General features: G+C 40.1%; 9 protein-coding genes, 1 long non-coding RNA gene and 1 pseudogene across 19 annotated transcripts; 3 read left to right on the top strand and 8 right to left on the bottom strand.

Annotated features, from left to right (window-relative positions):
* Positions 1-4,058: 4,058 nt before the first annotated feature.
* On the top strand, positions 4,059-27,683 carry LOC130087051 (myeloperoxidase-like; annotated as a pseudogene).
* A 44,621-nt stretch (positions 27,684-72,304) lies between these two features.
* sftpba (surfactant protein Ba) lies at positions 72,305-85,750 on the top strand. 2 transcript variants are annotated; one of them, XM_056253347.1, is made up of 11 exons: positions 72,305-72,427; positions 72,789-72,826; positions 73,345-73,419; positions 78,419-78,541; positions 78,676-78,789; positions 78,877-78,957; positions 81,241-81,424; positions 83,321-83,463; positions 83,569-83,649; positions 85,303-85,413; positions 85,543-85,750. In XM_056253347.1, the coding sequence occupies exons 1-11, from the start codon at positions 72,376-72,378 to the stop codon at positions 85,576-85,578; spliced, it is 1,038 nt and encodes a 345-aa protein (XP_056109322.1). In that variant the 5' UTR covers positions 72,305-72,375; the 3' UTR covers positions 85,579-85,750. The 2 variants fall into 2 exon arrangements, with proteins under 2 accessions (XP_056109322.1, XP_056109321.1); XM_056253346.1 differs by having other exon boundaries at positions 72,306-72,427; positions 72,762-72,826.
* A 9,211-nt stretch (positions 85,751-94,961) lies between these two features.
* mat2aa (methionine adenosyltransferase II, alpha a) lies at positions 94,962-106,104 on the bottom strand. Of its 2 annotated transcripts, XM_056253343.1 has the most exons (9): positions 105,846-106,102; positions 100,416-100,493; positions 100,210-100,332; positions 99,918-100,030; positions 99,680-99,823; positions 98,728-98,946; positions 97,088-97,270; positions 96,870-97,003; positions 94,962-96,672 (listed from the first exon to the last, which is right to left on the bottom strand). In XM_056253343.1, the coding sequence occupies exons 1-9, from the start codon at positions 105,934-105,936 to the stop codon at positions 96,570-96,572; spliced, it is 1,188 nt and encodes a 395-aa protein (XP_056109318.1). In that variant the 5' UTR covers positions 105,937-106,102; the 3' UTR covers positions 94,962-96,569. The 2 variants fall into 2 exon arrangements, with proteins under 2 accessions (XP_056109318.1, XP_056109319.1); XM_056253344.1 differs by lacking the exon at positions 94,962-96,672 and having other exon boundaries at positions 96,866-97,003; positions 105,846-106,104.
* A 20,621-nt stretch (positions 106,105-126,725) lies between these two features.
* On the bottom strand, positions 126,726-149,127 carry LOC130087114 (inositol polyphosphate 5-phosphatase K). Its single transcript, XM_056253334.1, has 13 exons — positions 149,032-149,127; positions 143,788-144,450; positions 140,971-141,078; positions 140,622-140,730; positions 139,820-139,936; positions 137,553-137,728; positions 136,717-136,828; positions 135,234-135,343; positions 134,943-135,153; positions 134,522-134,659; positions 132,941-133,006; positions 132,566-132,670; positions 126,726-127,414 (listed from the first exon to the last, which is right to left on the bottom strand). Exons 2-13 carry the CDS (start codon positions 144,444-144,446, stop codon positions 126,938-126,940), a joined length of 2,388 nt encoding a protein of 795 aa, XP_056109309.1. The 5' UTR covers positions 144,447-144,450; positions 149,032-149,127; the 3' UTR covers positions 126,726-126,937.
* Positions 149,128-160,217: 11,090 nt separating this feature from the next.
* smtna (smoothelin a) lies at positions 160,218-169,170 on the bottom strand. 2 transcript variants are annotated; one of them, XM_056253348.1, is made up of 8 exons: positions 169,075-169,170; positions 166,345-166,472; positions 166,163-166,238; positions 164,062-164,196; positions 163,895-163,949; positions 163,691-163,817; positions 161,903-162,054; positions 160,218-161,392 (listed from the first exon to the last, which is right to left on the bottom strand). In XM_056253348.1, exons 2-8 carry the CDS (start codon positions 166,465-166,467, stop codon positions 161,242-161,244), a joined length of 819 nt encoding a protein of 272 aa, XP_056109323.1. In that variant the 5' UTR covers positions 166,468-166,472; positions 169,075-169,170; the 3' UTR covers positions 160,218-161,241. The 2 variants fall into 2 exon arrangements, with proteins under 2 accessions (XP_056109323.1, XP_056109324.1); XM_056253349.1 differs by lacking the exon at positions 169,075-169,170 and having other exon boundaries at positions 166,345-166,949.
* Positions 169,171-175,084: 5,914 nt separating this feature from the next.
* slc35e4 (solute carrier family 35 member E4) lies at positions 175,085-182,281 on the bottom strand. Of its 3 annotated transcripts, none has more exons than XM_056253340.1 (3): positions 182,169-182,281; positions 179,753-180,366; positions 175,085-175,744 (listed from the first exon to the last, which is right to left on the bottom strand). In XM_056253340.1, exons 1-3 carry the CDS (start codon positions 182,276-182,278, stop codon positions 175,242-175,244), a joined length of 1,227 nt encoding a protein of 408 aa, XP_056109315.1. In that variant the 5' UTR covers positions 182,279-182,281; the 3' UTR covers positions 175,085-175,241. The 3 variants fall into 3 exon arrangements, with proteins under 3 accessions (XP_056109315.1, XP_056109316.1, XP_056109317.1); XM_056253341.1 differs by lacking the exon at positions 182,169-182,281 and adding an exon at positions 180,452-180,575; XM_056253342.1 differs by lacking the exon at positions 182,169-182,281 and adding an exon at positions 180,466-180,568.
* Positions 182,282-184,788: 2,507 nt separating this feature from the next.
* On the bottom strand, positions 184,789-205,785 carry LOC130087115 (oxysterol-binding protein 2-like). The gene is made up of 13 exons (XM_056253335.1): positions 205,136-205,785; positions 202,859-203,064; positions 195,011-195,261; positions 192,641-192,809; positions 192,146-192,269; positions 191,556-191,622; positions 189,079-189,207; positions 188,743-188,988; positions 188,075-188,195; positions 187,510-187,613; positions 186,583-186,678; positions 186,316-186,500; positions 184,789-185,471 (listed from the first exon to the last, which is right to left on the bottom strand). The coding sequence occupies exons 1-13, from the start codon at positions 205,384-205,386 to the stop codon at positions 185,192-185,194; spliced, it is 2,229 nt and encodes a 742-aa protein (XP_056109310.1). The 5' UTR covers positions 205,387-205,785; the 3' UTR covers positions 184,789-185,191.
* Positions 205,786-206,068: 283 nt separating this feature from the next.
* On the bottom strand, positions 206,069-216,299 carry ewsr1a (EWS RNA-binding protein 1a). 4 transcript variants are annotated; one of them, XM_056253339.1, is made up of 16 exons: positions 216,235-216,299; positions 215,357-215,393; positions 214,238-214,292; positions 214,021-214,159; positions 213,704-213,920; positions 213,300-213,611; positions 213,036-213,224; positions 209,823-209,860; positions 209,167-209,178; positions 208,964-209,079; positions 208,708-208,837; positions 208,495-208,614; positions 208,274-208,412; positions 208,092-208,189; positions 206,746-206,983; positions 206,069-206,650 (listed from the first exon to the last, which is right to left on the bottom strand). In XM_056253339.1, exons 1-16 carry the CDS (start codon positions 216,248-216,250, stop codon positions 206,611-206,613), a joined length of 1,896 nt encoding a protein of 631 aa, XP_056109314.1. In that variant the 5' UTR covers positions 216,251-216,299; the 3' UTR covers positions 206,069-206,610. The 4 variants fall into 4 exon arrangements, with proteins under 4 accessions (XP_056109314.1, XP_056109313.1, XP_056109312.1 ...); XM_056253338.1 differs by having other exon boundaries at positions 213,300-213,614; XM_056253337.1 differs by having other exon boundaries at positions 216,229-216,288.
* Positions 208,961-209,972, top strand: LOC130087127 (uncharacterized). Its single transcript, XR_008807327.1, has 2 exons — positions 208,961-209,097; positions 209,829-209,972. It is a non-coding gene; the product is annotated as an uncharacterized LOC130087127 (long non-coding RNA).
* Positions 216,300-216,628: 329 nt separating the features above from the next.
* atp6v0a2a (ATPase H+ transporting V0 subunit a2a) lies at positions 216,629-234,069 on the bottom strand. 2 transcript variants are annotated; one of them, XM_056253333.1, is made up of 20 exons: positions 233,834-234,069; positions 231,537-231,615; positions 231,039-231,136; positions 229,448-229,585; positions 227,965-228,062; positions 227,717-227,843; positions 227,408-227,490; positions 225,444-225,537; positions 225,064-225,276; positions 224,778-224,928; positions 223,402-223,541; positions 223,113-223,270; positions 222,702-222,792; positions 222,446-222,564; positions 220,039-220,249; positions 219,823-219,942; positions 219,360-219,458; positions 217,895-218,012; positions 217,601-217,772; positions 216,629-217,491 (listed from the first exon to the last, which is right to left on the bottom strand). In XM_056253333.1, the coding sequence occupies exons 1-20, from the start codon at positions 233,948-233,950 to the stop codon at positions 217,389-217,391; spliced, it is 2,529 nt and encodes an 842-aa protein (XP_056109308.1). In that variant the 5' UTR covers positions 233,951-234,069; the 3' UTR covers positions 216,629-217,388. The 2 variants fall into 2 exon arrangements, with proteins under 2 accessions (XP_056109308.1, XP_056109306.1); XM_056253331.1 differs by having other exon boundaries at positions 219,805-219,942.
* Positions 234,070-236,381: 2,312 nt separating this feature from the next.
* Positions 236,382-239,091, bottom strand: nfkbil1 (nuclear factor of kappa light polypeptide gene enhancer in B-cells inhibitor-like 1). Its single transcript, XM_056253345.1, has 4 exons — positions 238,665-239,091; positions 238,473-238,585; positions 238,230-238,338; positions 236,382-237,067 (listed from the first exon to the last, which is right to left on the bottom strand). Exons 1-4 carry the CDS (start codon positions 238,936-238,938, stop codon positions 236,478-236,480), a joined length of 1,086 nt encoding a protein of 361 aa, XP_056109320.1. The 5' UTR covers positions 238,939-239,091; the 3' UTR covers positions 236,382-236,477.
* Between the last annotated feature and the right edge of the window lie 4,702 nt (positions 239,092-243,793).

Here is a 243,793-nt window from a genome sequence, read left to right on the forward strand (position 1 = left end):
ATGAACAATTTTACATTGTGCCCTTTTAGTACATTTTTCTTCTATTCTAGAGCATGTTTGATTTAGTTTACCCCGAAATGTTAATTAATGCATTAATTAACAAGCATGTACTAACGTGGTATATTCATGCAGGAATTCATATGACTCATGTCGTAGTAATTCAGGTATTTACCATTTACCATTATTGTAAAGTGTTACCAAGTTTTGCTGAAAAGTCTAAGTGAGACTTTTGCAAATCTGTGTTTTACTATGTGAATTAACGTATTGACAACAGACTGCACAATTAGCTAAATGAACTCAGGCAACTGAGAACTTTGTTCAGCCAATGGGTTTTAGTGTTTTAGCAATTGAGAAAACTGTAATTCTGCTTCAACATCATGTCTTCCTGATGACTCTGGCCTGAGGACTTTGTCCACATCACAGGCAATGTTGTTCCCTGCCAGACAAAGAGAGAAAAACCTTCTAGTCTGACACATTGAGCCTTGACAACACTGTCCACACTTTACTCTTTCTTGTCCTCATCCTCTTCCTCCTCATCTCCGTCTCAGATTGTTTCCATCTATTGTTCGTATCATCATTCAGGGCACTTGTGTCACCTGTGCACTCTGAACTGGCTCATATTTCATTGGTTTGATGACATCATAAGAAATAAGTGTGAAGAATTTTGAATTTCGGTGACAACTGTGTTGTAATTGTGTTTAACTTTTGCCTCTTGTGTTTAGTGTTTTGCGACACAAATGTATCACAGTGCGAAATGAGTGAGAATGTGTTTAGAGGTTTGCAAAAATAGTGCAGGAGATTCGCTAACAGTGTCTAACTGTCTGAACTTGTTAGGTTTTGCAGAAATAGTGATTTATTCGACAAATTGGTTTAGGCTATTGAGAATTTGGTTCAGAGAATGGAGTTACGTGTTTTAGCAATTCAGAAAAACTGTAATGTTTAATGACAAATGATTAGTTATCAAGTTAAAATGGTATGAAAATTAAAAGAACTGTTAGGGACTTGAAACTTAAAGCAGGAAACACTATTACATGTCAGGATTTAGAAACTTTGCTTGAACAAACTACAGACCGGATTTCAATGAAAAAAAATCAAGGAAGAAACCTTTGCACGCCTTAAAGACAAACAATTGGGGATTTCACCGTGAACTTCTGGGTTCTAGAAGTGAAGAGACCTCAGCCTCAGCACTGGGGAAACACAAGGAAGGAGGAACACGAAATTACACAACGACCTACATGTTGAAACTTTGAATGTTGACAAGTCTTACAAAGATAACCATTGTCTTAGAGTGAAGGCCACTGATAGATCTAGAGAGATTTTTGAAAAAGGAATTCTGCACATTTACAGTTTTTCTCGATTGCTAACACACTATAAATGGTTCAGTTGGCCCAATTTCCCAAACCATTCATTCATTTCTAGAAACAAAGACAAGTTTCTCAAAACGTTTCATTGTTTTCACACATATTCCAATTTTCTCAATATTTTATGCACAAAAATGCCCGCATTTTACACAGGTTTAACCATGTTCTCGTTCAGAAAACGCAAACACATGATATAATTACCTCAGGTGTCACACTGTGAACTCAAACAGCACACATTTATCCATGTGTAAACATTAAGGAACAAAACTGATGACACACCAATCAGAATCTCAGGATACTACAAATAGGGTCACGAAGAGAACGAGGAAGAGGAAGAAGAGAGAAAAGAAAACTTGTGATATACAAAGCGGTATAGTTCTTTTGCAGGAATGACCATGAGGGAAGTTGGTCTACATGCTCGTAAATAGGGTTTTATACTACTCACACACAGTATATTTCAGCACACAGTAGCAGTACTTTAGATGGGAGAACTTTCATTCTATGTACAGTAAAAATAGCACATGTTGTACACCCTAAAACTCGTAATTGTCAAACTTATTCGTATAGCCAATTACTTAAGTTCTTACATTTAGCATTTTTGCAGAACTGAGAGATGACTGCCTAAAAGAGGGAGAGAAAGACTTTTGTCAGAAGACTAAACTGTATGGCAAATATGGTCATTACCAGGACCGTAATGCAATTTGGCAGAGGATGCCTATTTTATTTATTTATTTACTGTACTGTAATTGACCGTATACTGTAGTGTACTGCAATTCCAAGTTCGTGTTCAATTCTTTGCTATTTCAACTTTTCTTTTCTGCTGCAAGGTCTCTTTACAGTAGTGTAATGAAAATACATTTTCTTAAGCAAACAAAAGCAAAGATTTGTTTTATGTTGCAAACACCTTTGCCATAATATTATATTTTTGGATATATCATATACACACAGTTATTCAAAACCTAAAGCTCTTCTTTCATGAGCTCCTATGTACATTTCTGTACAAGATTGAAAGTAATTGACATTCACGGTAAACACGGAAGCAAGATTGAAACTAAACTATTTGTTTTTTACTGTAAGCATTTGTGGTTGTGAATACAGTATTACACAGTCCGAAAAACCTATAACTTGACCTTTGGCCTATTCTAAAGCCATGATTGGTTGGTGTTAAGTACAGAAATGAGTGTTTGCGTATGTGAGGAGTTAGTGTGAGGCACTGATGAATTAGTGTGGCATTTTGATAGGTTGTGTTTGAAAAGGGAAATCAAGATACTTCCTGTTAGATTTCTGTGTGTTACATAGAGAATTGTGTGTTGTGGTTTGAAAAAAAGTGTTTCATGAAATTGAAAACTGAGTCGAAGGCTGAGAATTAGTGTATGGTTTTGCAGATTTGGTGTGTGGTTCTGGTGTTTGAGTGTCGGGGTTTCAGAAATTGTGTGACAAGTAAGAATTTTGTGTGTTGAAAAAAACTGTAAAGCTTATTGTTGTATTTCACTGCATGTGCCATATTTAACATATATCTGCTCTATTTATGTTGCATACTGTAATAGACACTGAGCTGTAAAATGATTCCTGATGCCAAAACAAGGTTTTTGTAACAGAGGTTTGAATTGATCTCACTTGTGTATAAGACTTATAGTGCGTGTGTGTTTGAGGGCTTGTGTGTCATGTCTGAGGGCAAAGGTTTTTGTTTTTGTTTTGTTTTTTAGCAAGATTGAATGGTTTTGAGTGGAGAGCATCATTTTGACCTGAAAATATGAAGTATGGGGAATTGGGTGAGAAGTTATGGATTTGTTTTTAGTTTCGAGAAAAAGAGTCATCATTTAAAAAAATGTGTTTAAATCGAGAGAAACTGTAATGGTTACTAATACATTTGAAGGACTATTTTCATTTGATTGAAGCAACAAACTTCTTTTTTTACAAATATTTCAAATGTATGATTTATGTTCTGCTTATGTCTCTCTTATCATGTGTCTCAAGATCAGTAGGGCACTGATCAGGGAGTCGGCCATTTTAAAGGAAACATTTTCTAAAATTGTGGGACTTTCCTAAAAAGTCCCACAATGCACAATGAAAACTTTAATGCAGTCAGTACTGTAACTGTGGCTAAAATTTCAAATTCAATTTTAATTCCAATTTTATTGGAAAGTTTTTAAACAATATTTTCCATGTTTGTTCAATTAACCATAAACAGTTTTTGCACATGCACCTGTGAACAGTCCTTAAGAAACTGAAACTCACAGTTTACAGGTGGTCGACAATTAAAGTCACAATTCAAATAATTTGGGACACTAAAGACACTTTTCTAAATTGTCTTCAGAAATATGAAGCAACATTTATAAACGACGCACCCATAATTCAAGGAAAGGTACCCACCTGGAAGTGAAATAAGGAAAAGAATAATGGAGCAGCTTTCCTCCTCTCTTTCTGGACAACAAACGCTCATACACTGGACAATTTCTACAGCTCAACGTTTAACTGAGGCATCTTTTGAGATTTTGGCTCAGGGGAAAAAAAACTTCTCAGACTGAGTTTGACAACAAGGACGCAATTGTAAAGCAAATTACAGGATGCAATTATCTGATACCACCATACTGAGGCGTATTGAAAACATCGGCAAAGATGTGAGTGACCAGTTCTGTGCAGATGTGTCAGCAGCACCGTGTTTCAGCATTGCGGTGGATGAAAGTTTGAAACGATATGCCAGATGTTGCTCAGTTGTTTGTTTGGGTGAGGTTCCCTAAAGAAAAGTCTTTCCGAGAAGAAATCCTGGGCTTACTTCCACTTGTTGGTCAAACGAGAGGTGAGGACATTCTGAATGCACTTCTGACATTTTTTGATAAAAAAAAAACATCTCAGTTGGTCAGGTCTAGCAAGTGTGTGCACGGATGGTGATAATAATACATCAAATAATACATTTGCAAACAGTTGTTGTTGTGGTAAACTTCATCGTCTCCAGAGCGCTGAACCACAGACAGTTCCGACAGTTTATTGAGGACTATGACACAGAGTATGGTGATTTACGGATGCACAGTGAAGTGAGATGGTTGTCCAGTGGAAAAGTGCTTGAACGGTTTCCGAGCCTCCTCCCTGAGATTGGCACTTTCCTGGACAGCAAAGGAAAATGGGAGCCAGAGCTGGAAGACCCATGTTGGATCACACATCTAGCCTTTCTGACTGACATCACCTGTCACCTGAACACTCTGAACTTGCAGCTTCAAGGAAGAGATAAGCTTCCAAACAACATGCTGAATGCAATCAGAACAAAATAGCTGCACATACCTGACAGAGAATTCTTTCACTTCCCCAAACTCAGAGCTGTCACCACAAATGACCCATCTTCAGCACTTCAGCCACAGAGGATTTGTGAATGTTTGGGAAGAGCTGAGGGGGGAATTTGAATCCAGATTCAAAGATGTAAATGAGCACAAGGAGATTTTCAACTTTATTGAAAACCCCTTCCACGTGGATGTGTCATCTCTCACGCCAACTAACACCTGCTCTGAGTTCAACTTTGAGAATGTTTTTTTCTGCTGTAATTCTACCATTTCTCTTTCAGCAGCACACTGAGTAGGACAGAGAAGAGGGATAGTCCTTCCTAAACTCAGTAACAGCCCTGCTTTAACACCTAGGTCAGGTTTTAGATTAAGCCAGGATTAGGCCTTAGTTCAATAAGGACATTTAAGTAGCCTTTATAAACGTGCCTAAGAAAAGAAAAACATTACTGGTGTGCATCTTGAGACAAAACAATGGCACTGACATATAAGATAAATAAGATCAGTGCAAATTGCTTTCAGTTAAAACAGCTCAAAATGGCCTTCAAGCCTTGTCTGTGAAACTGGGGCCTAATTATCCAGTGTTCTTGAAGATCTTCAGTAACTGGTTCAGGTGTGTTTGATTAGAGTTGGAGCTGAACTTAGCAGGAAGGTATATTTCCAAGAACAGGACTGGAAACTCCTAGGTGATAATAGGAGACTCATAAATACGATAATAAAACTTGTAAACGTTTTATTTTTTATGATAATAGCCCACTGATTCATACAAACATAAGTAGGTGACTGGAGATGTTTACTGCAGATCACTAAATGATAATAGAGAATTGAGTAATGAGATATGTGCACCATTTTTGTTTGTCAATGTTCAATTTGTTGATTTGCACCAGTCTTTACCCATAAACCCTCTGTTGTGCAAAACAGAGAAAGCTTCTCATATAGGCTATAGTGTTGCCTTGGTCAAGGTGTTATTAAACGGCCCTAACATTTAATGAGCATGAATACAAATAATATGTATTACACATCAAAGGGTAAAATAAAGCCTGTAAATGAGCAACTTACTGTGTACTGTGTCATGTGCTTCTGTCAATAAATGTTGGAGTTACGAAATCTCAGGAGTTTTTTTCAAAACCTTTTATTTATTTCTTTGGAAAATATAGGTGCAGCGGAGTTCAGTAAGGAAATGCCCAAGGAAGTTTTGATAAAATATAACAGACACTATATTGTGCTTAATGACGTAGGTGCTTTTAAAGGTAACCAACAATGAATTTTATATTTGTATTGTCCCAGTTGTGCAAAAATGTGTTTCATAAGAAACGCAATTAAACCAGTTGCACAAAGAGGTAGTTCATATTTGGTGAAGTGGAAACAACCATTTGTGTTTTTTTTTTGTGTGTTTTTTTGCTGTTATATAGAGTATATTATAATTACAGGGTATTTCACCAATATGATATGTGGGCAACAAATCTAGATGTGTACCCCTCAAAATGCACAGCAAGATCTTCATCTGTAGCACTAATTAGTTGGTGAATGTCTTACTTTCCTATACAAGAGTGAGGTGTGGACGTGAGTATTGAGATAAAGCGCATATGAGGATCCAGGTGACGCTTTGCAGTGAAGTTTTCATTTGAATCTTGTGCTTTCCAGTAGAAGCAATGGAGTATGGCAAGCCGTTTTAGCTTAAAGGTGCCATACAATGCACTGATACAATATTTTAAATTGTTCTCTGATATCTACATCGAAGGTATGTGGCTTAGGTAAGGGCAAAAATTCTCCAGATACGGTTTTACATGTCCATTTACAACCCTAGGATTTGTCCCTAGAATGAAATAGGCTGTTATTACCTTATTTGAAAGGGTCATGTATAGTATTTTTATATTATGTCTCCCGGCTGGCCTGGGAACGCCTCGGTATTCCCCCAGAAGAGCTGGAGCCGTGTAAATATGGTTGTCATACTATTTAGTTATCTATGCTCATTACTTGGAGCCTGCTAGTTAGCTAGTTAGCTTATAAATAACCTTATAAGGTTACCATTACTTTACTAGCATCTTGCGTTCGATCTCGACTACTAAGGGTAAATTATTGTTAATGTTGTTAGCTCACTTAGAAACTTTCGATTTAAACAGAAATGGCTTCAACAATCAAGAAGTGGATAAAATCACTAACGTTACTTACTGCTTGCGGTAGGGCTTGTAATGGCAATATAGTTGGAATCGCCCCCTCTTCTAGTATCAAACGCTGAGCGAAGCCTGCTTGATATTTTCCCAGGTTAGAAAAAATGTCAGTGGTGAAATGCAGAGCAAACTAACAACTTTGAATTAAAATGGTGCGGTATCCTGTTATAGATAAACATCAACCATGCCTGTTGACAGTTCTGTTCTGTGGGAAGGATGTGAAAAGTGCTCACATCCCCTGCACAGCCTGGAACATAACATCCATGAGATCCATGTTACTGACTGGCCAAGAACATGGGCTGGTATATGCACATTTGGGGGCGTAAATATTAATGATCCCGACTCCAAAGTGACAGTTGGTGTTATGTTGGGATTCGCCCGTTTTTCAGTGGTCTTTTGCAAACACGAGATTTACATATGAAGGAGGAAACAATGGTGTTTGAGGCTCAAGGTATGTCAGTTGCATGTGCAGAACTCTTATTATTCAACTATGCCAAGTTAAATACAGTTTTCCATTCTATGGCACCTTTAAAATGTCCCCAGCATTACTCGTCGTAATTGCATTTTTACTAGTAAGAATTAAACTAGAGAGCATATGGAGAATTCAATTCTTGCAATTCAATCCTTACTAGTAACAATTATGATCAGAGAGCTCTCTAATTCAGTGTTAATTTTGAAAGCAAATTTTGATTTAGTGATTTAGTCAGTCTTTTGTCTAAAATGCCATTTAGTTTTAGTCATATTTTAGTCATCTGAATTGTTTTTAGTTGAAGTCTAGTTTTAGTCGACTAAATATCATAAGATTTTAGTCGACTAAATCTACAGTAGATTTAGTCGACTAAAATCGAATGGGTTTAGTTAAATTGTAATGCGTCTATTAAGTGTTTCTCTAAAATTTCCAAACTCATATACTCCTGGAGAAAGCATCTATTAACCTATTATTATGACTGATATTATGGTTTAAACATGCAATACAGACACATATTTAACTGCTGCGACATGTTTTAATTTATCTTAAAATTGAATAAAACCACTTCTCCTAAAGAAACAATTAATGATATATGAATGATAACAACTTGCATACAACATTCTTCATTCTTTCAAGCAGACACATACATACTTATTTGTATAAATGAAATATAGATTAATGCTTATTAAAAAATATTCAAGTTATTCAGTCAAGATGTCACGGATCTGCCAGGCTCTCACCTCAGCCAATCACAGTGCGATTACCCAGCAATAATCTCCAGTGATACGGTAAACATTCTCCTGCATCTTCCTCTCCCTTGTGTCTCCATTGTTTACCTGCAAGCTACCACACCACCATATTCAACACCATATCCGACCAAGAGGAGGTGTGTGCATCTAACCTGCCCTCTGTCCATCCATCCACGATCTCTCATCATTTCCACGTTATCCACTGTCTTAAAGGGTCACTTCACCCATTTGCATTAAGGTTTGTATTGTTAGAAACCCAGTCATATATTATAATGATGGTGAAATTTTGCTTGTTTTTTTTCTGAGATGGGAGAAAAAAGGATTTAAGTGTTTTACTTCCGTCCTATCGTGACGTAAATATCGTCATTTTGCGTCACGATAGGACGGAAGATAAATTTCATTGCATATTAAGAAAACTACAGCCTTTAGCTCATTATTATTCAAGGGCGTGGGACCCACTCACCCCACCGGCCTATTCGCTCCGTGCACAGATCAGTGGGTGGGACTAAACCTGAAGAAACTAAACTATTAATCCGCCATCTTGCTTGGAAGACAGCAAGCTAAGCTAACAAGCGCTCAAGGAGTTAGATTTACCATAATGCCTGAATTTACGACACACGATATTGAAGACGAGGATTTTGAAAATCTTTTGCTCGAAACTGATGTTCGTGGCTAATTATACGAGCCGCAATATAGCGAAGAGCAGCTGAGGCTGATGGAGGAACAGGAGGCGGACGAGGAGCCCGGACTGGCTCGAGCTGGGCGGACTGCTGGTGCCTGTGCTCTCGCTGTGCGCTACGGACACAGATAGAGTCCGTCTGCTGCAGAGAATTTCAACGATAGCAATTTCTCCTGGACGAAACCTCTGAATCAGACGAGCACACGGACGTTTGTGTTGTGATGTGAACCATCCTCGTGTCGCACCGCATGTTCTGACTGAACCAGGTCTCATGCAATAATTCACCATATAGAAAGAAATACAAACGAGGAGTAATTCGCTAATGAGTTTGCCAATGTAACGGGGTTCGTTGTTGTGGGAAGAATGAGGCGGGAACCGGCAAACATTTAAACATTTTAATAGTAAAATAAACAAATACAAAACAAAAGTATAAGCCAGCAGCCCCTCACTGTTGGCCACACACAACAGAAACAAAACACAACATAAAATCAGGCCTGTTCCTCACTCGATCTGCCCTGTCGTCGCTCCTCGTTTTATGCGTCCGCTCCTCGGTGAGAGACGCGAGAGAGACCGGTGCGTCTCACCGGTGTCGTTCATTATCACTCACACCACCGGCCTCGCGCAGTCATCTCACGTGCCTCGGCTCGCCACAGCCAACTAACTATACATTTTGTGTGAAATGAATTTCTAACTCTGGTGGCAGCTAACGTTAGCCTTGTAGACGGAAGAGTGATTTGTGATGTTTGCGCTGCTGTTCTGGATTACTGGGAGTGGCTTGCGGAGCTGTGCAATGTGGTGCATTGTGGGAGTTGTTGTCTTACATACAAATGCGCCCAAAAGTTATTTTCTGTCTTTTCTCGGTCAAGAGGGCACCAAATTCAAAATTTCTTTTACATTTCGACTACATCATATGACCCACTTTCAATAAAGATTAATGTTGAAATGGGTGAAGTGCTCCTTTAAAGTATATTTGAACTGCATACTTACTCACTCTCTCCATTCTGCTCAGTGCTGTTCATAAAGCTCACTATTATATGCATTTCTCTGAGTCCACATTCCGTAACACAAGAACTTTCTCTTTCTGATTTTGATTTTCTCTTTTTCTTTTGTTGTTTGAATAACATTTATTACGGACAGCAGCAGGTTATTACACTGCTGTCACTTTAACACCGAATGCTTATGTTCACTTAAAGGTGCATCGTGTAATATTTAGGAGGATCTGTTGACAGAAATGCAATATCATATACATAACTATGTTTTCAGTGGTGTAAAAAGACCTTACTCAATGAATTATGTTTTTATTACCTTAGAATGAGCCATTTCTATCTACATACACCGTGGGTCCGCTTACATTGAAATGCGCAGACATGTTTCTACAGTGGCCCTAAACGGATAAACGCGTTTCGTCACTATGTTGTCTAGTTTTCATCAGTGAACAATTTTTGTTGATTAAAATTATGTTAATTATTCGGCAACTAAATTGATACTTCTCCAATTAAATTTGTATTAATAATATATAAAAGCCCTCCATTAATTCAAGTTGTGTTGTCTTGTCATGGCCTGAAGTTGAAATTGGATTTAACTTTACACAGAAAAAGTTTAAAAGCGATTTTTTTTGCAACTTGATCTCATTAGAAAACGAGTAGGTGATTTTGTATAAATTTATATGATTTCATTTTGTATGAAAATGTACAATTTTGAGAAAATAATTTAAGCATGAATGTCCACCCTAAACCTAAACGTCAGTGAACCGTAAGCAGATTGTACAAAAATTATAGAAATTAATCCAAATTTGCTGCCATTTCACCAAAGCGTAAAATAGTTATGAATTATGAGAGTCTGCCGGATTTTTCTTCACACTAAAATCATGTTGACATCATGATCATTTACATCAAGTGTTCGTACTTTTGAAAAGTTGAAACGTTTTCAAAGTTGAAATTATGTATTTAGCAGAGTCTCCACAGGTGCAGTTCATCACTTAAACTATGAACATGATCTGATAACGTTAAACAACTAGAATGTGTCCAAATATTTTTGTTTGATGGTTTGTTGTTTAAGAGCTTGCTTCAAACTTTCACAGTTGAAATGGGAATACTCACAATTTTTTTTACTGGACTCAAGGAGTTTTTGTGGTTGGAATAAAAACAGTAACAAAGCCTTCTATTGTGGGTCAATTTGACCCCCATAAGGAATGATTGGGAAATGGGGATTTTGTTTCTTCTTCAAAAATAAAATTATTTTTTATTTATTTTTTAAATCTGGCACAGTCCAGAACATACACACGCACAAATGAAGGGATGAGACACTAGAATATCCCCAATGCAGAACACATTCACATCCCATATATATAAAATTGATTTAATTTTTAATTTAAATTACTTTGTTTTATTTATTTTTTACAAAAGATTGATTTTTTTTATGTCTAAATATCTCTCTGAATGCATAAAGAGTGAATTTGGAGTTTTGTTCTTATATTCCAGTTTATTTGCTCTATAGAATCTTCTCCATAGAGAACCTATAGGCCCCTCTAGTGGCAATAATCATAAAATTCAGATTAATGTATTTTGTTTTCCACTAGAGGTCAGCAGACACATTCAATGGCTGAGTGCATTATTGAGGTCTTTTTTTAGGTCTTTTTTGTGAAATAATGTAAAACAAAAACAAAACATGCTTAAATGAACTATTCAAGATTTTAGAGTAAAACAAATAAAAAATCTGCATGAATTTAAAGATAATATTTTATAAAGCAAGGAGTGCAAAAGGAGCAAGGAGTGCTGCGCGGGGTGTAGAATCCCTATCCTGGTGCTCTTTGGGTGTAGGGATAGTTCAACTCATAAAAACACATCAAGCCAAGACACTCGAAAATAAATACACTCGAAGTAAATAATATAAAAAGCCTATAGGCCTATTTAGTTATGGCGTAGGCAATTAAGATTACTACCTAAGATTTCTGGTGGAAAAAAAGTAGTGTTATTTTTAGGCTTTGGGTCATTTTGACAGGAGAGGTAGTGTTGCTCCCTGGGGAGGGAAGGAGTGTAAAAAATCTTGTATCTAAACAAAAACATTTTCATCAAAAACTTTATATAAAAAATTGTCAAGGTATGTGGGATTTTCTTGCCATCACCTTCATTACCAGCATTATGGTGATTATCTCACAGCCTTTTAAATTAGTTATTAAATATAAAATTAGATTATTAAATAATATCTGGATGCAGTCATATGGTAAAAGTTCCTCAGCATGCATGCATGTAGCGCTGTGATTTTAATTGAATCATGTTGTAAAACGGACCAACTGTTTAAAGACAGAGAACCACAACCTGCTCATCTGTCACGAACGCTGGTGTAAAGGCTTTCTTATGCAATGCTCTATGTTCCTGTCTCAACAGCCCTCGTTATACCCGACTGATGATAGTAAAATCTCTCTTGTGTGTTCACTGCCCAAGGATTGAACCGCACCACTTTCAATGACTTTATTCAATGACTAAGTGAGGTATTCAAACATTCTGAGGGAGGAAGGAGTGCAACAGCTTGCACAACAGCTTGCACTTCGCCAGAGAAGAAATACCACAGCTGAATTTGGTCTTTTCGCACTCTCGTTGTGCAGACGGGTGGAGGACACATTAAAACTGATGTTTTGTCAAAGGATTGTTTCAAGAACACAGACCTTTCACCAGCCCTCTCAGTCAAATGAATCAATCCAGTGATGATGCTGAGCCTATGCAAGTCGAACTAACTCATCTCTCCTCAGAGGAGCATGAACGCTGCATCAGGTACAATCTCTGTCTATATTGTGGTCAAGCGGGACATTTGAGAGCTGATTGCCTGACACAATCCCCTCAAACACACAACAGCAGGGTGAGTTTGTTGATTTCCGCTATTCAAACCACTGCCTGTATTGAAGTGGCCGTAAAATTAACATTTCAGTCAGATACCATCACCACTAAGGCCTTGTTAGATTTGGGGGTTGCAGACAACATTATTGATGAAAATTTAGTCCGACAGCATAAGATACCACTAATTCCTTGCGATTCTACTTTGGCAGTGGCAGCATTAGATGGATGCCCCCTGGGGACCGGCCATGTACTGTACATCACTACTGATCTCATTCTGCAAGTTGGACCTTTACACACCGAAACAACACACCTTTGGGAAGTTGTGGCCTAATAGTTAGCCTAGTAGTTGTGGCCTAAAGGTTGCGGGTTCGAGTCTCAGTACCGGCAGGAAATGTAGGTGGGGGGAGTGAATGAACAGCTCTCTTCCACTCTCATTACCCACTACTGAGGTGCCATTGAACAAGGCACCTAACCCCCAATCGCCGCAGCAAACATGGCTGCCCACTGCTCCGGGTGTGTGTTCACGGTGTGTGTGTGTGTGTGTGTGTGTGTGTGTGTGTGTGTGTGTGTGTGTGTGTGTGTGTGTGTGTGTGTGTGTGTGTGTGTGTGTGCGTTCAATACTCACTGCTGTGTGTGTGCACATGGATGGGTGAAATGCAGAGCACAAATTCCGAGTATGGGACACCATAGTTGGCTACACGTCACATTACTCTTCGTCATTCGCTCTCTACACAACCCAGTCATCCTTGGTTTACCCTAGATGCAAAACCACAATCCACAAATTTCATGGTGTGAGAAACAGATCAAGCAGTGGGATCCCACCTGCTCCTCCAAGTGTTTAAAGCCAATCATTCCTATGCCTGTGAGAACCACTATTGTGACTAATGAGCCCAACGCAACACCACATCTACTTCCTGAGTGATCCAGTCAATCCAGTGACTGTGCCATTGATTTGTTACCTGGTACAACACCAACTAGAGGCAGAATCTTTCCACTGTCCATACCTAAGTCTAAAGCAATTAAATCATTAAATCAAAACATCCACCGCTGGCACACACAAACAGTATTGACACACTTGCACAGAAACATGTTGTCAGCACTGCTGTGATGATTTTATCAGTAAAATAGTTTATCAAATGAAAAGCTATGACATTTCTCACAAGTGAGGTATGAATTGCCTCAAGAGAGCGCTGGTCCATAGATTATCACCAGTTTAATAATCTTACCATCAAGGACGCATATCCCCTACCAAAAATAGAGGAATGCCTGGATGGGCTGGGTGGTGCAAAGAGATTCTCAACACTGACCTTCAGTCAGGATATTGGTAGATTGAAATCAATAAAAAAAAAACAGAATCAAGACTGCTTTTGTGAAGAATTATGGACTATATTAGTACACCAGAATGCCATTTGGTCTGTGTAATGCAGCCAGCACATTCCAGAGGGCCATGGAGCTAGTTCTACGAGGGTTGCAGTGGAACACTTTGCTGATATACCTGGATGACAATCATCTTTGTTGAAGATGTGGAACAGTGTATTAAGCGCCTCGCAGAGCGTTTTTCACAGGTTGCAGGAATAAGGGACGAAGTCACGTTCTTGGTCACGTTGTGAGCGGCATGCCTATGGACTGACTACACCTTAGTGTCCTAGGACTATTCCCGGAATCCAAGTCAGGCAACAGGTACATCCTCGTTATAATCGACCAGTTTACTCGCTGGGTACAGACATTCCCTGTCCCCGAACAAGTAGCTGAGACAACAGCAAAGAGGTTGGTGTTTGACTTCATCTCACGCTTTGGGGCTCCCCTTGAGATTCACACTGAGTTCATTGTTCACAGAGGTTTATCGCCTGTTACAATTAACCAAGACCTGGACCAAACCATATCATCCGGCTTCGAACGGGCAAGTGGAAAGATTCAATAGAACGCTCTTGCAGATGATAGAGTGTTACATGGACCAAAGTCAGTGGAATTGGGATGAGTATCTTCCCTTACTCCTAAACCTCCCATGCGGGTATATTCTGGGCGTTGTCATACTTGTCTCTCTGGGAAGAGAGATTTGGAAGCAGTAATGCTGAGGTCTCCGCTTTCAGAGCTGTATATTGTAGCTAGGAATTCCCAGATAGTCTTTAGGTTGGTTATCTACAGTAGGGCCCTTGAATTAATTGTCAAGTTGAATTATTAATTAATTCAATGTTGAATTAATTGTAATTGAAAATGGTGTTGGCCTCATAACTGAGGCCTCCATTTCCCTTGGGCTTAGTGTTTTTTTTTTTTTGGCTACCCACAGCTTTAGTTTATTCGCCCTACACCACTGGGGCTCATTTTAGTACTCCCTCCCAGTGGGGACGGGTTTGAATACACTCCCTTAGAGTCTAAGCATGCCATGGGCTGACGCTGTTGATAACTGAAGTTGTAGGCCTTTATATAGGCCTCCTCAATAGTCAGGTAGCGTAAGATTGTACTCCCCTTGTTTAAAGGGTCGATAGCGCTCTAGCTGAGTAAAAGCAAATAAAAGCAAAGCAAATAGTAGATGCTGCTTACAAGTATTCTCGTGATGAGAGTAAAATTTGTAAAAATGTTGCTCAATATTCCTGTTCCATCATCAGTCATTGATATATTTTATTTTTATAAATCTCCCCACTTCCAGGAGTTTAGCAAGGGTGCGCAAAGATGTCATCAAGCCTTCCGACAAGCTACGTCTGCTGAAACAGCCAGCTCAAAAGACACAAGAGGTTGTGAGAGCCGCAGACTACATGGGGCAAACACTTAGACTGATCAGTGAGAAAGCCCATCATGTACACAAGAGGTCCATCAATGCTACAAGTATGAGTAAAACATGTTGCAAAACTTGCAAAGCTCAGAAAACATCCATCACTGACTGATTTTCCTTGCTATAAACTGTCATTATGTGTTTTCCCCTAGATCTGCTCACTCTAGACGAGCTTAACACGATTACACGTCTGACAGGCTGTGCTGCTCATGCCCGGCCCCCTTCTTGTAGGACCATACCCAACATAAACAAGTATCGAACTGCCAACAATGTCCTCAACAACAGGTCTGTTTTGCCCTCCTTTTTCAGAGTAGTCTTAATCAAAGACTTAGTGTTTGCCTCGCTAAGCAACTAAATGTATCATTCCCAGGAATAACCCACTTCTTGGTGCATCCAACACCCCTTTTGCCAGCTGGTTGCCTGCTGTTTATGAGGATGACATCTCCCAGGCCAAAGGGTGGGATCCCAACAATTTGTTTAATGGTGCAGCGTTGCGCATGGTATAATGGAGATGATTATGAATAGTTTACTGAAGTCCACTTGTCAATCAAGTAGGCCACCAATCAATTAACCATGTCTGAATACTGTCTACCTCATTGAATCCAGGTCAGACTGGTTTCCAATCGTATTCTAAGCACTGCAGATACTGATGTCGAGAGAGATCGTGACTTTACCTTCATGCTTACCATCTTTGGGCAATGGGTTGATCACGATCTGACTTTTACGCCCACCTCACCAAGCATTAGGTCCTTCAGCAGTGGCCTCAACTGTAATGAGAGCTGTGAGCGCTCTGAACCCTGCTTCCCAATTCCGGTCAGTCAAAGATTATCCTTCTGTCAGATATTGCCCCACTATTGTTGTTGTATAATCTATAATCTATAATTTTCCTCCAGGAGATCAACGCCTGCTTCCTGACTCCTGTCTCCCTTTCTTCCGTTGATCACCAGCCTGTGGTTCTGGAAACACCGCCTATATCTTTGGTGGGGTCCCCAAAGTTCAGGAACAGATCAATGCTCTAACAGCTTTTCTAGATGCTGGACAGATTTACGGAGCAGAGGATGGGCTAGCAAAGGAACTGCGAGACCTGACTAATGATGGTGGTCTTCTACATGTCAACGATCAGTTCAAGGATAATGGACGAGAGCACCTGCCCTTTACCAGTGTAAAAAGTAACATGTGCACCACACGTAGGAAAACCCTCAATGACACCATCCTATCAGAGATGCCTTGCTTCATTGCAGGTCAGTAACTTTTTCATTCTTAGAAAATCTTATGGCTTCATATGCAAGTATCAGGCATTTTCCTAGTCGTCATTGGTAAATGCAGCATCTAAAATGTGTGGTATATGCCTACTATTTGCAAATGCTAATAAACTCTTGCTGCATGTAGGGGATGTTCGTGTCATCCCTCACCATGCAAAGAAGTCGTGACAACGCTATACCAGGTAAATATTCTGGACTCATACACATGCACACCAAGTCTTGGAACCCTTTAATCTGAACTATGTGAAGCCAACTCAGCTTCATGCTGCATTATCACTATATATGTGTTTTTTTAGAAGACATAGCGGGTATTAATCTGTTGTTCCTCATAAGGCTATAATGCATGTCGTCGGTTCTGTGGACTGTCGGCACCTCAGAATGAGCAAGAATTGGCTGTGGTGATAAACAACACTGAATTGGCTCACAGGCTGATTGAGCTTTACGGCACCCCTGAGAACATTGACATTTGGTTGGGAGGTGTTGTTGAGCCTTTTGTTCCTGGTGGTCGTGTTGGTTCTCTTTTTGCCTGCCTTATCTCTACACAGTTCCAGCACATTTGCGAGGGTGACAGGTAAAGATCTTTGTGTATTTAGTCCAGGGGTGTCCAATCCCTCTCCTGGAAGGTCACTATCCTCCTCCAATCCTAATTAAACACACCTGAACCTGCTAATCAAGGTCTTCAGGAAACTTCCAGGTGAATGCGCTGTGGCAGGTTGGAGCTAAACTCTGCAGGACACTGGCCCTCCAGGAGCAAGATTGGACAGCCCTGATTTAGTCCATAAGACAAGTATGTGTTTGAGTGGTGTTAACGTCAGGTGTCACGGTGTGTTCAGGTTATGGTGGGAGAATAAAGGAGTGTTTACCACCAAACAAAAGGCATCACTGGCCTCTGTGTCGCTGGCCCGCATCATCTGTGACAACACTGGAATCGGCAGAGTTCCCAGAGATCCTTTCCGCTTCACAAGTTCAACCGATTTCGTTAACTGTGGGGAAATCCCCACCTTAAACCTCAACCCTTGGATTGAAACTGGTAAGGCACCATAGTATAAGAGCTCTTACATGCTTATGGGCTATGTGGTCATACATAAATTGTCTTCCTCTGACTGCAAATTTCTAAGCTCCTTACTAACTTTGAAACTTTTAGAGGTTGATTAATGGTAGAATAGGCACATATCAAGTATTGAAGACATTTTATAATCTGTTCGCATGGTCACCATGGTTTGGTTCACCTGTGATTTGGTATTTGGCCTTCCAGGCAGGGCCGTCGCTAGTGGGGTGAAAGGTGGTGACAATTATAGCAGTTACAAAATCCAGCAGTTATACTATTTTGGCCCCTGTAGTATGAATAATTCTAATATTTATATTAGTTGTATGCCTGAGATTTAAATGAAAACCACAAAAACGTGCAATTTGGGTAAATATTTTTCCAAATATCTGCTTCTCTTACCTCCATAAAAATGGTTTAGTCCGACCTAAAGTATGTATTAATTATTCAGTCAGAGTCAGTGACAAACATCAGATGGACCCGATAAAATTGTAAGTCCCGCCCCAGCTCGTGAACAGAACCAATCAGAGTTGAGGCGGCAGCCTGAAGTTAACGATGAAGTTGGTGGAAGAGCAGGAGACTAACTGACTGAAAAATGTCGGGGAAAAGAAAACAAATCAGGTACCAGAAATGCCAGGAAAAGACGGAGATGGAGGCAAGGAGAGTGGTTGTATCCCAGTCGATCAAGACGTTCTTAAAGACCGGTTATATATTGTTATTTCGCTGGGAATTAGAAAACTTCCGTCTACAGTCTGCCGTGTACAGTCATTTTTTTATTATCGGTGCGCGCCGCAATCGACCGAATGATTACGTGGTCTAAATTCCGGTCTTTTTACACTATTGTAACTAGAGTTTTTAAAAAAATTACACGAGTCACGACGCATTGCATTATGCATCTGACCTGCCGGCTGATGATATTTAAAACATCGAGAAAACACGAATACAACACACTGCACTTGGATGAATAAATGTATTTGCTTTATTTAATAATACCAGTTCCATATTATCTTTATTAAAAAATAAGACAATGAATGCTTTTATTTTTTTAATTAGACTGCATTCTTGTCAATTTTTTAAATGTTTACTTTTTGATTTATGAATTATAACAGACTGATGGGGAAAAAATGTATTACTTTTTAAATATTGGTTTTATTACTATTTAACAATTTTTTTGCTTTTTTGTTAGTTTTTATTAGTTGTAATTTTTATATAAACATTTAACTTTTAAAATAAAGGTTTTACAACAACATCACCATCTTCTGTTATGTGGGCCTCCATGTTCATCTATTGTACAGTATGATATTGGTGGAGGGTGGTGGGGGCCCACATCAATATTTTTTCAGGGGGCCCCGAATCCTCTAGCTACGGCCCTGCTTCCAGGTGATGGTGACATCAACATTACAGACACTGGACAAGAGGTTAGACAAGTGATTGTTTTCTCTAAATTGCAAGCAAAAAGACGAGTAATGTTGTTGTGCACATATGACCTATTTACCTTAAAATGGCAGTTAATTCACTGTAAAATCTCTAAACTGTACACCGCTTGAGTCATTTCTTTTTTGCTGTACACCATACTGGTGCAGTGACAAATATTAATACATTTGGATGTCACAACTGTCAAGCACTGTTTCACTGCACCAAGCCTTTGTAAGCTGTTTAGTCCTTTCTGCCTTTGCTTGCTTCAATGGGTTTTGCTTGGGTTAGGGGCCTCTCTCACGTTTAAAACAGTTTTTTTCCCCTTTAATGTGAACAGTTAGGCTTACAGCACAAACATGTAACATATTTGCATTACCTTTCAGACACCGATTCCTTCCTTGGAGCTTGAGGAGAACCTGGTAAGCCAGTCATACATCAAACATGCCCTTTAAATATTCCTTAAACATAAAGCCACCAACCTCACTCTTTTTTAATTTATTTAAGCCAGATACCATAACTAAACAACAGAGCCAAGATTACAACTAATGCAAATAAAAAATTATATTCTGTATGTTATAAATATCAAATATTTTTAGTTTTCTCTAATATTTAATTATTCCAGGTCCACAAGGTGTAGCAGGCCCGCCTGGACCTCCAGGACCCCCAGGACCCCTCATTAATACAGCAGGAAAAAATTATTCCAATACTTCTGTTGGCACCACCCTTTCTGTCTCTGCTATAGTGATTGTGTTCAGATGGGTCCTTTGTTTTTTCTTTCAGACCATTGCATAGGTGGAATTCTATACCACAATAAATTAAAGAATTCACATAATTTAACTCATTTAAATATAATTTTAAGAAATGGCTTCTTCATAATCAACAATGTATGATTCACTGATGTTTCTAACTTTATTATAAATATTATTATTATTTACTTTGTCTTTTTTATATTTAGTCTTTTTGTATAACTTGTTTTACAGAATTGTTTATAATTTGTTTAGGCCTAATAAGATCGGACAAATTGACAAATTGACTACCAATGAAAACGAGCCTTCGGGCTAATTTGAGTACATTTACATTTATGAATGTTGATTAATGTACAAATGTACACTGTCTTTTTTTTAATTTAAATTAAATAAATTGAAATTGACCAAAAAAAAAACATCAGGGTTGTTCTTCTGCCAGCCTTCCTGGTATATAATAATTCCAGTTCTCATGCATAGGAACTCGGACTGTGACCTTAAATAAAAATTATAATGTATCAATGAATCAATCAACCTTAATTACGCGATCATTACGAGATCATTGGTTGTTCAAAATGAGGAAACCTGATCATGAGAAAAAGGGAGAAACAGGTGACCATTCAATCCACTTTCCGCAGCATCAGTACTTCAGCTGGGCCTGCTTCACATGCAGCCCCACAGTACTGGCTGAAACGTCTCGGTTACGGATGTAACCCTCGTTCCCTGAGTAGGGAACGGAGACGTTACGTCGGATGACGGAGAATAGGGGTTTCGCCAGAAAGCCTATCATCTTCGAGTATTAAAAAACGAGCCTATGGCAATGAAATGCCATGGGTCTGCGGAATTTGCATAATGTATCTCCGCCCCACCGCGTGGGTATTTAAGGAGAGACACCTGAACAGCAGATCATGTCTTCGCTGAGGAGCCGAGACTGAACTCAGGCGTCTACCCAGCGGTACAGCGGAAGTGGCAGGGAGACGTAACGTCTCCGTTCCCTACTCAGGGAACGAGGGTTACATCCGTAACCGAGACGTTCCCTTTCGTAGTCACTCCGAGTTACGTCGGATGACGGAGAATGGGGGTCCCCGTGTAATCACGCCACCTTCACAGCTGTCTTCCAGTGCCCTGCGAAGTCTGACCTCCCTGTCGTGATATAGGCACGGACGAAGGAGTCCTACTTAACACAGGAATACCAAGGTACACTGGGAAGCATATCTCAGGGGAGATATGCCGCAGCATGCCTACCCATAGGGAGGACTTAAGAATACACATATGGCCGAGGGGGCTTCATATGGAGGAACACTGGAGTGACCAGCCCGTGGGGTGGCAACTTTCAACTCCAGGAGTGGCAAGGTGGCTTGCCGAGGGAAAGACACATGCTCAAAAAGGCTTACAGTGGAAATACACATGTGGGGGTTACTCAGAGGAGGAACCATGCACACGGAGGCACCTAGCCAACGCACAGGCAATAGACACTGGCGCCAGCGTCAACAGTGCTGGAGGAACTCAGGGCTTCAGAGAGGAAGGCTACCTGAGGAAATATCGCACGTATCCAGTCCGTGGATTGGAATGGCGAGCAAGCGAGACACCTAACGGCTCCCATGTTAGCTTGAAAAAGACAGTACATGGGCGGAGACTGGCTCCACTCGGAGATTGTAAAATCTGGCGAATGTGTTGGGTGTCGCCCAGCCTGCAGCTCTGCAGATATCTGTTAGCGAGGCGCCACGCGCTAAAGCCCAAGAGGACGCCACACTCCGGGTGGAGTGGGCGGTCACACCAAGGGGGCACGGTCGACCTTGCTGCTGGTATGCCAAAGCAATGGCGTCCACTATCCAGTGGGATAACCTTTGCTTGGAGAGAGCCTTTCCCTTCAGCTTCCCACCATAACAGACAAAGAGCTGGTCTGAGGTCCTGAAACACTGCGTCCTGTCTACGTAAGCACGGAGGGCGCGTACTGGACAGAGCAGTGCCAAGGCTGGGTCTGCCTCCTCCAGGGGCAGCGCTTGCAGGTTCACCACCTGGTCCCGGAAGGGAGTGGTGGGAACCTTGGGCACATATCCAGGCCGGGGTCTCAGGATCACGTGAGAGCAGGCCGGCCCGAATTCCAGGCACGCTTCGTCAACGGAGAGTGCGTGCAGATCCCCCACCCTCTTGATGGAGGCCAGTGCAACCAGGAGCGCTGTCTTCATTGACAGGAACTTAATCTCCACTGATTGCAGAGGCTCAAAGGGAGCCCTCTGCAGGGCATATAAGACCACTGAAAGGTCCCAAGAGGGTACGAGAGGAGGGCGAGGAGGATTCAGTCTCCTCGCTCCTCTCAGGAACCTGATGATCAGGTCGTGCTTTCCCAGAGACTTACCTTCAACTGCATCGTGATAAGCGGTGATAGCGGCCACATACACCTTCAGGGTGGAGGGAGACAGCCTTCGCTCCAGCCCGTCTTGCAGAAAGGAAAGCACGACACCGATCGAGCATCTCCTGGGGTCTTCTCGCCGAGAAGAGCACCAGTTGACGAAGAGGTTCCACTTCAACGCGTAGACGTGTCTCGTGGACAACGCTCTAGCGGAAGTGATGGTAGCCGCCACCGCAGGTGGCAGGGTACTCAAACCTGCCTCGTCCCGTCCAGGAGCTACACGTGGAGTCTCCAAAGATCGGGACGAGGGTGCCATAGGGTGCCCCGTCTCTGAGAAAGGAGGTCCTTCCTCAGAGGAATTGGCCAAGGAGGTGCTGTCGGGAGGAGTATCAGTTCGGAGAACCAGGTCTTGGTGGGCCAGTATGGGGCGACCAATATGACCTGCTCCTCGTCCTCCTTGATCTTGCACAGAGTCCGTGCGAGAAGGCTCACTGGGGGAAACGCATACTTGCGTAGGCCCTGCGGCCAGCTGTGCGCCAGTGCATCCGTGCCGAGTGTGCCCTCGGTCAGGGAGTAATACAGGGCGCAATGGGATGAGTCGTGGGAGGCAAACAAATCTATCTGTGCGTCCCCGAACTGGTCCCATATCAGCTGGACCGAATGGGGATGGAGTCGCCATTCGCCAGAGGTTGGCCGGAGCCGTGACAGCTCGTCGGCTGCAAGGTTCCGCACTCCTGGAATGTAAATAGCACGAAGGGACCTCAGGTGCTTCTGACTCCATAAGAGGAGGTGGCGTGCGAGTTGCGACATACGGCGAGAGCGTAGACCACCCTGATGGTTGATGTACGCTACTGTCGCGGTATTGTCCGAACGGACAAGTACGTGTTGACCCTGGAGCAGCGCGTGGAAGCGGTGCAGGGCAAGGCGTACTGCCAGCAACTCGAGGCAATTGACATGCATGAGGCACTGGGGTCCTGTCCAGGAGTCCGCGGCTGCATGTCCATTGCACATGGCGCCCCAGCCCGTGGCAGAGGCATCTGTGGAGACAACAACATGCCTGGAAACTCGTTCTAGGGGAACTCCGGCCCGTAGAAAGCTGAGGTTCCGCCACGGGGTGAAGGACTGACGGCAGGTCGGAGTTATTGGAACTCTGAGCGTACCGCGATGCCATGCCCACCTCGGGACCCGATCGCGAAGCCACAGCTGAAGCGGTCTCATATGAACCAATCCGAGTGGCGTTGCCGCGGCTGCGGATGCCATATGCCCCAGGAGCCTCTGAAAAAGTTTCAGTGGGACCGCACTCTTGCCCTCGAACTGTCGAAGACAAGTCAACAGTGAGTGTGCGCGCTCGCTCGTAAGCTGCGCGGACATGGCGACCGAGTCTATCTCCATACCGAGAAAAGAGATCCTCTGCACGGGGCAAAGTTTGCTCTTCTCCCAGTTGACCCGAAGGCCCAGACGGGCTAGGTGCCGGAGCACTAGGTCTCTGTGTTCGCAAACCTGGACTCGAGAGTGAGCTAATATTAGCCAGTCGCCGAGGTAATTCAGGATGCGAACCCCGTGTTCGCGCAGGGGAACAAGGGCTGCCTCGACGACCTTCGTAAAGACGCGAGGAGACAGAGCCAACCCGAATGGGAGAACTGCGTACTGGTATGCCTGCCCCTCGAAAGCAAACCGAAGAAACGGTCTGTGTCGAGGTAAAATGGAGACATGAAAGTAGGCGTCCTTAAGGTCTATCGCTGCAAACCAATCCTGTGGCCGCACGCATTCGAAAATGCGTTTGGTCGTGAGCATCCTGAACGGCAGCCTGTGAAGGGAGCGGCTCAAGACGCGCAGATCCAGGATTGGCCGTAACCCACCGGTCTTCTTGGGGACAATGAAGTACGGGCTGTAAAACCCTGACCTCATTCCGGCTGGAGGGACAGTCTCGATTGCACCCTTCGCCAGCAGGGTGGCAACCTCCGCTCTCATGATCGGGGCATTGCCACCGACCAAAGTAAACGGACTCCCCTGAAGCGGGGAGGAGACCGTGCGAATTGGATCGCATAGCCGAGCCTGAAAGTTCGGGCGACCCAGCGGGACAGGTAGGGAAGCTCTAACCAAGCTCCCAAGAACTGAACCAGCGGAAACATCCGAACAACAGACGTCCCCCCGGAGGGGCAGCGAAGCGGAGTGACCGGCCCAGGCGTGGGTGGCATAGCGGCCCGGTGCGGGGGCACGGTCATGCTCCGCGTCCTGACAGAGGAGACCAGGGAAGGACCAGCGTTCCACAGGGGTCTGCTCTGCCAGGGGTCTGGCGACAGAGGGGGACGAGAGTGGTGTGGTCCGGAGACGGCACACACTGTCATCCGCGCCCTCAGAGACAGAGGGGGACGAGAGCGGCAAGGCCTGGGAGCGTCGCGCACTGTCGTCCGGCCCTCTGAGGGCTCAGAGATGGGATGCAGCTCTTTGGTTTAGAAAGATTCTCCCCCAGCCCTCCACCGGGGGAAGGAGTGGCCCTGCAACCACTCCCTGAAGAACTGCAACCCACATCTGAGCTGCCCGTAACGGGAGCGCCGCAAGCCTGGCCTTGGCAGGGCTGCGGGACCGGTACGGGCAGGGGCGCCTTCCTGCGACCACCTCCACTGCGCGGCCCGGTGCTGCTGGGGGCCGGGCGGGAGGGGGCGGAAGTTGCAGGAGGGCGCATTCGGCAGCAAGCGGACTGAGGCGTCTGAGCCGGCAGCTGGAGGCAGCAAAGCCGCGGGGTCAGACAAAATAGCCACAGTCCACTTCGGGGTGGCCGAGAACTGTTGGGCAGAGTCCTCGACCGCGCCGCCGAAGAAGCCAGCCTGGGATATGGGGGAGTTGAGGAAACGAAATCACTCAGCCTCGCGTACATCAACCAGGTTAGCCAGAGGTGTCTGACCACCTATGTGGACATCACCTGACTCAGGGAGCGTGCGGTCACCTACGTCGCTCGGAGAGCAAGGTCGGTGACGGCAGGCAGCTCAAGGATGAGCCCTGAATCAGCCCTACCCTCGTGCATGTCATTGAACACCCAGGAGGATGGCAATAGCACGCAGTGAGGTGGCAGCCTGCCCCGCAGCTCTATAGGTCCCCGCCACCGGAGTAGACAAGAACCTACAGGCATTGGAGGGGTGCTTAAGAGTCGCCACGCCAGGTGGAGGCGCTGTGGGGACACATAAGTGTTGCCACAGAACACTCCACAGGGGGAACCCCAGTGCACCCTAGGCCGCGGCCTCTACAAGGGCAGAGAAGGCGGAAGAGGCCACTGAGCAGTCGCGAAAAGTCAAGGAGACTTCCACGATCTCATGATCTCTTCATGCACGTCCGGGTAGAAAGGATTTGGGTTCACCACCCCCAAAAAACAATCAACAGCCTTAAGTGCTCGGGACATGGCAGAAGGTTCCACACAAGCCCGATACTCGCGGCAGCCCGGGAAGCATAGCTGTGCACTCTGGATCAAACTCGTTATGCTAGCACATCCGAGGACGGCAGCACAGACGAGCCATCATCTCTAGAGGTCTCCAGCTCACCTTGTGATGCGGTGATACATGATTTCAGAAGCCGGGGGACCGAATGAGACCGCAGGCCCGCGGGCGGGCCGGCGAACTCACCTGGGACCACGCAGGTTGCAATGTGAAAGACGGGGTGTGGACCGAGGAATTTTTCGTCGGTTTAGTTCCAAACCTGCCGTCTTAGGTCACCCTGGCCACCAGCCGAAGTATTATCTCACGTGGAGAAAAATAGATCGGGGTGTGGATGAGGGGACTCTCACTCATTGAGCTCATCGAGTCTCGACCGTTACATTGCGATGGTCACGTTCCCAGTGAGAGAACGTGACACACCCACGAGCGCTGTCTGAGCGCGATCAAAGCCCAAACACTCAAAACAGCGCTCGCGCCCATCAGCTGAATCTATCAGAATACCACACTCAGAAAAACACGGGCAGATCGTCTTTAGAAAGACGCGTCTTTAAAAAGACGTGCCGCGTGCAGCTCTTTAGTGAGAGGAAAAACTCTGCGGATGTTGAAGCGACCAGGGAGAACACACAGACTGGCAGACCACTGCTCAGCTCGCAGGCAATGTGAAACTCGCTGGATACCGCCGTCACACCAACACCGGAGAGTTCGCTCGTCTCGAAGAGATGTAGTCCCTGAGAAAACTCAGAATTTGGCTTGTGGAGTGAAGAGATGCTCTTGGCTCCGAAGCGAAAACATGATCTGCTGTTGCAGGTGTCTCTCCTTAAATACCCACGCGGTGGGGCGGAGATACATTATGCAAATTCCGCAGACCCATGGCATTTCATTGCCATAGGCTCGTTTTTTTAATACTCGAAGATGATAGGCTTTCTGGCGAAACCCCCATTCTCCGTCATCCGACGTAACTCGGAGTGACTACGAAAGGGAACACCAAATTCCAGCCCACGCTTGGTGTCTCGGACGCCTCCACATCAAGGTGGATCACGGCGGCATTTTGGCCCTGACCCCTTGGAAGGACTCTAGTTGGTTCTAATCTGGCGTGGACCTGGGAATGGTCTCCAGAAGGAAGGTGGTCTTGATCCAAGGTGGTCTTGGCTCCTGGTTGAGGAGGGAAAACGGCTTCATATCAACTACCTGGAAATGCTAGCAGTCTTTCTGGCCCTCAAAATCTTCCTGCCAGATCTGAGGGGGCACCATGTCTTAGTCCGATTGGACAAGATGGCAGTGTTGTCCTACATAAACCACCAAGGTGGACTCGAGACCTCTGTAAAAACTGATGAGATGCTTCCTCTTATCGGCACAACCCAACCTGCACTCACTGAGATTGGCGCATGTGCCGGCCAGACTGAACCAAGGGGCAGACATGCTGTTCCGGGGCAACGTGTCCTCGGAAGAGTGGACACTTCAACCCCAGACAGTTCACATGATTGGAATATCTTCGGGAAGGCAGAGGTTGAGCTCTTCGAGGGATAGGGATGAGCTAACCCACGAATGGCCCAGCCTTCCCCTATGCGCCTTCCCTTCAGTCGTGCTGCTCCCTCAGGTCATCAGGGAGGACAGTCACACAGTCTTTCTGGTGGACCCCTCTGGTGAAACCAGCCATGGTTCCCAGAGTCGACACAGCTGCTCTCAGCAGCCCCGTGGCCAATTCCCCTTAGGAAAGACCTCCTTTCCCAAGTGAAAGGAACCATCTGGCACCCCCAACCAGAGTTGTGGGCCCTTCACCTCTGGCCCCTTAATGGGAGCCAATGAACCTCCCTGAAAGAGTCCTGAACACTATTTCTGAGGCTAGAACCTCCCACCAGATGCCTCTACGCCCTTAAATGATCTGTCTTCTCCAACTGGTGCGCAGTTCGGAGTGATAACCCGACATCCTGTGATATTTCACTGGTACTGTCATTCAGGAGCTGCTGGACAAGGTTCGCACCCCTTCCACTCTCAAAGTCTATGTGGCAGCCATAGAAGCATTCCACGCTCCTGTGGCCGGACAGTCCGTAAGCAAGAACAACCTGGTTGTTCGCTTTCTAAAGGGGTCTAGAAGGCTAAACCCGCCTCGCCCCCTCACGGTCCCTACATAGGGCCCGTCTACGGTCCTCAGGGCCCTCCCTTCGAGCCACTCCAGCTGGCAGAATTACAGCCCCTTTCGCTAAAAACTGCCCTCCTGCTAGCCGTAGCATCGGTCAAGCGAGTGGATGACGTAAGGACAAGCTCTCAGTGAGTGCTTCTTGCCTTGAGTTTGGGCCTAATGACTGTAAGGTCGTCTTCAAACATTGAAACAGCTATGTGCACAAGGTGCTCTCTACTCCATACAGAGCACAGGTTATTACTCTCTCTGCTTTCTCCCAATCTGAGGATGAGCAGGAGTCTCATTTACTCTGCCCTTTTTAGGCCTTAAGACTATATATTGAGCGCTCTGCACCGTTCAGAGTCAGAGCAGCTCTTCGTGTGCTTCGGTGGCCACGCCAAAGGGCACTTCTGGTCATGAAGCAAAGACTGTCCCATTGGATAGTGGATGTGATTGCGTTGGCTTATGCTTCGATGGGCCTACAGTGCCCCATCGGGGCTAAAGCACATCTACCAGAGGCATGGCCTCTTCCTGGGCATGGTCCAGCGGAGTATCCATTGGCGACATTTGTGCGGACCCCGGCTGGTCCTTGCCGTCCACATTCGCAAGATACTATCATTTGGAAACATGTCTGTGTAAGCTGGGCTTTGACCTCTACATGAGCTCAACCTGCTAGAACCCTCCATCCGGCTCCGACATGTAGTCTAATTCCCTTGTTTTTGGTCCATTTTATCGCCCTACCTTAGCCTTTGCACCCTTGGGCCTTTATGTATGTGTCCTGAGTTCCCATTGCGTCTAGCGACGCAGTACGAGTGAACCGTATCGAAAGAGAACGTACTTGGTTACTAACAAAACCTTGGTTCCCTGTGATAACGGGAACGAGTACTGTGTCACCTATCATGCCGCACGACTTGGCATTCATTGCTTCAGTCGAATTAACCTGATTCCCTATGGCAGAATGCCCGCTTAAATAGAGGGATATCTGACGGGCTTTCTCACCTGTTGTATAGATTCACTGCTCAGCCATTGGTTCGCTCAGCTCCGCTGTACTACCATAGGCTCGTGCAGTTTCACTGCGTTATTCTATGAGCTTCAGTAATCAGAGAAAAAGGAGTTGTTCTATTGTGTCTGGTGAGCATGAATGAACCGAGTGCACCGTATATAAAGGGAACCAAGGTTACGTTAGTAACAGAGTACGTTATACTGTATCTAGTGTTAATTTCTGTTGGAAACAGTGATACAGTGATATGTATGTATTGGTACACATTTTGTGATTTGCAGAAATGTTGCCACAGGTACGTTTTTCAATGAGACAAAGAATGTGTGTCCATATGTGTTTACAGGTTTGACTACACTTGTGAGGTGTTAATGTCCTCACTAATATAGTGAAACCTGTTGAACACCAACTAATGAGCCAAACCTCACTTGTTTCTATTTAAATTGAGGGTTATGTTTAGGGGCCGGGTTATGAGATAATATATCAATAACAAGAAATAAAAATAATTAGAAAAGGTCATTAACCTGATAGAAAAACAATGGAAGTGAAACACATGTGTGCATATGTGTGTTTTTGTACATACTTAAAAACATTTTGAGGACAAATTTGTACCCAAAAATTAGCTAAACCAGACAAAATATCCCAAAACCTCCTTTTACTAATAAGTAATAAGTAACTGTAACTTTTTATATGTTTTAGGATTTTAAGACAGAATTAGCAAATACATATAATATAGCCACGTGCTGTACATGCTACTAGCATGAGGAGATTGAGAAAATTCTAGTGATTTACCAAAAATGTTTTAAATAAACATCTAAGAAATTATTTAGGTAACAGGACAGTAACCTTCCCAGTCATTGTTAGAATATCATCAAATACACTGAAAAGAAAATAAGACCCCATTATTTAGGTCTTCAAATTGCCTTCAGAAGATCCTGATGATGCAATATCCTGTTGAAAATGTCTTGCGGAATTTTCCCAGTTTTTCCCCCAGTTTAGTTCAGACTGAAATGTGTATTTTGTCTGAAATATTATGGTAATATAATATTATATTCTTTTGGGGGGAAAAAAATATTAAAAGCACATATGGGATTTGAAGGTACACCGAACAATGCATAAGAAAAAAGATTTCTGAAGGATTTTAAATTATGTTTTATTAACAAAGTTTGGGAGGAACACGTTCAAATGACCTATCCAATTATCGCGTCATTCCAACCAGCAGTCAACAATCAGTAATCAACATGTCTACCCAGTTAGCATAGGTGAAGGCCTATGTATATATACGCACACTGGGTTTGGGCCAAAATACTGAGCTCGGAGCCCTCTCCTCGGACAGCACGCCTAACACGCATACCATTTATTCTATCTGACTTATTTGTAAGTGTGAACTCGTGAAAGGTTGTGCAGATAGAACCACCATCCCACTGACAAGACCTGGTTGGACTCCCTTGGAATACCAATAGTCACTTTAGGATGAGTCAGTGTTTTCCAGACCTGCAAGGCCCACCATCAATTCATGTCTTGGACATCTCACTAATTTGACACATGGTCTTGGTCTATAAGAGAGCAGATGAGTTGCATTTAAAACCTACTGTTTGTGTCCCTCAAGGGACAGTGTTAGGAAAGCAATAATCATTTATCCTATTCTTAAAGGTCCCGTTCTTCGCGATTCCATTTTTCAAACTTTAATTAGTGTGTAATGTTGCTGTTAGAGCATAAATAATACCTGTAAAATTATAAAGCTCAAAGTTCAATGCCTAGCGAGATATTTTATTTAACAGAAGTCCCCTTTCAAAGCATTCAGCGAACGGCCGGTTTGGATCCCAGCCCAGATAGCACAAGTCTATTTGATGTGATGTTTACATCTGGAAGACGTATTTTTAAGAGTGTTTGCTCATCTGCAATACGTCTATAACGTTTCCTGTCAGATATCAAATAGACGTTTAGAAGATGTCAGTTTAACATGCATTCTAAATCATTCCATCTTAAAGACATCTTCTAAACGTCTATTTGACATCTGACAGGAAACGTCCTAGACGTATTGCAGATGAGCAAACACTCTTAAAAATACGTCTTCCAGATGTAAACATCACATAGCACACATACGTCTGCAAGATGTCTGTTAAAGATCACTTCATCTGGAAAGTATCTGCTGTTTACTAACATCTGATAGACATCTTTAAGATGTCAGTTTAACATGCATTCTAAATCATTACATCTTAAAGACATCTTCTAAACGTCTATTTGACATCTGACAGGAAACATCCTATAGACGTATTGCAGATGAGCAAACACTCTAAAAAATACGTCTTCCTGATGTAAACACACACATCAAATAGACGTCTCTGTGATGTACGTGTGCTATCAGGGAGACTTGTGCTATCTAGCACAAGTCTATTTGATGTGATATTTACATCTGGAAGACGTATTTTTAAGAGTGTTTGCTCATCTGCAATACGTCTATAGGATGTTTCCTGTCAGATGTCAAATAGACGTTTAGAAGATGTCAGTTTAACATGCATTCTAAATCATTACATCTTAAAGGCATCTTCTAAACGTCCATTTGACATCTGACAGGAAACGTATAGACGTATTGGAGATGAGCAAACACTCTTAAAAATACGTCTTCCAGATGTAAATATCACATCAAATAGACTTGTGCTATCTGGGCTGGGATCCCTCTACTTCCTTTTTTAATAACGTAACTAGAACAGTTTTTTGACTAATATCTGCCCACAGGAATACACAAAAAAGGGGGCGTGGTCTTGTTCCGCTCCCACGGAGAAGAAGCACTTCAGCTGCGCATTGTGAGGCGTGACCTTTCCGGGCAATGTGCGATAAGCTGCTGTCGAATCACAACACACGAACCGCTGGCACAATCAGAACTCGTTAAGTCATCGGGCCGTTTTTTGGACAGTGAAAACAGCGGTATACAGATAAGTAAATTGTGTGAAAAATACTGTGTTTTTTTACACGCGAAACATGAACACATGTTATATTGCACACTGTAAACACAATCAAAGCTTCAAAAAAACATGACGGGACCTTTAAAATTCACGTAAACTTACCATTGTTCTGGGTTTGTGCCAGCTCTGCACAGTTTCAGTACAGCTGTGAACGGGAGGAACTGCACTGATGCCAAGCTGAGAGTATTGTGCGGTCTGTTACAGCAGTGCAACAATGTGGTTACATAATGCTGTGCCAGCAACACAAGAACAGCTACAGGACAGTATGACAGGTTTGGAGTCCATTAACACAATCTATAAAGATAACTAAACAATGACAAAGTAATAAATGAATGACCCCAAATGATAGACTATATACAAGACAAAATGACTATCTTTCCTGGTCAACTTATTTACTGAATAGACTTATTACTGTATTTCTAAACATTCTAAATTAATAGAATTTTAATAAAAAAAAACCTTCAGAAAATTTAAAAACGTAATATTAAAGGCACAATATGTAGGTTTTCGCCACAAGAGGGCGCAGTTTCCAAGAATAACAAAGGCGTAGGTTGATGACGCAGTGATAAGCTGAATGATGGGACTTGCTGTCAAGCTGATGGATCTAATAATGTTTATGGATGAGTGCAAACATTCATGTTTTTTAACATTACAGTGGTATGAAGCAGGTCGTGATTGCTAAAGATACAGATATCACACACGAGTCCCGCGGATATAAAGGAATAAGGACATTTAATTCTACCGAACTACCCGATAGTGCTGGATTACTCACACAGGTCAGTTTATTAGGCGAATTAAACTTGTGAGGTAACGCAGCGCTGCTCCACTTGGTCTAACGTTACACTATCACACTAAACGGCATTTAAATGTGTGTTGAAAGTTATAATGTTATACTACGTGTTAGTTCGTTTGCTATACGAAACTAGCAGTAAGCTAGATCAACATTAGAATAACATACTGACCATATTCTAACATGTCATCATGTTGAGATCACGTTATATAACATTGATTTGTTTTTATGTACATTTGCTCACCTGTCTAATAAAGCTGTCAAGTCGTGACTCGTGAAGCTCTGTCAAGTCCAAGTTAGTCGCAGACGTGGAGCTCTCGGCATCTCAAAAACGCCACGCTGATATTGATCCTCATTTTAGTTCTCTTTGTTTGTCTCCTTGTTTGAAAGAAACAGGAACTGCGTGCCGCTAAACGTTACGCACTACGGAGTTGTCCACGTCTGTCGCCATGGTTACGTCATGGCTATGGCAGTGTGAATGGAAAGCGAGGATAGCGCGGATATTGCGTCATTGACAGGCGACATTTTTTTCCGGGACGCCCACTTATTTAAAATTTGAATTTCTATGAAATAAAAAATCTTTGGAGACTTTTGGGATATTGTAAGTACACAACTGCAGGAAATATATCACACTGTGCAAGTGATTTTTGGATATTTTATTACAAAATTCTTACAAATTGTACCTTTAATAAGAACAATAAATCCATCCTTCAGTTCTGTAGGTGTTCCTAGTCGGATTCTCTGTCTTCCTCATCACTGTAAAAAAAAAATTTTTTGCTTACGGACTGTCCGGCCACAGGAGCGTGGAATGCTTCTATGGCTGCCACATAGACTTTGAGAGTGGAAGGGGTGCGAACCTTGTCCAGCAGCTCCTGAATGACAGTACCGTAAAATAACGGTAAAAAGTCTGGCAGCAAAGTTGCCAACCACTTACCGTCAAATTACAGTAAAAAAACTTAAATTATTTTACAGAAAAATGTTTTTTGAAAACGGATATTTACTGTAAACATTTTCTGTATTTTTACAGTCAAACTGCTGTAGAAAGAGAAAAAAATCTCATAAAAAAATGTCTGTTGAATGTTAAACGAATGTATAAATCTGTATAAAAACTTACAAATATTGCAGAAATACCTTAAAATTACATAATTAAATCAAAGACTTCTGTTTTAATACAGTATTATTTGGTATATTTTTAGGATAATCCAATCCATCTACAAGAACTCCTTGTCAAAGTAAAGACTTTTCTATGTAAAACACACAGAAAATGTTGTATAATTACCTTCAGATACCCTAATTTAAAGCCTAATACCAGTATATTGATCGATTTAAACTTTTATTTTATGTCATTATTCAATCTATTTACAGTAAATTCCTGTTAAATATTGGTTTTATCCTGTACAAAAAAACAAGATCTTGTGATATTAAGTTTCAGAAACATATTTTTAACAGTTATTGCTTTATTAAAACATTATTTGACAGTAATTACAGACACATCTCCAATAAATGCACAAGCTTTTACCATTAATGTATGCAGGTTTACTTTATATAAACATTTGACAGTAATAACAAGCAACTCTCCAATATTTCTACATATTTGTACCATTTAAATACAGTGTGCTACTTTATATAAAGATTATTTGACAGTAATAACAAGCAACTCTCCAATATTTCTACATGTTTACCATTTAAATAAGGGGGTTTACTTTATATAAACATTATTTGACAATAATTACAGGCAACTCTCCAATATTTCTACATATTTGTACCTTTAATGTATGGGGCTTTACCTTCCATATACTTTTAACATCAATGTATGAGGTATACTTTATATAAACATTGCTTTATACTAATTAAAATATATCACTTTCCAATATATCAACATGACATTTACTCAATGTATGGATTCACTTTATATACACATTAATAGACAGTAATTACAAGCATTTCTCCAATATATGTAAAAATACACATGTTTATTTTATGTAAACAATATTTGATAGCAATTACAAGCAACTGTCCAATATATGTACATACTTTTTCCATTACGGCATGGGGTTTACTTTAAAATGCACATAGGCTAATACGGTCAAGTCCTTCAGTCAAAAAGTTCTTTGTTCTTAGTTCAGAAGCTAAGTTCTTTCCAGTAACAAACAAAGTTAATATATAATCAGTATTAATATACAGATGTGAATGTGCATGCTAAAAAAGTTCATTTGGCAGATTGATATTCACCCACGTCCTTTCAAAATTCCAACGATGGCTATGATCCTCTGTAGTGGCTCTCACCAGGCATTGTCCTGAAAAATAGATAAGATGTATCATGCTTGTAAAAATTGCCAGAGCAGAGCCATTAGGTTGCCCCTTAACAATAATTGCAGTTTGGAGCTTGAATGAAAATTGAACTGTATGCGTTGCGACGTTCGTCTGTTATAGGACAACTTAGTTTGAATAAACGAGCAGACACTGATTAGCTACTTGCTCTACGTTTATTTAAAATTAACAGCAAGACGACTAGAAGTGAATGTGCTTTCCATTAAATGAATCACACACAGTAAACAAATCCTTAAGAAAAAAAACAACTTTGTGTGATTTATTTCAAACAAAGCACGTTCATTGCACAGTAAACAAAACCTTAACAAAAAAAACTTTGCAATGAAGTCGTTCATCCTCGGATGCGGCGCCGTGCGCACTGTTACAAAAAAACCCTGTGCACACAGCCAAGAGAAATGGGGTCTTGCGCACCCAACGCGTCATTTTTGCAAGGTGCGCGCAGACCATAGACAGTAAAAGAAACGGACGCGTCGAGTATAAACAAGGCTTTACTCCGTGTCAGCGCGCGCTCTGATCGGTAAGGGCCCTTACATAGTCAACGCATCGGTACGCATACGCGTGCGCAAGGCTACACATCGCTACGCTTCGGCCGCCATTATGCGTCGATGCGTAGCCAAATGTGTCATCCTAGTTTTTGATACGCGACGCGCCGATGCACGCAATACTATGCGTTGTCGGTGGGGGCGACATTGCAAGTAATGTACATAAAAAGGCATATTATTATGTTTACAGAAGAAGAAGATTTGAATACAATGGCGGGCGAAGAGGAAAAGTTATGCGAGCTTGTTCGTATACATCCTTTGTTGCCGCCGATGTAAAATCAGCAATATGCACTCCTCTTCAGTTGCCATTTTGATCTGAATATTACGTGACCCGACTCTAGACTCTACTACCCCCTGCTGCGCGATCGGTGTATTGCATTTCACGCATCGCCGGTGACGCTTGTGTACTATGAAAAGGAGCATCGGCAACAAAGGATGTATACGAACAAGCTCGCATAACTTTTCCTCTTCGCCCGCCATTGTATTCAAATCTTCTTCTATACCTTTTTATGTACATTACTTGCAATGTCGCCCCCACCGACAACGCATAGTATTGCGTGCATCGGCGCGTCGCGTATCAAAAACTAGGATGACACATTTGGCTACGCATCGACGCATAATGGCGGCCGAAGCGTAGCGATGTGTAGCCTTGCGTATGCGTACCGATGCGTTGACTATGTAAGGGCCCTAACTCCACCTGTTTCCCTCGTAAGCTGATAATAGTATTTAAACATTCTCTATGATAAAACATTTTTGTAAAAAATATTTGAATAACGGTTTTGGCGGTTATAGAGTTCTAATGACGGTGTTCAACTATAACCGTCGGTCTCACGGTTATATAATAACCTTCACACCCCTACTGTTACGTGTTTGCAAGAGGCAACAGTAACTTGTAAGATGTAACGTTAAGTTAACAGCTAACGTTATTAAATTAATGTTAGTCAACCAAAGGTATTTAACGTTAATGGGTAATTCCAGCGTTATGGATGTGACATTTGAACTCATAATGACAGGTGAAATGTCTCAGAAAAAAAAAACTTCTTACAATATTTAAATTGGAAATGCATATTCTCAGAGCACCCAATCTGGGGAATTGACAGTCAAAATATGTTTTTCTAAAATATATTTAAGCACCCCCAAAAAAGGAAAATATGCATGCGTTATGGATGTGACGGGAAATGACAGAGTTTTTGGTATACTGTTCGATTTCCTTTAAAGTCTGTGAACTTTTAAATCCAATGCATAAATATTGCTATCCACATGATGAAGGGGTCTTAGCTGAACATAAAAATATCAATGTTTAAAATATATATATTTTTATGAAGTGTATTATGAGGAAAAACCAGCGTTATGGATGTGACAAAAACCCTGTTATGGATGTGACGCGTCTGAAATACATAGAATCTGTTTGGAAAATCAACAATCAAACCATCATGGCACTTTTGTTGATGCTTAATGGCTGTGTTTTCACATTAAGAAGACTGTCTGAAATGATTCTGAAGATCTTTCTATAGATGGGCTATATTTCTGAGAGGCATACGTTGAGTTTCTGTTCAGTTATGAGACGCGCTCAAGTTTACGCGTTGGAAGTGATCGCACCTCCATGCTATATTTGCTTATTAAATCCAGGCAAATGGTTGATGAAACTTTGATTTAAAATTAAGATACAATTTATACAAAACGAAATTCACTTTAAATAAAGTCTAAAAAACAAAACTTGAAATGAAGTGGCCAAAATCATTTCTGTCTTGAAACAGATCACAGTCACTCATATGCATGATTTAATATGAAGCGTCCGTAACGGTCACGTCCATAACGCATTATTATGGTTGTTAAGAGCAAAGTAGTGAGATGAATTGTCTATCCTAATAAGCATAAACATAATTTAGCTTTGTAAATAAAGTTTCAAGTTATTTGCATTTATAATTGTCATATTAAATAAACTAAACCTTTAAAACGTTATGGATGTGAGAGTGCACTGAAGCGTCAAGACCTCTTTATTACAGCCCTTATAAATTCAACAGGCAGTGCTGTTATGACCAAATTAGTATATTTATTTCTCAGGCATGCCTCCATCTTTCTGCAAAATGCTTACTGGTAAAATAAAGTTTAAAAAGGGGGGTCTTTGATACCTTTTTTTGAAAGCATGAAATATGGCTGGTTGAAAATGTAATTTAAGCATTGTTGCTCACCTCATATCTGGTGGATAAACAAGGCAATTTTCTTAAAATTTTTGTTAAAGCACATTAATACAGTATATTACAGACCTAAATGGACAACTTAAAAAGGGTTTTGTTCTTTTGGTTAAAACTTTATTTTTTCATGGTAAAGATGACCTTTGCATGGAATTGCCCTAATGTTATGATGGCTGATGCATGTTTCACATTCAGGGCTAACGTTAATAACGGTTTAACTTTATTAGGACCAGCATGTTACATGCTAAAGCTAGACAGACTTTTATAAGGTTAATACATAATGTAACAAACGGTGAGTTTTAACGTTAGCCCTGCTGATTCGACATAATGTTAACTTGCATATTAAAATTGTAAAATGTATAAAAGCTGCCGCACTTAACAAGCACATTTGACATTGTGAGGAAACATAAATATATATATATATATATATTTATTATGTATATGAAATTTATTTCAATTGTAAAAATGTTATCTTTGAGTAATGTCATCTTTGAGACTGTTAGTTGTTACATGATTAAAAATGTAAACATACACATAAAGCATGGCAATCCCGTCAGAAATGTGTATCATAGAAAGGGAAGCACACACACAAAAAATGCCAGTTGGTACACCAAAATCAAATAACCCTAACCCCATCAAATAATTTTACCTGCATCTGAGGGTCTTTCCCTTAATGTTTCCAGTGATTAAAGAAAGGACTGATGAAGGTGACACGAATCTCGACCTTTCAGTGTGCCACTTTAGCAGAAGAAAGACAAAAGGACAGAAAGTTACTCAGACTTTCCATCAGTAACAGTATGAAAGTCACACTTAGTACTATACTGCAGTCAAGCCAGCCTCCACCTCGAAATGAGCGGTCAAACTAGCCGCCCCTATATTTCTCGATGCGCTTATACACTAGGTATTACGGTAAGACCGTCAACCATTCTGAAACCATTCAGTCAACCATTCTTCCAGCCAAGGCTATTTCAGTTAGTCAGTCAGTCCGTCCGTCCGTCCGTCCGTCTATCTATCTATCTATCTATCTATCTATCTATCTATCTAATCTATCTGATGTTGTTTTAAAAAATAAGAGCCCCCAAAACTCATATATTAGGCCTACCTGTTGTCTCCATACATTCAGAAAATCATAAAAATAAAAGTCCTAATTTCCACAGACCAATTCCACCTCAGATGGAGAGGACACCTTCTCAACGTGTCCCCTGCAAAGTTTCAGGACATTCTGATGTTGTTTTACAAAATAAGAGCCCCCAAAACTCATAAATTAGGCCTACCTGTTGTCTCCATACATTCAGAAAATCATAAAAATAAAAGTCCTAATTTCCACAGACCAATTCCACCTCAGATGGAGAGGACACCTTCTCAACGTGTCCCCTGCAAAGTTTCAGGACATTCTGATGTTGTTTTACAAAATAAGAGCCCCCAAAACTCATATATCACCTGTTGTCTGCATACATTCAGAAAATCATAAAAATAAAAGTCCTAATTTCCACAGACCAATTCCACCTCAGATGGAGAGGACACCTTCTCAACGTGTCCCCTGCAAAGTTTCAGGACATTCTGATGTTGTTTTACAAAATAAGAGCCCCCAAAACTCATATATTAGGCCTACCTATTGTCTCCATACATTCAGAAAATCATAAAAATAAAAGTCCTAATTTCCACAGACCAATTCCACCTCAGATGGAGAGGACACCTTCTCAAGGTGTCCCCTGCAAAGTTTCAGGACATTCTGATGTTGTTTTACAAAATAAGAGCCCCCAAAACTCATATATTAGGCCTACCTGTTGTCTCCATACATTCAGAAAATCATAAAAATAAAAGTCCTAATTTCCACAGACCAATTCCACCTCAGATGGAGAGGACACCTTCTCAACGTGTCCCCTGCAAAGTTTCAGGACATTCTGATGTTGTTTTACAAAACAAGAGCCCCCAAAACTCATATATTAGGCCTACCTATTGTCTCCATACATTCAGAAAATCATAAAAATAAAAGTCCTAATTTCCACAGACCAATTCCACCTCAGATGGAGAGAACACCTTCTCAACGTGTCCCCTGGAAAGTTTCAGGACATTCTGATGTTGTTTTACAAAATAAGAGCCCCCAAAACTCATATATTAGGCCTACCTGTTGTCTCCATACATTCAGAAAATCATAAAAATAAAAGTCCTAATTTCCACAGACCAATTCCACCTCAGATCGAGAGGACACCTTCTCAACGTGTCCCCTGCAAAGTTTCAGGACATTCTGATGTTGTTTTACAAAATAAGAGCCCCCAAAACTCATATATCACCTGTTGTCTCCATACATTCAGAAAATCATAAAAATAAAAGTCCTAATTTCCACAGACCAATTCCACCTCAGATGGAGAGGACACCTTCTCAAGTTGTCCCCTGCAAAGTTTCAGGACATTCTGATGTTGTTTTACAAAATAAGAGCCCCCAAAACTCATATATTAGGCCTACCTGTTGTCTCCATACATTCAGAAAATCATAAAAATAAAAGTCCTAATTTCCACAGACCAATTCCACCTCAGATCGAGAGGACACCTTCTCAACGTGTCCCCTGCAAAGTTTCAGGACATTCTGATGTTGTTTTACAAAATAAGAGCCCCCAAAACTCATATATTAGGCCTACCTGTTGTCTCCATACATTCAGAAAATCATAAAAATAAAAGTCCTAATTTCCACAGACCAATTCCACCTCAGATGGAGAGGACACCTTCTCAACGTGTCCCCTGCAAAGTTTCAGGACATTCTGATGTTGTTTTACAAAATAAGAGCCCCCAAAACTCATATATTAGGCCTACCTATTGTCTCCATACATTCAGAAAATCATAAAAATAAAAGTCCTAATTTCCACAGACCAATTCCACCTCAGATGGAGAGGACACCTTCTCAACGTGTCCCCTGCAAAGTTTCAGGACATTCTGATGTTGTTTTACAAAATAAGAGCCCCCAAAACTCATATATTAGGCCTACCTATTGTCTCCATACAATCAGAAAATCATAAAAATAAAAGTCCTAATTTGCACAGACCAATTCCACCTCAGATGGAGAGGACACCTTCTCAACGTGTCCCCTGCAAAGTTTCAGGACATTCTGATGTTGTTTTACAAAATAAGAGCCCCCAAAACTCATATATCACCTGTTGTCTGCATACATTCAGAAAATCATAAAAATAAAAGTCCTAATTTCCACAGACCAATTCCACCTCAGATGGAGAGGACACCTTCTCAAGGTGTCCCCTGCAAAGTTTCAGGACATTCTGATGTTGTTTTACAAAATAAGAGCCCCCAAAACGAATCGGTTACCTAACGTAACCTCGGTTCTCTCTAGATGAGGGAACGAGTATTGCGTAAGCTAGCTTACGCTGCGGGAAAGATTCATCTTTGCTGAGAATTTGAAGCCAAAAAATTATTTCATAATTTGTATCCATTGACAACGCAGTTCCTCTGCGGCAGACCTTGAGCAGGCTAGCTAGCGGCTCATTGGTTCGCTCAGAGAGAACTGCTTAAGCCTATGGGAGAGCGGGGCTGAACCCGCTGCCAATGAGAAGCGCCCGCGCGCTCATTGCGTCATGGCCCGCCAGAATGGGCGTGGCTATGGTGTATATAACAGTCTCTCCTAGGCTTATATGTTGATTCATTTCATCTTCAGCGAGCTACACGCTTCTGCTGACTTGAGAAAAGCCGTCGCCGTCGAGAAGGCATCACTCTAGCGAGCTCCCGGACCCTGAAGAAGCCGGCCGTCTTCGCCACCTTCAGCCGCCCTGCAAGCTAGCGCCATCCGACGACTGTATCCTTCTCTCATTATCTAAAAGAGCGCGAGCGTCTTTTTAAAGATGCCTCGCTTCGCCTGCGCTCCTCTCGAGGACGGAGACCGCCATGTCATTTTCGCTCTCTGCCTGGGACTCGAGCACGCGGAACTCGCCCTCGCTGATGGAGGATGCGACTTCTGTGAGAGCCTGCCGTTGTCGTCCCTGCGGGCACGACTTCTGGCGGCTAAATCCGCTCCCGCGCCGCCTCTCTCTTCGCCGCGGAAGAAGAAACGCCGCGCCCAGAGGCCGCCGGAGCCCCCTGCGGAACCATGCGGGCCGCCGCCGCCGCCTCCCGCTTCCCGCTCTCCCTCCCCGCCCCAGCCGGACATACAGTTGCCGCCGAGTGGCCCCTCTGTCGCTTCCGATGACGCCGCGGAGGAGAAGGATTCCTGTTCACTGCTCGCGTCAGACAGTGAGGAATGGTCAACTCTCGGATCCACGAGAGAGTCGGCGGGGATCCGCGCCGGAATAGAGGAGGAACTAATGCGCCTCCTCTCACAGGCCGTCGAACGCCTCGGTCTCGAGTGGTCTCCTCCACCCGAGCAGGCCCCGAACCGGATGGACGGCAGCTTTTTTCATCGGCGCTCGACCCCCGCGTGCAACCGGGCCGCCCCATTCCTGCCTGAACTTCACACAGAGCTGACGAAGTCCTGGAATGCCCCACTCTCGGCCAGAAACCGCTCCGATATCTCCGCCTCGCTGCGCTCGGTGGACGGAGCCGCCGAAAAAGGTTATTCAGCCATGCCGCCCGTTGAGGACTTGGTCGCCGCCCACCTCTGCCCGCCCTCTGCTAGATGGCGCTCTTCCCCCACGCTTCCTTCGAAAGCTTGCAGAGCCACCTCGAGCTTTCATGCTCGCGCCTATGCCGCCGCCGGTCAGGCCGCCGCGGCGCTGCATTCTAAGTCTGTCCTCCAAGTGCGACAGAGCGATATTCTCCGTGAGTGGGCCGAGAGCGGTAGAACCCCCCCCCTCCGCTGTCACGGATCTGAGAAGTGCTACGGACCTCGCCCTTCGCGCCACTAAAGCCGCCGCACAAGCTCTGGGGAGATGCATGGCCAGCCTTTGTGTATCCGAGAGACACTTATGGCTCACGCTCGCCGACATGGGAGATCTTGAGCGCGCCGCGTTTCTTAACGCGCCCCTCTCCCCGACGGGCCTTTTTGGATCTGCTGTCACGGGGATCGTCGATCGCTTTTCCGAGGTCCAGAAAGCCACTCAGGCCATGAATTTGTTTCTGCCCCGCCGCGCTAGCTCTTCCACAGGCCGCTCTCGCGAGCCTCCTGCCAGAGCCCCACCACAGCGCCCTCCTCCGCAGACTCAAACAGCCCAGCGCAGACAGGGCGGCCGCCCTCGCTCTGACAGCCGCCGCAGACCGCCGCCCCCACGGGGTCCGCGACCCAAGATCACGCTGAAGCCTGATCATCAGAAGTCTGCCTATCACAGTTAAGAAAACGACGGCGCTCTCCCGCTGCGGCCGGACCGCCGTCAAAGCTTCACCCTCTGCCAGTCCCCGTTGTTTCGCCGACTGCTGTAGTGTTTACCGCCACAAACAAGCCGGTGTCCCAGCCCGCTTGCGAGCGACAAAAAGCCGTTTTTACGGCTACCCAGAGAAATCTCAAAAAGAGAAAATATGCCAGTTGTGTAGAAAATGTGCCCACAATCATGTGTTCACCCATACACACAAGCATAACATATCCCGTGTCTCTCTCAGAGCCCCCCCACATGAAGCGGGCACAGCCCGCTCTAGTATCAGAGAACATAAACACGCCCACGAGCTCATGCGCGTGTCCCCTCTCTGCTCGCTCTGTTTCACGGCCCATAGACTCCTCTCTGAGTGTAAGTCCCGTTGCCACACACATTCAAAGCGCGCCCACACACTGTGTCCAGCCCGCTATGTGCAGCAATCAGGGCGATATAGCCATTCGGCCACTAGCCGCATGCTCCAAAGCGTGGGAAGCCATTCCAGGCATTTCCCCGTGGGTGCTAAGCATTATAAAGAACGGCTATCTGCTACAGTTTCGCCGCCGCCCGCCTCGTTCGCGCGCTCGGCTCGAATCTACTGTCAGCCCGCTGGCCGCCAACACGCTCCGCTCAGAAATTGCGACGCTGTTGCAAAAGGGCGCTATAGAGAGAGTCCCGCCATCTATGACCGAGTCGGGGTTTTACGGCCGTTATTTTCTGGTTCCCAAGAAAGACGGCGGCCTCAGACCGATTTTAGATCTCAGGTTTTTGAACAAAGTGCTCATGAAGAGACCGTTCAAGATGCTCAATATCAGGAAACTCCTCGCGCAGGTGCGCCAGGGGGACTGGTTCATCTCTCTAGACCTGAAAGACGCCTATTTTCAGATCCAGATAAATCCCCGTCACAGGCCATTCTTACGTTTCGCCTTCGAGGGTCATGTTTATCAATACGCCGTTCTCCCGTTCGGCTTATCCCTGGCGCCCCGTACCTTCACGAAGTGTATGGATACGGCGCCCGCCCCCCTGCGGAGCCAGGGGCTGCGCATATTGAATTATCTGGACGACTGGCTGATTTTGGCTCAATCACGGACGGAGCTTCTGTCGCACCACGCAGTTCTCCTCGACCATCTGAAAACGCTGGGCCTCTCTGTCAACTGGACAAAGAGCTCCCTTCAACCCAGTCAATCGATTTCCTTCCTAGGAATAGATTTGAACTCGGTCACAATGACGGCTCGCCTGTCTACACAGCGAGCGCGCAGTGTTCAGCGACTAGCCGCCTCTTTTCAGATGGGCACCCGCACACCTCTGAAAACTGTTCAGAGGATGCTGGGTTACATGGCCTAAGCCTCCGCTGTGCTTTAGCTGGGCCTTCTGCACATGCGCCCGCTTCAGCTCTGGTTAAAAAGCCGTGTACCCCACCGCGCGTGGAACACGGGCCGCCAGCTGATCAGGGTTACGCAGACATGTCTCACGGCACTGCAGCCATGGACAGTAGCAGAATGGTTTCGGCGAGGCGTCAAGATGGGGACCTTTTCCCGCCGAAAGGTCATCTCGACGGACGCATCCAACACGGGTTGGGGTGCGGTCTGCGAGGGCTCACCGGCCTTCGGCCATTGGTCGACTCAGGAAAGCCCCTTGCACATAAACTGTCTGGAAATGCTTGCGGTCGAGAACGCGCTCTCGCGCTTCCTCCCGCTCATTCGGCTGTGGTCTCCTATCTCAACCGTCAGGGCGGTGTCAGATCCAGGAATCTCTTCCTGCTGACACACCGCATTCTAGTTTGGTCTCAGAGCCGCCTGCTCTCGCTCAGAGCGACGCATGTGCCGGGCCATCTGAACGACGGTCCAGACATACTGTCCAGGAACCTCATCTCCACAGGAGAATGGTCCCTGAACACACAAACGGTCCAAATACTGTGGCGGCTATTCGGCAGAGCAGAAGTGGACCTCTTCGCGTCAGAGGAGAACGCTCACTGCCCAATATTTTTTTCAAGGAGCGAGGACGCGCTATCCCAGGAATGGCCTCGCCGCCCGCTCTATGCATTCCCTCCGATCGCTCTGCTACCGCAGGTAATTCAGAGGATCAGGGACACACGCCACTCGGTGCTCCTCATAGCCCCGCGCTGGGAGAGTCAGACTTGGGTTCCGGAGCTCACTCAGCTGTCACAGACAGCCCCGTGGTCCATCCCAGTCAGAGCAGATCTCCTCTCTCAAGCTCGCGGCACGATCTGGCACCCCCATCCACAGCGCTGGGCGCTCCATGCATGGGTGATCAACGACTATTCGTCGATTTGCCAGAGGGAGTAAGAAACACTATCATACAGGCTAGAGCACCTTCCACGAGAAGGCTCTATGCGTCTAAATGGTCTGTGTTCTCAAAATGGTGCACCGACAAAAATCTGGACCCACGGTCGTGCGAGGTGCCGTCTTTGCTTGTTTTCCTTCAAGAGATGCTGGACAAGGGCAGGTCCCCCTCCACTCTAAAGGTTTACGTGGCAGCCGTCGCGGCGTTCACTGAACCCCGACGCGCTCAGTCCCTGGGCAAAGACGAGTTAGTCATCCGCTTCCTCAGGGGAGCTAAGAGGATGAACCCTCCGCGCCCCCCTTCGGTTCCTATCTGGGATCTTTCTATAGTTCTCGAAGCTATGAAAGCTCCCCCGTTCGAACCGCTCGAATCTGTGGACCTAAAATACCTCTCGCTCAAAACCGTTTTTCTGACGGCTCTGTCCTCAGTAAAACGCGTGGGGGATCTTCACGCGCTCTCATCCAGCGCCGCGTGTCTTGAGTTTGGACCGAATGATTCTGTCGTCATTCTCAAACCTAGGCAAGGCTATGTCCCGAAGGCGATTGGTACCCCGTTCAGGGCTCAGATTATTTCCCTATCGGCTCTACCTTCATCCGATAGTGAGCGCGACGCCAATCTCCTCTGCCCGGTGCGGGCCCTGAGATTGTACACTACGCGCGCTGCCGCGTTCAGACGCGCTGAGCAGCTTTTCGTGTCGTTTGGGGGGCGCACCAAGGGTCTGGCCGCCTCAAAACAGACGCTGTCTAGATGGATAGTGGACGCGATTGCCTCTGCTTACGCATCTAAATGCCTGCCCTGCCCTCTGGGCATCAGGGCTCACTCCACTAGAGGCATGGCCTCATCGTGGGCATGGTCCTGTGGAATTTCCATTCATGACATTTGTGTGGCCGCGGGATGGGCCTCCCCGTCCACCTTTGTCAGATTTTACAACTTGGAAGTTCCCGCCTTGCAGGCAAAAGTACTAGCCGTCTAACGATCAGCTCCCTAAGAAGCTGCATTACTGGGAGTCCCTCACACAACCGGTTCGCCCCTTGTGCTCCCCTTAGATGCTTATGTATACACTTCATGTGCCCGCTCTGCCGGCCTCATATTACATTCACTCCACGTTAAGAATCCCCCGGTATCTCCCCGGGATTCATGAGTGGATTCATAGCGCGCACGGCGTTGACCAGGTGTTCCCGCAGCGTAAGCTAGCTTACGCAATACGAGAGAACCTCTCGTAAGAGAACGAATCGGTTACCTAACGCAACCTCGGTTCTCTCTAGATGAGGGAACGAGTATTGCGTTCCCGGCCGTGCTTGCGCTACTAGCGTTTCGCTTCACGCTGAAATGAATCAACATATAAGCCTGGGAGAGACTGTTATATACACCATAGCCACGCCCATTCTGGCGGGCCATGACGCAATGAGCGCGCGGGCGCTTCTCATTGGCAGCGGGTTCAGCCCCGCTCTCCCATAGGCTTAAGCAGTTCTCTCTGAGCGAACCAATGAGCCGCTAGCTAGCCTGCTCAAGGTCTGCCGCAGAGGAACTGCGTTGTCAATGGATACAAATTATGAAATAATTTTTTGCCTTCAAATTCTCAGCAAAGATGAATCTTTCCCGCAGCGTAAGCTAGCTTACGCAATACTCGTTCCCTCATCTAGAGAGAACCGAGGTTACGTTAGGTAACCGATTCGTTTTGGGGGCTCTTATTTTGTAAAACAACATCAGAATGTCCTGAAACTTTGCAGGGGACACCTTGAGAAGGTGTCCTCTCCATCTGAGGTGGAATTGGTCTGTGGAAATTAGGACTTTTATTTTTATGATTTTCTGAATGTATGGAGACAACAGGTAGGCCTAATATATGAGTTTTGGGGGCTCTTATTTTGTAAAACAACATCAGAATGTCCTGAAACTTTGCAGGGGACACCTTGAGAAGGTGTCCTCTCCATCTGAGGTGGAATTGGTCTGTGGAAATTAGGACTTTTATTTTTATGATTTTCTGAATGTATGGAGACAATAGGTAGGCCTAATATATGAGTTTTGGGGGCTCTTATTTTGTAAAACAACATCAGAATGTCCTGAAACTTTGCAGGGGACACGTTGAGAAGGTGTCCTCTCCATCTGAGGTGGAATTGGTCTGTGGAAATTAGGACTTTTATTTTTATGATTTTCTGAATGTATGGAGACAATAGGTAGGCCTAATATATGAGTTTTGGGGGCTCTTATTTTGTAAAACAACATCAGAATGTCCTGAAACTTTGCAGGGGACACGTTGAGAAGGTGTCCTCTCCATCTGAGGTGGAATTGGTCTGTGGAAATTAGGACTTTTATTTTGATGATTTTCTGAATGTATGCAGACAACAGGTGACATATGAGTTTTGGGGGCTCTTATTTTGTAAAACAACATCAGAATGTCCTGAAACTTTGCAGGGGACACCTTGAGAAGGTGTCCTCTCCATCTGAGGTGGAATTGGTCTGTGGAAATTAGGACTTTTATTTTTATGATTTTCTGAATGTATGGAGACAACAGGTAGGCCTAATATATGAGTTTTGGGGGCTCTTATTTTGTAAAACAACATCAGAATGTCCTGAAACTTTGCAGGGGACACGTTGAGAAGGTGTCCTCTCCATTTGAGGTGGAATTGGTCTGTGGAAATTAGGACTTTTATTTTTATGATTTTCTGAATGTATGGAGACAACAGGTAGGCCTAATATATGAGTTTTGGGGGCTCTTATTTTGTAAAACAACATCAGAATGTCCTGAAACTTTGCAGGGGACACGTTGAGAAGGTGTCCTCTCCATCTGAGGTGAAATTGGTCTGTGGAAATTAGGACTTTTATTTTTATGATTTTCTGAATGTATGCAGACAACAGGTGATATATGAGTTTTGGGGGCTCTTATTTTGTAAAACAACATCAGAATGTCCTGAAACTTTGCAGGGGACACCTTGAGAAGGTGTCCTCTCCATCTGAGGTGGAATTGGTCTGTGGAAATTAGGACTTTTATTTTTATGATTTTCTGAATGTATGGAGACAATAGGTAGGCCTAATATATGAGTTTTGGGGGCTCTTATTTTGTAAAACAACATCAGAATGTCCTGAAACTTTGCAGGGGACACGTTGAGAAGGTGTCCTCTCCATCTGAGGTGGAATTGGTCTGTGGAAATTAGGACTTTTATTTTTATGATTTTCTGAATGTATGGAGACAACAGGTAGGCCTAATATATGAGTTTTGGGGGCTCTTATTTTGTAAAACAACATCAGATAGATAGATAGATAGATAGATAGATAGATAGATAGATAGATAGATAGATAGATAGATAGATAGATAGATAGATAGATAGATAGATAGACGGACGGACGGACGGACGGACGGACTGACTAACTGAAATAGCCTTCGCTGGAAGAATGGTTGACTGAATGGTTTCAGAATGGTTGACGGTCTTACCGTAATACCTAGTGTATAAGCGCATAGAGAAATATAGGGGCGGCTAGTTTGACCGCTCATTTCGAGGTGGAGGCTGGCTTGACTGCAGTAATACACTCCCAGTGTAGGTTTTCGAACAGTACGTGGGTAAAATTGACTTACTGTAATGTTAGTTGGTGAATGGGTCTTTCTGTTGGGTGTTCTCCCCCGATAAACATCTTATTCCAATGCTTGATCTAAAAAGTAAAGTAAACAAATATCTTTTCAATATGTTATCAGTGTTTGAAGAGGTTATGTAAACATACTTCTAACGAATAAATGACGGTTTTATCACTTTACTCATTCCCACGCTTTTTTACCTCTCATGTTAACTTACCAACAACAAAACACAGCAATGTTAGATGGTGACGTTACTAACACATTGAAATACGTGCTAATATCGCTACGTTAATAGTGAAGCAGTACAAAAACACACACAGAGATAACTTATTTATCTTATGAGGTTGCAGTAAGCCTATGACAGGTAAATTACCCGTGTCCCTAAACGTTAGACTGTTGAGGACTGAAAAATGTTTTCTTACCTGATATCGCCAACAGACCACGTACGACCCCTTCCTCTGTCCATATTCCAGCTTTTGTTCTTCATTGACAAAGCAACTAAAATTCGCTCAGAATTTAAGAATTCAACAGGTAGATATAAAATAATCCAGGTCTGACCGAGTAATCAACGCAAACAGCAGCTGCACACACCAACCGAGAGTAACGGACGTATTTTCAAACTTAAAATAGGCGCGCAGAGCCGCGCACATTCTCATTGGACAGTTTCCTGGAAGACAGACAGGTTAACCAATCATGCTCAAAGTAAAACGGAGAAACAACCAATGACAATAGCAATAGTTTGCGCGAGTTGCAGTCTGTATTATTATTTAATTAATTGGTCAAATGACATGACAGTGTATGAATATGTAATAATGCAATGTACACTGTTAGGCAAGCAGACAAAATTGTAAATTCACACAAAATCACATAAAGCAAAAGGTTTCTGCTGCACTGCTCTGTTGAGGGTGAAACTATTATTGTTAATGATAATACTTATATTTTAAAGTAACAACAGGTAACTTTTCAGCCTTCATAATATATTTCCAAGTCTCTTGTGATGGTACATCGACTTACAATAGGTTGAATGACACGTCTGCCATAGCCTGACGGGGTCTGTAGCGTTTTTAATCGTACTTTTAAACTTCGGGTTTCGGGTAGTAACCGGCGAACAAAGAGAACTACAAAATTCGACTGCTTTACGGCATATACGTCACTTCCACCACCACCCCCACTTCCTTAAAATCGGACTTGCGAGCCAAATGTTATAGTCATGGCCGAAGCAGCACAGAAAAACAAGACAGCAAAGGTTTTATCGGAGCAAAGCAAAAAGAGAAAGTGATCGCGTTAAAGGCAGAACGAGGATCAACATTGCAGAGCTGCCAACTCTCACGCATTGGCCGTGAGACACCCGCATTTAATTGGTTTCACACGCTCACACGCCACACCCCCGGTTTCTCACGCTAAATTGTCAACCCGGTCGGTCAAATGCCTGAAAGATGAGTTTATCTATAGATCTCTTCCTGTTGAGGCACTCGTGATCGACAAGTTATACCGCAAATTAGTTCAAATCTCCCGGAATCTAGAGCGAGCGCGCACGCGAGACAGACTGTGCTCCAACGCGCGCGGACGGCAGAGAGAGAAAGCGAGCGAGAGACCTTGCGTGTGCAGGGAGCATCGAACCCCCCATCGAAAAAAGAATGCCTCTCTCTAACCTCTCTAATTCGCTAGAGTAGTAGCGAATTATCAATCTGGTAGCTAGTAAACGATATTCTAGTTTTTGATGGTTAGCTATCGCTAGTATTCTCGTTCTGATTTGAACTTTGCAATCGATGAAATGCAAATAGCAAATGTTTGACCTAAAAAGTGTAGTCTACTCAACATGTCCAAAGAAAGGAGGAAGATTATTAATAAAATCATATTTTAGGATACCTAACATGTCTGTGATATTTGTTTATTTGTCTTGCCTCAAGCTATAATGCAAATCGATTTGTAAAATTTGCAGATTCATTTATGGTAGCTTGATATTATAATATTGACGATATATGGTTATTATCAACCACTCAAACATTGCATTGAAGTATCATATAGATTCAGTAAAACGGTAACCAATAGACTAGGCTACTATAATGACGCTGGCTTGTAAACGTGAGCATCGCGATCATTTGTCTTTAGAAAAAAAAAAAAACCCATGAAATTATATTCATATGACATGCTGAAATATATGCCACTGTACCTGGGATGAAGACATTTCACACACGCGAGAACACCTGCATGTGACCTCCTCCTACAGTGTTCAGGGCTATCATGGTTGTCAACAAATGCACGTGCATGTAGGATGACAGTTTACGACAGTAGTAGAGGACAATACTGTTTCCCAACTGTAGGGGGAGCCCGAGAGCAAAAAACGACCTCTTGTTACTTTAACATATACATTGAAGAACTGTTATGAAAATCAGAAAAATCATTAAATGCTAATGAATTATCATAATAATATGTTAAAAGGCAGATATTTATGTATGTTGTTGAAAACATTACGTTGTTTCAACGTAAAGATCTTGTAAAAAATTAAACGTTGATTTAGAAAGTGTTTTTGTTAACCTTTTTCAACCATTTAGCATTAAACGTTGTTTCAACGACTGACATTATTTCAATCATATTTCAACGTTGAAGGTCGGTCATGTGCCGGCTGGGTATATAAATCTACCTTTAGTGAAAGCTGAATGCGATATCGTGGAAATGTTCCATACTTTATCCAGGCTCTCTACTGCTTCGCGCGAAGTTATGACGTATCCCCCTCCCAAAGTCAAACAATATCATTGGTCGAGATTGCCTCTGGCGTATGATTCGTCCAATGATTGTACAACATTCAATTATTTGAATCTGCGCGCACTTTCTTGATATCTAAAGCACAGAGACTAGAAAAACAATTAGGATGTTTGTTTACACGTTGTGTAATGTTTCAACCATTTTAATGTCTTCAATTCCTTCACCCCCAGTTTACCAAAGCTCAAGTTTATGCTACAAGAGCCTTGGTTGAACTCGAACCCCAGAATAAATTCCTTTTCTTTCACACATTGCTCACCTATTGTAAATTAAAAATATATAGCACCCCATTGTAAAGCTTTATTCATAGTGTGGCGGTTTGTTCCCATCAACCGAGAAAATTGTGGAGTGGCCTTATGATTTCACTGCAGTGAGGGCCTTGAATTTTGTTGAATATAGATTGACTATGTGTCTTAATGCTTCAACGTTTTTAAAGTGGATTTACAGCCTTTACTTTTAAATTGAATCACATATTTTCTTCTCAAATAAGCATATGAGATACGTGTCAATATAGTATATGGTCAGAAAATCACTGTCAGGGCAGCATTTCAAACAGACAAAAAGGACAATGTCACCCTCCTTAAAGAGCATATTGCAGGTAAAAAAAATCTAAATTAATATATAACCTTGTATGAAAATACCATATGAAAAGGTAATGCAGGATTTAAAATGTTTTAAAACGACATAAGGGCACTAATTTAGTAGATAAAGTGAGCGTTTCTTGGACTGCTCGTAAAAACGGCTTTTTTTTTCAACATCGCGTCATTTTACGTCACGCTAGGGAGCCTCTAGTCTCAGCCTCAGACGTCACGCCCACGGAACGTTGGCTAAACGTCTGATGCATATGGTACCACTGATTTTTTTTTTTTTTTTTTTTTTTTTTTTTTTTTTATTGCTTAAACAAGACAATACAATACAATATACACTTTAAAGCCAGGGGAGATACAAAAAAAGTAAAATAAAATAAAGAAAATAAAGAAAAATAAATAAAGTATCAATCAAAGATTTTGAAGACAGTACACAAATGCACAGTCTTGTTAGCTTTTGCATTAGTACTAGATTGAATAGTAGAAAAATATTTTTTGAATTCTATAAGAAATACAGAGAAAAGGGGCTTTTTGTTAGAAAACTTACACTTATGGATGTAAAATTTGACTAATACAATCATCAAATTAATTACAAAAGCCTCCTTAATCACACTGTTATCATACTTTAAATAACCAAAAATTACATTTTCAAAATGCAAAACAAAATTAAAAAGCACTTTAACCTTAATAAACATAGACACATCATACCATAATCTTTTCACATGACTACAATGCCAGAAAATATGGGGTACTGTTTCCAAGTGCAAAGAGCAGAAAGAGCAACTCACATCAATGTCTTTCCTAAACCTACTAAGGAAATGTTTGACAGGGTAGAATTTGTGCAATATTCTGAAGGAGATTTCTTTGACCTTATTTGTAACAAAAAATTTATGAGGTAACAACCAAACACGTTCCCAATCAACGTCATTAACAAATTTAGCCCAATAAGTAATAGAGCAACATTTGGTAACAACCTCCTTCAAAAATAAATTACGAATAGACTTGTTGCTGCTTTTGGACTGTACAAAACAAATTTTACCACATACTGTGTCAGTTGGGTTAATTATGGGCACATCAACTAAAGACAAGACACCTCTACATAAAGATATTAATCCAGAGCTGATTGCAGAAAATACAAGAGCAAACTCCTTGGGAGTCACAGGAAAATTAAAGTGCAAAAGAAACTCATCATAGGTCATAAGGTATCCTTGAGAGTTAAACAAATGACAAACTAAAACAATGCCCTTTTCAAACCAACATTTTAGAAAAATACTTTTGTGTTTATACAAAATACAACGGTTATTCCAGATAAAACAACGCTGAGGAGAGAAGTTGTGCTTGTAGATCAGCTTCCAGGCCAATAAAGCTTGAGCATGGAAGGCAGAGAGTTTCACCGGCAATTTGTCAATTTTATAATCACACATCAGTAAAAAAGAAAGGCCCCCAAGTTGATCAAAAATAAAATTAGGAATAAAATTCCACAGAGAAGGTTTATTCAAACAAAATTTTAACCAATTAATTTTGAAGGTATTATTTAAAGTATCAAAATCTAAAAAATCCAGTCCGCCACTTTTAAGTGAATTTAAAATAACAGATTTACGGATGTAGTGCACACGATTCTTCCAAAGAAAATGAAACAAAATCTGATCAATAGTTTTGATAGTCTTATTGTCTAAATGTATAGATGAAGCAATATAGGTTAACCTGGAAATCCCTTCCGCTTTTGACAAAAGGACTCTACCTCTGAGGGACAAGTCCCTTAATAACCAGAGATTAAATTTGCTTTTAATCTTTTCAAGAGCAGGATTAAAATTAAGAGAAACTCTATCTTGCTCACTCTTCGAGACAACAACACCCAAATAATTAACAGCTTCTTTAACAGGGATACCATCCATAGGTACAAGAGGGGAGCTTTTCAAGGCTAAAATTTCACATTTTTTAATATTAAGGTGAAGACCTGAGGCATTAGAAAACAACCGAATACTTTTAATCGCCTGATGAACCTGACTGGAGTTTTTTAAAAATAAGGCTGTGTCATCAGCTAGTTGACTAATTAAGATAGTTCTACCGGCAATACGAATTCCTTCTATCTTACTATCCTTAATAAGATGACAGAAAGTCTGCGCTACTATAAGAAAAAGATATACAGACACTGGACAGCCCTGCCGAATTCCTCTTTCCAGAAGAAATCTCTGGGTTGTGCCATGGCCTAATTTCACAGAGCTGTTTCCTCCCGCATACAGCGTTTTCATGGCATTACACAAATAGGGCCCGAAACCAAAACGCTCTAAACAAAAAAAAATGAAAGGATGCTCAATAGTGTCAAAGGCCTTGAAAAAGTCCAAAAAAAGAATTAAACTGTCATCCTCAATCAGATCAGCGTAATCAATAAGGTCGAAGACAAGCCTAATATTATTGAAAATATGACGGCCTTCCATAAAACCTGACTGATTTTCATCAATGATGGAGTTTAAAATCGACTTGAAACGACTTGAGAAAATAAGGGCAAACAATTTGTAATCATTATTAAGGAGACTGATGGGTCTCCAGTTATCTAATAAAAGTGAGTCCTTTTTAGGTTTAGGTATTAAGCAAATGACACCTTGCTTCATACTTGTTGTAAGCTCAGAACAGTTTAAGCTCTCTATATACACTTCAAGGAGAAAAGGGGATATAACCTCAGAGTAAGACTTATAAAATTCAGCCGCTATCCCATCGTTACCAGGCGACTTGTTACATTTTAGATGCGAAATTGCGACTTTAACCTCATCAACAGTAATTGGTAAATCACAGAGAAACTTATCATCCTGATTAATAGAATTAACATTATCAATGTGCTTATAGAAAGTATCTAAATCAGCTACATTAAATTTAGAACTATACAAATTTGAATAAAATTTATAACAAAATTGGGAAATTTCTTTTGGATTTTCTGAGACGGACCCCTCAATATTTAACTGATAGATTGAATTGTTTTTAGCCCTATTTTTCTCAAGTTTGAAGAAATAAGATGACATCTTTTCCCCAAATTCTAGCCACCTTTGCCTTGACCTAATGAAAGCACCTTCTGCTCTTAATTTATACAAGTCATCTAACTTAAATTGCAATTCAGTTAAATATGCTCTTTGACTATCTGACAAATTTTCAGGTAAAATCCTGGTAATAGATGAGATTTCACTGACCACTTTCAATTCTTCAAGCCGTTTTGAATTAGCCAAATTAGAACTATATTTTCTTAAAAACTTCCCAATTTCAAATTTTAACATTTCCCAATTGGTGCCAAATGAATTTTCATGTTTAGCCTTATTCCAGTAAAAATCAATCAGTCTTCCCAGCTCTAATTTAACCTCATTATGGTTAAGTAAAGAGCTATTCATCTTCCAATATGAAGAGCCCCTATTACCACTAGCTTCAGGAGAAAGCAAAACTTTAATGGAAACAGCTTTGTGATCAGTTAATGGAGTTGCCGAGATATCAACACAAATAGAATCTTCATCAAGATTTCTGGAGACTAACCAAAAATCAATTCGTGAAAGTCTAGAAGAATTTTTATTGCTCCATGTATACACTCTATCATTTACATTTTTGGCCCTCCATATATCTATAAGGTCAAACCTATTCATAAATGCCTTCAGAGCAGAGTTTGAATTTGTTGGGCGACTAGGAGGCCACCTATCAAGGGATTCATTTAAGACGACATTAAAGTCACCACCAATCAATAAATAGGCATTTGGAAATTTTGACAGCCAGTAATAAAGCCTATCCTCCATAAAAAATAATAACTTATCATTCTCAGATCTAGAGTTATACCCATAAAAATTAACAACGATGAGATTCACATTGTAACACTTGAGAATTAACAAAATAAAGTGCCCATTCTCATCACAATACGCATGTAAAACATCACCCGCAAAGTTATTTTTTAAACAAGAAACCCCTGCTGAATGCTCCGAGCCATGCGAGAACCAAATCTCGCTACCCCACTGAGATTTCCAAAAATTTCTATCATTATCTTGAGAGTGAGACTCTTGAAAAAAAACAAAGTCAGAGCCAAACTGTCTGGTAAACAAAAATAAGGCCTTGCGCTTCACAGCATCTCTTAACCCCCTGGCGTTTAAAGACAAAACAGAGAAAGACATTAATAGAACACACACACTATTAACCTGCTTGAAGATAGAACTGGAAAATTAAACAGTTATAGTAAATAGGTCACAAAATCGAAAAGTGCTGAAAAGGGTCAGTTAACAACAGCACCATTTTATACCTCACAAATTGCAAAAAGAACTATAACAAACGAACCAGAGACAGCCTTTAAAAACGAGTCAAAAACCGTTAGACTGTCTTAAAAGTACACCATGTCAAAATTGGGTATTAAGATGAAAAACATCTCATGTAGAAAGAACGATTTCACCCTGTCCTTGAATAAAAGCTCTGCCTCCGACGAAGTATGCGGTCTTCCCTTCTGCACGTGCCTTCTGGACCTCTGGCCACAGCTTTCTCCTCCTCTCACGGTCTCCAGCTGAAAAGTCCTCCATGAAACGCAGACCATTCTCTTTCAGATATGAAGAATTCTTCGCGGCCTTCCAGACAGCGTCTCTGTAAGAGCGGACAGAAAACTGCATAATGGTCGCCCTGGATCTACCCACGCCACCTTGTTGAATCTTCCCGAGACGATGAACTACGTCAATAACTTCTGGAAGCTTGTCCTTTGCACTGGGAAGCACTTTTTGACAGATCTTGACCACTTCAAGGCGGATGTCCTCGTGCGCTGATTCAGGGATCCCGCCAATTCTCAGATTACGCCTTCTCAAATATGTTTCCATGTCATCCATCCTTCGTTGCATCTGCACTACGGGCCGTTCAACATCATCCACACGTCGCTCAAGACTTGCAACCTTGTCAACAACAGCCTTCAATTCGGCGGACATGTCTAAAATCTTTTTTTCTATCCCATCAGAGCGGCTGTTGATCAGCTGCGTTATGCCCAACAGTTGCGACGAGACATCAGCTCGAGCGTCACTTGCCCTTTTCTTTATGATTGGCGATTCACTCGGGGTGATGGGCAAAGCTGGAAACTCCTCTTCAACTAAACTAAACATATCATCCTGAGACGCGACCACGTAATCATGGCCACCGCTGGCTAAGGAGCACGCATTATCATCAGGCGGTTTAGCAGCGACCGACGGGGGATTCACGTGACCACGTTTACGCCCCATATTAACACAAAATTGAGGAAAACTTAAAGTCAGAGTCGTACTAAAATTATGAACAAAGTGTACAGATAACTAAAAGTTATTTTTGCATTGTCTAACCACAGTTGGTGCAAGAGCTCGGACGAACACGTCTGATCAGGTCGCCATCTTGGACCAGCCATGGTACCACTGATCTATATAATGACTGGATAGCTCATGACGTTCTAAACTGCCACCAGGCAGTGAAGCCACCGGAAGTGTTCGAGCGGCCATCTTACGATTCCCTACCAGCAGAGGGCTCCAACGGCCGTTATACAGAGATCGGTAGCTCCGACGGCACTTTTAAGATGACCCGCTGCGCATCAACAAGTGTAAAACTAAGATCACAAAAGGATCTTGAAAAACTGCTCGCAGGTTGTACTTTAAGCCCATATATAGTAATTTATATGCACAATTGTCGCTATTTCCGTGTTGTTTAAAAAAAAATTATAGCCTACTATGCATTCTTTCACAGACGTATTCAAGTTTAAACCCAATAAACGTATTATTCAATGCATTACTTCTTATAAATTTAATTAAATGCATATATTTAATATTTTCATGTCAATCCATGTTCAGTTTGACCACGAACCATGCACTGTCACTTTAATTCAGCGCCTGCAGCACAAACGATCTCTGCACGCACCGGACAGGACGGGCATCCGCGTGCAGTGAAAGCTCCAACCTGTTGACATGGGTATGGTAAAAAAAATATGCACCGCAAACGGAGTAGCCTATGTGTAAACCCCTTATTTACAGTGCACACATCTGCGGCGCATTATGGCTCCGACAATGTTTTATTCCTACCTTCACGCGGTGTCAACTCACACCGGGAGCATTTCCACGTGATTTGCCGATTTGTGGGCGCGATCAGCTCCGGTAGCCGTGTCGCAGCTGTAAACGCGCCGCAGACGTGTGCAGTGTAAATAAAGGGTAAATAAGAGGTGAAACAGGTGTACATTAACCCATACAATTTGTATTATGCATTTCCTGGACATGTTCTTGCTAACTAATCAAATACTTGAACAGACTACTGATCTATCTGTAAAACACAATCAGAAAGAGCTAAATTTTAAGTTCACAATTCACATATACTTAATTTTTAGTAAGCAGGAATAATATTCGACTTTAAACAAAAATCCATTTAAATGCAGGGTGTTTGCGTTGTAAAAATGTACAGGGAGACTTTAGATTTTAAAACGGTGTCTCGTTATGCAATGTTTTCTCAGTCAAATCATACAATTTCCTATTGATTCAATAGAACGCGTGAGCTCACTAGGGAATCACAATATGGCGGCGCGGTGGCTTCACTGTTTATGACGTCATGAGCTATCCAGTCATTCTATATAGATCAGTGTATGGTACACTTAACTGGAAACACTTCAGGAGTGTCGAAGTCGTCATCTGATTGGTTGAATTTTATCGGATTTCCGGGGGGGCGCGAGTGTCGCGTTTATTTTCGGTCTGCCGGGAAACAAAGCGCAGACGTGTGATTGCGGAAGAAAAACTGTTGTGTTTACATGAGTGACAATGAGCATTTATCAAGATCAGCTAAACTAGGATTCTCAAAAGTATGCGAGGTTCACGGCATAGACTCTTGAAGAGATGTCCAGGAGTTTTGTTTGAGGCACTTAGTGGAGACAAAAAGAGATATTTTAGCCTGTTTGCCGACAGGATTTGGGAAGAGTATTATTTTCCAAGCCTGGCCGACCCTTTGTCAGCATTTATAAGGATTCCCAGCAGATCCAACTTTACTAGTTGTGTGTCCCCTCCTATCTATTACATAGCTGTCAACCCTCCCGTTTTTTCCGGGTTTCTCACGTATTTTAGCTCTTTTCCCGCTGTCTTCCCGTTTTATTATTTTCCCGTAAAATATCCCGTATTTTTACGCTCTGATTGTGTGAGACGTACATGCTCGGGCAGATTCGGCTTGAAGTCGTTCATCCTCGGACGCGGCGCCGCGCGCGCTGTTACAAAAAAAGCTGTGCACACAGCCAAGCGAAATGGGGTCTTGCCGGTGTGGTGAATAATCCGGTTACTCGGTGTGAATAGTCCGGGCGTAGGACCCCATTAGTATGCCAGTAGTATGCCTGATCTGAATCTGTTCTCGCGATAAAAAAGCTGTGCACACAGCCAAGCGAAATGGGGTCTTGGCGGTCTTGCGCACCCAACGCGTAATCTTTGCCGCGCTCGTGCGGACGCGTCAAGTATAAACAATTATACTCCGTGTCAGCGCGCGCTTTGATCGGTAAAGGAGCACAGACCTCTCCCTAATCATCTCCAGCAGCCCCCGAAGAACCACGTACCGTTTCCCTCGTAAGCTGATATTAGTATTTAAACATTCTCTGATAAAAAATGTTTAAAAAATGACACACTTTCTCTAATACACACACACACTGTCTCTTTCTCTCTCACTCATTTGTAGTTATAAACTCTTTAGACTTTTAATGATTAGTGCTTCATTTTTAAAAGTTTGTGGTGGGTAAGAATCGTGTAAAAAAATTCCCTTATTTTGGGGATGGATTCCGGGAAATCTCCCTTATATTCAATGTTCAATGTTGACAGCTATGATCTATTATGGAAGATCAAGTGAAGTACCTAACTGTGAAGGGGATATCAGCCGCGTTTGCGGGCAAACATGAAACAACAGACGCTGACATCGCAGCTGGCCGATTCAGTATTGTGTTCGGTTTTCTTCTCCTCCTTTGATTTTCTATGCTGACTGACTTGTTGCACGCCGGTCTGTTGTTGTGGGGACATTTCCACGTGACGCTGAACGAAACGAACTGTAATTGGTTGTTTGACATGTCGGTCAAACTGCCTTATGGGCGGGCCTTGGCCAAAGAAAGCTGCTATGAGTTCCAGACCTTCAGCCGTCAGTCTGAAGGTCTGGCTACGCGAGACTAGGGAGCCTCAGCCTCGCCTCAGTGCAGAGTAAGCTGGCATTCAGTGAGAGCGGCCGTGAGTCAGTGTGTTTTCGGTAGTTTTTGTATTTCAATCTATCATCGTCATGGTAAATTATTGTGTTTGTGGAGGTTGCAAAAACTCCGGCCTGTCAGGACATCGAGTCCACAGATTTCCATAACAAGAAAAGGGACGGTGCTGTATATCTTTCGTGCCTGGTGCGGTTTGTGCAGGTGAAGAGACGGGATTTCTCTTCCGCATCGGCTTCGAGAAACGCGGTCGTGTGTAGCTTTCACTTCAGATCGTATGTAGCGTTCACTTCAGATCGTGTGTAGCGTTCACTTCAGATCGTGTGTAGCGTTCACTTCAGATCGGAGGATTATCATCCCGGCGAAATGATGGAGTTTAACATGCCGAAGCAAGAATATTGATCGTCGTATACTGTACCAATGGCATCAAATAGTGTGATATAGGTAGTCATGCCCTAAATAGAAGCAACTTGTAATTGAAAAACAAAATTACTAGGTTGATTAAATATTCAAATCTTTAATTTTCTGTTTATGTTATAACCCAGATAAAAATATGTTTTAAAAATGTACTTGAGTATGTTTTTAGTAACTTACAATAGAAATATACTCAAGTATAGTTTTTATACATTTAATATACATCTAGCCTAAAAATACTAATGTCTGCTGGCCTGATATACGATGGTAATAATCTGTACAATATTGTGAGCAGTGTATCCATAGACATAATAAATACATAGACGCCCTATTGGCCGCTTTGGAACGTTGCTGCGATACGTCAACGGGTCCGCCATTTTGCTGAGGGCAAGACTGCACTGTAATCAAATGTAAGTAAACGGGGGAGCTGCGTTTTTTCTGGATAAAAACAAACTGTTTTTACATTTATCAACCTATTTCAGTGGTTTGTATGTGGTGTACAAAAACTTCCATCTCTAGTTATTTAAAATCTCGATAGTTAGACTTGTAAAATATTTTTTTTTAATAAAGAATGGTCAAAGCTCAGGCTTGTCATGTATCTGGCTTTTTATTCTTGGATAAGAATGGTGAAGACCCCCATACTGAGATATAATTTAAGTTTTCTTATTGTGGAAAAAGCATTTTCTGTGATTGACCAGATTTTAGCAATAACAAAGATAACTGATGGATCCTTTATAATAATACGTTATGGTACAACTACAGTGCAATGCAAATAGTATATATAACATAAAGTGAGAAGTAATAGTAAATAGTTTAGTCAATAAAATAAACAAATAGTATAGGCTACTGCAAATAAAATAGTAATGATTAGTATAATTATATAATATCATAAGTACAATAATACAATCATAAAAATATTGATAATAGCATAGTTTATTAATAATACTATAATAATAGCAATAGAATAAGAAATATCAATTACATAATATACACAATAAAAAATAAGTTAAATAGTGACTTTAATATTTAACTCTTTTTGTTAAATTTCAGTTTTATTGATCAGTAATAGCCATTATAACAGAAGTAGCTTCAGTCAAACATACAGCAGGATACAACGTTAAAATAGCCTAAAAATAAAGTTATGAAACTTCACTTTGCCCTCAGCCAAAACGATTTGCCATGGAACCATTTATAGATTAATGAGACCAAAGATCGCCCGTTAGATATACACAAGACGAATTATATCTCATGTTTAACCACTAGACTACAGACATCCGAGTCAGCGGCAAAACTTCAAAAGCACTGGCCGAGGTACGGCTGTTCCAGGCGGGAGACGAGCGCTGAGCGCATCTTACAACTCCGAAAACTTCAGATCAAATTTTTAAATAGGCGCTATCTTTATAAACAAACCACATATTTGAGCTTTAAACAACTACATTGTCGACTGAAAAACTATTTAAACTACATTTCGTGACACAATAACAGTATTTCTAAATTTATCCTCTGAACGTTACTATTACTAATTAAATCATGACCAAATACAACCAAAAACAAACGTTCAGTCTTGCTTGTGAAAGGTAATTCCTCGAAAGCTGTTTTCAATTGTGTGGCGATGTGTACAGCCCCAAACAGCGCACAAAACATGCATTTTTCTCAATTCCCGGTATGAGAGGTATGGGAAAGTTGCCATCCCCAACATGGCGGCGCCGTTGACGTACGCTCCAGCGGCCAATAGGGCGTCTATGTATTTATTATGTCTATGAGTGTATCTATAAGCACGTCTCTCACCAAGACACCTGTCCTGTTCTCCACTGGTTCTCCTCACACCACAACTCAATGTGTCTCTGACCGTTCTGTCAAACATTAATCCTGGCCTGTCCCTACTCTCTTGGCAGCATAGCAGGCTCATAATTGTATGGCTGTGGTCCGTCATACGAGTAAGTATTTCCTCAGCGTCCGAAATGTCATTGCGATCCATTGTTTTCCTGTTGTTTGAATCGACCGCTCTCCCGCCCGTTACGTCACGCCCCCACACCCATTTTCAGACGCGGAAGTAAAATTCTCACAAAAACGACTCCAGAAGCTTCTGTAGTGTATTTATAAGAATATTTTAAAGAAAATCTAGTTCCTACATTATTTTTCTATACATTGACTCGTTGGGTCCTCTAACCTGCAATATGCCCTTTAAAAGCCAAGCCAAAAGAGGACATATCAGCACACAAGATTCAAGAGTCCTTTCACACCAACAGGCAGACAGGCGGTTAGTGTCCAGCATTTTTGAGCCTGGTTGTCTTTGAGCCTGGTCAACTTTGCTGCAACTGTCCCAAAGCATGATGATCCGAGACTTGAGGCTGCAGCACCAGACAGCAGCAGCTACAGTGCACGGGGTGGGGTCTGAAAATGTTGCCACTCAATTTTTTCTCTGCCACTTATGAAATTGTTACAGAACACTTCAGAATTGTAAACACTGAGTCAGTTGTACCTGACAGTAGAAACACTGGATATAGGATGCATAAACAATCACTGACTATTCTTGATTTAATTTTATATTAAACTTAAGCTCAATTATTTCATGTACAATAACTGTATATTTAGTTACACTGTGCAACAATATCTCCTACTGTATTTATCCATCTTTCAAGGCAATATTTTTAGATCTGTTTCTGTAGTATAACACACAGTAATTATTATGTTAAATTTTTATTTACAGCATATCTGCATGAAAGGTATAGCCTACATAGCTGTTTTTTTATTTTTATTTTATGTATATATTTTTTATCTATCACTCTTGTATCTGCACTTGTTGAATCTTAAGCTGATGTGGCCAGCAAAGTTTACCTTTGCTTCTGAAAAATAAAGTAATGTAGATATATTGGATAGTTGCTTTTATTTACTATAAAACAATGTTTATATAAAGCGAACTCCTTGAATTAAAAGTATGTAGATATATTGGATAGTTGCGTTTAATTACTATAAAAGTAAGTTTATTCAAAGTAAACCTACACTGTAAAAAAAAAAAACTATTGTTTTTACAGGAAAACGCTGGCAGCTGTGGTTACCAGAGAATTCCTGTAAAAAATACAGCAGCACCGTAGATAACTTTACGGAAGAAATATGTAAATTGATTTACAGTGAATGAAATTACGGCTGAATCACATTAAAAAACTGTTAAGTCTACAATTTTTTTTTGTTAATTTCACATAACTGTGTTGTATATAAATAGACAATTTCCTGTATTTTTTACATGTAATAATTGCTTATTGTGCATCAATAAATGATCAAATTAACAGGGAAATATCAAACAAAAAACTAATTTAAACTGGTAAAACAACAGTAAAACTTTGCATTTTAAATGGAGATGTCCTGTATATTATACATACAATATCCATAATATGTTGTATTTTTTATGTTTTAATAATGAAGTTATATTGTGGTAAATTTAAAAAATACATCTTGAAATAAGAAGAGAGGAAAATATCACTTTTGCTAAGTTTATTTGACAGCCATCAAAATAGTTGTAAACAATTGGATGCATTTTTTTTTTTTTTTTAAACTAAGTTTGAAAAGTTATTTAACAAAGTTTAAGTGCCAGGCACACAACAACAACAACAACTCACAGGCATAAAACAATTGGCCCATTTTTTTTTCAATGTATACAAGATGCAAAGAAGCTTTAAGTGCCAGGCGCACAACAACACAATTTACAGGGAATTTACAATTTTCAGTCAAAAGTGTTTGCCATGAAAAAGACTCACTTTTAAAATGGTGGCTCAGCTAATTTTAGCTCAAAGACAGCATAGTAACACTTTATATACAATAAGATCTCCATGGAGACAATCAGGTGATGCCAATAGGCCTAATTACATGTCAGATCTGTGGAGAGGCGAGCCCCCAGGTTTGTTAAGTTTTTTTTAAAAACAGTTCTAATTGAATAAATGAAAGATACATACAGACCCTCTACCAGGAAGAGTTACAGTGCACCTTTAAGAGTTTAAAACAAATTACATAGTGCCTCAACCATAATACACATTGTGGATTTAACAAAGTGAAAACAGTACCTCTTCTCAAACAAACAGTCAGAGTCAACAGAAAGAGTCCATATTTAGGCTTAACGCCACTCGTGATCGGAGAGTTCCTGTATCAGGGTGAGGACTCGAGGGTTCAAGTTGAGAGGACGCTTGGAGTTTTTATTCTGTACTTTGGTTCCCTTTTCTGGGTTTATTGAGAAAAAACACCTGTAGAATAAAACCATATTAAGCATTTTAGTTGATCAGTAAAAAACTACAGTGTGTGTGTATACATGTATATATATATATATATATGTTTGTGTGTATGTACGTGTGTGTCTGTATGTGTATGTATGCGTCTCTGTGTGTGTCTGTCTGTAATGTATGTATATGTATGCATGCGTGTGTGTGTGTCTGTATATATGTGTGTGTCAACGCATGAATGTACGCGTGTCTTTCTGTCTGTATACGCGTGTTTGTGTCTGTCTGTCTGCATGCGCGTGTGTCTGTCTGTGCGCCTGTCTGTGTGTGTGTTGGCCTGTCTGTGCACGTCGTGCCTGTCTATGCACGTGTGTGCGTGCGTGTCTGTCTGTGCCCATGCGTGCCTGTCATTCTGTGCGCGTGCCTGTCTGTGCGTGTGTCTGTCTGCATGTCTGTGTGTGCCTGTCTGTGCGTATGTGTGCGTGTCTGTCTGTCTGTCTGCGCGCATGTCGGTGTGTGTGCGTATCTGTCTGTCAGCGTGCATGTCTGTGTGTGTGCCTATCTGTTTGTGCGCGTGCATCTGTCTGTCTGTGCGCGTGCGTGCCTGTGTGTGCATGTCTGTGTGTGTGCGCGTGCCTGTCTGTCTGAACGCATGTGTACATGCCTGTCTGTGCGCGTGTCTGTCTGCGTGTTCCTGTCTGTGCGTGTGTGTCTGTCTGTGTGCTTGTCTGTGTATGTGTGTGTGCGTGCATGTCTGTGTGTGCCTATCTGTCTGTCTGTGTACTATCTGTCTGTCTGTGCGCGTGCGTGTATCTGTCTGTCTGTGCGCGTGCGTGCCTGCCTGTCTGTGCGCGTGCCTGTGTGCATGTCTGTGTGTGTGCGTATCTGTCTGTGGCGTGTGTGCCTGCCTGTGTGCAAGTCTGTCTGAGTGCGCGTGCGTGCCTGTCTGCATGTGCGTGTCTGTCTGTGTGTGTGCGTGCGTGCCTGTCTGTACGAGTGCGTACCTGTCTGCACGTATGTGTGCGTGTCTGTCTGTGTGCATGTCTGTGTGTGTGCCTGCCTGCCTGTCTGTCTGTGCGTATGTGTGCATGTATGTCTGTCTGTCTGTGTGCCTGTCTGTACGAGTGTGTACCTGTCTGTCTGTGCGTGTGTGTATATGTCTGTCTGCGTGCGTGCATGTCTGTGTACCTGTCTGTCTGTGTGCGCGTGTCTGTCTGTGTTCATGTCTGTGTCTGCGTGCCTGTCTGTCTGTACGAGTGCGTGCCTGTCTGTGCGTGTCTGTCTGTGTGGCGCGTGTGTGTATGAGGAAAGTAGTAATGAGAAAGCCATGTTTACTCACCTTTGAAGAAACTCCAGAGTTGAAGCCAGCTCAGATGGATAATGGATATTAAAACAGTAGTAGCTCCAGAACATGAGACACAATGCAGAAATGAATGAGGAGATGTTTGTGTTGATTAGGTTCTAATCCAGACTCAGCATGTACCTTGTTGAGGAATAGCAGGACTGTCCTATGAACAAATTAACAGGTTATATCAATAAGCTCTGCAAATTCTATAAACAGTGCAATAAAAAAAAGATTGGAAAAAAAAAGACTTACCACAGACAATAACAGCGGGGGTCAGAGGCACTTGCTCCAGTTGGACCTCTTCTGCCAGACATGTATCTTCTACATGGAAGAACATGGACTCCTCCTCCTCATCAAAGTAGCTGAGCAGAAGCAGGAGTAGGGCTGGGCGATATGGAGCAAAAAATATATCTCGATATATTTTGCTAAATCTCGATATTCGATATATATCTCGATATCTTTACAGGAAAATGGATGTGAATACAACTCAAAATATAGGCCTACAATCAATAGAAAATTAATTTTCCATAACAGAATGTAACCAAATGAGAAAAATGAAACACAGGGCCTGAATTTCGTCATCATTATTAATCACGTGATTCATATACAGAAACTGAATAAAGTAATCAAATGGAAAATAACACTGAGTAGTATTTTAGTCCTGAATAAATTAAATACATAGGTTATTAATCCTGATTCCTTTAACTTAAAGCTATCTTTTGTTGTATTGACAACAAAATGAATGACACACATATGGCTGCCGTCACTTTAAGAGCTAGTGCACGGATCCTGTGTTCATTATACTGGCATGCGTTTTATGCTTATTAAAGACAAAACCGACTATGTTTGGAGTATACTCACGACGACCGAAATTGACAATTGTGCGTGTTAAAGCAATATAATCCGCAAAAAATAACTTGTTACTGGCCAGCTGTTCTTCAGGCGGATTTTCTATGAATGTGCGCATAGAAAATAATCTCTCAGAGAGTGCGCGAGCACTGATTAGTTTAAAATCGCTTGAATGTTTAAACTGGTAAGACTTAAAAAGACTTCAGTCACGATGCACTGCTGGCCCGATTGTGCGAGTGAATATCCATCATGTCCCGACTCCTAAACGCGAGTGTGTGTTATGGCCGCAGCTCTTGATGCTTGCCTTGCACAACACATTATGAGAGAAGAGAAAGAAGACGCGGCACCGCTGAACACTCACGCTGTTTGTGAAATTGCGTCTGGCAGATAGTTCTTAAAAGAATGATTTGATTTTATAATCTGTGTGGATTACGATTGCGGGAATTTCCCGCATTATAAATGGGAGACCTGCGGGAACGATTAGAATTATGCGCAATACCCGCGCCGAAATTCGAGCCCTGCAATAGTTTAAAACAAGACGTTTGTAGTAGCCTTCTGATTACTGGAGTCCATTAATCGAACTTCCATGCCTCTTATATAGTAATTATATATTGTAGTATGTAGGCTACCAATTTACTAATGCAATTAATGGTCACACTCGGTTTCTCTCGTGCTCTGTCGCTCGCGCGCAGACACACTCGGAGTTCTGTAGCCTCCGGGCTGGTTGCGGATGAGACAATTGTTGAATGAGACAACACGCGAGGTGAGGGGGAACAAAAGCAAGGAGGCGGGGGCGAGCACAGCACAGAGAAGGCAAACAAGCAAAGTGGCGAAATCAGGATTAAATATAAACAATATATCGATATATACGATATGTCAAAATCCATATCGTGTTTAAAAAATATCTCGATATATTTTAAATATCGAGATATCGCCCACCCCTAAGCAGGAGCACCTCTATCACTTCATCTGAGCAGCCAATCTGCAGTCCCCGCATCCTCTGAAGCCTTGCATAATTCTGAAGGAACTTCTTGCTCTTGTTGACACAAACTGTGGTCATGTAGTCGAGAAGCCTTTTTCCCTTCAAATCCAAATTCAGTGTGAATGTCTCTTTGAGGTCAATTCCAGTGAGTTCCTTGAAGTGGACTAACATGCCAAGTTCATCAAACAAAAACGGCCACTCCTCTCTAAGGCATTTGATACTTTTTCCCTGGTTGACATGTTGACGCTGCGTGTAAAACGTGGACTTCATTAGATGTTTTACCTCCTCTGGATTGGCATCAGAGTTTTGGAACATCACCTGGAGTTTTTCCATCTTTTGCTGCTGGCTCTCTTGAGTTTCTTCAATGGGCATAAATTTTACATTCCATTTCCTGCATTGCTGCGGTCTCTTGTAATGGGATCTCGTCTGTCTGGTCTGAGACATCAGTCTGATGTTTTCTTTTTCGTATTTTGGGTGTTGAAGTGCGCCTCACATTTTCAATTCGGTTTTGCAACTGTTTGACAAGGGAATGGTAGCCTGTTCCAACAATATCCCCCTCTATTACATCTTGGAGAGAATTGGGATACTTTGCCACCATTTTTGTTGCAACATCAGTTGAATGCTTTTTTCCTACATGAGGGCATTTGTCCATCATCTCAGTCACAACAATCCGGACCATTTGCCGCCTCAGTTTTGTGCCGGGCCTTTTTCCCCTCTCCAAAGAATGCATCACTTCCTCAGGAAATTTACCCCATGGAATTTCAAAGTTGTCATCCCACTGTGTGTCAAGTCCTGGGCTGCTGAAGGAGGTTGACGATGAAATTGGTGGTGAAACAGAGAGCGATTGGGTAGATGAGGCTTCCACAGATGATAGTGAGCTGTTCTCGGGAGTGTGGTCTTCATAAAAAATAAAAAAAATAATACAAAAAAAATATTATAATGATTCACACTGTACAATAATACACAATGTCCATGTCTGGTTTTGATTTTGAATAGTTGTGTGGTGGTGTTTTTACTTACATTTCTGTTTCCAAACAGAAAGAAACTTTCTGGCTTGTATAGGTCTCAATGCATTCAACAAATCAGCCTCCGTTATGAACATTAGATCATCATACGTCTCGACTCCAATGGACTGCAAGTGCTCTACCAGGATGTTTTTGTTTATTGCTTGAAGTTGTGGTAGGACTTCCATGATGGTGACATCTAGGAAGGATTGCTCCGAGTCACTCATATTTGCACTGAAGAAAATAATGCCACCTTCAAACAGAACAGAATAAAATATATACAGTAAATACGCTTAAAGGAACACTCCGTCTTTTTGGGACTTTAGCCTATTCACCTTATCCCCCAGAGTTAGATAAGTCCATACATACCTTTTTCATCTCTGTGCGTGCTGTAACTCTATCTGACGCACCCACCGCTAGCCTAGCTTAGCACAAAGACTGGATGTAAATGGTTGCAGCTAGCATACGAATCCAAATAAGTGACAAAATAGCCACTGAGTAAGTGGTAAATGTTTGACTACAGTTGGCGCCAACACATTTGAAAAGACAACGGGGCTCATTCCTATGCACTCTGCAATGTAGTATATAGCCTCTTAAGGTATCCAAATTCTTTTTACAAAAGACGCAGGTGATCATTTTTAGGATTTCAAGTGTTTGCCTGTGCTATTCAGCTCACGCATTGATCTAGCAAGCTATCTTAAATATCAACTAGTGCTAGCTTAACTTTTAACGTAACTTAACGTTAGCCTAACGTTAACGTTACACCATGGGCATTCAGCACACATTTTCACTTAGTGTCGAAAAAAAGTAGACTTAATGTGAAGCTTACCGTGCAAACGTTAAATTTTCTGGATGAACAGCAGCAGATCCTCCAAAAAACTTGTTGAAATCGTAGATTTGTCCTAAAAGCTTTAAACCTGATAAAGTGGTCCGAAGATTTCTGCAAATGCAGCTCTGGCTCGCGGGCGCGGCTCGTTATTGATGTCACTCGTGCTTCTCCCGCTCTCCTCCCACGATTATCCAATCAGAGACGAGCTTCATATGCGCTATGAAATTCAAAATTAGGTGGACTCAGAGCACAATTAGAGAGAACAAAGACACTGTTAGGTTGTTTAGCCTGTGATAATGATACAATGGTCAATTTATTTATTTTATTAAAAAAAAAATAGAAAACGTAAAATTTAAAGACTAAAAGAAACTAATGGTCCGAATATTTCTGCTGCGCCTCTGTTTTTTCTCTAGCAAATGCACTGCAGCTCTGGCTCGCTCGTTATTGACGTCACTCCTCCCGCTCTCCGCCCGCGATTATCCAATCAGAGACGAGCTGCACAATTCAAAATCAGTGCACAATGATAGAGGCACTGTTAGGTTTTAGCCTGTGATAATGATAAAAATGGTAAAAAAAAAAAAATTATTTAATAAATAAATAGAAAACCATTAAGCTAAGTATTACATTATAATTGAAAGACTAAAAGAAACAAAGCATACAATGATTATGGTTGCGACTGAACAGAAGTGTTACTTTGCACAGGCCTCAATAATTGTAATTCTTTATACACATAGGCTATAAATACAGTATGCTACAAATAAATCACAAAGCGATGTTAGCGAAGGCACCGTTCATTTTTTTTAGCCTGTGATAATGACACAATGCTCAAATTATTACTATTATTTTATCAATAGGCCTATGTAGAAAACCAGTAGGCTAAGTATTAGCCTACATTAAGATTTAAAGACTAAAATAAACATAAGGCATTACTGAACAGTGAACAGAAGCATTACTTTTTATTTTTATTTATTACACACACACACAAGGCTACAATATGCTACAAAATTATAGTCTAAATTATAAAAACAATATTATTATAATTGTAGCCATATTTTTATATATAAATAGGTAACCTCTTAGGTTCACATTTATTTTTTGTGTGAAAAAAATGTTATTACCTCAATTTGCATCATTTCATCAATCATGCTAAAAATAGCCTACAGCATAAACTTGTAAAGTGACATACTTTATAGACATACAAATAGTAAAAAATACTATTTGTATTTTTAAAATCAGACTAAAACTTTAGTTTTACAATATTTGCATGTCAAATTAACAAAATTGTTTTGTTGTGAGTATTACAGTATTTCTCTGTTTTTGGTATCAATATTTGTAATTTTAACAAATAATTTTGATTATAATCACATATTGTTATTGTAAATATAACAAAATATTATGTTTAACGGTTTACAAAATTTCACTGTGATTTAAAAAAAAAATATATATATGTTTTTGGGTTTACAATACTTTTCTGTAGGGATTTTACATAGTTTTTCTGTAAATTTCACGGTCATTTTTTACAGTGTATACATTAATGTGAAAGTACGTGTTTTACATCTAAAAAATCTGTACTTTGACGGGGAGTTCTTGTGGATGTAATTGATAATGTTATGAATTTACCAAAGAATACTGTGTAAAAACAGAAGACTTCTTTAATTGTATAATTGTAAGGTATTCCTGCAACAATTTCCAGTTTATATGCAGATTTATTCATTTGTTTAATGTTCTACAGACATTTTTTTAATGAGATTTTCTTTTCATTCTACAGCAGTGGAACTGTAAAAATACAGAAAATGTTTACAGTAAATATCTGTATTTTAAAAAACAGAATTATTCCGTAGAATAACTTAATGTTTTTTACTGTAATTTGACGGTAAGTGTTTGGCAACTTTGCTGCCAGAAAGGTTTCACAGTAAAAAAACACATAGTTGTCTTAATTTTAAATAAGCGATTTTTTTGTCCTTTTACATAGAATTTAATGTAATTTAACATTCAAGCCAATTAAACAAAAGAATAATCCTGTAAAAAAACTATAATTTCTCCTTATATGAATTTACAGATTATTACTTTTATTTTATGGTTAATGTTTTTAATAAAAGTTTTTTTCTGTATTTTAATGACATTTACACGTAATGTTAAAAAAACAGAAAATATCCGTAAAATAATACAGTATATTTCTGTGAAAAAACTTTTTTTTTTTTTACAGTGTAGATCTGAAACAAGTCGGGTCCCTTCATCAGTGTAAGTCTACTCGATTTTTTTCACCCATCTTTTAGAATTAATCTCTAACCTGATTATGAGCCATTGTGCTGCTTGACTTAGCAAGAATCACTAATATCTAATGGTCTAGAAACATTACAAATATTGGCTTTCCTGGCTGTCAAATAGTGTGATTAAGCAACCTTATTTGTCGACGCACAGCTTTCTCGTTTGCACAGTGAAGGGTCTATGTTATCACGTCTGGGTTGTGCTTTTGGGGCGTCACATAAAGGGTAGTTCCTCTTTGAGCTGAACCTTCCCATCGCTATATACAGGGACAAATTTGAGAATTTGACATTAGTTCTTCTAGGCGAGGTGACTGAAGACATGACTGCCTTCAAACTGGAGCTCCTCTTTTTCACTGCCCTTCTGGGTTCAGGTAAATGAACTGATGACGGTAATATTGATATGTTCTGCGAATGTCTATTTACATCTCTAGTGCTTTTTTAATGTTTGATAATGAATTAAAAATATGGAATAATATAGTGTGACAAGAAATATAATCAGATATTATTGTTATATTAAAAAGTTTGCCTGATTTCAAAAATTCTCCAAATATCTTCCCAAAACTTGTGTAAATTTATTTGATTTTTAAATCTATACAAATTTCTTAGTGATATTCCCATACTGTTATTTATTTTCCAAATGCATGCAATCCATTTTCATCTTTCAGTTCAGTATAGGTTCATGAAAAGTGATTTTGTTTTTAACAGTCAAAACAAGATCTGTTAATACAACAGGCATGAATAAAGTCCCGATGGGTGCGGATGACACTGTGGTGAGTTTTAGGAATCATAAATGCTTTGCTTTTTTTTCCCTCGCTTTTTTTTGTTACATATACTGACTTAAACAAAAGGTGACTCGACCCTGTCAGTCTGCATTTCAAACACTGGTTGGACTGATATTCTTTCCTTAGCCAGGAAGTCTTTTTTTTTTTTTAAAGAAACAAAACCCATATAAGGCAGAGTAATTATAAAATGCAAAAATGTCATTAACACATATTGCAAATCCAGAATTATTGTGATTAGTTTATAACATTTCATACATCAATTTTTTTCCATATTAAATCCTTAGTTTGGTTTCTAAGACATAATTGACTGATTAGAGAAAATAGAAGTTGTCATTTTCATATCCTCAAACTCTTTCACACAGCACCTGAAATACAAACCACAAACTTTTAAGAGTACGATCACTTCTCTTTATTTCTCCACCCTTAAGATTAAACATTTGATAGGATAAAAATTACACATAAAACAATGGGCCTTTGAATATTCTCTAATATTTTATATGCTGTAGATGGGTGACATGTGTCAGGACTGCACTCAGATTTTTGAGCTCCTGAAGGACCTCGTTTCCAATCAAGACTTTCAGGTATGATCAAACACACACACACACACACACACACACACACACACACACACAGATGTAATAGTGAATAAATAATATGGTCTCTTGGCTGATGTCTGAGATACAGTGTTTTACAACAGATTGAGGTGAGAGTAATGCCGTTTAAAACTGAAAAGAATGAATTTACAATCAATGTCAAAGCTTTTGAGAAAGTCTTAACATGACTGCAGCTTAATTTATCACAAATTTGCATGATTTTCAGCATGTTTTAAATAGTATTTCAAATAAATAAGGAAGTTGTATTGAAAAGCAGAAGTGAATTGCTTCGGTTCTTTTCATGGTGTCACTTTTTGAACTTCTCACTCACAAACCTGGTGAATTTGGTGTTTCTCACCTATCCACTTATCGGTCAGATATGGTCCTTCAAAGACCCTGTATGTATTATATCTGTACTAACACATCCGCTTTACAATGAGCCTTACATTGACATGATATTTTGTCCTCTTTATTCACTTATAGGAATATTCTGTTTTAGGCTCAATGGAGCACACTTGTTGAATATTGTAGATTATCACAAAACATTTTTATTTATCTCTTGTTTTCTTTTGTAACAAAATGGAGGTTCACGGTGAGTCACTTCTAATTAAAGTAATTGTATTTTGCAGTGTTTTACAGCAGAAAAGTGACGCAGTGACATTAATTATTCTGTTAAACTGTGTTTCTTAATCTGTAAAGTTGTTCTCATCATTTTTATGGTTGTTGTGTAATGGCTTAAAGTTGTACATTTATATATATATAACTTTACACAGAAAAATGTTTATAAGCATTTTTTTTTTTACTTGATCTCATTAATTTTTTTAAGGTTTTTTTAAGGGTTTTTTTTTTTTAGCCTAAACCTAACCGTCAGTGGGCCGTAAGCAGATCGTACAAAACAAAAAATCTAAATTCGATGCCATTTCGCCAAATTGTAAAAATAGTTATCAATTGCCATGAGAGTGTGCTGGGTTTTTCTTCACACTAAAATCATGTTGACATCACGATCATTTACGTCTTGTGGTTGTACGTTTAAAAAGGTACGTCATTTTCAAGGTTTATGTATTTGCCCCATTAACTTCCATTGTACGTATCTCACTGTAACCAAGACTTTTTTTCTCAAGAAAAGGAGGGACAATTTGGAAAAAAATTGTTGTAAACATCATATTGCAAATGCTGTTGATTGATTTGACTTGCACTGAACCTGGAATATTCCTTTAAGACACCACAGGCATTATTAGACTGAAAAGTATCAAACCAACTGGCATCTGTAAACAAATGCTGCACAAGCCTTTCTGAGGTGCAGGAATGACTTTTAAACAACTGCTTGTACAGGGGCAGTACATCACTTTAACTAGAAACATGATCCGCTGATGTTCAACTACTAGAATGTGTCCAAATATTTTTGTTTTATGGATTTGTTGAAATGTTTTATTTAAAGTGTTCTTGTACTGTCTTTATTTAAAATAAATGCCACTTGGTTTGATATATGTATCTAATGCAATGGCATTCATACAGTTTTAACCCTACTCCTCTCCTTGGGTCATTTTGACCTGAAATTGGTAGGTTTTTTTTTACATTTTTAAAAACCAGGTGTTCATCTGAGTGGTCTAAGAGATTGCTTCAAACTTTTACACTTGAAATGGGAATACACGATTCAAGGTGTTTTTTTTTAGTTGTAATAAGTAACAAATGGGGGAAATGGGGGGTATTTGTCAAAAAAAAAAAAAAAAAAAAAATCTGACACAATCCTGAACAGACACATGCGCAAATGAAGGGATCAGACCATATGGAGTCTAAACGCACGTAAACGCAGTTTACGCACCTCCCAAAATTCGGAAATAGCGTTTACCCACCTCTAAATTGCGTTTATCCACCTCTAAATAGCCTGTAGTTCCTAAGACATTTTAAATTAAGCATTTCGTTTTAGTTTCATATTGTTCATTATTAGTTTCATAGGTTGTTAAACCTAAGACGAACTCTTTCATATTGCGCTGCATTACTGTGTTGCTGACTATTAGCCTACTGACGGTTGCACAGTTGACGCTCGCGCAGCCTCTCGAGGAGAAATCTAACGTTACACAAATGAGCGCAGCACACACACACACACACACACACACACACACACTCAGTTAACAACATACTGCCTTTAAAAAATCTAAATGTGGAGTTTTTATATTTTAACATAATGTTAAGCAACCTCAGTTATTTTTTCTGAACACCATCACGATTGAAAATGTGACATTGATTTCCTACAACAGTTCAATAAACAGTTCAAATTAAGTCACTTACATTAGATGCAAAATTGGCTGTTATTGTTCTGTTTCAACAGCGAAAATAGTTCCAAACAAAAATCACAGCAGAACCACTGCGCATCTCACAGGAACACTCAACCTGTTTTCATTACTGAATGATTCAGCATTTTGAACGAATCGGTTGAGTCAAAGATTCAATGATCCATTCATAAACATCTGTGGCCCAATCCCAAATGGCACACTTCATGTGCACTCGGTCTTGTGGACTTACAATGGCTGCCGCGTGCGCGTGACCGTTAAGTCCGTGAGACCGCAGTGTGTCCCATTTGTCATTTTTAGATCTCAGAAGGGTGCTCGCGAGCGCCCCCTCTGCGGTCGATTTGCGCCCTTGATGCACACTTTTGCCGAGCCCGCGCTGATGCGGACTCCACAGCAGACTTCTTCCCGACATTCAAAGCGGCGTTACGTCGCGAAAGTGCGGACTCAGAGGAAGACCGCGAGTGCTTAGGGTTCCATTTGGGACAGGGCCTATCTCATTCTTGAATGAATCAGCTGTTTGAACAAATCGTTTGAATGAATGAATCAATGACTCACTCATTAAGACGGTCGCCTGCCACCACCTACTGGCGGGCGGTTTGGTGTTATGTTTAAAAGTAGTATCATTCTTTCCAGCGTTTCTTATATGTAGGCCTATATTTAAATCAATTTCATAACATTATTTTGTGCAATTGTAATTTTTCAGTGTAAACGATTTAATTTCATCCGCCCTACCTGTAACAGCCCTATAGTGTCTTATTATTCGAAATAATTGAATTTATTGATCAAATTTAGGAATTTAAAATGAAAGATGAAGCATCCATTTAATAATATTGGGGGAGGGGATGCCCTTTAAAGGTGCAGATACGGCATTCAAATATGCCGATTTAAATATCGCTAATTGAACACTGATGAGAATTGTTTCAGAATAAATTAACACACACAGGGTTCTCAAGTCTCACGCATTGGCCGTGAGACACACGCAATTCAACCAGTTCACACGCTCACACGCCACACCGTGTATATCTCACGCTGAAAAGGCAATGCCAACCGAGTTGTCCTGCAAGCTTTATATATAACGTTGTATACGAGGCGCATGCACACAAAGATAAGTTTCCTGCCGCCAGCACGTCCGCATCTCGGCCAGATTGCGTTCGTTACTATAGGCAACTTATAGACGCGCGAAGTCCGCGAACACACACGGAAGTTCGGCCACCGCGACATCGCGCGAACACACGTCGTGATGGAGAAGAAAAAGTTGGAAGAAAGCTCGCCTAACATTTTTAGACTAGAACATTTAATATATAGCCCATCGTATTATTGATGCAGTCAAAAACTCTACAACTGCTTTGCAACCAAGCCAAAAGCTTTGGCTCAGTTTGGCTAAGGAAATGTTATTGGGTATGGGAAGGAATGAAGATGTATTTCTTCAGTTTATTTTAAATTCTATATTATACTGTATTAATAGTATTTCTAGTTACATTACGGCTAAAGCAGAGTGCTCTTGGTAATATTGTATATCCTGTCAAAACATACATTAGCCTAATCATTGCTATTGCATTTGTATTTTTCAAAGATGCCAGGGAAAAATGCAAAAATATTTGTTTTTCCACACATTTTGGAGCAATTTGTTATATATTTGTAGCCTAATTTTGAAATATAACATTAAAGAGTAGGCCTATATTTGATGTGATGAATTGCTCTGTCATTTATCAGATTTACCAATTGTTATAATTTAAATTTTTGCTGGTTAATTATGAACAATGGGTAAAATTGGGGGCGGGGATAGGCAGGGGCGGGGCTCCATTTAGGCCCCTCCCCTAACCGCATGTGATCTCACTCCAAGCTTTTGATAAAACTTGAGAACCCTGCACAACAACAACAAAATCCAGACAAGCAACTTTTTTACTCGGACAAGTGAATGACAGATTTACTTTAGACAAGCATATGAAAAGGCTTAATGTCGAGCCCTGCCTATAGCAATGCCATCAGGATACACATAGACCAGTAGGCAGTGGCCCACCTTACCGGGTGACCACGTCGTGGTCCACCAGAATTTATAGTTTACCCACCTCTTTTTCTACCACTACACCTCTGGATCCGACTATAGAATAACCTAATTGCAGAACACGTACACCACTCACACATAGAAATAGATAATAAAATGAATTTATGTTTTGAATTTATATTAAGCTTTGTTCCCATTATATTCCAGTTTATTTGCTCTATATAGAATCTCCAAAGAGAAACTGTAGACCTCTCTAGTGGCAATAATCATAAAATGCAGATTAATGTCTTTTTTTCCACTAGAAGTCAGCAGAGACCCTCAGTGAAATTGGACTGTGTTTTTTTGGTCTCGTTTGTGTGTGTGTGTGTGTGTGTGTGTGTGTGAGTGTGTAATAATGTATAAAGATGCTTATTTTCAATTAAAATAATATTATTCAAGAATTTAAAGGTAAATAAAAATCATTTTAAAAAACCTGCATTAATTCAAAGATTATTATTTTATCATAATAGACAGATAGAACATTTCTGGACAAAAAGAGAGAGAGAGAAAAGTAGTTTTTAGGAGAGGTACCTAAGGAGAGCTAGTGTAAAGAATATCCTTTGCCCAAACAATTGTATTTTTTAAATCAGATGTGTATGTGGGATTCTCTTTCTTACACAACTTCAATGCAATAATTTATCTTCATGTTTAGGCCAAATTAACTGCCACTCTTGAGCAAGTGTGTGATAAGTTGCCTCCCCAAGTCACTAAAATCTGCCACACTGAGGTGGAAAAGATGCTTCCTCTGGCCATCACCTTCATAAGCAGCATAATGGTGAGTAGCTCACAGCTTTAGTTAGATCAGAGTATGCGTTTGACCAATAGGATATTGTATTGTGCACATTCAGTGGTAAAATGAACGCACATGGGTTTGAAAACTTACATGTAACAAAAAAAGTCTCTCTGCAGAATCCAAGTGACATCTGTACTTTTTTTGGACTGTGTGGAGGCCGTGACAGTGGGAAGATGAAAGATATGTTGCTTAATCACATGGCAAAAACTGTGCCAATAGGAACTATGAAGGTAACATTAAGAGGATGTTTTTTTTGTGTGTTTTTTTTTTTGCATGTTCTGCATAGCTGACTTAAGTTCCTCTGCTGTCTAACACAGATGGAGGGATCCTTTCAGTGCTCTGTTTGCACATACGTTGTGAGCACACTTGGGTATCTGTTTCCTAGAGAGAGGGCTCAGGTGAAATTCACAATCACATTACACATGGATTTCAGATTCAGAATAATGGCATATTTCCTACTGAATAGTGTGCAGTTTACACTCTTAATGCGCTTAATTGTTGAATGTGCACATGTAGCACAAATCTTTCTTTTCTTTTTCTATAATTTTCAAAATAATCTAAATCAAATTAAAAAAAACAAGTGTATTTTAAGAGAGTACACTTTAGTTTTACTTTACAGTTTTAAATCATTATGTTTTAATAATATTTTGTCATGCTATAAAGAACTACACTTATAAAGCACAATAAAAAAACAGCCTTGATTATAATTTTAATTGTAGTGTGTTCTTCGAATTACATTTATAGTTGATATATTTCAAATGTACTAAATTGCAACTTGTGATTACAAATATATTTAAATACTGTAGGCTACATGACATACATCACAGACAGCAACATAAGCCCCTTTCACACAGAGATTCCGGAAAATACACGGATAAAGTGACCCGGGATTTGACCCGGGTTCGTTTGATTTTGCTTCATTCACACTGCCAGTGATTTGCCGGAATCAGAGAGCGCGTTCACACACAACCCGTGTATGTTCCGGAAAGACGCGTGACGTTGGATGTGACGGGTCTCTACTTCAGTCCAGTTTGCAGACATTTTTTCGTTCTTTCTTGTATCGATGACGAACACAAACTTTCTTCTAGAGTAACTGAGCCGCACGATAACTACGTCATTGCAAAGGCTCGTGAATCATCACTACGACACACCCCTTATACGGCATTGGTTCTGGCTTTTGTTCACACAGCGCGCGTTCCGGGTCTGAACACGGCAATGTTACTAGGTCCCCAACCCGGCATCGATCCTGGCATCAATCCCGGGTCGTGTTTGCGTTCACACAGAAGGCACTCTGGCAATTTGCCGGCAATTTGCCGGGTTCACAGCGCTGTGTGAAAGGGGCTATAGTGTCGGTCCAGATCCGGCCCACATCTGGTACGTGAGGAATCCATGTGTGCCAGATGTGGGCCGGATCTGGGCCGACACTATGTCGCTGTCTAGAAATTATAGTACAAGTATATTTTAGTTCACCATAAATGCTTGTGAGTACATTCAGCAGTACCTGAACCATAATTTAAAGACGACAGAAGTGATTCTAAAATTACACATAAAGATGGACTACAAAAAAAGCACTTTAAAGTTCAGATAACTGCATTTAATATAAGTTTAAACTATAATACATTTCCTTTAATTGCCATTAATATGCGTTTAAGTGTTTGAAAACATTACATTCCGTTTGCATTTAAGTATATTCTTTAATAGCATATTATCTCAACAATAAGTACTCTTTTTAAAAGTATGCTTATGTGTACTTCTTTTTCACCAGGGATTTATTTTACCTAGACGTCCTAAAATACAGTATGCTACATTGTTGATCTAATCATCTTCAAAATCTTATGTTTTGTCTGATCAAATAATGAGTCAAAATACACTGTGTTCCAAATTATTATGCAAGTGACATATCAGTGGAATTTTTCAGTACAATAAACATTCAGATTTTAGTTTTTTAAAAGAAAGTTTTGTTTTATTGCACCATATCTGTTTAGATAACTGGTATCAATCTCAGTATCTCTTTGTGAGCTTGAAATGCACAATGAAATGCAACTTTACGCACAACTGACTCCAGCAAGGTTCTTTTTTTTGACAGAAACTTTCCTTAAGCCTTTATCTGACCGAGTTCTCTTGTGCTCGTGTTCTCTTGTGCAAATCGTATGATAGTTTGATAATCTCCATTCAGTTTTAACACAATATTAGTTGTTTTCATTCCTTTTGCATATATATTTGCAATATTGCGCCATTTCATGCTTTTCATCTTCAGAACCCAGACAGCAACATAGTGTCGGCCCAGATCCGGGCCACATCTGGTACATGTTGCTGTCTGGGAAAGATCTTTCTTCCGTCCCATATTGTAAGAAAACTGTGACTTGCTTAATAATGTGGGTCAACCCCTTTAAGTAGGGTTTCCATTTACCTAAGTAGACCTGTCAAACAATTTAACAAACCTGTCTGAGATTGATACCAGTTATCTAAAAAGATATGGAGAAATAAAACAAACAAACACTTTCTTTGAAAAACTAAATTCTGAATGTTTATTGTACTGAAATCCTACTTGTATGTCACTTGCATAATAATTTGGAACACCATGTAGACGAGTAAAAAATGCAGCTGTAATTTTTTTTTTTTCACGATGGAAAAGAAAAGTCACATCAAGCGCCGTGTTTTGTGTTTGTCCTCCCCTACAGAGCATCATAACTATCCTGCTTGAGAGTTTGTGCAGCGAGTTTCCTCCTCTGATTCAGCCACAGTGCCATAAGTTGGTTGAAAAATACGTCCAACTCTTGGTTGACATGCTACTGAACAACACCTCTCCTAACTTCATATGCACTCTCCTTCGTCTTTGTGAAATACGGGAGCGTCCCATCAACGGTTAGAGTTCAGACATGAGCTTGTACTGATTTTTGTCTTTAACACTTCTGAACATCAATAAAGGAATAATTCACAAAAATGCTAATTATAGACCAAGGGAGTCCAATCCTGTTCCTGGATAGCCTGGGAAAACCCAGACAACTTCCGGCAAATTTAGATTTGCTCTGAAAGTTAGTCTGGCAAAGAGCTCATTCAAGCCCATTTCCAATCCGCCGAAATCGAGCCACCAATCACAAACGTTGGGGCGGGCTTTACACGATGACGACAGCGCTGGGATTTTGAAGCCGATTTTGTAGCCTACATTACAAAGATGGATGCCGCCGTCGAACATAACCAGAGAATGTCTAATTGAAGAGAATTGGCACTGTCTGGTTACTTCCGGTTTCTGGACTGGCTGCAGTAACACGTCTCTGTCCATGCGGGGGCGCTCGCAGGCGAGTGCAGAATGAATGGGAGTCTATAGGGTTTCACCCCCAGAAAGCCACTTTTCTCAGGATGTCATTTTTTGTCAAGTAATTTAAAAGTTGCATTCAAAAGGGAGGGCTAAGATAATACACTCAGCTGAAAATGGCATTTTTAAGTTCACTTATCTGTTCTAAAAATCTATTCAAAAATGTGATGACGTCACATAATAGCAGAATGCTAGCGTGTCCTGGCCAACAACGGCCTAACCTGTGCGAAATCGAAAGGACATAAGTACTCGTTCATTCGACTTTTGGCCTATAATCTATTGAACTTGCGGAATCAACAATAAAATATATGTTGATTCAACGACAAGCAGGAGAAAGAGATACATTTAGCCGTTTGGCTCCATAGACTCCCATTCATTCTGCACTCGCCCGCGATCACCTCCAGTGGAACTGGAACTGCAACCAAGATGATACACAATGGGGCTAATAGGAAGTGCCAAGGCTCTCCGTTAGACGGGCTCTGACATAACTCGTTCGAATCAGCTATCGCGTCTGTTTTAAGCGATTTGAACGTTTCCTTTTTGTTAAAAACCGAGCAAAGAACAACACTCGGAGATGTTTCACCGCCGCTCTGCATACGTCATCTCCTTCATCGCTCTGATTGGTTTTAGGTCTATCCGCGACGTCCGTTGATGACGCCCCTCTGGAAATTATTTCTCTATGACGCTTTGCCAGAGCATAACTTAGTTACAACTGAGAATGGTCTGGTTTTAACCAGGCTAGTAACTTCCTGTTTGAGCTGGTTGGAGCGAAACTGTGCAGGACGTTGGCCCTCCAGGAACTAGCCTGGTTAAAACCAGACCATTCTCAGTTGTAACTGAGTTATAGTCTGGCAAAGCGTCATAGACAAATCATTTCCAGAGGGGCGTCACCAACGGACGTCGCGGATAGACCTAAAACCAATCAGAGCGATGAAGGAGATGACGTATGCAGAGCGGCGGAGAAACATCTCAGAGTGTTGTTCTTTGCTCGGTTTTTAACTAAAAGGAAACGTTCAAATCGCTTAAAACAGACGCGATAGCTGATTCGAACGAGTGATGTTTCGACGGCGGCATCCATCTTTGTAATGTAGGCTACAAAATCTGCTTCAAAATCCCAGCGCTGTCGTCATCGTGTAAAGCCCGCCCCAGCGTTTCTGATTGGTGCCTCGATTTCGACGGATTGGAAATGAGCTTGAATGAGCTCTTTGCCAGACAAACTTTCAGGGCAAATCTAAATTTGCCGGAAGTTGTCTGGGTTTTCCCAGGCTGGGAAGTTACTAGTGAGTCTGAAGACCTTGGTTAGCTGGTTGAGGCGTGTTTAATTGGGGTTAGAGCTAAACTCTGTAGGACAGTGGCCCTCCAGGAACAGGTTTGGACACCCCTGGTTTAGATCAATTTCTCTGCCTCCCATTCCGTTTCTTCATTCCTCTCTCTTTTTTGAACAGCGCCTCCGGCACTTTCCGATTGTGATTCTTGTCTGACGTTGGCGGTTCTGACTCGAATGCGTCTGGGCTCCAATGCCACCGAGCGCCAGGCTGCTTCATTCCTGGACACCGTGTGCCAGCTGCATCCTGGTGCCATGCCGAAGGTTAGACATAAAGCCCCTTTGAATTACTGACTTTTGAGTGCCCTGAATTTGTATAATAATTTATAATACTCTAAATAAATTGAATAATTTCTATATCTTGTCTAGTGTGATGCGTACGTGCAGCATCATGGGAACCAGCTACGTGTGCTTCTGAGCAAACCACAGGGGCCGCTGGATATTTGTAAGGTAACTACTAGATTTTTTAACTTTCTGAAAAAAGAAATGGTGCAATTTTAAGGGAGCAAAAAGGTCTAATGTCCATTGTCGATAGTGTAGAAATGTATGAAGCACAGCTCACACAGAAGTCACTGTCAAACCAGGCAGGTTTTCAGGCTTCCTGTTGGTCAACGGATTCTTTCTGTGGGTGAACTTGCTTGACCAACTTGAATCCGATGTGAAATCTGTGTGGAGAAATCTTTCGCCCTCACGTGAAATTCCCGATCGCAAGGATTCCTATTCAATTGACAGGATTTCACCAGTAAATATAAACAAAACCAACCACGGTAATTGTGACTGCACCTTTAATGTTGGCATGAAACTGAAGTTGTGACAGTCTTTCCTTCTCTATAGTGACTTAGCCTATATCCAAGTAAAACGGCTTCTCGAACAAGAAAAAATGTGGGGCGGGACTTGATTGGATGGTTGTGGTTTGCTATTGGTGGATCTCATGTGGGTGACAGGTTGCCCCGCCCTAGGGCCAGTAAACGCATCATCAGAGAATAGAAGTTGTTGCAGAGGGAGGGGAGGATGTTTTTATAACAGATTACGAGGGCACATAATTTAGAAATAAAATAATGATGTGCACGGATAAATAATTTATAATAAACACTGCAATATTCCGTGAAAAAAAAAATGGATTGTACATTTTTATTTCATGGTGACTTTAATGTTTACCTGAACATGAAGCCAGGGTGTTGCTATGCAGTTGCTAAGGTTTTCAGAGTGGTGTTTAGCATGGTGCTATGAGATTGCTGTAGGTGAGGTATCATTTATGCCCAGAGAAAAACACTGTGGCAAAACCAAAACTGAACAAGGTTGGGGTAAGTTGTTTTGTTTACAAAATTGTGACCTTTTTGTCTTATTAATACTACCATAGCTTTCCAGCCGAGGGATTTCCAACTCTGTTGCATTGTAAAGGAGCATTCATTAGTCGCTTAGCTAGCATTAGCATCGCTGTTTTCGTGTAGTTTAAGTACCGAAATGCTAACACAATGATGTTAGATGCTGCTTTGCCATGTTGACGTGGATATGCATGATCGTCTCATGGGTTTTATTTAAATGACTATTTTGTTTTAGAGAGCAGTCTACACAATAATTAGACTAATTATTTTACCTGTTCAACAAAATTGGGCATCTCAACTCCGTAGTTTCAAATCTTGCATCTTGTATAACGTACAGATGTCTCCGCTGGTAAAGCACTAAGTGTTTTTATTGTAAAATTTTCGCTCTTCTCATCACCAAACAAAACTATGATACTAGCAAATAGGAGGCAGCGAATGATAGATTATAGAAACATCGCGAGTCATTTCATTATGCCGAAGTAGGCTACACTAGGAGATCGCACCATGTAAAATTAAAACACTTTTATAGAAAACTATTATGAGTGTATAACTATTAAAATTCTTAATCTCGTGAAAATTTAGACTCTTCACAAAAACACTATAGAATAATGCTAGCATAAATATTTTTTTAAATGGGAATCAAACTACTAAATGCACCTTTAATAAAATGCAACATTATGTCAGTTGACTTTCTAAAAAAAAATTTTTTGTAAAATGAGCTTAATAAATAGTTTGAAATGTTTAAATGAGGCATTTGTCTGTTTTCTGGACCCTTTAGAGGGCAAATTTGTGTGTTTCTGGAGAGAAGGAGTCTGCGATTGCTGCCGGCCCCTGTAGTCTTGGACTGGACTACATCTGCAGAGACCTCCAGACCGCTGTCTACTGTGGGGTAAGTGCACTGAAAAGCCTTTTAAGTGAATACATCTGCCAATGTGCATGTTCTAGCTTTCTACTCATCTTTATCTCATGTTCTGCAAGTTAAATTTTTATTTTAAACACATTTATATAACTCCTACAGGCAGTGTCCTTCTGTCAGATGAACGCTTGGGGATAAATCTGTTTCAGCTGTCCGTGCTCATGGTAAATGTTAACACATAGTTTGCCAAATGTCAATCAATGCCTAATAAACTGATAAATCTTGTATGTACTGAACAAGATTCTGAACCATTGGATATCTTACTGTTCCTTTGCATTACAGCCAGTTTATTAAAGTTTTACAAACCTTATCCACACAGACTGGGGCCTCTTTCATAATCATAACTCATATATTTGGTGTTCCTCATCATATCAAATATAAGTGGACTTTAGGGGTCAATATTACCATTTGACCACAAAAACTCAGTATGTTTTATTGATTGATTTTTGAGTGCTGAAGTTTTCTTCTGATCAAAGGTGAGGGTTTTCCAGCATTTGTGTGAGTTTTAACAGCATCTGTGTATCAACAATGTAGCCTATATGAAATGCTGATGGACCGACTGGACCAATGCCTCACTATTCTTCATCCTTTCCTGGATCTTCATGGTTCTATTTGCTTTTCAAGTTGAAAATGAGGGTCACAGAGTCATAAGCTTGGATGATATCTTCAGCAAACAAGATAAAATACAACAGACTTGATATAAAAACATGTTTTAAGGGGCAGTTGTTATTTTAACAAAAAGGGATACTGTTGCTTAAGCAACATCATTAATCTTACAATACTTTATCAATCTTTTCAGTGATTGCACAAGCCTTCAGAGAGGTCAAATCAAAGGACATTAACAATATTATCTTAGATATGATTAATTAAACATTTGATCAGTGATAATGTACATTTTTAACTAAAACTGCACACTTAAATTTTTATCAGATGATGTTGACTATATTACGGAAATATTTGGAAAATTTGGAAATATTAACGGGTGTGGGGTGGGGGTGGTGGGGGGGGGTTCTCATTTATCCTGAATTAACCTTATTTGTCCTACACTTGGAATTAGACACCACTGTCATAAAAACATATTACCATGGTAAATTATTGCAAGTAATATTAAATGTTGAATGACACTGTCCAAAATGCAGAATAGCTACAGCAAATGGCTAGCTCTATATTTAGATTTGATATTTATTTCATGACCCTTAATGTATATTAAAGTCAACAGTAAAGACAGCAGAATTACTTTATAAAAAATTGAATGCCCTGATGTAACTATTTAAATGGCGGCACATATGAAAATTCATGTGGCATTCATGTGGAAAAGAAAGGTCGCCCTCTTTGAAGCCTATTGTTTTACGTATCAGAACATAATAAAAATCATCTGGTCCTTGGTAGGTCTTAAAATTAGGCAGTACAACCTCAGACGAACAACAACACATGACATATTACACCGTGTCATTATTTATTTAACAAAATAACAAAAATGGAGAAGCCACCTGTGAAAAACTAAGGGTGCATCTCAATCAGCTCCCTATAGTTCAGTAGTCAGGGCACTGATCAGGGACTTGACCATTTTAAGTGTTGTCTCTATATATATATATATATATATATATATATATATATATATATATATATATATATATATGGGTTGACGTCACAATCGTGTTGCATTGTGGTATATAGAGCTGCCTGAAGTGTACATATTAAGTAGACTCCACATAAACTGTCTGTCCATATAAACTTCCCTCGTCCACTTCACGAAGTGGAACGCACTTCAAAATGGCGGCAGGGATTCCCCCGAGTGGAAGTGCTTAGGGAAGTTCGCAAATGCGTGTCTAAAAGTGGACTGGAACGCAGCCCTATGAAGCTGGGGAGCTGATTGAGACTCACGTTCGTACACCCTCACTGCTTCCATAGGAATTAAGAGGGTAAGTAGCAGTCAGGTGCTGCTAAATTAAATGCCCTTGATTAGTTGATCATCAGCAAGTGTCAATAAAAATAAAAACAGAAGTTGTAGTTAGCTGGGGCCTGTACCATGAAGGTAGCTGAACAAACTCGGAGTTACAGGATTAGTTTTGAGTTGACAAAACCAAACCGATGCAATCAGGCTTTATTGGTACCATGACGCAGCTCATCAACTTTCTCTGTCAACTCAGGCTTTGATCTTAAGCTATTACTCCACGAGCGCGTGCACATACCAAAGTCACGTTAGCACCGAACAACCAATCGCGTTCGATATGGATAGAGCGAGAGCGATATTTTCTTTCCGCGGAGGAGCAAGAGATAATCATTCAGAATTACGATGAATTTAAATATGTATTACAAGCTCGAAACAATACGGTCTCTGCTGCCAAAGCAAGAGAAGACTGTTGGAGAAAGATTGCTGATTGTGCTAATGTGTAAGCTAAATAAATACGTTCTTTATTCATGTAAAATGATGTATATAGGCTATGAATGTATGTGTGTGTGTGAAATATAGCCTATATTTTTATAATATATAAAAAATGTGCATGTATATACTAATAAAGATGAATATTTATAGTTTTTTGTTAAATGCAACTCCAAACGTTCTTGGCAGCTGATAAAGACAAATTATAAAAAATATAATTCAAAGTAGCCTAATAAGTATTTACACACAACCTTTTATTATTATTTTTATTAACACTTGTTTGAGGCAAACCGAAAAAAGAGTGAAATTCAGAAAACCAGAGGAGGGCCACTCCTCCAGAATACACTGAGTTGGCTCTGATAGGAATAAGGGACGGCCGATTATGGATGGGATTACAGGTGCTGTACAGTCTGACCCTGGTGCCGGCTCCTCTAAGCAAGTAACACTGGGTACGTGTGTGATACATTACTATTTTAAGTTTTAAATATGGCTGACTGTATGTTCTGCAGTCGAGGGAAATGCAGTGTCCCTGTTGAAGCCAGCACACACACACACAGTCTCCCACACAGAGGTCAGTATGCAGCAGACAGAACACCAGAAACCTATAGGCCTACTTTTATTTATCAGGGAGGAGGAAATGATGAAGACACTCTGTCTGTGTTCTGGGACAGTTGCTGAGGTGAATGAACTGGGCTTTTTATGAAGGCAAACATTTGAATGTGTGGCATAAAACAGGGACTGGCCCAAGTTACACATCTCTTTTATTGTAGGATTTTTCACAACCTGTCCCAGAAACTGAAGCCTCTACTCAACAGGCTTCAAAAGAAATGTAAGGATTTAAAACCCTTGACATATCTTACAGGTGTTTGTCAAGGAACTTTTTGTGAGTTGATTAGCCTCCCAAAAACGTGTAATGATGCTTGTGGTGGAATTATGTTTCAGGTGGAAACAGACTCAGTCAGGGCCCTTTACAAAAGGAGCCTATGGAGCTAGACTGCACACTAAAGGAGCCTATGGAGCTAGACTGCACACTAAAGGAGCCTATAGAGCTAGACTGCACACTAAAGGAGCCTATAGAGCTAGACTGCACACTAAAGGAGCCTATAGAGCTAGACTGCACACTAAAGGAGCCTATAGAGCTAGACTGCACACTAAAGGAGCCTATAGAGCTAGACTGCACACTAAAGGAGCCTATAGAGCTAGACTGCACACTAAAGGAGCCTATAGAGCTAGACTGCACACTAAAGGAGCCTATAGAGCTAGACTGCACACTAAAGGAGCCTATGGAGCTAGACTGCACACTAAAGGAGCCTATGGAGCTAGACTGCACACTAAAGGAGCCTATGGAGCTAGACTGCACACTAAAGGAGCCTATGGAGCTAGACTGCACACTAAAGGAGCCTATGGAGCTAGACTGCACACTAAAGGAGCCTATAGAGCTAGACTGCACACTAAAGGAGCCTATAGAGCTAGACTGCACACTAAAGGAGCCTATAGAGCTAGACTGCACACTAAAGGAGCCTATAGAGCTAGACTGCACACTAAAGGAGCCTATAGAGCTAGACTGCACACTAAAGGAGCCTATAGAGCTAGACTGCACACTAAAGGAGCCTATAGAGCTAGACTGCACACTAAAGGAGCCTATAGAGCTAGACTGCACACTAAAGGAGCCTATAGAGCTAGACTGCACACTAAAGGAGCCTATAGAGCTAGACTGCACACTAAAGGAGCCTGACTGTGAGCTGAGGAGGCTCCACATTTAAAAAATAAATGCAACAGCTAGATTAAACTGATCTCAGCATGTGAACTTATTTAACCAAGTAACACTTTAGCATGAATATTTATTAATGCAACTTTCTATTGCTTTCTTTCTCCCCCCCATCCCACAAAACCAATAAAACAGTTTGAGACCTATCTGCAGTTTCAATGTGCTTTTATTAAGTGTAATATTGTATGGTGATTGCAACTACATTTGCACCAGCTGGGTGGTCAAGTGTGTTCGGGTCAGTTTCATCGGGGAGAAGCTTTCTGTGGTGTTCTGGCTCCTTTCTATGGTGGCTATATTGTGCAGGATGGCACATGCAGACACTATCTGTGATGCCCACTCTGGTGACTCTTAAGCGCCGAAGACAGTTGAAGCGTGCCTTTAGGATGCCAAAGATCATCTCTAACTTTTACTATGATTTTACTGACACATGAGGGTCATGATAGGGGGTTATTGTGTAGGTTTTGCTGTCCCAATTCAAATTAACAGTGTTTTGTACTGTACCAAATTTAACTAGCTTTCCTCAAAGCGCTGACACAACATACTCACGGAAAGTAGATTGTTATCTGTTCATTTTACTATTAATTTAAAGATTCATCTCACAGAAAATAATAATTTCACATGTTCACATAATCTCTACCTGAACATTAAGGCTGTGAAAAGACTTTCTATTAACATAATCTGCCTCATGTTCTCCTAGAGAAGTGGAGATTGCAACATGTGTGCAGGCTATTGCTCCAATGACTCTATAGGGAATCCTATCATAAGATTAAAATAATGCTTAACATGTACTGTATTATATAGTACATTTGTGAAATTTGCTTTTTGAAAAAAAAAAAAAAAAACCTTGATGTCACTCCATCAATATATTTTACCGGCAATTTTATAAAAACCAAGATAAGATAAGATATTCCTTCCGCAGAAAATCTGTATCTTTCATAGCCTACACTATCAGAAAAGGCAAGGGGATTTTGTCCGGCTAAAAACTCTTTCTCTACGATGTGCTCGTCTATTTGCGCTGAGATGTCCACAGGATTTGAAAGAAAATGTAAAGCCATTGCAACAAACACTGGGAATTAGTTACGTCACCTATATGTTTCTTTGCTCACAGCTGATTGGTCAAACTTCAGTCTGAGATCTCGAATCCAGAACTTAACCTGCCCCGGAGCAGGTTAGCCGTGCAGCGTAAGGTACCATGGCAACGAACACCGATTAAAGCCGAGCTACTTTCATAGTACCTAAAACCCAGGGTTGGCGGAAACTAAGCTGAAACATAGCTGGCTAGCCACCTAAACCGGCTTCATGGTATAGGCCCCTGGTCAAGAACATGCAGGTGTTTTTTAACACAATGCCGAGGAGGAAAAACATCAGCGATGATCTTAAAGAAACAATTACTGTTGCCCATCAATCTGGGAAGGGTTACAATGCCATTTCCAAACCATTTGAATCCATCATTAAACAGTGAGGAAGATTATTCATAAGTGGACAATGTTCAAGACATCTGCCAATCTTTTTGCAAAGTTGCATCTGAACAAACCTCAAGACTTCTGGAACAATGTCCTTTGGAGAGATGAGAACAAAGTGTAGATATATGGCAATAATGCACAGCTCTACATTTGGTGAAAACCAAAAACAGCATATCAACACAAACACCTCATACCAACTGTCAAGCACATGGTGGAGGGCTGATGATTCGGGCTTGTTTTGGAGCCACAGGACCTGCTGGGCACCTTGCAGTCATTGAGTCGACCATGAACTCCTCTGTAGACCAAAGTATCCGAGAGTCAAAAGTGAGGCCATCTGACCGACAGCTAAAGCTTGGCTGAAATGGGTCATGCAACAGTACAATGATCCCAAGCGCACCAGCAAATCTACACCTAAATGGCTGAAAAAGTGTTTCAATGGCCCAGTCAGTCCAGACCTCAACCCGATTGAAATGCTGTAGAGAACTGTGATACCCCAAAACCTCAATGAACGGAAGCACATTGTAAAGAATAGCGGGCCCAAATTCCTCCACAATGATGCGAGAGACTGTTAAAATCATAAAGAAATGATCACCTCAAGTTATTGCTGCTAAGGTGGTTCTGCAAGCAATAGAATAATTGTTTGCACTTAGTTTTTTTCCACAAATGGCTTCTCCATTTTGGGTTTATTTATGTTAAATAAATAATGACACCGTGTAATATGCCATGTGTTGTTCATCTGAGATTGAATTTACCTCATTTTTAGGACCTGCTAAGGACTAGATGTTTGTTTTTTATGTTCTGATACAAAAAAAAAAAAAAAAAAATGGATCAGGGTATACTTTCTTTTTCACTTTACTGTAGATACAAAATAACGGTTGTATTAGATTACAATGTTTTTGTTTTGCCATGTGTTCTAAAACGCCTTTTCACATGTTTTATGTAAAAAGATCTGATGATTAAATCGTCGTGTCAGAACATACTTCCCTCTTTTATTATTTCATGTCGGTTACACATTCACTATTTTTGAATTAATAAACAAACAGCTTCCAACCATGAATAGTCGTACGGTGTACGACTGTTTATTGACTTCTAACCTGTGGTATTTCACCCTTAGATCAAATGATGTTTCACCTAAACCTTTCTGTCTAAAGCCAGTGGATAGAAAGATGGGATAATTAATGGCAGCCGTTGAAAATTACCGAGGCATTTCTGAGGTAAAAAGTTCTATCAAACGTTTTCCCCTCTCAAGATACAATCACAGTGGTCAGTTTTGCACATTTTTGCGACTCCTTGATATTTGATGCAGAATGATTTTAGCTTTGCAGTTTTACACTGCAACTATGAATTACAGATTTGCCTAAGGTTTAGGTTGCAACATAAATCCACTCATTTGATGATACCTGAATGAAGTTATAAGATTTTTAAAAATATTTTTCCACAGAAAGCTCAGTGTTACTGCAATCCCTCATTTATTACTTTGCAATGGTATAAACATTGCAAGGCATTCTTCCCCACATTTCAAGCATCCAAACGTATGCATTTTGGCTGTTCATGTACTTGACAACAGCGTTTTTGAAAACTATCGACGTTATCATCTCTGTGTAAACTACAAGAAAGTGACTGTGAAAAAGGTGATGTCAAGTCATGTGCATGCATGTTCAGTCTATAGGTGCATGTTTCTTTACAACGTGACATTGCCATCTACTGGCCTGGCATGAATGCAGCGTTTTTCGTTGTGTTCGCAGAACCATGTGAACAGGGATTGTTTTGCAGAACACTTTTCAGTCTTTAGTACATTGTGTAAACGTACCCTTAGTTAAAGGTCAAAAATGCATCATTTTGTTCTAGCATCTCAATTTTTTGTCTGACCTCGAAAGGTTCTGTATGGTAGTGTGACCATATGGCAATATATAAGGTGTGTTCGACTTCATACAGCGCTGCGCAGACCGACCAGCGAGAGTTGCCACTTGCAGACAGCGGAGGAGTTAAAAACTGAGCCATCAAGTCGGACACTTTCAGCTTCCCATAGTGACACTCGCACTGTTTGCGTAACTTATCACAAACTAAATGGATTAGATGCAAATGTCAAATACAGACATTTTCATAAAGAAACTGAAACACTTTTCATGTACTGCTTAATACAGCACCATCTGTACAAGAATGAAGTACTACATAAGCCTATAGCCTACTATTTAAATACCAAAAAAGGTTGTTTTTTTTACTAGTGTTATTTGGATAAACATGACACAATATAACATGGTTACATAGGTTTTTATGGTTATAAAAACACTGATTTTGAGAGTATTAGTGGAATAAACATCATTGAATTCGGCCAATTACGGAACAGCTGTGTCGTCATCAGAGCTTGTGCAGCCGCTCTCGCGAGGTCACTCTCGCGGTGCTTTGATGCCATACGTTCAGTGACGTGGCATCTGTGCGGTCTCAATTCGGACAGTGTTTCTAACTGGCATGTACCGCTTTGAGTCAGACGCTGATCGGTCTGCACAGCGTCGCATGAAGTCGAACACACCTATTTTCACTTTCTTACCTTAAAAACAAAACAAAAAACTTCAGATCATTGATGGAAATAAGCCGCACTTTAAGTATCCAAAAACATGCTATATTTAAGCCATGTGACATGAGTTCCCCTTCAAGACAACACTTACAGACTTACTGCTGATGTGCTCCAGTTTTCAGTGTTTCTTCTGCATAATTTTTGTTTCAAAGTTTGGGGTCATTAAGGTTATTAATAATATATTAGATTATTTTATTCCACAAGGATGTATTAAAATTGATCAAGTGGTAGTAATGTAACAAAACATTTATTTTTATTTCAAATAAACTTCATTCATCAAAGAATCCTGAATAAAATCACCCGGTTTCCACAAATAAATCAATCTAATATTTTGAATGAGATTGGTTTGTGAAGAATGATTTCTGAAGGATCACGTGACACTGAAAACTGGAATAATGTTGCTGAAAATTCAGCTTTGAATAGAAATGTTATTATAAATTGTAATATTTTACAATGAGTTTACTACATTTTTGATCAAATAAATACAGCCTTGGAGAGCATAGGAGACTTTTCAAAAACATTAAAATCTTAATGACCCAAAAAGTTGAAAGGTATTGTACTAATGGAATCACTAAGATTTATATTGAAATTACCATGACAAATTTTATGCAACTATATGTATCCTTTCACAAAAAAATTGTTTTATGGAGAAGTCAGAAGAGTCACTGATCCAAACAACAGTGAGAAAGTTCAGAGTCATTTTCTTATGTTCTTAGGAACAATATTGTAGAACACATTCACTCAATTTTAGTTTGTAGGAGTTCCAAGAGTATAGACCTTATGCACCAGAGAAACGAGGGCGCCGCCATCTTTAGAATATTGTCTTTGAACTTCCGTTTTCGCGGTCGCTCTGTATATTTCTATGGCATCGCTGTTCAGGAGTAATTAGCTGGTGAAGTTGATTTACTTATTGTAGAGTTAACGAAAGTTATCATGAGCATTGTAATGTTTATGATAAGCATTGTAAAGCATTTGTCTTAAACGGACCTTGGGAATTTTTTTAACAAGCCGTTCATTCATAACTAGGCAAGATCGCTGTGAAAATACAATGAGCTCAGCGAGGAAAAGGGGCGTGGCTACATAAGGTCTATAGACAACCAAGAAATGAAACGCTTGATTCAAAAGATTTAAAAACATGGTACAGCCATGTGGCAGCTTTTTCATAACCTTTTCCCCATTATTGTTGGAGACATTTTAAGTAATGGTTAAAACAATGTGTACCATACACGGTTAAGATTTTCAGGTCCTATATTGTTTGTACCCCAACCATGAAAAGTGGAAAACCCACCAAATGAATTGTTAGAAATGGGAAATATCATAAAAACAACAGTCTTAAGGGTCAGAATTTTTATTCAGTTCACTGATATAAGGGACAGAGCCATCATGGAGCATTGAAAGGATTGAAATTTAGGAGTTTGCTGTGGATTCACACTTATCACAAGAGGGAAAGAGAGCAGGAGAACAAAGGGGAAAAGGGAAGGGGAGTGACAAAGGAAAAGAAACAATAGAAAAAGGCACTTCTACTCTTTCAGTAACCAGTCTGATGCACCAATCTCTGGAATTAAAACAAATATATAGTGCGAAATAAAAACAGAAGATGATCTATATATAAAAGACTGCAACCCAAGCGCACCCAACAGAGAGAGCATGTAAACGAAGCCGGTTTCTCTGTACAACACCGGCCAGACTCGCTTCTGTCTGTGGGGGCACCGGGAGTCCTGAACGTAAAGCGTGTGCGTGAGTGCGTGTGGACAGTCTTCATCTATCTGCCTTTACTCTCGTAAAAAAAAAAAAAAAAAAAAAAAAAAAAAGGTCACAGCTACCAGTGCCAGCCTGTGGCAAGAGCCCAAAGCTTTCTGTAGGACACCAAGGGAAGACCACAGGACCGGCACATGGGACATACACCATGACTACGGTGTTCAAGCAAATGAAAACAAGTATTCATTGTCTTTAAAAACGATTCCTTTCATGTACAAAAAGTAATAAAGGCAATCACACCTTGAGATCCTGGGCTTTTCTGTATCGATGCCAAGGCTCAAGAGGATCACCGAGCAAATATTAGGTTGATTTTTCAAGTATGGAGCGATTCAAGAGGCGGAGGCAGCCTCTCTGGGACGGCGAGGGAGGAGGGCTTCTCTGTAGCTACGCCCGCTGTCGCCAATCACAGAGAGGGAGTGCTTTGCCTCCGCCGTGGTCTAGTAGAATATCACATAACAGCTACCAGGAAGGTTAATCTGGAATCACCATTGAGACCACGGAGAAGGGGTTTTGGGGGAATGGTTGCGTCGCCAGTCCCGCAGACGCACAGGGGTTGGTAGCAGCTTCTGACTTCTCTGTAACACGTCAGAAATAAAACAACACGGCCTGCGGCGACCAGGGCGAAACCATCGCGACAGTACACATGTCCATGTAAAAAGTCTCTTAAAATTTCTCAATCCAATCCCTGCACTATGTAACTTAAACACATTCGTGTTGATTCTGACCAAAGATGTTTTGATCCCATTTGTGATGGTACACAAAGTGGTGGACCTGGAAAATGGTAAGCATTGGTTCTCTTAGTTGGTAAAACAAAAAAGTTGAGGGGTTAGTGCTTCAGCCAGCAATGCATAGCATCACAGAACAACCTTTGACCCCCATTTGTGCCATCACTTGATCTTTTAAGCAAGTAGGTAAGGAAGGAAGGGCCGAAGAGAGATGGGTGGAGAAGAGGGCGCATAAGTCAAATAGAACAAAAACCTAACAACCACCACAGATCTTTCGAAAACAACACAGCAAAGAACAGGGTTGAAGGGAGAGTCGTACGGGGAAGGGAGTTACCTTTGGGAATGGGTGTGAGGTTAGGAGTGAGGGGTTTTGGTACATCTCCCCCCTCCGGAGGGTTGAGTAGGTTTCTCTGTAATGTACACCTACCGCCCAAGGAAAGGAGGGGGGGTTACAGATTTAGTATTTAAGCTTTTTGGGAACTTCCCAGGGGAAGGACTCACGGCCAAAGTGGCCATAGGCGGCGGTGCGCTGGTAGATGGGCTTCTTCAGGTCCAGCTCTCTGGAATTGTACAGGAGACAGAGTGAGACAATAGCCACGCAGAAAGAAGGACGTTCAGTCAAACTCAATTAACTTCTCTAACGTTAACTGTGCAAGACCAAACTCTGGAAACAAGGGAGCAAATACCACAAAGTTGACTGGGGAACCGTCAAACCGAGAGGCAGCGGTTGGGCCGCCCCCCGAGGAGCACACTTTACCTGACTATGACACCCGGGCGGAGGTCGAAGTTCTTCTTCACGATGTCCAGCAGCTCCTTCTCGCTCCTCTGGGAGGTTCCATAGTGGAAGATGGAGATGGACAAGGGGTGAGCCACTCCAATGGCATAAGACACCTGAGGAAACAGGTAAATGACTAAGACGGTCTTATTCCTTCACCATTAAACTAATACATAAACGAAGGACTAGCAAATAATCACCTGGACCAGAACACGCTTGCACAGATCAGCCTTGACTAGAGACTTGGCCACCCAGCGGGCCGCATAGGCAGCTGAACGATCAACTTTAGTGTAATCCTTCCCAGAGAAAGCACCGCCTCCATGAGCACCCCAGCCTCCGTAAGTGTCCACAATGATCTTCCGGCCAGTCAAACCAGCATCTCCCTGTAAAACAGTATGAAGCATATAAATGTTTAAAAAATAACCACAACTGGGGAAATAAAAAGTGGTAAAATACATACACGTATACACTTTCGAAATACTCCCAGGGTTCCCACATCTATTGGCAAATGAATGACTATGACTGGATGATTGTTAAACAAAAAAAAACTGGACAATTGGAAAACCAAACCTTAAAACTAGTGCTGCACGATTAATCGAATCGCGATGTCAAACCCATGCGATTATATAACGCAAAATGCCGCGATTTTATATGAACACAGCATCTCTTCTTTTTTGTCATCCTTTGACTAGTGTTACATGATCCCGCTCTTATTCGTGCAAATGCCTTAAAACCATTTTGCACGACAAGTCAAAAGAGAGCGCGCTGCCTGTGAATGTCCTGAATGTGACTCACAGAAAATCGCGCGCCAGTATAATGCGCATGCACAGACCGGGTGCCAGAATACAGTTCTCTTTCGAGCTTGAACGAACAATAACACACAATTATGCCAAAATGTCGTTTTGTCGATTATCTTCATAACATAAGAGCAGTCTTATGATGGACGAAAAGAGTTGTGCTTGTGAGAGAATGAGGCGCGTGTGAGATACGCGTCTCGGCAACGGCTGCTCTTAAAGGGCCAGCAGCGAATAAAGCGTTCCGTCAGTAAAGTTAATCAAAGAACAAAGGGAACAGAAAATTACTCACTGCTCTTGACTAAAGAAGTTTTGTGGGTTTAATATGGATTAGTCTATATATATAATTTATAATTCATGCAGCACAGACTGTTTGATAACTTTATTCAATTTCTGTATATAAATCTGTATATAAATCCTCAATCCTACCTGTTAAGACAGGAAGGGCACAGGTAAATATGGCATTTATTATGGGTTTATGTGAGGATTGTTTGAAGTTCACTTAATTTAAAAGCTGTTATTTTTTAAGCCTAATAAATATTTTAAAAGTTGATAGCTTTCAATTGTATTGATGGAATCACTGTAATGTTGGATGGCTATAATTAACGTTTAAAATGTGGGGGGTGTCGTCATTTTTATCCAGACATCAATGGTTTATTGATCATTATAGGTGTTATCAATCATTTAGTTGTTGCTAGTTTGAGTTGAGAAATACACATTAATACACAGAATGATCACTAATCTATGTGTGCATTTTACTTTAGAACCAAGCAAGTTGACTCATGAAACCATTTGTTTATTATATCGCATATCGCAATCGCAATATTGACCTCATTAATCGCAATATGACATTTTCCCCAAATCGTGCAGCCCTACTTAAAACTGACCTAAAAATAAAATCAAAATAGTAATATAAAAAAATAAATAAAAAAAAAGACAAAAGAACACTGCTAAATTAGCATAAAGTAAAAAGAATTCAAGCTTTTCATTTCCATGACCGTGGGAAGCCCGTTTGAGAGAACTGCATAATTAGTTGTAGTTTCAACCTGTGGGCCTCCGATGACAAAGCGTCCGCTGGGCTGCAGGTGATAGATGGTGTCATCGTCCAGGTAGACGCTGGGCACCACTGCTTTCACCACCTTCTCCTTCAGAGCATCACGCATCTCATCCAGACACACTATGTCATCGTGCTGAACAGAGACTACAATAGTGTGCACACGCACAGGAAGCATGGCGCCACGGTCCTGCCTGTACTGGACGGTCACCTAGAGCAAAACGTAACAGCAAAAGATGAGCTGAAAGGTTCAGATCTCTTTAAGATGTAGGAACGCAGCATCAGTCCTACAGTAGTAATACACTACGGTTCAGAAGTTTGTGGTCAGTAGCATAAAAATGTTTTTGTTTCTGAAAAAAGTCTCACCAAAGCTGCATTTGTTTGATAAAGAAAAAGTATAAATAAGAGTAAAAGTTGGGCATTTTTAAGAACTGCGATTCTAAAAGTATTGCGATTCGATATTGCAATCTATTGCGATTCTTTTTAAACTTTTCAAAGATAAATTGTGCAGCTCTATTGTCTTATCTTTTTCTCAGCATTTGAGTGGCGAGAGGGCTTTTCAGTGCATTCATCGATTTTTTCTCCCAGCCCTAGTCTTCAGTGTCAAATGATCCTTAAAAATAATTTAATATAATTTGGTGCTCAAGAAACATTTATCAATGTATTTTTGTGGAAATTGCATCATTTCGTAAAGATTCTTTTATGAATGGAAAGTGTAAAAAAGGTTATTTTAAAAATTCAACTTTTTTTGTAACATAAAATATATTTAACGATCACTTTCAATTTATTGCATTCTTGCTGAAAAGTTAAAATTAAACTTTTTTTCATAAGTTTTTAATAAAAAGTTAATTCTTGCAGTAAAAATTTAATTTTACTGACCACAAACTTTTGAACTGTAGTGTATTTTCACCCTCAATTTCTAACATTTTTAGGCCTCGTCTCACCTGGGTCTTGGAATCAGGTCGCAGCCAAGGCAGGGTGCCATTGCGGCGTAGCTCGGCCATTTTGGCATTCAGTTTGTGGGCCAGGACGATAGTGAGAGGCATACACTCCTCAGTCTCATCAGTGGCATAACCAAACATCAGGCCCTAAGAAGCAAAGTCAATCCAGTAAAGATCTCATTTCTCTGCTCATGTGCAAAGATGCGAGTTGGTCTTGAAAAAGTCGTTATCCAGCTCTTACCTGGTCTCCAGCTCCTACATCCTCCTCACTGCGGTCAAGGTGAACCCCTTGAGCAATATCAGGTGACTGCTGCTCAAGAGCCACAAGCACATTGCAGGTCTTGTAGTCAAACCCTAAAAAGTACAATAAAATGCTGATTAAATCCAACCCCAGATCTAACTGACAGTTCATACGAAATAGTAAACCAGTACATTATGCAGTGCAGTAAGTTATGCAAGTATTATGTACACAGGAAACGGCACCGAGAGTAGCATGGTAGCACTCTATCCCTTGACATTTAGTGCCGCTATACCTTTGGAAGAGTCATCATAGCCAATGTGCCTGATGGTGTCCCTGACAACCTTCTGATAGTCCACTACAGCACGAGAGGTGATCTCACCGGCCAACAAGATCATTCCAGTCTTGGCGACAGTCTCTGCAAGGGCAGATTGATAGGGGTTAGGACTCCAGTAGCAAGCATGAGGAAAAGTGTGCAGGAAAGCATAATTCGACACTCACCACATGCTACTTTGGCATCAGGATCTTGTTTGAGGTGGGCGTCCAACACAGCGTCACTGATCTGGTCACAAATCTTATCTGGAAAAGAGGAAAGTGCTCCAACATTTAAATCAGCAATTTAGAGTGTAGCATTTAGGGTAAACGGGACTCAATTAGAGGTGTGGGATATCACGATTTTTCTATCATGGACGATTAAAATGTCACCACGATCTGCTTTTGAAGAAATATAGTAGTATCGTGCTTCAGTGCAGTCGATCAGTTGCAGTTGTGGCGTCTCAACATACTATACAACGGGAAGCACATTCACATCACATGCTAACGCAGAGGTAGAGTTACACTCACGGGACACTGCTCTCTTATATGCACTTTGACCGCACACACCCGAAGGGCACAGGCACTAAAAGCCTGTCAAACAGCGCCTGGTTACTGGACTAAGTTATCTTTTGCTTATTGCGCTAAATACTGTCAAATACACACAAAAACACAGTTGGTTATGTCTAAAGTGAAAGTAAATATGTGAATTTATATGAGTATATTAGATGCATGCCGGTATTAAAGTAACATCCTAATAGAATAGAAAACATGCTGCCGCTTGTCCTTAAAGGGATAGTTCGCCCCAAAAATGAAAATTCAGTCATTTACTCACTCCGAAGTTGTTTCAAACGTGTATTAATTTCTTTCTTGTGCTAAACACAAAAGATGATATTTTGAAGAATGTGGCTAACCAAACTGTTTCTGGTCCCCTGTGACTTCCATGGTATATTTTTTCCTACTATGGAAGTGACTGGGGACCCGCATTAGCCACATTCTTCAAAAGAATGTATTTTCAACAGAAGAAAGAAACTTATTCAGGTTTAAAACAACTTGAGTAAATGACAATTTTCATTTTTGGGGGAACTATCCCTTTAATTGTTAATAAAACAACAAAACAGAGAAAATCAAATCACTCACTGCTCTTGACTGAGAACTTTAATAGAAGCTTTAATAAGAATCAATGCATAATATATACAAGTCTATGTGGTGTTTTATCTTTATACATGTTAATTTAATTACTTTCTTGAATGCTACTGTTAAAAACCCAATCTAGCTGAAAAATTAAAGCACAGTTTATTTCATTTGCATATTATGTAGTGCATCTTTGTTCTTATATTTTAACAAAGAAAATGACAAAGATTTTTATCTTTCCCACTTTGGCCTAAATGTTTGCCATTCTTTTTTATTTTATATTTTGTTTCCTTGTAAGGCTGTTTTTAAAATAGGGAAATGAGATTGGCTGTAATGCTCAGTCACTTGCTAAAAAAGTAAAACCAACATGAAAAAGAATCTTGATAAAATCGTGATTTTCCTGCAAAAAAGATCGTGATATGATATGGCCCACCCATACCCTCAATGTAAACCACAATCGCCTCCAGTGATGGGCATAACTAGATTCCTGGATTGACTTATTGTAAAATAGCAGGCTTGCAATTTGAGTGTGACAAGGATGTGACGAAGTAAATTAAACGTATCTGGGCTCGAATTTCATTGCGGTACAGCGCATAATTTCACTAATTTCTGCAGGTTTCATGCTTACAAGGCAGGAAATTCCTGCAAACATTTATTCAATTAGCTTGTTGGTTGAATGAGTAAATTTATCCACAGATTATCAGATCAAATCAGCAAAACTTTGAGAAAATGTCACAAACAGCGAGAGTGATTCAGCGCTAGTGTCTTCTCTCTCTCTTTCAAAACGCGCTTCACATCACCACACCGTCTGTACAAGCCAGCTACAGACCGCGATACAAGACTTTCGGGCCAGCGCTCTGAGAGACGGGTTTCTATGCGTGCTTTTTCGCAGGCTTATTGCACTTAAATGGTCAGAAACGCACAAAATTGTCAGTCAAAACACCCGTCTTGGCGAGTATTCACATAAACAGTCAATGATATCTTAAGTTTGTTTAAGTTTTTAACGGCGTTAGCAACAGGGCTATTTACATTGCAAACAAGCTGTGGTGTCTTAAGTGAACACAAATAGTTGAGAAAGAAAATGCATGTGAATCAGTATTTTGGATCTGTGCTCTTAAAGCGACAGCAGCAGGTTTATTAGGCTGCTGTCAGCGTCATTGACGCTAATCAAACCGCATTAATAAATGTATTAATCTGCATTAAATGTATTCAATTTCTGTAGTATTCCTGTACCTGAATACTGTTAGAACTACCTGAAAACCTTAAAGCATTCATTTCAGTTGCATTATTATTTTATTGCATTTATTTGTGCTTCTTAGTTCTTTAGTAAGTAAATTCAATTCAAGATTTAAATCCAGCTTCCTTGTGCTGTGTTAAACTCATGAGCAACAAAATTACCCAGTTGTAAAAACACATTTGAGCATACATTTATCTAAGATAAAGGCAACTTTAAAAAAGCCCCCTCCCCCCTCAAAATAAGGCCATGTGTATAAATATTTAAAACTGGTAAGCCAATCATGTATTGGCAATGATTTCAGTCTCCTCATGTGATCATTTAACAAGGATACAGACAAGGAAGTTGCTATTGCCGCAGTCATCCAACAAGTGGAGCACTTTATTTTACTGCAGTACGGCCTCTGTAGTCGAGGCACTGGCAGGCATGCCCTCGCTGCCACTCCACTGCAGCCCCTGGAGTAAAGATCTATATTTAGGGCAGAGGTAAGCCAAGCTAATCAGCCCTCCCCCAACAGCATCTACTGAACTCAGACCTGCGCTGATCTCATTAGAAAGCACTGTGACGCAGTAGCCAGGGGCAGTGGAGCGAGAGGGGAAAGTTCACACCACGTGTACAGGTGCCAGTCAGTGATACAGTAGGCAAAACATGACCTGCCCACAAGTGTACTTTACGAGAGTACACAAATGCATGGCCAAGTATGTGATCATTGAACGAAGTAAACTCTTTCTTTGCTGCGGCGGTAACAACCCTCAGTTACCCAAACATTAAGTGTTATTGAACTAGCGCTTGCTTGACAAGACTCCTTCGATAGTCACTTCAAGACGGCAGTTGACTTGATAGAGATCACTGGCCATGTGTTTTTACAGACCCAAAGAAACGCAACTTTTGGTTCATTTACGTTAGCTTTGAGACTATAAATGTACTGCTAAATGTAAAGGACAACCTGCACTAACATAGCTGTCCAAATAAATTAGAGAACAAGAATTCCCCTCCCCCTAACACCACCTGCAAACAACTCAGAAACCCAAGGATTGTCATCCTGTAATCGTTTGTTTTTAACGCCGTGCCAGCTTCTCCGGCTATTTTCATCCCGAGAAAAAAATTAAGGTAAAATTATATCAGGTGTTTAAAATGTATTTTTGCTAAAAACTCTAACACTATATTTGGGTTAACAGTCAAAAACTTCGAGTTAACTGAATAAAAAAAGGTTTCTCACAGGGTTAAAACCAGCACAATCTAATAAATCATGCCTCGGTGATAAAAAGTTGAGACCGAAAGAACATTTTGGTGGATGATCTTGTATTAAAAACTTGTCATCCTGGAATGGCCTATTCTGCAATGGGTTGTCATCCTGTGTGCAAGGGTACAGTCAGATTCCAGAAGGAAAAACTCATTCATTTTCTCTATAGGGGAATAGATTAACATCCAACTTATAAACCATTAAAGACAAAGTTATAAACTCCCTACACTCTCAAAGTACTTAAATATTTGTGTATACGCAAGGCTTGCAATAACCATTTCTTATTTATACTGATATAATATATACTGTATATACATATACAAAACGTTGTATATTTCTCATTTGTCTTTTTGTCTGATTTTCAAATAGTTTGCAATATTGTGATTCACCTTGTAGTTGGTTGGTTTGGTTAATGGTTTATAAGTCTTTCACAATTTAGACTTTTTTTAAGATACCTATGGGGAAAAATACTTCTGTAAAAGTGGACGGGCACGGTTTCCCTCAATTATGGTCATTCCAACAGGATTTGAACGCAACATATGATGTTCAGGAAAGAAAACTGCATCTGAAATCACACACTTGCAGAACACATACTGGATGATCAGACTGTAGCCGAAGTAGGTGTGCAGCATAAACATTAATGGAAATACACAACATGTGTGCAATGACCAGTTTGGTCTTTGAACAGTGATGTAATAACTATTGACAAACTATTGACTCGGGTGTTGTTAAACAAGTACAGTTTAATCCCAACTTTCTAGGGGTTCTCGTCGTTCTTGGTACCTAACGTTATAGCACACACATGAAAACTGCCTCACAGTTATTTATCATAATCATTTCATAGACTCATTTTGTGGTCTTACGGAAATGAAAGGCATCAATAGGATGGGACCAATAGGACCTACTGCATAAGCTTAGATTCCCGTGTGGCTAATGTTCGCACACTGTTTTATGAATACTGCGTACTCATTTGACGTATTGCGTTAAATGCAGCGCAAAAGGCGCGAGACGCGTCGCAGCGATGGAAGACGTCCGTCAAGCACATATGTAAAATAACAAAACACAACACCAACATGCAAACCGCGAAAAAGCAGGCGTGCTGTGTGAACGACAAACTTTGTGAACGCAGGGACGCTTTGCGCAGCCTTCATGCATGTTTCGGGCCTAAAAGGTGCGCTGACGCAATAGTCGCGGCGGGGCAGTTGAGCGAGAAGGAAACTTTACACCACGTGCAGGGGTGTCAAAGACCAAGGACGCAAAAAAATACCATACAAACAGAGGCTTAGTGTGCGAATAAAACACATCGACAATAAACATTTAACGACGATTTCACCAGCTCGCGGTGACGCGCTTAGTGGACACTAGTCGCTGATCTCATAGGCCATAGAATGTCGATTATCAAGAAATGCATTAAACTGAAATGATGATTAATAATTCTTGAAATGGAATAAGTTCAAGCCTCGCCTTGACGAGTGAAATACGCAACCGGGCAAACCGGCAGAACAACAACACGCGCAGTCCGCATTGCACATGAACGCGTGTTCCGCGAGCCCGCCGATAACATGGCCACCACGCGCGCGCAGCCTTCAAACGGAAACATAATTGTTACGAGCCAATATATAGTACATACTAGTGTTTATTAATTTTCTAAATAAAACCGAGAATAAGACTATGAATGAGCCGTTTAAAGCGCTTATGGCCTATATTCGCAAGATTAGCTTTGGGCCGAAAATCTGGTGACTCCGCCGCGCGTGGCCAAGGAGACAAATACATCCCACATTCACGAGATCAGCGCACATTAACGAAAAACGCCTTTTACTGGTCACATAATGCGAGTATGATAAAATAGTCATGATGGCAAATGTGTTAGGTATAGAAATGCGAAATATTTTGCAGAAGCTATTAGCACGTGCTAGCTGTGTGGTATCGCGCTAGATCGTGTTTACCTTCGGCACGACCTTATGAGACTAAAATCCTATTGAAAACACAAGGATGTTGTGATACATACCAGGGTGTCCTTCGCCGACAGATTCCGACGTGAACAAAAAGCAGTCTTCATCAATCAGGGAGTTATGAAAGCCGTTAATTTGCCCGTTCATGGTGGATGTTACTGTTGCGCTTTTCTAAATCGGTGTATGTCTCTCGCGCTGGCTTCAGCGTGTTAAGATTCAGATTCTCTCTGCTTTTCAAACGTCGGTCTTAAAGGGATGTTTCTGGTGATGCTCTGCCGTGGACACGCTATGTAGACTTGACCTCAAATGATCACGCGAGGCGCCGGTCTTCAAGTTTATATCCCTCCCACTTCTCTCCAAACTCAAACGTCACTCGGGCGCGCCCCCGTCCGTCTAGCTGCCAGCCAATCAGAAACGACGTAAGGCCCTAAAACGGTGAGCAGACAAAAGAAGGCCCTGCTTTGTATACGACATTTTACAGAAATAGAAAGCATACTGAATGGGATTATTATTATTGTGTACCATATTGATATATAAACAAAACAAAACAAAGAAAAAAAGCACATTCCCATTCTTTGTTATCAACAACATGAAATGCATTAAGCATTACATTATGATAGAGTTTCTCAAAATGGGGAGTGAAAGAACTGCAGGGGGATTGTGAGTTGATGAAAAGCTAATGATGAATAGGCCTAATTAAATCATAAAAATATACAATTAAAATGAATAAATTATTTGAGAATAAAAACCAAAAAAATAAAACAATTGAACAGCACCAATGCTACATTTCTCTATGTCATAATCAATAATGAAAACAGCAATGACATTGCACATTCAAAGTTTTCCAGGTTTGAAATATATTTGTCTGGACTTTTGTCCTGATCAATAGTGAAGGCCACTATATATGATGAGATGAAGAGATAGTGTTCCAAAGCTATATCAGTGTTTACTAACTTGCATGATTATTCTTCTCATACACGGTGTAACCAAGAGGTGCTTTTGTCCCCAAATTTAGAAGCAACACAAATTTATTGGACATTTGCATGGCCATTCTATATTTTGAATATAGTCAAATATATATGGTATATGACACCCAATAGGTTTTTTTTTTTTTAGAAAGGAACAGTTAAAACAGTAAAAAGAAGAATTAGGGAGAATCAATACATTTTAAATCATTTACTGCCATTGTGTGAATAATATGTAATCATGTAATCCATAAAAAGTAACTGTAATCTTATGAGCATTTTAAAATGTAATCTAATCTAATTACAAGTAGCCTACTACATGTTTGGAATCTGATTGCGTAATCCAGATTACATGTAACCCTGTAAGTATATGATGAAGACATAGTGTTCCAAAGCTATATATCAGCAGTGTTTATAACTTGCACCATTATTCTTCTCATACACTGTAACCGAGAGGTGCTTTTGTCAGACTTCAGCACCTCTTTTTACTTGGAGATCATTCTGAAGTTAAATACAGATTTCTGGATGAAATGATTTTTAAATTTCCAGCACTGGAATTAGGGCTGGGCGATATGGCTGAAAACTGTATCACGATATCAGTGTTTCATATCGGTCGATATCGATAATTATTGATTTTTTTATGACCCATTTAAAATAAGGACCAGGAGAAAAAATATATTACATTTAAACATTTTTATTTTAAACTTACCCTTCCTCTGATTACAATCCCAAGACAGAAATGTCAACACAACCATGGAAAACTCAAATAATTAGAATGTAAACATAAGTCTAAATTCACAATCAGACCGGCAAACTCCTCAGAGTAAAAAAGGTGACAGTGGCGCGGCGGGACGGGGGTGGTGGGGGGTTGTGATCGTACGTGCCCCCTGCTTGATTTCTTTTTTGAGACATCACGGTTCGGTACGATTTCGGTACAATGGAGTAAAAAGCAAAACAGAAATATATTAGGCATTTTTATAAATGTCTTAAGCCTTGTATTTTTTAAATAAGTTTTATTAATAAAGGCATAGAACCAGTTTATTTATAGTGCACTGATAATAGTTTTATATAATTGGTTTATTAATTAAACTAATAAAAAGATAGATATGAGATATGTTTGGTAATTGTACCTGAATGAATTTAAAATTAATTTGCTATATTTCAGATCAATATATTTGTTTTCCTTAATTTTAATTAACTCTAACTTTATTCTCATCAGAATTATAAATAATTGATTTCCGTATAAAATAATCTACCAACATATTTCACTTTCTTTTTTAATCAATGTGTAACTTAAAAATAAACAGATTAGTGCTCTGTTTTGAGGACAAGAAATGAAAACCAATGCGATATGATGAATGTCCAAAAGATGGAACACACAGACTGTTTTAAAAAGGGTTGGATAAATATGTTTTGCTTTTAAAACGGTGTGTGACAGTTGTAGGTTACAGTTTGACAAGAAATACAGTGTGACAAAAGCACAATGTTGTGTTTTATTGCGAGTATAGGCCTACACAAATATAAGTAAACACTTTGCAGACTGAATGATGTCCTGTATTAACAAAATGACGGAGTATGTTTTTATGTCTCCACTGTTCGATCGCGCCCGCGTGTCTCTCTCTCTCTCGCGCGCGCGCGGAGTCGGACACACACACACACACACACTCCAGCATTGAAATCTTGGCAATCGCAGCCTGTTCATTATGCTGTGTTCACATCAAACGCGAATAGAGCGAATTATCCAATAATGTTTCGCAACTCTAGCCTGCATGGCATGCAGATGAAGGGCACTCATTTTCTGCTTATCAATCGCCGGTTACTGAAGAGGAACCCAGCAGCACGAGACAACGATATGGCGCAACAAAACTGACACGTTACATGATTGCCTGAGCGTGTCACTCCCTACGTTGCTAGGTTACCAGAGAGCGCGTGCCTTTGATATTGCAACCAAACTTGCTTCGCAACCTGTGGTTTCTTCCGACGAAGAAAAAAAATATCGAACGTTTTATCGAACACATTTTTTATTGATATCGATCACGTGTCTATCGCGATACATATCGTTATCGTTTTATCGCCCAGCCCTAACTGGAATGCATTTTTATCACTCGCCATGGTGGCAACTCTTAGACAGATTGTAGCCTAAAGCTTTCAGCAATGTGGATTGATGTAATTGGCAGACGTGGTGCGCTGCAAATTCAAACAAGAGAACCAAACAAAAGCTTCAGAATAGCATCGCTTTACTAAACGGCCTTTAATGGCAGGAGACATCGTGTACATCAAAACCAGGCAAAGCAACAAATTAATATCATTCAATATAACCTAGCTTTTACAGAAAATATTCAGATGTAACCCCCTTTGTAATCGTTAACATTTTCATAAGTAACTAATTTAATGACACATTTTTTCTATAATTACAGTTACATTTATTTTGTAATTAAATTACATAGATAGATAGATAGATAGATAGATAGATAGATAGATAGATAGATAGATAGATAGATAGATAGATAGATAGATAGATAGATAGATAGATAGATAGATAGATAGATAGATAGATAGATGTAGTATAACCTACATCAGCAATGTTTGGCGGTATTAAGAGGTGAACTTGGGACTTGTTCAGCAAAGCATTCATTATTGTAGTGCAATGCTATTAAATGTGAGTAAATGAAAGCTTGGGCAGAGCTTGCTAAACCTGTCTTACCACTCTGCTAATTACTGTGTGGGGGTGTTGTGCAGTTGCTAGGTACAAGTATAAAGGAATAAATAAATATATAAAAAAGCTGGGTTGTTTCAACCCATGTTTGGGTAAAATATAGACAAATCCAACTGTTGGCTTTAAACATTTTATTTAGAAATTTAAACATATGATTGGGTTTGTCTATATTTGAAACAACCCAGCATTTATTCTGTGCATAACCATTCAGCGTGATTGCAAGAATGAAAGCTTCAATTCATGTTCAATTGCACTATCACAGATTTTCACTGTGAACTCACATGGGGCCTCATTTATCCCGTCTAATCTGGCAGTAATTTCTTCGAGGGCCAGGAGGTTCAGGGGCCGTGGCTTTAGACTGTAACTCAGAGGTCATTGAGTTTGTCAATCCATATCTAACCTCAGATGTGCTCATGGGGTCCAAAAGTTTAAGACAACTTGCAAAATGCTCCTTTTAGCATTTTTCTACTTTTTTTTTTCATTTTGAGAACTCGAGTGAAAGGCTGAATTTAAAAAAAACTTTAATTTTGGAACGTCTTTTGTCCCGGTTTGCTTTAATGAGAGCAGCAATCAAGCTGTGTGTACAAAACCTGATGATCATATCTCAAAGGAAAAGTAAATATTTTATGAGGTGGCGTTTTCGTACAAAGTGCAGGCATTTCTCAGAGTTGCATAAGCCAGACAAAGGGAAAATGAAAAAGTTTTAAGTGCTCACGGAAGAGATGAGTTTTCAGTTGTCTTTTGAATGCTGTCAGGGATTCTGCCTTCCGGATGAGGGTGGGCAGATCATTCCACCAGCATGGTACCGTGAATGAGAATGTTCTGGAGAGTGATTTTGTGGCTCTCTGTGATGGTACCACGAGCCGTCGCTCATTCACTGATCGTAGGCTTCTGGTAGGGACGTAGACTCAAGCGTCAATGCCTTGAACTTGATGCGAGCCGCGAGTGGTAGCCAGTGCAGAGAGATGAACAGAGGAGTGACGTGGGCCCTTTTGGGCTCGTTGAAGACAAGATGGGCTGCAGCATTCTGGATCATTTGTAGAGGTTTAGTTGCACATGATAGAAGTCCAGCCAGAAGAGCATTTCAGTAATCAAGCCTAGAAATGACCAGGGCCTGGACGAGAAGTTGTGTTGCATGCTCAGTTAGGAAAGGTCTGATCTTCCTGATGTTGTGCAGTGCAAACCGGCATGATCGAGTTGTCTTTGTTATGTGGTCTGTGAAGGTCAGCTGGTCATCAAATACTACTCCAAGATTTCTGACTGACCTTGATGGGGTGATTGAGGATGAGTCTAGCTGTATAGTGAAGTCGTGCTGTAGAGACGGATTGGCAGGGAGGACGAGAAGCTCAGTCTTTGCCAGGTTGAGCTGCAGGTGATGTTCCTTCATCCATGCCGAGATGTCCGCCAGACAGCTTGAGATACGTACAGCTACTGTGGGATCATCTGGTTGCAATGAGAGGTAGAGCTGTGTGTCATCAGGATAGCAATGGTAAGAGAAACCATGTGCGTGTATGATGGGTCCCAGTGATGTGGTGTAAATGGAGAAGAGGAGCGGTCCAAGAACTGAACCCTGAGGAACCCCTGTGGTCAGTTGATGTGCTTTGGATACCTCGCCCCTCCATGCGACCCTGAAGGACCTACCTGTGAGATAGGACTCAAACCAGAGGAGAGGAGTACCTGTGATGCCCAGAGATGAGCGGGTGGACAGAAGGATTCAATTAAATTAAATTCACCTTTATTTATATAGCGCTTTTTACAATACAGATTGTATCAAAGCGCTTCACAGAGATAACATGAAAACAATATAACAAAAACAATATAGAAATATAACAAAGTTTGTTTCTAAAAGAAAATTGCGTCAACGTCCACCTAAGTAAGGCAGATCAATAATATTATTGAATATTAAATGTCCCCAACTAAGCAAGCCAAAAGCCAAGGCAACAGTGGCAAGGAACCAAAACTCCATCAGGTGACAGAATGGAGAAAAAAACCTTGGGAGAAACCAGACTCAGTCGGGGGGCCAGTTCTCCTCTGACCAACGAAGGAACAGTGCATGATTCGAGGAGCATTACAAGTCAGATTGGAATCGGAACATTTACACAGAAACTGCGCCAGTTAAAATTACAAATGATTTACTTTTAGCTTCTGACCAAGGCTGTATCTCAATACTAGTTCTACTCGATCTTAGTGCTGCGTTTGACACTATCGATCATAAGACCTCTACGTCCCTCCTGCTGCTGAGACCTAACCACAATCTCACAATCTCTCCGCAACCCAACCATACGCGCCAACCCGTTGACTAAGGCTGTCGAGCCCCACTGGTGTGTGAATAGGCAGTTTCAGTGGACAACGGTTCCGTATGGCATACCACCTACCGCAACACAATATCTGCCCAACCACCCGTCATTCACGCAATATATACAGGAACGTTAAGTAATGACTGTAAATACTATGCAACCTATACAAATAACCTACAGTCTCTTCAAGTTTTATAGTATTAAATGCATTTGATCTGATTCAGCAGTGGAATAAAAGGTAAGCATTATGTAAATGCTTGGCTAAAGAGATGCGTCTTTAATCTAGTTTTAAACTGGGACAGCGAGTCAGAGCCTCGAACAATATCAGGAAGGCTGTTCCAGAGTTTAGGAGCTAAATGTGAGAACGCCCTCCCTCCTTTAGTCGACTTAGATATCCTAGGAATGACCAGAAGCCTCGAATTTAGTGATCTTAAAGAACGCGATGGATTGTAGGGCGATAGAAGGTCCATTAAATACACAGGAGCTAAACCATTTAGGGCTTTATAGGTCAGTAATAGTACTTTGTAATTGATACGGAACTTGATAGGTAGCCAGTGTAGAAATGATAAAATTGGTGTTATATGATCATATTTTCTTGACCTAGTAAGAACTCTAGCGGCTGCATTTTGCACTAACTGTAGCTTGTTTATTGAGGATGCAGGACAGCCAGCTAATAAGGCATTACAGCAATCTAGTCTCGAGGTCATGAATGCATGGACTAACTTTTCTGCATCAGAAACAGATAGCATGTTACGTAATTTCGCAATGTTTCTAAGGTGGAAAAAGGCTGTTCTTGTAACATATGAAATATGATTTTCGAAAGACAGGTTGCGGTCTAGTACAACTCCCAGGTCTTTTACCGTAGAGGATAAAGTAACAGGACATCCTTCTATATTAAGGTTGTATTGTAAGTGGTTTTGTGGGTAGTTTTTTGGACCAACAAGTAATACCTCCGTTTTATCTGGATTTAGTAGCAGGAAATTACCCGTCATCCAGCATTTTATATCTTTAAGACACTCTGTCAACTTTGTTGAGTTAGTGTTTTCATCTGGCCGTGATGAAATATATAATTGAGTGTCATCAGCATAACAGTGGAAATTAATTCCATGTTTTCTTATAATATTACCAAGTGGCAGCATATATATTGAGAATAGCAGAGGGCCTAACACCGATCCTTGCGGCACTCCATATTCTACTGACGTTATCTTCGATTTTTCCCCATTTAAACAAACAAAATGGTAACGGTCCGATAAGTACGATCTGAACCAGCTTAATGCATGTCCCTGAACACCAGTGTAGTTTTGTAATCGATCCAAGAGTATTTTATGATCGATAGTGTCAAACGCAGCACTAAGATCGAGTAGAACTAGTATTGAGATACAGCCTTGGTCAGAAGCTAAAAGTAAATCATTTGTAATTTTAACTAGCGCAGTTTCTGTGCTATGATGCGGCCTGAATCCTGACTGAAATTTTTTATATATCTCATTTTCTTGCAAGAAAGAGCACAATTGAGCGGACACATTTTTTTCTAGTATTTTAGACATAAATGGAAGATTTGAAATGGGTCTGTAATTTGCTAAGTTATTTGGATCTAATTGCGGTTTCTTAATGAGAGGTTTTATTACTGCCAGCTTGAATATTTTTGGAACATGACCTAGAGATAAAGACGAGTTAATAATATTAAGAAGAGGCTCTTCCACTACAGGTAACACTTCTTTCAGAAATTTAGTTGGTATTGGATCTAATAAACATGTTGTTGGTTTAGATGCAATGATAAGTTTATTTGGCTCTTCCTGTCCTATAGTTGTAAAGCGGCGTAGTTGGTCCAGAGGGGCCATAGTTGAGGCTAAATCATAAGACACCATAGAGGATTGTACATTTACAATTGTGTTTCTGATGCTTTCTATTTTCTCATTGAAGTAGTTCATAAAATCATTACTACTATACTGTAACGGAATATTTTGCTCTGGTGATGTCTGTTTATTTGTTAGTCTAGCCACGGTGTTAAATAAAAACCTTGGATTATTTTGGTTATTTTCTATTAGTCTGCGGAGATGCTCTGCCCTGGCTGCTTTTAGAGCCTTTTTATAACGTGACATACTGTCTTTCCACTCGATTCTAAAGACCTCTAAATTAGTTTGTTTCCATTTACGCTCTAAGTTACGAGTTTCTCTCTTGATAGCATGCGTAGCACTGTTGTACCATGGTGCTTTAGTTTTCTCTCTAACCTTTTTTGGTCTAATTGGTGCAACAATATCTAATGTACTAGAGAAAATGGTGCTCAAACTGCTGGTCATTTCCTCTTGTTCATCTGTTTGTTTGGGTTCACTGAGCAGCTGAGATAGATCAGGTAAGCTATTTGAGAATCTATCTATAGTGGTAGGAAGGATTGTTCTGCCTGGTCGATAACGTGGCGCAACATGACAAATTTCAGCAGTACGTATTATACAAGTTACCATGTGATGATCAGTGAGATCGTCACTTTGCGGTATAATATCTATATCGGTTAGATTGGTTCCATATGATATAATTAAGTCTAGTGTATGATTTAGACGATGAGTGGGACCACTGACGTTTTGTTTGACCCCAAAGGAGTTTAATAAATCTGTAAACGCAGTCCCTAACGCATCATTTGTGTTATTGTGGTGAAGAGTCAGAGGCGTCCGAATCCATGTGCAATAACTTTAATGATGAACACAAACAGGCAGAAAACAGAGAAAGCACAGGGTAGAATATATACTGGGGCAGTCCAAACTCAGAGTGGTTACCAGGCAAGGGTCGAAGGCAGGCGGCAAACGTTCACAGAGTAATGGGGAAAACAGGCGAGAATCAAGGAACCAGGAATACGTAGAAATATAGGAGATTGCTCAGAGTTGCACGCCGTGGCAGTAACAAGACCACAGAGAACAAAGGGGAGCAAGGTCCAGATAAAGGGGAGCTGAGTGGGAACAGGTGGCTGAGATGATGGAGATGAGACCGGGATGGAAGGAGGTGATTAGTGAAGGGAGTGATGGGAAGTGAAGTCCTAGAACTCAGGAGAGAGTGATCTGGTGAGGCCAGGAGGAGGCGTCGTGGAGCGCATCGTGACAGTTATCTACGTGTATGTTAAACTCTCCAACAATTATTGCTTTATCGGTATTGACCAATAGATCTGAGAAAAAGTCTGCAAACTCTTTAAGGAAATCAGCGTAAGGTCCTGGAGGTCTATATACAGTAGCCAAGGCTAGAGATAATAGGGATTTCTTTCTTACATCTAAGAGCGTAACGTTTAGCACAAGTACTTCAAAGAATTAAACCTGTGACCTGTTTCCTGAGTAACATTAAGAATATCTCTATAGATTGTTGCAACTCCGCCGCCACGACCGATCAGACGGGGCTCATGCTTATAACAGTATCCTGGCGGAGTGGACTCATTTAGACCGAAATACTTGTTTGGTTTAAGCCAGGTTTCAGTAAGGCAAAGTACATCGAAGCTATTATACTGGTAACTTGTATAATACGCACTGCTGAAATTTGTCATGTTGCGCCACGTTATCGACCAGGCAGAACAATCCTTCCGACCACTATAGATAGATTCTCAAATAGCTTACCTGATCTATCTCAGCTGCTCAGTGAACCCAAACAAACAGATGAACTAGAGGAAATGACTAGCAGTTTGAGCACCATTTTCTCTAGTACATTAGATATTGTTGCACCAATTAGATCAAAAAAGGTTAGAGAGAAAACTAAAGCACCATGGTACAACAGTGCTACGCATGCTATCAAGAGAGAAACTCGTAACCTAGAGCGTAAATGGAAACAAACTAATTTAGAGGTCTTTAGAATCGCGTGGAAAGACAGTATGTCACGTTATAAAAAAGCTCTAAAAGCAGCCAGGGCTGAGCATCTCCGCAAACTAATAGAAAATCACCAAAATAATCCAAGGTTTTTATTTAACACCGTGGCTAGACTAACAAATAAACAGACATCACCCGAGCAAATTATTCCGTTACAGTATAGCTGTAATGATTTTATGAACTACTTCAATGAGAAAATAAAAAGCATCCGAAACACAATTGTAAATGTACAATCCTCTATGGTGTCTTATGATTCAGCCTCAATTATCGCCCCTCAAGAACAACTACACCGCTTTACAACTATAGGACAGGAAGAGCTAAATAAACTTATCATTGCATCTAAACCAACAACATGTTTATTAGATCCAATACCAACTAAATTTCTGAAAGAAGTGTTACCTTTAGTGGAAGAGCCTCTTCTTAATATTATTAACTCGTCTTTATCTTTAGGTCATGTTCCAAAAATATTCAAGCTGGCAGTAATAAAACCTCTCATTAAGAAACCGCAATTAGATCCAAATAACTTAGCAAATTACAGACCGATTTCAAATCTTCCATTTATGTCTAAAATACTAGAAAAGACTGTGTCCGCTCAATTGTGCTCTTTCATGCAAGAAAATGAGATATATGAAAAATTTCAGTCAGGATTCAGACCGCATCATAGCACAGAAACTGCGCTAGTTAAAATTACAAATGATTTACTTTTAGCTTCTGACCAAGGCTGTATCTCAATACTAGTTCTACTCGATCTTAGTGCTGCGTTTGACACTATATCGATCATAAAATACTCTTGGATCGACTACAAAACTACACTGGTGTTCAGGGACAGGCATTAAGCTGGTTCAGATCGTATTTATCAGACCGTTACCATTTTGTTTGTTTAAATGGGGAAAAATCGAAGATAACTTCAGTAGACTATGGAGTCCCGCAAGGATCGGTGTTAGGCCCTCTGCTATTCTCAATATATATGCTGCCACTTGGTAATATTATAAGAAAACATGGAATTAATTTCCACTGTTATGCTGATGACACTCAATTATATATTTCATCACGGCCAGATGAAAACACTAACTCATCAAAATTGACAGAGTGTCTTAAAGATATAAAATGCTGGATGACGCATAATTTCCTGCTACTAAATCCAGATAAAACCGAGGTATTACTTGTTGGTCCAAAAAACTATCCACAAAACCACTTACAATACAACTTTAATATAGAAGGATGTCCTGTTACTTTATCCTCTACGGTAAAAGACCTGGGAGTTATACTAGACCACAACTTGTCTTTCGAAAATCATATTACGAACGGCCTTTTTCCATCTTAGAAACATTGCTAAATTACGTAACATGCTATCTGTTTCCGATGCAGAAAAGTTAGTTCATGCATTCATGACCTCGAGACTAGATTACTGTAATGCTTTATTAGCCGGTTGTCCTGCATCCTCAATAAACAAGCTACAGTTAGTGCAAAATGCAGCCGCTAGAGTTCTTACTAGGTCAAGAAAATATGATCATATAACACCGATTCTATCATCTCTGCACTGGTTACCTATCAAGTTCCGTATCAATTACAAAGTACTATTACTGACCTATAAAGCCCTAAATGGTTTAGCTCCTGTGTATTTAATGGACCTTCTATCGCCCTACAATCCATCGCGTTCTTTAAGATCACTAAATTCGAGGCTTCTAGTCATTCCTAGGATATCTAAGTCCACTAAAGGAGGGAGGGCGTTCTCACACTTAGCTCCTAAACTCTGGAATAGCCTTCCTGATATTGTTCGAGGCTCAGACTCGCTGTCCCAGTTTAAAACTAGATTAAAGACGCATCTTTTTAGCCAAGCATTTACATAATGCTTACCTTTTATTATACTGCTGAATCAGATCAAATGCATTTAATACTATAAAACTTGAAGAGACTGTAGGTTATCTGTATAGGTTGCATAGTATTTGCAGTTATTACGTTCCTGTGTATATTGCGTGAATGACGGGTGGTTGGACAGATATTGTGTTGCGGTAGGTAGTATGCCATACGGAACCGTTGTCCACTGAAACTGCCTATTCACACACCAGTGGGGCTCGACAGCCTTAGTCAACGGGTTGGCGCGTATGGTTGGGTTGCGGAGAGATTGTGAGATTGTGGTTAGGTCTCAGCAGCAGGAGGGATGTAGAGGTCAGTAAGCTGGGCTGAGTTGAGTGGGGGACGGAGGGGGGTGATTTTGGGACGCAAGAGTCACTGTCTTCATGTTTTGTCTTTTACACCTGTGTTATGGAAATCATCATTATGAAGAGCAGCTACGCTAATTATTTTCCCTTTGCTTTTCTGCTGTTATCTCGGGACGCGAGTCCCGAGAAAATGGCGTTCGTCAGCTCCAGTTTGTATCCAGCCTCTCACGGAGACTTCAGATGCTCCAACCACAAAGCCTATGAAGTGACGACTCAACACGGGCGATATGGACTCTCTATGGTGGACGGCACTGATCCTCAACAACTCGTCTTAAGACCGGCGTGCATACTTGGACTTCCAAAAAAATACTCTAAATGTTCCGATCCAATCTGACTTGTAATGCTGCCCGAATCATGCACTGTTCTTCCGTTGGCCAGAGGAGAACTGGCCCCCCGACTGAGTCTGGTTTCTCCCAAGGTTTTTTTCTCCATTCTGTCACCTGATGGAGTTTTGGTTCCTTGCCACTGTTGCCTTGGATTTTGGCTTGCTTAGTTGGGGACATTTAACATTTAATATTCAATAATATTATTGATCTGCCTTACTTAAGGTGGACGTTGACGCAATTTCTTTTAGAAACAAACTTTGTTATATTGTTATATTGTTTTTGTTATATTGTTTTCATGTTATCACTGTGAAGCGCTTTGATACAATCTGTATTGTAAAAAAGCGCTATATAAATAAAGGTGACTTGACTTGACTTGACTATTATCTGTGACCATTTTATTTACAATAACCGCCTTAGGTGTGAGCGATCTAATGTTTAGAAGACCTAGTTTTAGAAATTGTTTTTGTTCACTGATATTTAGATTTTCAGGTTTAATTACAATAAGATTTTTCCTGGATCCTACAGTAGATTTATTATTTGGCCTCACTAAACGAGGAATAGACACAGTTTCTATATGATGTTCTACACTACTTATATCAATTAAATTGGGACAGCAAAGACTGTGATTTGGAATTTGATTTTCTAGTCATACGGTGTGTAACGTCTTGGAGATGTTGTCCGACAGAACAGCCGCTCCGATTCTGCTGGGGTGCAGGCCATCAGCACGGTAGAGCCTAGGTCGCTCCCAGAACAGATTCCAATTATTTACAAAGAGCAGTTTTTGTTCATTACACAATGACATTAACCATTCATTTAGTGCAAATAATCTACTGAACCTTTCCTGTCCTTGTCGGTACGTGGGAAGCGGTCCAGACACGATGATCGTTGCCTCAGGCGCTGTGCTGCGTACCGCCTCGATCAGGCTCCTGTAGTCCTTCTTCAGAACCTCCGTCTGCCGCAGCCTGATGTCGTTCGTTCCCGCGTGCAGCACAACAGCTCCGACGCGCTCGTCACCGTTCAGGATCTCGGGAACCTGTGCGGCGACATCAAGAACACGAGCACCAGGAAAGCAGTGAGTGCGCACCTTACCCTTACCTGAGGTAGCACGGACATGACGGACCATGGAAGTGCCGATGATCATGGCTTCGTTGCGTTCCGACTCGCGAAGTGGGGAGAAGGGGTTCCGGGTGGAGATCTCGAAGACCGGGAGGGGCGGAGAGGTTCTTGCTCTGGTCCTGGCTCGTGTCTTCCGCTGTGGGATCACCCAGGCCAGGGTCCATGGTGTTGGGTCAGTGCCGGAGTGAATGATGCCAGAGATGATCGCGTCCTCCTGGGCAGAGAAACGCACGGAGTAGACGAAGTCGGAGTCAAAAAGTTACTAGCCACTGACTTATGTGCATCGGCGCGTGACGTTTCAAGCGCTGATCGCCGATCCCGCAGCTCGGCTTGTTTCTCCAGCAGACCACAGATCTGTTTCTCCACCGATTCCAGCTCCAATCGTACCGAAATCAGCTCGAATGTGTCCTCACCTGCACTCAGAGGTAACGTTAGACACACATCTGATATGTTCGCCATAACAGATGAACAGTAGATTAGTAGTGATACTACCAATATCACTACTAATTTAGGACTGAAATGCCGGATATAACCCGTATCCTTTCAGTGAACGGGTGTAAAATGAGACGGTCGGTAGGCGCGAGGCCACGCGTGAAATGCTAGCGGACTAAAGGCTAGTAGTCGAGATTCGCAAAGTTGGATCTAAGTAGCGATATCAAAGCAATCCGATTGTTTTTTATAAGGAATAGTATCGATGATAAGTTCCCATAATATAAAAATAGAAAGTGCTTGTTTATAAATGAGTGGTAAGGAAGAAAATCAAGGATTAATGAATCGATTCGACGGAGCTTCCAAGCACAAACACAGACTGCACGCGTATGCGCCCTCTCACTTGTGGCAAGTGTGTGATAGAGTTCAGAGTTCAAGTTCCTGTGTGATAGAGTTCAGAGTTCAAGTTCCTGATGATTCATCAGGATCTGATGATTCACAGTGTCGAAGGCAGCAAACAGGTCCAGGAGAATGAGAACTGATGATTTGGAAGCAGCTTTTGCGGTCCGCAGGGCTTCTGTGACCGACAGCAATGCAGTCTCGGTTGAATGCCCTTTCTTGAAGCCAGATTGGTTGCAGCTGGTTGTTCAGAGACAGAAAGGATGTTGCTTGGTTGAAAGCAACTCGTTCAATAGTTTCCGCAACTAATGGTAGGAGAGAGACAGGTCTGTAATTATCTACAAGTGATGTGTTTAATGTTGTTTTTTTAAGCAGTGGAGTTACCCGAGCCTGCTTGAATGCTGTAGGGAAAATGCCAGTATGGGGGGATGAGTTGATTATGTGTGTGAGTGCTGGTAGAAGTGTGGGAGAGATGGCTTGTAGAAGGTGTGAGGGGATGGGGTCTAGAGGGCAGGTGGTAGGATGACTGGAGAAGATACTTAAGGCTTCTTCCTCGGTTAGTAGAGAGAAGGAAGAGAGAAGGTTTTTGGCTGTGGGAGAGGTTGGTCTGGGTTCCTGTGTGTGTTGAGCTAAGCAGTGACTGCTGATAGTTGTTGTTTTGTTGGTGAAGAAGTTAGCAAAATCATCAGCAGTTAACGAGGAGGTAGGTGGTGGTGGAGGTGGACAGAGGAGAGAGTTGAATGTCTTGAAAAGTGAACGTGTATTGGAGGCGCTGTTGATCTTGTTGTGGAAATATGACGATTTTGCAGCATGAACATCCACAGAAAAGGAAGAGAGCAGAGATTGATACATACTCAGGTCAGATGTGTCTTTTGATTTGCACCATTTTCTGTCCGCTGCCCTGAGTTCGGCCCGGTGTTCACGAAGAAGCTCAGATAACCAGGGGTTAGAGGGCGTAGACTACAAGTGGGGTGCCATCTTCAGGGAAAGAGGACAGCAGCACATCCAGCTCCTCTACAAAGCTGTTGACCTGGGGGGCAATATATGACTACAATATGGATCTTAATGGGAGTTGTAAGTGTAATGGCATGATAATCAAACGAGTTGTTATTGCATAGAGAAGAGAGAGTTAGAAATGAGAAGACCAGTACCCCCACCCCTCCTCGCAAGGGGTGTGAGAGAAAGAGAAGTTTTTAGAGAGAGCAGCAGGGGAGTCTTCTGGACGAATCCAGGTCTCAGTCAAGCCCAAGATATTAAGAGTAGAATGAGATGCAAAGGCTGGAATGAAGTCAGCTTTATTGGCTGCTGATTGACAATTCCATAGACCCACAGAAAGAGAGAGAGGTGTGTGTGAGGATGAGAGAATGGGACGCAGATTAGCAGTATTGCGCTGTCTTCTGTGATTGATGAAAGAGCGTTGTCGTCGAGAGACAACAGGAATGTATTGAAAGCACATGTTGAGTAGGGGTAAATAAGATAAAAGTGTGAAAGGAATGGGAAAATAAAATACTTAAGTGCCTTGCTGGTGTCCTTGCCACACGAGAAGGCTGAACGCTTCCGCTGACGCTTCCGCTCTAAATGAACTAAATAAAAAAGACAGATTTTCAGTCTGACCTCAGATTTTTTCTTGTCTTCCTCCCAATTAATTATAATTATACATTATTCTGTAAGGAAAAATTGACGACGGACCGTTGAATTATTAAAAAAGTAATGCTAACTAACCCCCCTATGTGGTCGCGTCCTGTTGTGTATTATTTTTCAATAATTCAACGGCCCGACGTTGATTATTCCGCCTATACTACGGTTACCATACCTCAAAACACTGTTCAGATGATGTATTTCAAGACATTTGTCAGGTTTTTGTTCTTAAAACACTTTTATGTGGGGGACTAATTTCTTATGCATCTCATCCCAAGCCTCCTTAATTCTAAAATGTCAGAGCTAGTAATGGAGGTTTGAACCACAGATAATGCCATAATGCAGTTATTAATGCAGTTATGAGAGAGAGAGAGAAAGAGAGAGAGAGAGAGAGAGAGAGAGAGAGAGAGAGAGAGAGAGAGAGAGAGAGAGAGAGAGAGAGAGAGAGAGAGAGTATGAATTACCTGAGTCACTGTGTCATCTTAACACTGTGCGTGTCCACTTATAGTGAAACTGTAAGTTTATCTGCTCCAAGAACAGCGCTGTTATTACTTCGCTAGTGAGAAATGTCTTGTAGCTTTTAAGTTGTTGAACTATTTTACACATAAAACCGTCAGACAACACGTTTCCTGTGCGAGTGTGTCCATACTGTATGTGCTTTCCTTACATAATAATAAAATGTCATTTTGTGGAAAAAAACATGGAAATGATTTGTCGTTTTTATCCTATAGTTTACTATATTTTATTTGCTTGGTCAGTGTCGTTGTGGGTTTTGATTCTTTTGTTGTTGTAGTCTATAAGGACCTTTGAAATAACTGAAATCATTTGGCGAAGTGATATGGACTGTAATGCGGTCCAGGCCTGACTGGAACTACTTTAGCCGTGCGTTTCCCTGAAAATAATTGCACACCTTGAGTTCAAACATTCAACAGCCCCATTGTAACATGAAATAAATGTGATGTAAAAGAGTTAGACACAAGCCCATTTGGTATTTGATTCCAGGAAGTAGTGCTTACAACACCTCGTTGTTATTGCTCTTTGTGTTGTAAACTGGTTCGTTATGTAAAAAGTGAACAACATTCCTTGATATGAGCAATCATTTGCAAGTGTTTGTGAACAAAACCAGCTCTGGAATTTAAATCAGCCATCAATGCTACTTTTCTAAACATTGGCGTCTCTCCTAATCTGACTGGTGTCAAGACATGCCCTGAAAGCAGTTTTATCTGATTTGTTTGTACATTTTTTAATTTTATTTTATCAGCTTTTTACTGTTGAGGTTTTAATTTATCGTTATTTAAATTACTGCAATTCCCATTATCCTCTGTGCTTTTAGAGATTCCAATACTATATAACTTTTTAATTAAAGGGGTCATATAATGGTACATGCACTTTTACAAGTTGATTGTACTGAAATGTGTGTTGGCAGTGTCTGTACACAACCATCATAAAATGATAAAAATCCATCCAGTGTTTTTGTTTTAATCTCCTTACATGTTTTCCCCTGCCTCAAATTGAGCCGTTCGATTTTGTGACGTCACACGCTCGGAAGCCCCTCCCACGATTGTTGATTGACAGCATCGTTTCAACACAGACCCGACCTCGCTCGTGAGCGAGCTGTCAATCATAGTCTGCGCAGACTGGCGCGGTCATTGTTGATATGCTGGAGCACTGTCTATGAGCAGAATGGCGTCTAAGCGATTGTGGTGGTCTGTTCTTGGGTGCAATAACGAACACAGCAGTCATTTTAATGTTCCTAAATCCGAACCGCTGAAGACGCAGTGGCTGAGTTTGTTTTCGAAGGAAATATTCCCCACGAGCAACGTCAATGCTCTCATGTTTGCGCGAATCATTTCTCACCAGACTGCTTTATAAACAAGGGTAAGTATAAAGCTGGATTTGCTAAGAAGCTGCTCATGAAAAAAGAAACTATTCGTGTTCCTGCTGAACCTCTAGAACAACTGAAGTGAGTGTAACGTTTTATTAAACTTTATATTAATATTTATAATCTTTGCAAATCGCTAGCTGCACGCTTCACAATGAATGCGTCTAAGGTTTACACTCAGGGTACATTACGGCATGTTTTCTATGTATGATGTTCTCAATATAATTCATAATCCCACGTTTATACTGAACAACGCGTTATGGTTATTGTGTTATTGAGTTACAAACGGTGTAGCACAGAACAGAGAGGCGGAGTGAGCAAAGCTCATTATCATTTAAAGTCATATGCACTGAAGCGGCGTGCTGAAAACAGAGCTGTTTTTGACCAGGTAAAATAAGTGTTTTCTAATGAGAATTTTTAATTAAAGTATATTACAAACTTTTAATTTAGACCCTAAAGAATCATACTAGCTTGTACAAAAATGGCATTATATGACCCCTTTAAATCCAGATGAAGTAGTTCTGGCACAAATGTCGTTTGTGTTACTGTAAGTGTAAATTTCTGCAGGAATGTTAGAAATGCTGCCAGACAAAGCATTGTATTTTATCTTCCTTTAAATGAATGCAGGATGTTTGAATCCATTACACTGTGTGTTTCTTAAAAACACTGTGTGTTTCTGGGAAATAACTCTTATGTATGATCACGTTGCAGCTAGGTGATGGTTTTTGCTTGAGGGAGATGCTTTCGAAATGAACTTCAGTTGCGCAACGTTTGCTGTCAATTATGAATGAGTCAAACACCTTGCAAAACATTACCAGACTCGTTTGCTCACTGGTTCTGTTTTTTTAACTTTCATAACGATCACACTGCTTTCATAATTTGCCTAATCGCCTCCAGGTCTGGAAGAGTTTCCAAAGTTTCATTCCAAACAAGACTAACATCTCGCTCATAAACAGACTGAAAGTCAAGACTAGGAGTGTTAAGAGAAAAATGAAACTGATAAGTCCTTTAATGCGTCATGCGTTTAACCTACAAGCATGATAATAATGATCCTGATTAGCAACATTTCAAGGTTCCTCAAGAGACTGGCCACTAAAAACTGAGTCACGCCACAGGACTCAATAATTGTTGACAAAGCTGCATCGGTTTTTCTTTCATTTTTAGGGTAATTGTGTCCTTATTGTTCATTTTGACACACTTCTGTATTTCACAGTTCATTATAAGAAAAAGAAAAAACAACACAGGACAACATTTGACTTTAAATTGATTTAAAAAGAAATAAATAAAATACATATATATGTATAATTAGTATTATACAATTTCAGTGTTCTTTGCTTTTTAGCTAAATGGTCAAAAATATAAGACAAAAAAACAGACTTTTTTTTTTGTTGATAAAAGTAAATTTGACATTTCTGCCCATTTACAACTGATCTGTCCAACCGATGAGTGAATACAGAATGAACTATCCAAAAGTGCATTTTTCTTTTTGTTATATTTGCAATGGAGTGCTAATAAAATCTTTATACTGTCAGCCTTTATTGTCTCCTGATATACAAAGGGTAATCAATTATAAAATTCATAGGTTGTTCCACTTTTGCTACATGTCCTTGAGGTGTGTATCTTTGCACCGTCAGTATGCGTTCACGCTCACACCACACACGTTTCACTCAGCTCAAACTGATCAAATAAAGCCACAACATGTTATAGATGAGCAGAGCTGATGTGATTGGTTGTGTTTAATCAGCCGCTCATGTCAAAGGTTTGCTCTGTTTCAAGAGAGGCTGTTGGCTTGAAAGATACCTCGGCAAAGCATGATGGGTGTTAATGAGTAACTTATTCTGAAATCAGGGAAGATGGTCTTAGCATTTGCAAAACCTCTGACATATGTGTACTCATACTACTGGACTTATTTATTATTAAATTGGTATTAATAGACTGATACATTGGTAACTACTTGGACAACGTTTGGCCTTTTTAAGATTGCCTGTTCTGAATTACTTGTGCAAATTGTGTCGACTGGCTAATTAACAGAAATGGCCTTTTCACTAAATGTCAGATCTTGTCAATTTTTTATATATGTATACACACTTATATATGTATACACACAATCACTATCTTGGACGTTGACGCAATTTTCTTTTAGAAACAAACTTTGTTGTATTATTTTCATGTTATCACTGTGAAGCTGCTTTGATACAATCTGTATTGTAAAAAGCGCTATATAAATAAAGGTCACTTGACTTGACTATCATGAAAAAGTTTGTGGTCAGTAATATTTTTTAAATGTTTTTGAAATACGTCTCTTATGCTCACCAAGGCTGCATTTATTTGATCAAAAATACAGTAAAATTGTAATATTGTGAAATATCATTACAATTTAAAATAACTGTTTTCCATTTGAATATAGTTTCAAATGTAATTTATTTATGTGATGCAAAGCATATACCAGTCTTCAGTGTCACATGATCCTTCAGAAATCATTCTAATATGCTGATTTGATCCGCATTTCTTATTATTATCAATGCTATTTAATATTTTTGTGGAAACTGTGATACTTTTTTTCCAGGATTCTTAACAGAAAGTTCAAAATAACAGCATTTCTTTGAAATTGAAATATTTTTTTAACATTATAAATGTCTTTACTGTCACTTTTGACCACTTCAATGCACCCTTGCTGAATAAGCAGTATTTCTTTTGGAAAAAATCTAACTGACCCCAAACATTTAAAGTTATCTAAACACATACACACACACACACACACAGGTTTTTGACCCTACATTATATTGACATTATATTGACTCTGGATCAGTGCTTCTCAACTGGTGGCTTGCAAATTAGTTAAAATAATACACTAAATAGGATTATACTTCAAAAGGGGGAGACAAAACACTTTAACAAGGGACAATTCTGTTCATTTTTAACAATCTCTAGACATTGGGCATTAAAACTCGACCAACTACTAGAGTAAAGGCTGAGATGAATGCTGACATCAGTGTTTGCTTTGATTCTACCGTAACAGCACAGTTTTACCTTGGGTCAGGTTATCCCGCACTATAAGACGGATGTGCACTGTTGCACTGTCACCATTTACAATCTATCATTAATAAACAATGCAAGACCAGTTGAATCTCTATTGGCAAAGCCACTGAGAACTGAGGAAGAGTTTGTGAAACAATTAAGCACGACAAGGCATGAGATCACAAACAGCTGCAGGTCTGAAAAGCAGCAGAGGACGACCTGAAACAGGCCATTTCTCTAGAGTTGCATTACGATATCTGCTAAAGTCTAGAAATGACTCGAAAGGAAGGGGCGGGGGGATTGGTCAGAGAATCACATCCCCTGCTTTTTCTATCTGAGCGGGCCTGGGCTCTCCTAAAATGGCCGCTATCAGAGCCTCCGGAGCGCTGACTCCGTTCCTAGGAGACGCAGGGCTCCGTGGACTAAGAGGACTGAGGGAGGGCGAGGTTAACGTGTCTGGAGAAACCAGACGCTCTTTCTTGGCATTGGAGGAAGGGTGCGGGGAGGAGCTCCGTGCGGGGCCGTCGCGGGGCCGTGGGCACAGGCTGAGAGACTGCAGGGAGGGAAGGGGCGATGAGGAGAGCGCAGGTACGGCGGGGCTGCGGCTGCGCTGCCGCTTCTGGTGGTTGTGATGCCGTTTGCCGCTGTGGTTTCCAGGGCTGGGGCTACGAGAGATGGGAGCCAACAGGACCAGCGTACTGTCGTCTTCAGAGCTGACATCTGAACTGTCAGAGCGCGAACGACACCCTGGTGCAGGTGGTGTCGACATGGGAAGCTGCACCTGTGAGGAAAATATGCACAGACAATGAAATACAATGAGTATATATATCTGGATGATTTAAATGTTAGAAGTTAAAGGAAGAAAAAAAAGTAAAGTTTTTAAGCCCACATGACCTTCTTTCTTCCACAGAACACAAAAGGAGACTTTTGGAAGACTGTTTTCATGCTCCTTTTAATGCAATTACAATGAAAAGACCCAGATTTATGTTGTTATTCACTAAAAGTATTGACATTTGCCCTAGCTTGATGTGTTCATGAGAGTACACGAGAGAAGAAACAATGTTTGTTCCGTGAACAAGTGAATTTTTTCAGTTTAATCACTTGATCGATCAGTTTACAAAACTGATGTGAATGGTTCACTCACGGTTCATTGCACTGATCTGGTTTAGTTCAAGTTCAACAAACCCACTCAACTGGTTTTGTTTTACTGGATGATTCAGTCGCAGTGGTTTTGCTTTACTTTTGGCCTGTTTCTCACACAGAGAGTTCACATCAGCCTCAAGCCTCTTCTGGTCTCGGTCTAGACTTGGACTCGACTGTGCTGGTCTCGACTACAACACTGGTTCATATGACTTCAGAAGACTTAAAAAAAAAAAAACCTGGTCAATGAACATTTAAAGTGCTTTTGTCCTTGAAAGCTTCACTCTTTATTCATTCAAATGAATGACGAAATCAGCACCATCTTCAAAACTCCCCTGGAGTTCCATTGAAGAAAGAAATTGTCATCAAATCTGGGGTATTCAGAGTTGTGTTTGAGGCACATAGTAGCAAGTAAACTCTTGTCTTGAGTTTCCTGTCAGTGAAATAATGAATGCTTACTACTTCTGGAAAGTCTACACATATTTCAGTTCATTTCTATTCAGTCTATCATTGTGGAATCTTTGATTTTAGATTTAACTGCCCTTAGTAGTTTTTACACGACTGCTTGTGTCAAAATGATTGATGGCCTATTTGATTGACAGGTTGACCTTCCGGTATAGGGGTCAGGGATTAACCTTTGCCCTTGTGCATCATCGATCATGTGTTTTTGACAGCTAGTTTTGACCTATTGACCCTCCCTATTATGTCATTTTGTCAGTTGGTTTTGATCCGGGGTCTGATACGTCATTTTGACATTTAGTTTTGACCTGTTGACCTGGATATGATACGTAATTTTGGTAACACTTTAGAATACGGTTCCTTCGTTAATGAATAACTACACAAGAACCAATGAGTAACACAATATTAACAATCTAGTAACTATTATTAACTAACAAGAAACTCTGATTAACGAATTAGTAAGTAATAGCGCACAGATGAAAGTGCTACTTCACTATTAACTAATCAATAACTACTATTTTTTAATGCTTCCCAGAGAACTACTGAAAAAGTGTATTAATCTAGTAACTACTATTAACTAAAAAGAAACACTTTAGTAAGTAGAAAGTAATTAGTAAGTAATAGCGCACAGATGAAAGTGGTACTTCATACTTCTATGGAAAATACTAATTATTTGGATCCGTATTCTAAAGTGAAGATCATGGGAACTAACTAGTAATGACTCAAGTGTTACTACATGATCTAGTCATGATTTGTGCAACCAAACACAAAAGTCATTTCAAGCATTTGAGATTTTTGGTGAACTTTTAAAAGGGTGAACTAAGTAACTTTTTTACCTTAACCGAACCAGCCCGTTCTCATCCCAAGGCGTCATCTAACTGACGCTTCTGACCATGCGTCAACATGCCGACGCACATGGTACCCCTTAAGCGTCAATATGAGACCCGCCTCCTAGTGGTCTAATCCTAACCCTACCCCAGACCTAAACCTACCCATAACGGAAGCGTCATCTAACTGACGCTAAAGGGTGCCATGTGCGTCGGATTTAGACGCATGGTCAAAAGCGTCAGTTAGATGACGCCTTGGGATGAGAATGTGTTGACCGAACAGCTTTGGAGTCATTGTAATGTTTATATTACTGATTTCGTGTTGAATGGTGGTCGTCTCGCACCCCCCTGGTGCCTGTGAGCCGCAAAACCACCCTTGCAACTTTGGGCCGGCGGGCCGCCGGCCTCAGTGTTAGGAAGTATCGTGTGATATCAGGTCTCGTGAGGTAACGAATCGCTTTACGGCAAAAAACAGATCTGATAAAATTCTGATAAAATGAGCATCAAACAGAAATAACCCGGTGCCGTATACATGTGGTGTTGGAGGCGCACATACAATACAGACTGCCAACAGTTAAACAGGGCGCGCGCAGCTCTTAAAGGGGCCATACCTTATTTCCACTCGTTATAGCGTCCATCCTACTGAACAGGTACCGGTGTACAGGGGGAGGGGATCCGGCCGTGAGTGCGAGCCATCTCTGCGTGAGTGCTATTCACGACAGTACAAGTACTCCACAGCGACTCTAGGGGTCGCTGCTTGACAAAAACAGAATTCCTACTTAGTGCTGCTTTAAATTCTTTAGAAGTATGAAGTAACACTTGAGTCATTGATAGTTAGTTCCCATGATCTTCACTTTAGAATACGGATCCAAATAATTAGTAATTCCCATAGAAGTATGTAGTAACACTTGAGTCACTACCAGTTTGTTACCATGATTCTTACAGTAGTTACTATTGAAAAGCCAATAAAGTGTAGAATCTTCTAATCACTCACAAGATATGCACACACACACACACATATATATGAGCTAGGAGACATACATAAAAACATTTTTTTGGGAGGTAGGTTACATAATAAAATAACTGTATATGGTATTTGGGTGGCTGAAGACTCAATATGTTCCAGTACTCACCACAACTCTAGTGATTCAATGCCAGTCCAGAGGAATGCCGGAAAATTGGCCACAAGACAAGGTCCCGACAACTGCATTTAAAAATCCATTTCCTTAAAATTATTCAGTTGATAAATAGACAGCATAGGCCAATTATTAACAGCTTTCCCAAATCATAAGTCTGCTATGCTATTACAAATTGATAATGTAAACAACCTTGTATCGTTTACATTAGCAGTTAAAATGTTAATGTAGTGCTAGTCATTTGTCCTGCATTGGTTATTGATTAGTTTTGCATGAATTATGAAATTTTTCAGTAGTTCTCTGGGAAGCATTAAAAAAATAGTAGTTATTGATTAGTTAATAGTGAAGTACCACTTTCATCTGTGCGCTATTAGTTCGTTAATCAGAGTTTCTTGTTAGTTAATAATAGTTACTAGATTGTTAATATTGTGTTACTCATTGGTTCTTGTGTAGTTATTCATTAACGAAGGAACCGTATTCCAAAGTGTTACCAATAAATTTAGTACGAACAAAACTTTGGCTCTGGAAAGGCGTTAGCAGACTAACATTACACGATGCACAGAGGTTCATCTGCTCCGTCACCCTATATCCTGAAGCTCAAATTATTGTCAAGTATAACGTATTTCTCTGAAGGTGGTGGGGATCGGAAGGATGTTATAAGCAGCCTATCAATGGGGCTCGGGCTGAGGCATCACAGATTCTAAATGTCTTCATTGTTGCTCTCTCACTAAAGATAGGCCTATGTGATGATTTTCTCACAGATACTAAGAAATTATTTAACATTTCACACAATGTGTGAGATGACTTGTGAGACCCCCAAATTTCAAAGTTCTTTACATGATAAATACAAAATATAGTCATGTTTTTCCACAGACGATCGATGTAGAATATTTGTTTTTATGAATTCATTGAATTTAATTTAAAACATCTTATAAAAGATATATTTTAAACTTTTAAGATTATACTTTGAATATGTTCATTTAAAAGTATATAAATTAAAATAAAATATATGATATATATTCTCACTTTCACTGTCCCACCAATGCACTCAGGAATGAGAAGGGTGGGAGGGTATCATGTGTCACACGCACACACACACACACACACCCACACACTCACCTCTGACTCGGAGACTGTCAAACGCTTGTGAGAGAGAAACACTTTGGGATCTTTTCAACTTTAAACTCATTGCAATTTTGTACCCCATTCATGTATGGACATCTATGTGTTAGGAACTACTTCTTCAAATCTCTAAAAATGTAAGGTGTTTTTTGTTTTGAGATAATTGGTTCAGTAAGATATTTATTTTAAAGAGCAGAATGGTTTTCAACCTTAGTTAGTGTGAAATATTTAATTTATATACTTTTAAAGAACTGAATGGTTTTCAACTTTATATCGTTTTAAAGAGCAGAATGTTTTTTTTTCAACTTAGTGTGAAATATATGATATATATTCTCACTTTCACTGTCCCACCGATTCCCATCTGCTCTGGAATGCTGAGGGAGGGAAGGAGATCCATGCCGTTGCAACATACACGTGCACATACACATCGCGTGACATCGCGGGATCGCGTGACACACATCCTATAACCCTTCTTGACACACATCCTCACACAAAACTAAGTGTCAAAACTATAACATATAATCACCCCGGTCAACAGGTCAAAACTAAATGTGAAAATGACGTATCATACCCCGGATCAAAATCAACTGACAAAATGACATAATAGGGAGGGTCAATAGGTCAAAACTAGCTGTCAAAAACACGGGATCGATGATGCACAAGGGCAAAGCTTAATCCCTGACCCCTATACCGGAAGGTCAACCTGTCAATCAAATAGGCCATCAATCATTTTGACACAAGCAGTCGTGTAAAAACTACTGCCCTGAATCAGCATGTAAAACAAAACAAATTGTAATCAGTCACTTTATATGTCAGTCTAAGTGAGCATTTTTTTTTTACCAGAATAAGCTTTGAAAGACATATCTTACGTTGTGAATATGTTTTACCACAGTGGTTTTGGTTTCGTTCCTACTAATACCAATTTTACTGATAGAACCTCTTTGAAACTGTGGAACATTGTGTTTCACACTGACACTGTGGTACATTTAGTCTTATTTCCATTGTGTGTGCTTTCAATATGTGTCTAACATGTAGTTGGAAATTCAAATGACACAACTGAGTCTGTGTTTGTTATTTGTGGATATCAAGCCTCAAATACAAATCAAGGCCGCAATCAATGTTGACAATGGCGATGTCAGACCGCAATGACCAAATCATCATGCCCTTGGAATAACACACTCATTCAAACCAAACTAATATTTGCATTTGTGTGGAATCAGAATGTAGCTGTGTGAGAGAAGTGTGGACCTGAAATGGTTCTGTCACTCCCACGATGCTGTTCGTGTTGTTACTGTAATATCCCAGAATATATTCCCCCGGGTCTCTAGGCAAATCTTCCTCAGAAAATGTCACCTGAATGTCATGAAAAAACAACAAGTTACAGATAATGCTAGTCAGCACTGGCTACACTATCAATCTACTTTGTTAGTATTAATACTGGTCAGTGATCTTAAAGCTTTCAATCCAAGATTATCCAGGAATGATTTGATTTTGGGATTAAAGCATTGTCCTGTGAACACCGAAAGACGTAAAGGTCAGGGTCAGGTTGCTAATATCTTTCAGATCTCCAGAAAACATCTTACACACACACACAAGTCACGACTAACAATTTTCATGTCCTACCTGCGTCGACTGCTCAGATTTGGCCCAAACATAAGCAGCGTAATCCTTGTGGTGCTTAAATCCCACCTAAAAAAGGCAATTGAAAAGTAAGTATATAAGTATATAAACAATTTATTTTATTTAATATAGAGGTGCAGATTTGACGGATTTATAAATCCGTAATAGTGGACAAATAAAAAAATATTGTAAAAAATGTATGAATAATACCAATGAAATCAAAAGGGTCACATATCTGCAGTGTATCACAGCACAGCACGTGAATAAACACTGGATTTAATATTTCTGTAAAGACAACACGTACATCATGATCAGGTTGCAAGATGAGCAACTTATCAACATCAACCAAAAATCACATGTTCTAGCAATGGTTTAAAGTAAATTGACAGTTAAGTGAAGTAAAAGTGCATTTGTACTCATACACTGGCAGATGAAAACATGAAAATAATTGTAATTATTAGTGTCAGACAAACAACAACTTATGTCATAGTTTTCATGTAATATCCACATTTCTTTCTATTACAAAATCTTCTCGAAAATTCTTGTGTCTGTTGCTTGATGTGGTGCTTTTGTATAAGAGTTGGGTAAAATGAGATTGAATACACCAATTAGGCTAGAAAACTTTTATCAAAATAATTTGTCAATTATTGTGTAAATGATTTTTGCTGTTAAATGTGTAATTTTTTTCTATAATAAAAGTATGCAAAAAAAAAATAGCCTGGATGCCAGCCCGAACCCCGCCCACAACATTTTTTGGTCGGGAAGTTCGGTCTGGACTCGATCCATTGAGGAGTAATTATGATCGGTTCAGAAATCGTCGGGCCAATCAAATTGCCAGGGCGGGCTTTATACGATGATGGACAGATGATCTGCAGTTACGTAATCATCACGTTATCAAAGAGCGCTTGGGTTGAACTGGTTTCCCTCAGAGATGACTGCAGCTGGAGAATTGAGATGTATAGATTCTGCTATCGCGTCTGTTGTAAAAGAAATCGACAGCACATTCATTTTAACTTCTTCCAGCGTGCGTGTAGTTGAGTTCTGTTGACAACTTTGCGTAGCTCATTAAAAAAACACTTACTGCGTTGCTCTGATTGGTTGTAGGTCTATCCAATTGAGTCCAGAGGTTTTTTTTTCCTATGGAGCAGTATCAGACTCACATTCTGATGAATATGAGTATGACGAAGTCAGGCTACAAAAATAACTAAGCGTAGGTTAATTTCCTTGAAAAGTTGAAAGACTGGAAAGCTCTGTTTGTTTGATTTTCCTGACCAGCCCAACACAGCAACACTGGCTCAACCAATGGCGTGAGTTTGAGGGAAGGTCTAACAATTTATTGACCAATAGTAGGCAGGAGGAATGCTTGGGAAAAAGATATCTGAGAAACAGTCATTATTTTAGCAATTTTTTTTGGTGATAGTGGAGCATAAATGAGGTTTAAATTAGGTTATCAGAGTTAATGACACACATTAGAACACCATTGTGATTAATTATTATAATAACATAATGTGGGTAACTGTTCCAAGTAAAAAAAAAAAAGTGGATTAAACATTGTTTTATGTGAAAATGCTATTCATGTATTACCTTGTACAGTCCCACCCAGTCCCATGAACTCCTCTGAAAGCCATGTGCCATTGTGAGTTTTGCTGTAGCATCAGAGAACTTGGTCCATTCTTTCTCCACTTCCAGCGTCACTAATGGTTGGTTCACCTTAAAGGGAAACTGATGGGACAGAAGTGTACTTGTGTAACAAATCTTAGAAAAAATGTAGGTATTACTACTATAATACAACCTTTCTCCCTTTACAGAGGCCTTCAGTAAAAAAAAAAAAAAACAGTGAGGAAATCTATTTAAATTTATTAGCAGTGTGTCTGTGGCCATAAGCAACTGTTCTTAACTCATAAATGTCAGGATAATAAATATCTCGCATGACACTGTACGCCTAAAATACAGGCAGCGCTGCTCACAGACTATCCAGTATCTTTCCCGCCAATTTTAGACTTACATGCAAAGTAAAGAGGGAGGACACTGGCTTGTGATCGCTAATAGTGAAGCCCATGTGACTGCGATAGAAGTGCTGAGAAACTCTGGTGGCGCCGCCCAGCCATGAGGTCAGACCCCTCTGCAGGGCAGAATAATGGGACGGCACGGGGGAGCCCGTCCTGCGCAGACGCCACAGGATGCGATCTGTCCATGCAGGTTTCCTCTTTTTTGCACTAGGAAAGAAAGCCAGGTTTGAACGGGAGGCCAGGGAAACAGAAAGACTCATGAAGAAAAGCATAATTCAATCCTACACCTTGTGTCATAAGTGTGTGTTCCCACATCAAACTTGTAAGTTGGCGGGAATTTCAGTGGGCCTTCTATAAATCCCTCCAGAACGGACTCGCTTTTTTTCGCCATGTTGAGCTGTGACAGACAAAACAAAAAGACAAAATGTTCTTTCACTTAATCTTTTTTTAACAACAACCCAATCTAGCAGACAACACAGAGTTGAATCAAGCCGCTTTGTTTATAGATGTAGTACACTGACCTCTAGTGGTAACAGATTGAAAAATCAGTATTGCCAGGATCTGTACAGAGACACCTGGTGTTTTGTGACTGATAAGGACAATTTTCATTGCTGTGGACTTGAGGCCTGGTTCTAAATTCATTTTATGATTCAAAAGGGTGTTCATGAGTACTATGCGGGCATTTGAGACAGGGCCTCTATTGTCTCCACAAAAAAAGTACACTTTAGCTTACTATCCAAAAGGGTCACCGTGATTTTGCCAAGTAAGACATGTTCAACATTCCTGTCCGAATATTGAGTCCTAACCTAACCCTATTCCAAACCTAACCTTATCCATATCCCTAAAATCAGAGGGAAATGATGAGGGTTAATAACACTGATGTAGAAACACCTGACCCTGGTTTTGAGCCCAAACTGATATAAGCTAGCCTGGTTAAAACCAGACTGTTCTCAGTTGTAACTGAGTTATGGTCTGGCAAAGCGTCATAGACAAATCATTTCCAGAGGGTCGTCACCAACGGACGTCGCGGATAGACCTAAAACCAATCAGAGCAATGAAGGAGATGACGTATGCAGAGCGGCGGAGAAACATCCCCGTGTGTTGTTCTTTGCTCGGTTTTTAACTAAAAGGAAACGTTCAAATCGCTTAAACGCGATAGCTGATTCGAACGAGTGATGTTCAACGGCGGCATCCATAGGCAACAAAATAGCGCTGTCGTCATCGTGTAAAGCCCGCCCCAACGTTTCTGATTGGTGCCTCGATTTCGGCGGATTGGAAATGGGCTTGAATGAGCTCTTTGCCAGACTAACTTTCAGAGCAAATCTAAATTTGCCGGAAGTTGTCTGGGTTTTCCCAGGCTAGATATAAGCAGTAAACTCCATCAAATCTGATTGGTTGATTGGAATGTTGTTGACAAAGATGTTGATCCAGGAACATTATGTACTTGGTAAAATCACGTTCACCAAGAAGAAAGTCAGTACTTACTATGAAAATATTATACTTTTGAATAATATACTTAAGTGTAAACTGAATGTAATGTTTTACAACACTTTTTGCAAGTTATTTACAATTAAATGAAAATGTATTATAGTTTACATTTACATTTAATACAATTAGCTGAACTTTAGAGTGCTTTTTTGACCCACTTAAATAGGACTTATCTTTATATGTAATTTCATAATTACTTTAATTGTCTATTGTCTATTAAACTACCCGTGTGCATTCAATACAATTAAACACACTTCTTTTTGATTTTTTTTGCTCTCTTACCTGATCTTTTTCCCACAGTAGAGGCAGTTTGTCATTCTCAATTGCACTTTTCACCACGTGAATATCATAACCTTCGATTCGGAAGTTCAGATCACCAAACCAGAACACCACACTGTGAAAGAATGCAATCATTTCCAGTGAACCCAACAGGTCAAAGTTCATCTGTATAAAGCCACTCAGCTTAATGCTCAAATAAAGATAAAAATGACAGTTTGTATAAACCAACAACATGTGCAAAGGTTATGCAATGGTTTAATAAAAAGGAATCACATAATAAAATAATTTTAAATGATTATTTCATATCCAATTATTTATTTATATGATAATTAGCTTTGTGGCAGTGTTTCAGAGATGATTTTGTGATGATAACTGGCACATTATATGAAAGATTATTTAAAGCAATACTATGTAACTTTTTTGATAAAAAAACGAGAGTGCAAAAAGGCATCCTCCAAACCATGTCTTTACCGAAATACCCTTTTATAATACAGATTTATATTTTAGAGTTGTCGGGACAGATTTCGCAGAGAAACTGTACACATGCATAATTTGCATATACGTACACAGGGAAAAGTAGCCTCAACAAGAAAAATCAAAGATGGATCATTCAAAACAGCAAACCTCATGAATCACTGGTTTTAAAAACAAAGAAATTATTATTATTTCATTTGTCCATATCCATGTGTACACTAGTGCCTCAAACCACATTCAGAGTTGAAGCACAACCAAAACAATGTTCTACAGCAAGACAGGGCCAAAAAAGTTACATAGTATAGCTTTAAAAGTACATAAGTAAGGCTAGGCATCAAGCATCTGCTTTTTTCCCAAGTACCCACTCGTGATCCAGCACGCCCACGGCGGTGCCGCCCTCAAACTGCTGCTGCTGAAGGATGCTTTCAAAGTCCTCCATCCGCTGCTCGAGGTTTCGCATGTGAGCCGGCAGGTGGCAGTTGAGAAAGCAAACAGGATGTCCGAAAACCATCATACGTGTACTCACGCCCCCTTTATTCCCCTGAGACAAACAAATAGAGGTGGAGGATAATGGAAGACATTAATAAAACAGCAGCTCTCCACAGTAAAGTGTTTGTCCTAATTGTGAAAGAAAAAAACAACATTATTACAGAAATTATTCACTCACCCTCATGTTGATCCAAACTATTATGCGGTTAATTTTTATCTTCACGCAGCTCTTTTCTTAATAATAACACTTCATAATGACCTGCTGTCAAACTGTAATGTAGAACAAACACCATCAAATTTTGGTTGGTTTCTCACAAAAAGTATTTTATGGCTTCTGATGTCTCATTCGTGAACATACTGGGATTAATCTTGTTTGTTAACTTAAACTTTAAAAGAATGTTTTTGGTCATTTTGGTAATTAATTTGCTAAAATAAATTAAAATATTGATATTAGATGAAAAACAAACTGGAAAAAAAACACGTAGAAATGAAATAAAATTAGTTTGAGTAAAAGTACTAACATTACTAAAGCTAAAACAGAAATAAAAATTAAAACTATCCAGAAAAAAAAAAAAAAAAATAAACGCACATAACGAAATTACTAAACCTCAACTGAAAATTCAATTTGGCATGATTCAGTCTCACATTTAAAAAAAATGTAACAATTTTATTTTTTTAATACTTTATGTTTTTATTTAGATATTGTTGTCTTTTTATAGCTTGATAAAAAGTTATGCCATGCAGTTTGCAAAATGGAGCAAAATGTATAGATCAGCTTTGTTGTATCTATTGTAACTTGGAAAATGCTGATGATGCTCAAACACACTTTCTGGAGCCTTTAAGTAGATTTGTAGACATGTGCATTTAGTTTAGTTTAGTTTATTTATTTATAAAGCACATTTAAAAACAACACCAAAGTGCTGAAACCAAAGTGCTGTACAACAAATATAAAACAAACTTAAAACATACTAAATTAAGAAAACCAAAAGGACACATGAAAAATGTTACACCCTCAACCAGAATTAAAACATAACGAATAAAAATGGGTCTTCAAAGAGGATTTAAACAGAGGGGGAAGATCATATATGGAGGGGAAGACTGTTCCAGAGTCTAGGACCAACCACAGCAAAAGCCTGGTCGCCTTTAGTTTTAAAATGTGAACGAGGGACTGAGAGAAGAAATTGAATAGATGACCGAAGAGATCTGGAGGTATTATGGTATTATAATAGGTATTATAGGTATTACTTTGACTTTCATCTTTTTCAGTCTTTCATTCGTGAAAGATTCTGTTACTTAATTGTTGAGTAAATGATTCAACGACTCATTCATAACACTGGCTTGTCGCCATCTACTGGGGAACAATTGAACCTGCTGCAAGGAGTTACTGAACGAATAGCTCAGCAAATCTTTTGGTGAACAGATTCAAAAGTCACTAAAATGAATCAAAACCCCACCACTGCGTTTTTATCTGCCTATTTGTCTGTTTTGGAGCTTGACAGAAGCGATCACTCTGAACTGTCGTTGGAACAACATGAGGATGAGTAAATGAGCACATTTTCCTTTGTGAGTGAACTATCTCTTAAACACTGAGCTGAAAAGGCAGGTGTGTTGGTCAGTCAAGGGTGAAATGATGGGCTGTGGAGAGACATGCAGTTTATTATCAGCGCTGGTGCTGCAGTTCCCATGGGTTGGGCTCTCTCTTTCTGGGTAACGCCCTGGGGAGAACTGAGAGCTGCTGTGTGTGTGTTCAGTCTGTATTTGATCAAGCACAGATGAACCTGATGTGTGTGTTTATGCAGTGTAAGACATATCAGAATCAGAGCTGCTGCGTGTCCTACTGTGCCCTACTCAAGGGAGACTGCAGAATGAGCCTGAAGCCATGCTGACAACAACACACAGCAGGGTCACACGTACACACACACACTCACTGCCACATACACAAAAACACACTCGCAGCCTAATTTCCACGGTCTCTCTTTGGCTCTGCTTTTCCTGTAATCATCAAAGACATCGCACGGCTGGGGGTCGCAACATTATGCAGATGTTTGATGTTCGACATTAAAGTATTAATGCATCACAACAATCACTGATCACATTCATGTTTATAAATTATTTCCCAGAGGTCTTTGCTCACTTGACTCACCCAGTAGCCGCCCAGGCCAGTGCGTGTGCTTTGGGTTTGTACTCCCCTGAGGAAGGGAAGGTGACAGAATTTGGAAAACACCAGTAAGAAAACCCCCTGCATCCTCTGAGACGCCACCTAGAGGAATATAAAGACATTTCAAGTTAATGTACTACGGCAAACATCACTATTTCAATTTGAACAAACCTCTAAAGCCCAAAGTATACATCAGTTTTTATGCATGCGCTTGGGTATGCCTACAGTCAAAGACTTTAGATATATCAAGATGGTGCACTCATATTACTATGAATGTAAGCAGTAAGCACCCACACGCTAGAAAGTTTCAAGTGTGTCCAGTGTCTCCTCTATTTCTCTCCAGAAGTTATCACTGATAACTTGCTTGTTTAAACCAGAGTTGCATATATCTTTTAACACCTCACCCAAGTGCTCGTCAATGCGAGTGCCTATTGTTTTAGTTTGTTGTTGTTATTCCATCTCATCCATGCTTCTGCTACAGCCATTAGATACACAGACATGCAGCTGTGAGCATTAAAGATATGCTGCTTCTGCATGATTAAGCATTCATTAATCCTGGTGCAGATCTAGGAAGGTGGAGCTGGGGGAGGTGGAGGGTTTCAGAGGAACTGCAGGACTAGACTACTGCAAACACTGAACTAGACTCTTTAAATGTTGAGCAAGCAATGTCATTGACTGCGGAATCAGCAAAGGCCAATCAGCTTGTGCCATGTGGTAATGATGAGATACCTTGCAAATTGCATGTAAGAGATTCATGACTGAACTAGATATTTGATTTCATACTGACCAACACATATCCAAAACGACTGAGTGTGTCCATGCAGAGGTCACTCCACTGGTCTGTGAAGAGAGCGTCTTTAAGCCGCTTGTTTATCATGGAGTTTACTTCCTGTAGTCTAAAGAGAGAGAAAAGGACAGAAGCAGAGAGAAAGAAAGACAGAGGAGAATAAGACAGGTAGAAGAATACCTTTAAAACAAGGACAAACAGGGCGAGATGACAAAATGGACATGGAAATGAGAAAACCCACAAAGGATGCAGAGGAAAGTTAATTATTAAAGTTAATTATAATAATTCATCAACAACAATGGAGCGTATGTAAGAAAACAGCACTATGCAGCACTTCAGACATTCTCACCCAACAACAAACATGTCAGTGCTCCCATTTTCAACGCCGGGCCCAAACAGGGATGTGATGTCATCAGGTGGTATACTGGAGCCAACATTCCACGTGACAATATGCACTCTAAAGGGAATAAAGCATACTGTACCTTTAATGTACATTTTAAAATAAATTACATTAATTACTTGCTGTAAACTTCCTACATTGGCAGCTATCTTCTAAGGAAGCTTTCCAACTGAAATGGAATGAATATGAATGAATGGAACTCATAAATGATTTGAAATGCTCTTCATAGGCAGCAATCACACACACACACACACACACACACTACAAATAGTGAATAACAAATAACAATATGCTAATTGCAATATATAAAGTAAATAATATTTCAGTAACCATATTATAAAAATAATAGATAAAACTGATAAAAAAAAATATATAACACATAAATATTAGATATACTGTATATACATATACTACATATATATATATATACACTCTCCTAAAGGATTATTAGGAACACCTGTTCAATTTCTCATTAATGCAATTATCTAATCAACCAATCACATGGCAGTTGCTTCAATGCATTTAGGGGTGTGGTCCTGGTCAAGACAATCTCCTGAACTCCAAACTGAATGTCAGAATGGGAAAGAAAGGTGATTTAAGCAATTTTGAGCGTGGCATGGTTGTTGGTGCCAGACGGGCCGGTCTGAGTATTTCACAATCTGCTCAGTTACTGGGATTTTCACGCACAACCATTTCTAGGGTTTACAAAGAATGGCGTGAAAAGGTAAAACATCCAGTATGCGGCAGTCCTGTGGGCGAAAATCCCTTGTTGATGCTAGAGGTCAGAGGAGAATTGGCCGACTGATTCAAGCTGATAGAAGAGCAACTTTGACTGAAATAACCACTCGTTACAACCGAGGTATGCAGCAAAGCATTTGTGAACACGCACAACCTTGAGGCGGATGGGCTACAACAGCAGAAGACCCCACCGGGTACCACTCATCTCCACTACAAATAGGAAAAAGAGGCTACAATTTGCAAGAGCTCACCAAAATTGGACAGTTGAAGTCTGGAAAATGGTGGCTGGTCTGATGAGTCTCGATTTCTATTGAGACATTCAGATGGTAGAGTCAGAATTTGGCGTAAACAGAATGAGAACATGGATCCATCATGCCTTGTGCAGGCTGGTGGTGGTGGTGTAATGGTGTGGGGGATGTTTTCTTGGCACACTTTAGGCCCCTTAGTGCCAATTGGGCATCGTTTAAATGCCACGGCCTACCTGAGCATTGTTTCTGACCATGTCCATCCCTTTATGGCCACCATGTACCCATCCTCTGATGGCTACTTCCAGCAGGATAATGCACCATGTCACAAAGCTCGAATCATTTCAAATTGGTTTCTTGAACATGACAACGAGTTCCCTGTACTAAAATGGCCCCCACAGTCACCAGATCTCAACCCAATAGAGCATCTTTGGGATGTGGTGGAACGGGAGCTTCGTGCCCTGGATGTGCATCCCACAAATCTCCATCAACTGCAAGATGCTATCCTATCAAAATGGGCCAACATTTCTAAAGAATGCTTTCAGCACCTTGTTGAATCAATGCCACGTAGAATTAAGGCAGTTCTAAAGGCGAAAGGGGGTCAAACACAGTATTAGTATGGTGTTCTTAATAATCCTTTAGGTGAGTGTATATATATGTGTGTGTGTGTGTTGATACACTAGGTTTTGGATCGGAGCTATAATTTCTAATCAATGGTCATATTCTCCTTTACATTACATCATGGTATTATGAGTCATCATAATTACTCAAATCAAAAAGCCTGTGATAAATGTCACCTGCTGTATTTAATAGCTTCCAAAACATGCTGAACGCTTTTAACTAATTAGAGCACATGCATGATGAGTAAACAGCAAGGGCTCTGTCTGTATTGTCAAAGATGACAGGCTAAAGGATCCAGGAACACATTTGTGTGTCTAGGAATGCTGCCAGCTCAACGCTCCTGTGTCCATTCTGTCACCAGGCTCTGAGAGAAATATTATGCTGATTTAAGAGATGAGAAAGTCTTAGCTCTGCTAGCATGCTGCCATTCCATTAGCCGATTTCTCAGCATTTAAGTTAATGGTTAATGTCCCTCTCTCTGACCACATGACATGTAGGAAGTTTGAAATCTGAGGCTGTTAATGGGGTGGACTTTCATGGGATTGCCAGTGACCAATGAGCTTCTCCATGAGCTGAAGAAATGATTGTCCCATTCTGATCTAGACTTTTCCCTCAGCAAACAGAGCCTTAAACAGTCAGATTCTCTCCCCTCAGGCCAGAGGATATAAGCAAACACAGACGAAACCCAATCACAGAGACTGCAGTCAAATCATAACACCAGATCTGAGAGATATTAAAGCAACATCACACTCGCAAGAGTGAATCAATTAATGAATCAGCATGTTTGAACAAATTAGTTGAATGAAAGATTCAATGGATCACTCATAAAGATGGCCACTTTTTTATGCCCGAATGACCAGTGTTTTAGAACAAATTGGTTTAATGAAGGATTCAACGACGCATGAAGACGCTCACTCGTTTCATTCCTGAATGAATCAATGTTTTTAAACCAACTGACTGAATAAACGATTCAATGACTCACTCGGAAAGACTGCCACTTTTTTCGTTCCTGAATTAATCAACATTTTTAAATGAGTAAATTTAATAAATAATTGAATGACTTACTCACTCATAAAGACAGGCAATTGTTTAGTTTCTGAATGAATCAACATTTTTATTCACTAACTGTTGTATAAATATGGACAAGTATGTAACGTCTCACCTGAAATCACCCTCTTCGCTGATGGTCTTGCTCAACTTCTTGTCAGTAGTGTCTCCTGCGTTGGGTACATGTGTTTCTGGACTCAGGACTGGTTGAGGAATGTGGTTAGACAGAGGATTGGGGTTTGGGTTGGGGACTGGTCTGGCGATTAGATTATTGTGTGTGTTTGCACGGATGGGCTGTGATGGAGGGCTTGGAAGTGTTGGGGGAATGGATAGGGGGTTGAAACTGAGTTGAGAAGAGGGACTCAGTGGGTTTGGGGGGTTGCAATAAGGCAATGGTGATTCAGTCGGGCTGTGCGACAAGAAGTTGGGCGTTCCTGTAGCTTTAACCTGCAAAGAAGGCTCGGTGGGTTTGGAGACTTTGATTGTTGCCTTGGTCCCCAGAGCCGTAGGCCTGGGTCGACTGATGCTGATACAATTTGTGGATTGTGCGGTAGAGTCTAGTCTGACTCTCTCCTGAATGGCTGGATTTGTCCGCAGTGCCTGGGTCTGTCCCAACACTGGTGGGTTTCCAGTCATGACCATCTGGCAGTGTGAGGATACAGGCAGTTTGCAGGGGTTTCCAAGCAGGGCTGGGACTGGTGGTTTGTGGAGTCCTAAAACTCCAGTGGGTCCTTCTGACATAGGGCAGCTCTGAATGGGCTGCATTGGATCCATTTACCTGGAGAGACGATACAGAGAGCCATTGAGCTTTTATATGAACTTTCACTTATAATGTTAGTATGATTTTTACATAAAAAATTGTCATAAATTAGAATTAAAAGGGCGTTTTCTACCTTGATTTAAGTCCTCTGATTTGAACGCTCTGTTTTAAAGGTACAATATGTAAGAATTTTGTAATAAAATATCCAAAAATCACTCGCACAGTGTGATATATTTCCTGAAGTTGTGTACTTACAATATCCCAAAAGTCTCCAAAAAATTTTTATTTCAGAGAAATTCAAATTTTAAATAAGTGGCCGTCCCGGAAAGAAATGTCGCCTGTCAATGACGCAATATCCGCGCTATCCTCGGTTTCCGTTCATACTGCCATAGCCATGACGTAACCATGGCGACAGACGTGGAAAACTCCGTAGTGCGTAACGTTTAGCGGCACGCAGTTCCTGTTTCTTTCAAACATAGACCATGGCAAGCAGACTTTGGGACAAACAAGGAGAACTAAAATGAGGATCAATATCAGCGTGGCGTTTTTGAGATGCCGAGAGCTCCACGTCCGCGACTAACTTGGACTTGACAGAGCTTCACGAGTCACGACTTGACAGCTTTATTAGACAGGTGAGCAAATGTACATAAAACAAATAAAAAAATCGTACATATTGTGCCTTTAAGGGCGTGTCTGCTGTGACTTAAGAGTAAATGCCCACTTCTGTGATTTGCTGACATCTTTGCAAATGAAATAAGTATTACATGTCGAACTCTCTTGAAAACTTAACTACATTTTTACTATTACAGCTGTCGAGATTAACTAATCATGAAAAGTGTTGATTATAGCATTATATTTAGATATTTAGAACTAAATATATGTATATATATATATATATATATAGATTGCATTAAAGGTTGCAGCGATGAGCATTGTAGCCGATGACAGACATGAATGCAGTGATCTCGTCATTGCAATTTGATTTCTGCACTCTAACGAATACTTTCGTCATCACGAACAGTTCCAACACATAAGAGACCCATGGTGTAGATTCACAGTGTAGACAGCATCATTGATTATAACAGAAGTTTTAGCGAGAGTCCAGAGTCCACTCGTAACTTATAAACTCACAATTTAATCACAAGTTTAATAACAGGTTATTTTTATGCTCCTAAGAGAAACAATGTTAAGTTGACAGTTTAGTCACTGGCTTGATTTAGTGACACACAAACAGCAATAAATGGTATTGAGACAAAGAACGTCTGACTGTACATGATATATACACTATATATCAGAAATCACTGATCACAGATTAGGCATTAAAATTAACCAGGAAACATGTTGTGGCATTACTGTCAGGTCCACATCTTAAAAGTCTGTTTGCAATGCCTGCGCCGAAATTAGGACTGATTTAACAAAAAATCCACAGTGAATTGTACCAGACAAATAAAGAATGCTCTACTGAGTCATTCACATAGTTGAAAATAAATAACCACATTCCTAGCATTAGGATCCTTTGGAAGGTAATGTTATTTTTAGTCCAGTGATCCTGTGTCGCTCTTCTCTCCTCATCGTCTCACTAACACGCCAGTGGGCGGGGGCAAAGACGCGATGATGTATAAGTAGGCGTTGATCTGATTCTGCGGAGGCGTTCTTTCTTCGGTTTTACATCATGTGACAAAATCCGAAACTAGTCATTTTTATGAGCTTGGTTTATATAAAAGCTGTTTTTGAACTAACAAGGAGGTTTTGAGCTCTGAAACTTACAGGATGTTTTTAATAGTACAATGACCTCATCTAATTCATGACCCCTTTAATATCGGTACATTTTTGGAGAATTGCACCACATGACATTTTACCACCTGAAATACCAAATCTGATATTTTAAGTGACTTATTGACCTTGACACACAGGGTCTGCAGGGGTCCTCTCTGTGATATCATTTTTGTATCATTTACGTTGTTTTCCTCCTTGTTTATATGTTGGTCACGGCACATGACTTTGACACAAGTTGTTTTCTTTCTTATAACGATTACACCAAACTACTTAATAAGGTTTGCTTTTTAAGAATTTCATTCTTTTAATGGGACTTTTTTCTTTGTTATCAAGACTGTATCACTTTGGCTGTTTAATTAATAGATTTGGACAAAATGAACCACTGACTCAAACCGCAAATGCTGTTCAAAGAGCTTAACTTCTACTGAACCCGGAACATGCATTTAATAACGGTAAGGGTGACCAAACCAGAAAATAGATGCTGTGAATGCAGAGTAAGATGAGAGTCCTGGGTTTGTGTGTCCTTCACACTCCTCTGCTTTCTCCCATGGTCAAAGACAGAGACCGTTTCTGTCTGCAGTGGATGGATCAGTGTGTGAAGAGATTTGGACAGTAGCCAGGGCTGAACGTCCCCACTACCTGTCCCCTCTCGCTCTCTGTTTTTTTCCTGGGACGTCACTGCTGACATCAATGAACTACAATCAGCTAAGATCAATCCTTTTCCTCAAATGACAACTATATACCCTCCCCGCTGTCCTGATCTACTTTCCTGTTGCTTGGCAACAACTTTCTGTCCCAACACCCCCCCATCTCCAAACATTTCCATTCTTACCTTTTAACATTCCAGTATATTTCCTTTAATAAACAGGATTCTGATCGATAATGTTTGAAGAAAGTGCTGGGGATAATGGCCATCACATAGCATTAGCAATGACGCCTCTGTCTCCATCTGTTGCAGACTAATAGCTCAGAGCTTTTACTCATTGGTGTCTTGGGACAGATCTTTGTTGAAAAAGACAGAATGCTATCTCAAGTACGATTTACATCTTAGAAAATGCTATATATAGTTTAGCAAAGTCTAAAAATGCAGATATACAATAAAACACAGAACAATTCATTTTCAAAATTACAAACTGGGCAAAGCTTTGGAGCTGAAATGTTTATGGCTGATTTATTCTATGCAAATCATAATTCTAATGTTTGGAATGCAACACATTGCTATGCAATACAAATGTGAGGTGAAATGTCACATATGGATAAGGAAAATATATGAATTATATGGGTTTTTTTATATATGTATTTTCATGGTAAGTATTCAAATGCACATTAATGTACTCTACAACAATCAAGTGTTATAGATAGTACTAGTACCGGTTATTAATAAATAAAAAAAATCCCACAGTTCAGTGCAGTAAGGTAATAATATAAAAGCTAACCTGATCACAGTATTTAGTGCACAATAATAGGATGGCATCAAGAAAATAGGTCATCATTAAAAATGTATATTGATGTCAATAATTAGTGACATCAGACTTCAGTGGAGAGATACATTCACAAAAATGTAACCATAGGAAGCAACAACAACATGACACATTTGTCCAAGTAGACACACAAGGTGTCAACTCATTTTATAAAGGAGGCCGGGGCTAGTTGTCACACATGTTTAAATATTTTCATTACAAAATCTGTTGGTTGGTGGTATTTTTGTATGTTAACTTTGACACTTTTGCTGTTGTTTTGTGCTTCCTTATTATTTGTATTTTTTCAGAAAAGCCTATGTGACAACATGCTCTGCTTTTGGAGCCACAAAAGGTCATTAAAAAGCTTATAACAAATGTCACACCTGGACATTTTTCACCTTATGAGCTAAACAAGGTCATGTGCTCTGGTGGGTTTTAAAGATCTATAAATATACTTCTGTTTATATATAATTTTAGTAATTGTATTTGAACCCCAAATTTCAAATACAATTTTAAATAGAGTTTTAAATGGTGTCCCTCATTTTAAGTACTTCCTATTAAGAACTTGTATGCAAAATGCATATATGCAAAATTAGTTGGTCATTTTGTCAACACATTAAAAATGTTTGTTTGATGGTAGTGACAACTTAGTTTGAAACCATCCTGTAGGCCTACTTTCCATTCATTAATTTTGGTGAATGTACAGTATTTTTCATTATAATAGTGTGCTCATTGTTTTTGTATCAGATAATTTTGACTGATATTCAATGATAGGCAAGAAAAAATGGAAAAAAGAAAAAGCAGGAAATTTAACCCAAACTGAATATACTGAACAGACACAAAATAATTATTATGTGCTAATTATAGGCTATTTTAAATTTAATTTGGTTTTGTCACAAGAACCAGTGAGTAGACAACTCATTGGTCGCAAGAATAATAATATTTATAAATATCATAGAGCACGCTGGACATCAAATAAAATATCGAGTATAATATTAATAATCGTAATTTCCGCCAGCCACGCGCCTAACCGATATTATGAACAAGGTCATATGTCCTCTCGTGACAATTAAGAGTCAGCAGCACGCGCTGCGTATGAGATAATTTACCGTTTGACACGCTGATGGGATGGACATTTTATGTTATGGAAATGACGAGAAATGAACGCGAATCTATTTGACAGACGAGCTGGTTAGATATTTTCAAAGTTGTTTGTCTGACGACACTTGTTTTTACGCTGCAGTGTCTCGAGGTGAAGGATGTCACGCGCATCTCTCGCGCTGAGCGTCACGGTAAGACACTATCTCCAATCATTTTTAATCACAATTAAGTTGTCTGTTTTTAATCTCGAAAGAATTCTTACCTGTCCTGTTTCTCTCCACCGGCGCAAATGTGTGTGTCCTGTAGAGACGCTCACATCACCCACACACACACACTTCCACTGACTGTGTGATAATGAATGATGTGGAGCGGATACGTCAGTACCAAGAGGACACGAGGAGGAAAGGTAGCGAAAACTGAGAGTGAAACATCTCCAGCAGAGTCAGACACTTGACTAGTAGTGACAAATATTGGACCTAAAATGACGTAAGGCGACGTAAAATCAGCCGCATCGCCGTGCGCGGAATAGAAATGTCCAGCTGGCACGCGCGGGCTCTCACACGTGGGGTCAGGACTGGATCTATCATCCACACAACTCATCAGAACTTCCCTCACACTCCAATTAATAATGATTGTGATGTCTAAGGTCGGGTAATTTTACTACATAGCCTACTATTATAGGGCCCTATAATACATATCTAATATAGGCTAATATTGGATTAAACTCACAGATAAATGTCACCACAAAATCAAAATGGACAATTCTTCTTGGTTTTTATGGAATATTGCAGCAATTATTATAAATTGTTTATCTATGTGCAGGCGGGACAACCTGTCACTCAAGTATCAGTATCATCAGTATCACATAAAATCGACCAATACCAATATCCAACCATCAAATCAATTCCCCATGGACAAAATCAAGTCCCTCCAAAATTTCACTTGTCCGAGAAGCCATTTCACGTGGATATAGGCTACTTACATCACAAATTTCACAATACATTTCCACAATAAAGCGAAGAACATACTTCAACTTCCGTTTCATATTAGGCTAATCCCTAGTGAAAAAAGTATACTTTATTGTATTTGAAATATATTCCCGTTTTCAATAGTAGGCTACATTGCAAATTGTACTTTAGTATATTTTAGAAAAATATATTTTAGAAAAATATACTTGAAGTGAACATTCTGTTGTTGTTGTTTTTTTAAAGTTTATTTATTTGCACTTTATTTAAAATATATCAATAGGTATATTTTAACTGTGCTGGAAATGATCATTGTAACAATGCATTGAAAGTATACTTTCAAAATACATTATAGTGTAGTGACCCACAAGGAAGTCTGAAAGAGACATTCACCAAGGGACTGTACCTTTAAGGAAGGGGGGGTTAGACGATGACGAGTTCCGGTTTTTGACGTTGTGTTTATGTTTTGATATCACTCGCTGTACTTGTGATAGAAATATTGAAGTGGATAGTAAAGTTGACTCGACGCATCTCCGTCTCTTTTCTCCTCACTTACTGTACTCCACATTGGTGACCCCTGACGCGAGTTGAACACGGCTGAATTATGTCACACAACGACGGTGGTGAAAACACTGTGGCCGCGGCGCCGGCTGCTGCTAGCGGCGCGGCTAATGTCGGCGCTATCTACGCAGCCACCATCAAGTTACCGGACTTTTGGCAACACAATCCACGGCCGTGGTTTCAGCACATCGAGGCACAGTTCCAGCTGAGAGGAATAACACAGGACGTTACAAAGTATTTCCACGTAGTAGCGGCCTTGGATGCCTCGACGACGGCCAGGGCTATGGCGCTGTTAGAGGCTCCTCCAGCTGACGGCAAGTACGACGCACTTAAAACGTTCCTGTTGAGCCTCTTTGAACTGTCAGAACTGGAGAAGGCAGACCGCCTGCTGTCCCTGAACGGCCTTGGCGACAGCAAGCCGTCCGAGTTAATGGAGAGGATGCTGGCCGTGCTGGGCGCGGCGGATCCCTCGTTCCTTTTCGCCCACATATTCCTGCGGCAGCTTCCAGCACCCATGCGCACCGCACTGGCTAGTTCTCCCCTCCCTTCCTCCAGAGACTACCGAGCACTGGCTGTGGAGGCAGACAGGATATTCCTCGCCAACCGACAGCAGTTTGTCCATGCACTGCTGCCCACCCAGCACACGTCTGTTCCACCCTCGGAGGACGACCCAGACACTGCAGCTGCTGTGACGGCCCGCCGACAGCGTGAGTACGGGTGGTGTTATTACCATTCCAGGTTTGGGGCAAAAGCCAAGCAGTGTCGTCAGCCTTGCAGTTTCGGAGCCCAGGGAAAAGCCAGGGCCGGCGCTCATTAGCAGCTATGGGCGCTGGCCGTGACTGCAAGCTGTTATTCATCACTGACACCTTGTCCGGCCGGCGGCTGCTGGTCGATTCTGGGGCTCAGCGCAGCATCCTGCCGGCGCAGCCTGTGGACACCATGGCTGGCGGGCACGGCCCCCCGATGGACGGCGCTAACGGCACACCCATTCGTACCTATGGCACGAGGCATGTGGAAGTGTGTTTCGGCGGACGGCGTTTCGGCTGGGACTTCGTCATGGCTGCTGTGTCTACGTCGCTCCTGGGGGCGGATTTTCTCTGCGCTTATAGACTGTTGGTGGATGTTACAAACTGCCGCCTGATCGACGCCCTCTCTTTTGCTTCGTACCCCTGCACGCTGGGAGGGACAGGGGCGCTTTGTCTGTCGAACACGCTGACCAACGGGGACCTGTATCAACGCCTACTTGCTGAGTTCCCTGACATCACCACACCCACGTTTTCATCGGCGGTGGCTAAGCATGGCGTGGAGCACTACATCACCACGGTGGGCCCCCCAGTCTACGCACGACCCCGGCGCCTCGACTCTGCCAAGCTCGCTATCGCCAGGGAGGAGTTCGCCACCATGGAGCACCTCGGCATCGTGCGCCGCTCCAACAGCCCGTGGGCGTCCCCCCTGCACATGGTGACCAAGGCTGATGGCGTCCCTGTGGAGATTTCCGTCGCCTGAACGACGCCACCACACCCGACCGGTACCCAGTGCCGCACATCCAGGACTTTTCCGCCCACCTAGCCGGTGCCACCATTTTCTCAAAGGTGGACCTGGTGCGCGGTTACCACCAGGTGCCTGTCCACCCGCAGGATGTCCCCAAAACTGCAGTCATCACACCCTTTCGCCTTTTCGAATTCCTACGGATGCCTTTCGGCCTCAAGGGGGCAGCGCAGACGTTTCAGCGCCTCATGGACTCGGTGCTGCGAGATATGCCGTTCATGTTTGTTTACTTGGACGACATTCTCGTGGCCAGCGCGTCCGCAGACGACCACCGGACGCATCTCCGGCAGTTGTTCGGCCGGCTCAGTGAGCATGGCCTCATCATCAACCCGGCCAAGTGCGAGTTTGGCCGGTCATCCATCACTTTCCTCGGCCACCACGTCACCCCACAGGGGGCAGTTCCCCTCCCTGCCAAGGTGGAGGCTGTCGCCAGTTTTCCACGCCCACGCACTGTGAAGTCCCTGCAGGAGTTCCTGGGCATGGTGAACTTCTACAACCGTTTCCTCCCCCGTGCGGCCCAGCTCATGCGTCCATTGTACTACGCTTTGCGGGGTAGGAGACCGGCGGACGTGTTGGCTTGGTCCCCAGAGATGGCTGATGCGTTTGATGCTGCCAAAACTGCGCTGGCCAACGCTGCTCTGCTGGCGCACCCGTCTCCAACCGCCCCAGTTGCTCTTACTACGGACGCCTCTGATTACGCCGTGGGGGCTGTGTGTGAGCAGTGGGTGAGCGGAGCCTGGAAGCCGCTGGCCTTTTTCAGCAGGAAGCTCCGGGACAATGAGAGGAAGTACAGCGCCTTCGACAGGGAGCTCCTGGGTCTTTTCCTTGCCACCCGTCAGTTCCGTTTCCTGTTGAAGGGTCGGCGGTTCACGGCTTTCGTTGACCACAAGCCGCTGACGTTTGCTATGGCCAAGTCTACGGAGCCATGGTCTGGTCGACAGCAGCGTCAGCTCTCAGCCATCTCCGAGTTTACCACTGACATTCAGCACGTGGCTGGCAAGGACAATTTCGTCGCCGACTGCCTCTCCCGGGCGGTCGCTGGTTCCGTCCACTTGGGCCTCGACTATGCGGCTATGGCTGCGGATCAAATGGCGGACTCTGAGGTGCAAGCCTACAGGACGGCCCCCACGGCGCTGCTCATGGAAGATGTGATGTTTGACACGGCCAACGCTACACTCCTCTGCGACGTCTCCACTGGCCAACCTCGCCCCATGGTACCTGCTGGCTGGAGGCATAAAGTTTTTAATGCCATCCATGGTCTTTCCCACCCGGGGGTGAAGGCCTCTACCAAGCTGGTGGGGGCCAAGTTCGTCTGGCCGGGACTGCGGAGGGACATCAGGGCCTGGGCTGCGGCCTGTGTGGCGTGCCAGCGCGCAAAGGTGACTCGTCATACCATGGCTCCTTTGGCACCCTTCAAAGTGCCAGAGAGACGTTTTGATCATGTGAATGTGGACCTGGTAGGCCCACTTCCCCCCTCCCGTGGTTACACCTACCTCCTCATCATGGTGGACAGGACCACCAGGTGGCCAGAAGTAGTTCCCCTGTCCTCCACTACATCAGCGGAAGTGGCCCGGGCGTTCATTATGGCTTGGGTGGCTCGTTTTGGCACACCGTCCGACCTCTCCTCGGACCGGGGTCCGCAGTTCACATCGGAGCTTTGGTCTGCGGTCGCCGAGGTCCTTGGGGTGAAGGTCCACCGTACCACAGCCTATAACCCACAGAGCAACGGATTGTGCGAGCGGTTTCATCGTGACATGAAGGCCGCGCTCAGGGCCAGCCTTACGGGCAGCGACTGGGCTGACCGCCTCCCATGGGTTATGCTTGGCCTTCGCTCCGCCCCTAAGGAAGATCTTCAAGCCTCATCGACCGAGCTGGTGTATGGCCAGCCTCTGCGTGTTCCGGGGGAGTTTCTTCCAGATGCCATGGCCCCGTGGTCAGTTGCCTCACATCGGGCTGCGTCTCGGGACATTGCAGATGCTTTTGTTCCTATTCCAACGTCTCACCATGGCCTTCCCCGGTCCTATGTGCCCAAGGATTTACCATCAGCCAAGTATGTCTTCATCCGCCATGATGGCCATCGGACACCGCTGCAGCCCCCATACGATGAGCCCTTCCGTGTCCTGGTGGGGGGGTCTAAGAACTTTGTGGTGGATATGGGCGGCAGGCCTGAGCGGGTGGCTATTGACCGTCTCAAGCCTGCTCATGTGGTTATTGGCGAACCGCTTCAGCTGGCCCTGCCCCCACGGCGAGGGCGCCCACCTGCGGCAACCGCGACCCCTGCCCCTGCCCCGCCCCTTGCCCTTGGCCCCTCTACTGTTAAGCGCAGCCGCTATGGCCGCCCAGTCCGCCCCCCTGTACGTTGATTTTGTTGGAAGGACTGTTATGTGCTGGACTGTTCTGTTTTGCACTAGTGCATAGTGTCACATGTTCTATTTGGGGTACATGTTCGGCCTGGCCCTGTTTATGGGTGAATTCTGGGGGGGCCTGTGTAGTGACCCACAAGGAAGTCTGAAAGAGACATTCACCAAGGGACTGTACCTTTAAGGAAGGGGGGGTTAGACGATGACGAGTTCCGGTTTTTGACGTTGTGTTTATGTTTTGATATCACTCGCTGTACTTGTGATAGAAATATTGAAGTGGATAGTAAACAGCCATATCACCCTGTAGCCCAAGACTGGTTGCCCACTGAAGCTAAGCAGGGCTGAGCCTGGTTAGTACCTGGATGGGAGACCTTCTGAGAAAACCAGGTTGCTGCTGGAAGAGGTGTTAGTGAGGCCAGCAGGGGGTGCTCACCTGTGGTCTGTGTGGGTCCTAACGCCCCAGTGTAGTGACGGGGACACTATACTGTCAAAGAGCAACGTCCTTCGGATGAGACGTTAAACCGAGGTCCTGACTCTCTGTGGTCATTAAAAATCCCAGGATGTCTTTCGAAAGAGTAGGGGTGTAACCCCGGCATCCTGGCCAAATTTGCCCAGTGGCCTCTGTCCATCATGGCCTCCTAATCATCCCCATATATATATATATATATATATATACACTGATTGGCTTCATCACTCTGTCTCCTCTCCACCAGTAAGCTGGTGTGTGGTGGGCGTTCTGGCGCACTATGGCTGCCGTTGCATCATCCAGGTGGATGCTGCACATTGGTGGTGGTTGAGGAGATTCCCCTTTCCATGTGAAGCGCTTTGAGTGCCTAGAAAAGCGCTATATAAATGTAATGAATTATTATTATTATTATTAAAGTTGACTCGACGCATCTCCGTCTCTTGTCTCCTCACTTACTGCACTCCACAATAGTATACAATTTGTATACTATAATGTATTTTGAAAATACAACAGTTTTTTGTACAAAGTATAGACAAGTATTATTTGACTATTAATGTGCATTTGTTATATTTGTTATATCTATACACTTGTGGTTGGTGCCGATAACCTCGTGGGCAAGTGCACCCACATGTGCTTCGGGGGACCCGAGTTCAAGTCCTGGCTCGTGGACCTTTCCCGATCCCGTCCCCCCTCTCTCTCTCTCTCTCTCCCACCTCACTTCCTGTCTAGCTACTGTCCTATCCTGATAAAAGACAAAAACGCCAAAACTAAATCTAAAAAAAAAAAAATATATATATACACACACTTATGGTATATTGCTTTTCTGTTTCGAAGTCACTCGTAATTAATTTGTAATGTACTTGTTACACAAATAAAGTACACTTTAATATCACTAATCAAGCATGTAATTAGTCCCTACACAGGCATATACTTAAAGTATACTAAGTATACTTGAAGTTGTTCCAATTTAGTACACTAAATACACTTAAAGTTATGCTTTTCTACAATTTAACTACAACTAAAATATACTTATTTCAAAATTAGTTGTTTCAAAATAGCACACTTCAAGTTAACTAATCATTAACACACTTGAAGTATACTAAATTAGTCTGGGTGCAAGTATACTTAGCATTTTTTTTTTCCACCAGGGATTAGTTTTCTTTTACCACAACATTATTATTTTCTGAACATAGAAATGGATTTTGAAGTAATTTCATGACTTTTACTTGAGTGGATATTGAGTGGATCATGTCATTGGGTGCTGCACTGAATTCGCAACTCAGAAAAAGGCCTCAGTTACTAATGCAACCCTCGTTCCCTGAAGGAGGGAACGGGAGACGTTACATTGACGTGATGACATAATTGGGATCACTTCAGGGAGCCCTATCATCTTTGAGGGGGCTTTCACACTGGCAGTTTAGTTCGGAACGGGGCACGGTTCGCATGAAAAATCGCTAATGTGAACGCTGTCATGGGGGGACCCATGTGCGCACTGGGGTACCGAACCCGAGACTACCTGGAGGAGGTGGTCTGAGTTCGGTTGCTCCCGAACCGTGCCGCGGTTCGCGTGAATGTGAAAGCAGCACGGACTCGGGTGTGCACTTGTTCAGGAAGTAAAGTGACCTGCGTATGCGTTTTAGCTTATTGTGGTGTATTCAGTTAAATAAAACACTTGTAAGGGATGATAGTGTTGATGATTTACCTTGGAAATGAGCGAGAGTGAGCCTGCAGTGTATTCGTGCATTGCGCGTGAAATCAGGGCACCAAATTTGGAAATGCACTGTCTCCTTAAAAGAGTCCGTTTGCAAGCAGCAGAAGGCCACCTTATGTGACAGACGCACAGTAAACCTGCATTGTTCACTCAACTGCGCATAATAGCAGCGAATTAATAAAAAAAACAATATTGCCCCGCGTTCTGTTTTCTATCATGCGCCGTGCACGTTTGCGATAACGTAATATGCACGCAAACGCACCAAGGTTCGATAGAATCAAGTTGAGTGTGAAACCAGACCAACGCTGCGGGGGGCGCCGGGAACAAACGCGCTCGGGCTCGGACCGCAGCAAACAAGCCCAGTGTAAAAGCCCCCTGAGTGTCTACAGAACGAGCCAATGAACGTTGGCGTGCGTGAATTGCGTCACGAGCCCCACCTCGCAGCGCGGGTAGAAACAGGAAGCGTGCGCACGGACTCATTGTTTTTCACTGAGGAGCCGAGATCGTGACAGCCGTTACAGCAATGGTCAGCAACAGTGGCGATGGGACGTAACATCTCCCATTCCCTCCTTCAAGGAACGAGGGTTACATTGGTAACCGAGACATTCCCTATCAGTCGCTCACGTTCGACATTATGTCGACATGACGACGTAATTGGGATCCCTATGGAAAACACCACAGTTGCTGCCACATCCAGTGCCCTACGCAAGACTCTCAGATCCCCAACTGACTGGGGCGGAAGGCCTGCATATAGGGAGTTCAAACTGCTGTTACTTTATACCCCACACAGTGGAACTCTTGGATAACACTGGGAAAGCGTGCCTTTCCAGGGGAGAGGGACGCTGCGGAAGCCACATCCTGCCCAAAGGGAGGTACCATGTGGAGAATGCACATATGGAATGGCCGGTTAGGGGCAGTGCAACATGTGGAATGTCACTGGGGTGGCTCCAGCCTGAGAAGGGGGAGGCAACACCGGACAGTGACGGCAAAGCGTACTCTGCCAAGGGAAAGCCACAGTGTTGGAGCAGGTCCTCTCTCAGAGAAATGGGCCAGGGTGGAGCTGTTGCGAGGAGCACTAGTTCCGGGAACCAGGTCCGGTTGGGCCAATACGGCGCAACAAGCAAGTCCTGCTCCTCGTCCTCCCTGACTTTGCACAGGGTCTGTGCAAGAAGGCTCAGTGGGGGAAACGCATACTTGCGTAGGCCCTGGGGCCAGCTGTATGCCAGTGCGTCCGAGCCGAGGGTCCCCTCGGTCAGTGCAACGTGTAGCAGTGCAACGTGTTTGGGGCGGCAAACAGATCTACCTGTGCGGTCCCCAAGCGTCTCCAAATCAGCTGGACCACCTGGGGGTGGAGTCACCATTCTCCCGGTAGCACCTGCTGCCGTGAAAGCTCGTCGGCTGCATGGTTGAGCAAGCCCGTAATCCGTGAGGCAACCGTGGTGACCACAGAGTGCCTGGACACTTGTTCTAGGGGAACACCTGCCCGCAAGAACAAAGAGTCCGAAGCTGAGAGTTTGTCGACAGTGCGGGGTAATTTGGACCCGGCACGAGCCGCTCTGCCACGCCCATCTCGGGACTTGATCGTGGAGCCAGTGTTGGAGCGGCCTCATATGAAGCAATCCTGCAGATACCATTTGCCCCAGGAGCCTCTGAAAAAAAAGTTTTAGTGGTGCCGTTGTTCTGGGTCTGAGCGAGCTCATGCAGTTCAACACTGACTGGATACGGGCGCTGTCATGTTGATCGAGTCCAACTCCATACCTTTAAAAGAGATTCTCTGCCCGGGGGTGAGTTTGCTCTTTTCCCTAGGTGGTTGTCCTAGGTGGTTGAGGTGACTGAGCACCATGTCCCTGTGTTCGCACAACTGCTCTCTCGACTGGGCCAGGATAAGCCAGTCGTCGAGGTAGTTGAGGATACGAACACCACGCTCGCACATGGGAGCAATGGCCGCCTCCGTGACTTTCGTGAAGACACAGGGCGACAGGGCCAGCCCGAAGGGTAAGACTTTGTTCTGATATGCCCGCCCCTTGAATGCAAAGCGAAGAAACGGTCTGTGTCGTGGGAGAATCGAGACATGAAAGTACACGTCCTTCAGGCCAATCGCTGCAAACCAATCTTGGGGATGAATTGATTCACCATCTCCTGAAGAGCAGTCTGTTCCACCTCTGGGTCGCCCGTCTCAGGGTCGTTTGCACCTCCGCTTGCCTCCTGGTTTGGCAGCGGCTTGGACGGGCGGAGCCGACTTCCTGCGGCTTGCTCCATGCTGAGGCCTGGGTGATGGCTGCTTGCGGTGGTCCCACTGGTGGGACATCCACATACCCCTTAGCCGCTCCGCCATTGAGGGTGATGAGGAGGGAGGAGCCACTAGGACGGCTTCTGGCACTATACGGTGCCGTCCACGTCCTGGTGAGCTCCTCATGCTCCTCCGGGAAGAATGGCACCGGAGCGGCGCGCTGAGAACCAGCAAGGCCCGTCCCGAGAAACCAATCATCCAACCAAGAAGGTTTGGGACGTGGTGGAGGATTCCACGCAAGCCCGACCTTTTCGGGGGCCCGGCAAAGCATAGCCGCCCATTCTGGATGGGACTCGGGCAACGCTACACTCCCCGAAGGGGGTAATGCAGCCGAATCCTCATCTCCAGAGGACTGAAGCTCCCCCTCCGATGCTGCAACCAACATCTGGTCGTCAGGAGGAGCTCCAAAAGACACGACTGGTCATCCATGTGAAGGACCTGCACGCTCTTCTGGAGGCTCCGTCTGCGGCAGTGTTAGTGAGGCGTGAGGGGCCCACGGAGATTGCCTCGGCGGGGAAGCCCTCACGGTAACCCTCAGATCACCCTGGCTAAGCACCGAAGTAGGCCTATTCTGAGGTCCAGAATAAGCACTAGATTGGGGCATAGGCGAGGGGACTGCACCTCCCTTGAGGTAAGCGAGTCCCGATCTCAACGCTGCCATAGTCATATTCCCACAATGGGAACATGAGCTATTCACAAAAGCTGCCCTCAGCGTGCTGAATGCCCAAACACGAGAGGCAACTGTTGTGGCCATCTGCTGGCGCCTGGGAACGACCGCATCCAGAAACACACAGGCGGAATGACATCCTGAAATGTGTTGAAAAGTGTTGCTCTTTTAGAAGAAAACAAAAAACAGAATAAAAACTTCTTTCAGTGCTGAGGCACCCAGGGATAGCCGCGGTGTAACGAGGTTTACACACTCAGTATGAACACCCATCGAAACCGACACACACACACAATGCAGTGCTGTGAAAACAGCAGTTGTGAACTGTAATGCTCGCGGCCACCACTGATCGCGCCGTCACCAACACTGAAGGAGAGTCTTCAACGTTATTAGAGTCTTGTAGATCTGAAGTCAAACAGAAGCTCGGCTCCGAAGTGAAAGACAATGAGGGCGTGCACCCGTTTCCGGTTTATACCCGCGCTGTGGGGCGGGGCGCGTGACGCGATTCACGCACGCCAACGTTTATTGGCTCATTCTGTAGACACTCGAAGATTATAGGGCTCCCTGAAGGTATCCCAATTACGTCGACGTAACGTCGAACTTGAGCGACTGATAGGGAACTGACAATTTATTAAGAAATATTTAATATTTTTTGAACACATTTCTACCTGTGCAACACATTTTCCTGAGAATAGTATTTTAATTAGTAATCAATTTATAGTTTTATTTTTCTGTGTCCTCAATGTATTAGCTAGTGATTTGATTAATTTTGTGCTGTTTTGTGGTATTATTTGGTTTATCACTAAAATCCAATAATATATTAAATTGTGTGTGTGTGTGTGTGTGTGTGTGTGTGTGCGTGTTAGTAAAGAGAAAAAAAAAGCACGGGGAAGAATATCACATTTAATAATCCTTGGCAAACAGTTGGTGATGCACTGTGGGAGGAAAATAACACCCATAATTTAATCAAACCAGAACAGTGATACAGATTGACAGCAACTGTACTTGTATGACTTAAGATACTAATAATAGCCTACTTAAATAATGTTTTATTATATTAGAATGTCATATTTTTATGGTGCACTTAAGTCATTAGCCATGCAGCAAATAAAGTGTTGAGGACATTTTAAAAGCACTTCAAAATTACCATTTGCCTTCTGAAACAAGACTTACATGCATGTTACAGGCCTTGAGTGCCTGTCTATCCCTGAGTGAGAGGTTTTATTGGACCTAATCCCTCTTAGTGCAGTTCTAGGGTCATTTTCTAGTACCAAGCAAATGCTCAGTATGATGCACTTTTGATCCTGAACAAGTTGAGAGAAAATGAAAACCATTCAAGCTGTCATATTTCACCCTATAAGCAAAATCAGGTGACACTTCTATTCTGAAGGAGACAAAAGAGACAGTTCTGAGGCTTTGGACTCTGTTGTCCTTTCTGAACTCGTTTATATAATAGCAAAAGTTCCCTGTCTATATTTTTAAACAAACGATTTATCTGAGTTAAGAATAATTGTGCATTAGATCTCATGCCCTTATAAGCCTGATGTCTCTGTGCTGGAGTGCGTTCAAAACCGGGAGTAGCAGTACCATAAAAAGCCTTCTGCGTATACACACACACTCACACACACACACTTTCACACAATCTCTAAGCATAGACTGAGATTAATGCATGTGTAATCTCACTGGAATGCGCTGTTTCAGAGCCCCAGCTGCACCCTAGTGCCAAACACGCAGGTTATAATCCTCGTCCACTGCATGTGCTTTTATGAAATAGAGAAGAGCATGAGTACATAATAGACTATCTGTCTGATCTTAGGTAAAAGCTGCAGGTTAGGTCACATGTGCGCTATGTTGTGTGCCTGTTGTGGCCCTTTGGTCATTTACAGTGAAAACGCTCAAAAAAGTTTCTATGGCATCTTCTTTTTAGTCTTGACGAGGCCTTTCTCTACTAGGCAGCGGTAGAACTCCTGGATATACGTGTACACACACTTCCAGTCGGGCTCTCGCATCCGCATCAAGTCGTCAACGTCCAGCAGGGGAGGACAGTCGGCTAGTCTCCTACAAACACACATAAAGAAAATGAAGCCTATTTTAGGAACATTATGATTTTTTGTATATTATTTTCATGATTTGAGCACATTTTCCCTACAAAATACCTTAACAAAAGCACATTTCCTCCTCCCACCATGGATTTTTCTTTACCATAAATACTGATGTTTTATTTCAATTAAATTATAAAATTGTTGTGCTGTCTTTAATGTTGGCTGATTTTTTTTAAATGTCTGGATGAGAAAAAGATTAAAAGTAATTAAAAAAGTTTTTAAATACATTATCATTTAAGTATATAATTATTAAGTATAATTATAAAATGAATTATATTAAAATAATGAAATATATTACTATTATTAATACTAGGAAATTGTTATAAATTATGTAAATATTATAATATTTATTTTGTATTATATTATTTTATATGATGATTAAAATTGCGTTCTTTTTCGGGTGACATATAACTCAGACATTTCTTCATGAGATGCAGATGAGGATGCAATATTAGTCATGTCTTACTCTGCAGTCTTGAACGCCTTCTCAAAGTTGGCCCTGCGATCGTAGGGGTCGAGAGTGCAATATTCAAAGCCCTCCGGGAAAAACCTGTGCACCAGGGCACAAAACGCCAGACCGTCTGCCCAGCTAGAGGAGAAATTTTGGATTTTCACACCCTAAACATAGAAACAAGTAAGAGTGTGAATAAAAAAACTAAAAAAAACTGTCCAGAACAGGTTTTTTTATAAATTATATTTTGTTTAAAGAAAATTAAGCTTATTTTTAAGACCATTAAGGCCCTGATATACTCAGAGCAAAGTTCTTTTTCATTCTTCGTGTTGGGGAAAAAAGAAGCTTGAAATACGTGACAGGTGGTATACTGTTATTGAACATCCTGACGGCGCCCACATTTAGATGAATGATTATGTAAGTGTTGCGCGCTTTTCTCTCAATAACAAAGTAAACACACAACTAAAATGACAGTGGTGAGAAAAAAACAGTTAAGAAAGCATCTGATCATAGTGATGTGGATGTTTGTCTGAGCTCTGCAATTCAGTTCTCAAGTCATGTCACCACATTTTTTTATTTAGCACTTTATACAATAGATTGCTTTAAAGTCCCCCTGTGGTGAACATCCAGCTTTTAATGTTGTTGATATGTCTATGTAGTGTTTTTAATGTGCTGTAAGTCAAACCATGTGCAAATTCATGTCAACACCATTGCTGAATATATTCTCCTTAAAACTGCAGTGAGCAAAGACAGTCTCAAAACAGTCTTTTTGTTGATATGAAAAATCGGCTAGATTTAGCAATATAGCGGGTGTATGATGTATATTACGATGTAATGATGATCTATATGCCTTTCTCCACTGACGTTCTGCGTTGTTCAAAGCGTTTCTGATGATTGTTAGAAGGCAGACTGAGATGGTGAACGGGAATATAGTTTGTGTAATATTAGCAACACATTATTAGCAGTTTGATAACATAGTCAAGCAAAAGGCAACTCGTATAAATGACCGTTATGTGTCCGACGTTGTAAAGAGCGATACCATTGTGCAGGGTTTACTACAGTAGAGTCGGGCGAGTGAATCTGTGAGCCGGTGTGAGTGAGTGGAGTGGATTTCTACTGTAAATCAGCTCTCCTATTACATAATCACCACAGACCAATGGTAGTTCAAAGGTGTTTACCAGCCAGATCACACTTTTCTGGAAAGTTTGCTTTGGCAAGCTGTTAACTCCTGTAATGAATTCCAAACGAACTTCGTTTTGGCCCAACTTTGTTCGAAATGACATCACAGCAGTTTGTTCTTCGATTACGCTTGAAGTATATCAGGACCTTTAAGGTTATTTTGGGGTTTTCCCACCACCCTCCTTATTTCCATTGTAATAAAGCAAATAAAAAAGATATAAAGTATTTATACATAAAGCATTAGTTGTAAAACAATATGCTAAGTTAGATTTTAAAAAGTGAATAAAAAAAACCATTACATTATTTTTGGCAGTAATACAGTAAAAAAGGGAATTACCGTTAAGCATAATCGGTCTTACAAATATGGTATTAAAAAAATAGTAGGCATTACAGTAATGAGAATGAGAGGGAAAACGTGCTAAATTGTCATAAAAATATCAAAATGCAAAAGAAATCCTTAAAATAGGTTTGATTTTCTTTATGTTAAATACTTTTTTAATATTTTGGGGTGAAATGTAATCTGGACATGTTTCCATGAGATTCACTGGGAGGGTTGCAGAGCCAGAGAAATGTAGCAAAACAGAAACTGTTTAATTTGATCTTATTTGCTCTCTTCAGGCCCACCTCATACGGTTCAGTCTTGACACGACACCAGTCCAGCAGCATCTGTTTGACATCTTTAGTGTTTGGCCCCCCGACTGCCGAGCCGCCCGACACTTTTTTATCCCTGGCCACATGGGATTGAGCAGGGCTTTAGGAGAAAAAATAAAACAGTCAGACGATGGGATTCATCCCTGTCATCCTGTCAGGCCTCTAGGAATGACTCACCTGCTCACAGTTTTTGTGGAGGTTGGTGTTGAAAATGTTTTTGCCTGAGCCGTCTCTGTGCCGGATTGAAGTAAAAAGAGAAAGGGGAGGTTATCAAAGCCTTGCAGTTAGAAGAACTGCAGTAAACGTACATAGTGTTCAGATCCTCAAGAGTAATGGTTACTCACTGTGTGCGTTGAACTGAGCGCCGCTCGGGTTATTAGTGGCTTTCTGGTCCTTATTCAGTCCAGCAGCTGTCTTGCCTCCGCTACCCTGCTGACGCAGGTTCTCCATCCGGGCCGCCCGCTCCCTATCACGCCGTTCTGAGAGAGACAGAGACGAGAGGAGGACATTTTTCACTCGCAAAAAAGAATAAACAAACTATTGTGTTTTTCATTCTGAATAGAAAAGTTAAACAAATACTAGTAGTGGTTTATTCTATTGAGTTTACTTCCTGTGGTTGTTTGTGTAATAGTAATGACTCTTAAATCTCATGAAACCTGTCAAGAACATGTCTATATTTATCACAATACTGTTCAAAAAGTTTGAGGTCAGTAAATGTTTTATTTTAAAAGAAATTAATACTTTTATTGAGCATGGATGCATTAATCAAAAGTGAAAATGTTACAAAAGATTTATAATGCAAATAAATCTGGTTTTAAACTTTCTATTCATCAAAGAATCCTGAAAAAAAAAATGATCACGTTTCCACAAAAATATAAAGCAGCACAACTGTTTTCAACATTGATAATATTGAATGTTTCAGGGATCCGCGATATGATCATTTATAATGTTACCGTTATCGGCCCAATAAGAAAATTAGGCTGATATCTTAAAGCCGATAAATAATGGATTATTTCCTTCAGCTGAGACACTTCAAATGCACACTGTTCGCCATGATGGTCTTGAAATGCTTGAAATATGATTGAAATCACTTCAAAAAAGGAAAATACAATTAAGTGCAAAATGTGCAGCAGATAATCAGCAGTCTGTCATATAAGCTACATAAAATTATAATGAGAACGTTATAATTGTGTGCTTGGGACATGGCTTTTAATGGTGAGATTTATGTTTTTGTAACCAGGCTCTCAAAGTTTATATAAAAATTTAGATTTAGATTTATCGGCCAATATATCGGCCATCAGCTTTCAAATATAAATAATTATCGGTTATCGGTAATATCGGCCAAAATGTTCATATCGGTGCATCCCTAATGTTTCTTGAGCATCAAATCATCATATTAGAGTGATTTCTGAAGGATCATGTGACACTGAAGACTGGAGTAATGATGCTGAAAATACAGCTTTGATCACAGGAATCAATTACATTTGAAAATATATTAAAATAGAAAACAGTTATTTTAAATTTTTTACAGTTTTAAATTGTGATAATATTTCACAATAATATTACAGTTCTTTACTGTATTATTTAATCAAATAAATGAGGCCTTGGTGAAAGAGACTTCTTTCAAAAAGATTAAAAATAATTTACAGACTTTTGAAAGGTAGCTTATAAGATTAATTTAAATATAAATAAGAAATTATAAGAAGAATTTAATTAATAACAATTAGAATAGATGTTTTGCATTGTTACATTATTTTGTGGCATTTGACCTCTGTCCACTTTTGAAATTACTGTAATAAAAAATATAATTCTTATAACTGTACAGAAAAAAAATCTTATTTTATGTATCATCATATATCATTAAAATAGTTTTTTATTTTACATATTTGTTACTGACTTGTTTCTTAATGCTGATTTTAATTGTGAATTTATTTTAACAGTATCATAATGCTGATAATAATGAATATGTTATTGATAATGAGATTAAGATAATAACACTGAGAATGATGAGGATTGTCTAGATTTATTACGATATGAGAATATTGTATAATACAACAATATAAAATCCTTAAAACCCCAACTTTTTTTTATTTTCATGACATTTTATCACATTTCCACCCAAAATTGTCATTATTACAATGCAAAAAAAAAAATCGCAATGATACAATGAGAATAACCCTGTCCAGATGCTTTCCCCCACTTATTATTAATTACCATAAATACTAAAGACAGCAGCGCAAACCATGAATTATGCTTAAGATAATGTCACAAAAAAAATGCTTCATTTTCTTTCTTTTTTTCCTTTTGATTGTGAACCAGATTCTTGACAGGTTTTGAGATTCACCAAAAAGCATGTCGGGAATCAAGTTAGACTTAACAAAATGTTTGAGTCATATATATATTGATTGAATATATGTGGCATTAGGGACATGACCCAATCCTCACCCCTCTTTCTCTTGAGCAGCTCTCTCATGGCAGCCCGGATCATTTTCCTCTCCTCGAAATCCACAGCCTTATCTAGCTATTCCATGCAATAAACAAAAGGGAAACACACTTTCCTAAATATGGTCAAGACAAACCACGATAACAACCCCGCTCCACTTGTAGCGCCTATTGTTGCCTCTTACCATATTATTGAGGATCTCTTCATCCTCTATAGCTGCCAGCTGTTCGACTGTCAGTGGACCCGTCATATCAGGTTCAGGTTGCTCTTTGATACCTGCCTCTAATGTTCCCTTCTCCCCCTCCATCTTTAGTGACAGCTGGGACAGAAGGAGGAACAGGAGGTGTTGATGGAGCCAGCTTACGAGATGTGTAAATCTCCATGTGTGCGTGGGAATGAGGGAGTACGTTTATGGAAAGGAAAAATGAGGGAGAGATGTTCTAACTGAAAGCTTTGTGTGAGAACTTCTAGTACAGGGATATTCATTTAAGACACCCCAAGATGCTAGTAAGATAGTCTGTAGCTACTAAACGCTGATGTAACTGTCACAGCCAAAGGGTTTGAGCGGCTTCTGAACAAACAGGTTTCGTTAATAAAATAAATTTAGCGTGATTGTTTTCTCACAGATTAAATGTCACGCTGCTTCCAGCCACACATAATGATGACTGTGTACATCCATATAAATGGAAAAGGACATTTAAACGGCAAAAATCCAAACATTCATCTCAACATAAACAAAAACCATGTTGGTCGGCGCTGACATTGACCATGCAGTAGCTTAGGATATCTCCCGCACCTTCTTCCTGTAAACCAACTGGGACCCGAACACAAACAAAGAGATTTATTATGAGTGGAGACTATTTACAGGGATGGACATTCTGTCATCATTTTCATGTCGATCCAAACTTGTATGACTTTCTTTCTTCTGGAAAGAAGATATTTTGAAGAATGAAAACTATTTCTTATCCATTTCCTGTGGTTTCACTGAATGAAAAAAACAAACAAACAAACAAAAGAAAGACCTTTTTTAAAATATCTTTTGTGTGTGTGTGTGGGTGTGTGTGTGGGTTTGTGTGTGTGCTCTACAGAAGAAAGTAAGTCATGCAGGTTTGGCAGAGCCTGAGGGTGAGTAAATGATGACAGAATCTTAATTTCTGCCTGAACTACAGTATCTCTTTAAGTAGGGATGGATGCATGATATATCGGCCACCATATCGGTATCGGCCGATATATGTTCGTTTTTAATGTTACCGCTAAAAGTAAATTTGGCCGATAGATAATGGATTATTTCCTTTAGCTGAGACACTTCAGATGCGCACTGTTAGCCATGCTTGCAATATGATTGAAATCACTTCAAAAAAGGAAAATATAGTATTATGTAAGTGCAACAAGTGCAGCACAAGTCTGTCATATAGGATACAAAAAAATATAATGAAAACATATTTGTGTGTTTGGGACATGCCTTTTAATGGTGAGGCTTTTGTTTTTGTAAAATTGGATTTTAGACACAAATATTTACAAGATTATTGTAATCAAATATAAAGTATTATCGGTATCGGCCAGAAATGTTGATATCGGTGCATCCCTATCTTTAAGACTAAGATTAGATAGAAAATATCAAACTAAGAGGCATTTATTTTAAAGAAAGATAGTACAAGTGCACTTTTTAAGCAAAAAAGAGAAATTCTTAGGTTTTAATGATAAAACAATACATATACTGTTTAAAATGAAGTATTTGGGTCTACGGAGAACTCTTAAGAACATGGTTATTGAAAAAAATATGAAATAGGAGGAACATTATATTTCATTGCTTTTCAAATTATATTTCTCGCGTTCCCACAAGTTATTCTCTAAAATTATTGAGTTCCCCCAAGAAACTTTGCATTCACTAACAAAAGCATTAAAAATATATTTTCCTTCAACCTCATATAGCAGCAGTTTTGTGTTTGCTCACAAAAGTTTTGCGTTTCCCTAAGATACTTTGCATGCGGTCACAAAAATGATATGTTCTCTAGCAAAGGCATTGACCTATAGGTTTTCTTTCCACCTTAATATCTATTACCAGTTTTGCATTCTTTTTTAAGTGAACGCAAAGTTTTGTGAGGGAACACAAAAGCTGGATAAACTTGGATGGTCCACTTTAGACATTTTATTAATAAGTAACTTGCCAACTACATGTCAACTAACTCTCATTAGAGTATTAGTAGACTGTTAGGTTAGGTGTTCAAGTAGAATAAGTTGTCATGTAGTTGCAAAGTTATGTTTAGTTAGTAGAAATTCTGTGGTGGGACCATCAAAATAAAGTGTTAGCATATATTAAGCCGACAGTCTACTAATACTCTAATATCTGGTAGCTGACATGTAGTTGCAAAGTTACTAGTCAGTTGAATATCTAAAGCCGACCATCAAAATAAAAAGATTTACAAGCAAACACAAAGGCATTAAATATAATTTCATATTTTCCCCCATCACCATGTCCCTTTAGGGGCTCCATAGTTGTCAAACTCTAGTGGATCACGGCGCTCACAGACAATGTTATAAACTAAATAGTTACTCGAATAGGACACCTGTGTTGACCCCTTAATTAAAAGTCAATGAGTCAGATGCCTCAAGTGTCCAGATGCTCTTTGCTGCTGTAATGTCAGCATGTGTTGGGAATAATGTGTGGGCTGAAGCTAGCAGAATGGGTCATATTGTTTCTGGAAGCCATAATACAGTTTTACCCTAATAACACATAATAATGTTTGGTGGAATTTATATAACCGCTCAATAACAATTCACTCTTACACTGGTGTAATAGCTGTTATGTAATCACACAATCATTGAACTGAAAGATAAATGGCAATACATCAGAAAAACAACAAAAGTGAAAATTCTCCTAAAATCTGGCAAAATAAGAAGCATTAAGACGAAGCTCACCAATCTCTCGCTGCGGCTGTCCAGAGGAAAGGTCTTGCGGTCTGATTTAGAAAGGTCACATACACTCAACTCAACTCTGATGCTGGAGTGAGTGAGTGAGTTTTTCAGAGCCACCGTGAGCCACTCCCACCCCGACCCTCATCACCCTCTCCTGAAGGGACCAGGAAAAACGTGGAATCAGTAGAACGGGACATTAAGTATTAGTGACATATTTTGGCACTGCTTGTTCTGATCTTTCCCTATACTGTCAGCTTTGGCGTATCTACTACTTGGGAGATAACAATGCGTCATCATTTTATCTAAACACTGTCACTTAAAAAGTGGTATCAGGGTTTTTATATGTTTGAAAACCAGAGGAAAGGAAACGTTGAGATAAATGGTGCTCACCCGGCATGCTTTATGATGACAGTGATTGCATAAGCATGTGGCCTGGCTCTACGCAGGACTAAACCGTGAATGAGTGGACAGACGGAGAACACTGCCTTATTAAGGCATAACAAGAATGATGTTGCGTTGAAGCGGCTCCATGTTTACACAGGTCGGACACATCCGTTTCTCCTCTGCAGACGTAAACATTTCCACGTCGCAGTGTTGATCTGCAAAAGCTGAGACCAGAAATGTCACTGGCACATAAACATTTTCACACTCCATTACAGCATGACTTTGATGGAGGCGTTCTGTGTGTTTAATGGAGGAGTGTTTGGCTCCACCTAGTGGTGGCCGATGGTTATCGTAATCATTTGCTGGCCGAAGTGAGCTAGCATGACATGTGGAAACAGTGAGGGTGAAGGAAACCTTGGCTAGGCTTAGACTGGATGTCCAGTGAGTCGTTTACTAATGTGGCATATTAATTATACAAAAGTGGCCCAGTTATAGTGACAAAGTCATAAAAGACACGTATAATGATATGTTTCATAACATTCAACATGGAGAAAATGCTAGTTTTGCTAAACTGAGAACCATGTTGCATGGTGTGCTGTTACCAGGTCATTGTTATGCGTTTGTAATGGTGCTCTGAATGGTAGTTAGCATGTTGCTTTCTGATTTCTAAGGTATTCTGTGGTTGTTTGCGGACTCAACTCTCTAAGATATTTTGGTCTTTTAGACGTCCTCCTTCAACATACATCGAAGACATTTGAACTGTTTTATCATCATCTAGGTGAAAAAACAAGGTACAATACAAGTTAAGCTCAATCGCCAGCATTTGTGGCATTGTTAATTTTACCTAAAAAAAGAATTAAGACGCACCGCTTCTTTTCTTTAAAAATACGAAAATTAAGGTTGGGTTGAGGCACTTACAGTGGTAAGTAAATAGAGCCAATTTAAATAGAGACATGTCATGTGAAGCTTATTATTTTATAAAAGCACTTTTATTAATTCTTCCGTTAAAACTTGTGTTTTTTGGGGTTTACAGTGTTATGTTGTCACATCAACAAAGTTGCACATTAAAGAACTTTACACAGAAAAGGGTTTTTTCCCACACTAAATCATGGGAACATGCATATTGTTTACATCTTGTGGCTACATTATGGAAACAAAAAGTGAGGATGTTAATGTTTCCAAATTGGCCCCATTCACTTCCATTGTAAGTTTCACACAGTAACGCTGGTTTTGAAAGGAACAAATGAAAGTTAGATGAAGTTTGATGATGTTGACTTGACAAAGCCTGGCCTGAAATCATGAAATAGCTTTAAAAGCTTGAGACTTTAATGATTTATTGTCAGATAGACAGAACGTCAGATGAAGACAGGAAAACAAATGTCAGAGCATGTTTCAACACCTTGCTAGCATTAACAGGTTGTTAGCATGTTTTAAGACAATTAGCATGTATTAACTGTTGTTAGCATGCCGCTTTCATATTTTTAACATGTTTAGCAAAACACTGCTAGTTTTAACTAGTATATTGATATGAACAAAAAAAAAATAGCAAACACAAAAATGTGACATACTAAAATGTAAGATAGCATGAGACATGAGAAAAAGAGACATCAGACAGCGTGTTTTTGAACCGGTGTATTTGTCCAGCTTTCCATGATTGTAAAATACATAAATATAATAAAATAAGCATACATCTGATATTTTGCTGACATCAGAAACCATATATACACAGGAGCCACAGAGTTATGCAAATCGTCAGCGCAATTTTGCATTGCAACCAATAAAAGACACATCAAAACCGTCAGTACCACTCTATGTTAAGAGATCTCAGCATTGAAAACATCATCCAGTACACTAGTGACCCAGTAAAACGTCATCACAGGAACAAACAATAACATCTGAGGTATTTATCTGACAACCTGTTCTGTGGATCATTTTAGACTAAGTGTGGTAAGTTAACCACTGTGCTTGTGGTACAGAGAGACTGGATGAACATTATGTGAATACGCTGTCGCTTTCACTAATAAGGCTCGGTCATACTAGTGAAATTTCAGTGAAATTTTTCAGACAAAGGTCATTGCCCGTTATCAATAGTGTAGCGATATATGAAGCATCGCTCACATAGAAATAAATTTTTCAAAACAAGCAGATTTCTGTTGGTCAACACAGTAAATTAGCATGAAAATCTTTCACACTTCACACAAAATTCCCAATTGCAAAATCGCAAAACTATAGACTTATGTATCAGCTAGACCGTTTAATGGGCGATTTTGAAATGATCGGCAAAGGTAACCGATAACCGTGCAAGCATAGCCGAATAATAGTGTTAGCGCCCCCTTGTGCCACCCTTAGTAACATATAACAGCCAAAAAAAAAAAAAAAGTTTAACATTTGTCAAAACGAATGCTGATATATCTTAGACACTCTTTTAGTCTCTTAGTACCATGCTTATCCTATGATGCTGTTCACTAGAAATAAAGTTATGAGTGAACACACTAAAGAATGGATGGACAGTTGAGACCTTAATAAATAAAGCTTGAAAGGCTGGTGTTTCCTTATGAAAACAGCCCTCAGGTAGGCACACTCGAGTTAGTGTAGGTTTTATCATGGATTTGATCATGTCCATAAGACTGCCTACACCTCAACATCCGCTAGGAGACATTCACATCCTTGTACATTTCCAGTTACTCAATTCGAAGAACCAAAAATGGGTAGAGTCAGTTTTTATGAGAATATATTAAACCCCAACTATGAATTCCCGTCATGTTGGGAAACAGGCAAACTGCCTGATATTTGGATCCAATGCACTTCAATTCAGTTATAAAAAAAATATAGTAATATTAATAAATGCTAATCCGCTTTCTATCCAGCAGATGGCACAAAACCTCTTCGAGGGAATGACCTTGCTATGCACCATGCATAACATCTGTTAGTGTCAATTTCTTATGACAGCTTCAAAACACACAATTCAAATAGGAGGGGAAATAATACTGTCCAGCAGGTGTCACAAAAACAATAAAACAAATCAAAGAAACTATAGTGAAAAAAGATCAGAGGAGACGAGCAAGAGCAAGGGAACCTTTTGTGGAGGACAACATATCATTTTGATTTCTCCTGAGAGATCATAGTGTGCTAAAGATGAATGAGACTCCTTAGAGAGACCTATTAATAATTATCTGCACTGGGAATTACATAAGAGGCACCAGTTTATACCTCCCTGCCTATGATGGGACAATCACATTTATATTATTACATAAGAAAAACAGCCAATTTTCTCAACTGATACTTCGGGTGAATCTCACCCAAGCCTGTCAGGAACACGTCCAGGTCGTGCATCACTCCAAAAGCAAAAGAAAACCTTATGACATTATATTTTGCATAAATAAAATGAAGCATATGTTTATGTTTTGATTTGCGACATTATTTTCATGACACATTTTCAAGCACATTTCCTCTCTACTTAGTAGCGTAATGCTGAAGTTCCTTTATAATTCTCAATGTCATTAATTATGATATATTTTAATTAAATTAAGTTGCATACACATTATAGTATAAATGTAATAGTAGATCTTTCATTTATGCTGATTTCAATACAATTATAATACATTTTTTTCACTTAATCCTCCAATTCTCATTACTGTAGTGTGGAAATCATTTCCGTTATGCAATAAATGATATATTATTAAAATTGTACAGTATTTATAATTATAATAATAATATTTGTTGTATATTACAGTAGTGAAGCCTCAATGAGAATAATGGCAATTATAAAACTCAAAAGAAAAACATTCAGATGAATTGCGGTAATGAGATAAGGCGGCAATAATAATAAAAAAATATCTGCAAATGATTTTGTGGTGAAATATGACTTAGGAATCTTACTTGTGAGCTTATTTCTACTAGATCTTTTCTATAACACAGAGAGGTATACATTTTCAGGTGACGTAGTTACACGTTACTACATGTACTTATAGTAACTAACCCTAAACCAAACCCAAATCCTAACTCTTTAATAAGTATATGTAGTTAATATTACCCAGTACTTATTTGAGTACGATGTAACTACATCACCTTAAAATAAAGTGCAACCAACCAATTTTCTGAAAGGAAAAGTGCACCAGGCTAAATAAAAGTGAACCCACAGGAGGATCCAGGAGTCTTGCTCGTCTCCATCATGTAAACGTAACCTAGATGAACATAGGATACTCGTTCAAACATGGCATCCTACAGAAAGCTGCCTTAAATGTACCGTCTGTATCACCAGAATCAAGACGGCGGAGTTACAGTATCTAAAAATACATTATTTCAATGTATTTCTTTGTGCCCATCTCTAATATTTAAAAAGTGCGAACAAGTCCAAAAACAGCTGTGCTGCCCAATAAAGAGGGTCAGAGCAAATCGAGCAGTTGTTTTTCACAGTGCATTAGATAGACACAGTCACAGAATGAATATGGCAGGATTTTGGAGATCTTCCTGATGCTCATGCAGAAGTTCTTACGAACGTGTTGGCAAAACAGAGGTAATAAAATCCAAACAAATGGTTGCGGTCGGCATCTGCTAAAGTCTGTCTCCATTGGAAGAGTGACTGAAATAAAAGTATTGGCACAGTGAGGAGGTACTGGGGGAAACTACACCTCCAATATCATCGTCATCATCGCCGACCAGGATACCTCGCATCTTATCAGACTCCATATTCACCCAGATAACGCAGGATGACGCTTAGTGTTCAGTTCCAAAACCTAGTGAATTGTCGATATTCAAACAAAAATTGAATAGAAATATACTCCAAATTCATTCAGTAGTGAAAAGTATCAATAAAATAGTTCCGTCTCATTATAATAGACTATCCAATATTTGTGTGCTATGTATTTTTTTTATGCTTATTAGAGAATCGCCGTGTTAGCTTAGCAACATGCTAACATCAAATTCTTTCTAAACCCAAACTATACTTCGGTTTTTATGTGTATGCTAGGTTATACGTACAGTACACTTTCTAGTGTGCGTGTTGAGCGCCTCTGTTGGCGCACACGCACAGTATCAAATAAAGTATCATTTGAGGGGCCATGCGTTCGGCTATACACGTACGCTAGCGTTCACGTCAACACTGAAGTATAATTTAAAATCACTTGAGGTGAGTGTCCTGTGAGTGAGGAGCACTATCTGTACTATAAGTTTTTGCCTGTGTAAAGAGGTCCAAATTGGTCACTTAATATGAGGGCCAATTTCCGTTAAAACGATAGCTCACACAAAATGAACTACTTTCATGAGGTGACAAACCTGTATGGCAATCTTTCTTCTGTAGAACACAAAAAGATATTTAACAGAACATATTACATAGTTTGGCGATATCCAAAAAAGCATAATAGGGGCACTTGAATTTTATTTAAGTTTTAGCTATATGTTAAAGTTTAGATGAAGTTGTAATTTTGTTGTTTGTGTCAAAAATAGTAGTTTTTTTATTTGTCTATGTAGTTTTTATTCGTTTTATATCAATACATCAAATTAAATTAAAATGAGAAATGTAAAAAAAAAAAAAAGTTTAGGTTTTTTAATATTTTTATTTTATTCCAACTTCAAATAACGTTTTTAGTTTTAGTTTCTGCTTTAGTTGCCTATTAGAACTCTGGTCCATCTAATGAAAGTGGTTGGGAACCAGAGAAATCTGTGGTCACCTTTCACTTTCATTGTACTCCTTTTGTGCTCTGCACAAAAAAAGTCCAGAGTTTGACTACAGACAGCACTGCAACTCACTAGGTTTTGGAACACAGCCGTTGTCGCGTCTCTTCAGTCTGTTTTCTCGTGATCCTCTGTCCTCTCGTTGGGTTCTTGAGCCGCTTCTGCGGTTGAGTCATTCTCCTCTCCACTGTCACTGGTTGGTGTCCTGGCCTTCCGTGCGTCGAAGAAAGCTACGATGATCTCCGAGTTCTGGTAGATGATCATGCCCGAGAGGGTGAGGGCCGCTCCAGCACAGCTAAGAGCCGTCAGCTGGTGGCCAAACAGCAGCTGGGAGAGCAGCAGGTTCCCCACCACGTTCAGGTTTCCCAGGATGTGCAGCGTGACAGCGGAGGTCAGGGTGATGACACAGCAGCTGGCCAGGTTGTAGAGCACTGAACCCAGACAGCTGAGCAAGATGAAACCCCAGAGGTGACGGTCATACTGGAGAGGGGACTGCATCGCTGCCCAGTTCTCCAGAACCAGAGCGGCTATGGCCAGGATGCAGAAGCTGGGGATGGACATCAGATACAGTAGGAAGATAGAGTTGATCTTCTCCTCCTGAAGCAAGATGCCTGACAATTACAAATATACAAAGAAAAAGTGCTGCAATTTAGTCATTATAGAGTGCAACAGGTCAACACTTGTTCAGCAGCTTTGGTTCCGGAAGTCATTTTTCCATTAGTTTCTCCCATACGGATTTCGAAAAAGTTGTTATAGGCCATGAATGAGGCAGCCAGCTATGAGGTGAATCACAATATCACAAGCTTTGATTTGTAAAAAAGAATCAGACAAAAATACAAAAGGTACAAGACTATACTTAATGGCTTCAGTGATAAAAAGAACTACAATCCCATGAAGCTTTGCAAACAGCATAATCAAATTAAAAATGATAGACTTATTTAAAGGTGCATTGCACAACTTTTCATGTTAAAAATAGCTGTTTTTCTATCCTATACATGCTTAAAGAACTGCCTGATGGGCTGAATGAGCCCTTCTCTGCGCACTGAGATTGCCTCTATAATCCTGTACAGTAAAATATATAAGAGGGATTCGGGCTCGAATTTGAGACTGGGCGTGACGTCATGCGCGTTCACGCTCACCAGGCTATGTCTCGCAGGTTTGTGTATTCGCCGGCGCCGCCATTCTCCGCATCAGCGAAGACAACTCGTGCGTCAAAGGTAGAAGATGGATTCAAAGAGACCGGCTTGTAGTCCATTCCAAACCCCAACTCCACGTAAAGTAAAGAAAAGAACAATTTTGTCTAGTGCCACCAAAAGGTCCAAATTGTAGTCAAGGCGTCGGTGTAAGACGAGAATCAACCTCGGGAAGGCATTCAACAAATGGAGAGATCTCCGGTCTGCTCTTGGTCTCAAACGGGATCCTCAGTTGGCTTTTTTCTTGATAAAACGGTAAGATATAGCCCAGTCTCTAATGTTTGATACGGCCAATCTATGTATGACAACAAATAACGATGCGTAAAATGTGTAATGCTTTAGCGTAAGCTAGATACATGTACAATCAGAATTGGTTGCAGTTTCACTTGTCGCCAGAGGGGGCGTAGTTCTGCAAAAACTCAGAGACTTGCGTTTTGCACCTTTAAAAATGTTGATTTTATATATATCAATAAAAAACCTTGAGAATAATATCTCACGTAGCGTTACATTTACCTCAGGCATAGTGTTGACAGCAGGTTAGTTCGCTAGAGAAACGAACTCTAGAGAGAAGCATTTCGTATATTCACTATATTAGCCTATTCATTATATCTACTTAACCTGTGAGTATAATGTCTTGATTATTTAATGTATGTTTAAATAAATTTGTCATGAAAACAAGTTATGACAGCCACTGTGTAAATTATTATATTTCAAAAATGAATTGCAGTAGAACATTAACTTTATAATTAGATTTAGAAGTTAATGCAAAACCTGCCTTATGTGCAATTTACAGTATGTTATGTACTTGTGTTGATTATTATATCTAAAAATAAATAGCAACTGAATTTAATAATTTGGGCTCTCTTGTTAATTGTGACACTTTAATATTAAAGTAATGTGTAATGAAGGGCTCCCACTATATTGTTTACAGCATTAGCCAAGATAGGTTTTTTTTATCATAGAAAATTGTAATTATGATACAATTTATTTAAACACATATACACATTTGTTAAAAAATGTTGTGTTTAGTTTACTCCCCTCTGCTGTACTGAACCGTGACTTCAATACCGAACTGTCATGTTTGTGTACCGTTAACCCCCAAATATTATAATAGTCAAATATTGAAGTATTTTGAGAACGTAGGATTAGTGACTTTTTTTTGTACAGCATCATGGGTAATGTTGTTGTTCACGGTAAAGGCCCTTGCACACTGACTCCGAAATTTTCGTATGCGTTTTTTCGTATTCGTGATTCGGTGGCTCTGAATTGTCAAAACACCATTCGAACGGTTTGCGAAAATGCAGAAAATCGAACCCGATCCGATTTTTTTCATGACGAACGAAAGTTTCGGACGCAGTGTGCAAGCGTGATTGACATAACGTGAGGTGATGTCGTATTTACTTTTTAACGTGCGGAAAATTTTGGACTCAGTGTGTGCAAGGGCCTTTAGACTTCAAAGGTTTATAAGTATAGGGTTATACTATAAGGTTTAGAAGTCCCTATAGGGAAATTGAATGGATTTTTACTACCGTAACCCAACTGTTGCGCTCTATACTTAGTGACACATATTTTTTGCCCATCTGGATTGTCATTTAGGAAAGCGCATGTTGAGCTATGGTGTAATGCATTTAGTAAACAAGTTGAACCTCTGTGATGAAACTAAAATAGTGCACTGAAACATAACACCAACAGATGAGCAAGAGAAGTCTTCATGGAGGATCTCCCCTGGACCAAGAAAGCAAAGTAGCTGATTCATATAATTACAAACTCTGAAAAAACATTTAATTCCCTCAAATTTCCCAGTTTTCTATGAGATATGAATCATTTAAATATCTTAATTATTAAAAATATTAAGAATAATAATACGAGCCAGATTTTTCAATGAGGCAAATACTTAGCCTCTGTTAATTCTTGGTTTCCTAATATTGACACATCATATTTTTTCTTGTATACCTACACTACAAGCAAAGTTCAATTTGTTAAAAACAAGCCACTGCCCATTTAGCTTGTATGCAAGCTGTAGGTTATGTTATGCAACAGTACAATAACTATAACTAAGTCAAAAAGACTCAACCCAAAACCGGTTCTCCCAGTAAACTAAAGCGCAGACTCTCGCCCTCACTCCGCTCTCTCACTCCTTGATGTTCTCAGAGCCAGATGCCTAGTTATTCCAGGGAGGAGGTCACTTAGTGTAATGGAGCTCAACTGACACTCATTTTAAGAAATCAAAAACAGTTAAGTAGTTAATCCCCATCTGTTACTGTGAGTTCATTTGCTACTTGGTAGATCGGGTTAGAGAACAACAGCAGCATGTAGTCGCTCGTGGGTCTCTGGGACAGGACGTCCTGCACTCTGACTCAGACAGACACTAGGAAGTTACAGCAGTGTGGAACATAATGACCAAGAACTAGCCTTATTGAGACAAAAATAGGCTCTGCTGACAGGAACATTTGGTTAAGAATATTTTCATATGTCAATAAAATAGCCAGTGACCTTTTAAATTATGATGATGAATTTAGATACATCATCAAATACCTTTCTAAAATTTTTAACATGTTTTATTGTCAAACTGATCAAGAAAAGGCTCTGCAGTTGAGAAGAGGGTTATGAGAAAGATCACTAGTCATCCGACTCGCGAACGAATTGTTCTTGTGAGCCGGTTCTTTTTGATGATTCGGTTGAAACGATTCGAAAGGCTTTATGAATCATTTGACTTGTCTAGGAATAACGCAAAATATACTTGCCTTAATTTGACCAATTAATTTCTCTGACTCTACATTGACTTTTACAGATCAGTATATGGATTTTTTTTTTTTTTTAATCAAATAGGCATTGCCCTTACAAAAACTTGTTTATTACAATGAAGTATCTTAAAGCTTAAAGGGTTAGTTCACCAAAAAATAATTAATTATCCCACAATGTACTCACTCTCAAGCCATCCTAGGTGTATATGACTTTATTCTTTCAGCTAAACACAAGAGTTATTAAAAATGATCCTGGCTCTTCCTAGCTTTATAATGGGAGTGAATGGTAGCCAACCTTAGATTTTGAAGCCTAAAAAAACGCATCCATCCATGAAAAGGATGGCTTGAGGGCGAGTAAATTATGGAATAGTTTTCATTTTTGGGTAAACTAACCCTTTAACATAAGACATGTCGCTGTAGAACGTTCTAAATCTTTAATACATCTATCAATTTCTAGGCTATATGACTTTCCAGGTAGGTCTGGAATTATAAAGTTAAAATTCCCTAATATTCCCAGGTTTTAAATGACATTGAAAACCCTGAATCTGTATAACTAGATCTAAAACAGTCGTAAATGTAGACTGCAAAAAAAAATGTATCATTTGAGTGATAATAAGTTTACTAAAATGAATCGGTCCGCTTAAAAGAATTCCAATTCGAATTCCCAACGCCCATTACTTACTTTGTTGAATGGTTTTTACGCCTCTTAACATGGTGGCGGCGAACACAAACAGGCAGCCGATCTGGTCGAACTGGACCTCGCCCATGATGCTGAACGACGCCCCGAGACAGATGGGCATCATCGCGGTGTACTTCAGGATGTGGTGCTGCTTTCCGAGAATCAGCGTGGAAATCGCCAGAGTAAACAGCGGCGTTGTTGTGTAGATCATCTGTGCGAACGAAAGCTGCACATAATTCAGTCCCACGTTTCCAAACGCGATACTGGCACAGAATGTCAAACTCAACAGGAACACTTTGAATTTGGCGTTGGCGGTTAAATCCTGCTCGCCGATGCCCCTGTGCCGGATAACCCTGCATTTGATCAGCCCGTAGTCCACCACTATCGCCGTCAGCATGTGGAGGGCTGACAGAAGCAGCGGGTATCTGAAATTGTACACGGTGAATATCCATTTGTTGAGGCTGGATATGGTGGAGCCCGTCACCAGCCACACGGAGACCGCGAACATGAGGTGAAGCATTTCTGGCGGCGTCCTCTCTCTCTTCCCGGTGTCCCGGGTCTCCGCGCACTTGGTGGAGGGGCCATTGGTACTGATCATGTTCGTTTCATCTTCGCACCTGCAGGGTAAACACATATTAAGTTTGCAACGTAAATGAATAATTCATCTCGTCAAATACAAAAATCAGGACATAGTAGCAATACGAGTCAGTATTCACTCTCTGTTGAAGGTCTGAAGCCGTGTGTGTTGTCCTGTATCTTAACCCGCTATAGCAACCGTGTGTTTTGGAAGCAGACAGAAACAACATTCCGACACGTGTTACGTGGGTCTGGTTTGTGACGTAACGTTAAGGCACGGGCGTTTGTTTTAGGCATGAGAGTCTGATGAGAGGTAGTGGTGTTTCATTCGGGAACCAATCGGTTCTTTTGAAGGAATCTCGACTCTTATGACTCGAAATAGCATACTCCTAGGGCCTGTCCCAAAACCTACACTTGCGGTCTTTTCACTCTATCACTTGTATACTATATAAGTCATCGTAAGATCAAAATCGACAATCCTTTTTTTTATGGAATATTGTAGCATTTTATTAAAAGATATCATTTAACCATGCACATCATTATTCATGTGCCCTCTTAAAGGGACAGTTCGCCCATAAATTAAAATTCTGTCATTTACTCACCCCCTCAAGTTGTTCTAAAACTGTATGAATTTCTTTCTTCTGCTGAACACAAAATAAGATATTTTGGAGAATATGGGTAACCAAACAGTTTTTCAGTATGGGGAATAAAATACTATGGAAGTAAAATACTAATAAAATACTTACTATTTCTAACGATATTTCAATCTTTATATTGCCAGAATGGAAAGAGTAATTAGGCCTATGCTTTACGTAATTAGAGAATTAGCGAATCAGCGAATGATTCGAGTTGTTAATGATCAGCGAATGATTCGAGTTACTGTAATGCTCAGTGTGTGTCCAAAAATCACTTCCCTACTATATAGAATGCGAAAAACTGTATGCCAACAGAGAAGTATGCCCGAATACATATTTGAAAATTGGTTTTCTTGTGCTCTATATAGTACCCAGCTATTATAAACATATTTTAATGTTGTTAGTGTGTATTATTTAGTAGACAGATTTCGAGGGAGCACCCGTTTTCTCACGACACCGGGGGCGCGCAGGGAAATTAATCCATCGAGTCTACCAATCAGAAATCGGCTCGTGTTGCCCTGCCTGTTTTGGATTGGTGGGCCCTGTTTATTCAAAATACTCTATGTAAATGATTCAGTATAAGCAAATCCTAAACAAACGAGTGGCTATGGTAATTAAACAGTCGGGATAGTGAGTCGCTGAATGCGTTTGTCGCTGACTTCACTGCTGTCGGTGGCTTTTAGATTGACAGCGCAGCAAGGCGACTGAAACTGCGACGAGTCGACTATACAGCCTAGCCACATATACCAACAATTACTTAGTTGTGAGTTTAAACAGTAACATGAGACGTTCAATGCGCTGCATAATAAAACAACAAGGTCGTACATTGTGTACAAATGACGCTGGTCGATGACGTCTATTCACCGCAGCATCGGTATATTTTATGTCCCGTATAGTTTCAATGGAGGTTGTTCAAGCTTAAACGTGTCATATATTCCTTGTTATATTAATATATTCTTATATTCGCTTGGTAATGCGACTGTCGGATTATATCAAGGATGCACTTGTCTTGATCGCCACATCGTACGCTAATTGTCACGTCCAGTGAAGCGTGGAAGCAAAACGTTTCATAAATCAATGACACTAGCAAGACCCTCACAGAGGAAATAAACAACTAACCAGTCCGCATCAACAGAGTAACGTTAGCCTATAATACTACCAGTGTCCGATTGCACAGTATGATAAAAAGCATTTGCGTCGTCACTTACCTTTCCCCCGCACTGCTGAAGCTAGATGTGTTTAATAATATCCTGCGCGGAGACACATTCAGCTCTTTCTGTGAGCTCAGCTCCAGTTGTTGCCAGATCAGCTGTGCCATACGTCACCCGTCTATTGATTCGCTGCGCCCGCTGAGAGGTGGCCGACCCATCGCGTGCTGAGGACAATAAGTTTCATAAAAAAAGGCCTTGTTGAGCATCTCAAAGATTGCGTGTTTGTTTATTTATTCATTTCGTTAACAGACATTTCGATTGACAATTTTATTGTTTTCTATTTATAGGCTATATTTTGGTTATTTTTAACATGTCCCTTTTATTTTCACACCTTTTTATTTTATAATCACGTTATGTAGGCTATTGCTTTCTATATTTAAACACTTTAACTCAAATTGAAACAAGGTTAACAATACTTCCAATAAAGCCTTTAGATTTCCATGACAATATTTAAAAATGTCACTCGCATCACTAAAGGCTACATTTTACAATCAATGTTATACGGCAAGATAAGCTTGACTGATTAAGGCCTGTGACTTATTAGATAATGGTTATTTTAGATGGCATGTTTAACCTGATTAAAGGGATAGTTCACCTAAAATGTGAACTCTTGTCATCATTTTCTCACCCAAACCTGTATGAGTTTCTTTCTTCTGTTGAACACAAAAGAAGATAATTTTGTGGGCACCATTTCTCCCATACTTTGGAAGTCAACAGTTTACCAACATTCTTCAAAATAGTATCTTCACTTGTGTTCAGCAGAAGAAAGAAATACAGGTTTGGTAAAACCTGAGGGTGAGTAAATGAGTACGTTGCCGTTCTGAACCAGTGGATCAGGATCTTCCATTAACGGCAGTGGTCAGCGATGTGAATATAAAGGTGATTAACTGAGCAATGTTGCCACCCATCATATTCACTTCACAGTATCAATGTTGAATAAAACATTCAGACATTTTATCAATGTAAAATGCATATACAGCATAAAATTCTGTCTTGCCTGTTCATGAAATAAATTCACTTTTAAATTCACCCTGTAGATTTCAGGATATATTGTTGCCAGGAGACTAAATTGCTTCTAGAAGATTAAAACAACATTGTGTTGCATAATTTTTCCAAATTATGCTCCAGTGCTATTCCAACTACTTTGGAGCTTCCTACTGGCCGTGATGAGTACTGAAATGCTACAAAACAAACCATTGATAACCTTTGAAATATTAATCAAATAATTATTGTTTTCATCATTCGTTTGAATCTATTACATATTCAGATTATTATGTTTATTATCAACCAAGACAAATAAACATAATCTACAGTGAACATTTTAGAGAGATGAACTTTAAGAGTCCTTGGAAGGTCCAACACATTCAACATCACCATATCAGAATATTTTTTAATCAATTTATATAGTTATAATAATCAGCTAAAGTTATTTATATATCTGGAAAATACTGCATACATGGAAAGTGTAGTTTTTGCAGTGGTTGTGGTGCTGAGGATCTCAAGGAATTCTTTGAAGACACTTGCTTGTGGTTGAAAAACTCAAACACAGACAGTAAATATGAAGTTCAATCAGTCCTTTACATTTTTCACAATGTACTAAACACAGTTCCTGACATGGTATACTCTCATTTGAAGTGTACATAGTCATACAACACTGCTCTGCTCATATTCTGAAAGTTTTTAATGCCTAAATATGAGTTTCCTTCATCTCGGTTTTGGTTACAGTTTACGGTCAGTATTCCAGACCACTTTCCCTTGCAGCATGAAGGGTGTATTTAGTGTTAGTGTGCTTCAGCTGCTAATACTGAAAACTAGGAAGTATTGCCACCACAAAATGTTTGTTAGTTATTGACAATACAGTCAAGGCCAAAGGTTTGCAAACACCCTAAAATGTGATCCGATACTGTGTACTTTCCTGTGAGTGTTAGACAAATATATGAACAAATCTGTTGATGTGCATGCTTAATTTTGCATAATTATTTCCAAAAATCTGCACTGCATGCATACGAGTAATACTTCACGATGTGCAATGTATTATTAATTCATCTACTTAACTAAATAAATGCGCAGTTGAATTGTAGCTGGATGTTTTAGCATGTTTGCACACGTCTAACCATGACTCTAAATGGAGAATCTCAATTAAGCCGTAATTCATCACCTACACAATGACATTTACATTACGCTTGTGCTAAATAACTAAACAGGCAGCTAAAAAGAAATTCTCGCATCTAATAAATTAGCTTTGATAATTGTTATTTTGTAAAAGCAACATCAATACACTGATCTGGATTGTATCTAGGTTGCTAATGGAGCATGTTTGCACTGTTGATCCTACACAGCATTTAATCTATATACTACAGGAACACAGTCTTGAGGGCATTCGGTCTCCATACTTCAAGAGTAGCATGTGCTCTGAATGTCTTTTATCACACGCCGGTGGATAATTCATCATGGCTATCATACAGTTAACCTGAAGCAATCAGCAAAAGCTCTGAGGAAGAATCTTATCCCTGGTGAAGTGTTACAATCCCCAGATCATTACTGTTATTAGTATCTTTCACTGTGACATTTTTAAAGTGCCTCTGTCTCTTGTGCTTAAAAATGTTCTTTTCCCCCCCCCCTTGCAATGTGAATTTTCCCTGCTACGATACAGGTGTCCCAATGCCCCCATGAATACACTCCAAATTAAGATATATATTTATATACATGTGGGTGCCTTAGTAGAGACTGAACAGAATCAGTATATTCCACATCTTTGAAACTCCTTGGAATGGGAAAGATGATTCGGAAAGACAAGCTGGTCCTGGTGGAAGAGAGGCCTCAAAAGATGTCAGAGCACTGATTCCAGTCTTGTCTGTCTTTGGCTTCCCAGTAGCCTCCTCTGTACACGAAGCTGCTCTCACCTGTCTCTGTGTCAGTCCTTTTCTCAAACCACATTGGCTGGTACCTCTCCGCTTCTTTACCTGTCAAATCCAGGACAAAACATCTTTATTGAGATAAAAGAATACTAGCCTACAGCTTTACTGCACTGTATGTACTGTATATTGAAACGGTATGAGTGTTTGTGGTTCTGTCTTGCCTTCTTCTAGTGCGAGGTTGGCCTGCGCCTCTCTCTTCCTCCTCTCCAGTCGCTGACGCTCCTCCAGACGCTGTTTCTCAGCGTTAGCTTCGTCCCACAAACCCGCCTCCATCAGCCGCTGGTCGGGCCGTAGACGGCTGTCAGTAGGAGCCACACCATCCTCAGGCTCGTTCAGAGTCAAGGCCAGAGAAGAGAAGAAATGCATGTTCTCGGCATTCTCGCTGGAATTACAGCAGACAAAACGAGATATGTATAGAAAGATGCATTTACTGAACAAAATATTAAAAAGAAATGTATAATTTACACATTATAAATAATAAAAATATAAAAAGATAGACAGACAGACAGACAGATAAAGGAAGGAATGAAAAAAACCCAGATAGATTGATGGATGGAAAGAGAAAGAAAGACAGATAGATAGATAGATAGATAGATAGATAGATAGATAGATAGATAGATAGATAGATAGATAGATAGATAGATAGATAGATAGATAGATAGATAGATAGATAGACAGACAGACAGACAGACAGACAGACAGACAGACAGACAGACAGACAGACAGACAGACAGACAGACAGACAGACAGACAGACAGACAGACAGACAGACAGACAGACAGACAGATAGATAGATAGATAGATAGATAGATAGAGGAAGGAAGGAAGGAAGGAAGGAAGGAAGGAAGGAAGGAAGGAAGGAAGGAAGGAAGGAAGGAAGGAAAAAAATAGATATGTAGATCGATAAAGGAAGGAAGGAAAAAGATAGATAGATAGATAGATAGATAGATAGATAGATAGATAGATAGATAGATAGATAGATAGACAGATAGATAAAGGAAGGAAGGAAAAAGAGATAGATAGATAGATAGATAGATAGATAGATAGATAGATAGATAGATAGATAGATAGATAGATAGAGGAAGGAAAAAGCCAGATAGATAGATAGATAGATAGATAGATAGATAGATAGATAGATAGATAGATAGATAGATAGATAGATAGATAGATAGATAGATAGATAGATAGATAGATAGATAGACAGATAGTTATAGTTTGATTCTTACGGGAGAGAGTATTTTTTCCACAGTAGTTGTGGTGGTCGAGTCTGATAGACAGTTTTCTGCTTTCCCTCAGATCCTCCACAGCCGTGGCTGCTCTCTATGATCTTTGCACTTTCCATTTTATCATCCCACGTTCCAGAGAGAATGTAGTGTGCGCTTCCTTCCCCGTCCGTCACAACGCCTGTTACCTGGTGACAGGACACACAGACACACTCAATACCCTGCAGAGGGCAGTAGCACACAGACTGAACAGAGGATGCACACACTGACCTTGCGGGGAACATCCCTGGAAAAATAGCTGTAAGGGGAGAATTTGAGGTGGCACGTGTCCTTGCTCCTGTGGTTCACTATTATAATGTCCCCAGACTGCATCGGGACAAAGAGTGTACATTAATAATAATGACAGAGCTGCAGTGATGAGAGCAGTTATGTGCATTAGAATTAAGGGATATATATATATATATATATATATATTAGGGTCTATTTTTAATGCATGCCTTGATGGTAAATTAATTTAAACTGCATCCCCCACTGATACAATATATAACTGTAATAATAGCTTCCTGTTTCCTCTGGAGTGGGAATGATGGGGTGGAAGACAGATGGAGGAGAACATTGTCAATGGTGACTTTTTTCCAACAGATAGTGTCGAAGATGAGTAATGCCACACCACGTGGGAGGACTCAAACCATAAATATTGAAAAAAAAATGAAAAATCATATTTTAATCCCCCTTATGTTGCTGCACACCAATGACTTTTTTCTTCCATTAAACCTGATATAACATAAAATGGTGCCATGTTGGATTTGAGAGCAAAAATAAAGATTTTTATTGAATTTATGATTTTTAATTAATTCATTGTACAGCTTCAGAAGACTTATGACTATTGAATATTGAATTATGACTTGTGAATATGGCATTCATATTATTAACTAAAACTATTGAAATGTATTTTCGTTAATTGAAATAAAGCTAAATTAATGTATTTAAACAAACAAAAATAACAAAAGCACAAAAAAATACTGAAACAATAATAGAAAATATATAAAAAGAATTACAAATATTCATAGGTACTATAATTGTATATTAATAATACTGATACATATACAGTATATGGATTACTTTAATGATACTTTCATGGTGATTTTGGATTTGGAACGACATTAAAGTGAGCGTAATACAAAACCGATCACGTACTTGGTCAATCCATAGTTTGCCCACGATGATGTTGTGCACAGTGGAGGTCACCTTGCTCCACACATAGTGATTCCCACTGGCATGGAACTTAAGGTGAATGTTGCCTGCAGAGAGCAAACAGAGGCATTATGAGCAAATAACAGCATGAGAAGAAGAAATGTACCTGGAAATGAAAGCCGACGAGGTTGATTCGCTCTAAAAACAGCTCGGAGCTGCAATAAACATTAGTATATAAAAGGCTCTGTAAAAATAGAAACCATTCCACAAATGAAATTTTCCTTTGAAGTAACGTTTACCGGGAAGCAGCACATCTATATATACATTTGCATGTGCACAAAGTGAATCTAGGTAACAAGTATTTGAATTAAAAAATGTAATGTGATTAAAACATTTATAGAGTTCACATACTATTACTGTTTTGTTCTGCTTTATATTCCCTCAAGGTTTTAAGGTAACTCTGGATTGTGTGCATAATAAACTAGAAAAGTGGAAACTATTCAATAGTTTTGTGTGTGTGATGATGTGAATGTCCTTGAGAGGCGACTCATTGCTCATGATGGATCACCTAGTGGCATGATGGAGATGTATTTGCCACGAAATTTGCTGTCGATGGTGATCTCCTGCCACAGGGTCCAGCCTCGCTGCGATATCACATGATGGGCAGCCGCCGGTGGGTGATGATTTATCTGAGAGAGAGATAATCAATGTGCGTGTAATCACTGACAATATTGGGAAATATTACAATTTAAAATAACTGTTTTCTATTGTAATATATTTAGAAATGTAATTTATTCCTGTGATCAAAGCTGAATTTTCAGCATCATTACTCCAGTCTTCAGTGCCACATGATCCTTCAGAAATCAGTCTGATATGATGATTTGATGCTCAAGAAACATTTACTATTATTATCAATGTTGAAAACAGTTGTTCTGCTTAAAATTTTTGTGGAAACTTTGATCAAATAGAAAATTCAAAAGAAGAGCATTTATTTGAAATAGAAATCTTTTGTAAAATTATAAATGTCTTTAATGTCACGTTCAGTTATCAATTTAATCCATCCTTGCTGAATAAAAGTATTAATTTCTTTAAAATATGTCTACTGAACAAAGGTGCATAATAAGGATTTATTTATAAAGTATTATCAATAATATTATTATTATCCTCATTTCTGATTTATTAAATACATTTTTTTATTATAAATAATATTTGTGTATTATGAGTGTGGTTTCGGACCTGTTCACAAATGGAGCGGTATCCGTACTCCTCCACGCGGTCCAGCTCATAGGTCTCTCCCAGCAGAGGGTTGAAGGGTTTCCCAGTGCGGTGGATGGTGGTTGAATAGGACGAGACGGAGAAGGCGGAAACCAGACACATCTGCTCCAGAGAGGAGTCGCAGCGTGCCGCCCGGTCCAGGAGCTCGCTGTATTCAAGATCCTCCGTCAAACGCTGCAGCATCGACAGCGGCTCGTTGAAGTTCACCTGGAAGTGAGGATTCAGACGCACGCAAATCCCCGTGAAGATTCAGATATCAGCAGCTACACAACACACCAGATCTGAGACTCCACTTACAGGCATGGGGATCTTGGAGAGCTCCTTGCCAATGCAGTTCTTCATGATGCTCCACAGGTTCAGGGAGTAGTTGGGCTTATCTGGGATGCGACAGCGTCTGCCCCTGCGCAAGTAGCTACCAGAACTGTCCTGTAAACACAGAGAAAACCCTCTAGTGAACAAGCACAAGGGACAGTTCACCCAAAAATGAAAATTCTGTCATCGTTTTTGCCGTTCCAAACCCGCAAGACTTTCTTTCATCTTAAGAACACAAATGCAGATGTTTTTTAATGAAACCTGAGATATCTGTCCCTCCGTTGAAATCATATTCACCCGTTTTGACGCTTCAAAACATTCATAAAGAGATTGTGATATAAATCCAGTGTCACATGATCCTTCAGAAATCATTCTCATATGCTGAGATTTGATGCTCAAAAACATTTCTTTTAATTATCAATGTTGAAAACGGTTCTACTGCTTCAAATTTTTGTGGAAACCGTTATACTTTTTTTTCAGGATTCTTTGATGAAATAAAAATATTTTGTGACATTATACAGTTGTAATCAAAATTATTCAACCCACATTGCAAATCAGGTTTATTGGCAAAATGTACAGCCTTTCAGCTGTTTGCAATGAACAAATCAAACACAAGTAATTGAAATAGTTCAACACAACAAATGTTTCAAGTGGTTTCCCCAAATTCAACTAAAAATGCAACTTTTAATGACTTCTGCAGTCTCAAAATTATTCAGCCCCTTCATGGCAAGCATCTTTAGTACTAGAAGAACACCCTTTTGCTGTCATGACCTGCTGCAAACGAGATGTATAACCAGACACCAGCTTCTGGCAGCGATGCTGAGGAATCTTAGCCCATTCCTCATGAGCAATGGCCTCCAGTTCAGTTACATTATTGGGTTTGCGTGCTGTAACCGCCTTCTTCAAATCCCACCAGATATTTTCTATGGGGTTCAAGTCAGGTGACTGGTGGCCATTGTGGAATCTTCCAGGACTTCTTCTGCAACCAAGCCTTGGTGGAATTTGAGGAATGCTTGGGATCATTGTCCTGATGGAAGGTCCAATGACGCACAAGCTTCAGCTTCCTCACTGAGGGCATGACATTTTCTCCTAGGATTTCCTGAACTTCAATGAATCCATCTTGCCTTCCGCACGCTGCAGGTTTCCAGTGCCAGAGGATGCAAAGCAGCCCCAGAGCATCACCGAGCCCCACCATGCTTAACTATGGATAGAGTTCTTTCGGCATATGCTTCATTCTTCTTCCTCCAGACATACCACTGATCCATAGGGCTGAAAAGATCCAGTTATGCTTTAACGCTCCACAGAACAGAATCCCAAAACGTCTGTGGCTTATTTATATGATTTTGAACAAACTTTTCTTGTGCTTTTGGGTCAGTAGTGGTGTATGTCTTGGAGTTCTAGCATGCGTTTAGTACATTTAGTGCTTTAGCTATCTTTTTGTATCCTATTCTTTGTTTGTGAAGGGCGATGATATCTTCGAACTTTTTGGACCATTCTTTTGACTTATTTTTGACCATCTTTCTAACATCCAGTCAAACGTGATACTCAACAAGCCTAGCCAGTTCAGATATTTCATGTGTTCTAGCTCAAGCACACCTGCTGCAACTAATGAAGCCCTTGATATCTTAGTTGCATCAGGTATGCTTGAGACAACACTTGTTTTGAAGATTTGTGCTGTTGTGAGGGATTCAATTCAGGGGGTTGAATAATGTTGAGACTGCAGAAGTCAATAAAAGTTGCATTTTCAGTTGAATTTGGGGAAACCACTTGAAACATTTGTTGTGTTGAGCTATTTCAATTACTTTTGTGCTATTTCAATTACTTTTGTTTGATTTGTTCATTGCAAACAGCTGAGAGTCTGTACATTTTGCCAATAAACCTGATTTGCAACGGGGGTTGAATCATTTTGATTACGACTGTAAATATCTTTACGGTTGCTTTTGATAAATGCAATAAAAGTTTTAATTTCTTACAAACTAAGGAGTTATGTATAATGTATTATTATTATTATATTCAATATAATCTTATGAACTGTCCCTCCACTGAAAGCCTATTCACCCACTTTGACGCTTCAAACCGTTCACAAAAAGATCGTAAAAAAAAATCCATATGAATTGAGCGGTTTAGTCCAAATTTTCTGAAGAGACAATCGCTTTATATGATGAGCAGATTGAATTTAGGGTTTTATTCTTTATGAAGTTTTTAGAGTATCAAAGTGGTAGTGGTGTAGACTGTCAATGGAGGGACAGAAAGATATCTGATTTCATTAAAAATATCTTATTTTGTGTTTCGATTCGTAGATGAACAAAAGGCTTATGGGTCTGGAATGACATGAGGGTAAGTAAATGATAACCGAATTTAAATTTTTGGGTACACTAACCCTTTAATTAAGATATTTAACATTATTTGGCATATGTGTGGTTTAGTTTGGATATGTTAATTAAACAAAAGCCCAAACCTACATTGTCGCCCTGGCTCCAATTACTGGATAAACTTCCACTTGTCACGCTCTGGTTACTGCTCAAGTGTCTGAGAGACACACAGAGAAACACAAGAGAAGGATGAAACGGAAGATCATTATTCAGGCACAGAGTAGATAACACATAAATGCTGAAAAACAATTTGTTTCATAATATTTACAAATATTCCAAATCGCATTCATTTATTTTGGCAAAAGAACTGCCCATTATACAGGGAAAGGCCATCTAACTGACATGGAAAAACGCAATTCATTTTGTTCTTACATGCCACTTACATCTGAAATCGATGACACCTAAAAAATATTAGAATAATAGTGCAGCAGTTTCAGTGCACAAATGATAATTAACTGAAAAGGCTAAACCAATTGTGTAAATTATCCTAAGTGAGCTAGTAAAACCTGGGCACTCTGACTTCCAGAAATTGTGAACAGTCAGCCAATCAAATCTGATCTTGTTATTTAATCAAACTCTTTTCCTTTTATATGTATCAGATGGTCAGTGATTTGATTGTGTGTGTGTGTGTGTCTGGTTCAGTGAGTAAAAGCCATCAACTATATGATCTATATATGAACCTGTGCTGTGAGTGATCTTCTGCAGGCACTGTGATGAAGGCTGGAGAATCTTCCATGGCATCAAAGAACTCTATGTCTTCATTCTCTTCACTGGATTCCCCCTCCGGTGTTCGTTCCGCCACTTCTGAAGAGCAACACATGGGAAATCTCACTTAGTGCTAGGTCAGCATTATTACAAATGCAGTTTTATGATAAAGATAGACATTTTTACACCACCATTCAAAAGTTTGGGGTCATTAAGATTTGTATTGTTTTGGAACAAAGTCTATTATGTTCACCAAGACTGCAGTTATTTGATCAAAAATTTAGTAAAAACAGTAATATTGTTAAATAGTATTCCAATTTAAAATAACTGTTTTCTATTCTGTTTGTACTTTTTGGAGCATGACGGCCAAAGTTCACTCTTCACGCTCATTGTAGAGAAAAGGTAGCTTGGACATTCAGCAAAACAACTTCTTTTGTCCTCGATGGAAGAAAAAAGTCAAAAAGTCTCACTATTGTGTGTACTGGGCGCTTCCCTCCAGGCTCTCTCCAGATTGTTGTGCTGTTTGGCTAGCTGCTCGATGGTCTCCTCCAGGTGGTGGCGCTGTTCCCTTTCATACTGCAGCACACGCTGCCACCGCCGGCTGTGAGTCTCCGCTAGATCCACAAAGTCCTGGCAGGCCTGATCCCAAAACCAATCATTTAGATTCATCATTCATTTAATTTCGTTTAGTATGCAGAGTCAACTATAACAGGGGTTCTCAAACATTTTGGAGCCAGGGACCCCTTACAGGGGAAAAAAAATTTCCAAGGACCCCCTCATATTTATAACAGTGATTGAGCACAAAGTTAATGTGGGAGCGGCTAATAAAATATTTGTGCACAAATGCGGTCTCCACCCAGGGTCCTATGCAGGAATTTCTAAATAGCCTACTGAGGTCCCAAAAGTGATCTCGCTAGGGGGGTTGGGGGGCATGCCCCCCCCCCCCCCCCGAGGGATTTTTGATGTTCTTGATCTACACATGTGCATTATAAGGTGTTTTAAGGCCCACAAATTGGATAACTATAGCTTTAAAAGCATGTCAGTGGGCAGTGGCATACATTATTTTGTCAAGATGACAGTTTAAATTTTACAATGAATGATCCAAATGGAAATGCAGAATGTATATGATTATTGTTCACAGGCTATATCAAAACTCAATCACATATTCCAAACAGGAATGGCCTTAAATGAGAAATGTTTCAAGGATTATTCTGCACAAAAAAATATAGCCTAGCCTTAGCCTATATTTATACAATAATAATGGCAATATGTTTAATAGGTGCGTGTGCTGTTAAATTGAGCTTATACCCACTGTAATTAGCTAAAAAACATACAGTATATCTGTGTTAGGAATCCATAATGTTAATCTCATCCTGGGCACAGGATGCTTCTCTTGACCTGTAGCTATTTTCTTTCCCAAAGCTGAGCTTTGATGGATACTTTGCAAACGTATTGTTTCAGTCGTTCGTTTAAAACTTCTATCTAAAACAGCTGTTTAGTTTAGCTATTTAGGCATACATATTATCTCGCACTTTATGACCGTTAACTGAAGCATCGTGCGGGGATTCGCGCTCGGCTTGCAGCTTCTGTGAACATAAGCCCCGCCTACTTTGAATTCATCTCCGACTCGAACATTTTGACTTGACTGCTGTTGTTGTTAGTCTGCTGAAGCAGCTCAGACGAGAAGGTCAGTTATCATCGCGATGTACAATATCCTTGCAGCACCAAATTAAGTTAATATTAGGCAATTATTTCACAACTTTCATTAGGCCTATATACACAATAGACATAGAAAAATGACAGAGGTCCGGACATTGGGGACCTCAATTTGGGTACGGCCCTGTCCCTATGCACTTTTAAATATTACAGCACAATTTTTTAATTTTCCATTAAATAAGTTGCATCTGAATGTGTAATATGCCTACTTTGTTGCGTTGTTGAGGCGTTAGCCTTCCCCTCACTCCACAGCAAACATTAAATTAATGGTAGCTATTCAGAACAAAATGAGAATGAAAAATAAGTAGGCTACCCTATAAGATAATAATACAAATAATAATAGTATAAAGACAACATTTATTTTAAACATCAAGTCTAAACGAATTAAGTTTAATCAAAACTGAAACTGCACAGACGTTGGGCGCGTGCATCTCTCATTAGGTCCAAAGTTTCCACATTGGCGATGTAGCCTAACATTTGGATGCTTAACTATTTATGTAAAGAAAGCTGCATGCTTCAGTCCCAGTATAGGCCTACACATATCAGCATCTTCACATGCGGAGAAATGAAATTGGAATAACAGCAAGTTGACAGTAGGCTATGAATGATTGACTGCCTTCATAGTGTACAACAGATAAATTAAATTAAGCCGAACTTTATATAAGTTCGGTTGATTGTATTTTATTTTGATAATGATCAGGCTTCTAATGTCAAATCTAGCAGTGCTAGAACTGACATATGTGCGCGCACGCGAGACGCCGGCGCGATTAAAAATTAAAGAATAAACAACAGGATGCAGGTGCCGTCTCCGTCTCCTTTCTGGCGCACGCGCCCCAAAATCAACCAAAACACAGCGGATAGACTTGACGCATAGACATACGAAATACAGATATATTATCTATCTAGAAACCTAAGTGTCTACTTTGTATTATTTGACGTTAAATGCATTATATAAGTCACTTTGGAATAAATAGCATGTTTTCAAATGATAACGAAACACGACTTATAGTCCTGAAAAAACGGTAGGCTGTTATAAATTATTTCGCGGACCCCCTGGCTATAGTTCACGGACCACTAGGGGTCCGCGGACCCCACTTTGAGAACCACTGAACTATAAGACTCACATTGATCATAGCATTGGAAGTGATGCGGAAGAGAGTGGCTCGCTCGTTCACAGTCTTCAGTTTATCGGCGCCGTCGGTGGGGGTTCGCAGGTCCTCTAGTTCACTGAGGGAGCGCTGGAGGGCGGCACCGTGCTTCCCTATGAGCTCATTGCAGGTGCTGAGGTCTTCAAGCTTGCTGGCCAGAGTCTTGAGCGCCCCCTGGATCAGAGCACGATCCGGCTGGGCTAGTGGGCCCTCATCACCAGAGTCATCTGCAGAAAAGAGATAAATGGAGAAATAGATGGAAAATTAATGAGAAGATGTTGCATCAATTAACAATTTGCAGGCGAATGTCCATTGACAGCAGAGGATGTGCAGGCATGCCTAAAAGGGGTTGGCGATATGACCAAAATCTATATATCAGGAGTAATTTTATTTCACGATAACAATATATATCACATATAGTTATTTTTGCTTTAAATTAGGTTATGACATTTTTTTATACCATGATTCTTCTTGTCACCAATTTCAACATCGCAATAAACGACTACTAGCCTAAGTATAAAAAACAACTTTCAAGATTACTAAAGACAAGTAAACAGTGATTTAAAGCAGCTTCTCAAGGCCCTTTACATAATAGAACAAAGAAATGAAAATACAACACACACAGGAGAGAGAAAAAAGGGGGAAAAAGTCAAGTAAGAGCTAACCTAAAAAAAAAGAGCTATGAGTATTTAAAAATACTGTAATATGCTCATTTCTCCTGACTCAAGTCAGGATCCTAGCAGCAGAATTTTGTGCACATGTAGTTTGTTAAGTGTGCTTTTAGGAATCCCAAGCAAGAAGTGCATTGTGTGGCGAGCAGGACGAGGCCGAGGGACGTGAGAGAGCGGCGCAAGGCCGGTGGCGTGAGTGATAATGAACGACACCTGCGAGACGCACCGGTCTCGCATCTCTCACGGAGGAGCGGACGCATAAAGGAGGAGCGACGACAGTGGAGATGGAGAGAGGAACAGGCCTGAGTTTATGTTGTGTTTTGTTTCTGTGGCCAGCGGTCGTCCGTGAGGGGCTGCTGGATTTACTTTCATTTTTGTATTTGTTTATTTTATTATAAAATTGTTGAACGTTCGCCGGTTCCCGCCTCCTTCTTCCCATAACAACTAACCCCGTTACAATGGTGCCGAAACCCGGGAAGAAGGAGGAACGCGCTGTCAAAGAGTCCTCGCCGCTGTGGGGAATCCGCGGTGCCATCGAGCATGGTGGCCAGAGTCCGTCACCATGGACGCTCGAGGCAGTGCATAAAAGGCAGGGCCTAAAATTGAATACTCAAATACTACATATATCGTATAAAGTATGTATAAAAAACATGGTCTTTTCATACTATTTTCCTCACAGAGTAAAAATGAGCCTTAAAATATATATATACATTTTAGAAATGGGTTCCTTGCCAGGGGGTCATCATATTTGGGGGTCCTTGGCATTCAACAAACCTCTGGATTTCCATTGTGAGTGAATTTCTGTATCCACTTTTTTGCAAATTAAGGGATGATTCATAATTTCTTCTCGTAGTAATCGAAAGTACGACACATTCCTTTAAATAAGTGACGTTATTGTGTGTTATGATATTCTGCAGCCAACAGAGATGATCAAATTGACTGCAGTACTACAGGCTGAACTAAAATTAGTTTATAAATAGCACAGACGAGGCGCTGGAGGGGTCTGGTGTGACAGCTGAGAATTTACACAGTCCTTTTGTGGAGGTCTTTTCAATTACAAGCGTATTTTTCAGCTAAGATTTAAATGGATGCTGAGAAATGACTACAGAGATGGACCGAGGAGATGGCCGTCGGAGACAGCAAGAAAGAGAGGAAGATAACATGTTCAAACAGAAAGAAAGCAACAAAGACGCAATCAGAAGGAGAGATATCCAGATTTAGATGTCATTGGAGAGTTGAAGGACATCACAATTGAATGTGGGCAGTAGGTGATGGAATGAGCGAGTGTGAAAGAGAGGCGTCATAATCATAGACATAACAACAACCCATTCAAACGCCAGATTTCTGTGAATGAACATGGTTACCATGGAAACTAGGTCCCACGCAATTGGAAGGACGGCTATTTTTAGAAGTTATAAAGAGAATGAAAAACCCAAAGGGGCTAATGCGTCTCACTTTGCCTACTCTCTCACACAACATAGCCATCACTGGCAAACAGACGAGGACAGGCTGTAAATCACCTCATGTCTTGTGTGACGCACTTGACACACTTGCTTGTAGGAGGCAGATACACAGAGACGAGCAGTCGACACGCTGGCACACTGTTCACTGAAACTTAGTCTATCTGTACATCAGTGAATGCAGATCAGCTGGGTAGAAGTGTGACCTTTAAATGACCTGCTGCTCTCTGATCAGATTATGATTATATGTGTATATGTGTATGTGTACATATACTCACTGCTGTTCAAAAGATTGTGCTCAGTAAGGTTTAAAAATAATAATAATAAAACCCATTTAGCAGCACATTGTGTGTTGTTAAAAATTATCAGTTATGGGTAACACATAATGTTTTTTATTTCAAATAAATGCTGTTCTTGTGACCTTTCTATTCACCAAAGAATCCAGAGGTTGTTATTTTTAATCACAGTTTCCAAAAAATATGAAGCAGCACAACTGTTTCAACATTGATAATAATCAGAAATGTTTCTTGATCATCAAATCATCATATCAGACTGATTTCTGAAGGATCATGTGGCACTGAAGACTGGAGTAATGATGCTGAAAATTCAGCTTTGATCACAGGAATAAATTACATTTTAACATAATTAAAATAGAAAACAGTTCCTTTAAATTGTAATAATATTTCAAATAAACACAGCCTTGGAAGTAAGAAAATAGTAAATAACTTATTAAATAAGTTGAATAAGAAAACATTTAAAAAAGCATTAAAATATTGTATAATTAATAATACATTCATAATAATATATTTGTAAGCTCAACAGCTCTAAAATAAACACAAAAAAATTCATTTCCAACCACTTACATAGCAACTTTTCATATTATTGTATTAATAAAAATAGTAATATTAATGAATATCAATGTTTTGTTTTTGTTTTTCATTGTAGTATTATTATATAGCATTATCTATGATTAATTAGTTTTATATAAAAGCAAAAAATTTAAATAAAGCAATAATTACTAGGTACTGAAAACAATTATCGGCCATATCTTTAAAAAAAATATCTATAAAAAATTATAAAATAATAATAATAAATTAATGCATGTCTTTGCAACATACAATAAAAAATTGGTGTCGGATTTACTTTGAAACACTTTTCACTCAGGAATTGCTAGTAAATTTCACAAATAGTAACGAAGAAATGGCAAGAATTGAATTAAACGTAATTGTTAAGTAGGAAGGCTGAAATAGTATTTTCTTGTAAAACATACTCCAATAAACTTTGTTTTATTTCCAATTTCAAAAACGATATTACTATTCCTATACTATATTCCTATTTTGAACAAATAGAGGTCAACAAAGCAACTTTTGTTACAAATACTTTTATTTATTGGTATTCTTATTAGTATTCTTGTTGAGTTCACACAGAATAATAAGCTGACTCTCCTTGTTCTTTGTTCATGCTACTTTTTTTTACATTTGTTAGAAGAACTTTTTGCAAGTTGGCGAATCGCAGCTGCAAAGATTACATGATTCAATCTTTCCATCCAAACTGCATCAAAGCCAAAGCATACCAAACCCAATCCAAGCAAAATATTGCAATTTTATGCTTGCCAAGAAAACAATGGGGAAAAGTGGATTAGTGTGGCAGCTAGAGAGCAGAATGAAAGTGGAGAGAGCGAGAACTCCTCCACATACAGATGATGACTCCAGCCTGCCATCAGAGCGAGTCCTGAAGGAGGGATTCGGGAGAATTAAAAAAAAGAGCGAGTGAGAGAGGCTCGCTCAGCCTCAGAAAAGCACCAGCGCTGGAGAATAAATCAAAGATCACCTTCCCCTGACCTGCTGGAGAGAGACGAGTGACTCATCCCTGACTAACCACACCTAACAGGGAAGATTCAAAGTGTGGAGACCAACATCAATGGAGGTGCAGCGAGGAAAAGCTTAGAAGGATCTTCACTGGCTGTCTGACTATCCAGTTTGGCCCATCAGCCTGCATACTTCACAGATAATCTGATTTGCACAGTTGTGTTGTAACTTTCTCACGGTAGTGTACAGTAATGAGGTGCTGACAAACCAGACTTAAAGAAACTAGGAGTTTTGACACCAAGAACATGCTAGCAACGCCCTGACAAACACGACACCGCACAGTTTTTTTTTCAGAAAATGTAAAAACGCATTTCATGCTGTTGTGAAGTCAAACATTGGCTCAATTGGTTCCCAAATGCAAATCCTGAGATTTAGCTGTAAGCGCTCAATTTATTTGGCCCATGAAAGAGCAAGTGACCACATGCGAACATCAAGTTGACTGATAGGAATTGACTGATACAGTCACAATGTGCCTCAGAGCATCTATAAAAATAGACTCATTCCCGTAACTGATCATAAAAAGCTACTGCATATTTAACTTTTCAAAAATCAAGGCTGAAATAAGGATGTAAAACAGACTATTCCATCAAATTTTAAGTAGTAGGCTACTCAAATAAAACACTGGCTAAAAAACATCTATGAACTCGGAATTTATTTCCCACTAAACAAAAGACATGTTTTTGCATAAATGCCATTCAAGCATATGCATTTATAATTTGTCCTACCTTTCCTCGACAGGAGGGGATCACTGATAAATACGGAGCAAATGCTTATGCAGTGAAGATGATGTTCAAATCTTTTTGAATGAAAGCGTGAAGCAGCGTTCCCTCTCGGTCACCTTCCAAGCTTCCCTCCCATTCCTCGCGCTCCTGTTTTCCTTCTCACCCTCCCTCTTTCCCCTCACATTCTCCATCCTGCACAGTGGGCGGAGCTAATATGCTCGTCACTTCATTCAGTAGCAGATGGAATGGTCCAAACGGGAAGGTGTCATGCATATTAATCACATTTGGGGATAAAGAGAGGCTCGTGTAAATGCAATAATGTAGAGAAAATTATCTGTGCATTTAAAATATCATAGGTATTTTACTTAAATTGGATCTTTTTTCAGGCAAAATTCAGAAAAAAACTGAATTCTGAGGATAGAAATAAAAAGTAAGACGTGCACTGCGTTATTTAATTTCAAATGAAACCTGTCAATTAAATGTAACGCACACATAAAAACACATTTAAAAGATAATATTTATGAGTAAATAATAATTACTTTGTATATAATTGTGGATTTATGAATACTTTAAATATGAGAGGAAAAACAAGCTTAAAAAAATCATAAACAATGCTACCCCCTAGTGGCATTTGACTAAAGAAGAAATAAAAGAAATAAATAATAGAAAATAATTAAGTTTTGCCTTAAATGGTAAAGGGGGATAACAAGGTGTTTATTAAACAAGTTTGTTTTAGGGATATACGAGAGTGAGGCATAATTTAAATGATAATGTTTTGTGTAGGAATTAATTTTACTGTGCGTTCATGTTCACAGCCTTTACATGAGAGATTAGATCTGCAATAAATCATTTCTACAGAACTTGCACTGCTAAAATGAAAAATGAAATTCATATTTAGTTCTACTATATACAACACCAGCGGACAACAATATTGCGTTTATCATAAGCAGTTTTGCCGTCTGCTCGAGCTCTTTAAAGCAGGATGGATTCTGATTGGCCGTCAATGTTTGTATCGTTCATCAGCTGGAAAAGTGATTCCAAGGACATCGTTTCTCTGTGCCTTTATGGCCATAGTTATGGTGTAAACTCAGTTATTCTTTTATATTTACAAAGATATATTTAGAACTATATCGTTATCGTTATAAATATCATTCTTGGTCTGAACGAGAAGATAAGAATGCAAACCTGTTTAAAAATGATGTATATGGCTGAGATTGATGTATTATTAAAGCCTGAACAACAAGAAAGATTATTGAAACAATAACATTCGAATATGTGCACACTCATTCTTTCTCATGACTATTTTACACATTTTTTTATATAAAAAAAATGTAAGAAAAATATATAAGAAAATTCTCCATATTTATAACTTTATAAACTGTATTCCCGGGCTTCTGGTAACCGCCGTACACAAGTGTAGTTCTGTCGGAAGAGTGACCTCTGACCCGACGCATGACGTATTGAGAAACGTGGTGGATACAGCAAAACAAAACACCCGTCATGAATTAGAAGTCTAAAATTTGAATTTTGCAAGAGGAATGTTGGAGGAGCTTGAGTTTGTTTCCCAGCGTCTACTCTCACCGAAGCTTACGCTACTCCTACATCCTACGTCATGCGTCGGGTCAGAGGTCACTCTTCCACCGGAACTAGACTCGTGCACGGCTGAAGCAAGTGGTTTTAGCGTATAAAGTTATAAATATGGATATTTTTTTCTTACAAAATCGCATCGCTTCGTTTCAGAAGGCCTTTATTAACCCCCTGGAGCCGTACGGGTTACTTTTATGATGGATGGATGCGCTTTTTTGGGCTTCAAAATCTCAAGTGACCATTTACTCGTATTATAAAGCTTGGAAGAGCCAGGATATTTTTTTATATAACTCTGATAGTGTTTGGCTGAAAGAAGAGAGTCATATACACCTAGGATGGCTTGAGGATGAGTAAATTATGGGATAATCTAAAATTTTGGGTGAACTATCCCTTTAAATGCTCGATTGGCTCTCATTCATGAAACACGAGCAGAACGAATTTTTGTGTAAATCGTGTGTAAAATGGTTCTGGCGTAAATTTTCGGATTCATTAAAATGTTCGTATTTTCCAAATGTTAGTTGGTACGAAAGAAATCTACACCTGCTCCCAGCCACGCGTAAATAGTGAGTTTAACATCCGAACGTTTTGCTAATTAATAACTAAGGCTGCATTTTAATTCACCTTAATCGGGTAGCCTACATATTTACACAGCATTTTGAAAAAATATTATATATAGTAATTACATATGGTTTTCACTTCTGGGACTGTTTGAAAATAAAATGTGGTGTTTTGAATGAACTTCTGATAATAAAACTTTGATTTCTGCATTTGAGAAATTTTTCTTTTTCATTCACTTTTGAGAAGACATGTTGAAATCCTTCGTTTGGTGTCATAATATGATGCCCATATATAGTTGTCAGTCGGATTTAATGGGCGGGATTTATGGTAATTGAGAATGAGCGTGTACGCTCACATTTACGACTGATTGGAATTCATTAACACACACACACACATTTCACTATCACATCTGACGTTTACGAAGTATTTGTGAATCAGGAGAAGAGTTTTCGGGAAGGTCTCTTTACGCGCAAATCACTCTCATATTTACTCGTATATTTACGAATGTTTCATGAATGAGACCCAATGTTTTTATCATCAGCTGGAAAAAGTAGTTCTGAAAGTGATTCCAGTGACATTGTTTCTCTGTAGTGTTATAGTTATAGGTGTGGTGTGAGTGAACTCTGCTTTCTTTTATATAAAGAATGATCTTTAGAACTATACCTTTATCGTTAACGTTAGTTATCGTCCTTGGTGTGAATGGGCCTTAGGCTAATTCACACTGCAACGACAGACGCAGACAAACGCCGTTGGGTTTTACCAGTGTGTCGCATCTGTGTGTTACCAGTCGCCGTCTGCCGGCTCTCTTTTCCGTCGACTGAACATCATTGAATATTGTTCTTGGAATGTCTGAGAAGTGACGTGCTGCAATCTGGCGACTGGCGCCGTCGGTCAGTGTGAATTGGCCTTATGAAGTGCATCCTGGGATGCTTTTCATTGGCACTGGGACAGGACTCACCTGAATGGGGCATCATTTGAGTGGCGTTTGCTTTGGCCTGTTGCAGAGCAGAAACCCAGCGCTGACACTCCCCCTCTGTATAGGCCTTCAGGTGGTAGCTCCGCCCCCCACTTGTCAACACGAAGTGATAGGTGTCGCCAATCTCTATGTGCACCGTCGCCAAGGTAATCGTGCCTCGACAGGTGTGTGCCATTTCTGCTTGAGTCCTAAAGACAAATTCACACAACGACGTGGGTTAAAGGAGCAACTAGATGCAAGTAATTTGAGAGTCACACCATCACAAACACCCATATACTAGTGATAGACTGATTAACTAACATAACAGTGTCAGTTCCAACATCTACCAGCAGCCTTGTCAATCATTCATGCGCATTTTCTGTGTAAATACTTATGAATTAATTTATACTTGAGTAATTATTGTGTCAAATATATTTTTCAATTGTATTATTATGTGTGAATATATTATTGTGAATAATTATGCTGTAAAAATATTTTATTTTGTATAATTGTATTATTTTGGGGGTAATTTATTATTGTAAGTAATTATTGTGTAAAAATAAGAAGTTATTTTTTATTATTTTCTTATTATGCGTGAACTTATTATTTTGAGTAATTATGCTGTAAAACATAATTTATTTTTATTGGGGAATTTATTATTGTGGCTAGTTATGCGGTAAAAATTATAATTTACTTTTATTATTGGAGAATTTATTATTGAGGGTAATTATTGTGTAAAAATATATTTATTTATTTTTATTATTAAAAGTGAATTTATTATTGTGAGTAGCATATGCTGTAAAAAATTAATTTACTTTTATTATTTTTGGGGGATGTATTATTGTGGGTAATTATGTAAAAAATAATAACTTAGCTTTATTATTATAAGTGAATTTATTATTATGATTAATTATGCTATAAAACATAATTTAGTTTAGTAATAACTTTTATTATGAGTGAATTTATTATTTTGAGTAATTTTGGAGTAAAATAATATTTATTTTTTATTATTATTAGTGAATTTATTATTGTGAGTAATTACTGAGTAAAACAATTATTTCTTTTTATGATTTTATTGTTATGACTATGAGTGAATTTATTATTGTGAGTAACTATTGTGTAAACATAAGCATTTACTTTTATTATAGGGGAATTTATTATTGAGGGTAATTATTATGTAAAAAAACAATAATGTAGTTTCAATATTTTGTTATTATGAGTGAATATATTATTATTGTGTAAAATCATACTAAATTTTATTTTACTTTATTTACTTATTGTATTGTATTTCTTATTTGTATTATGTATTGTATTGCCGTATTTTCTCTCTAGTAATTTTATCTCATTTGCTATTACATTGTATTTTATCCGATTTGTATTCGATTACTGGTACCCAGCTCACATCAGCATTGCCGTTAGACACTGAAAGTTCCAGACTGACAGACAAATATTACATGCAGGCTGCAATAAATAACTGCAGGATTTCTGAGTCCATAAATGCAGAAGAGCCTCGTTAATATCAAATCCATACTAAATCCAGATACACTGCAGTAGCAAGACATCATTTACTGCTGCATTACAGTCACACTTGAATACAAGGTGAAGGGTACAAAAGCAATTATCATAATGAGAATAATAATGTTAATAGCGTTAAAAATACAATATGCAAAACACCAAGCATTTTTTATTCAGGATAACAGAATGTCCCAAAGGTCTGTAATGAAATTAAGGTGAATGTGCTTGAATTGGGCATTTAAACTGCTGTATAGAGGTGGACAGATGTCCCAATGAAGCACAGTTTGTTCTTTGAAACATTCTCAGATCGTGCTGGAGAACATCATCATGTTCTACACAAACTTGAAGAGTTCATGCCTCTTAAAAGAGACAACAAATACAAAGATATCCTGAAATTCATGACCCCTTTTTTTTACTTAAATGAATACACTGATATTTTTAAAGCACAATTTTGTAAATGAGAAAACAGAGGTTTTATCATTATCACTAGTGTTCTAAGACCCCACTGCATACAAATACACTGTATAATGTTAAATAGTGTTGTTTTCTGTTAGGCCCTTGCAGAAGCGTGGAAACTTGATCTAGGCTAGTTGCTTCAGATGTCCCCATTACTAATTATAAACAGGAGGAGAGGCATTGTTGCAGCATGGATGGACAGCTAAGAAATGACTTGTGCTGTAACATGCGGTGCTCACAGGTAAGAGGCCTTTTAATTAAAACTTCTGCGCAACTCTACCTCAGTTAAAAGTCAGATAATGTACGTACCGTGGCCGGTGAAAGGGGTGACACAGCAAAGTCACGCGCGCCGAGAGTCTCGAGCGCTCCTCGTGCGCATCAACTGAAACGCAGTGCACGTACCTGTAATAAGACAGGAGGCCGTTACTCAGGACGAACCACCGGCGCTGGTAGCCCTTCAGGTAGTTGGTCCATTTAAAGAGCCATCCTTTATAAGTGTCCGGGCCGGGACCCTGCACACCTGAAGGAGACGGAAGGGTCCGCACCACCAGTTCGGTCATATTAAGCGTTGTCCGCGGGGATACGCGCGCGCTGCTGCTGTCTCTCTCACCGCTGCGGATCGCGCGCCAGACACCTCACCTGCCTTCGCATGTATGCAACACGTTTAGGGCATGAGCGAGGAGTCAAATTTGCGGCCACTGCGAGGAGAGGCGGCGCTTCTGAGAGATATGATGATGGAAAACTGATGCTACTGGGGGAACCAACACAGTGGATGACGTAGATGCCTCGCGGACGCACAGAATCTGCCATATGACGTAAAGACATTAGTGAGGAGAGCGGATGCGAGGATGCACAGTCTTTTAAAAGCTCAAGTATAGGCTATACATCCCGAGATAAGCTTGACAGAATGCAGACCTGCATCCGATATCGATTAGATTCTTGATCCTTGCATTCAAGGCATTTGGTGTTGTTGCAAAGTCATGCGGTGTTTTTCCTGTTTAATATTGTCTTACTGAACAGATCTTGGACGCGGTTCTCTGTACTATCCGCAAGGTGGCGCTGCAATGAATATTTTACCGTTTAGTGTGTTTAATATTTACTCGCACTCATGTTCCAAAACTTTTTTTCCCTGGAGCACAAAAAGAGACTCAAGGATCTTAACACGGCTTTTTTTTCGTTTAACTATAATTTTTGATTTTGTTCAACCATAACATGATATGGTTTAAGAAAAAAGGCAAGATCTTTTTTTGAGAATTTTATTTTTTTGAGGTGAACTCTTAAACACTGTTTGAAATTACATAGGGGGCTGAAAAGCATCAGTTATTTACATTATTCAGTTACACAGAAGATGCCACACTGTTCAGGTGAAGTAATGACAATAAATGCAGAAAACAATAAGTACATGGCCTAGGTTTCTTTAGCCATGCATTAAAAAAAATGTTTTAATTTTTTTTATTCAACATTTCCACACATGAGAGCAAAAAATGTGGGGTATTGGGAATAAAAAAAAAACCTCACAAAGTACCACAAATACATTTCTGACATATCCAAATGGCACACTGAACACCCTACATTTACATGTGCATCTGGTTTCAATGACAGTTCTTGACCAGAAAAGCGAGCACAAAACAAAAGAAAGTTTAAAAAAATAAAACATTCACTGAGGACTAACAGCAATGCAGTAATAAATTCCATACCAACCATTTATAAATATGGAAATGCAACTTTAAAATCATTTGAAAAACGAACAGGGTTGAAGATGTTGACCAGTGAGGTATGGTCTCTCAATATGGTCTCTCTCTCCGGTCCTGGCGATGGTCTCCCCTGCAAAAAAACAACAACAACATTACTATTCTGTTTTGTGGCTACAAAACCTTCACAGCTCCACAGACACAAGTTTCTACTTTCTTCATACTCACTTCATATCCATTTTGCCAGGTGGTCCCATTCCTCGCCCCCTTCTTCCCATGTCATCCATAGGGGGCCCACCACGACCTCTTCCTCCAAAACCGCCTCGGTCCATACCACGCCCTCCTCTGAAGCCTCCACGGTCCACTCCTCTGCCCCCACGGAAGCCGCCGGGTCCCCCTGGCCCTCCACGGTCCATTCCACGGCCACCACGCATCCCACCTGGTCCACCACGACCCCGGTCACCACCTGAAGCTCAAAAGACAGCTAGTGAATATTAACAATGCAAACATCTGAAGCCATAATATTAGCGGTTCTTAAAGGGTCATGAAACCCCCCTCTATCAGCTCAAGTCTAGCTCATAATCTTTTTGAAAAATGCAACTTAAATGGGCGTGGATGGCTGTGAGAAGAAGGGAGGGAGTGGGTGTTGCACGGCAGGGGAGAGGGGGAACTGTCATCAGCCAGCAGTGTTGCCAGATGTACGATAATTATCGTATTTGTACAATAATTTTGACCTCTGTACAATGTACGATCAATAATCTCAGAGTTTTCAGTCGTTCGTCCAAACACACATCCTACCGCTTCTCTCTCTGACCCCGAATCATTTCACAGGCTCGCCTGCCTGCACGTACACACACACACACACACACACAACACGGTGTCGCCCGGCCCGCACGTCAACACTACACATTCACAAGTCTCCCGCATTAAGCATACAATTGATATATTATCGAAATATCTAAAATGTTCATAACGACCGCTTATTTAACAAAAGGCAAGTACAATGACCAGGGTTACATTTTAGACACACTCTGAAGGGATAGAAAAGTCCTCAGGACTTGGTACCGCATTACTCGCAAGACGTAACTTGCATTGGTCATCGACAAGGCCGAAGTCCACCATTCTCCAATTCTCGAAGCTCTCTCGGGTAAAATGTTTGCGGCACTTGCGTCCCATGATGGTCTCTCTCCTTTACTAACGTTACGCGATATCACAGTTTGACATGTCTGTGGAAAGATCCACGTGGTGTCATGAATAATTAAGAGACCGTGTCTTCTCATAGGATATAAAAACTCAGTCTCATTAATAATTATGAGAGACTGATGAGTCATCAACGCACTACACTGTGCACTGCCACGTCACAGCCTGCGATGAAGATTTTAAACCCGGAAGACGAAAATAGCTGGAAAAAACTAAAATTTAACCATTTTCGCCCTACTATGAAATCTAACAGATGCTAACATTGTCTTCAATGTTGTTCAACACACATACCTCTGTTAAAATCTCAGAAAATTTGGTTTAGGGTTTCATGACCCTTTAAAGCGACACAAGACGTGAATATGAAAGACAGTAACCTGGAGGAGGGAAGGGAGGAGGGCCAAAGCCTTCAGGTTTGGGTGCCTTGCACTGGTTACACTCCATTCTCCAGGCAAAGTTTTGGTTTCCACATCCCCTAGAAAATCAAAGACTCAAAATCAGAGGCTGAATGGAATACATGGATCATTGAGTATCACTGCACCACTACTGAAAAACGTACGCGTTTGGACACTGCCAGTCTCCTGCCCTCTGCTGCATGTTTCCTCCAGTAGGTCCTCCACGGCCCATTCCTCTGGGACCCCCACGTGGCATGAACCCTCCTCGATCCCCACCTCTGCCCATTCCACGACCCATCATTCCTACAGAAAAAGAAAAAAAATTCAAATTTCAAATTAAAATGCAGTTTTCTATTGCTTCTAAAACAGCAATTGAACGACGTACCTCCTCGTCCCATCATGCCACCTCGGTCTCCTCTCATTGGCATGCCTCCACGCATCATTCCCATCATGGGCTTGCGTCGGGCCATGGACACCTTCAGCTTCTTCCCCTGGAAATCTTTTCCTAATGAGAAAAAAACAATAATTTCAGTTTATCTAGAAGACTCATGTTGCATGGAAAGACATTCAAGACTGATTTCAATAAAGATCAACATACCATCAAACCACTCAACAGCTGCTTTAGCAGATGGAGGCTCCTCGTAGGATAAGGTGGCATCGCCTTTAGGTTTCCCACTGTCTTTATCTGTGTATATGTTGACAGCAGGCAGGCCCGTCCGTTTGTTTATCTTAGAAAGATGAATGAAACTATTTAATCATAAGCTTCAAGAAATCCAATAAAATGCATGATGCATGAAAAAAAAGCCTTCCATCTTTCCCAAGCCATTTCATCGTATTGAAAACGTATCAAGTACCCTAATGATTCCACTGTGCTTGAAAAAGTCAGCAACTTCATCCAATGTAGCGTTCTCAGTCAGCCCAGTGATATAGATAGTGCTGTTTTCAGAGTCATCTTGCTCCTCTGGCCGTCCTGCAGAACACACAGGGTGTTAAAAGCAGAGGAAATTGATACAAATGGACAGAAAAAGACAAATAAAAACCCCAAATCCAAACCTACCCATGTCACCATCTGTTCCGGAGGTTCATTAATCAGGACACCAAGAGAAAAAGACAGCGAGAAACAAGTTAGTTTACAAGCTGAGCTTCAAGCACCTGACAACATTATGCTACCATTTTCTGGTCAAGACTGCCCCGGCACACTTGCTCTGACCATTCAAAGACATAAAAAGACAAAATACCATTGTGCTGTTGACCCAAGAATGGTCTGATTATTGTCAAAAAAGTATTAAGAGGAAACTAGTAAAAAGCTACCTAGTTTTTTATTCCAGTGTGCCTTAAATAAATAAAAAAAATGTATATTTGCAAAACCCTTGAAAAACCAAGGACCCAAATTGGACTCCAGAACCTGATATCATATAAAATTGAAAAAGTAGTAAACGCTGAAATGGTGATACTCTACATGGCTGGGTCGGCCATTTACCATTAACTCCTAAATATGAGAGCAAAAATAACCTTTCATTGGAGTCCACACTCAGGATTTTTAACCAATAAAAATAGGACTGAACCATTCCTATATGACCAATGGCAAAAGCTGAGCTCTTAATTTTAGCCGGCAGTATAGTTTTGCAAGGCATTAATTATTTCCCTTCTGAAAAACACCCATAAAAGGTGGAGAATTCTAGTGTATGGTCTTGTGATTCTCATTAAACTTACCACCAGGCTTAATGAAGCCACCTCTGTCTCCAGCGATGCTGGGGGGGAATAAGCGAAGATATGAAGGCGATATCCCTTAAAACAGCCACTTCGGTACCACAAAAGGGGTAATGGGGGTATTTGCACAGAGTTCTGACTGACTCTAAACCCTCATAAAAACTCTTAAGCCCCCCTTATAAAAACACAGTATTTCTGAGAGGAACACTCAGTTAGGGTGCTGTAGCATTACAATGTCTCTTCCCTTAGTCTGACTTGCTCGATTTACAGTTTAATGACATTAGTGGCTGAACAGTATTGGGGTTGTATTAAGCAGAAGTAAGGGTTGTTCTTTATTACTATTGTAAGTGGAAAAACCCAGAAATTTGTACACTGAAATTGGGATGTAATTGTTTCAGATGCAGCCTTGCTACGAACTTTAAGCAAAAACGAATGAGGTCATGCGATATTTAAAACCACACCCAAATCAACTCTTGAAAATATTATACGACAATTGATCCTCACGAAGGGGCTAAAAGCTTGGTGCAAGTGTACCAAAATGCGGGAGTAGCCTGTTTGTGGCTGTATCTGAAACAATCTGCTTACATAAAGCTGGTACATGCATTTTAGTCAAAGAAAAAAGAAAAAGCAGATAAACCATAACACCATTTTTATCTTTACATAAACGTTTCTAATATTATTACACAACACAAAAAAATGTTTCGTTAAAAGAAAAAGAAAAAAAGTAAACTTGTATGTTCAGATAATTATTACAAATTTTCTTTGGTTGCAAAACATGATTTTTTCATTCCTGTTGGAAATACACATTTGGAACACCTCTCGACACCACCAACTTTAAGTCCCCATTTCAAAAGGCTGCCGGCCCAGACTCAGAACTGAGTAGTGGTACTGTAAAAGTATTGATGTGTTTACATGGCTCTCACTTTGTTACCTGTAGCGTATAAATGCGACAAAGCATGTTAAAGAAAACTTTTCATAATGCACAAGACAATTGCAATCCAAATGTGTGACAGATAAAGAAAACATACCTTTTAATAAGGAAAATGAATGCAGTGTATTTTCACCTTCATAACCAAAATATAGCTTACTTTAAAAGTAGTATTGAACAAGCTCACTGTAAAATAAATCTATGAATAGATCAAATATATATATATATATATATTTATCTTAAAAACACCTAGCAGGGGAGACGCTCAAGATAACGAAGAAGGGACAAAGACATTCTGTAGTAACAGTTTTGTTTTGAGCATCACTGCATTCACTTTCATATTGGTTTTGCGCTAGCTTCTTGCTTTTGGCTGCATGAGCATTCTAAGAAGTCTTTGGGAACCAATATTCTTAATTATAAACACTGTTCATTTTATGAAAACCAGACCTATTTAAATCATTTTCAAACTCTGCAGAGTAAACTGGAATTTATCCTGGACGCTAGTAAATATCACCCATTTTAACACCTTTGTCTTTCCAAAAATACCCCTAAATTTCACTTACCGTGAAGAGTAAGTTGAGAGTAAAATTAAATAAAGTTTATTTAATTTAATAACTAATTAAATTAGTTTGAGACGTGTGTACCTGCAAGCCTGTGATTTGCAGGTACATCTACAGAATACCATTTAGAGTAACTAATACACCTTATTTATGCTAAAGGATCACACTCTGCATTGACGATCTTATCACAACCACTTGGAGCACAGATCTTTTGAAATCTTTTGTATTGTGCTCTCTTGATGTTTAATCATCTTGTTCCCTTTTCTAACATATTAAGTTCTTTTAGTAAATGAAGATCCCACAAATGTATTTAATTATTGTAAATGAGACTGAAATTATTATATTTTTTCCCAAAGCACATTCTCTATCATCTTACCTTAGGCCATAATGTAGGGTTGTAGTGTATACCGGTATGACGGAATATCACGGTATGAACGCATAGGATTCTCAAATCATGCACATTTCCTTATCTACAGGGGAGGGGGGATACCTCGGGGTTTTCCGAGGATAGATATCCAATTTGCAAAAAAAAAAATGTGGACGCAAAGTGGCTGCAAAAATGGAGGAAAAACAGTTTTGAGAGGAGACCGAAAAACATGTTCGCCTATATTCGAGAACACCATCCCATCCCTCCGTGCAGATAAAGGTATGTCCCGTTTATAACTTAAGGCGTATGATTTCCGTGATGCAGAATGAATCCCGGAATCCAGCCATGAGCATCACGCAGATGTCACGTGAAACGCTCCATTTGATGGATGGATAAATCGAAAAGTAGAGCTGTACAATAAATCAAATCGTGGTAAGGTCTAGTTTGTGTGAATATTCAAGCGTAAAAAGACAGCTATTTAAATATATAATTGTCTTGATTACTTTGTCTACTACATACACAAGTAAGCCGGCCATCATGCCATTTTAGGACACGAATACCACTAGAACTGCTCTGAGAGCATTTCAGCATTTTATTTGAGAAAGCCCATCGTCAAATACACTGAACCTCAAAGGTCTTCACTACAACCCACCAAAATAAAAGTTTGGGTTAACTTGAAATGACCACAGAACTACTGTATATAATAGAATGTACTTCAATTATAATAATTTCAGCAAAAATAATAATATTATTTAAAGCATTAAATTAAAAGCTTTAAAGGTTTATGCATTCATCTGATTACCACCCCTTTTGATCATCTATTTGTATTCAAATATAAAACAGAATCCACAAAAAATAAACAAACCCTCTGAATAAGATACATTTCATAGGACTATTACAGCCTACTTAATTGTAACAAATTATAAGTTGTTAATCAAATTTTCTTGATTTTGTGTGCTTTTGATTAAATAAACAAAACGTGGTTTCACGTTTGTTATTTAAGGGTCATAGTAACTGGTGATAATTGTAATTGGTTCATACTGTATACCGTGACATTTTCTGTGATGTTATCATACCGTGAAAATCTCATACCGTTACAACCCTACCCTAATGAGGCAGAGCTGAGAGCAGCAGCACTTAAATCAGTTTGGCATCTTGTCAAAACAACTGTGTGACTATCAAATTAACTTAAAAAAAGGTTTAATAATTAGAGCATACAATTCACGCTTTTGCGCCAAAAAATAGTTACATTTCTGCCAATTTATGAATCTAGCACGGCTCTCAGCCCTGTATTGCCTCTTTCAGCTCCTGTCTGAGGGAAAGAGAAGTGGTGAGGTGAGACTGCACAAACGCACACTTACCCCATGCCTCCACGGCCCCCTCGCATGCCACCACCTCCTCGCATCATGCCCCGGTCAAACCCACCCCGGCCACGCCCGCGGCTCTCCCCCCCTCCCATGCCTCGGCCCTCTCCAGGGCCCCCATATCCTCCGGATTCAGGGCCCGAGTAGCCACCTCCGCCCATGCCGTTCTGATGGTCTTGTCTGTAACTGCCTGTGAAGGAAAAATGTTAATCAACAGGAAAAACTCCAATGACAGTCTCTACCAAGCTACAACCAGAAGACTTACCATACTGGTTGGGTGGTTTGTAGTCGGACTGGCCATAGCTTCCCCCAGTACTGCCCTGCTGTCCGTACTGACTGGCAGGGGGCTGTCCATAGGACCCAGAAGCTGCGGTGTAGCTGGAAGGCGGAGCTTGTTGCTGCTGGGCAGGAGTTTGTTGATACCCTCCCTGCTGGCTGTAGGAGCTCTGCTGTCCGTAGCCTCCTTGTTGGCCCTGGTATCCTCCCTGCTGCTGCGAATAGGAACTTTGCTGAGGCTGCTGGGAATACGAGCTCTGCTCATATCCAGAGGGCTGCTGGCTGCCAGAACTGTAACTGCTAAAGCAAATTTTAAATTTACAATCAGTGACCATCACAAACACATTCACAAACTTCGGGGACTATGCAGAACAGAATAAACCCAATACCTTGGTGGTGCAGTAGAAGCAGGCTGTTGCCCATATCCCGGATACGTAGACTGGGCACCGTAGCTGGTCTGCCCAGCATAAGAGGTCTGGTTACTGCTGGTGGTTGAAGCAGCGGCGGTGGCGGCAGCAGCAGTGGAGGAATCGTAGCTGCTGCTTCCATAACCTTGCACAGGCTGACTGTAGCCCTGCGGAGCAGCTGTAGCAGCATTATAACCAGCTGCAAAAGGTAAAAATCAACAAATCATTGAATAAACCCACATCGCTTGCAGATATTGGAGAAATTCAGTGCTGTTCGAATAAACACAAAAATAACACACCGCTGGCTGGTGGTTGCTGTCCGTAGGATGATCCATACGGCTGCTGACTGTAACTGCTGGAGGAGCCACTGGTCTGTGAGTAGGTCGAGTCAGCCGGTTGGCTGTATGAACCGTAGCCTTGCTGTTGACCATAGGATTGCTAGACGAAAAGAGCACATACAGTAAGTCACTTATCCAGAAAAAAGCATGCAGAAAAGAATTTAAAGTGACGGTTTACCTGAGTGCCCTGAGCATAACCCTGTTGTGAGGGCTGGGCCGCATAGGAGCTGTACCTGATAACAGATGACAAATTATTTCCTAATTTTATTACTGATAAATGACAAAACTATTATATACAGGAATGTGTATATCTGACCAACACACTGGTCAACACACCGGCCATGATTATACATGCATTTTCAGTTGTTCCTGATTTTCATGACTTTCTTATGCTGAACACAAAATATGATATTTTGAAGAATATGGGTCGCCAAACAGTTGATGGACCCCGTCAACAACAATATGGGATGGGGGGATATACTATGGCAGTTAAATGGGGTCCATCAACTGTTTGGTTACTGACATGCTTCAAAATATCATCTTTTGTGTTCAGCACAAGAAAGAAATTCATACTGGTTTAAAACGACATGAGGGTGAGTAAATTATGACTTTCATTTTTGGGTGAACTATCCCTTTAAGATAAAACAAACTTTATAGAGACTGCAATCACAGTATAACTAGAAACATGTGTACTAGACAGTATAGAGGGGTTTCACCAACGTCACGTTCTGGGCGGTAACGCGGATGCGCGGCCATTATGGAGGCACTCGGATGTAAACAACAGCATGGATTGCACTGTTCATGTACTACTGAACACATTGTTACACTAATAAACCACGGAAAAAACACGTGGTAGGTGCGAAATCATATAGAGAAGGACTTGGGAAGCAGGAGAGAGCGCAACATTTTGACAAACTAAAGTTAATATGTTTTATGTGGTCACATTATGTGGTAGCTGCTAAAGATCCGAACGAGTTAGCTTCTCTAGCACGTAACATTACTGCAATTCTTCCATCTATTTATTATCCCGAAATAAGATACGTTCAGATTGTCAGTCCAAAAAAGCACATGAAATTCGTTTCAAGTTACATCCATATGTGGTTTGAAATCCTATTCAAATCACATATCAGGACATCAGCCTCAGTCTGAACGATCGGATTTCGCGTGGTATGTCTTTGGCTTTTGGTATGGCTTGAAAACTTTATAGAGACTGCAATCACAGTATAACTAGAAACATGTGTACTAGACAGTATAGAACTTCTATGTTGACCGTGGGAACCCTATATGTTATACCTACCCCTGTTGGCCTCCAGCCTGTCCGTAACTGTTGTAATCTGCGAGAAAACAACATTAACATTCATTTAGAATATCAAATATATCAAAGCAAGAACAAAGCTGTGGAAATGGGTCAAATATTCAAAGAAAGGTATAGTTACGGTCATGTACACTTTGCTTATCGTGGTTAATTAATAACACAGATTAATAATGTAAGGGAAAAAAACGGTCAAATGGGTATTTAAAAACCGTCCGAAAAAAAGTTTATCCAGTAGATATTTCAGAGAAGGGGGAGGGTAAGGTTAGGTTTCGATGAGCAAGCACCACCACATTCAAATTAACACGAGAAAATTAATGATTTTCTCTTCATTCACATTGTGTAACAGATGTTGAAACAGATGCATGCTGTGATTAATATTTAAAGGATTTAGAAGAGCAGCGGATTATTTAGATAAGACACACCTGAGCACCATTTAACACAGACATACCAGCTCGCGAGCTAAGTTAATAACAATTAGCCCGCTTCTCAGCTCAAGGGTTGCCAAGCAACAGACCGGCACGTGTAAATTGGTGCTAATAAAATAAGCTGCATATAATAACCAAGGTAAATTTGTGTGGCATCAGTTAAATAAATGATTTGGGATTTGTTTGAAGCAAAGCAAAATGTAAAATGCCGCAGTTTGTCCATCCCCTCCCCCATTTCCAACGCAGACGGACCAAACCGGCTCGAACCACACCGGCAAACATCATACAAATTAATATTTTATGGATTCAAGGCGTTTTATGAAACACATAACATGCTTAACTATAACCCCAGACAAAAAGACACATACACACTGGTATTTTCTAAAATATCTAACATTCTATGAAAGAGTACAAAAGGTTTCACATTACCCTTACCTGCAGCAGACGCCATTTCGTGTGTCTTCTGTCGAGACGTGAACTGCGCATGCGTGGATGACACACTTCAGGCTCTACCAATTAATCAAACGGGGGTGGACATTTATTACTAACGTTATAATTTCGCGATTAGTTGGTATGAAATGCTATATTGATATATCTTAACGTTAACTTTGATGCAGTTTGTTTGTTTAAGCTCACCATGAAGGAAAGAAGCTAAATATAGCGAAATTAAATGTTGCTGTCAATGGATTCGTCCTAAGGGTCTACGGAATGACCTACTTAAAAGATTTAATTTAAATAAGTCCTGCATAACGGGGACGTCATGTATGATGTATCAATGTATGAAATGTTCTTAAACTGCATCACTATAAGCACAACTCTGCACTATTCGTATAATAAAAGTTCGTTTATAAGTGACTGAAACACAAATGTAAATTTACAGGAATGCTGATGAAAAACATGGCAAAGTAAAACCGTATTCCCATGTACAGCTGTTGGTTTGTCAGTTCCTAAACCATAAACACATATTAAAAATATTTCATTCGAAATATGAATAAAGCATTGTCTTATAATTAATTTTGAACCCAAAATGCTACTTTGGAAAACTGCTTTACACGCCAAATGCTTTAAATGATACTTTAATATCACATTGGAAATTATAACTGTTATTTGGCATTGTTCATTGCACAGCATAGCATTACCTACACCATGATTTACCTGCAAAGTTTTTTCTATGTGTAAAGACCTAGCTATTTGCAAGCAAAAGTACAATTTAGTGTAGTATACAAAACTGTACATTGAAAAATAGTTATGGCACTTTGAAAAGTGATATGACAGCAAATGCTTATGAGGGTGCAAATCCAAATACAAGTCATATCCCTTAAGATAAATATAACAACAGGACTTTGTTGACACTCTTTGAATGACAGTACATGACAGAACCACAGCTAATCATCCCGCACCAGAAACATCTGATATCAACTGGTGCAAATAGGGCTGTCAGGTTAGCCTGCTGATCTGACCGTGACCACGTTTAGCAAGAACCCATGTTTTTTTTCTTTTACAACTGCTGGATCACTGTCCAGTGCCCAAAGTTCAATAGGTCATGATGATAAGCTACAGTGTCCTGTTCAAAGAGTCGTAGGTTACAGTCAGAGTAACCCATCTTGCTCAAAAGCAGAAGGTAACAGAGAGAAGTCAAAGGGGGCAAATTTGACTCCTATTCCACTGTAGAATTTGTTCTGAAATTCCACCCTGCAAAAAAAAAAAAGAAGAAATTATAATGTAATATTTTCAAGACTTTTAAATGTAACAAACGATTTCTGATAATTAAACCTGCCCATATCTGAGGCCGTGCGCTCACCAGTGAAGACGCAGAGCATGGAGGAAAGCGGACAGACCCTCCATGATCAGGAGAATGGAGACAGTGAGCAGAGCGAAGACACTGAACACAGGCACAAGGAAAAGCACACCCAGTCTGGAGCTCATCCTCAGACCCTGACGCATCACCATCGCCCACAGTACCTCTGACAGCTCTAATATATAGACAAATACAATATATGCACAAACAGTCTAGAAAAGATATTCATATTCCCATGATGCAATGAAACATGCAGGTTTTTCAATGTGTTTTCTGAATGAACAACCAGACACTCACGGGCGTGGGCGAGACTCAGAGCCCAGAGACGCAAGTAGGAGGCTGTGTTGGAAATGCAGCCCAAACAGTACTCTATGGTGTGAATTGCTTGATGCAGGAATACATCTCCAAAATCAAACTGCCAGTGAACAAACAAGCTGTTAGCGACATTTATACAATGAATAAGCAAAATCATTGGGTCTGATTCTGAGTGTGCGCATGCACACATTTTTGTGCATGAAATCTGTGTGTGACCATTTTCACAAACAAGTTTCATATTAAAATTTATTCAAAATTTACAAAAAATGTAAACCCTAATCTGAAACCACATATATATACACAAAAATCACACTCTGAGTGGCCTTAAATTAGTGTCAAGATATTTATATATATATATATACATTTATATATAGTACCGGTCAAAAGTTTGGAATTTTTAAAAAATGTGTTTTTTTAAGTAATCTCACCAAGGCTGCATTTATTTGATCAAAAATACAGTAAAAACAGTAATACTTTGAAATATTATAACAATTAAACAATTTCTGTCCTAATACATTATAAAATGTAATTTATTCCTGTGATCAAAGCTGAATTTTCAGCATTATTAGTCCAGTCTTCAGTGTCACATGATCCTTCAGAAATCATTTTAAGATAATTTCTTATTATTATCAATGTTGAACTGTTGAACAATGTTGAAAGCAGCCATTCAAAAGTTTGGGTTAAGTTTTTCTTTTATTTAGCAAAGGCACAATAAATTGAACAAAAAATAAATTTTTATCCATCAAAGAATCCTGAAAATAAAATAAAATCACAGTTTCCACAAAAATATTAAGCAGCACAACTGTGTCTAACATTATAATAAGAAGAAATGTTTCTTGAGCATCAAATCAGCATATTAGAATGATTTCTGAAGGATCATGTGACACTGAAGACTGGAGTGATGATGCTGAACAGAAACCAGTTAAATTGTTTTTACTGTATTTTTGATCAAATAAATGCAGCCATGGTGAGATTAAGAGACTGAACACTTTCAAAAACACAAAAAAATCTTAATGATTCCAAACTTTTGACCGGTACTGTGTATTGTATACACTGTATATAAATTTATATAAAAGAGTAAGAACAGCTTGAGTTGCGAGGTTCCGCTGCATAAAAACACAAATAATTGTATGTAGCTAAAGCTAAGTTTTGCTTAGGATGGCACACTTTTTATAACTCGAGGATCTTGCTGTGCGCGATTTGTTGCGTCATGTATTCTAAGAGTGACAAAAGCTTGTGCGGAAAGCCCTTATATGGAGATGGTTTGGGACTGTTTTATGCAAACGACTAACCTCAGGCACGTAGTCACTCAATGTTGTGACTTAAGTGAAATTTTTTGTAAGAAGCTCTACTGTGTGTACAAATACAAAATAATCCACGCAATTATTAGTCGATGAGACCCACTGTGTTTTAATGGTGATTTTATGTGAGATAGGTCAACTTTAACCTCCTGAGGCTTTCCTGAGTCACTTAGTCCATCCTCTTCATCATGGACTACAGACGGTGACAGATCTTCTTCACTCACACGCCGAACTCTCTCGTAGCCCTACACACAAAGTGATAGCCTCTTTAACCAGGTCATCATGCATCAATATATCAGGATACATATTCTATTACACACATAAGAACATACATCTGAAGACCACATTTGAGTCAAATCTCACACAAAAATGTGGGTGACATTTCACCCGAAAATAATAACAATAAAAATCAAAACAATTTGAATAAAGAAAATAAAGCCTATTTCAGGATTAAGTTGTATTTTTCATTGTGATTTTCTATATTGATGTAAAGTTGTGAGAATAATTAGGTTTTTTAGAGCGATCCACAGCCCTAATAATTTATGAATGTACCATGTGATATCTTGACATCAGATACGAACACATACATACACAAGAACACAGACAAACCCTGTGGACCCCCAGTCTCTTCCCGCCATGATGCAGCCAGTAGAGGTAGAGAGGTTTCCCGAGCAGCAACACTGGCACAGACAGCAGAGCAACCACGACTAGAAACACCTGCAGTCCCATCTGTTACAAGAGGATTAACACAAATGCAGATATCAAGCAGACTGACTAGTCCTCCCACACGTGCACACACACACACACACACACACACACACACACCTGCCCGGGGTAAAGCGGTGTAGAGGCATTCCCCTGCATTAGGAACATGTCGATAAAGTGGATGAGAATGCTTGGAGCCAGCCGAGAGTCTTGCACTGAGAATGCCAGCCATTTGTAAAAGATCATGAAGACCAAGTACCCAAAGAGACAAAGTAGAAAGAGCAGCTCAGGAAGAAAGACAAGATAGATCTTAAACTTCTGTCGGAAGTGCCTGTGAATACACAGAGAGGGAAAGAGCAAAGACAGAATTTATAGAGTATAAGAGCATAGAGAGCTTAATGCAGAAAGAGTTTGATTAACAACTGATGTTGTATGTGCTTCTCATCATTTTTTATATGATGTCACACAGAACCTTTTGATTAGGACCTTTTCCGAAAATATGCAAGCGACTATATATTTTCATGTATAAATTTATATTGTGGAAGAAAAATATATATGAAATCATACATTTGTTTCCAGCATGAAATACTTGGCAAAATGAATTCATTTTCATGCTGTACTGAAGACAAAGCAAATTATTTAAAAAGAATTACCTGAAAAAGGTCACATAATTTAAATTTTGCAGGCAAAAAAAAAGGTTAATTGTCTATTGTCAATAGTGTAGCAATGTATAAAGCACAGATCACACAGAAGTCACTTTCAAACCTAGCAGATGAAATCTGCATGAAGTACTCACACACTTTTTTGAAGAAGTACTTGCACACTTTTTGAAGTCGCACACTTTTAAAATGAAGTACTCACAGTTTTTGAAGTCAAGTACTCGCACACTTTTTAAAGTGTAATTCTTGCAGTTTTTAAAGTCAAGTACTTGCACACTTATTAAAGTCAAGTACTCGCACACTTATTAAAGCCAAGTACTCGCACACTTATTAAAGCCAAGTACTCGCACACTTTTTAAAGTCAAGTACTCGCACACTTTTTAAAGTCAAGTACTCGCACACTTATTAAAGTCAAATACTCGCACACTTATTAAAGTCAAATACTCGCACACTTATTAAAGTCAAGTACTCGCACACTTTTTAAAGTCAAGTACTCGCACACTTTTTAAAGTCAAGTACTCGCACACTTTTTAAAGTCAAATACTCGCACACTTATTAAAGTCAAGTACTCGCACACTTATTAAAGTCAAGTACTCGCACACTTATTAAAGTCAAGTACTCGCACACTTATTAAAGTCAAGTACTCGCACACTTATTAAAGTCAAGTACTCGCACACTTATTAAAGTCAAGTACTCGCACACTTATTAAAGTCAAGTACTCGCACACTTATTAAAGTCAAGTACTCGCACACTTATTAAAGTCAAGTACTCGCACACTTATTAAAGTCAAGTACTCGCACACTTATTAAAGTCAAGTACTCGCACACTTTTTAAAGTCAAGTACTCGCACACTTTTTAAAGTCAAGTACTCGCACACTTTTTAAAGTCAAGTACTCGCACACTTTTTAAAGTCAAATACTCGCACACTTTTTAAAGTCAAGTACTCGCACACTTTTTAAAGTCAAGTACTCGCACACTTTTTAAAGTCAAGTACTCGCACACTTTTTAAAGTCAAGTACTCGCACACTTTTTAAAGTCAAGTACTCGCACACTTTTTAAAGTCAAGTACTCGCACACTTTTTAAAGTCAAGTACTCGCACACTTTTTAAAGTCAAGTACTCGCACACTTTTTAAAGTCAAGTACTCGCACACTTTTTAAAGTCAAGTACTCGCACACTTTTTAAAGTCAAGTACTCGCACACTTTTTAAAGTCAAGTACTCGCACACTTTTTAAAGTCAAGTACTCGCACACTTTTTAAAGTCAAGTACTCGCACACTTTTTAAAGTCAAGTACTCGCACACTTTTTAAAGTCAAGTACTCGCACACTTTTTAAAGTCAAGTACTCGCACACTTTTTAAAGTCAAGTACTCGCACACTTTTTAAAGTCAAGTACTCGCACACTTTTTAAAGTCAAGTACTCGCACACTTTTTAAAGTCAAGTACTCGCACACTTTTTAAAGTCAAGTACTCGCACACTTTTTAAAGTCAAGTACTCGCACACTTTTTAAAGTCAAGTACTCGCACACTTTTTAAAGTCAAATACTCGCACACTTTTTAAAGTCAAGTACTCGCACACTTATTAAAGTCAAGTACTCGCACACTTTTTAAAGTCAAATACTCGCACACTTATTAAAGTCAGGTACTTGCACACTTTTTGAAATGAAGTACTCACACATCTTTGGAAGTGAAATACTTGCAGTTAAGTAATTAACAAACAATGAGAGTATCTTAATGATAATAAAACACTGCCTTGGAGTCCCCAGACCCCAGTTTGTAAACCCCCGCTCTAAATGACTTATTCATATAATAATTAGTAACAGAACCTTTACCATTACAAACACATTTATAAAATAAATTGCTCACTCACAAGTGGTTAAAAACACTGAGCACCACCCCAAAGCTCATATGGATGACTCCAATGATCACAGACATCTTCATCTTGTAGGAGTTGAGGAAGGACAGGCGATTCACGGCCATGTTCCAAATCTACAGGTCAATAGAACATGATAAATCAGAGCTCTGCAAACAATATCAGCGAATTACTCTGAGCTGTAATGTACTCTTTCGGGATGTGACTGCCACCCACAGAAGAGTGCTTCATATATCAGAGAGTGTGTACTCACTGGATCAATGCCCAGTGGATATGGCCCAGAGAAAACACCGGAAACGTTGGGATTCAAGGTGAGTAAAGTATTCATTTGTAGAGTTTCATTTCTATTCCAGAGTAAAAGGAGGAAAACAATAGCATCCAATGATATGTATGATTATTTTGGAACCTTAAATAAAATAGAAATGCAAATTTAGCTGCAAGCAGCAATGACAGGCCCGAGCACTATGGTGCCACTGCACATGGAGGCTCTAGGAAAACTATGCACATGCATTTAAGCAAGTAAATATACGAGGATTATTCCAAAGTCTGTTGTAATTGCCACACTTCATGTTGACGCTATGACTTTCAGTGCTTGGATCCTAAAGTCATGCTTTGCAAACAAACAAAAAGGTTTCTTATAAGATTTGTGTATTTTGTGTCTTACGACCACTCCTGTTCTGTGAACATGGCCTTGACGCTCCAGGCTGAGCCAAAGATGTTGAGGGATTTGGAGAAACAGTCATTATAAATGAGTCCGGTGTATAAGGAGAATAATCCCATCATCAGTATGATGTACCGCCCATCAAAAAAAGTCGTCCAGATCTGAATAAAGACAAAAATGTATTCAAAAACACATTTGTACTGCCAATGCATAATCACAACAGCTCAATGCATGTTGAGCTACACCAAAGCTAATTGCAATTAGTTTAATTGAATTTAGTTACAACTCTGACCTCATTTCCTGGTCGTCTCCGTGTGTGGTCCTTCTCAGTCAACACCATCCACAAAGCACAAAGTGTCATGACTGCACCATGACCAACATCTCCAAACATCACCGCAAACAGAAAAGGAAAGGTGATAATGGTATAAGGAGCTGTGAAGAAAAGAGAAGAAATAAAAAAACCTGAACTATAACACCAGACTCGTAAAAATAAAGGTTCCTAATTGGCATTGATGGTTCCACGAAGGACCTTTAACACCCATGGAACCTTTCATTACACAGAAGGTTCTTTATAATGTAAAAAGGTTTTTCAGATTATTAAAATATTCTTCACACTAAGAAAAAAGTGGTTATTTTAAAAACTGCTCATTGAAAGGTTCTTTGGGAAACACAAAATTGTTCTTCTCTTACATCACTGCGAAAACCCCCTTTTGGAACATTTATTTTTAAGAGTGTCGATCTGTACCGGACACAAAGACAATGCACACTACCGGGGTTTTTTTTCACCAAGGATGTCCTCAGTGTCTCAGATGCCGGGAGTCTATGGAGACTCTTATGTTTGTTGGTACATCCAATAACAGAACATTTGTAATGAGGTTTTTTTTTTTTTGGCGCAGACATTGTAAATCTCTAGCTGATACAGCGACTGCTGTGGCTCACTCAGGGTGGGATCTATGCTAAAAGGGCAGATCGTCACCAGTTTTACGCAAGAGTAGAGGGAAACCTGGAACCGCTCGTTTGGAGAGACTGTTTATGATTTATGGGATTATAAGAAAAGGAGTGGGTGGATTTTTTTTACCATTATAGGCTGGTTGTTTACACACACTGCAGACAGTGTTCTTCAAACACCTTATAAAAGTGAATTTTGCATAATAAGTCCCCTTTAAATTGATTAAATGGCCAATAAAGACATTTATAATGTTACAAAAGATTTCTATCTCAAATAAATGTTCTTTTGAACTTTCTATTCATCAAATAGGGCTAATCCTGAAAAAAAAAAATCAGTTTCCACAAAAATATTGCACAGCATAACTGTTTTCAACATTGATAATATTCAGAAATGTTTCTTGAGCATCAAATCAGATTATTATAACTGATTTCTGAAGGATCATGTGACACTAGACTGGAGTAATGATGCTGAAAATTCAGCTTTGATCACAGGAATAAATTTCATTTTAAAATATTTCTGCACACAATATATTACTGGTAATATGGCTAATGATAAGGCAATATGGACACTTTTTATGGATCCTGACAGCCACTAGTCACTACATGCTATATATGAGGGTGAGTAAATACATTTTTATTTTAGGGTGAAATATTGCTTTAATTCCTAGTGTAAGCCTTCTCAATCAAGCCGATGAATAACAGTTGGTGGTCTGCACTTACCCGGGCTTGCCTCCCTGTAATCGCCCACTCCATAAGCTTCCACTATACTCTGGAAGCCCGAGGTAAACTTGTTGCTCCTCAAAAGTGTCGGCGGAGTGTCGCTGCTAGGGATACGGTTCACGAAAGATGGGACGGTGGCGTCACCTTTTCTCTAATAAGAAAGTTAAAAGAGGCCACAGTTATAGCTCTTATCAGTAGAATTGTCTAGAAGCCACATTAACACTTCTCGTACGTCAATAGGTTGGATAAAATCAGACTACCGTCACATGAGAACGATTGTACTCACTGAGCCCTCCTCCAGCGCCCGCCTCAGGTTCGCCAGGTCACTGACCGGACACCACACTTCAGCGATGAGACACTTGTTGGTGACGTCAAAGCTGCAGAGGTTGAGGATGTGATAGATTGCTTTCATCTTCTTCACTTGCAGCACCCATGAGTGCGCCGAATCAGACGCCTTGTGCAAGACCTGCTTCAAGTAATCCTCGGTGCGGTGCAAAACCTAATGAGCAAAGATCATTTATGAAATCCCAGGTTAATATAATTACGCTAATCCTCTGGTGGAAGACATAACGTCAGCATTATTTTGCAGAGGACAAACCAATAACAGCTAATCAACCCTCCCCCCCAAGGAGACACTGAAGGCACTCGGTAATGCAGAAGACGTACGTTTTGTAAGTCTTGGATGCGTGTCCTCAAGCTGTCCATCACATCGGCTCTTTCCTCGTCCGTTTCAGGGTGGGGGTAGAGATGGCAGTGGTAACTGGTGTACACAAGCAAAATTATATAGCAAACCCAACAGGACCGTGGCAGGCTTAAGAGCACAACATGCTCTATTATACCATCTGCAAAAATACTTTAATTTTTTCACTAATGGTCAGACACATACTTCAAATGGATGTCTTTAACTATTGTGTAGAGTCTCACTGTTTTCAGGGTTTCGCACCACAAGCGCCACGTTTGAAGATGGTGGGTCAAGTTAAAAACATTTCCATTTTTGGGTCAGTGACAAATTGGGTCAGTGTTCATGACGCAGAAAAGATCTTGGACAAATCTTTGCAAAATCTAAAAACACATGTGCCAAGTTCTTAGAAATGTACTACTTGTATACATGATTGTTTTATGTTTTTTTTTCCCAAGAAAAAATACTGAGAAATAACCCTAGAAATGTCAAATAAAAAGTATATATTTCCATACATACAGGAATGTTGAGCTGCACGATTAATCGTTAAAAGGTCGCAATCTCGATTCAAACAATTATGCGATCTGATTCCTAAATGACAACAATTCGGCTCTGTCTATTAAACCTTTGAGAGGCACGATCACAGCAACATTCAAATCTGCGTCGCCGCTGAAAGCAGTTATCATGTATGAAACAGCTTCACAAACAATCTTTTCAACCCCAGAGTATCATTATTTTTGTTACAGTTTTGTTACAGTTACAGTACTGGGATAAAACTTTATAGTAGGATATAAACACTGATGTCTACGGTCGCGATCAAAATAGAGCAAATCACCTTTTGAAAGTAACTTGACAAGATTGTATCGATTACATTGTTACACCAGTAGGTGGCGCCAAGTGACTTAAAAAATGTATTTGTCCTTGAATTACTCAAGATATTTCTTCAAAAACACTGATTCATCCAGTAACGAAACGAAAGTGAAATCTATATGAGTGAGTCATTGAATCATTCATTTAAACTGAATTTTTACGAAAAGAACTCAAAATTAATAAAATATTTTTTAATATAGACTGCAGTGCCCAGCAACTAACATTTTGTCAGAATCTCTATTAAATTACATGTTATTTTGTTTATTTTGTTCATAATCGTGTTAAAAAAAAAAAAAAAAAAAAAATCGACATACCCAATTTATCCAGAATTATTCAAGGTAAAACTTTTTTTTTCTTTTTTTTTTTTTACAAATATCATGATTTTTTTATTCCTAATAATGACAATTAAAGTTTTTTGGGCGTGATAGGGTATTTTATAACCTGAACTAATCTTGCCTTGTCATAAAAATGATCTTGTATCTTAAACGACTTATTGACTTATTTTTTCCTGCATTTTTTACAAAGAAATAATCATAAAAGATTATGCCAAACTACTTAAGGTTTTCTTTACGAATTTCATCCTTTAATGAGGCATTATAATTTCAGCATGGTTGTATCACCCTGAAATGTGAGACTTTATGCCAAAAAAAAAAATGTTTTAATTCAGAAATTAAAACATGCTCATCAGAAATTAAAACATGCTCAAGTCACAGTATGTATGAGTTTAATTTTTTATATAATTTAAAAGAAAAATAGTTCAGGAGACAATGCTTTAATTTTTAATGCCTTTTTTTGTTGTTGAAATTATTACTTAATTTACTTCAAATAAATTAAAATTAATTGTTTAATTGACAGCCCAAACATTAACAATAAATTAAATATAAAGGCGATTAAAAAAAAGACCTAAAAAGTTGCAAAAAGTGCATTCGTTGCGTTCAAACTTACATACTGTCTACGTATGTGTCCAAAGACCAACAACTAACAGATAGTGCAGATGATATGCAGGAACGTATGTATGTGTGTATGACCCCTAAAAAGGTGAAATAAGAAGAATGAAGTCTCCATCTAGGCCTTCACTTACCAGTCGCAAATTTTTTGAACCTTCTGCCCAATCTGGTCGCCCCAAAAGGAGATGAGGAACACTACATTCTTATTGATCTCCCCCTGAAACACGTAAACACAAGACAGAGCCTCCGTAAACAAACTGGTTCATCACTCTGAATACATTAGCACGCTTTGGCTGTGGCAGACGGGTATGATCTAAAACTGTGAAAAAACAGAGGCATGTTTGCACCGTGCAGCATATTCTGTTAAACCAAATCGTTTGGACATAACTACAGTCATTCAGATGCACTTTGTTGGTGGACCTCAGCGTTCTAAGTTTGCATACCGTGTCAAGATCAACCAGGCTCTCGTCCACCTCTGCGTAGCTGAGGATGGTGTAACCTTTACAGACCCGCCACAGCATGCGCTCAAACGCCTCCACCTTCACCCGCTGAATCAGTCCTGAGATAAACCTGCAGCAGCACACACACGTAAAACACAGGCAGCTGTGTGGATCCAAACTGAGACACAATGATCTGTTTTAAAGATTTAAGAGTGTGTACTATGACGAGTGAGACGCTTTTTGTGACTCACCCGAGTTTGGCGCCCAGTCTCTGCATACCGGTGCAGCCTGTCACTGATTCAGTGTCCAGAGACGGGAACTCTTCGTACTGCGGGCCCAGGGCTTCATGCTAAACACACACATGCACATTCACACATTCAATTAATCTCAATCTGACAAGCTACAGATAATAATCATCTTCCTCAAATAAAAGGTTTATTGTAATATCACTTAAATTGTGATTGACCAATATACAGTATATATGTTAAACCAATTAATCAGCCAAAATTTGGCCATTTTAAAATTATTAGTATTGCTTGATAAATGTGTCCACTTGACTTATTAACAGAATTGTGTTTTATCTCAAAATGTAACAACAGCCATGCAAATGGTTTTAAATGTTTATATTTATTTATTCTAGTGCTGTCAAATCTATTAATCAAAGTTTGTAAAAAAAAATATATAATAATAATAATATATATATATATATATATATAAATATATATATATTATATTTACAAACTGTTATGTTAGATGCGATTAATCAATTTGACCACTAATTTATACATATATAAATGAAAATATCAAAAAACAAAAATCAACATTTTTGTTCATACTTTTAAGTTGTACTATCATTATATCATATTTTATTTTAATTCTGTAAAATATTACAGAAAATATTGTGTAAAACAAGTCTTTTTTAATTGCTTATTAAAATGCATCAAGTAATTTTTGGTAATCTCATTTGCTTTTAATAAACTGATTAAAATAATGAAAGTATTTGTATTAAAAACTATTTTATTTTCAAATGTTCAGCAATTGTTTCAACTTATTTGTTTTTTAAATTATTATATCACATTTTAGAGAATTCTGCAAAATGTAAAAAATATTGTGTAAAATAATAATATAATAATATTATATTATTGTTAATAAAATAATGTTAATAAAATAATAATAAAAATATATATTTTAAATTTCAGCAGCTTATTTGCTTTAAATTGTATTGTATCAATTAAAACTGTAAAAAAAAAAGATTTTTTTAAGCACCTCATTTGCTATCAATCCATTATATATATATATATATATATATATATATATATATATATATATATATGTATATGTATATGTATATATATATATATATATATACATATACATATATATATATATATATATATATATATATATATATATATATGTATATATATATATATATATATTTTGAACATCTGGCACACTACTTTATAGATAATGAAACCCTCGCTGGCCAACCTTAGAACATTTACATAAAGGAAAGCTAACATTTCCAAGGCAAATATAACACAGATAGGATTTGATCCAAGCTGATCTTCTCACAGAAAATTGGGCTTGTGATATGTTTTTCCAACATAAACATCACGTGACTCTCAGGCTGTGTCTGCTCACCGTATACTCACAACAACAGGACTTTAAGTCACTGAACATGTCGAATAGGCCACATTAATAATGAGTGTTGAACGAGTGAACGGGACGCACCCTGGAGCGGCTGTGCATGAACGTGTGTGTGATCCTCAGCATGTGTGTGTACTCCGTCAGCTCCAGCAGGTTCCTCTGGAGCTTCTCTTTATTCTTGGCCACTTCGCTGAGCTCCACCTCCAGCCGCTGCAGTTGCTCCTGACAACAGCCAATGACTTTCCATCAGTCATGTTAAAACACATCATGCTTACACAATCAATACTTATAAAGGTCTCCGAAACAAGACACACCAATCAATAAAACTCAGCAAATAATACTACCCAAAAACAATACTTAGCGCACTAAACAGGCCATTATAAAAAGTCATGGGAATATTACTATAAATAAACAGTGATGAATCTGTCATGCATAATCAATTCCCTCCATTCACCGGAAGCTTTCTCTCACCACATCGCACACAATCACTCACTCTTGGCAACTTGACACGGTCAATTACCAGCACTGGGTCTTGATGCTCTCATATACAATCAATTACTACAAACCACCGACCACATGGCCATTTAACCAAAATTATACGCTCTGTAATTCAACAAAACTGTCCTTCCTTTTTAGGGGTCTATAACCTTAAATGCCTTGAACATTATGTTAGGCCTATATGATGCAATATTTATATGATGTTTCAAGCAGCATCACAATAGTGAAATTTACACTCACATCAGACTCAGGAATTCATTCGATGCGACCATCAAAGTGCATTATGGGTATTCTCTAGCCGTTGACTGTACATTAGTTGTATACTCGTTATTGCGGTTCATTATGGGATTGAATGAGTGCACTCAATAACGTCCACTATGGTTTTGGACACCATTTCAAATGACTGTCCCCTATAGGGAACATTTCGGAGGCGATTTCAGACACAGCCCACTTGTTTCATCACTGGATGAATCGGTTTTTGAACGAATCTCTTGAATGAATGATTCAATGACAAATACATTTTCAACAGTCACTTGTCGCCACCTACTGGTGTAACGATGTAATCGGTGTTTTGCTTTTTCGATCGCTACCGTAAATATCAATGTTTATATCTGAACTATAAACTTTTATCCCAGTTCTTCTGTGATAATATGAATGTTTGTAACAGAAATAATGATACTGAGTGGTTGAAAAGAATGTTTGTGAAGCTGTTTCATACCTATACATGAATGATAACTGCTCTCTCCGGATCAGAAAGCAGATTTAAATGTTCCGGTGTGATTATTTTCAAAGGTTTAATAGAATTGTTGTCATTTAGGAATAAGATGGTGTTGATGTTTGAATCGAGATCACAATCTTTTATCAATTAATCGCAGCTCTAACTCATAAAACGCCAACTGTCTACTGTCAGTAGTGTATTGATGTATGAAGCACTGCTCACACAGAAGTCACTATCAAACCAAGCAGCTTTCTGTTGGTGAACGTGGCGAAATCTGGCCGTTGTGAAATCTGCATGTGGAAACCTTTCGTTTCGTTCACTGGATTTCGCCAGTGAAAATTCAACTTAACGGCATTAACTGAACTCAGACCCAAGATACTATTTATGAAATAGAAAAGCCCTGTTTGGCACATTCACCTTGTCTACTAAAAGTCAATATCTGTATATCTCAGCACCTACCATGATCTCTAAGACATTTTTGGGTGCAGGAGCAACAGGAGGGACTTCAGCCTCTGGCACTGCAATATTAGCCTTCCTAATTTCTCTCAGCAGATACCCTATAGGTGCCGGAGACAAAGAAACGGTGCTTTAAACACACATCACATACTCTTACAACAACAACAGAAAGCACACCAACACATTTACCATTTTTATAGGAACACAATTCAGATGAAAAAAGCTAAATTCAGAACAAATACTGTTCTAATGTACAAAAATAGTCTGTTCTGTGACTGCAGTGTAAATACTGTTTTTGATCTTCTTCATTTTAACTTTATGGGTTTGAGCAACATACTATTAAGGATAAGATGGAAGGAAATGTTTTGCAAAATAAAGGAAAGTAATTGTAGCCTATTTGTTAGCACTCTAACAGATATATTTTGAAGTTCAAATAGCCTCTGCTGGAGAGGTTGAGAGCTTGATCTAAAATGTACAGAGTGCTCAATAAAGATCCCTTACCCAGAATCCTCTCCATCTCCTCACATCTCTTGATCTCACTGACGAAGCGGCGCTGGAAGGAGCTGACGCTGGGGTTGAGCTGGAACAGGTCAGATTGTGACTTATGTGTTTGACATTTCAAAATATTACAATCTAGAGGCAACAAGACAAGGCTGTGAGCATTACATTAATCAAATGATATTTGGTCATTTAGAGATTGCAGCATTGGGTGATGATCAGGTCCCATATGTGGATTAACAGGAATTACATTGACTGACAGCTTCATTGCGATGGATGAGGAATGGAGCTTTTCAAAAAGGACAAAAATCAACATAATATGAATGTGGTTTACTCAACTCATGAACTATATTTAAAGTCTTGTGAAGACATATGATTGTTTTGTGTTACACTAGTGAGCTGGTAACCAGCCAGATCCACTGAATCAGCGAGTTTTGTGAATGAATCATTCCGACCGGTTATGAGTTGGATCGATCGATTCACTGAGTAGTTCTGATTTAAAGGAGTTGATTCATTTAGCTGAGATTAGATAAAATGATAATTTAATAATATCTTACATGGTTTTTTCCTCACACAAAGCTATCAGAAGACTTGGGAAAGAATGTGTACTTTTGAATGATTTATTTATTTATTTATTTCATTTTGGAGCTTTACAGCCCCAATCTTCTCATTTTTATTGAAGAATGATTTTTAAAAAAAATATTCTTTTGTATTACAGAAGAAAATAAGTCATATGATTTTGGAACAACATGAAGATGAGTAAACAATTCTGTTTAAGGATGAAAAAACAACTAATTCTTGGACTATCAACATCCACACTTTAGATTAAAATTCATACAACTGCATACAAGAATGGTATCTCTCAGAACTAGTGATATGTTAGTATTAATTATATAATATTATAGTATTTATTTATTAATCATTTTAATTAGGTTTCATTTTTATATTTTCATTTTAATTATAGTTTAAGTTTAGTAAAAGCATGTTCATCATATAAAGGGATCGTGTCTCTTCAGAAAATTTGGACTAAGCCTCACAATTCATATGGATTAGTTTTACAATCTCTTTATGAACCTTTTGAAGCGTCAAAGTGGTAGTTGTGTAGCTGTCAACGGAGGGACAGAAATCTCTCATTTGTGTTCCGAAGATGAACGAAAGCCTTATGGGTTTGGAACAACATGAGTGAGTGATGATGACAGATTTTTCATTTAAGGGGGAAGTAACTCCAATTATTGTTATGTGCCTTTAATATTCCTAATTAGATTTGGTTCAACTATATTTCAGTTTTAGTTTAGGCAATTTTAGTACTTTACCTTATCTTATTCCAGTTATAGGTGCCAAGGCAATATTTCTATTATGTATTTTTCGACTAATATTTTTTATTTTAGCTTTATTTAAATTGTTAAAAATTATTTTTAATAGTTTTAGTTAACAGCAACAACACGCTTAATTTTAAAATGTAACAAATACATAAACTGCATGCATAATTAAAGAATTAGCACAATTTTATCTAAAACGAAAAATCTCAAAATTATTTTATGCGGACTACCCTGACTGTTGCCAACCAAACAGTAGGTCACACACATACATGACCAAAACACGGCCTACATGAAGTTGTTAATGAGTGTCAAACACCCTCGGGCTGAATAGAAAACACAGGCTTTTATAACCAGACTTGCTCTGTTTTTTAACAAGTAATTGATCCAGCTCATCAGCTGTAACCAGGACATTAAAGGGATAGTTCACCCAAAAATGAAAATCCTATCATCATTTACTCACCATCATGTTGTTCCAAACCTGTATGAGTTTCTTTCTTCTGTTGAACACAAAAGAAGATATTTTGAAGAATGTTGGTAACCAGACAGACAGTTGATAGTAGCCATTGACTTACATATATGAAAAAAAGAAACACTCAATGGCTAACGTTACCTGTTTGGTTACAGACAATCTTCGAAATATCTTCTTTTGTGTTCAGCAGAAGAAATGCATAGTGGTTTGGAACAACATGAGGGTGAGTAAATGATGACGTTTTTGGGTGAACTAACCATTTAACCTGGCTGCACACATCGGCCTCTGTCTGACCAGGCCAAAATGTGTGCACACTTTAACATGCGCTTCAAAACGCATAACAGGCAGGAAACAAATAAGGGTAGCCAGGTAACACCGATAATTTAAGGTCAGTTCACTCATATCTGTCTGCTCTGAGAATAAAGGTTGTGGCTCCCTAGGCAGCAGTTTTGGTATCCAGAAGGTAGGCAGCTCACTAGGTTTTGACACACAGGCGCTGAGTCCAAACTTACATCTCGAAATTCGACCAGTCCCATTTCTCCCAGTTCACTGATGCAGTCGTACGCCGAGCCGGACTGCAGGAACAGCTGCGCCAAGCACATCTCCTCACTGCGAAAGCCCGAGCCCATCTTCTCTCTCCTCTCTCGGCCACCTTGAGCACTCAATCCGCCTCTGGCCTTTGCGATTCACTTTGCGAACGTCAAGTGTTCAACTCAAATCGCATTCAATCGGACAAAATTGACTTGTTAAGCACGCATTCTGAATAACTGAAGATTTTATGTCTGAATGAGCCGGGATGGGATTAAATTGTAGCTACCTAAAATGATTAACCTATAAATACTATTTTTAGCAACCTAGTGAATATTCTCGGCATTCTCATGAAAAGTGTGCATTTACTACAAATTAAACTGCAGATGTAAATAATATTCTAAAAGTGTCTTACCTAGCTGGCTGGACAATAATAATCGATAGGAGTCTGTACCTTTAATTGTCGTCTTGCCATTGAAACGACAGAAATAGCGTGAGAGATTTAAGACTACTGAAGGAGTGTCGACATACAAACAACTAAACACTATCTAGATTTAAAATGTACGAATGCAAGGAAGCCTTGATGTTGAAATAAATCGCATTATAAAAAGATCACTCCGGTAAAGCACAAACCCTGCCGGTGTTACAGATTGCGCCCATGGGTTGCCAGATACTTCCTTAACAAATCCCCCTTCTTCGATTTACGAAAACATTTTAAACTTTGAAAACGAATTATTTATTGTTTTGAAAAATAGAAACATAGCAAAAATATATAGTAATATTTTACTATATGATTTAGAAAACTGTTCTCTTACAAAAAACGATTTTTAAAATGTATAGTCTTAAAAAGCTTCCTAAGAATCCGACGATTTAACAGAATGAATTAAATTAATATAAATTAAATAAATATATTAAAATACCTGTATTTCACACCTTATTAATGATTATTTAATTGTGCTTTTATTTATTGCAACATTCCATGATGTGTCTAATAATTTATTTTTAGTTTGTTAAATCACTCCATGTTTCATCAAGTGTAACTATATTTAATACAATTATAATGACTTTATTATGAAATGCCTCTGTAGGCTATTGATTATTTAAAAACGTGAAGTTGTTCTACTTATTCTCCCAGTGATCCCGGCTTGATTGTATCTATTTAAATGGCCACTTATAAAAACAAATTGTCGCACTGGCTGTTTTTTTTTTTATTATTATTTTTTTTTTAAAGAGTTAGAACATATATCTGCCAGATCTACCAATAATAAATCCTAAATTGTGTACTTCACATCGCCTAATATCTTGATTGTTTGGCAAGCAGGTTAGGGTTTTTCTGCAATCTGGCAACCATATTCTCATTTAATATATTCTGTGGCGTATTCTTGACCAAAGGCACGCCATCTGCCTGTCCTTTGTTTAAATGCCTGAAAATGAAAAGATTTATAGGGGAAAACAAACCTTTGTTTAAATTTCTCAAGTAATAACACCAACAGTGCAATATGATGAACAAGTAAAAGATGTGTTGAGATTGTAAAGGTCCTGATGTGACAGTAACATCATTCAGTCCATTGTACTCCACCTCATAGTAAATACTTGCACCTTGTAGTACACCACAATTTTACTTACTCTTATGTTCCACGAATTCTTCTGATATTTATCACTGGAAAATGCTAGAAGTCGTAATAGCTGAGAAATGTAGAGTTTCGTTATACTACATGCAACTTGTACTGACGGTATTAGTTTGAAATATAGTCCAACCCTCATTACTTTCCATCATATAATAAATATAATAAAATAACTATAGAAATTATATTTTACAAGAGTATAATGTATCAGCATCTATTTAGGTCAAAATGGTTCATTTTACAAACCAGGTAAAGAATATTAGAATTTAAAATCTATATTTTTAGTTATGTTCATTTTAGCTTAATTTTTTACTAATTTCGTTATGTGTTTTTGTCACTTCATTTTTCTATTTTATTTATTTATATATATATATATATATATATATATATATATATATATATATATATATATATATATATATATATATATTGCTATTTAGGTTTAATTTATTTTTATTTCAGTTTTTATTAATTTCCAGTTAATAATTTCAGTGCTTCAACTTAATATTATTTCAGATTATTGCCTAGGCAACATTTCAGTTTTTCTGCTAATATTTATATCTTATTTTAGCTTTATTTCAATTAACAAAGGTTTTTAAATGGTTAAAAAAACCTTTAATTTATACCGATCTCTAGATGAATCATGATCAGTAAATATTTTGAAAAATTTCCATTGTATTTGCTTTTTATAAAAAATGAATATGTTGAATATTGAAATTTCAAGATTTTTTGTGAGACTATAAACCATGATGAATTCAGTTAAGATTTGTTTTACCCATCTTGTATGATATTCTCACAATATCTGTTTGCAATATTATTTTTCAAGTAATGAATTACAGTAGAAAACATCCCTCCTCGCTCAGCCACCCTTACATCCATAAAGCAACTGAACCATTACAGAACTGAATTAGGTTGAGATAGAATTTATTTTTCATTGGTTTAAAAGGTGTCTTAATCACATGCAAGCTCGAAAATGAAACTGATTGGAAGCAGTGAATCGACGTCATCGGAGGTTTTGTGCGAGTCTGTTGAGCTCCTGTGAGAGGCCAGTGACTGTGTCCAGGATCTTTTTCCTATCAGAGTCCACCAGACGGCTCCCACAGCGCTGGAAAAACTTATCCGGGTGCCAGAGGGCCTGCTGCCGACGGAGCACCTTCCGGAAAGTGGATAAATCAGACCGGTCAGCACCGTGCAACATAACGCCCACCATGTCCTGCAGCGACCCGCGAGGAGCGGGCCACGGGATGTCCTCATATCCCAGCAGTCCCTCAGGTGCCTTGCTGGAGGAGCTGTTGAACGTGGCGGCACAGCGCTCCTCGTAGCGCCTCTTCCTCCCCTGCCGCGTCTCCTCCTCCTTGCGAGCGGCCCGCTGCAGGTACTCCTCGTGCTCACGCTCCAGACGGGCTTGCAGATCCTTACGGCTCTTCTCATCTTCCTCCGTCTCCTTACGCCCCTTTGACCTCTTGCTCTTGTGTCCTACAGAAGCCGCTTCTCTCTGTTCTCTGGCCCGTTGCTTAGTAAAATACTCTCGCCTGATCCGATCCGCCCAGCCCCCGAAGTCTTCATCATCTTTGTCATCCCTTAAGAAATCACCTGGAACGAACAGGGAGATATTCATACAATATTTTATCAGCCCAATCCGTTCACTGACTGTCTGATGCATATTGATCACTTTATGTACATGAGACTACTTACTGTAAGGTAGAGTTGCCAGGTTTGCGTAAACAAAACTAGCCCAATGGCCAACCAAAAGTAGCCCGATTACCATATCCCATAATCCCAAATATCAAATCTCGAAATATGCCATTCCCACACCTAAAATACCTATTTTACAGTCACTGTAAAGCAAATGGGAAACCACTATATCACAGTGATCATAAACACAGCTCAAAGGCTCCATTCCAGTGGCCCTCCTTCACAAAACTTTACATCTAGCAAATGAGAATCAATTGATGTTGCTCATTTTTTGTTAAATTAAAGTAATTAACAAATATTTATTAATTAACAACATTATTGCTAATTTTATTCAAACGTACAATAAATATGCAATGCATTGACTTAAATACACCTTATCTAAGATGAGCATGTTTTTTCATTTCTGTATTAAATGTTTTTTTTGGGGGGGGAATAAAGTAAATGTGAAGAGGCATAATGAAGGGAAAAAAGTCTCACTAATAGAATACAATTATTAACAAGAAAATGTTAAGAAATTTGGCATAATTGTTAAGAACCATTTCTTAAAATAGACCTGCTTGTTAATATTTTCAAATATGTCCACAAAATGAAAGTCTTGTGGTGCACACAAAATGCCTAAAAATAGGAAATTATGTCATAGAGAAAACACCTGTAGACCTTCATGACTGTGTGTCAAGATCAATAAGTTCAGATCAGATCATTTCAGCAGCCTGTGAACTGTCAAGCTGTGCGACTCCACAGACATATTTATTAATTAATAATAATAATAAATTATACCCTAAATCTAATGTATTGTATCTAACGATTACAATGTGTACACTAACGATTATACATGTATTGAAGGTATAAGGAGAATGTGTTATTTTATAGATTGGTGGTAATACCAAATTACATTTTTAGTCATTAAATTGAAACTTTTCTTCAAAAAAAAAAAAAATATCATACCCATTTTAAACCAACTGAATTATTATTTTATAAATAACTGTGATATGTATGATAACCAGCCACTTCAAAAATATATAATGTATTAGTGCAGGATGTACAAGAACAAACAGCTTACCATCATACTGTCCATATGTCTCAAAAAACTCTTCCTGGCATTCGCCTAACAGCTTCTCTCTCCATTGTTGCTCTGGATCAACATTTGAGGATTCATTTTTGACATTCTCCTGTGTCAATTAAATTAATATGGAACATATCATGAACTTGCATGAAGATGCATACCTCAACATGACAGCACAATCTATTCTAAATATAACTAAACCATTCGTTCATTAGTTTAGAGTCTGTATTTGCACAGCACCTGCTCGGGCTTCATCCACTGGAGCAGGTCCTGAGGAGTCACTCCTGCTTTATTGGGAATATCCATGGCTTCTGGACAGTTTTTTCGTAATGGCACCACCAGGTCATCATAAGCTGCGATTGATAATGTGAACAGCATTAAACACAGATAAGAAAAATAGTTTTTGGGATATTACAGAGCACAGTCTCATACCTCTTTTGCCATGTTTGAGTGCTCTTTTTGCGGCCAGATGTAGCGGTGTTTCTCCATTCCGGTCGGTTTGCAGGGGATCTGCTCCATGTTTCAGCAGCAGTCTGAGAATTGCATCATCCCCGTGAGAACAGACAATGTGTAAAGGACCTCTGTGCTTCTTCCCCTGGGTGAAGTTCAGCTCCAGATCTTTGTGTTTACGAAGGAATGACTTTAACTTCATCAAACTCCCCTCTTCCACATAGCGCAACACTCTTCTCTGCTTTCTTTTCAACATCGGAACTAACGTTACATGCAGATATTAAAATCTGGATAAAATAATCACTATGAACCTATGGATATATGTATACATGTAATACCACATTTGATAATGAGAAGTCCTGTCTTATTACGGACATCAACAAAAGTTACACGACACCACTGCAGTACGTCTGCGAAATCAATCCGGAGGAACCCAACAGTTCCAATAGTTCCGTGTTTGACACGCATGTTTGCATGGTGACCAGCAGGTGTCGCTGTGTCACAACAAATCTCAGTATTTTTCACTGCTAAATGGTCGGGGTCGGGATAGCAGCTACAGCTAGGGAATATAAACTCAAATTTAGCATGCCATTAAAAACAGTTTTACCCACTCCACAGTACACCAAAAGCAAATAAATTATAACGCCAGACTGTCGATGTAAATGTCTGTTAAGAGAATAATGTTAAAAATCAAAGTACTCTTGCATCTCAATGATCGCAATACATTTACAGGAACTAGTTTCTCAGCAGCGGCGGAATTTTACTTTGCTCCGGTTAGTAGTACTGCGCTGAAAAGTAAACACAGAACCGAAGCGCACTACAGTCGGAACTACCTGCACTACCTCTCTCTACCTCTCTTTCTCACTACCTCTCTCGGTTGCCTAGGTAACTACATACCACTCCGCCGCTGCTGTAGACTGTGCTAATAAATACAGGGAACAAAGTATAACTATTGCAATGCAATGAAAGGGTAGTTTGATTTCTAACATTATTCTCTCAACAGACTATTACATCGATAGTCTGGCGTTATAATTTATTTGCTTTTGTTGTAATGTGGAGTGGGTAAAACTGTTTTTAATGGCAGGCTAGCAGTTACCGTTGACTCGCGCTAGCCTAGCACCGGCGAACTATGCAACTGGGACGACTGGATGAAAATTTTTCAAAACTGACCCTGAGCACTCTAAAATGTTGTGGGAGGAACCTAAAACCACAGTGTCTGATTACACTCCTTTTATCACCGAGGGGTTTGTTTCACTCGTGGGAGATGCTCATAGGGTACCAGTTAAAATATTGCGTGACACTGGAGCTTCGGAGAGTTTCATTTGCCAAATGAATCTGGATCCTGTTCGTTGAACTTTGGAAGAAACTTTATCATATTTGCTACACCCAAATTGTGAGTGTACTGTCCACCGGCTTTACCTTCAGCCATCAGATTAAGCCGAGTGCGTTCAAGCTCATGAGCCCGCTCCTGTTCATACTCCAAACGCTTCAGTTTTTCCCTTTCAAACACACAATCTTTTTCTCTCTCAATAGACTCCATTCTCTTGCATTCTAAATCTTGTTCTACTTAAAAAAATGTTTTGCTCAAATTCCAATCTCTTTTGATCCAATTGCATCTGCAAAAGTATCTTTTGTTGTTCATAGGTTAATTCGTTACTTTTAGCTGGGAAATTTAAAACAGACGAGTCTGTTGGAAATGCCATTGCTGGGGTAGGCTCTACCAGAGTACCCTCGGGCAACACTTGATTTTCTTTCAAACGATCACGAATAAAATCTATCAATTTATCTTTCTTTGCTGTTTTTGGCAGTGTAAGTTCAATCTCATAAAAATCTGCAACATTCACCAATTGCTCTTTTGTTAGCGCCACTAACAAACTCTCCGACGGAGCAGCAAAAAAATCCTCCAACACACTCATTGTACAGACTATTCAATAATATCGTACCCTATCAACCAAACTAAAGTTTAGGTTTTCCAATTATTCTTAAACAACCACAAACAAACAATTTTGTAAAATGGAAAAGCAGTCCAAGCAGCAGAGCAAACCAATCATGGAGCTCTCCCCCTAAACATTTACCCCCCACTATTCTAATCTATCTTCACACTGAGTCCAAGAATCAGGATAATTTACTCACCAATACCGACAGAGACGTACTGCCCCGACCGAAGCCAATTCAGCCGGTTCTCTACGGCGGTGCCCCGATCCAGACTCCAGTGACAACACAACCTAAATCCCAGCGCGGAAGCGCTCTAGCACGGGGATTACGATAGCTCCAGCAGATTAGTCGCCCTACTACGTGAACAGCGATGACACCCCACAAACAAAGTGGCTGCACTAAATACTCCAATCTACAACATAATGCTACGCAATTTACCTCAAATCCAAATTCCAAACCAAACAGATCAGCATAGATCTCCCCTCAACAAACATTCGGCGATCAAAACTTTTTGGACGAGCCCCCATACGTCAAGCCCACTTGGCTCAAGGTAGAGTTGAAATAGGGGAGACCACACTGAACTTAATATTTAATTAAAATGCGGATTTATTAATGCATGATTTACAAAGAACAGTAAATGGGAAGCATAACAAAAAGAGAACTGGCAAGGAGCGCCGACCGACGCCATCCTCTCATTGTCAAGCCGAAATAGCAGCAAGAGACCAAGCCAGCTGGAAGGTAACGATTTTATCCACTCCCTCATCAGTCCACCAATTAGCATGGCAGACCCACCGCAACAGCTCCACCTAAAAGTGACACAGAACATCAACAGTAGGCAATACAGGCTTAATTGCCCACACCTGGCCAAGCCGGGCGTGACAGTCATCGATGATGACGATCTAGCTCTGTCTGTGGAGGAGGCCAGCTGCTCTGTACTGGCATCGGACAGTGAGGATTGGGCGAGCTCTGTGTACCTCCCCACCTCTGCCTGTGAATCGTCAGGGGAACGAGCCAGCATCGAGTCGGAACTGATGCGTCTACTCTCGCAGGCCGTGGCGAGCCTGCGCGCAACCGACTGGATGGGTGCTTCCTTCAAAGGGACCGCGCCCCACCGCCTTCCAGACCCGCGCCCTTTCTTCCTGAGCTTCACGAAGAGGTCGCGAAATCCTGGAACGCCCCCTTCTCAGCCCGAGTGCGTTCCTCTGTCTCTGCAGCATTCTCCGTGGTGGACGGTGCGAAAGACAGGGGTTACCACTCGCTTTCCCCCGTGGGAGAAGCCGTAGCGGCCCATCAGCCGTAGCTGCCCAGCCTCCGCCCACCGTCGCTTCACAGCGCCGCCAGGCCTGGGATCAGAGACCACACTCTCGCTCTGCTGTGGTCCCTGCACGCATGGGCCATCAACGGGTACCCGCAAACCTCCCAGAGGGAGTGTTAAACCCGATCACGCAGGCTAGAGCGCCGTCTACTAGACGACTCTATGCCTCGAAATGGTCAGTGTTTGCTGGCTGGTGCAAAGCCCAAGGCTTTTCACCCCCAGACTGCGGGGTTACGGAAGTACTCTCCTTCCTTCAAGAGCTGCTGGATAAGGACAGAACCCCATACACGCTCAAAGTTTATGTGGCGGCCATAGCTGCGTTTATAAAACCCGCGACTGGCCAGTCACTGGGGAAAAATGATCTGGGGCCTCATTTATAAACGTTGCGTACGCACAAAAGAAGGCGTACGCCGCTCTCTACGCAATAATTGGTATTTATAAAAAGCAAACTTGACGGGAAAATGTGCGGTCCTTCACGCAAGCTCTGACCCAGGCGTACGCACAAAAACGGGTGAAATGAGAAATGGCGACACCGTCGGCAGATGGAAGAAACACGTGAAAGTGTGTGAAACTGTAGACCGTTGTGTAAAATAAATGGCAATACTGCCTCTCATAAATAACACGAAGACGTCACAAAGCAAGTATTACAATTAACAGCCTACACGAACACCCGTTTGATCGATCTGCAACAGAAATGCAAATTAACACATATTTGCAAAAAGAAAAGTGAAATATGTTCTGCAATAATATTGGCATGTTATACAATTCATCCTCATAAATAAGATGGTAAACAGAACGAAATAATGTACAAAACTGATATTCTCGCCAATGTGTCCGTCTGGCGGAGCAGATATAGATATAGCTAGATATAGCTAAATATAGCTAGATAGTCAGTCAGATAGATAATTAGGGAGAGATAGATAGATAGATAAATAGATAGATGTATTATTTGTCCACTGGGAAAGTTGTTTTCACAGTAAAAATGTATTTATCAGCTACGGAATGGTATTCATGCAGGTATTTCATGCATATGCCTTCAGTTTGTTTTATTTTTGATAAAATAACGTATGACGTATGTCTCAACCATTCAGAAAGCTAAAAGGAAATTACATTTGCGCTGAACTATATCCCATTTCCAAGTAGATTATAACCGACATCTGTAGCTTGTCATTTCTTTTTTATTTCGGCCACAGTCCGAGGTTGTGAGGCTACAGCATTTACAGCGTCTGCAACCTTTTGCCACTCAAGTGCCTTTTTGGCATTAGTAGCTAATGCCCACACTGTGCCCTCCAAACAACATTTTTCTCCTCTTTTCCACCTCGCCAACGATAACTTCTACTTCACTTTGAGTGAAGTTACGTTTTTTTGATTTCCTCTCTATGTTTGCCATGATTTCGCAATCGATGAATATTAACTTGTGGGCGTTTCACGGACTATTTATGGGCAACTATGGGCGTGACATGAAGCCGCAAAAGCTGCGCTTCATTTAGAATTGATTGTGATTTATTAAGGGAAAAATGCGTAGGATGTGCGTGCGCACGGCTTTATAAATCCAAATATTTCTGTGCGTACGCACGTCCTATGTGTCATCCGTACGCCACTTCTGACGCAAATCCTACGCAAAGTTTTATAAATGAGGCCCCTGGTCATCCGCTTCCTAAAAGGAGCTAAGAGGCTAAATCCTCCTAGACCCCCCTCAATCCCCGTGTGGGACCTTTCCACGGTTCTGGAAGCCATGAAAGGTGCCCCGTTTGAGCCGATCCATCTGTCGGACATGAAACACCTCTCGTTCAAGACAGCGTTTCTTATGAACAAGCTTTAAAATTACCCATTGGTCCGTGTACTTTTGCGTCCATTCGTT

This window comes from Rhinichthys klamathensis, unplaced genomic scaffold (assembly GCF_029890125.1).
Source record: "Rhinichthys klamathensis goyatoka isolate OS25496 unplaced genomic scaffold, OSU_Roscu_1.1 h1tg000104l_1, whole genome shotgun sequence".
NCBI classification, from domain to species: domain Eukaryota; kingdom Metazoa; phylum Chordata; class Actinopteri; order Cypriniformes; family Leuciscidae; genus Rhinichthys; species Rhinichthys klamathensis.

What these genes read in the sequence shown, in the direction of transcription:
- slc35e4 (XM_056253340.1), bottom strand. Translation starts at nt 182,278, where the DNA reads ATGGCACAGCTGATCTGGCAACAACTGGAGCTGAGCTCACAGAAAGAG. An exon ending in TTCAGCAGTGCGGGGGAAAG is followed by an intron (nt 180,367 to 182,168) that starts GTAAGTGACGAC and finishes TTTACCCTGCAG; the next exon opens with GTGCGAAGATGAAACGAACA. An exon ending in CGTAAAAACCATTCAACAAA is followed by an intron (nt 175,745 to 179,752) that starts GTAAGTAATGGG and finishes TGTAATTGTCAG; the next exon opens with GCATCTTGCTTCAGGAGGAG.
- ewsr1a (XM_056253336.1), bottom strand. Translation starts at nt 216,250, where the DNA reads ATGGCGTCTGCTGCAGGTAAGG. An exon ending in GGGGGCCGTGGAGGCATGGG is followed by an intron (nt 209,861 to 213,035) that starts GTAAGTGTGCGT and finishes ATTCCCCCCCAG; the next exon opens with CATCGCTGGAGACAGAGGTG. An exon ending in AGCTGTTGAGTGGTTTGATG is followed by an intron (nt 208,615 to 208,707) that starts GTATGTTGATCT and finishes TTTTCTCATTAG; the next exon opens with GAAAAGATTTCCAGGGGAAG.
- LOC130087115 (XM_056253335.1), bottom strand. Translation starts at nt 205,386, where the DNA reads ATGACCGAACTGGTGGTGCGGACCCTTCCGTCTCCTTCAGGTGTGCAG. An exon ending in AGCGCCCAGTACACACAATA is followed by an intron (nt 192,270 to 192,640) that starts GTGAGACTTTTT and finishes GTTGCTCTTCAG; the next exon opens with AAGTGGCGGAACGAACACCG. An exon ending in TCTCCAAGATCCCCATGCCT is followed by an intron (nt 188,989 to 189,078) that starts GTAAGTGGAGTC and finishes CCTCACTTCCAG; the next exon opens with GTGAACTTCAACGAGCCGCT.
- atp6v0a2a (XM_056253331.1), bottom strand. Translation starts at nt 233,950, where the DNA reads ATGGGCTCGGGCTTTCGCAGTGAGGAGATGTGCTTGGCGCAGCTGTTC. An exon ending in GGGCGCTGGAGGAGGGCTCA is followed by an intron (nt 224,929 to 225,063) that starts GTGAGTACAATC and finishes CTTTCTTATTAG; the next exon opens with AGAAAAGGTGACGCCACCGT. An exon ending in TTCACAGAACAGGAGTGGTC is followed by an intron (nt 222,793 to 223,112) that starts GTAAGACACAAA and finishes ACTCTGGAATAG; the next exon opens with AAATGAAACTCTACAAATGA.
- sftpba (XM_056253346.1), top strand. Translation starts at nt 72,376, where the DNA reads ATGACTGCCTTCAAACTGGAGCTCCTCTTTTTCACTGCCCTTCTGGGT. An exon ending in CCTTCATAAGCAGCATAATG is followed by an intron (nt 78,542 to 78,675) that starts GTGAGTAGCTCA and finishes GTCTCTCTGCAG; the next exon opens with AATCCAAGTGACATCTGTAC. An exon ending in GGCCGCTGGATATTTGTAAG is followed by an intron (nt 83,650 to 85,302) that starts GTAACTACTAGA and finishes TGGACCCTTTAG; the next exon opens with AGGGCAAATTTGTGTGTTTC.
- mat2aa (XM_056253343.1), bottom strand. Translation starts at nt 105,936, where the DNA reads ATGAACGGGCAAATTAACGGCTTTCATAACTCCCTGATTGATGAAGAC. An exon ending in CTATGATGACTCTTCCAAAG is followed by an intron (nt 100,031 to 100,209) that starts GTATAGCGGCAC and finishes TGTACTTTTTAG; the next exon opens with GGTTTGACTACAAGACCTGC. An exon ending in GACCTGATTCCAAGACCCAG is followed by an intron (nt 98,947 to 99,679) that starts GTGAGACGAGGC and finishes GTTTTGCTCTAG; the next exon opens with GTGACCGTCCAGTACAGGCA.
- nfkbil1 (XM_056253345.1), bottom strand. Translation starts at nt 238,938, where the DNA reads ATGTTGAAAAGAAAGCAGAGAAGAGTGTTGCGCTATGTGGAAGAGGGG. An exon ending in ACTCAAACATGGCAAAAGAG is followed by an intron (nt 238,586 to 238,664) that starts GTATGAGACTGT and finishes TATCAATCGCAG; the next exon opens with CTTATGATGACCTGGTGGTG. An exon ending in GACATATGGACAGTATGATG is followed by an intron (nt 237,068 to 238,229) that starts GTAAGCTGTTTG and finishes TGTTCGTTCCAG; the next exon opens with GTGATTTCTTAAGGGATGAC.
- LOC130087114 (XM_056253334.1), bottom strand. Translation starts at nt 144,446, where the DNA reads ATGGATCCAATGCAGCCCATTCAGAGCTGCCCTATGTCAGAAGGACCC. An exon ending in ACACACACTTATGACACAAG is followed by an intron (nt 135,154 to 135,233) that starts GTGTAGGATTGA and finishes TTTCTTTCCTAG; the next exon opens with TGCAAAAAAGAGGAAACCTG. An exon ending in GAGTGACAGAACCATTTCAG is followed by an intron (nt 127,415 to 132,565) that starts GTCCACACTTCT and finishes TTTTCCTCACAG; the next exon opens with GTGCAGCTTCCCATGTCGAC.
- smtna (XM_056253348.1), bottom strand. Translation starts at nt 166,467, where the DNA reads ATGGAGGGGGAGAAGGGAACATTAGAGGCAGGTATCAAAGAGCAACCT. An exon ending in AAGAGATCCTCAATAATATG is followed by an intron (nt 166,239 to 166,344) that starts GTAAGAGGCAAC and finishes TGCATGGAATAG; the next exon opens with CTAGATAAGGCTGTGGATTT. An exon ending in TCCACAAAAACTGTGAGCAG is followed by an intron (nt 163,818 to 163,894) that starts GTGAGTCATTCC and finishes TTTCTCCTAAAG; the next exon opens with CCCTGCTCAATCCCATGTGG.